Below are 270,516 nucleotides of genomic sequence, written 5' to 3' on the forward strand. Positions count from 1 at the left end.
CCTTCCACTCATAGCTTCAAGATGGGCTTCTAGTCATACACTGACCACCACTGTTGCCCCTATGTGGGAACAAGGGGAAGCTAGATGCTAACAAGGCGAACAAAAAATTTGAAAGTGAATTAAGCTAAGAATCACTCCTTGTCACATCTGCTGTTTCTTATTGTTTCTAAAGTAGAGTTGATTTGAATGAAGAAAAATGAAGAGCAATCGTAACTGCTCATCCTTACCACCTTCACAGTACCAAAACGCCCCCTGCTGTATTGAAGTACACATTACAAAGTGTCATGATTTGGAAATGCCACTGTTGGACTGGGGTGCACAAAGTTAAAAATCACACAACACCAGGTTATAGTCCAACAGGTTTAATTGGAAGCACACTAGCTTTCAGAGCGCCACTCCTTCATCAGGTGTTGGTGGAGGACACAATTCTAAGGCACAGAATTTATAGCAAAAATTTACAGTGTGATGTAACTGAAATTATACATTGAAAAATACCTTGATTGTGAACATGTTGTTTTTCATCTGTTCGAATACCATGATAGTTTCACTTCTTTCATGTGTAAAACACAAACCTTTTTTAAAAAGTTGCATTCTCAGGTTTGCTATGGATCCCTGTTTGAAACCAGGTTAGGAACAAAATAATGGGAGAGCGTGCAGCATCTGACTTTTTCTTCAGATTGTTGGTTGTTTCTTTTCATTGGTCTTTTTGTTTTATTAGGATGCAGATGGAATTATTTTGATAAATTGGGACCAAAATCAAGCCAGCTCTCCCAGAAGCAATAACAAAATGATGAATACTGGTAATCAGCAATAAAATGTAGAAAACATTGGAAATGCAGCAATATCCGAGACAGAACCATGGAATTATAAGGCAAGAGGTTACTTAATCTGTCATCATGTTATCACATCTTCGAAAGGCTCCTTAATTTAGTCCTGTAACTCTGATTTAGCCTTATTCAAGATCAAAGATTTGTTTTTTGGGGAAAAAAAAATCTGCTCTAGGTAATATAACACAAGAATTTCGCTATCAGTTCTCCTGATCCACACAATGCATTGAGGAATAACTTGCAGACACAAACCAGAGATTTTCCATTCTGGGATGTTTTTGGGAAATAAATAAAGAGCTTGCTGAAGATTCTCCAATCTCTGTTGTCTCATTGGGAGCACACATTAAGAAGTTCTGCAAACCAAAGAGTAGTTTACCACTCACTCATATCCCCTCCCACATTATCCTCTTAATGTGTGGCAGGATGAAAACTCCCTGGTACTCTTGGCTTTCAAATTTTGTTTGCCCTGCCATTAACTGAAAACCTATAATCACACAAGGGGCACAACTAAAAAGTTTAACGGAAAATAAGTTATAAAACTAAGTGACTGAATTGCTGCCAGCACCCACTACAAAGTGTATCTTGTATATGTGGTAAGACACACCTTTGGACACTGTAACTGAGTGATTAACAGCTATTATAGTCATATTGCTGATACACAAAGCTTGTCTTCCAGATTTAGGATTAAATCAATGATGCCCAAAGATGGACTTTCCAAATCCAATGTTACAATGTATGCATATCATGAGAGTAGTGCAGTGCTGAAGGAGACCATTCAGCCCATCATTTCTGTACTGGTTCAAAGAAGCAATTCACTTAGTCCCATTCTCCTCCATGTAATGTTGCTCATTCTTCCTTTTCAAATAAGAGTCTAAAGTCGTTTTGAATGCCTCTATTCTCAGCCTCCATCACATTTTCAGGCAGTGCATTCCAGACCCTAAACACTTGATGCATGGAAAAATTTTTCTCTTACGTCAGTTTGATTCTTTTGCCAATTACTTCTAAATGTGCTCTCTTGTTCTCAATCCTTTCACGTGTATGAACACTTTGCCCTATCAAGACTCATCTACTTCTATTGGATCCTTCTCAGCCTCATTTTCCAAGGAAAATAGTCCCTGGAAGCATTTTTGTAAATTTCTTCCCTCCTCTGTCCAAATAAATTCACATCCTTCCTACAATGTGGTGCTCAGAATTGCATTCATTATTCCAGCTGTAGCTGAACTGATGGCTTATACTAGTAACCGACAATAACTTGAATATCTTTATGCTGATCAGCAACAATGCTAAATGCACACCAAGTGCTTCAGTAACAAATGATTCAAATTGCAGTAGTGCTGAATTAGGTGCAGCTTTGTGTTGTCAGCTCGTTTTTGGCTTGAGAGTGTCCATAGTTATTTTAGAGGATTTTATTTGGATCAGCATGCTGGACCAGATCTGAACGCAAAGTCTCAGGAGCCAGGGTCCAAGAAGCAGCCAACACATATTCCTTGGAAATTACGAGCGGTGTTTTAGGCAAGAAAATATGCAAGCACTGGTACCCACGGAGCTGCATCCAACAAAAACCAGTAATTTCTACAAAGGAGGTTCTGGCAGGATGGAGTAAACAGCAAGAGAATCCAAAAATGAAACAGTGAATTTAAGTGACTGTGTTCTTGGGAAAATATCTTTTTTTTAGATTGGAGATGCATTCAGTTTGGATATGTCCTACATCAGCTGCTTAATTCTCTTTCTTACCAGATTGGTTATGTCCAGCAGTGTGCAGATTAGTAGTTCATGACTTAATGATTAGACCCAATGATTAGATATTCCAAACTTACATTAAACCTCACATACAGGTGAGGAACAATGAAAGGACTTTTCGTGAAAAAGGATAAATTGGCTCCAATATCAAATTTATTAGGCTGTAATTAGCCACTAAATGTACAATACTCTGGACAATGCCCAGCTCACAGTACAACCTCATATGTTACATTCAGGCTTTGACACTTTTTGGAAAAATAAACTTAATTCTACCTATAGACAAATCGTCTACGGAGAAAGAGTAAATTACAAAGAATTCTCAAGTTATACAGACAACTGGAAAAATAGAGGATCTAAACTAATGAAATAAACAGACCAGTTTAAAATTCAATTGTCCAGGTGGAATGCTCCAACTGAAACTTAAAAGCATGAATCTTGTCAGTGTACATCTGAGATACTGACTGGAACAATCACTTGATCAGCATAAATCAATGAACTGTAATAATTTGACCAGCATAAACCAATGCACTGCTGCATTGTACTTGTAAAAGTTAGTACTAAGTTCATATACAATTATAATCTTTTTGAACACTCGTATATATTACCAAGGAAACAGTCCTAACTGCAGCAGCAGTGGTGCAGGCCTGTTTTCTCCAACCAGGAGCCAAAGTTCACAGCCAAGGCTATCTTGCCTAGACATTATTTTTTAGTCTTTCCATTGAAAGACAATTTTGAGGTTGGAAAAGCAGCAGTTCTGGGAATATAAACAACTTAATAAAGTAACAAGAGATCAATTCCACCTCTTCAAGGTAACAAATCAATCCACATAAAAATAAAACATGCCAACTAGTTGTGTTTACAAACAGGGTGATAAAATGAAAATGTAACCTGATGGTTTAACAGTTAGAGCCAGCGTTCATGCAGTTTGTACAGCTGTTACAACAACTAGAGTATGACAACTGGCTTCAGCTTCCTTGCACTGGGGGGGTAGGGGGGTGGGGGGGGGGGAATTATAGAGAGCGAGAGCACGTCCGACAGAGTGAGCATGACAGCGAGAAAGATTTTTGGCAAATCATGATCAGTGGCCACAATTGAATGGGTTTGACGACCTCCAAGGGACAACAGTTACTGACACCATCCGGGGTAATATGCTCACTGAAGGAACAAACCAAAATCTCTGCCTCAGCACAGAAATAGAGGGGTGGGGACCAATGATGGGAAGTGCAAGAATCACCACAGCTCACCTGTACCTAAACTACCATGTCCAAACCAATACCTTTCCTCCAGTCAGACGATTCTAACTTGAAACATGAAGTTAGTGACGAAAGAGTTAATTTTACAATAGATACAATGGTAAGAGAGAAGCCACACAAGAGTTGAAGTTTAAATTAATCGACATATGATGCTAAGTATTGTTGACGACGTTAGATCCTTGAATTAAACATTTGCAGTTTGAGACAGGACAGAGCTCACATAACTGGCTTCACAAATTCTCCACTGGAACATGAAGAGGAAAATCTATAGTGTTGGACTGTTTGCTGGCTTTTGATCACTTCTCAAGCCTTGATGATGTGCTCTCCCAAATGAGATAACAATATATAGTGATAACTCTCTCTAGCTTAAAATCTACCAGCACTAATTATCTGAGCTGATGGATGAGAAATAACCAATGAGAGCAAAGAAAGAACATGTTTACTACTGCTATCTTTATAAGGCAAGAGCACAAATATTCAAAAAAACTTTCTTACTTGCTCTCAAGTAACAGCAATATTTAATAGAGATTAGTAATCTGTAGTGGAAGTCACTACAATCAAAGTCAATTCAAATCATATCTTCCACAGCCCATCAGCACCCACATTAAAAACAAACCCCATCACAGGTCAAAGTACGAACCTAGGGTCCCAACTTTCCTTTAACTTATTCTTTATCTTGCCCAACAACCCAAGATACCTGAGCTATCAACATCAGCACAAGTTCTAATTGTGATACACTAAGCCAAAAAGGCAGAAAAGAGAAAAGCAGAGGAAAGCTTCTGCAACATATTATGAAACCTCTGGTCACTGATTTCACTTGACTGTTTCAAGGGCAGGTTTATTTTAACTGCAGACAATAGCAGCAGGAGCATATTTGGCTGGGATGGAGAGGGGCAGAAATGTGGTTAAACACAAAAGATGAGGCATCAGTGCAAAAGGAAAAAGTCTTCTTCATTCACCTGCACCTCAAAACGACAGCGTATGACAGAAAATAAAACGTAAATAGTATATACATCTGTTCAATAATTTGCATCTGCAACAACCACCACTCAAATGTGGGACATAAGACGATCAAAACCATTTTGAGCCACCCCAAACCTTCTGACAAGCCAAATTACAGTTGACAATTACCAAAGTCCAAACATCCATTACCTCAACCAACCTCGAGTTAGCCCGGCCACAGGTGGCATGCCTGGTGGCGGCGGCGGTGGTCCAGGAGGTTGCCCCCCAGGCGGTACTGTGGGGGGAGGGTAACTGGTTGGCGGAAGACCCAGTGCCGGTGGAGGTGGCACCGTATGAGCAGGGGGAATTCGGGGAGGGGGCAGGTAAGTAGGATTGTACCCTGGCGGGGGATATCCTGGATTAGGAGGGGGGATGTTGGGTGGATAATTTGTGGGAGGAGGCACAGATGGATTGGGGTACACGTGCGGATGGTAAGGGACATGAGTTGGAGGTCCATAAGATGGCATGCTTCCATACGAGGGTCCGTCAGTCTTCATCATAGACTGCAGACTCTGGAAGCCTTCCCCAGACATGTAGGAGCTTGTTGTTGACATCCCCATTATGTAAGCAGCAGATGGTGGAGGCCGTTGAGGAATCTGTGGCTGTTGGTGTACAGTAGGAGGATGAAGAGGTGGTGGGATGGAAGGTTTTGCCACTTCCGAGGCATTTCCTGTTGGAGGTGGTTCACTTTCTATGATGCTGGTCCCTGTACTTATGGATGGTTTGCGTTCTACAAATTGAAAAAAAAGAGCACATTTTAACCAAGTACATAACAAATGTGGAACAATTTCACATAGGAACAAAGCAAGCAACAATCCCTTGTTCTTGGGAGCAATGGGAGCAGAAAAGTGGAGGCAAGTCTCAGAAGGCAGCAGAAATGGATATAAACAAAAATAGATGAGGGCAATCAATCAGGTCAGACAATCGATAGGTACTCTCAACCGTGAATACAATTTAGGGGTGGTACCAAATCATGATCAGTGCATCACACCTTAGCAAGAAATTTGGGTAGATGGAAGAGGAGGCATTTGAGAAATAAAAAGGGGTTTTGAACTACTGCAGTCAAGGCAGCAGCTCACAGCCACATTCTCAAGAGCAATTAGGAACCAGCATTAAATGCTAGCCTAGTCAGCAGTGCCCAAGTAGCATGAGAGAATAAAAATAAGACAGTCTGTCTTTGAAAATGGTTGTGTTCAGGCTGAACCTTACTTTGCCTTCACCCTCATATACTATCTAATAGACAATAGGTGCAGGAGTAGGCCATTCAGCCCTTCGAGCCTGCACCGCCATTCAATATAATCATGGCTGATCATTCCTAATCAGTATCCTGTTCCTGCCTTATCTCCATAACCCTTGATTCCACTATCTTTGAGAGCTCTATCCAACTCCTTCTTAAATGAATCCAGAGAGTGGGCCTCCACTGCCCCCTGTGGCAGAGCATTCCACACATCCACCACTCTCTGGGTGAAGAAGTTTCTCCTGAGCTCTGTCCTAAATGGTCTACCCTGTATTTTCAAGCTGTGTCCTCTGGTTCGGCACTCACCCATCAGTGGAAATATGTTTCCTACTGCCAGAGTGTCCAATCCTTTCATAATCTTATACGTTTCAATCAGATCCCCTCTCAGTCTTCGAAACTCAAGGGTATACAAGCCCAGTCGCTCCAGTCTTTCAGCGTAAGGTAATCCCGCCATTCCAGGAATTGACCTCGTGAACCTACGCTGCACTCCCTCAATAGCCAGAATGTCTTTAATAACTGGAGCTGGAACACAGGCTGACCTTTTCCACTTGCATTGACTCAGGATAATTGTGATCACAAAGCAGTATGTGAATCTGCCTCCTTCCAGCTTCCCATCCAAGTTCCTGGCTAACTGAGCTAATTAACTTCCCTTTACTGTACTCTAACGAGGGAGTTAAACCTGATCAGATAATACCCTAGTGAGATCAATCATTTTTGCATTCCTCATTTTCACCATCTTTATTAGTTTGATACAATTACAGTATAGTTTCATGGGTTTAGTCTTTTTGGATACCAGGGGTATCTAAACAACATCTCAAGCCAGGAAAATCCTACGGTAAACCTATTTTGACTGATTTTACCTCAAATGGTATAACAGTGGATTTTAACATCTTTAGACAGGTGACTGAATGAACAGCCAAATATCCATTACCATGCTCCTTTCTGAAACAATGGAGGCACATTAGGGCAGCTTCAGATTTTATGATGGCCATATTGGCACCACAAAGCTGTCACAGCCAAAGGAACTATGGTTCAGGAAAAACGATTTACTTGGAAATTTGGGAACAGAGGTAGAAACAAAAAAACGTGATACAGCATAATCATTTAGGTAGGCTTCTAGCTCACTAAGCATTAAAAACCAGAGACATAATCTTTGGTTCTAAAAGTAAGATTTCCTCGAATGTGGAAAGTTAATTATATCGGGGAGAGTAGTCAAAGACAAAATGGTATGAAAATAATCGGTGACAAGGAATTGAAGAAGGTTACCTCAGATTACATCACAATCTTGATTAGATGGGCCAATGGCTGAGGATTGGCAGATGGGAGTTTAATTTAGATAAATGCAAGGTGCTGCATTTTGGGAAAGCAAATCTTAGCAGGACTTATACGCTTAATGGTAAGGTCCTAGGAAGTGCTGCTGAACAAAGACCTTGGAGAGCAGGTCAATAGCTCCTTGAAAGTAGAGTTGCAGGTACATAGGACAGTGGTGGTGGTGTTTGGTATGCTTTCCTTTATTGCCCAGATTATTGAGTACAGGATTTGGGAGATCATGTAGTGGCTAGGATATTGTGAAATTTGAAAGGGTTCAGAAAAGATTTACAAGGATGTTGCCAGGGTTGGAGGGTTTGAGCTATACGGAGAAGCTGAATAGGCTGGGGCTGTTTTCCTTGGAGCGATGAAGCCTCAGGGATGACCTCTGATGTTTATAAAATCATGAGGGGCATGGATAGGATAAATAGACAAAGTCATTTCCCTGGGGTAGGGGAGTCCAGAACTTGAGGGCATAGGTTTAAGGTAAGAGAGGAAAGATATAAAAGGGACCTAAGGGTCAGCTTTTTCATGCAGAGGGTGGTGTGTGTATGGAATGAGCTGCCAGAGGAAGTGGTGGAGGCTGGTACAATTGCAACATTTACAAGGCATTAGGATGGGCATATGAATAGAATGGATTTAGAAGGATATAGGCCAAGTGCTGCCAAATGGGACTAAATTAGGTTGGGTATTCTGGTCAGCATGGATGAATTGGACCGAAGGATCTATTGCCACGCTGTACATCTCTATGACTATGTAATTATGGTACTTTTTAATGATCCGTAGCGAAATGCAAATGTTGCTAGGCAACTTCAAAATGTGTGGAACGTCTTGTCTTCAAGTGGGTTAAAAACAAATGCAGTTTTCCCTTTATCTTAAATTAACATCAAGGCAATAGGCCAATATTCTTATTTAAAATCAAAATGACCTCTGCATTTCAGTTGAATGTAATTAGAACATGCAATACAGGATAAAGTCCATACTAACAATAAAACATGACTGTTTGCACATACAAAGTGAAGCAATGGACTACAGCAAACCTCTTGCAAACATGATCCATTTTAGTTGATGCTCATCTTCTTAGAAGAGATTAGGAATGAGCGAAGGATGGCAAGGAATGCCCACATCGGAAATACAGAAATGACATGAATTTCCTCATGAAAACTCGAGGGGAGTTATGAAACACAAACCCAAAACATTTCACAGGTAGTGAATAAATTTTGAGTTGTAGTGATTGCATTAACCTTATGATAGTGTAACATCACACCCTCCCCATCGGCAGTAGCAGAAAAGTTAAAATGACCATTTCAGATGTTGAAGTTAGGAGTCATACAAAATAGTCCAAATTTATTTGCCTGCATACAAACTGTAACTGCATTGTTATTAATTCAGGTCTTCCAATGGAAGAAACTTTGTGCTCACTCTATCCATTCTTGTCTGCTCTCAAAAATACCCAATGATAATAAGCCACAACAGGCCATCACATTAAATAAATCCAACTGTGAAACAGCTAATAAATGGCTAATAAATCAAATAAATAAAAAATACAGATGCACTTACTACTTTATTGGAGGATCAGTGCATGCAATTTACTGGCAGAAATTTTAAAAAGCTCACCTGGAGGAGGGTGAGTAGTTGGCGGCAATACTGGGTGTGGGGTTTCCAGTTTGGGAATTTTGGGAGGCTGTAGCTCTGTTGGAGGTGAGAAACATACAGATTTCAGATATTTACAGAAACAAATATACGAGAAATATAAATACACATATTTTAAATGGGGAGTTCTACAAAATATAAAATCATAAAAACTGCCAGGTTAAAACGCAAATGTTCATGGATGGCTTTCAGGGAGGTAAAATCAGCTCCTTATCCATCTATGCCTATATGAGAAGTTAAACCACACAGATATTCATGATTTGGAGATGCCGGTGTTGGACTGGGGTGCACAAAGTTAAAAATCACACAACACCAGGTTATAGTCCAACAGGTTTAATTGGAAGCACACTAGCTTTCGGAGTGCCGCTGACAACCACCTGGTGAAGGAGCGTCGCTCCGAAAGCTAGTGCTTCCAATTAAACCTGTTGGACTATATCCTGGTGTTGTGTGATTTTTAACTTCACACAAATATTGACCTTTTATGAGCTCTGAATCAGGCAGGCAATCCACTCATTTACAAACAATTATGGTGGCTATTGACCTGGAAACAGTAAGGAAAACTTACAATTGTAAAAATTATAAATTTCACAGACATTGAGAATTTTGAGAAGATTAGCAGCTAAGGTTGAGGTTCTGGATGTAGGTTTGCTCGCTGAGCTGAATGGTTCATTTCCAGACGTTTCGTCACCCTACTAGGTAACATCTTCAGTGGGTCTCCAGGCAAAGATGTTACCTAGTAGGGTGACGAAATGTCTGGAAATTTTGAGAATGCTTGAAAAGGACTTAAGAGTTTGTAGAACTTGCAGTCTTCTTGGTTAATATGAAATACTGATGCATGAAAACATTTCATATTTTCTACGTAACGTAGAAACCCTTGACCTGTAAGCAGTGCCATCAAGGAAAACTGCACATTAAAGAGTTGCAGGTACAAAGGAGCGCTAACTCTAGGAGACCACAGGCAATTAGCATATCAAATGCAGACATAAAAAGAGAGAAAATAAGAACAAAACGATCAACACACCATATCCTTCCAAAAGAAGAAATAGATTTCTCTCAGAAAATGAGATTGTACTTGGCCAAAAATGATACAGGGATACTTGAAAGCAAACACAAGCAGGCTGAGAAGGTTATGCTACCGTGAAGTTGTAAGACAGTTCAGAGATCTAAACAGCTGGCTCATAATTGGCCAAACTGAACTAGACAGTTACTGGCTCTTGGTGTAGTTACTCCATCAGGTCTGTTACAATCACAGAAGAGTGTGCTGCTGAGAATGCGGTTGTTGTATAGGACTCGTGACCTAATCTGTTTGATAAAGAACAGTCCCATATTGTGGCACTCCGTAATTATGTATTGTTATATTTGTACAGGGAGTAAATGGGGGTGCTTGTGGTCTTGCAAAATGTAACTTTATCATGTTGACTACTTAATGCAAAATATACTTTTTATTTAAAATTATTTGGCTGTTAATTCATGTTAAATTTATATGAATTCTGGTTTGCATTTACATAATGAAACTTATTTGGCAAATTTCTATGAGGGATCACTTGGCAAAGTTACTGTCCTGTGCAAGAAAGAGACACAGACATAACTATGGTACTATTACTACAAAGCAGGATGCGCAACAAAGGTTAAAGCCTAAAAAACGTTACCGGTTGTCTTGCCATCTTCCTTTGGCGAAGCCACCTAATTATGGAAGAAGCAAATATAAAAAAGTTAAAACTCAACATGACACCGTGGTAGAACTTTGAGTGGAATAAAACAGTATCATTGTATGCTTTACTTTGTTATCAGCCCGCACCTTTAATCACAAAGAATATATCTTGACCAGAAATGATAATATATTTATATTGTTTGACTTACTGCAGGGCGCTTAATCTGCCGAGGTGGTGTTGACTGAGGTGAAAGTTTTTTGGTTTGCTGCACCTGCAGTGGTGGTATCGGTTGCTCCAAACTTGGTATTGTTGGCAGTTGTGGCTGGGGTGCCTGGGGCATCTGTTGTTGACCCTGGGAATAAAGGTCCAGTATCTGATGGCAGATATCTATGCAAGACCAAAAGAGCATCAGTCATTTTAACTGTAGAGAAACATATAGTCAAGGATATAGCTTTTATATAACAGATCAAGGTAGAAAACCAATCTAAGTTTGGAAAACGTAAAGCAACTGCATTGGGTTATCAAGTTGAGGCATCTTAATTTTATAATTACAATAGTTTCATTCCATATAAAGGAACATCAATTAAATGATCAATCCTTCGAATCCTAACTGAAGCACTGGATTAGTTTATTGAGACTAAAAATCACTACTATTACATAAATTATACCAGGTTTAAGTTTTTCTTCCCTCCACCCTGTTTCAAGTTTAGGTTTATATCTTAACCCTTACAGTCTAAAAGAGCAATTGCATGTTGTAAAACAAACACAAGGTTGGCAAAATGATAACTTTTCCCAGAACATAAATGAAGATCTACATCAAACTATTCTTATTAAATTCAAAAAGCATTTTTTAAATAAAAAAATGCTTTAAAAAAAGTTTTAGAAACATACAAGCAAATGTGTGTGCAACACATCACATTTTGAAGAGATACTGTCAACATTGCCTTAGTGATCTGCACTGTTTACTGTACCTTCCAGTAGTTCCACAGGCACGTCCTGTACAAACTGTTCCCACCACCTTCTGTAAATGGGCTTAGCTGACCACTCTTGGATTTCAAATTTGCACAGCCTACCAGCGAGGTACATCACAGCCACAGCAATGATCTCTGGCTCCCACTGCAGACAAAGCATGGTGCACAGGCTACAAGACAAAAAGCACATTAGGATAAGAAAAAAGCTCACAGATATATCCTTTATAGGTCTTAAAATATATCCATTTAATGCCCAAATAGGCTTTTACATTTTTATTTTACAGTAGATTTAAAAAAACAATTATCTTACCTATCATTTACAAACGTCCAAGCCATTTGCACCAGCTTTTGAAGTTTATTTTTGTCACCTGCAGAAAGAGAAAATTGGACTAACATTATGTGTAACCTCTAAGTTCAAAACCTATGAATTAAAAAAGAAAAGGAGAGTTAAGACTAAGATCTTAAGTTTTCCTATTACATTTTAAAACTGTACCTACTGGCATTGAAGTGCAATTGACCTGCATTATTCTCACATTGCATTTGAAAGCTTTCCAACCTTTAAGGTATTAACAGAATCTTTGCCTTGATTTGCCAAAGCCCAAAGGCTGATCATTTAATTTAGGGTGCCCAAGCTTTCTGGCTCCTGATATCCCGTGGAGCCTCCAGCATACCTATAAAATTAATGTCCCCATTAATCTGCATATGTCTCAAGGTGGTGATATTTTACCTTGGCATTCAGATTTAGAAATTGCCTTTACTTCTAAAAATATTACTCTTCAAAATTCCAGGTTACAAAAAAAAGTATTTTGGGACAAACTAAATAATTAGAAGTAGAAATAGAATTATGCTAAGCTTTGAATGTCAGATTTTTAGGTCATAATCATGTGACTCAGGCTGCAGGTTAGACACCCTGCTTCAAATGCTTAAATGTAGTATGTGCTATGTTTAGAAACATGCGCATAACGTGCATTTCTTAGAAAACAGTAGTTCATGATTTATGTTCATGGCAGAAGATTTACCACCACCAGCTCCTAACTCCAATCTATGTAACTTGTAAATGCACAAGGCCAGATACTTAGCCATGAAGATTGTAGGTTTGGCCCCTGATCTGTTTATGCCAACAAGTAAAAGAAATAAAACAACCAGTAAATATAGCCACAAACTCCAGTTTTTTTTCTATTATGTAAAATAGGAGGGGTGAGAGACAGGGTGGGGAAAATAGAGATGTAACAACTGAGGTGACTTACTCATGACCTTGACCCTGAGAGTGTGTACATAAGAAAAAAGAAAAAAAGGAGTGGGCTATTTGGCTGCACGAGCCTGCAGTGCAATTTACTAAGCTCATGTCTTATTTTATACCTTGATCTACTTTCCCATATGCTTTAATGTCCAAACATTAACTGAGCTCAATCTTAAACATGTTTCATAACAGAGCACAACTGTATGGGGTGGGGAAATACAAACATAAACACCTTAGCGAGTTTTGAGAAGATTTGTAACTCAGCTTGAGCTTTTGGATGTAGGTTTGCTCGTTGAGCTGGAAGGTTCATGAACCTTCATCCAGCAAACCTACATCCAGAAACACCTTTGAGACAAGGAATCTCTTCTCATTTTTGTCCTAAATACCTGTCCTGAGACACTGGCCACTAGTTTCGCACTCAGACAGTGAGGTCTGCAGATGCTGGAGATCAGAGTTGAGAGTGTATTGCTGGAAAAGCATAGCAGGTCAGGCAGCATCTGAAGAGCAGGAAAATCGATGTTTCAGGCCAGAGCCCTTCCTGGTGCAGGTCTCTGGCCCAAAATGTCAATTTTCCTGCTCCTCGGACGCTGTCTGACCTGCTCTGCGTTTCCAGCAACACACACACACACAACTCTAGTTTTGCACTCTCCAGCCTGGGTAAACAACAATTGCGCATCTATCCCGTCAAGCCTGTTATGAACCTGAAATTTTTCAATAATTAATTAAATAGCTAAATAACATGGAATTTCAATTCCTATCCATACTCAAATAACACTGTTTGAGTTGACAGAATGGACACTGGCCAAACAGAAGGGTTGAGTCCCCAAGAAAATGTGTCCCAGCAAGAACCAAATTAAAACCTTACAAGGAAGTGGAGGAATAACCACAAGTGAACCACACACAGATACAGTTAAAGAACCAAGACAATGTGAAATTTGGTGGAGTTGTGAATAATGAAGAAGGTTATCCAAGAGTACAATGGGATATACATCAGTTGGAAAGCTGGGCAGAGAAATGGCAGATGGAGTTTAATTGCAAGCTTTGATTCTATATAGACAATTAAATAATCAAAAGATTAAATGCAATGGCTCAAACATTGGTGTAGTGATCATGCATAACCTGGTAAGTCTTTGGGTTTGGCAAACCTTAGCAATTTCAAATATAGCTCATACCAAACAACAAAGCAGTGCTTCCCAAACCTTTTCCCAGTGACCTGACTCAAGGCTCGAAAATTGTCTGTCCCTTTGGTGAAAACAGACATGGGGGGGGGGGGGGCCTTCACCCATGAGATGAGACGGGATGCAGCAGAAAATGTGAGATAGCCAAGGGGAGTGGGGAGAAGCTCCACAGCAGCCATTATTGTTTCAATTTAGAACAAATTTCAGCTCATGCCTCCACTAGGGGAAGCCCTGCCACTGACTAGATATGATAATCCTGGAATGCAATTGTAGAGAAATTGCTTGCAATGGTGAAACTAGCAAAACTCACTATCAGGAATTTTAAAAATTCAGAAGCACAATACATTAAAATAAGTTCTCTCAGCACTATTGAAAGAGCAAGCCAGGTGCAGTTTATTTTTCATGGCTTTTTGTATCTGATTTGAATGTGCATTCGCGAAGTGAAATACACATTGGGAGGACAACATGCTGAAACACTGATGGGTTGCGGAGTTAACATGCACAGCTTACTTCTTATAAATACATTACAGACTATCATGTGCGTTGTATGTGTCTGCATGCATAACATTTATATACCCCCATCACTACAGCAGTGCACAAATCACTAATCCTTTAGTGTGAACATTTAACATTGTATAGCAAGCAGCATTGTCAACATCAACATGTACAAGTCAAACAAACCACTATTAGAAATGTTTATCGTACAACAAATTCAGAAGTGAACAAGGCTAGAATTAAGTTGAGATTCAGGCGATTATTTTAATTCAAACTAGACCTGGGACTTCTTTTAATTCAATCAATACTAATTTAGCAATGGAACATCTCTTGAAAATTTAAAGATTTAAAATCCAGGATTGTCACCCCACATTTTGTACAAAATTGATTTGGACTTAAAAAGAGAGAGTAGTTGTGGAGGTGTGTTTTTCTGACTGGAGATCTGTGATCAGTAGTGTTCTGCAAAGATCAGTGCCAAGACATTGGTTATATAAAAATGATTTGGATGAAAATGTAGATGGTCTGATAAGTAAGCTTGCAGACAAGAAAATTGGTGGAGCCGTGGATAGTGAAGAAGGTTGACAAAGGATACACTAGGACATAGATCAGTTCAAAGGTTGGGGTGGAGAAATGGCAGATGGAGCTTAATCTGGACAAGTGTAAGGTGATGCATTTCGGGAGGTAAATTTCAAGAGGAAAGTATACACTAAGTGGCAGGATACTTAGGAGCATTGATATAAAGAAGGATCTTTGTGCAACACAAGTGGATAAGGTGGCATGCTTACTTTCATCAATAGTGGCAAAGAGTATAAAAGTTAGCCTATCATGTTGCAGCTGTATAAAACTTTAATTCAGTAAAATTTGGAGTATTACTGCAGTTCTGGCCAACACCCTATAGGAAGGATGTGGAGGCTTTGGAAGGTGCGAAAAATGATGTCGCCTATATTGGAGTTTATTATCTACAAAGGAAAAATTGGTCAAACATGGATTGTTTTTGCTAGAGCACTGGAGGTTGAGGGGTAACCTGATAGAAGTATATAAAGTGAGAGGCATGGATGGGGTGGATAGTCAGATCCTTTTACCCAGTATTGAAATGTCAAAATTTAGGGGGCATAGGTATAAGTGAGAGTGGGAAAGTTTAAGAGATGTGCAAGGAAGATTTCTTTTCTACATAGAAGCTTGGAATGTGTTGCTTGGGGGAGATGGTAGATGTGGATACGATAGCAACGTTTAAGAGGCATTTAGACAGACACTTGAATAGGCAGGGAATAGAGGGGTATGGACCATGTACAGGCAGATGGGATTAGTTTTGAATATCATGGTTTGTTCAGACATGGTGGGCCAAAAGACCTGTTCCTGAGTTGTACTGTTCTATGTACACTGTTACAATTACTATCTTCAGAAACATGGTATTCAAGGGATAGCTGTTTCAGTTTTGTTTGAAATATGCTTTCCATTCTAATCAGTGTTTAAAAACAAAACTGACAAACTATAAATTGAAATTACAGAGATTCTGCATAAACATTTAATTCCAGTACCTTTAAGCTGTTTAGCATACTTAAGCAAGAACTGATAGGGATGTTCAACCTGCAAGTCAAATTTAATTGTCTGTAACAAAATCCTCTCCAGTACCATGACTTCTTCCTAATTTAAAAACAAGACGAAAAGAAACACAATAAGTAAAAACATGGATACTCTGTTTTAAAATTATAGTATGGTAATGACATGCATGCTTAGGACTACATTATTCCTTTTCATATAGCGTTTTACTGCTAAACAGCATATCTGTTCTGAAACTATTTGATTTAACATTACTGTACAAATGAGAAAAATAGGAGTATGTTATTTGGCCCCATGAGCCGGCTCCACCACAGATTAGTATTTATTTTTAAAACAAACTATGCCCAAAAATAGAATCACAGAAATGAATATACAATCAAATTTGCAGATGACACAAATATATATGGGAGAGCAAGCAGTAGTAGGATGACAACAAGTCTGCAGAGTGCCATAGATAGGTCAAGTGTGTGGGCAAAAACTAGGCAGATGGAATATAATAAGAAAACAGGAGGCTATGCAGTTTAGTGGGAAGAGAAGAGCAGAGTATTATTTGAATGGGGAAAGACTTCAGAAACCTGCAGAAGGGGATTCAGCTGTCTTGTGTCAGAGTCAAAGAAAGCTAGCATACAAGTTCAGCCATTAATAAGCAAGTCAAATGGATTGCAAATCTATATTTCAAAGGGAATGGAATAAAATAGGGAGATCTTGCTAAAACCATACAAAGCATTAGTCAGACCACACCTGAAATGCTGTGAACAGTTTTGATAATCTTATCTAAGCAAAGTTTAATGGCACTGGAGTAGTCCAGTTGATTCCATGAATAGAAGCATCTTCTTGTGAGGAAAGGTTGAATAGGTGGGGCTTGCACTCAATGGAGTTCAGAAGAATTTATCATTGAAACATAGGTTTATAAATGGGAATGACATGGTAAATGCAGAGAGGTTGCTTTCCCTTGTGGGAGAGTCTAGGACTAAAGCACATAATCTCAGAAAGTAGTGAATCTGTGGAATTCTTTACTATAGAAGATTTTCAGGGCCAGTTAATTAAATGCATTTAAGACAGCGATAGACAGATTTTTAATCATTAAGGGAATCAAGGGTTTCAGGGATAAGGCAATAAAGTGGATTTGAGGATTATCAGATCAGCCATGATTTCACTGAAAGATGAAGCAGACTCCATGGGTTGAATCACTTACTTCTGTTCCGACATCATATGTTCTTATGGAGGAAGATAAAATATAGTACATTCTTGTCATGTTATTGCAATATTTGGACAATGGAGTAAACAGACTAAGAACAGTTTCTCTAAACCAAATGCATACAGAAAATGTCTGCTTCACTGGACATACTGAACAGAATTGCCTTTTTCAGAAATTCATTTACAATACAATTCCTGACTGAATTGGTCATCCATTCAATATGATCTATCCCACAGACAAAATAAAAAAGGTTTCAGGCTTTGCTGGATTGCTTGTACATCCAGTCAAGCTGAGCACAAAATGTCCCATTGCTGTTTTTAAAAGTTTGCTGTTCTTTTTAAACTTTTGTTTTGCATTTCTCTGCTTACCTATAGTGAAGTTATTTGTTCCAGCAGTAACTTTGCTTTTGACATTAATAGAGTCCAAGTACCAATCAACAGTATGAACAGTCTGTCACTGCAAAGTGGGAGGGCCACATTTATCTTTAAGCATCACTGCAGAAGCGGCTACAGAACAATGAGTTGAGCGAAACAAACTCTCATACACAAAAGAAATGTTCTGGATCCTATTCTGCAAAGTGTGGTCTTCTATTTTTCCACTCTCCTCTTTTCCTTTTCAAAATAAGCTTGTGGACCAGATCAAAAGGAGCACTTGGACTGAATTTGCAGATGTACAATATCCTCTTAAGAAAAATAAGTGCAAAGATATTTAGCTCGAGAACAACTTCAATTCAGTAAAGATAAAAGTAGGTTTACACTGTTCCATCAAGGAACACTCAATATTAGTCAATCACACTTAGAATAAAATTATCTTTGCTTACACCAACACTTTTTTTACTCCACGAAATATTGTTGGGGGACCTGAATGATTCTATGCTACAGAAGAGAACACCAATATAGCTCAATTTTTCTAGTACTTAAAACATCTTTCCTCTTAGAAGGGTGGTAGACAACTGGAACATTCTGCCTGAAAGGGCAATAGAGGCAGAAACTCCCACCACATTGAAAAAGTGCTTGTGTGTCTACTTGAAGAGCCGTGACCTGCATAGAAATGGATCAAGAGCAGGAAGGGGAGTTGATACTGGGTAGCTCTTTGTCAATTAGCATAGACATAATGTGCTGAATAACCTCCTTGTGTTGTACTTTTTTTTAATGACTCACCACATTGCTCATATATGTATTTTGAAAAACTACAATTAGCAATAACCTTGGGATCATCTCCAAACTGTGAAAACTGTACATCATTCAGCAAACTTCGAGCGGTTTTAATGATGTCTTTACACTTTTTAGGAGTCTCTTCTACTTTCCCAGCCAGGAAGAGGCAGCAGGCTCCTGTAACCTAAAAAATAAAAAAAAAGTTAAATTCTAAAAATACATCAATTTAAGGTCTAGGAGCTTTACGCGATACCTAATATTAATTGATTTGGAAAGAGTACCTCAACAAGACAATATTCTATCAGCGGGTATTGGCCTTATGCATCCAATCAGAACACAATGAAATTTTGTTACAAAATTTCTTTTAACATACTAGTGCTGTTTACGGACAGAGGCTGCAAACTGCAGAATTTTTAAAAAATGTTGTTTGCTTTTTTATTTTCCCATATCAAGCCCTTTCTTCAACTGAACAGTAAATTATTCAACCTGTGGCAATATTACTCTATAACTAGTGTCTCAGACAATGTTACTGATACTGGTGGAGTTTGCATTTATAGCGACAAACTGCCTGGCCTGTCAGAGTACAAATCAATGCAGAATATTGCTTTGAATGATACAAACAACAGACAAGTACAACCAGACAAGAAAACCAGTGTGTACAGAGAGACTCTACAATACCAACATGGATAATATTTCAACCTTAATTTCCATCCTAAAATTACAATGAAAGGGTTCTCTATAGCTTGTTTTAGATTTGTCATAAGATGTATACTTTAAGTGGGTGGAAGAGAAACCTTAAAACATATTGTTTACATAGTTCAAGTCTCAAGGATTCATACTATTGCTTGGAGTTTGTCAGTTGTTTCAGAATCTGTGGCTCTTATCAACATGGTTTTAGTTATTGATTGGCTCTCATCACCTCAAGATGATGGTAATCTCTGGTGGACAACTTAACATCATACACAACACTGCTGTCCACATCAACCTTCACACCAAGTGCTGCCCACCTGTCACCCTAATGCTTGCTCAGCCATGACAGCTATTGGCTAAGCAGATGCCTAGATTTAAAATGCTCCCCCTTGAAAAAAAAAATCAAACTACCTTAGCCCCAAATTGTCTGCTCCATTCAGTTCTGGTGTCCCTGATTTAAATATGTTCACCTTTAGTGTTCATGCCTCAGCTCCACACCCGGGTATTCTCTTTCCAAACTTTTACCTCTCCTTCACTCTTCAAAATGTTCCTAAAATGCTACCTGTTATGCCAAGCTTCTCATTCACAGCACTAATATCACCACACGTTGCTTGGTTTGAAAGTTTGTTTTATAGTGCGCTTGTGTAATGCCATTAATTACTTCAACAGAAGTTTATTGTTGTTCAGGAAAATATAACAAAGCAATGGAGCAATGCTATCGTCACATTAGTTTCATTTGGAATGACGGTCAGTACTTACATATCGTGGAAATTGCTTGAAGGAATGAAACATATAGAAACGATGAAAATATATTATTCCTGTGGCCAGTGTGTCATAATGTCTGTAGTTTTGGTTAAAGAAATATTCAGTTTGTTATGACTTCTCTCAGCAACTGTGAACAAAGCTGAAAGATAGGAATGGGATTGTGGTGCAATGAGGATACATAACATACCTATGAGAGAGGCGATGCTTCTTCACAAGTACTATTACAACAAATAACTGGATGTTGATTTCATTGTCAACACTGGAGGTTTTACACTTTAGATCTCCTTGACCTGTTCTACACATTTCCAGACCAGTTCATCTCGCAGTCACACAGATGGAAAATTCTATGTTCAATCCCTGAATTGTGCTGACAAAAATCATTGATTTTTCCTTTCTATTTTGTTAGTGGGAAGAAAATTAAACTTTGAAGTAAGGCACATATCCAAAGGGCACAACCCAAATTTTGGCAGCTTAGTATTTACTCTGGACTCTCAGTTTTGATGATAGGACACCCGAAATGTTAACTTTGTTCCTCTCTCAAAAGAGTTCAGATCTGTGGAGCATTTCCAGCATTTTATGTTATTAAGGAACTAGGCACCGAGATTTGGATCAAACATATCTCATTATCAGTTGTAATAATCCCATGTAAATTTACTCAATGTGCTCAATTTACAAAGAATCAAAAGTATTTTCTATAAGTTCCTGACAACAGGAACAACAATCTGTTGGCGAGGAAAGCATCCTGTTTCTCAGTCCTCCCCATCCACGCCTCAATTAAGGAATTTTGAAGAAGAAATTTTAAAAGGATACAGCCCCAAACGTGTTCCCACATCAAATATAAACCTGGCACCCTCCCGACGGTAGCGTGCCTCTGTTGCTGGATCAAGTCCTTCAAGTTGTGATGGGGTGTGGGCCAGATCCTTTTTGTCCCAATACCAGCATGGCTTCCTGAGGTCTGCATTTGCCAGTGCTGTAGTTGGGGTGGAGTTCTCCTTATTTTCCTTCATTTACCTGGAATCAGAAAACAAACTTTGACTTAGAAGTTCAATTGCCAAACATATAATTGGTATCACAAATAGTACTGCAGGGGGAAAATTAGAAATTGCTGGAAAAGCTCAGCAGCACTTGTGGAAAAATGACCCTTCTGCTTTATCTCCACAGATGCTGCCAAACCTGGAGTTTTTCCAGCAATTTCTGTTTTTGTTTGATCTCCAGCACCAGCAGTTTTGCTTTTTTTTTAATACTGCAGGGATTTTTTTTTGTAGATAATATGATCAAATTGCACAAAACTAGATCCTCCAGAAACCACACCGAAGTTGGCACAAGGGTCAACACTTCAAGTTCAAAACAATTTCTTGTTCTGTAAGAAAAATAGATTTCAATGCTGCATGATTTACAAATAGGAGTTGATTCTGTAGTTCAAAGGGTAGTTTAAAGTAACAGTGCAACATGGCCTCAGTGAATAGCAGCTGATGTTCACCATGCCAGTCTCCATTTTCTATTGGCTTGGAAAATGTTGCCAAAATTATTAATAATATCAAGTAAAAGCAATTAGAGACAATAAGAAATAAGTCTTTAAAAATAAATGCTGATTTGCTTTGAGCCCATCTCAAATTGCTGGTATAGACAGATTCCACCTGGACGTGGAAACAACCTTGGCCTCATCACTCAACTCTGATGCTTTGACGAAAAGAATCCAAGTGTAAGAACTAAGGTCAACTGTATGTATGCTTGCTCTACAAAATTGAAATCATGTCAACAATTTAAATTCTGCATTCAAAATAAATGGCATGACAAAAAATGAGTTTGCCAACTTTAACTTTATTTACTAATTTAAGTTAAGTGAAAGACATGATTATTTTGACAAATCTGTGATATCATGCTACAGAATGCTGACGTTATATTCCAGATTAAGTGGTTCAGAGAAAGCCCACAATCTTTGTTTTATTATTTAAGCTGAGGGAGAAACTCATCAAAGATCACAGGAAAATAGTCTCCGTTATAAACTGTTAGTCCATTTGTTAACTTCAGCAAATTAAGTGGTCTCACACTTAAATCCCTTCCAGAACTTTGTGGAATTGCGGGGATTTGAACACTTGGGGATATTATTTGGTATCATCAGTTCCTTGGCACTGACTGCATCCATCCCTCTCAGTGAGTGTATAGTTTCTGTTCCCAGTGCTGTCCCAAAGACTGCACATTTCCAACTTAATGTCGACGATCATCACTGCCTGCTGAAACCCTTCTTTAGGTCATTGCCACCCTCAGACTCTATTACCCAACGCTCACCTTGCTAGCCTATGTTTCACGTATCATAACTGGTTAATCGAAAACAGCATTCTCTCCCCCACCATGTTCCATTTAACCAACCTTTGCAAACCTGCATTCTTGACATTTTGCAAACTCAAACTTGATATTTTCATTTTCTATGACTAACTATGTGACAACCAAACTTTAAGCTTTTCTCCATTACGTCAGAATCATCCCTTGCTGCCTTTCTAAATTCATTAGGCCATATAAGCATACCCCTATCCCCACAATGCTTCTGTTTTCCACCAACTCTGGTTTCTGCTCCTTTGAATTTCAGGAATATACTACTACCCTCGGCTCCTAAGAGCTTTGTAATTCCTTTCCTGAAACAACCATCTATGTCACTATGTTAACGGTCCCAAATAAAAGCAGAAAAGACGACTGAGTCATGGAGATAAGGGAAGTGCCAAGATCTTGGTTAGTGTTGAAACATAATTCCTCTCTCATTGAGCAGGATACTATTACAACAATCATCAGTATGTTTTATGGAATGACAAAGAAAAACAGATAAAGGGCTAGAACCTGAAATGAGATTGTGTTGCTGGAAACGCGCAGCAGGTCAGGCAGCATCGAGGAGCAGGAAAATCAACGTTTCGGGCCAGAGCCCGTCATAATCATAGAGATATACAGCACGGAAACCGACCCTTCGGTCCAACTTGTCCATGCTGACCAGATATCCCACCTGTCAGCGCATGACCTATATCCCTCCAAACCCTTCCTATTCATATACCCATTCAAATCCCTCTTAAATGTTGCAATTGTACCAGCCTCCACCACTTCCTCTGGCAGCTCATTCCATACATGCACCATACGTTGCGTGAAAAAGTTGCCCCTTAGGTCTCTTTTATATCTTCCCCCTCTCACCCCAAACCTATGCACCTCTAGTTCTGGACTCCGACACCCCAGGGAAAAGATTTTGTCTATTTATCCTATCCATGCCCCTCAATTTTGTAAACCTCTATAAAGGTCACCCCTCGGCCTCCGACGCTCCAGGGAAAACAGCCCCAGCCTGTTCAGCCTCCCCCTGGAGCTCAAATCCTCCAACCCTGGCAACATCCTTGTAAATCTTTTCTGAACCCTTTCAAATTTCACAACATCTTTCCGATAGAAAGGAGACCAGAACTGCACGCAACATACCAACAGCAGCCTAACCAATGCCCTGTACAAAAACAACATGACCTCCCAACTCCTGTACTCAATACTCTTACCAATAAAGGAAAACATACCAAACACCGCCTTCACTATCCTATCTCCCTGCGACTCCACTTTCAAGGAACTATGATCCTGCACTCCAAGGTCTTTTTGTTCAGCAAAACTCCCTCGGACCTTATCATTAAGTGTATAAGTCCTGCTAAGATTTGCTTTCCCAAAATACAGCACCTCACATTTATCTGAATTAAACTCCATCTGCCACTCCTCAGCCCATTGGCTCATCTAATTAAGATCCTGTTGTAATCTGAGGTAACCTTCTTCGCTGTCCACTACATCTCCAATTTTGGGGTCATCTGCAAACTTACTAACTGTACGCTCACATCCAAATCATTTATACGAATGATGAAAAATAGGGGCCATCAGAAATCAGAAGGGCTCCGGCCCAAAACATCGATTTTCCTGCTCCTTGGATGCTGCCTGACCAGTTGTGCTTTTTCAGTAACACACTAACTCTGATCGCCAGCATCTGCAGACCTCACTGTCTCCTATAAACTGAAATGTTAACTCAGTTTCCAGTTTCACAGATAATGCCAACCCTGTTGAGTATTTGCAACATTTTCTGCTTTCATTTCAGAAAGTGAAAGAGAATTGTGGAGATTTACGAAGGGAGATCCACAGCTTTGGGTCTAAACAATAGAAGGAGCAGTTACCATTAGCAGAACAACTTAACTCAGGATGCTCAATGGATGATGATTGGAGTGTCAAGATCCTGGAACTCTGTAAAGCTGGATGGTGTTAAGAGATAGGGAAACAATGCAGAAACATCATTCTTTCATTTTTCAAATGGCAAGTGCGCTCCAACATTCTACCAAGTCACTACCTTACGACACATGCTCAAGTGGAAAGTGTTGTGAACATCAAGTGTGAAAAACTTAATGCTGAACAATTTACTGTACTACTGTCGTCCCGCTTCCCCCTCAGTCAAAGCAAAACACTCCGAGACATAGTATAGTTTTACCTTCATCTTTATTCCAGGCCCTGTAGGAAGAGAATGATCGCCCCATGCGCGCAAGAACGCGAGTTCTCGGTCTTCTCTCAAGAAGTTTCTTAATGAATTATATAGTCATTTTACAAGGAGGAGCATCCAGATAAGGCAACAGACGTATTAATTAGGTGACCATTACAATCAACGAATATCAAGGTCAGAGACCAAGCCCTTAACAAGGTTAAGACCATTCATTGTAGAATAGTAAACTGGCTTCATACTGGATACTTTTCCCCCTGTTAACTGACCTTTCATACTGAATGCTTCCAATATTGTTAAATGGCTCTCCATAATGACTGCTTTTCCACCTTGTTAACCTATTATCCTTGCCTCCAGCACCCCATTGTTAACTATTTCTTATCTGATGTGAGTCATGCTCAACTGAACCTCTTGTTTCACAAAACTGTGAACTTAACTCTTTCCCTGCCTGCTTATACCCTATACACATTCTCACTACTAAGAAGTACTCCATTGATCAAAGTGTCACCACCATAAAACGGAGGCCTTTTTGCATGTTCATGTACGAAGATCCAAAGATACTAACAAAGAGTATTACGGGTGTCCCGGTGAATGTTTAGCATTTAAAACATTGAAAACTGATTGGAATTCTCTCCAATCTTTGCATGGCCATACTGTGTTACCACAGTGGTTAAGATGTGGAGAAGTCGGTGTTGGACTGGGGTGGACACGGTTAAAAATCAGACAACACCCATGTTATAGTCCAACAGGTTTATTTGGAAGCACTAGTTTTTTTTAGATTAGATTAGATTACTTACAGTGTGAAAACAGGTCCTTCGGCCCAACAAGTCCACACCAACCCTCTGAAGAGCAAGCCACCCAGACCCATTCCCCTATACTTAGCCCTTCACCTAACACTACAGGCAATTTAGCATGGCCAATTCACTTAACCTGCACATTTTTAAACTGTGGGAGGAAACCAGAGCACCCGGTGGAAACCCACGCAGACACGGGGAGAACGTGCAAACTCCACACACAGATTTGCCTCGGGTCTCTGGCACTGTGAGGTAGCAGTGCTAACCACTGTGCCACCGTGGAGCGCTACTCCATCAGGTAGTGGTGGAGCAAGACCATAAGACACAGAATTTATAGCAAAAGATCTGAAGGAGCAGCGCTCCAAAAGCTAATGCTTCCAAGTAAACCTGTTGAACTATATTTTTAAAAACCTTGTCCACAGTGGACATGTACTTTTAATCAACTTGTTCAGGAGTGTTATGACACACAAAAGTAAAGTACCACACATGCTCAAAATCTAAAACAAACAGAATGTTGAAGAAACTCAGCAGGTTTGGCAGCATCTGTGGAGAGAGAAATAGAGTCAACGTTGAGTCAAAACATTAACCATGTTATGACACACCTCTGAAGCTGGGAGGACTTGAACCCAGGCCTTCAGGCCCAGAGGTAAGGTCATTTCCACAAGAGCCCATCACAGTTTATATATTTGAAAGTAATTTCTGAAGTAATTGGCTATAAAATATATTACTTTCTACAAAACAGGTTCCAACCAAAAGATGCCCAAATTGATCTTCAAAATAAAAAATAACTTCACAGTTTTTCTACACAATTAATCAGTGTTACGAGTTATCAGATTTCCTCAATGACACAACAGCAGCAGTTTATACCATCTGGAGGGCAGCACTCACCCCAAACAGCCCCAGATGTTCACACAAAGCTTCCTTAAAACAAAGTTAAATATCACACAACAGGTTTATTTGGAATCACTAGCTTTTGAAGTGTTGCTTCTTCATTGGGTGGTCGTGGAGCAGCATCATAAGACACAGACTTTATAGCAACAGAAATGCAGTGTCATGGAATGTAATATTAAACAAATTTAGCTCAAGTCTTTTATCTTTTAGATTGACAATATTAGTTAAGATTTGGAGGTGCTGGTGTTGGACTGGGGCAGACAAAGTTAGAAATTAGAACACCAGGTTACAGTCCAACAGGTTTATTTGGAAGCACTAGTTTTCAGAGGGCAGCTGCTTCATCTGGTGGTTGTGGAGTATAAGCTTATAACATACAATTTATAGCAAAATATTACAGATTGATGAAACTGAAATTATATATTGAAAGACCTGGATTGTTTCTTAATGATGAAGCATCTGAAGGAGCAGTGCTCTGAAAGCTAGTGCTTCCAAATAAACATGTTGGATTATAACCTGGTGCTGAGAATGCAACTTGAAAAAAGTTATGGGATTTATATATCAAAGAACCAAAACTAACATGGCCATTCTAAAATATGACAGACTTAAGCTAAATTTGTTCGATATTACATTCCATGACACTGCAATCCTGTTGCTATAACGTCTGTATCTTATGATGCTCCTCCACAACCATCTGATGAAGAAGATGTAGCAATTGCGAAACTAGTGATTCCAAACAAATCTGTTGGACTATAACCTGGTGTTGTGTGATTTTTAACTCCACCGCAGTCCAACACCTGCGGTTAAAACAACGAAAAAGGAATTAGCGCTGGCTGCCCGGACAATGGCTCAAAAGTAAATTATCCACAGGACACGAAAGGATTTTTTGCAAATCGCATCTCTTTATTTTGGCCGGAGGCGGGGGGAGGGGTACATTGAACTTCAATGAAGTGAAGTACAATCAGTAGGTGTGAAACTTCGATATAAACCCTACTACTGATCCCCGTCTCCTCAGAAGAGGCAGGAGGCCCGAAACAGCAGCCGGCTCCGCTTTCGTGGGAAGTGGAGGGGGGCGGGTGCAAATCACAGCCCAAAAGTGAACATAACTCCGGCGCAGCAATATGTGCCCGCCTCGCTGGCTCGCTCTCTTACCTCGGGCGGTGTTGAGGCCCGGCCTCACACTGCACCACGCTCGGTTCCACAATCAAACGAAAAACCTCCTTCTCTCCACGACCGCCCAGCTCAAGTCGCTTCCCCACGAACAATCAATTAGTTCGGTCTCAAAAACTACAGCGGGATCCGAGGAAACAACGGGGAAGAGTACGAAGGCGGGCCGACAAACGGAACTACTCACGATCTTCCTCCCCGACACCGGCACTTTCACTCCAAACTTCCCAAACGATTCAGACAGGGCGCCGCCATTTTGAACAGACCACCCCCACACGAACGACGGGAAAGTGCGCATGCGCAACTGTGTTCTTTCCTCCCCACCCCGGAGACCGCGTCCGTCGGGAACGTATCATGATTGACGGCCACCCCAAGCCTACTGAAAGCCGCCTTGGGAAGGCGGGCCCGGTGTCATTCGCCCAATCGGCGGTAACCGCGGAGGGGAAGGGGCGGGGTCAAGGGAAGAGGCGGGGCCGTTTTGACGGTTCAAACTGGATGGGTGGGGCGGCAGGCCAGTTGATTGACGATACTGAAGACCAATGGGCATGCGATCTCGCGATGGGTGACCAATCAAGGCAGCAAAGGATAGGTGCTTTGGATCGCTATCAAGTTCGGTTGAGAGGCAGCATTCACGCTTGCCTGGCTGGAGTGTTTTTTTTTCAATCTGCTCTGACTGCCGATTCATTTTCTCTTCATCGAACTACTGCGGTGTTCAGGTTACTCAGATGCTCTCTTCCTTCAGCTTATTTGTTTTTGTTACGATTGATTTCTGTCCGTGTAAAGCGCGTTTGGTTCCCAGCTTATTCTGCGCTGTTGTATCTAAGCAGAAGGACATGAGTGAGTGATGGAGCAGGCAGGGCCTACAGAGCCTTAACCCTTTATTTGGCCATTGCATACTTTTATTGTGCCAGGGATCATTTAAACCCTCTTCTTCTGCCACCATATTCAGAGTCAGACATTGGGCATATCAGGGTTAAAGTGTGAGGTTGAATCATGACTGAGTAGACATGTTTTTATTGGCTTTTAAGCGAATTATTAGCAGTTTATTGCATATAAAACCATTTGGAAGAAGTAGACTCATGGAGAGAGTGATTCAGTTTTAAACGTGAATGGAGAGTGCCACTTACTGCACTGTCTGATGCATAGCAAAGTATTAAGTTGTTATTTAAATTATGAACTCACGATTGGTGTGTAGTCATCTTGCTCCTGATCAAACGGTGCGGGGTACAAGTTCCATTAAAGGTACTTGAGACTTGACAATAATTGTTGTGGTTCTGTTCGCCAAGCTGGAAATTTTTGTTGCAAACGTTTCGTCCCCTGTCTAGGTGACATCCTCAGTGCTTGGGAGCCTTCTATGAAGCGCTTCTGTGGTGTTTCCTCTGGCATTTATAGTGGTCTGTCCCTGCCGTTTCCGGTTGTCAGTTTCAGCTGTCCGCTGTAGTGGCCGGTATATTGGGTCCAGGTCGATGTGTTTGTTGATGGAGTTTGTGGATGAGTGCCATGCTTCTAGGAATTCCCTGGCTGTTCTTTGTTTGGCTTGCCCTATAATGGTAGTGTTGTCCCAGTCAAATTCAGTTGCTTGTCGTCTGCGTGTGTGGCTACTAAGGATAGCTGGTCGTGGCGTTTCGTGGCTAGTTGATGTTCATGGATGCGGATCGTTAGCTGTCTTCCTGTTTGTCGTATATAATATTTGTGCAATCCTTGCATGGGATTTTGTACACTACATTAGTTTTGCTCATGCTGGGTATCGGGTCCTTCGTTCTGGTGAGTTGGAAGGACCCGATACCCAGCATGAGCAAAACTAATGTGTACAAAATCCCATGCAAGGATTGCACAAAACACTATATAGGACAAACAGGAAGACAGCTAACGATCCGCGTCCATGAACATCAACTAGCCACGAAACGCCACGACCAGCTATCCTTAGTAGCCACACACGCAGACGACAAGCAACATGAATTCGACTGGGACAACACTACCATTATAGGGCAAGCCAAACAAAGAACAGCCAGGGAATTCCTAGAAGCATGGCACTAATCCACAAACTCCATAAACAAACACATCGACCTAGACCCAATATACCGGCCACTACAGCGGACAGCTGAAACTGACAACCGGAAGCGGCAGGGACAGGCCACTATAAATGCCGGAGGAAACACCACAGAAGCGTGTCACAGGAGGCTCCCAAGCACTGAGGATGTCACCTAGACAGGGGACGAAACGTTTGCAACAAAAATTTCCAGCTCGGCGAACAGAACCACAACAACGAGCACCCGAGCTACAAATCTTCACCCAAACTTTGAACTTGACAATAATCTGGCTAACACTCCGGTGCCAATAGAGATAGAGTGCTGCATACTTAGAGGTAAATTGTTTTGGATGAAAAATTTGTACTATTGCGGACAACAGAAAGGATGTTCTCCCTGGCCAATGTTTATCCATCAGGTAACAGCACAAACCAAATAATCTGTCTGTTAGCACATTGTTCTTTGTGGCGCAGTTTACTCTGAACAAATCAGTTGTTGTATTTCTTGCATGACAACTGTCCTTGTTGTTAGCTGTCCCATCATTCGAGATAATATCTATTCAGGCTCGTGAGTTTATGCCATGGGTCTTTATGTGATTGAACAGACTGGTTCTTGACATGTAGGTCAAAGCACTTGTTGGATCAATTATTGCCATTTTAAGTCATTTTTAGAAAACCCTCACAAATATTAACATGAATGCTACTGCACTTTAAGGAGAGCTTCGTAATGACTCTGAAGTGTTTTCGTTGGCCTCCACTGGAATAATTCTCATTTGAAAATTAAGGGGAGGTGAATTGATGGGGAGGTGATTTTGGGCCACAGTGGTTAGTCTACCAAAGTTAATTTTGCTGGGGCTTTGTCTGAATACTGGTGGACCTATTCCAATAGGACACTAGTGTTTTTGAGATGATTATTTTATTGAATCCAGAGGATGCACTTCTGTTTTGGCGGTACATAGGTCAAATGCCACGGCAAAACATGAGTGTTTCCAACATTGCAGTTAATGAACTAGTTTCTGTAAAGTGTTTTGAGATGTCTAGAAGCCCTGAAGATGCGTATATGTAAGTTTATTTTTAATGTTTGGTGGTCTATACTGCTCTGTGTCTTCTGAAGTGTTGACTGATGCAGCAGCCAACAACTTAATTTTAATTGGTTTTTAGTGGTGTAGGTTGATGGGGAAATGTTTTTTTTGGATACCAGCAGACAATCCTTGATTTAGAGTAGTACTGTAACTTTACTGAAAATTACAGTATCTCTTGTTGGTAGTGATAATATTACAATAAAGCGTTCAACTGATTATTTAGACCAGTCTAGACAACTGTTTATGTAGCATATATGTTGAGATATCTTCTCTGAAACATGCATGTGAAAGGGCTGCTGGACATATTATGATTAACTGAGCACTTTGTTTTCGTAGAACTACTGAGTATTCATAGACTTTGAAGGTGTTACTGTCTACTGTCTTACATTTTTGTAAGGGGTTGCCTAGATGTCTAGAATGATCAAAATACATCTGCAATTTGAATGGATGCAATCTCTTTTTCTATAACTAAACCCGATCCGTTGCTCGTGGTAAGCCAAAGAACAAACTGTATTTGAATCATAGGTATTTACTACACAGGAGATCACACGATCACAGTAGGTCAATGCCCTGTCTGAAAGCAGTCCAAAACATATCCTTTTTTCTCCTGTGTATCATTTTAAAAAAAAATAACAATGAGGTGTATTTGCTCTGATATTCCTGAAATAAATACTTGATTGGGATGTTATGGGTCATAGTAATAATTCAGGATTTTTAACTTTTTCCCAGATCATTGTAGGAGAGATTGCAAAACATGGCAGATGGGAAATGCTGAAACCTTGTTTTGAATTTGTAAAAGAGAAGTATCCAAGTGTGGGAGCTAGAAAAAGAAAATAAAAGAGCATTGTTTGTTTGAAAAGTTAAAACTTTCTTACAACTAGCTTAAATATGCTTAATTTGGTTCAACGCTTACAGACTAATACACTTCATGCAAAGGTACAATGTTCTACGAGTGAATTTGTTTTTAAAAAGTGAGTCACGTGATGTAATTGGCATTGCTACTGGGAATATGAGTTTTAATTCATCCACAGAAGTTTGTGGAATTTAATTCTAGTTAATAAATCTGGTTCATTAATGTCCCTAAGGGAGGGAAGTCTGCCGTCCTAACATTGTCTGGCTGTATTGTGACTTGACAGCCTACGGCAGGCCACTCAATTCAAAGACAGTTAGAAATGCAATACAAATGTTGGTCTTGTTAATAATGCTGACATCCCAAGAAATAATAAAGAAAAGAAAACAAAATTTTACAATATTGCCCAGACAGATGATACAAGAAGAAACTGGCACTTATAAAGTGTTGTTTTCTCCTGAAGGATATCCCATAATACTTCAAAGCTAATTATCTACTTTGGAAGTATAGTTAGTATTATAATATAGGATACATGCAGTCAGTTTACATACAGATAGGTTCTAAACATTTCCAAATAATCTGTTTTTAGCTGTGAAAATGTGTGCTGCATCCAAGACTGAGTGTAAGTCATTCCAATGTGTAATGATGTATCACTGAAAAATGCGCAGCAATGACACGAAGTACACAACTTTTTGCAATGAATTATCTTGTTTTTACCATCATGTTTTAGCATTATATGTTTTAGTAAATGGCTGCTATTTACCAAGCATGGAAGTTCTTCATAACCAGATGATTGGTTACATCTGTTATGAACCCTTGATTCCAAATCTTGTGTATAAACAAGACACAGCCCTGGCAACATTGCATATACTGGGTGTCCACAAAATAGGCATACAACGGAAGTGTTCACAGAATGTAACTTAGTTAAGGCAACACATAGTTTTGGAATGTTTGTAAGGCACCAATCCAATTTCATGGTTCTGATGGCCATTGTAGATTGCTCTAGTTTTGACCTTATGGCTTATAGTTTTATTATTTTCTTGTCATTGCTTTTTCATACAATACTTCTGTTTTCTACTTGGCCTACAGGATTATGTGGCTGATGAATTAAAAAAAAATGACAGGCTATTTGTTAGCTCAGAGTGAATCCAACTTGTGGCATTACAAAAGCTTTTCCTGCCACTCGAGAATAAATGCAGCTAATATGTTTGTGCAGCATGTTTGCACAATTAAAAATGCTGTTTTTTGGTTGAATATTTTGCACTTTATGGTAAGACCTTTTTGACTTTAAATGTTAGCTATGCAATTTGTTTCAATTTGGATTGTTACTTGCTGTTTTGACAATACTAGCGAACACTTGAAAAAAGCTGAGTAAAAAAGCATTGTCTTTTGAAGCAAATAGAAACTTGTCACTTTGGTCTGCTCTAAGAATCATAGAATCTCTGCAGTGTGGAAAGAAACCCACTGAGTCTGCATCGACCTGACCTGCTAAGGATAGTCCAATGCAGATCCTCCCCCATGGCTCAGGGCACATTACTATGGCTAATCCACCTTACCTCCACATCTCTGGACAGAGTGGGCAATTTCGCACAGCCAATCCACATGTATTTGGACTGTGGAAGTAAACCGATGCACCTGATGGAAACACATGCAGACTCCACACAGACAGTCACCCAAGGCTAGAATTGAATTGAACCTGGCTTCCTGGTGCTGTGAGGCAGCAGTGCTAACCAGTGAGCCACTGTGCCGCCATCTGGTGCGCTTCTGGCATCTTTAGGAGATTCGCTTTGGCATTATAATGGGACTGAGATTTGGCTGTGGTGTTGAGTAAGCATGATAATTTTTCCCACAAATGTCAGGCCCATACTGCAGGATTTCATCGGTGTTTAAAACAGTGGGAAGGGAATGTTGTGTGCAGAGAAAATTAATGACTAGAAGATAGCTAAGCTTAAATTTTATATGTCTATTGAAAGTAGCAGGAAGAGAAGACCTTGCAAAAGAGTGCATTCAAGACGCTGCGTTTTGTTGTTGACAGGACTGTCAGACAATACTGTAATTTTCATACACTATTTACCCTGAGCCTTCACCTCTCTTAAAAGTCTTTTTCTTCTCTTTCTCAATTTTATTTATTTCACCTTTATCTGTTGCATCTCTGAACTGTGCACTTTCATTTCTAAGTTCTGGCTATATTGCTCAACACTCATTTCCTAGAAAAAGCAGCTGTTTGGTGAGTAGGAATGGCGAGTATATCTTATCTTTAAAGTAAAAGTAAGGTTTATGTTTATGTCTCTCGTCCTTTGTTTCTCAATTTTTTTAAATAAAAATTTGTTAGGTATAATATGACAATGGCATTAAAAATGACAATAAATGAGACTGGTGTGGTTAGTTCAAATAGAGTCATAGAGCTGTACAGCATGGAAACAGACCCTTCAGTCCAACTTGTCCATGCGGCCAGATAATTAATCTAGTCCCATTTAGTCCATATCCCTCTCAACCCTATCCCACCAAATGCCTTTTATATGTTGTAGTTGTTCCAGTCTCCACCACTTCCTCTGGCAGCTCATTCCATACACATACCACCCTCTGTATGAAAATATTGCCCGATAGGTTCCTTTTAAATCTTTCCTCTCTCACCTTAAACCGATGCTTTCTAGTTCTGGACTCCCTCCACTCCAGGGAAAAGATCTTGTCAATTCACCCCATCCGTGCCCCTCGTTATAAACCTCTATAAAGTTACCCTCCAACCTCTGACACTCCAGGGAAAATAGCCTTGACCTATTCAACCTCTCCCAATAGCTCAAACCCTCCAGCCCTTGTGAATCTTTTCTGAATCCTTTCAAGTTTCACAACATCCTTCCTACAGCAAGGAGACTAGAACTGAACACAGTGTTCTAAAAATGGCCAAACCAACTTCCTATACAGCCACAACATGATCTCCCAACCCCTATACTCCATGGACTGACCAGTAAAGACTGGCATACCAAACACCTTTCTCACTGTCCTATCTACCTGTGACACCACTTTCAAGGAACTATGAACCTGCACTACAAGGTCTCCTTGTTGAGCAAAACTCCTCAGGACCTTACCATTAAGTATATAAGTCCAACCCTGATTTGCCTTTCCAACTGCAGCGCCTTACATTTATCTAAATTAAACTTCATCTGCCATTCCTCAGCCCATTTGCCCACCAGATCAAGGTTCTGTAGTATTCTGAGGTAACCTTCTTTGCTGTCCACTACACCACCAATTTTGGTGTCACCTGCAAACGTATTAGTCATATCTCCTTTATTCACATCCAGATCATTTATATGGAAGGTGAAAAGCGGTGGACCCAGCACCGATCCTTGTGGCACCCCATTGGTGACAGGCCTCCAGTCTGAATAGCAACTCTCCACCACCACCACCCTCTGTCTCTTACATGTTAAATAAAATATGATAGTAATAATAGATTTGCTCTCGTACAAGAGTTGCTGGTGGACACAAAAGTAATCCAGTGTGAACATATTTGCAGCATATGTTTGCAACTCGGGCATCTTCGGATCTGGGTTGAGGTCCTGGAGGCAGAGCTGCAGACTTTGCACCACATCAGGAAACAGGAAAGTAACCTGTATACTTGGGTCCAAGAGCCTGCCACACCCATCAGATCCTGTAATTCAGATTTGGAGTGATGAGGGACAGGAGCACGTGACTGCAGGTGAGGCAGATATGGGACTCAAGGGGTAGTTTTGGTAGTCTTAGTTCCTGCATTTGTCTAGCAGTTACAAAATTCTTATTAACTGTACGAATGAGAGTGTGGAGTACAGGGAGCATTCCTAAACTGAGCATAGTACCACGATACAGGGGAAGCATTCAAGTTGTTGGGAGGAGGCAATAGGGATATAATCATGATAGGGATGGTAGAACTAGGGGGATAGATGCTCTTCTCGGCAGATGTGAATGTTAGTCCCGAAAGCTATGTTGCCTGCCTGGTTCCAGGTTTAAGGACATCTCAGGATTAGAGAGGAACTTGGAGTGGGAAGTGAGGGATCCAGTTGACATCGTCATCCACGGTGATATCAGTGACATTGCCATAGGACTGGCAAAGAGTTTCTGCTGAAAGAAGCAAAGCCTCAAAGATAAAAAGAAATACACTCAGGATTTCTACCTGAGCCATTGGCAAACTGACATAATAAAGTCAAGGAGTTAAAAGCACGGCTCAAAGATTGATGTAGGAGAAATGGATTTCAGTTGATTGGCTACTGAGTTAGGAGGAAGCTATTCTAGTGGAGCAGGGTTCACTTGAACCACGAAGGGCTGAGGGTCCTGATGAATTGAATTAGTAGGACCATAGACAGCAAATTAAGCCAATGGGGCAAAAATCCTGGGGACCAGATACTTAGGCTTACAAAGCAAAAGCAGCTGGCATATTGCAGGGAAGTCATTTAGATTAATAATACCCAGAATGTGACACAAGGAACAGACCATGCCAACATAAACCAAGCAGCAAATACAGTGGGGAAACAATGACAAAAAGGCAAAATTCATGGTTCTTTACTTAAAATAAAGGAATTAAGAGCAGAAAAAATGACTAATGGGTATGATGTTATAGACATGGTTACAAGGATTTCAAACTGGGAACGAAATATTCAGGCGTTATATGACTTTTCAAAAGGACAGGCAGGAGGAAAAGAGTTGTGGGGTAGCTTTGTTAATACTGGATGGAATAAGGACAATTGCAAGAAATGCTCTTGGATTGGAAAATTTAGAATCTGTGTAACACTAAAGTCGGTGGAGTAGTGGACATTTTGGAAAAATGTTACAGGTTGCAGGGGGACTTGGATAAACTGCAGAATTGGGCTGAGAGGTGGCAAATGGAGTTCAATGCAGCCAAATGTGAGGTGATTCACTTTGGGAAGAATAACAGGAAGGCAGAGTACCGGGTCTATGGAAACATTCTTGGTAATGTGGTTGTGCAGAGGGATCTTGGAGTCCATGTACATAGTTCCCTGAAAGTTGCCACCAGGTTGATAGTGCTGTGAAGAAGGCATACGGTATGTTCGGATTCATTGGTAGTGAGATTGAGTTCCAGAGCCGCAATATCATGCTGCAACTATACAAAATGCTAGTGCGGCCGCATTTGGAACATTGTGTACAGTCTGGTCGCCATATTTCGGGAAGGATGTGGAAGCATTGGAAAAGGTGCATAGGAGATTTACCAGGATGTTGCCTGGTCTGGAGGAAAGGTCTTTTATGAGGAAAGGCTGAGAGACTTGGGTCTGTTCTCATTGGAACGAAGAAGGCTGAGAAGGGATTTGATAGAGGCATACAAGATGATCGGAGGATTAGATAGGGTTGATAATGAAAGTCTTTTTCCTAGGATGATGACGTCGGCTTGTATGAGGGGGCATAACTACAAATTGAGGGGTGATAGATTTAAGGCAGATGTCAGAGGCAGGTTCTTTACTCAGAGACTGGTAAGGGTGTGGAATGCTCTATCTGCTAATGTAGTTAACTCAGCCACATTAGGGAGATTTAAACAATCCTTGGATAAGCACATGGATGATGATTGGATAGTGTAGGGGGATGAGCTGAGAATAGTTCACAGGTCAGTGCAACAATGAGGGCTGACGGACTTCTTCTGCGCTGTATTGTTCTATGTTCTATGTATGAGTGGAGGGAAGAAATAACAAGAGGAAGAAGACAATGTTTGGAGTACACTATAAGCCCCCTAATAACACCTACATGGTAGAACAGAGAATAAATCAGGAGATAATGAGGAAGAATTTGAAGTGTACTTGGGACAGTTTCCTAAACCAGTGTGTTGTTTATCCAACTAATGATTAGCCTACTTTGGATCTGGCAATTTGGAATAAGGCAGGCTTAATAAATGATCTCAGAGTTAAAAGGCCCCTTATGAAACAGTAACCATAACATGGTGGAATTTAGCATTCAGTTTAAGAGGAAGAAATTTTGAGTTGGAAATAATTGTGTTAAACTTAAGGGTAACTGTAAAGGATTTATGATCGAGGACACCTAATAACTTCCAAAAACATAAAATTATCAAGGACAAAATGGGGAGCTGTAATAAGTTCAGTAACTAACACCAGAGAAGTATTAAGGAAATTAATGGGGCTAACATCTGATAGGCGTTTTGGACCTGAAAGATTGTACCCTAGGATATGACAGTAAGTAGCTACAAAGATAATGGTATTAATCGTGCAGAAATCCTTAGATTCTGGAAAATCCAAGAGTATCAGAAAAATCCCATGTAACACCCTTATTCAGAAAGGGAAAGAGGAAAACTAGATATTTATAGACCAGTTCGCATAATATCATTGGGAATATTTCAGAATCTATTATTCGGAGAAGTCTATCAAAGGGGAAATCATGCTGGATAAATTTATTAGAATTTTTTGAGAAGGTAACAAATAGAATAAGGGGAACCAGTAGGAATAATGTACTTGAATATCCAAAATGTGTTCAATAATGTACTGCACATAAGGCTACTTAATAAGATAAGAACACATAGTGTTAGAGGTAGTACATTTGCACAAATAAAAGATTGGCTAGGAGATGAAGAGTTGGTAGAAGGGTTCAAAGTTTGGGAGAAGATTTGTAGCTCGGTGCTCGTTGTTGTGGTTCTTTTCACCGAGCTGGGAATTTGTGTTGCGGACGTTTCGTCTCCTGTTTAGGTGACATCCTCAGTGCTTGGGAGCCTCCTGTGAAGCGCTTCTGTGATGTTTCCTCCGGCATTTATAGTGATATGTATCTGCCGGAGGAAACATCACAGAAGCGCTTCACAGGAGACTCCCAAGCACTGAGGATGTCACCGAGACAGGGGACGAAACGTCTGCAACACAAATTGGTAGAAGAGTGTCAACCTGTAATGGGGTTCCACAGGGACTGGTGCTTGGGCCACAATTATTTATAACATGTGCTGGGTCCATGACTTTTTCATCATTTATATAAATGATTTGGATGTGAGCATAAGAGGTATAGTTAGTAAGTTTGTAGATGACACCAAAATTGGAGGTGGACAGCGAAGAAGGTTACCTCAGATTACAACGGTATCTTGATCAGATGGACCAATGGGCTGTGGAGTGGCAGAGGAGTTTAATTCAAATAAATGCAAGATGCTGCATTTTGGGAAAGCAAATCTTAGCAGGACTTATACACTTAATGGTAAGGTCCTAGGGAGTGTTGCTGAACAAAGAGACCTTGGAGTGCAGGTTCATAGCTCCTTGAAAGTGGAGTTGCAGATGGATAGGATAAAAAAGAAGGCATTTGGTGTGGTTTCCTTTATTGGTCAGAGTATTGAGTACAGGAGTTGGGAGGTCATGTTGTGGCACAGGACATTGGTTAGGCCACTGTTGGAATATTGCGTGCAATTCTGGTTTCCTTACTATTGGAAAGATGTTGTGAAGCGTGAAAGGGTTTAGAAAAGAGCTACAAGGATGTTGCCAGGGTTGGAGGATTTGAGCTATAGGGAGAGGCTGAACAGGCTGGAGCAGTTTTCCCTGGAGTGTCGGAAGCTGAGGGCTGACCTTAGAAGTTTATAAAATCATGAGGGGCATGCTTAGGATAAATAGACAAAATCTTTTCCCTGGGGTTAGGGAGCCCAAAACTAGAGGTGCATAGGTTTATAGTGAGAGGGGAAAGATGTAAAAGAAACTAAAGAGGCAACTTTTTCACAAAGAGGTGGTACCTGTCTGGAATGAGCTGGCAGAGGAAGTGGTAGAGGCTAGTACAATTGCAACATTTAAAAGTCATCTGGATGGTATATGAATAGGACGGGTTTGGAGGGATATGGGCCGGGTGCTGGCAAGTGGGACTAGATTGGGTTGGGATATCTGGTCGGCATGGACAGGTTGGACTGAAGGGTCTGTTTCCGTGCTGTACATCTCTATGACTCTATGTGTTAATGACTTGGATGAGGGAAGTGAATACTATAGCCAAGGTTGCAGATGACACAGGTGGGAAATCACAGTGTGAGGATAACAGAGTTTGCAGAGGGATACAGACAGATTAAGTGAGTAAGCAAAGACTTGTCAGATGAAATATAAAGTGAGAGAATTTGAGTTTGTACATCTCAGCATGAAGAGTAGCAGGAAATGGGAAAGGCAAACGAACTGTAGGCTTTTTTCAAAGGGAAAAGTGTATAAAAGTAGGGAGGTTTTGCAAAAACTGTACACGGCAGTAGTCAGACTATGCCAGCAATACTACGAACAGTATTGCTTAGCCTAAGGAAAGATCAACTTGCATTAGAAGCAACCGAAGTAGGTTCACCAGATTTATCTCGGTTATGGAGGGATTTTCTTATGAATAGATGTTGAGTAGGTTGAACCTGTAGTCATTGGAGTTTTGGTGAGAGAAGATCTTGTAGGACTCTTAGTGGGAATAATAAGACAGATGCTGAGTAGTTGTTTGCCATTGTGGGAGAGTCTAGGAACAGAGGTCATAAAGTTAGAGTTAATGGATCACCCAGTTCACACAAAAATGAGGAGGAATTTCTTTCTGCGGGTGGTCAATCTGTGGAATTCATTACCACAGAGAGCTTTTGAGGGTGGGTTGTTAAGTATATTCAATTCTGAGACAAATATTTAGTCAGTGAGGGAATCTAGGATCATGGGGATAAAGCATGAAAATGGAGGTGACGATTATCAGATCAGCCCTGACCTTAGTGAATAATGGAACAGACTCAGTGGACTGTGTGGTCTACTTCTGCTCCTGTGTCTTGTAGTTTTATGGATGAGGATTTCCACAGTCAAAGAGTTGAGGCCAGGACAGAATCTTTTAATGTTACAGGGAATACACTGTTTTGATGATTGTGTGTGTTTGTGATGAAGAACTCATCTTGGACAAGTATGACACTGTGCTTGGCAGCATGGTGGCTCAGTGGTAAACACTGCTGCCTCATAGTTCCAGGGACCCTGGTTCAATTCCACCCTCTGGCGACTGTCTGTGTGGACTTTGCATATTCTCGCCGAGTCTGTGTGAGTTTCCTCCGGGTGCTCCGGTTTCCTCCCGCAATCCAAAGGCTTGCAGGTTAGGTGGATTGATCATGCTAAATTTCCCATAGTGTCCAAGGATGTGCAGACGAGGTGGATTAGCCATGGGAAATGCAGAGTTACAAGGGGAGTAGGTCTGGGTGGGCTGCTCCTCAGCTGGTCGGTTTGGTGTTTGTGACATGGACTGACAACAATGGCTTTGTTCTTCCCAATAATTAATTGTTGTTAGGTTCTGTTCAACCAGATTTGATTTTGACTCCTTGCGTTACAGTTTACAAACTGTACTGTGTGTTTCATTGAGAGAATATGTGTGTACTTCCCATGTTAAACCGAAACCAAGTAAATGGGTACAAACAGGGAAATAATACTTTCCTCCCCACAATCAAGAGTTTATTCTTGTCTGCTTTACCAAGATTCTTTTGAAATAACATTTGATTTGATGAAAAATTGTTACTTTTAAAATTGTTTCGGATACAAGGAGAGTAAGGTAAGTAAAAAATGCTGGAAAAACTCTGATCTGCCAGCATTTGTAGAGAGAGAAACATTGTTAATGGTTTGAGCCCAATATGACTTCTCTTTAGAACTCAGACTAAGAATGATGTTTGGAAATTTTTTAAAAAGTTGACTGGAACATTTGAGCAAGAATCTGTGTAAGAGCTGATGTTCATTTTAGTCAGCTAATGCAGGGCAAAGTAATAGTGACTGAATGGACATTTTATGAGCACGACAGTGTATATGGAGGTACTAAGAGGATGAGAAAATCAGAGAAGTAATATAAAATTTTTTTTTGTAAAGCAGCTAAAGATATTAAAGATTAAGCATAATGTAAAGAAGTTGCTGTTCTTTTGAAATACTAACTCTGGAACTTTTCTGATCTGAAAGTCCATATTTGTAGAGAAAAGAAATGAAACATGGGTATTGGAATAGGAATCTCCAATAGGGCGTAAGTCTCCGTTTTAAAAAGTGTTGGGCAAACGTTTTGTTCATGCAGCCAATGATGCAGGTCCAAACTATAGGTAGTTGTTGGATAACGCGCATTCTGGCAGCGCAATCTGGCTATAACATCACTGAAGAATTAGGGAATGGTATTTTTGAAAATGCTTGTCTCTGTTCGTAATAGCGTGATTCCAGTGGGGATCGGTTTGTGAGCTTTGTTCTGCACATGTGCTGATGTCCACACTGAAATCTTCACACCATTCTGCGCATGCACCGATGTCTGCGCCGAAGACTTAGCTGCATTCTGCACATGCGCAATGTCAGCGCTGGCCTTTGTGCCATTCTACACATGTGCAATGTCAGCGCTGGTTTTCATGCTGTACTGCACATGTGCCAATGTCAGCTGCCTACAGAGCAGTTTCTGTGAGAGATATTATACCGAGAGCAGCTTTCTTACATTTTTCAATTGTGCTGTGTTAAATTTGCTTTTGTTTAATTAATAAATATAATTTCAACCTTCATTCAGGCTGTGCTATACTTTGTGTTAGACTTCTAAGTGTTTTTTGAGTGATTTTCTTTTTGCTGGGTTTGCCCCAGCCCCACTTTTCCCATAAGTCCCATTATTTATATTAAGCGAGGTTTTGCTGGAACACAACTGCGGCGTTATAGAAGAACCACCTGTAATTGCATCCTTATAATGACATGACCCACTGGTTCTTTCGGCATGTTTCAATTTCCAAACATAAATGTTTGCTAAACATTTTTTTTGAAGATGGTATTCCTTTAAAGGGTGAATAGATCCTGGATATCTTAACCGTTCATTATTTCCATACTTTTTTTTCTTGGTGTGTTTGTACATACATGTTGCAGGAAAATCTTCAAGAAAATACAGGGAACATGATAATTTTCAGCAAAAGTCTGATCACTATCTGGAAGCACTGAAAAGGAGGTAAGCCAGGGCCTAGAGTTACCTTTGGTTAAAGGAGCAAAGTATCCCTGAGAATTTTAAGGTAGAATATCAAGTCTTGTTATTGCATTCAAGTTCTGTTATTTCATTTTGTTACTGTCTTTTTAAGGCAAAATTTTCAAAACTGATTTCATGCCTTGAGGTTTATATTTGTATATTGACTATGAATAAACTTTCATTTGGAATCTTGAATTTTTTGAGGATATAACTATGAAGTTGGACGAGGGAAATCCAGTAGACTTTCAGAAAGCTTTTGATAAAGTCCCACACAGGAGGTTAGTGAGTAAAATTAGGGTGCACAGTATTGGGGGCAAAGTACTAGATTGGATTGAAAATTGGTTGGCTAATAGGAAACAAAGGGTAGTGATAAACGGCTCCATTTCGGAATGGCAGGCAGTGACCAGTGGGGTACCGCAGGGATCCGTGCTGGGACCACAGCTTTTTACAATATATGTTAATGATATAGAAGATGGTATCAGCAATAACATTAGCAAATTTGCTGATGATACAAAGCTGGGTGGCAGGGTGAAAAGTGATGAGGATGTTAGGAGATTACAGGGTGACCTGGACAAGTTAGCTGAGTGGGCAGATGCATGGCAGATGCAGTTTAATATGGATAAATGTATGGTTATCCACTTTGGTAGCAAGAACAGGAAGGCAGACTACTACCTCAATGGAATCAATTTATGTAAAGGGGCAGTACAGAGAGATCTGGGTGTTCTTGTACACCAGTCAATGAAGGCAAGCATGCAGGTACAGCAGGTAGTGAAGAAGGCTAATAGCATGCTGGCCTTCATAACAAGAGGAATTGAGTACAGAAGCAAAGAGGTGCTTCTGCAGCCGTACAGGGCCCTGGTGAGACCACACCTGGAGTACTGTGTGCAGTTCTGGTCTCCAAATTTGAGAAAAGACATTCTGGCTATTGAGGGAGTGCAGCGTAGGTTCACGAGGTCAATTCCTGGAATGGCAGGATTACCATACACTGAAAGACTGAAGCGACTGGGCTTGTATACCTTTGAGTTTCGAAGATTGAGAGGGGATCTGATTGAGACGTATAAGATTATGAAAGGATTGGACACTCTGGCAGTAGGAAATATATTTCCGCTGATGGGTGAGTGCCGAACCAGAGGACACAGCTTAAAAATACGGGGTAGACCATTTAGGACAGAGCTCAGGAGAAACTTCTTCACCCAGAGAGTGGTGGCTGTGTAGAATGCTCTGCCACAGGGGGCAGTGGAGGCCCACTCTCTGGATTCATTTAAAAAGGAGTTGGATAGAGCTCTCAAAGATAGTGGAATCAAGGGTTATGGAGATAAGGCAGGAACAGGATACTGATTAGCAATGATCAGCCATGATTATATTGAATGGCGGTGCAGGCTCGAAGGGCTGAATGGCCTACTCCTGCACCTATTGTCTATTGTCTATTGTATAAGTGCTTACATTTTGCAATTTGTTTGTTGCTCTATTTTAAGTTTTCAAGCTGTAGTCACTAAACTTTAAAAGATTTGTGGAGAATGGAAACCGTGCCTGGCAATCCATGCTGACATCAGATTTCTCTCTTGCTTGATTATTTCTGTTACTGTTTATTAATTGTACATATTTCTGCATGGTTTGTTTTTCCCTTCAGTAACTTTGTCGATCTGAACTTGGGACAGGGGTTTACAATGTATTTACAATGATGCTTCTGCAGAGAAAAGCTTCCATTGTTTCTGAATTCAACCCAGACACGGTGATTGATGTTGAAATGATTTATTTGGAAATTCTAGCTGCTTTTGATTTTGTTGAACCTTTTTGCCATTGCTTTTCCTCCTCCCTATCTAGATGATAAACTATAATCTAGCAAGGTGTTATGAGGAGGTGAACAGAATGATTAGCTCACCTGTATTTTTAAATGCCCCCTATGTCGGTCACAATAAATTTTTACTTGAAACGTGGCCATCACACTTCAATTAAATTTAGTTAACTAGATCAAAAGCGAGGGACAACCAATTCCAAGATTTCCTTGAGTGACTGTGTCGTCTGTTAAACCCAGAAAGTGCTCCATCTATCACATTGACAACACATGCAATTACCTTAAAAGAAAGATAGTTGGGAGGGTTGTGTGTTTGTCAAGACAAAAAGATGTAGGCACTGGCAGCTAAAAGGTTTTAGAACCTTTGAATTGTGAGCGTGAAATCCAAGTTCTGCATTTTAAAAAATTTTTTTGGACTATGGACTAAAAAAATCTTTTAAGCTGAGGAGCTTGCACAATGTGTAGTAAATATGCTTTTAAAACTTCAGCAATCTCTTTGCACAATGTTTCATTTTCCTGGAATGGTGTACACGTTTCTCTATAAATACACTGTTGAAGAAGGAATAAAACACCTTCAAAGACAATGGATAGAAAAATTCTGAGAAATAATCTGATCTGCATTTACCTGGTTGAAACAATGTATTTTCTGCCTTAAATTCAGTATTGATCTTTGAAAATAAACCTCAAGATTCTCCTGGTACTGGTTTGGCCGGTGTGATGGGGATGTGTAAAAATGGGAGTCTCTAATGGAGTCTGAATTATTTTTATCACAGCAAGTTAAGTGTAAGATGATCAGTTCCATTTTTACTTTTGGCCTATGACTATCTCCTAATAAACTGCCTCAATTTAGTTTCTATGTATCGGTACACCATATGACTGTGATCTACGTAAATTACAGCAGTAATTGATCCTTGCCTCATTCGTGCGTCATTTAAACCATAGAAAATATCATTGGAATTGAAAAAAGTCTCATTTTATGTTGGGAAATGTTTGAAGTTGGGCTGATTTAATTTTTGTAAGCTAAGTAGGAGTGGCTTGTACAGCTTGACAAATCAAGTGGTTATTGTGAAAGCTAATGGGCAATTTTTAACTATGCTTCAGCTCTCTGTGAAGTTCTGTTTTATGCCAATCTACTATACTTGCTGGCTTGATGCCAGGATTTATGCAATGAAATAAGAAACTTGTGTGCAGTGTATCTGCTACTTTTGGAGGATTGACCGAGCTGAACATGTATGGAAAGTGATCCCTCAACTCTCTACTGTCTTACAATTATTTTTGTCTGTTGAGAAGAGTTGGCTAGAGGCCCAGCTCTCATTTTGAATTTTGCTCTCAATTGAATAGTAACACTTTTTGGGCTTGCTTAGCTAGCTTCACTATGGCTGGTTTCACAACCTTTTAAATAAAGAGAGGAAAGAACGTGAAAGGATGTGAGTATAGGACATATGGTTAGTATGTTTGCAGATGACACCAAAACTCATGGTGTGGAAGACAGCAAAGAAGGTTACCTCAGAGTACAACAAGCTCTTGATCAGATGGGCCAATGGCCGAGGTGTGTCAGATGGAGTTTAATTCAGAAAAATGTGAGGTGCTGCATTTTGGAAAGCCAAATCAGGGTAGGAATTATACATTCAATAGTAAGGCCATGGAGAGTGGTTGTTAAATAGAAAGATCTTGGGTGCAGGCTCACAGTTCCTTGAAAGTGGAATCCCAGGTAGACAGAGTTTAGTACTTTTGCTTTTATTGGTCAGTACATTGACTATAGGAGTTGGGAGATCATGTTAGGCTATACAACACATTAGTCAGGCCACTTTTGGAATATTGTGTTCAAATCTGGTCTCCCTGCCAAAGGAAAAGCATTGTGAAACTTGAAAGGTTTATAAAAGTTTTACAAGGATGTTGCCAGGATTGGGGAGTTTGAGCTATAGGGAGAAGCTGAAGAGGCTGGGGCAGTTTTCCCTGGAGCATTAGAGGCTGAGAAGTTTATAGAAACCTTATAGAAATTTATAAAATCATGAGGGGCATGGATAGGGTAAATAGACAAGGTCTTTTCTGTGTGGTGAGGGAATCAAAAACTGGAGGGCATAGTTTTAAGATGAGAGAGGAAAGACTTAAAAGGACCGAAGGCGAAAATGTTTTCACGCAGAGGGTGGTGCATGCATGGATTGAGCAGCCAGAGGAAGTGGTGGAGGCTGGTACAATTAGAGCATTTAAAGGGTATGTGGATGGGTATATGGAAAGAAAGGGTTCAGAGGGATATGGGCCACCTGCTAGCAAATGAGATGAGATCAGCATGGGTGAGTGACTGTTTCAATGCTGTGTACATCACTTTGATTCTGTGACATTAACACATGACATCTCTTCTGACATATTTCTGTTTACAAAGGAAAGGCTTATTTTGCTGCCAATATTGTGTAAGGTTTACTTACACTCTGGAATTGATCCATATTGAAGCTTATATCTTTCCTGTTTTATCTTTTGTTTATCTGTTGACTGAAAGCACACAGGACTTTCACTGGTACTTAGAACAATGTATGGAACTTTGAACATTCAAGTGAACTGGGAAACATAATTACTGATGAGAACATTCCTCTTGCATTCTGATAAAAGTTAAATTTCTTTCTCTCTTGAGCAGCCAGTAATCGGGCAGATCATCATTGTTACAATATCTCTCTTACAATGTGCTGTATAAATTACAGTTGGAAATATTTGTAATCAAAACACTAAAAGTGTAGCTGGAAAATGCTGGTAACAGTTTGCAAAAGGATTTCAATTAGACCTTTAATATGAAAAATATAAATATTTTGAAAGAATGAGAAACCTATATGTGCAATTGTAACATTTTGGCAAATGTTTTATATATGTAACTTTTATTTGAGTAGATTATTTGCTTTGTGGCACAGTGGTGCCCTCTCTGCCCCTGGATAGGAGGCCTGGGTTCAAGTTCCACCTTTCTCCAGACACGTCTAATAACATCTCTGAACATGGATGATTAAGAGAAACAAAATAAAAATAAACTCCTTTAGATTAGCTAGCACGTTATCCAAATGTTCAGTACAGTTGTGATGGGATGAAATAGATAGGAACCGATATTGATGAAATTCTGAAATTAAGCAAAATAAAGCTATAAATGCACGCCATCAGTAAAGAAATAAGACAGGGTCCGATGGTTCAAATATGCAATTAACTCAAGTTGTTTATAGCCTTTACTGCTCTGATTGTGATGAAGCAAGCAAGATCAACCGTAGAGAAATAAACTTGTTGAGTAAGTGTCATGAGCTTAAATTTGCAATGAATTCTTGTCATGCTCCTTTGCTCAGCAATTAGAAGGACCTAATCTTATTGTACAATGTGGTGTATGGGACAATCTTTTTGTGCCATGTTTGGTGGCAAATGCATTTTTGGGCTTATGCTTGGCATTACCTCCTTCCCATCTTTCAGCTAATAAATACATCTTTCGAGTTATATTTGCATCTCTCATAAGGTTCAATTTTGCAGCTCTTAAAATATATGTGTATATGTTTATATAACTACATTATAAGTTGCTGCATGGGATCTAAAGGTAATAGGAGTTTTGCCAAGATGATGTGCAGAAATGTAATACATGTCCACACACAGCAGATCATGGTGACAAAGAAATGGGTGCCCCAGCAAAATGAATGAAATTTGAACTGGTTTGAAGTCAGAAGTTGTAGCATTTGCCAACTCCTCAAATAACTATACTGCAATTAGGCGTTAATGAGAAACTGGTGAAAATGGAAGAGGGGCGGCTCAGTGGTTAGCACTGCTGCCTCACAGCACCAGGATCCCAGGTTCAATTCCAGCCTCAGGCGACTGTGCAAATTCCACACAGACATTCTCTCCGTGTCTGCGTGGGTTTCCTTCCACAGTGCAAAGATGTGCAGGTTAGTTGGATTGCCATGCTAAATTGCCCATAGTGTTTGGTCATGGGACCATGACCCATGGGCCTGGGTGTGTTACTCTTTGGAGGGTCGGTGTGGACTGGTTGGGCCGAAGGGCCTGTTTCCGCACTGTAGGGAATCTAATCTAAAATCAGCCTTGAAGAAGATGTCCAAGACCAAATCTTCCATTAGAATATGGACAAGAAACATGCTTGACCTTTGAGAAACATGCATCAGAATGAATGCTTAAAAACTTTTAGAATGGTTACAATGCAGTGTGTGTTTTTTTTATATAAACAAACCTGTTCACAGTTGCTATCATACATCTCTGGAGCAGGTGGGACTTAAACCCAGGCCTGTTGGTCTGGGGTAGAGACATGTATAATATATATATTAAACTGTGTTCAAATCAGCAAAATCAACAGAACTTGTAAATATCGAAAACAGCTTGCTGGCAGCAGTGGGATTCAAAGCCACGCCTCTGAGGAGACTGTAGTCTAAATTTAGCACCCCAGACCACTCAACCATGCTACTGATACGGCCACTTTAAGTGGGCCAAATCAAATTCTGAGTCCAGCACAAATTTCAGTCCAATGTCACTAGAAAACATAATGTGGCAGTAGAAGATCAAGATCACTCGGAGGCTACCAAAAGACCTCAGCGCCAAAATTATCAGTTGGCAGTGATTTTTCATTAGAATATGCATATACATTATGTCAAATTCACAACATGGATGAAATGTCTACAAACGTAAGTACACCCAGTACCTAAACATTCAAATCATAAAGAAACTTACTTGTTGTGGAGGTATGACCTTGAACCAAAAAACACCACATCCGATACAAAATGGGATCCTTGTGATGATACCAAAACCGAAGGGACTAGATGAATTTGAGAGAACCTATGACAGTGAATTTGATGGTTTTTTTTAAAACTTCATTATGATTATGGTTTAAAGCTATCCTAGCAGAATTATTTTGTTTAAATGCAACAAACAGATTGATTTTTAATTTGAAGTTGATTTTTAGTTCATATTTTTATGCTTCGGTACAAGTCAACCCCTGTTTATGGAAGGATTTTTCAAAGCTTCAAAGGTTGACTTGTATGGTGCAATCTGTTGTATTTCTCAGTTGTGTTTCCTGGATGGGTTTGTTGACCTTTTTCTATAAAACATCAATTATTACCACGTTTGGACAAACTGCTAACTGTTGTATATAATATGGGAGAAAGTGAGGGCTGCAGATTCTGGAGATCAGAGACGAGAGTGTTGTGCTGGAAAAGCACAGCCAGTCAGACAGCATCTGAGGAGCAGGAGAATGGAGGTTTTGAGCATAAACGCTTCATCAGAAATCAGTTTCCTAATGAAGAGCTGATGCTCAAACATCAATTCTCCTGCACCACGGATGCTGTGTGTGCTGTGTGCTTTTGCAGCACCACACTCTCGACTCTGTTGTATATTATATGTTGATAAAATAGGATTCATTTTCAGAAAGAGAAGCTTGAGGAATAAAATTTGACCAGTAAGTGTTAAGCTGGATCTTTGCAAATTGTGAGATACTGTGTGTTTCGTGGTAAGTTGTGTAAAACTATCTTTTTGTGGAGGCAATAATTGCTTCAACAAATTCCAGAACTGTCTTGAGTTTATTTAACAATAATGTTAAGTTTGTATCAGCATTTGGGTTCTGAAAGAAAGTTGATACCCATTTGCTTGGATATACCTGATCAGAACTTGCCTAGCTGCTGGAACGTGACATATAGCAGGCTGCTGTTTGGAGTTGAAGCACTACCTTATTCAGTATCTAAAAAATACACTTTTAAAACTTGTACATTTCTGTCAGAAACCTATTATTGGGATGAGGCATATCTTGTCAAATGACTTGACTGGCATTGACTTGAAATTATATGGCAAGGGAGTAAACATTTGGTTGTACACTTCATTACATTGTTTTACTGATTTCCTATTTATATTAGCTTTCTGCTCTGTTGTGTCCATGGTATTAATCTGCAACTGTTTTCACAGTCTCCACCTGTTAACATCTTTAATCTGGTGTCTAGAAATTCTATTGTAATCTCCCTTTTGCTTATGACAATACCTTCTGTAGATGGTCACTTTGTTCTTTGCAGCATGTATATGAAGAATCGTTTATTGCCAAGCTTTCAATGATTTTCAGCATTAAGGCTCTTGATGATCTATTTCTTTAGTAACTTGGTCTTCCATTTTTGCATCATCCTTCCTCTCCTTTTCGCCCCAACTAATGTCAGAGGGCTTTCGAGCTGTTTAATTAGAAGGCAGTGAGAAATTATGAAATAAGAGTTGACATAAATGGTGAATCCCCTGCCTCAGAAGTTGGTTCTGTTCATACCATAACTGTTGCCAATACCACAATGAAATCAGAGCCAGAAGTAGTGCAGTCTTTGCTGCTATCTTTCTCTCACTGTCCCACTGGTCGCCCAACTGACTGCCTCTCTCTCAGCCACTGAACACTTTCCATGTTGCTGGCACACCTCTTGACACTGGCATCTGAGGGTATCTCCTGCAGTTGCTGTGCCAGTAAATCCAGCCAACATAAAAAGGAATTCAAAAGTTTTCTACCAGCATGTGAAGGGTAAGCCGGTACTAAGAGGTGGAGTCAGACCGAGAGAATGATATGAACTTAGAAGCACAGGGTGAGGCTATAATACCTGATGAGCACTTCCTGTCCTTGTTTACCAAGAAAGAGGATGCTGATAAAATGTTTTTGATTCTGGCAGATTTAGATTGCTTGATTTGATTTATTGTCATGTGTACCCAAGTACAGTGAAAAGCTTTGTTTGCGAGCAGTTCAGGCAGTTCCTAGTAAGCAAGGACATACAGATCATAGGGTGAAAAGACTTGGACAAAGTAAGGCATAGAGGTTACACTGCACAGCACATGCACAAAGCAAGATCAACATTAACAAGATCAATATTATTTGGAGTTAGAGGGTACAGGTAAGAAATTCTTCTTGAATCTACTAGTGCATGTGTTCAAGCTTCTGCATCTTTTCTCCCTGACAGGACAGGTTATAGGAGAGCATTACTGAGATGAGGTGAGTCTTTGGTAATGTTGGCAGCCTTTCTGTGACGAGACATGTAAGTGGAGTCCATGGATGGGTGGTTGGCTTCCATGATGGTCTGGGCTGTGCACACCAACTTCTGTAGTTTCATACAGTCCTGGACAGAACAGTTGCCATCCTAGGCTGTTATGCACCTAGACAGTTTGCTTTCTATGGTGCATCTGTGAAAGTCGGTGAGGGTCCTATGGCCATGCTAAATTTCCTGAGCCACCTGAGGAAGAAGAGGCTTCTTGTTGTGCTGCCTTGTCTGTCACACCTCTGAAAATCTAGGATAGTTTGTCAGTTATCATCACTCCTAGGAACTTAACGCTCTTAACCTCCGCTCTGTTGATGTTAATGGGGGCGTGTACTCTTCCTTTCTTTTTGAAGGCAATAATCAGTTCTTTTGTTTTGCTGACATTGAGAGAGAGGTTGTTATCATTGCACCACATCACTGAGCCCTCTCTCTCCTTTCTGTATTCTGACTCATGGTTGTTTGATATCCGTCCTACCAGGTGGTGTCGTCAGCAAACTTGTAGATGGCATTCATTTAGAATTTGGTTACACAGTCATGGGTGTACAGGGAGTACAGTAGGGGACTGAGAACACATCCTTGGGGAGGCTCCAGTATTTAGCGTTACCTGCAGTTGTCTATTTTTACTGACTGCGGTCTATGGGTCAGGAAGCCGAGGATCCAGTTGCAAAGGGTGGATCTGAGACCTGGGTCTTGAAGTTTTGAGATCAGGTCTGACGTCAGGCATGGCTGCCCATTCTTTCCTGCCTTGGTTTTGTATTGTACAGAGCCTTTTGCTGAGTCCATCAGGCAGGATGCAAGCCTGAGAGGGATGACTCTTGCAGGCAACGGAAGCCTGCTGGTCCAAGCCTCCCTCTACACTGTTGATATCGCTGTTTTCTGCTCAGATCCATTGTCAGTGTACAGATTCATGAACATCTGCGACCAGTTTGAATTTGCCTTGGGAGCTAAGGTAAATTGAGGTAAGAGAAAGGCCATGTTCTTTGGGAACTCAGTCGACCGATCCTTTAACCCCCCTTTGCCGTCAGGCCAGATTACTTGAAAGTCCTGCGAAAATTATTCTGAAGAGCCAGAGTGTGTGCCAAAACTTGGGAGGAGTATATTGCCAAGGTGAGGCAGAAACTGGGCTTTTGGAAGCACCACACTCTCTCTCCGCTGTAGGTAAAAATCTGGTCATTAGGTGTGAGGTACTTTCTCTGTTAGAACATAGAACATTATAGCGCAGGACAGGCCCTTCGGCCCTCGATGTTGCGCCGCCCTGTCATACTAATCTGAAGCCCATCCCACCTACACTATTCCATGTATGTCCATATGCCTGTCCAATGACGATTTAAATGCACTTAAACTTGACGAATCTACTAGCGTTGTAGGCAAAGCATTCCATACCCTTACTACTCTCTGAGTAAAGAAACTACCTCTGACATCTGTCTTATACCTATCTCCCCTCATTTTAAAGTTGTGTCCTCTCGTGTTTGCCGTTCCATACTTGGAAAAAGGCTCACCCTGTCCACCCTATCTAACCCTCTGATTATCTTGTATATCTCTATTAAGTCACCTCTCAACCTTCTTCTCTCTAACGAGAACAGCCTCAATGCCCTCCGCCTTTCCTCGTAAGTCATTCCTTCCATACCAGGCAACATCTCCTCTGCACTCTTTCCAAAGCTTCCACATCCTTCTTATAATGCGGTGACCAGAACTGTACACAATACTCTAAGTGTGGCCGTACCAGAGCTTTGTACAGCTGCAGCATAACCTCCTGGTTCCGGAACTCAATCCCTCTATTAATAAAGGCCAAAACACTGTATGCCTTCTTAACAACCCTGTTAATCTGGGTGGCAACTTTCAGGGATCTGTGTACATGGACACTGAGATCTCTCTGCTCATCTGCACTCCCAAGAGTCTTAGCATTAGCCCAGTACTTTGCATTCCGATTATTCCGTCCAAAGTGTATCCCTCTCACTTGTCCACATTAAACTCCATTTGCCTCCTCTCAGCCGAGCTCTGCATCCTATCTGTGTTTCTCTGCAACCTACTACATCCTTTGTCACTATCCACAACTCCACCGACCTTATTGTCACCCGCAAATTTACTAACCTACCCTTCTAAGCCCTCATCCAGATCATTTATAAAAATGACGAACAGCAGTGGACCCAATACCGACCCTTGTGGTACACCACTAGTAACTGGACACCAAGATGAACATGTTCCATCAACTACAACCCTCTATTTTCTTTCAGCAAGCCAATTATTGATCCAAACTGCAATGTCTCCCACAATCCCATTACTCTGCATTTTGTATAATAGCCTACTGTGGGGAACCTTATCGAACACCTTGCTGAACATGGTGCAGTTATGGCCCATTATTAGAACTTGCACCATTGCAGTCACAATCCAAAAATGTGTAGGTTAGATGAATTGGCCATGCTAAATTGCCTGTGGTGTTAGGTGCGTTAGTCACGGGTAAATATAAGGTATATAGGGAATGGGTCTGGATGAGTTACTCTTCGGAGGGTCAGTGTGGACTTGTTGGGCTGAAGGACCTGTTTCCATACTGTAGGGAATCTAATTTAATCTAATCAAATCTAATTTGGAGGTCTAAGATGGACCATGTCTCACGTGTGCAAAGCTCTTGATAAGCAGGGGGAAGAATGTACCCTATGCTGCACTCATCCTGATGGTCACCATTGTGTGCGGCCGCATCAAGCTGCATGTAAACCCTCAGTACACAAACACCGTGCCACTAAGTACTGAGGTTCTAACTGTACCCAGTGTTGAGAAGGATGGGACTGGCCTCTGCCCCTCAGAACACTCCAAGTAACCAAACAGTTCTGTATTGCCTATCCTTCGTGAAGAAATTTGCAAAGAAAAACACCTTTGACCACAAGTCCGTCAGGAAGTGGTCAGCATGTAGCATCCTCGAGACCCTGCGGGATAAGGAGAGAGTGGATACCTTCTGGTTGTTCCCTGAGCAGATTGTCAAAATCAAAGAATGCCGCATCACCTGAATCTTCCAAAAAGCACCAAGATATTGCTTGGCTAGTGGTGAGAAGGACCTAAATTTAGGGCAGCACGGTGGCACAGTGGTTAGCACTGCTGCCTCACAGCGCCAGAGACCCGAGTTCAATTCCTGCCTCGGGCAACTGTCTGTGTGGAGTTTGCACATTCTCCCCATGTCTGTGTGGGTTTCCTCCGGGTGCTCCGGTTTCCTCCCACAGTCCAAACATGTGCAGGTTAGGTGAATTGGCCATGCTAAATTGCCCCCCGTAGTGTTAGGTGAAGGGGTAAATGTAGGGGAATGGGTTTGGGTGGGTTGCTCCCTGAAGGGTCAGTGTGGACTTGTTGGGCCGAAGGGCCTGTTTCCACACTGTAAGTAATCTAATCTAATCTAAATTTATAGAGTCATAGAGCTGTACAGCATGGAAACAGACCCTTTGGTCCAACCGAATTTACTAAATAAATCTAGTCCCATTTAGCAGCATTTGGCCCATATCCCTCTTAAATTCTTCCTATTCATAAACCTATTCAGATGCTTATTAAATGTTGTAATTGTACCAGCCTCCATCAGTTCATCTGGCAGCTCATTCCATACACGCACCACCCTCTGCATGAAAAAGTTGTCCTTTAGATCCCTTTTTCAATCTTTCCCTTCTCACGTTAAACCTATGCTCTCTAGTTTTGGACGCCCCCACCCCAGGGAAAAGGCCTTGTCTGTTTACCCTATCCATGCCCCTCATGATTCTATAAACCTTTGAGGTTACCCCTCAGTCTCCGACACTCCAGTGAAAATAGCCCCATCCTATTCAGCCTGTCCCGATAGCTAAAACCCTTCAGCCCTGAAGACTTCCTTCTAAATCTTTCCTGAACCCTTTCAAGTTTCACAACATCCTTCCTATAGAAGGGAGACCAGAATTGCACACAGTATTCCAATAGACTGTCTTGCAGAGATGCAACATTTTTTATTTCTATTTTCAATGCACTGATCAATAAAGACAAGCATATTAAATGCCTCCTTCACTATCCTGTCTACTGCGACTCTACTTTCACAGAACTGTGAACCTGCACTCCAAGGTCTCTTGCTCAGCAACCACTCTCCAAGGCCTTACTATTAAGTGGAGAAGTCCTGCCCTGATTTGCCTATGAGGTTTTACGTCCTGACTCTCTGCAGCACTCGAAGCAGCTATGGGGTGAGAGACTGTCACACATCTTTTGCTAGAACGTGCCTACACAAAGGACGTCTGGAGAGAGATGCAGTCAAGGTTTGTCCCAAGCAACACCGTGATGTAGGACTCTGCTATTCCTCTTGACGCGCATTGAGACAAACATTGACTGCGTCTGGAGGGCCATCAATTCATGAAAGATGCCCTTTGACTTGCCCGAAACTCGTTGGTATTCCAGAACAACCAAGTTGAACTTGACTGAGTATTGCAGACTGGCAGATTCCAAGAACCAGGACTATGTCCTGAGGGATGCACAAAAGCTTGGTGCAGCTTCCACCAAGGTGCAGTGGGGAAAAACCACCATCTAAGGTCTTTTTGCCAAAGTAACCTGGGGGTCCATTCAGTTATTGGGCCCTCTTGGTGCCTCAAATTTATGTAAATCTAATCTTGTGTAAGTAAGAAATGCCTTGGGTTTGTTTTGGTCTCCATATATGTAGACTGTACAGAATTGAACTGCTGTAGTGATTATGTATATAAAGACTTTTTATGAATAAAGTACATTTTTTAAATAACAAAATATGACCCGTACAACATTCATTGTCACTGAATAATCTATGATTAGTAACATTCACATTTAATTAAGTTCCAGATAATGACCATCTGAGCAATGAGAATGTCTCGCCCCTTCTCCTTGATATTTAACGGCATTATTATTAGATTTCCATTATCATAAGGGTTGCCAATATCCAGAAATTTGACTGGATCAGCCGCATAAACACTTTGATTCCAAGAACTGACAGGAGCTTAGATTATCTTGACGTAAGTGATTCACTCCCTCACTCCTCAACCAACCACAAGGTGCAGGTCAGCAATGTGAAGAAATACCTTCCACTTACCTGGATGAGCACAGCTTTGACACCATTCCAGAAGCTCCACATCATGCAGGGTGAAGCACCTGATCTATCAACCATCTAAAATGTTCACTCCCTACATTTCCACTGAGAGTGGTGGGTGTTTGGAATGCTTTGCCAGCGGAGGCGATAGGGGCAGGCATGATATCATCATTTAAGATGTATCTAGACAGATACACGAATGGGCAGGGAACAGAAGGATATAGATCCTTAAAAAGTAGGATCAGCGCAGGTTTGGAAGGACCTATCTCTGTGTTGCAATTTTCTTTGTTTTTTTGCTCCAAAGCACTGGCAATAATCTGACCCACAAACTGGAAACTCACCAAAAATGTTTCACTCGCACCCTTGAAATCCATGGCTTTGTCCCGAGAAAGCAAAGGCAAGACGTTAATGGGAAAAGTAACACCTACAAAATGCACGCCAAAGTGGCACACTAACCTGACTAAGAAATGTATTGGGTTTTTTTAATCATTGGGTAAAAATTCTGGAAATCCTTCACTGACCTTATTGTGGGGAGTATCTTCACAAAAAGGAATTGCTGTGCTTCAAGAAGTCCTGTCACCACCATCTTCTCAAGGTCTGTTAGAATAAGGGACAAATGCTGACCATGCCAGTGATACCAACATTCTGTGAATGAATTTAAACAAAGTTTGCCTTTTTGCTGGTTTTTCTTTCTTACTATTACAATTTTGTCTTGAAACATTTACTTATTTAAAAAAAACCTAGTAAGAGTTCCATCTCGTTACTGCTTTCAAGATTGAATAGTCCAGCCTTTGAATGTAATGCAGACCTCTGTCACATCAAAGGAGCTTTTGGTTTTTTTTGTCTATATTCCACATTAAGAGTAAGGGTGTCATTCTCATCTTCAGTGACTAAAATCAGTGCTTAGTGCATAATCTGATGAAAACATTGCACAGTCTTAACAGTACCTCCTCTGGACTGTGCTCCACAGTTTTGGCTACATAGACGTACATTATGTTGGTTTGATGTTGCTGCTGTGTAACTGCTGGACATTTTAAGTTCTGTGGCTAGTCATCTCCTTAAATCACTTTTTTTTTAAGATTTACTTCGAGCTATTCATAAGTTCCATCTGTCACTCAATTATTCTTTCTCTGTTAATATTTCAGTTACTCTTACTGAATTTCATTTCTCATAACTTGGTCCAGTTACATTTTGGCTGCTTTACTTTGGTAGGTTTTTGACCATTCTTGCCTCCAGTTTTTAATAATTTCAAAATTACGCCAGTTTGCATCAAGCGATGAAGCCAGGTTGTTCATGTAAATTATAAGGAATACTGAAATAGATTTCTCTTGAGCCACTATTCTATTGTTCACCTTTTGGGTCTCCATCCCATTTCTCCTTGCAGGATTTGTGGTTGTATCTTACTCCCTTTAATGCAATTATGGTCGTGCTCATTTAACATTTACCTTCTATGAATCCCTGCACATCGATCCCTTGCTCTGGAAGGCTAACATAATTTTTATATTCTTTCATTTATTACTTTGGTAGAAAGGCTTCTGGTAATAAATTACAACCGTGACCTTTCACCAGAATAATTAATAGTTTAATTTTTGAAGACTGTTGAATACTGACTGACTGCTTAACTTTGAGGTGAATTTTCAGCTTTAAGCTGCAGGTCTTCTTACACATTTATGGATTTACACAATAAGATAGACATAGTGCAACAGTAAGATGTTTGAAGCCTAACTTTCCTAAAAAAAAAGTATTGTAATAATTGACGGGATAACTGTGGCATACCATGACCTTTTCAGAGATTTATTTAATGTGAGATGTTTGTGCTGCTTTATTTTACAACAGAACAATGGGCAAGAAAAGTAGAGTCAAAACACAGAAATCAGGAGGTGGAGCGACAGCAACAGTTTCTACGAAAGAAATAATGAACCTGATAACAGAATTGCTGCAAAGTAAGTATTCTTTGAATTGAATTAGAAATCTTGTAGTACAATATAATTTTAAGTTGTCATCATAGGTAGTTTTAATTTATCCCTAGGAGAAAAAAAAAGTTTAACAGTTTGCTTTGCACCTTGCCTGAGGTGTGACAATAGACTGCCTGTTCACTTTAACCTATTTTTCATCTGTACATAAAAGTTAGTTTCTCATGAGTTTGATTGTATTCAGGTGTAGGAAAATTGTTTGGAGATTCAGAATCATTTGACAAATGTAATCTTTTTGAAAAGCTGTGCCGCTAAGTTAATTTTCATAAATCAAAGAAAATTGTTGATTGAATTTCTGAGTACCAAATCTGGAAATGTATATTTGTACATTGAAGACGTGGATTTAAATAAAGGAAGTGAGGTAATGTCTTGGGTCAAGGAAACCTAAAGCAGGCCACCAAAGATCAGATCCAGCAAGAAATAAGTTATTGAAGCCAAAAAAGATCTAAGATTAAAGGATGAACAGAATAATTTGCCTCTGTCCGATCGCTATCCCTCTATTCTTTGTCTATTCATGCATCTGTCAAGATGCCTCTTAAGCTTTGCTCTTGTACTTGCCTCCACCACCTCCTCTGGCAGCACACCAGGCACTTTCCACCCTATTTGTAAAAAATAGAACTTGCCTGTCACATCTCCTTTAATCTTTCCCCCTTTTTTTACCTTAAACCTACATAGCATAATAATTGACATTTCTACCCTTGGAAAAAGACTCTGACTATCCATGCTGCTCATAATTTTGTAAACTTCTATCTGGTCTCTCCTCATCCTTTGATGTTCAAGTGAAAATTTCTCCTCATAGCTAATATCCTCCAAACCAGGTAACCTCCGGTATAAACTGTTTCTGTTCCCTCTTTAAAGCCTCCTATATCCTTCAGATAGTATGATGTCCAGAACTGTACTCAACATTCTAAATATGACCTAACTGAAGTTCTGTACACCTGCAACATGGCTTGCCAATTTTTGTACTCTGTGCCTTGACTGATGAAGGTGTGTATGCCAAATGCCTTTTTGACCACCTTATCCACTTGTGTTGCCACTGTGGATTTGTACGCTGAGACCCTTTTGTATATTGATGTTCTTAAAGGTTCTGCCGTTTACTGTATACTTCACTCCTATGTGAGATCTCCTGAAATGCATCCCTTTGCATTTGTCCGGATTAAACTCCATCCAAATCTCCAGCTTATCTGTATCCTCTGACAATTCTCCTTGCTATCCACAGCTTCTCCAATCTTTGTGTTGTCCACAAAACTACTAATCAGACCACTTATATTTTCCTCCAAATAACTTTATATATACTACAAACAACATGAATTCTAGCACTGATCCTTGTGGAACACTACTAGTCACAGATCTCCAGTCAAAACAAAAACACCCTTACACTGCTACTTTCTCTCTTCCATGAATAAGCCACTTCTGTATCCATCTTAACAGCTCAGTGTGAATATCCTGTGACTTCATCTTTTGCATCAGCCAGCCATGAGGGACCTTGTCAAAGATGTTGAAGTCCATGCAGGCTTCCAAACTGCCCTCATCAATCATTTTTGTCACATCCTCAAAAAATGCAATCAAATCTGTAAGACATGACCTTCCCTGCACAAAGCTAATAAATTTATATCTTTCCACATGTGAGTAAATCTCATCCCTAAAAATCATCTTCAATAATTTCCCTACCACTGATGTAAAGCTCACTGGTCTGTAATTTCCCTGATTATCCCTGTTGCCCTTTTTAAGCAAAAGAACGCCATTGGCTAATCTTAGCCCTCTGGGACCTCTCCTATGATTAAAGAGAACACAAAGGTTTTATACAAGGCCCCAACGATTTCCTCACCTGCCTCTTTCAGCATTCTGGGATAGATCCCATCAGGTCTTGGAGATTTGTCTACCTTCATGTTTTGTAAAACACCAATCGCCTCCTTTTTTATATTGACATATGCCAGAATATCAACATTCTCCTCCCAAGACTCACCATCTACTAATGTCCTTCTCATTAAGGACCTCACCCACTTCCTGTGGCTCCGTGTAGAAATTCTCTCCTTTGTCCTTGAGTGGACCTACCGTTTCCCGGGCTACCCACTTGCTCCTTATGCATGTATAAAACATCTGGGGACTTTCCGTAATTCAGATTGCCAAATACCTTTTGTGACCCCTTTTAACCTTCATAATTCTTTGTTTGAGTTCTTTCCTGCCATCTTTGTATTCTTTGAGGCTCTGTCTGTTTTCAGATTCATAAACCTTAAGCATGCTTCATATTAAATATTATGTATTCAAGAACATGGAACAACAATAGATCTTTCAACCTATCGAGCCTGCGCCAACATTCAGCATATTTATGATTGACTCAACACTTCATTGCCTTCTACACAGCAACTCCATCCCCAACCCACAAGACCATATCAATGTATATCACTGGTTGTTGGAAATCCATTGATTCATATCGTAAACATACGCAAACACTGAGCTTCCCAGCCCTCTGTGGTAGAGAATTGCAAAGGTTTACAATTCTCCGAATGAAAAGTAAGTTCTCCTCATCTCAGACTTAAGTGGCATCCCCTCATTTTGAAGTTGTGCCCTCTGATTTTAGATTCCTCAACAAAGGGGAAACATGTTACCTGCATCTGCCTTGTCTCCTCTTTTAAGTATTTTGCAGGCTATTTGCTACCCCAAGAACTAAGGCTGAATTTGCTACCCCAAGAACTGGCCTAGTTGAAAACGTTTTGAAAGGGAAGCTTAAAGTAGGCCCTGACCTCAACCTCTGTTCATCTCTGTCCCAACAAGATTTCTGTTTGCTACCCTTGTGGCCTTGCTTGATTCAGTTGGAAACCTCTGTGCCTGTTAATGCTGAATTAAGGGTATATTTGTAAAGTTGACACCCACTAAAAGTGAATGATAATTGACAACCAGTGCAGAGAATGCTGAAGAAACTTAGCAGCTCTGGAAGCAAATGTGGAGAGAGAAACAGAATTAATGTTTCAAGTCTGGTATGAATCTTCTTCAAAATGATTATTGAATCTGGACAGGCTAATTCACATGGATGTGACAGAGGGGTTATCTTTAACAGGAGGGAAGAAGAGACATTCCTCTTTTATTTTTTAGGTAGATTTTAAAGTGGACAATTAAAAGTTGGCCACAATTAAAAGGCCAAATATCTAATTCACTGTCCACCTAGGGTGAAATATTATAGGTGCTTCAGCTTATCAGCATACAGGCTTGTAATACAGTATTTTTTATTTTTTATTTCTCTTCAAGAATGTAGCAATCCTTCCACAGTACCTGGAAAGGAATGGGAAGAATACGTGCAGATCCGTGGCTTGGTTGAAAAAATCCGTAAAAAACAAAAAGGTAATTATGATTGATTTCCTCTTTTGCATGAATTATTTTCTCTTGTTTCACAAACAAACTCATCTGATTGCACATCACTGTCATCGCTAGCCAGCAAAAGAGGTAGTATAAAATTGAAAATGGTATGTACAAGATAACATAACATACTGAAGGTTTAATTTACTATGCTGCAGTTTTAAGGTTCTGAGTTTTTTTTGTATAGCTTTCTGCTCTCAATTTTAGTCACATCATCAGGAGTAAAGATAAAGTCGCCATAGTCTCGCCAGACCATAGGGCTGTTCTGTCCATTAGACAGAAATGACTGGTGATGATTTAACCTGAGGGTCACCATGGCTCAAGCGAGGGGAGAGGCTGAGAAGGAGACTCCTTATAGTAATCTCAGCCAGTGCAGGAATTGAACCCATATTGTTGGCATCACTGTATGGTCATTAGGAATAATGACAAAAGGACAAATTCTGTGGTTTTCCAGAATTGAGGGCTGATCCTGGATAGTTGCTGGGTGTAAAACCTAAATAAGGTTTTAGTTTTCGATTATGCTATGAATCATATCCTAGGTAATGTTGGATCAAATACCAAAATTCCTTCGCAATCCTAGAATTTATAATGGTGAGACTCCACTAAGCAGTCATATACTATATAATAAGTCTTCTTTAAGACATTAATTAGACCTCAGTGGAGCATTACGTACAGTTTGAGTGCCACAATTCAGGAAGAATGAGAATAATTGGAGAATGTGCAGAAGAAGTTTACAAGAATGCTTCTAGGAGTGAGGTACTTGACTTATGAGGATAGATTGGGAAAACTTGAAACTGCTTTCTTTGGAAAGGAGAAAATGAAGAGGAGATTTGAAAGAGTTATCAAAATCACAAGGGACCTGTATAAAATCAATGGAAACCATTCCATTTGTAAAAGGATTGAGAAGCAAAGGACACAAATTTTAAAGTGTTTTACAAAGAACCACATGCGATATGGAAATAAATAGAAAGATTAAATAGAAATGTGTTGAAGGCAGATTCAGTTGAGGCATTCAGGAGGGCATTAAATGAGTATTTGAACAGAAACAACATCCAAGGATATAGGACATGTCACAATGCGTATTTGAAGAGCCAGTGAGACTTCATGGTCCGAATGGCCTTTTTTTTGCAATGTATCAATTCTTTGTTTCAACCCTTAATTATAAATCTAATTTCTGTGAAAATGATAAAAAAAAACTTGACTTTAAAGAATATAGTAATAAAACATCTGTAATATCATAGCACTTAGTATGCTGTAAACTTCAAATGTTAGAATGTATGACCTAGTCTGACACATGGAAACTCAATTTTACTCAACTATTATTTCTTTTTATTGTCAGAACTCTGATTCTATGTTCCCATTCCCCTTCATTCCCTTTTAATCACAATCTAAACTCTTCCTTAAAACTTGGCATGGCCTCTCTCCCTAGTTTCTCTTGTTCTTGTTTCTAAAGGTCCTGTCGGTACCCTCTTCACCTTCCCCCTCCTCCCCCCCCCCGCCCCCAACTAGATCTTCAATCATTTAAAACAATATATTTCACTTTTTTAATTTCAGTTTAATACCTTCACAACACTTTTTGATAATCAGTGTCCTCTGTTCTACTGACCCACAGTCCCACTTTTTTATGTTTTTCTTTGCATTTTTATGTCCTCCTACTTCCTAATAAATACATGTTTGCTATTTAAAATGCTTCCAAAACTTTACAAAGCGAGTGGCATGGTAGTTTTACTGAAGTACCGCTTTGACACTCTAGTGTTTTGAATGCCTTTGACTTCTTTGGTTCTATTAAAGATTATGATCATTCAGCCAGTTTCAATGCAAGTTTTCTGGTCATTAGTTTGATTTTAGAAAACTGCTTTAGGTGCATCTTAATTGCACTCTTGAATAGTTTATATAGCACTATTTGTATTGCATCATCACTAATTTCTAGACAATATACTGTAAGCTTGTCAACTGTTTCTGTGTCTCATCTCCTTTGCATTTGAGACTACCACACAGTCTCTTCAAAACACCTCTTTTAAGACGTTCTGACCAACACTTCTTTGCATTATTCTGACAAATATGATAAAAGATAAACGAGGTGACGTCTGTATCACTAAAAAGGTGGATAACTCTAAAATTTTGATCAAGTTTTTTTTAACTGTTACTCTTTGTGAGTGTAATGCTACTCTCAGAACATTCTTTTTTCCTCTTTTCTGATTATTACTCTCTCCTTTAGTTTTTCAGGCCTAAGTTATTCAATTTTTCACTCGATACCCATTGAGCTAGTTTTATCTTTTGGGAAATGGCATAAGGCTTTTGAGCCTGCCCTGCCATACAGTGTGATTACGGCTATTTTATGACATAATTCCATGTTCCTGCCTTTGCCTCATATGCTTAATACCTTTGGCCTGCAATCCACTTCCTCTAATGTCACTATTGATGTTGTTATTCCGTATGTCCCCTATTGACAAGACCATTATTATATGTTTTCAGTGCACCCATATTGCTCCTGTCAAGTGTCTTTTTTTTCCCTAAAGTAATTGTAAAGACTTTTTGCTTGATTTGATGCTGTTTGCAAGTTTCATGTCATATTCCCTTCTTGTACTCTTATATATTTACCCACTATTTGCCATTCTCCCCACATCAGGATCTGTACTTCTTTTTTGCTGTATATTATTTCTTAACTCTGTAGTCAAACTTGGCTGTTTTTGGTATTTTTAAAATATTATGATACTTTTATCTTGCACTTTCATATATACTGTATCATATTAATTTGTTAACTCATCCTACCGATCTGTCATTTAATCCAAAACAGACTTGTCTAGTTTCCTGCAGACAGTCTCTGTTTTAGCATATTGAATTCAGTCTTATCTAAATATGGAATCTCATCATTTTCATGTTTCTCCTTTAGAAGCACTGCATTGAGCTTGATTATATTATGATTGCTATTAGATAATTTAACATCATTCCACTCAATCACAAAGACAAATCTAAATTTAGAAATTACTGGCAGTGTTCTCTGTGAGCTTTATTCTATTTAGTGTTATCTGCAGAATTAAAATGTTTATAATTGATTTCTTCATCTAAGCTTTATGTAGGTTATCAAGGAGTTTAAACATTTGTCTTTCATTCAACACCTCAACCTTCTGGCGCTGCATCTATTAGGAACGGTCTTAATTCATTTTCTTATCTAGTCTGTGTTTTATACTTGATTCAATATTAAATATCAGTTCACAAATAGGATTTTATGTCGGGGTATCAGAAAATCAAAATGCAACTATTGTAGGGAGTTCCATCTTTCTTTATATCATGCCAAAAGAAGTGACCGTGATTTGTTGAACAGATTGTCCTCATTTAAGTTCCCGCTTACTATTTCTAAAACAGTCCTGAATATTCATTGAACCTACAGTCTGGAAAGAAGCCTTTCAGCCCATTGAGTCTACACCGGCCCTCCAAAGAGGATTATATCCAGGCTCAGATCCATACCTTAGCCTCCTAACCGCACATTTACCATAGCTAATCTACCTAACCTGCACTTCCCCAGCAGCGGTGATGGCCGAGAGGTTAAGGCATTGGATTTGAAATCCAATGGGGGCTCCCTGCGCAGTTTCGAGTCCTGCTCATAGCGTTGAAGTTTTAAGTGGAAGGCTCAGTGGTTAGCACAACTGCCTCACAGTGCCAGGGACCTGGGTTCGATTCCAGCCTCAGGTGACTGTCTGTCTGTGTGGAGTTTCCATATTCTCCCCACATCAGCGTGGTTTCCTCCCACAAATCAAAGATGTGCAGGTTAGGGTGAATTGGCCGGGCTAAATTGCCCATAGTGTTCAGGATGTGTTAGTTAGGGGTAAATGTAGAGTCATAGGCTAGAGGGCTGGGTTTGAGTGGGATACTCTTAATGGGTGGCACGGTGGCTCAGTGGTTAGCACCCCTGCCTCACAGCACTAGGGTCCTGGGTTCGATTCCCACCTGTCTGTGTGGAGTTTGGGCATTCTCCCTGTGTCTGCATGGGTTTCCTCCCACAATCCAAAGATGTGCAGGTCAGGTGAATTGGCCATGCTAAATTGCCAACAGTGTTAGGTGCGTTAGATTCCCTACAGTATGGAAACAGGCCCTTTGGCCCAACAAGTCCATACTGACCCTCCGAAGAGTAACCCACTCAGACCCATTCCTCTATATTTACCCCTAACTAATGCACCTAACACTATGGGCAATTTAGCATGGCCAATTCACCTGACCTGCACATCTTTGGATTATGGGAGGAAGCTGGAAATGTGTTAAGAAATCAAAGGTCTCTAAAGATGCACCCTCTTCAGTGTTTGTTGCATTTTAATGTGTGCAGAATGAATTGGTATTTTCTATCTTTGATCATTTGCAAGAAATATGAACTGACAATCATTATGACTTTCCTGAATTAGTCTATTGCTTTTTAGTCACAATTCCAGTTTTGTCCGCACTAAGGTTTACTGTTATGGCACTAAAAATGTGCTACCATTGCTTAATCTCCCTTGTTCCTCACTAGTGACCTCTTGGCGTCTGTACTTTTTTTGTTAAGCTTGGTTGAGGAGCTTGTTGCACTTGCCACTGCCCAAAATGCCCTGATCCTTTTTGTCCTATAAACTTTGAACAAATTGATTGTTTAGCTTTCCTTTGATTTTTAGTTCATATCAGAACATTTTCAGGTTCAATCTCTGGTCTGAATTGATTTATTTAATTTCAACCAGCACAAAAATTGGAAGTGTTGGAGTTTGCCTGCTGTGTCTGTGGGCTGCAAAGTTGATAGAATAATTGGATCAGTAACCATGTATGAATATCCAGCGAGGAACAGGATAGGTTCTGAAACGATAATGTTTGCTTGAATTTTCTCCTGACGCTATCTAGATTACTGCATTTAAAATGGGCATTTGAGTGATGCTATTAACAGTTGAAAATTCATCAGAACAGTTTAGGATGGATTACAAGAAAATGGATTGAGAAATGTGCTGTAATGAATAGGTATTGTGCACAGTGAGGGATTTAAGACTGGATTGTAAATAGTGGGAATGAAGTTTCAAGCAATTTATCAAGCTCCAAATGCCTTCTATTTTCTGAAGCTCCAGATGTGAAAACATTTTCTCCTAAATTTTCTATAATCTGTTTTATACTTTTATGGTAACAAGTCACATGGAGATGAATGTCATCCTTCTCCAATCAAATTGTCTTGTACAATGAATCATAGTGTCAGGATTTAATTAATTAAGCAATGTGCGATATTATTGTAGATTGGCTATATTATCATTCTTGCACCAAAGCTATTGCTGATCAGTTTAAACACTGCCTGAATCCTTTTTCATTTTTTCTTGAATGCCTAGTATTAAATCGAATTTGTTTTGCATTTCTTTTCTAGTTAGTAGAACTTTGATTCACCTATAATTAACTTCTCTGATTTTAAGTTACTATGTGGTTTGTAACCATTTAGGATTATCGGTTGTCTTTGATGGGAACAGAGAACACCACTTTGATGAACTACTGCAGTGGGCAGCTGACTGTGGAGCCTCAACTGAGGGTTTTGAAATCACTTATTTTCCAGAAGAGGGCTATGGTTTAAAGGCAACTAAAGACATTAAGGTTTGCCTCTTTTAACCTTCTTCATCCACCATCCTTTCTATGCAGTAATTTTCACCTACAGAGATCAGACTTTCCAGAATCATTTGTTGATATTGTTACGGCACTACGGCAAACCCTTCATGCTAATTAACCCAAACATACCGAAAAGCTCACCTCGCCTCGTAATCTGTTAAAGTATGAGTGACAGAGAACTACCCAAATTCCAGTATTTAAAGAAAAAAATAACAATTTTATTTTTTAAACCCTAAAGTGAACATTAAGCAACAACTATTTATAACTCCTACTCTCCTTTGTCTTAAAGATTTGTTATCTACCTCCCACTCTATAACAATCGACTGATCCGATAAAGCCCCTATTAAATTTTCAAATCAATTTTCAGCTGTCATCCTTCTCTGTTTGTAGATCTCCCTAGGTCATCTTTGGTTTTCTGCTGCACAGATGTTCCATATGAAAAATGTACCTTTTAGAGAAAGGGTTTTCAGGCAGTCTGTCTGACAATGGCAGGTGATGCTCTTTCTCTGCTAACTGTGCAAATTGCCTGCTTTTTATACCCTGTAACATTGGATCATATCATTGGTGTGATATTGTCAAAACAGTAAAATTCAAGTTCAATTGGGTTTTAATTTAAACTGGTTAAACTCGAACTGCTGTGAAAACACTGAGGTGTCTAGGTTACAGCCAAAACATTACATCTTTCAATTGTCCAGTAAATTTTGTGCCTGCCAGGTGCTTGCCAGCTTTCACTCTCTCTTAAAGGTACAATACGTGCCTTCAACTTCGTATCAACTCCCCCGTTTAAGAAAAAAATGAACCATCATAATGAAAAAGTAGCTTCATTCTTTTCTCTATTTCTTAACCCCATTACCATGAATTACAGAGAACGTTAATCTAAGTTCATATTAACTAATGCACACACATAAATTGGTATCTATTCCATCTTATCTATACTTTATCTGTTAAATCTGCGATAACACATCTGCTATCACATTCTTATGACCCGCAATATGTACGATTTGTAAATTTTAAGTCTGTAACATAAGATTCCAATGAAATAGTCTCGTATTCTTGTCTTTAAATCGTTCCAAGAATGTAAGGGGTTTGTGATCCATGTACACAACTGTTTCTGACACATTGTTCATGACATAAATATTAAAATGTTGTAAGGCCAGTGCCAAACTCAATAATTCCTTTTCGATCGTAGAGTATTTTCTCTGGTGGGTGTTGAGTTTCTTTGAAAAGTAACCAACTGGCAGTTCAATTCCATCATCATCTTCCTGCAACAGTACAGCTTCAACTCCTATGTCACGAGCATTGTTTGCAACTCTGAAAGCTTTCAAAAAATTTGGTGAAACTAAAACCGGTGCAGTGGCTAATACTGCTTTTAAATTGTCAAATGCCTCCTGGCATTGTTCTGTCTTCTTCAGCAAATTTGTTAACGGTGCCACTACGCTGCTGAAGTTTGGAATAAGCCTCCAGTAGAATCCGCTTAGTCCCAAAGATTGAAGCACCTCTTCGAGGTTGGTCATGGGAATTCCTCGATGCCCTTCGTCTTTGCGTTCCTTGGGATCAACCTTCTATGACCGATGTTATGTTCCAAGAACATTACCTCTGGTTTCGCGAATTCTGTTTTCTTTAAGTTTATTACCAGTTTTGCTTCTCTGAATCGTTCTAAGGTCTCTGCCGCTGTGACCTCTCCACGACTCACTAAGATCACTTCATCATCCAGATAGACTGCATAGTTTGTTAAACCAGCCACAACTCTGTTCATGAGTTGTGGGAATGTGGCGGGTGCATTCTTCATTCCAAAAGGCATTACTTTGAATTGATACAGCCCATTTGAGGTTACAAACGCAGAAATTTCTTTTGCTTTCTCTGATAAAGGTATCCGCCAACAACCATACAGTAAGTCCAACTTGTAACTGGCTTGTCCAACTTTCTCTATACAGCCCTCTAATCTTTGTATTGGGTATGAGTCTGATTTTGTTACGGCGTTGACCTTCCGCTAGTCCACACAAAATCATTGAGACTCGTCCGGTTTGGGAACTAACATGAGCGACGAACTCCACTTGCTTTGACTGGGTTTGATGATATCTTCGTTGAGTATTACATCCATGTCCTTCTGGACCTGTCTGGCTTTGAAATGATGAAGCTTGTAGGAGTGTTATTTTATCGGGAGGAGAAAGTGAGGTCTGCAGATGCTGGAGATCAGAGCTGAAAATGTGTTGCTGGAAAAGCGCAGCAGGTCAGGCAGCATCCAGGGAACAGCAGAATCGATGTTTCGGGCATAAGCCCTTCTTCAAGAATGAGGAAAGTATGTCCAGCAGGCTAAGATAAAAGGTAGGGAGGAGGGACTTGGGGGAGGGGCGTCGGAAATGTGATAGGTGGAAAGAGGTCAAGGTGAGGGTGATAGGTCAGACTGGGGTGGGGGCGGAGAGGTCAGGAAGAAGATTGCAGGTTAGGAAGGCGGTGCTGAATTCGATGGATTTGACTGAGACAAGGTGGGGGGAGGGGAAATGAGGAAACTGGTGAAATCCGAGTTCATCCCTTGTGGTTGGAGGGTTCCTAGGCGGAAGATGAGGCACTCTTCCTCCAACCGTCGTGTTGTTGTGGTCTGGCGATGGAGGAGTCCAAAGACCTGCATATCCTTGGTGGAGTGGGAGGGGGAAGTTGAAATGTTGAGCCACAGGGTGGTTGGGTTGGTTGGTCCGGGTGTCCCAGAGGTGTTCTCTGAAACGCTCCGCAAGTAGGCGGCCTGTCTCCCCAATATAGAGGAGGCCACATCGGGTGCAGAGGATGCAATAGATGATGTGTGTGGAGGTGCAGGTGAATCTGTGGCGGATATGGAAGTTTCCTTTGGGGCCTTGGAGGGAGGGGTGAGGTGGGAGGTTATTTTATCGGAACAGCATTACCTACGTCTACCTCATGCAGGATAGCATTGGTCCTCCCCATTTTATTCCTGCATATGTCCTAATACTGCTGCAAAACACCTTTCAACTGTGTTCTTTACTCCTGAGACAGATAGGAGGGCTTATGTCTGAAACGTCGATTCTCCTGTTCCTTGGATGCTGCCTGACCTGCTGCGCTTTTCCAGCAACACATTTTCAGTCCTGAGACAGATAGTTTACTAACCTATCCCACTCCTTAGGGACTTCCTCGTTGTTTAATGTATTTTGAGGCACGTCTGGATTTGATTCCTCACTCTGTGGGTTAGTAACTAACACCTGCTTCACCAGTTCCTTCTCTCTATTATAATAAGGTTTCAACATATTCACATGAAATATGCAATACAGTTTTTTTCCTATCTGACATCTTTACTAGATAGTTTACCTGAACCAACTTTTTCTCAATTTGATAGGGACCACCAAACCTTTGAAGGGATCTCCTACCACTGGTAACAATACTCTACATCATCCTCACAGGAAAATATCTGAATTTCTGAGTTCTTACCTGTCACCTGCTTCATTCTACACGGTGCCATCTTTAGGTGCTGTTTAGCTAACTCACCTACCTGACTTAATCTCTCCCTCACCTCCAATACAGAATCCAAGTGTGAGCTCTCCATCTTTGGCCTTGACAATTTCTCTTTAATTAATTTCAATGGCCCTCTCACTTCATGTCCAAATATCAACTCAAATAGAATAAACTAAGTAGATTTGTTTGGGGCATCTCTAATGGCAAACAATATGAATGGGATAGCTTTTATCCCAATCATTTGGGCAATCCTGATAGTATGCTCTTAATATGATCTTCAGGATCTGATGCCACCTTTCCAAAGCTCTGTGGGATTCAGGATGATATGGACTTGATTTAAAGTGCTGTATTCGTAAGCTATCTGGAGGAGGAACCAGGTCAGACTTATATTGCATTCGAAAGAATTAAATGAAGTCATTTTGATAGATAGGTGCAGGCCTTAAAATAGCTAAGACCTATGAGGCTCTAAGAGAGATTATTCTGTTGGAGGAGTTTAAAAACTCACTTTCACAGATGATAAGAATTCACGCAGATGAACAGAAAGTTCAGGAAGAGAGAGGGGCAGCAGAGATGACAGATGAATATACATTGGTGCATGAACAGCCCTGCAGTAAATTTTGACCCTTGGTCTGACTGAATCTCTCGGGGTAGCCCATTCCATGTGAAGAAAGCTACGCGCTCCTCTACCACTCTTTTTGCCTTAATACTCTGCCATAGATTTGCCTCCGGAAATCTGGTAGACACATTCATTATGGTTAGGAGAAAGTGAGGACTGCAGATGCTGGAGATCAGAGCTTAAAAATGTGTTGCTGGAAAAGCGCAGCAGGTCAGGCAGCATCCAAGGAGCAGGAGAATCAATGTTTCGGGCATAAGCCCTTCTTCAGGAATCATGAACATTATGCCCGAAACATTGATTCTCCTTCTCCTTGGATGCTGCCTGACCTGCTGCGCTTTTCCAGCAACACATTTTTAAACATTCATTCTGGTTAGCAAATACTGGTTCCCACTTATAGTTCTTGGCAGGGAATCAATCATAACCCATGTGAAAGGTTCTTTGAAAATGGGAATTGGTTTTATTACTGTCTGTGGCTTACCTACCAGTTGGCATGTATGGCACGTACGGCAAAAGTTAACCACATTGTGCATTCCAGGCCAATAGAGATACTTTTGTACCTTAGCCTGAGTTTTCCGTACACCAAGATGACCTCCTACTAGTAGTTCATGTGCTATCCATAACACTTCCTGTCTGAATGCTACCAGCAACACAATCTGGTGTATTTCTGCCCATTTCTCCTCTGCACGGAACTGCTGTGGTCTCCATTTTCGTCTTGGGATTCTATCTCTTGAGATAATAACCCTCAGGAATACAGGAATATTCTCTGCCTCCTTTTCTGAGTAGGCATCAACATATTGATATTTTATTGTCACGTCTTTCTGTTGTAAGGCCATTAGCTTTTTAGGACCAAATACTCCTGCCTGACTTTCTGCCTGTTCAGGTTTTTCCTGCACCATTACATCAAACAGGGTGTCCGCTAACGGAACCTCAACTCCTTCATCTTTCTCTTTTAGTTTTTGCCTCGTACTGTGACTAATGATGGTGGGATCTTGTTACTACACATATGGTGAATATTCCAGGGTATTTTTCTTTTAACTCCTCAGTTCCCTGGTCTTCCTTGGGCTTTTCCACAACAAGGGGTGTCACTCCCACCTTGGATCCTGCTAACCCGTTCCCAAGAACAAACTGAATTCCTGGAGCTGACACTTTTTTAATGACTCCCACTGTTACTTCCCTAGTCTTGAGTTGGCACTCCAACCCGATGTTACAGAGGGAAAGCTAAATTTCTGTCCATCAATCCCACAAATTACCACTCTGTCAGGTAACAAGTCAGAAAGAATGCAAATACGTTAATCTCTTACTATTAGAGGCTAGTTAGATCCTGTAACTCTCAAAATTGTAACTTCTTGCCCGTCTCCCCCTTTTCTTTCTGAGTAAACTCTATCCACAGAGGTTAAGTCTTTACAGAGATTAGAGATCAGGCACTAACGCCATACCCAGCCTCTGCCTAGGCTGTGCACATTCCTGCTGCTCCTCGTCTTTCCTTTACTACTTTCACTAATGGCACTGGCTTAGCTTCTTTTACCACATCTTTTCCCAGAGTGCCTTTCTTTTCCGACCAGCACTGTGACTTTACATGTCCCACTTTATCACAATGGAAACACCTGAGGCCTTTCATCTCCTTTCCACCCTCTTGGGCTTTTTTTAAACCTGTAGTAAACATTTATCAGTGTTCTCTACTCTTTGTTTCATAGTGTAGGATCTCCCCTTCTCCCAATTTCTATTCCTTACAGGATGAAATTCTTGCCGGAAGATAAAGTTTGCTTTATGCACCAATGTATGTTCATCTGTCATCTCTGCTGCCCCTCTCTCTTCCTGAACTTTCTGTTCATCTGCGTGAATTCTTATCATCTGTGAAAGTGAGTTTTTAAACTCCTCCAGCAGAATAATCTCTCTTAGAGCCTCATAGGTCTTAGCTATTTTAAGGCCTGCACCTATCTATCAAAATGACTTCATTTAATTCTTTTGAATGCAATATAAGTCTGACCTGGTTCCTCCTCTATGTTTCTCAACCGCTGTCTATACACTTCTGGTACCAATTCATAAGCTTTCAAAATAACCTGTTTGATCTATGCATCATCTCTTGACCCTGACCTGAAAGCAGTGCAAATACCTCACTAGCTCTGCCTACCTGTTTAGTCTGAACTAGCATTACCCTCAAGTCATCTGACCACTTCATCTGCCTTGCCAATTTTTCAAATGGAATAAAGAAGGTTTTGACCACTTTCTCATCAAAATGTGGCAATGCTTTAACATATCCTTCTCTTGTCATTTCCATCCTGTTAACTTGAGTTTCATGACTAATTTGCAACTTCTGAAGTTCAAATTCCCTCTCCTTTTTCTCTTTCTTTTCTCTCTTTATCTCTCCCTTTCTTTTCTCTCTCTTTGTCTCTCTCTTTCTCTTTCTCCTCTTTCTCTTTGCTCAGTTAAAAACCTTCTCTCTCTCTTCTCTCTGTCTCTCTCTGTCTCCTCCCCCATCCCCCGTTTATCTTCTAGTTCCAATTTCCTCAATTGTAATTTCAAGTTTTTCTAACTCTACTGCATTTGTCTGTTTCTCTGACACACTGAAGTATTTGAGTAATTCCCTTACAGTTTCAGCTTTCCTTTTGTCCCTGGTGAAACCCAAATCTAACCTCTTTGCTGATTCAAAGTATGTTTTTTTTCTGTCCTTCTAAGCTTTCTTGGCAAATTTAAGAATCATCTTCACACCACAGAACCTCTTTAGCAATTTTAAGAGCCATTTCTCTCACTCTTTAAATTTAATCAACCACAAGTAATCAAAATTAAATAAATTGTCTGACCTGTGTTTTATTTAGAAATCTAGGATATTGATCGGCAGGTGTTTAAATCTGCTGGGATCTTTTACCCCAAATCTGTTCAAATCTGTCTAAATCTCGGACTGGATCTGTCTAAATCTGTCCAAATCACGGACCCAAGCCCCCAAATTGTTACGACACTGCAGCAAACTCTTCTGCTAATTAAATCAAAAGCTCACCTTGCTTCGTAGTCTGTTAAAGTATGAGTGACAGAAAACTACCCAAATTCCAATATTTAAAGAAAAAAATAACACTTTCATTCTTTAACTCTAAAAGTGAACATTAAACATCAACTATTTACAACTTTAAGCCTCCTTTGTCTTAAGGATTTGTTATCTTATTCCCACTCTATAACTATACTGATCGATAAAGCCTCTATTAAATTTACAGCAAATCAATTTTCACAACTAGATAGCGTCTGTCGTCCTCCTCTATTTATAGGTCTCCCTGAGTCATCTTCTGTCTTCTGCTACAAGATGTTTCGTACGAAAATGGTACCTTTTAGAGAGAGAATTTTTGGGCACTCTGTCTGACAATGGCAGGTGGTGCTCTTTCTTTGCAAATTGTCCAAAATGCTTGCTTTTTCTATCCTAAAACATTGGATTGTCTCATTGGTTCAATGTTGTCAAAACAATAAAATTCAAATTCGATTAGTTTTTTGTATCTTGGGGCATAATTTAAACTGCTTGGTTAAATTCAAACTGCTGTGAAAACAATGACATATTGAGGTTACAGCCAAATTGTTACAGCTTTCAATTGTCCAATACACTTTGTGCCTGTTTTCACTCTCTCTTAAAGGTACAGTACACGCCTTCAGCTTCATAACAATATGCACTTAATTTAGAAGTAATCCCAATTTTTTTTAAACTGTACATCCACAACAATGAGATCCTGCCTTGTAATGTCCACTGCTACACCGTCAATGCAACTTCATTGCATTACTTTAGAGTAAATCAGACAACTGCTGCCTTTTGAAGCAACCACACCCACTAAAGATCTGACAACAAATTAGTTATAAATTGTGTAGATTTAAACATCTGTGGTGTATTTAAAATATGAAGTGAGTTTTTATCTGCAGATACACAAAACCTTTGTCCATTTGTATGAACCTGCTCATCTCTCTGCTAACAATCCTCTGACATTTCTGAATAGGAACAGCTATTGGTATTCTGTAGACATGATATCAAGTAATCTATGTAAGAAAATACTGTAATTCAGTAAGCAGTTTCTTCAAATTATGAGCTTAAATAAGGTGAACATTTCTGAAAGGGGAGGAAGCTGCCTCCTTCAGCCATAGCTGAACATCTTTACAACTCCAGATAGAGTGGATAGTCAGAGACATTTTCTCATGGTGGAAATGTCTATCTCAATGGGGCATAATTTTAACGTAATTGGAGAAAGGTTTAGGGGAGATGTCAGACATAGATTCTTTACTCAGAGAGTGGCGGGTGCGTGGAATGCACTGCCAGTAGTGGTAGCACAATCAGATACATTAGGGACATTTAGTGACTCTTGGATAGACACATGGAAGATACTATAATGAAGGGTAAGTAGGTTAATCTGATTTTAGAGTAGAATAAAAGGCCGAAGGGCCTGTACTATGCTGTACTGTTCTTTTGTTTCTTAACTCCAATAACTCAGTAGAAAACAAATACAGCAAGGTACATATTCAAACTGAAATTGTCTTTGGAATTAAGGTAAACCACTTCCCCCAGTTGGTTATTTATATCTAACAGCTTCATTGCCACAAGTATATGGAAGAAGAAGCTATGAGGTGTTGGTCCATCTTGCCCAATAATCTCACTGAAATAATTTGAGAAATTGTTTTAAAAACAGGGAATAAGATGGGAAAATTGGCCTCCCAACATTGCATCACCATTTCCTTAAAATGTTTCCTGTATTTCATTTACCATTGTTTGTAGGTAAATCCCAATTATTTGCTTGTTGCATAAGAACCTAAGAAATATGAATAGCATTCAAAATAATCATCAGAGAGGTAAAGATTATTCCTATCACATGCAGCTTGCTGACAATATTGTAGACGCTGCAAAACGATGATTGAACGTAGTCAATTTTGGAGAGTGAAGTGCATTGTGAAACACGAAGATTGCATGTTAGATTGCAGATCTGATATTACAAATCATAGAAAGTCTGGAATTTCACTTTCTTCAAGATAATAACTGAACTACCTTCTCTATCAAAGGTTTGAAACAAAAAATGAAGAAATGATTCTTTGAATGGACACTACTGTGGTTCTAGCTGATGGCAATACTGCACATGTCATACAACATCACAGGGCAGTACAGGCCCTTGATATTATGCCGACCTGTGAAACCAATCTGAAGCCCATCTAACCTACACTACTCCATTTTCATTCATATGTTTATCCAATGACCATTTAAACGCCCTTAAAGTTGGTGAGTCTTCTACTGTTGCAGGCAGGGCCTTCCACGCCTTACTACTGAGTAAAGAACCTACCTCTGACGTCTGTCCTGTATCTATCACCCCTCAACTTAAAGCTATGTCCCCTCATGCTAGCCATCATCATCCAAGAAAAAGGGCTCTCACTGTCCACCTACCTAATCCTCTGATCATCTTGTATGTCTCCATTAAGTCACCTCTCGACCTTCTTCTTTCTAATGAAAACTGCCTCAAGTCCCTCAGCCTTTCCTCGTAAGACCTTCCCTCCATTCCAGGCAACATCCTGGTAAATCTCGTCTGCACCCTTTGCAATGCTTCCACACCCTTCCTCTAATGCAGTGACCAGAACTGTACACAAAACTCCAAGTGCAGCCGCACCAGAGTTTTTTGTACAGCTGCAATATGACCTCATGGTTCTGAAACTCAGTCCCTCTGCCAATAAAAGCTAACACACCATGTGCCTTCATAACAACCCTAGCAACCTGGGTGGCAACTTTCAGGGATCTATGCACATGGACACCAAGATCTCTCTGCTCACCCACACTACCAACAATCTTACCATTAGCCCAGTATTCTGTCTTCCTGTTACTCCTTCCAAAGTGAATCACCTCACACTTTTCCACATTAAACTCCATTTGCCACCTTTCAGCCCAGCTCTGCAGCTCTGGTCCTCGGACTCCATGCACAATTTCCTACTCCTAATCTTACTCTTGTCATTACTTTATTCCTGATGTATCTGTAGAAAGCTTCAGGATTTTCCTTGATTCTACCTGCCAAAGACATCTCATGCCCCCTTCTGGCTCTCCTTTAGCCTAACTTTTAACTCTCAGGTGCCCTAACTGAGCCTTCACATCTTATCTTCCTCCTCCTGACAAGAGATTCAACGTCTATGTCCCTCACGCAACATCCTTCCGCACTGTCCACAACTCCGCTGACCTTCGTGTCACCTGCAAATTTACTAACCCATCCTTCCATGCCCTCATCCAGGTCATTTGTAAAAGCAGTGGCCCCAAAATAGATCCTTGTGGTAAACCACTAGTAACTGAACTCCAGGACGAACATTTCCCCTCAACCACTACCCTCTGTCTTCTTTGAGCTAGCCAATTTCTGATCCAAACCCTAAATCATCCTCAATTCCATGTTTCTGTATTTTGTGCAATAGCCTACCTTATCAAACACTTTACTGAAATTCATATACACTACATCAGCTGCTTTACATTCATCCACTTATTTGGTCAATAAGGTTTGTGAGGCACGATCTATCTTTCACAAAACCGTGTTGACTATCCCTAATCAAAATATTCCTTTCTAGATGACTATAAATCCTATCTCTTATAATCCTTTTCAACACCCACAACCGCAGTAAGTTCACTGGTCTATAATTACCAGCGTTATCTCTTCTCCCCTTCTTGAACAAAGGGACAACATTTGCTATCCTCCAGTCTTCTGGCACTATATCAGTAGACAATGATGACATAAAGGTCAATGCCAAAGCTCTGCAATCTCCTTCTTAGCTTCCCAGATAATTCCAGGATCCCCTCCAGCCCAGGGGATCTATCTATTTTCACACATTCCAGAATTACTAACGCATCCTCCTCATGAACGTCAATCCAATCTTGTCTAATAGCCTGTATCAGTATTCTCCTAGACAACATTGTCTTTTTCTTGTGTGAATACTGATAAAAAAAATATTCATTTAGCACCTCTATCTCCTCGGACTCCATGCACAATTTCCTACTCCTAATCTTACTCTTGTCATTATTTTATTCCTGATGTACCTGTAGAAAGCTTCAGGATTTTCCTTGATTCTACCTGCCAAAGACATCTCATGCCCCCTTCTGGCTCTCCTTTAGCCTAACTTTTAACTCTCAGGTGCCCTAACTGAGCCTTCACATCTTATCTTCCTCCTCTTGACAAGAGATTCAACGTCTTTAGTAACCCACCGTTTCCTCGCTCAACAACTTCCTCCCTGCCTGACAGGTACATACTTATCAAGCAAACGCAGTAGCTGTTCCTTGAACAAGCTCAGCATTTCAATTGTGCCCATCCCCTCCAGTTTCCTTCCCAATCCCATGCATCCTAAATCTTACCTAATTGTATCATAATTGACTTTCCCCCAGCTATAACTCTTGCCGTGTGGCATATACCTGTCCCTTTCCATCGCTAAAGTAAACATAACTGAATTGTGGTCACTATCACTAAAGTGCTGAGCTACCTCCAAATCATTACCCAGTACCAAATCCAACGTGGCCTCATGTGTTGTTGGCCTATCGACATACTATGTCAGGAAACCCTGCTGCACACATTGGACAAAAACTCAACAATCTAAAACACTCGACCCATAGCGTTTCCACTCAATATTTGGAAAGTTAAATCCCCATAACAACTACCCTGTTGCTTTTGCTCCCATCCAGAATCATCTTTGCAATTCTTTCCTCTATATCTCTGGAACTTTTCAGAGGCCGACAGAAAATTCCCAACAGGGTGGTCGCTCCTTTCCTGTTTCTAACCTCAGCCCATACTATCTCAGTAGAAGAGTCCTCATCAAATGTCCTTTCTGCTACCGTATTGCTGTCCTTGACTAACAATGCCACACTTCCCCCTCCATTACCACCTTCCCTGTTCTTACTGAAACATCTAAACCCCGAAACCTGCAACAGCTATTCCTGTCCCTGCTCTATCCATGTCTCCAAAATGGCCACAACATCAAAATTCCAGGTACCAATCCATGCTGCAAGTTCACCCATCTTATTCTGGATGCTCCTGGCATTAAAGTAGACACACTTCAAACCACTTTCCTGCCTGCCAGTACACTCTTGTGACCTTGAAACCTTATTTATAACCTCACTACTCTCAAACTCCTGTACACTGGAACTACAATTCAGGTTCCCACCCCCCTACTGAATTAGTTTAAACCCTCCTGGACAGCATTAGCAAATTTCACCCTCCTGCCCCCATCCAGGATATTGGTACCCCTGTGGTACAGGTGTAGTTTGTAGAGGTCCCACCTATCCTAGAATAAGCCCCAATTATCCAGGTATCTGAATTGCTCCCTCCTGCACCATTCCTATAGCTACAATCGTAGAGTGAAACCTATCTTGATAGAGAATGAATTTAATTTTTGCAACTGCTTACTGTGGTAAATGTCAATGTATGTATGCACACAAGGCTGCAAGTGCTCTTAACAAAAAGAACACAACGTTTATAAACAGCAAAGCAAAGTTTCAACCATTTTTCCAGCAATATTCTTTACAGATATTCAATCTTAATGGTGTCACTTGTATTATAGCTCTTTTAATTTTTTAATTAACTGAACCTTTTTCGTTTTGATGGCCAAAAGACTACCTGCCCGTTCTCATGGCTTGAAAATTTCTACACAAACTCTCATAGCTTGGAGACTTCACAAACGACCTACCTTTCTGTTAAGGTAAAACTTCCCCTGATCTGAAACCTTGATTCTTTTGAACTAAAACCAGGCCATTAGTGGATCCCGATCTGTTTTCTCTTTGTCGTAAAATGTCAGACTTTGTAAACATGTCTTAAATTGATATCAGAGGGTTCCTGCACATCCCTTAACTGAAGTCACTTTCTAATAATGCCTATAATTCACTATTTCAAATGTCTTTCTGACCTCTGTTTCTTAAAAAAAAAGTTGCCCTCACAACACAAACTATACATCTATTTTACCTCTACTTCAAAATCCAGGTATTAGAATTAGAATTACTATCACATGTACTCAAGTATAGGGATAAGAGTACAGCAAAAAGTATACAAAATTTCCACTTCTGGCGCCATCTTAGGTACAAAGATACCTAGATACAAAATCTTAGGTACAAGTTAGAAAAATAAAGAAATAAAGGTATAAGTTCAGCATTACAGTCTTTCTAAAGCAGGGAGTCCATGCTGGGCTTCAGTGAGCTGCACCTCCTCGAGTATGTGCTGGCTCAACTCTCCACCACTGATGCCATCTGAGAAATAAAGGGAAGTAGAGAGAAAGAAAGCAAGACGAGAAAGAAAGAAAAATGCAAAGAGGAAAAAGAAGAAAACAAACAGACTGAGTGGATGAGCTCTGGCTTTGGAGCCCACCCTGCTGCCATCTTGAAAAAATTATGCACCTTTATTACAACATTTATGAAGGTTTTTAACTTTGTCTTGACAGCTTTTCCATACTGCCATTCTCTTTTAAATTCATAGAGATTGACAACTTCCTCTCTGCTAATTCTTGGATATGGGTAAATGTGAAGGGAGGGCGATAATTCCACACTTTACCTTAGTAAATTTCGCAGTCTTTCAGTTTTGTTTTTCCTATCTGTTTCAAACCTGCATTCAACAGATCAAAGATGAAATATTAACAGATTGGTATTTTCAACACATTCTTGTTTCTCTCTTCCTCCTTATACATACTGTTGTTCACGTTTAAATTTTCTCTCATTTTGACTTTCCTTAATCATGTTTTTCTTTGCGCTCATGGACATTGCTGGCAAAAATGACATTTATTACCCAAACATAATAGCCTATTCGTAGGTTGTGATGAATTGTTTTCTTGGAGCACTGCGATCTATGGAGGTGGTGTATCCAAACTATTATTAGGGAGTTCTTAGATTTTGTCTCTGTTATTGAAGGAACAGTTACACAGCTTTAATAAAAGTGTATGACTTGAAGATGGTGGCTCTGAGTATCTTGCCGTCCTGGGTGGTGAGGCCACAGTTTTGGGAGAAGCTGTTGAAGAAACTTTTGGCAAGTTGCTGTAATGATTTTTGTAGATGATATGTACTGCAGGCAAGTAGTCATGGAATAACAAATGTTTAAATGATTTAGATGTTAGTTAATCTGCTATTTTGTTCTTGTTCATGTCAAGCTTGTTGAATATTGTTAGAGTTGCAATCTTGGTACTACCTTAGATAATTTTGCCCTGAGTATTTTTGATCACTTATTTTATCAATCAGCTCAACAAATCGATGAGGACTTGGAAATCAGGTTAAATGGTTGTTTATTTCATGTAAGTGCAGTGCAAGCTAGTCTTAGCACCATGAAGAGTAAAACTAACTCTGGTCAGTTACAAACCTCTCTAAGCTTTATACAAAGCATCACAATATACCGATTACATTATCGAGTGATTTGACATAGATTTCACAGGTACTGACTATATTTCACCCAAGGCCAGCACTATTTTGCTGACAGTGCAGTTTCTAGCCTGCCTTTGCACATCTGTGAATTCAATTTGCTTTTGCAATATGACTGAAAAGTAAACCCAAACTAACTGAAACTAATTTTACCCTTTCAATGACAATGGTTAATATCAATGCACATACCTTTGAGAATGTTTATCTTTGGCTTGGGATATAGAAAAGCTTTCTGCAACTTATTCAGGTAAACAAACAATAGACCCTAAATTACTTTTGGGTATAGATTGACCACAATGATCTTACTAGTCGTTGAAACTGGAAAGGATCACTCCACATAGTGTTTAAAATTTGAAAAGTGATTACAAAACAGACAAATGACCAAACTCAATCATTTTTAAAATAGGTTTTTGTAAAAGTCTCGTAGTAAACAAAAATAATTAATAGATTTCTACTCCTGATTAATATTCTGGTTTATAGATGACTTGTAGACATATTATTTCCATTCTTGGTGAAATTTAATATTTGGGAAGTTTGTTTCAAACTACCAGACTGTTTGTGAGCTTTCAAGAATAACCGTTTTCATGGAATTTCCTAATGTTTACTACTAAACAAAATAGTTTACTTCGTACAATGATGGTGTCTTTTGGAATTCATTGACTGTCATAACTTGCCAATTCAAAAATAAACTGTCAGCCACCAAGTCTGTAACAATGTGCAAAGTGTATTACTGACTCTAAAACCTGGAAGACTAAAACAATCATCATCATCTCAGGTTCTCATATTAGTCACAGAATCACAGAAGTGTTATGGTGCAAAGGGAGGCCATTTGGCCCATTGTGATCATGTCTGCCACCTTACCTAGTGCCAGTTTCCTGCCTTTTCCTTATATTCTTACACATCATTTATATCCAAGTAATCATTCCAATGCCCTGTTGAATGTCTGAATTGAATCTTCCTCCACCATGTTTCCAGTGCATTCCATATCCCAACTGTGATTTTTTTTGTTAAATCACATCAGTTGCACATCACTTTAAATCAAACTGTCTCATTCATTTTTCTTTTATGACCAGGAATAGTTTCTCCTTGTCTGGTCTATCCGGACCATTCATGATCTTGAAAATCTCTATCAATTCTCCCTTCAGCCATCTTGTCTCTCCAAGAAGAAATGTCCCAGCTTCTTCACTCTATCTTCATAACTGAAGTTTCTCATGCTTGGAATCTTTTTTGTAAATCGCTGCTACACTCTTTCCAATGCATTCACATCTTTCCTATAACCTGGTGCCCACAACTGTGCAATACTCCTGCACAGGTCTTAACAAGTATCTTATATAAGTTCAAAATCACGTCCTTGCTTTTGTACTGAGTGATCTTGTTAATAAAGCCAAGAATATTACTTTATTAACTGCTTTCTGTGCATGTCCTGCCATCTTCAATGGTCTGTGTCTACATACACCCAGGTCCCACTGCTCCTTCACAGCTTTTAGAATTGTACTTTTTATTTTATATTATCTATTAGTGCTTTTCTGATGAAAGTGCATCATGTCACACTTTTCTGCTTTGAATTTCATTTGCTATTTATCTGTCTAGTCCACCAACTTATCAATGTCCTTTTGAAGTTTCACATGTCCCCCTCACTGTTCACAATATTCCAAGTTCAGTGTTATCTGCAAACTCTGAAATTGCCCCCCTGCACACTTTAGATCCAGACTATTAATATAATTCAGGCAAAACAAAGGACTGAATATTGCCCCCACTGGGGAGCTCCATGACAAAACTACCACTCCCCTGAAAAGTATCCATTGATAAGGCAAGGCCTTGGCAATTATTTACTAAACCATGGTAAAGCACAAATACAGGTCTTAAGTTTGCCTCAGCCATAACAGGAAACAAACCCTGTTCTGTTAGGAGTTAATCAGATCCTCACACTAACTGTTAAACCATTGAGTATGTTAACCACAATAATTTCTACAAAATTGTATTGTGGTTAGGCCTGTTGCAAAATCATGGTTCAAACTATCTGTTAAAGCAGACTATATAGTAAGTTCTCACCAAAAGTTGTAGTTATGATCCTGCAAAACGTGACTGATGTGGGTTTAGCTGCAACAGCGCATTTTACCCGACCTGGCAAGCTTATTTTATCTCCTGTGGCATGAGAAACTGAGCATGGATAATTGGTGTGCTGTACATTGGTCTGAGCAGGCTTCTGTCCTTTGCAATATAGCATCATGATCAGCAATGGGTAATGATTTGGGCCAGTTGCATATTTTAGAAACCTTTGCTGGAAACCAAACATTGACCTTTTTAATTGCATTCTCTACTCAGTGTGCAGTTTTAGCAGTTATCCACCGACTTATTGATCATGTATCTCTTTCATACATCTCTTTTGTCTTTGAAACAGAATTTCCTGTGTCCCTGAATGGTTAGACAGTTCATTGCACTTTCGTGTCATTTGCACATATCAGCATAAGTTGTCCTGGAGTTGGTAATTCCCATCTAATGTTGTTGCTTTGTTGGTCAACACTTCATGATCGTTGATTTGATAGTACGTACCATTTGTTCTGCTTGTCAATTTTGAGTGTGGTTAATCGGGTGATGATGTGGGTTGCTCCTAACTTAGCATGCATACCTTGAAATGGTTTGTAGATGTATTTGCATTCCATTGTTGGGCATTATCAAATTTGGGACATCAAATAAACTGGAAATAGTGCAAATTTTGTCAGTGATGGCAATGCTAATTGAGTTGCTAAATCATTGAACAAAGAGAAATTTAGAGACAAATCCATCACAAGATTGTAATTTTTCCTGTGCACTGAAAGTCATTCATTGCTTCTTTTGTCCAAGAAGTGGATGAGAAATTTTCCAATATACAGGCACCCTCGCCTGCTGGTGTTCATACATTTGGCATACTGTACATGTATTCATGAGTCGTTAATGCTTTGATTCATCCCGAGCTGGGTCACAGACGTACATGTTTGCTCTCGCATGCATTCAGTATCTATGCATCCCTGGTGTAGTATGGATGTGCTACCTTGACAATTCTACTCATATTGAGATTTATTTACCCTCTGAAAATGACTTGTGGTATCCACTCATTCCTCATTATCCAAAGAATCACTTCTCATGGATTCTCATACTTATGAAATTGGTCCCAGGCCTACACTTTTTTTTTCCCCCATTGTCTCGTTTGGTCTGATTGCACAGTCCTTTATGGTAGATAGGAAATTTACATTGTAGTGATATCCGTGGTTTTTTGTTATCCATGGGAGGTCAAGTGATCTTTTGTAACTCTTGGGGGGGTCATTACTCGTTTTGACAGTTGCAGATTGCAACTGCTCGTACCAATAGAAACTGCTTCAGACAATCAAAGGCTTATTGCTAGTCATCTTAACACACAGGGGATATCATTCTTTAACAAATCTCTCAGCGGTGATACATTGCCCAAATAATTGGGAATATATATGGAGAGGAGATTAAAAATTCAGAGACATTCATGTAAATGACATTAAAATGAATGTTGTTGCTTACTGAGTTTACAGAGCTGAAAATGTGTTGCTGGAAAAGCGCAGCAGGTCAGGCAGCATCCAAGGTGCAGGAGAATCGACGTTTTGGGCATGAGCCCTTCTTCAGGAAACTTTTCAGCTCTGATCTCCAGCATCTGCAGTCCTCACTTTCTCCTACTGAGTTTACAGACTCAATAACTTAAATGCTTTAAAGCAAAACTACGTTAAATAAGGCAATGTTAAACAATGACTTCCGGTACATTAAGTTTAAAGGGATAATAATAAACCAAAAATACAGAAAAAGGTACATTGGCCCAAAAACTCCTGTAGTTATGTAATTGTCAAAGCAGGGTAGGGTCGATTTGCATGTCACAACCTTTGAAATTTCAACACAGCTGATCTGAGAGAATTGACTTAAAAATTGATAATTCTAATTGGTGTCTGGAATCATCTAAAACTGTGAGGGTTCTGACTCACTTGAACTTATTAGTACGACAGGAAAGTTAAAGGATTAAACACCTATTCTAATCCCAGGGTAACTATTAAACTGAAGCCCAGACTTACTATTGTCCATTTCCCTCCAGCAGCCCTGAACATACCCTGCCCACCCTGATGTGACATTTTCTGATCTTTCAAACAAACCTAAATTCTATTTCACATGGCACTCTACCTTGCCCAGCCACTTGCCAGACTTAGCCCCACACTTAGAACATAGGACATAGAACAATACAGCACAGAACAGGCCCTTCGGCCCACGATGTTGTGCCGAACTTCTAACCTAGATTAAGTACCCATCCATGTACCTATCCAAATGCCGCTTAAAGGTCGCCAATGATTCCGACTCTACCACTCCCACGGGCAGCGCATTCCATGCCCCCACCACTCTCTGGGTAAAGAACCCACCCCTGACATCTCCCCTATACCTTCCACCCTTCACCTTAAATTTATGTCCCCTTGTAACACTCTGTTGTACCCGGGGAAAAAGTTTCTGACTGTCTACTCTATCTATTCCTCTGATCATCTTATAAACCTCTATCAAGTCACCCCTCATCCTTCGCCGTTCCAACGAGAAAAGGCCGAGAACTTTCAACCTATCCTCGTACGACTTCCTCTCCATTCCAGGCAACATCCTGGTAAATCTTCTCTGCACCCTCTCCAAAGCTTCCACATCTTTCCTAAAGTGAGGCGACCAGAACTGCACACAGTACTCCAACTGTGGCCTAACCAAAGTCCTGTACAGCTGCAACATCACTTCACGACTCTTGAATTCAATCCCTCTGCTAATGAACGATAATACTCCATAGGCCTTCTTACAAACTCTATCCACCTGAGTGGAAACCTTCAAAGATCTATGTACATAGACCCCAAGATCCCTCTGTTCCTCCACCTGACTAAGAACCCTACCATTAACCCTGTATTCCGCATTCTTATTTGTTCTTCCAAAATGGACAACCTCACACTTGGCAGGGTTGAACTCCATCTGCCACTCCTCAGCCCAACTGCATCATATCTAAGTCCCTCTGCAGCCGACAACAGCCCTCCTCACTGTCCACAACTCCACCTATCTTCGTATCATCTGCCAATTTACTGACCCACCCTTCGACTCCCTCATCTAAGTCATTAATAAAAATTACAAACAGCAGAGGACCCAGAACTGATCCCTGCGGAACTCCACTTGTAACTGGGTTCCAGGCTGAATATTTACCATCTACCACCACTCTCTGCCTTCGACCGGTTAGCCAGTTTTCTATCCAATTGGCCAAATTTCCCTCTATCCCATGCCTCCTGACTTTCCGCATAAGCCTACCATGGGGAACCTTATCAAATGCCTTACTAAAATCCATGTATACTACATCCACTGCTCTACCCTCATCCACATGCTTGGTCACCTCCTCGAAGAATTCAATAAGACTTGTAAGGCAAGACCTACCCTTCACAAATCCGTGCTGGCTGTCCCTAATCAAGCAGTGTCTTTCCAGATACTCATAAATCCTATCCCTCAGTACCCTTTCCATTACTTTGCCTACCACAGAAGTAAGACTAACAGGCCTGTAATTCCCGGGGTTATCCCTTTTCCCTTTTTTGAACAGGGGCACAACATTCACTACTCTCCAGTCCCCTGGTACCACCCCCGTTGCCAGTGAAGACGAGAAGATCATTGCCAACGGTACTGCAATTTCCTCTCTTGCTTCCCACATAATCCTAGGATATATCCCGTCAGGCCCGGGGGACTTGTCTATCCTCAAGTTGTTCAAAATGTCCAACACATCTTCCTTCCTAACAGGTATCTCTTCTAGCTTACCAGTCCATTTCACACTCTCCTCTTCTACAATACGGTCCCTCTCGTTCGTAAATACTGAAGAGAAGTACTTGTTCAAGACCTCTCCTATCTCTTCCGACTCAATACACAGTCTCCCACTACTGTCCTTGATCGGACCTACCCTTGTTCTCGTCATTCTCAGGTTTCTCACATACGCATAAAATGCCTTGGGGTTATCCTTGATCCTATCCGCCAACGATTTTTCATGCCCTCTCTTAGCTCTCCTAATCCCTTTCCTCAGGTCCCTTCTGGCTATCCTGTATCCCTCCACTGCTCTGTCTGAATCCTGTTTCCTCAACCTTATATAAGCCTCCTTCTTCCTCTTTACCAGACATTCAACCTCTCTCGTCAACTAAGGCTCCCTCACACGACCATTTCTTTCCTGCCTGATAGGTACATACATATCATGGACACGTCGTATCTGTTCTTTGAAAAAGTTCCACCTTTCCACCACATCCTTCCCTGACAGCCTATGCTCCCAACGTATGCTCCTCAAATCCTGCCTTACAGCATCGTAATTTCCCTTCCCCCAATTATAAAATCTACCTTGTTGTGCGCACCTATCTCTCTCCATAACCAAGGTGAAAGTCACAGAATTGTGGTCACCATCACCAAAATGTTCACCCACTAACAAGCCCACCACTTGTCCCGGTTCATTACCGAGTACCAAATCCAATATGGCCTCCCCTCTGGTTGGACAATCTACATACTGCGTTAGAAAAGCTTCCTGGACACACTGCACAAACACCGCCCCATCCAATCTACTTGGTCTAAAGAGCTTCCAATCAATATTTGGGAAGTTGAAGTCGCCCATGACTACGACCCTGTGGCTTCTGCACCTTTCCAAAATCTGTTTCCCAATCTGTTTCTCCACATCTCTGCTGCTGTTGGGGGGCCAAAAGTAAACACCCAACAAGGTGACTGCACCTTTCCTATTTCTGACTTCAGCCCATACTACCTCCAGAGGCAGATCCCCCTCAAACTTCCTTTCTGCAGCCGTTATACCATTTCTAATTAGCAATGCCACCCCCCCTCCTTTTTTCCCACCCTCCCTAATCTTACTGAAACACCTGTAACCAGGAACCTCCAACAGCCATTCCTGTCCCTCATCTATCCACGTTTCCGTGATGGCCACAACATCATAGTCCCAGGTACCGATCCACGCCTTAAGTTCACCCACCTTATTTCTGATACTCCTTGCGTTGAAGTATACGCACTTGAGCCCATCTCTGTGTCCGCAAGTAGTCCCTGTCAGTGCTACCTTCTCCACAGCCTCCCTACAGTCTTGGGCATCCTGACACACAGCTAGCTTACTTGCTGGACTACAAGTCCGGATCCCATCCCCCTGCCAAATTAGTTTAAACCCCCCCGAAGAGTGCAAGCAAACCTACCCCCCAGGATATTGGTGCCCTTCTGGTTCAGGTGCAACCCGTCCTGTTTGTACAGGTCCCACCTTCCCCAGAATGCAGTCCAATTGTCCAAATATCTGAAGCCCTCCCTCCTACACCAGCCTTGCAGCCACGTGTTCAACTGCACTCTCTCCCTATTCTTTGCCTCACTGTCACGTGGCACCGGCAACAACCCAGAGATGACGACTCTGTCTGTCCTAGCTTTTAGCTTCCAGCCTAACTCCTTGAGCTCTTGAATGACCTCCCCACCCCTCTTCCTACCTATGTTGTTGGTGCCAATGTGTACCACGACTTCTGGCTGCACACCCTCCCCCTTAAGGATTCTGAAGACACGGTCTGAGACGTCTCGGACCTTAGCACCCGGGAGGCAACAAACCATCCGTGAGTCTCGCCCATGTCCACAGAACCGCCTGTCCGTCCCTCTAACTAGAGAGTCCCCTATAACTAGCGCTCTCCTCCTCTCCCCCTTTCCCTTCTGAGTCTCAGAGCCACAGACCCCTTCACTGCAGCTTACACCTGCAACGCTGTCCCCCCCAACAGTTTCCAAAGCTGATCGGGGGAAAAAGCCCAACACACCTCAACTAATAAAAGCAAGCACTCTTACATTTAGGTGGCGCTCTCCTTGTCTTTCCCCCGATCAGCTTTGGAAACTGTTGGGGGGGACAGCGTTGCAGGTGTAAGCTGCAGTGAAGGGGTCTGTGGCTCTGAGACTCAAACTTGTCTTTACATGCATACTCTTTCACAATCATGTCAAAGTGACTACTGGGCATTTAAACCACTGGGAATGGTGGTCACTGTTGGAAAAGGTTGCATAGTTTTTGATGATCTTCACTACTGGCTGTGATGATTTCTGGACCGGTCTCCAATGTTTTGTAACAGGAGGCTCTTGCCCAGAAATTTCCAGTGGAAGCCACCTAAATGTAAGAGTGCTTGCTTTTATTAGTTGAGGTGTGTTGGGCTTTTTCCCCCGATCAGAATTTCTTGGTCACAGTTTTGACGTTCTGATATATTTTGTTTTGTGTCCAATTTTTCTTTCACATTCATCTCATCAGTTAGTCCACCTATATCTAATTTCAGTGAACTTCACTGCTCATTTCATATGTTGTTATTTGATTAATATTTACACCTGACAAGGTAGCATTCTGGGAGGCAGCTTTGCTTTATTCAATCTAAGCAGGTTTTTAGCATTCTTGTGATCCACAGGCATATATACCATTTTCTACAATTTGTAGAATTTCAGTGTTTTATGGTTATATCTATAGCAGATTGTGGCCTTGAAGTCATAGACTGTTTGTTTTTTTGAGTAAAACCTTTACATTCTCTACATCTTTTTTTAAATGTATACTTTTGTCACTTGCATACCCTAATGGCTGGTTTAGGCACAAAGACATTAAGAATGAAATGAGGCATTTATTAAAATAGTACATCCAGGTGCACTAACTTCTGGCTTTAACCAGCACATAGGTCATTCATAAAATTGTAGGTGCTAAAATGTTGCAGTGGGACACTAAGCACTTCAGTGACTTTCACCAGTCTTCAACTTCACAGCAGTGAGACCGAATGATCTTTAAAAGCATAAACTTCGCTTAAGTGCAGTGGTAAATAAAATGTTATGTGGTCTAGCACTCTCTGTCCTTCCAGAACAGAAAAACTTCATGTGAACAACGTCCATTTCTTTTATATGCATGTTAAAGCAATTTGTTACGTTTCATAATGCAATTTCAAGCCTTCTAAGGGTTGTTTCTATAATCTTAGTGTTCTAGTAATGTTGGTTTTCATTTTTAATTTCGATCCTTTTAATTTTCTTTCTTTGTATTCACTCGTGGGATGAGCATGTTGCTGGCTTGGCCAGCATTTATTGCCCATTCCTAATTGCCCACAGGGCAGTTAAGAGTCAAACATATTGCTGTGGGTCTGGAGTCAAATGTAGGCCGGACCAGGTAAGGATGGCAGTTTCCTTTTCTAACAGACATTAGTAAACCAGATGGGTTTTTTCTGACAATCAACAATAAATTCATAGTAATCTTTCGACTCTTAGTTCCAGATATTTTTATTGAATTCAAATTTCACCATCTGCTGTGACAGGATTCAAACCCAGGTCCCCAGAACATTATCTATGTCACTGGATTAACAGTTGAGCGATAATATCACTAAGTCATCGCCTTGCCCTGTTGTTTTGTTTAATATCTTGACCATTCTGTTCTGTACAAGTCTTTACTGTAGTAGTGGCTATTGTGATATTAGCTTAAAAGACCATCATTTGCAAACTTAATTCGAAAATGTTAAAAGATTATCATCTGATGATTTCATCCTTTTGATGTATAACCTTTCCCAATTATTTCAATCTGTAGTCTTAATTTGTTCCTATTTCGTTACCACCCACATAACCAATATTATAGCTTATTAACCACTTCTTTATCAGAAAGTTTTCTGGGGAATTATCTGATTTAGACAATTCTTAAGACTGCAATCCCTTGCAAGTGACTTATTGCCCCTGCATAAAGGGCGTAATGAGTTACCTTTTTGAAGTGTTGCAGTCCATGGGCTAAATGTACTCCCATAAATGTTGTTAAGATGGGAGTTCAAGGACTTTGACCCAGTAATGATAAAGATTGGAGCTGAGGGGTGACCTTATAGAGGTTTATAAAATCGTGAGGGGCATAGATAGGATAAAATAAGCAAGGTCTTTTCCCTGGGGTAGGGGAGCCCAGAACTAGAGGGCATAGATTTAGGGTCCCAAATATAAAAGGGACCTAAGGGGCAACATTTTCATGCAGAGGGTGGTGTGTGTATGGAATGAGCTGTGAGAGGAAGTGGTGGAGGCTGGTACAATGACAACATTTAAAAGACATCATGAATAGGAAGGTTTGGAGGGATATGGGCCAAGTGCTGGCAAATGGGACTAGATTCGATTGGGAAATCTGGTTTCCATGGATGAGTTGGACCGCAGGTTCTGTTTCCGTGCTGTACATCTCTATGATTCTAAGTAACTGAGTATGATTGCGTTCGAATATATCTGCTACTCTTTCCTTTCAGGATGGTAGAGTTTATGATTTTAAGACAATGGCATGTAGGAGCATCTAAGCCGAGTACACACTTAATGACCTAGCCTTAACACCACTCCAGCAGGTTAGAATTCCACAGATTCCTCACCTTCTGAGATTATGCCCTCTTCCACAAGAGGAAACACCCACTCTGCATTTGTCCTATCAAGTCCCCTAAGAATCTTGCATGTTTTAATAAGGCCAACTGACTCAACTTCTCATAAGATCCCTCCAAACCCAGGATGAACCTAGTGAACATTCACTGGATTGTCTGCAGTGCCAGTACGTCATTCCTTAGATAAGGGGACCAGAACTGTTCACAGTATTCCAGCTTGCGGTCCGACAAATACCCTGTATAGTTTTCGCAAAACCTTCCTATTATTTTACTGTATTCCCTTTGAAATAAAGGCTGTCATTCCATTTCCTCCCCAAATACTATCTGAGCTTGATGTGATTCAAGTGCTAGGACTCCTAAATCCACCTGTGTGCCACTTTCTGCAATCTTTCCCCATTTAAAATAATATTCAACTCTTGTATTCTTCCTACCAATGTGCATGATGTCACATGTTCCCACATTATGTTCCATCTGCCAAGTTTTTGCCCTCTCACATAGCATATGTCCTTCTGTGGACTTCTTGAGTCATTCCCACAAGGGATTTATAAAATCATGAGGGGCATGGATAGGGTGAATAGCTAAGGTCTGTTGCCCAGAGTGGTGGAATCCAAATCTAGAGGTTATAGGTTTAAGATGAGAGGGCAACTTCGTTATTCAAAGGATGGTGCTTGCTTGAATGAACTGCCAGAGGAAATGGTGAAGGCAGGTACAATTGCAACATTTGAAAGGCACCTGGATGGGTGTATGAATAGGAAGGTTTTAGAGGGATATGGGCCAAATACTGGCAAATGGGACTAGATTAATTTAGGACATCTGGTCAGCATGGAAGAGATGGACTGAAGGGTCTGTTTCCATGTTGTACATCTCTATGACTGTAAAACCTGTCTTCCCATCTATTTTTTTTATGTCATCCACATACTTGGCAATAGTACATTACTTTATTTTTCAAGTCATAAGTATATATGTATGTAGTAAATAATGGTGGCCCAAGCCTTAATCCCTGTGGTAGTCCATTAGTTACAGGAAAATGCCCCCTCTATCCATGCTAATGTACTACTCCCAATAACATGGACTCTTATTAAGTAGCCTTATGTGTGGTACCTTGCTGAATTCCTTTTGGAAATAGAGGTATTGCAAGAGTATGGATAGGACTTAGACATTTTAAATCTACCGAAAATCTAGTCCTGTTCTTTACAGATCTGTATTTGATTAATTTGAACTCCTGATATCTTTTATAATCTTGAGTATCTTGCTTTGAAAATAATCAGAATCCTTCCACTCATTTTGTTGTAGAGGATGATTGCATACGCTCCAGTGCATAATTAAAAAATTAAGTTTGAAATTGTTGGAAATTTCTACTGAAGGGTAAAAACCAAAATTTAAATGAGTGTTTAAATTTTAGAACCTATTGACTACTATATAACTTGAGTAAAGGATATACACCAATCCAGACAATTGATTTGGTAACAGAATTTTACGCAAATCAGTTACCAAGAAAACTATAATTCATTCCAAACCCCAATGCCTGTTTAAATATTTACTGAATAGTTTCTTGTGCCATGCTGATCGAAAATGTAAACTCTCACTTAACTCTTGTAGTCCCACATATAGGCTCATATGTTTCTTGATTTTTATCACCAAGACAACAAAATTAAGTAATTAGCAGACTTTTCCAAATACACTGCTTCCCTATTCCAGCAGTTTAAATTGCAATAGGGGCACAGAGTCATTAGAGTTGTACAGCAGGGAAACAGACCCTTTGGTTCAATTCATCTAAACTGACCAGATATCCTAAATTGATCTCGTCCCATTTGCCAGCATTTTGCCTGTATCCCTTTAAACAATTCCTATTCATGTACCCATCCTTTTAAATGTGGTAATTGTACCCACCTCCACCACTTCCTTGGCAGCTCATTCCATGCATCCATCATCTCTGTGTGAAAAAGTTGTCCTTCAGGTTCCTTTTAAATCTTTCCCCTCTCACCTTAAACCTATGCCCTCTTGTTTTGGACTCCCCTAACTTGGGGGAAAAAGATTTTGGCTATTCACCATATCCTTGCCCTTCACGATTTTATAAACCTCTATCAGGTTACCTCTCAGCTTTCAACACTCCAGGGAGAAAAGCCCCAGACTTACTCATCTTCTATAGCTCAAACACTCCAATCTTGGCAATATCCTTGTAAATCTTTTCTGAATCTTTTCAAGTTTAACAGCATCTTTCCTATAGCAAGGAGACCAGAATTAAATGCAGTATTCTAAAACTGGCCTCACCAATGTCCTGTATATCCACAACATGATATCCCAACTCATATACTCAATGAACTGACCAATGAAGGCAAGCATGCCGTACACCTTCTTTGCCACCCCTGTCTACCTGTGATTCCATTTTCAAGGAAAAGAACAAAGAAGTGTACAGCACAGGAACAGGACCTTTGGTCCACTAAGACTGCACTGACACATGATCCTGTTCTAAACAAAAAACCTTTTGCCTCCACGTGGTCCGTAACCCTCTATTTCCTGCCTATTAATATATCTTTCAAGATGCTGCTTAGATGTTGCTATTGTATCCACCTACAACATCTCCGCTGGCAGCATATTCCAGGTACTTGACATCCTGTGTTGCAATGCCGTTGTCACTTTGCTTGCCTGCTTTATAAACTTTTCCCATACTGACAAAGCATTGCATTAGATGTAGGCTTGGTAAAATACTTTGGTTCACAGTGCTCTGAAATAAGCACTAAAGCGTCAGTGTTTTGTCATTTTCCTCTATTTGGTTGGCAATGTGTTTATTTCTGTTACCAGACACCTATATCAAAAATCAGTAATTAGGATTTTAAAACACAACAATTTATGGTAGTTCCAACGCTTTTGTATGCCAGATTAGAATATTACACTCAATTGTCAGAGTCTATCAAGATCATAAAACGAAATGTGAAGTTACACCAGAACTATAACTAACTTGCTGAATTGGGTAGTTTGCCTGCTATTTGATTTTGATAGGAAGTGGTGCTATTGACAAAATTATTAAGCGTTGCGCAGTTTTCCGAAAGAAAGCTCTTGCCAGCTTTTAGTTGAATTAAGTCTTTTCCCATCTCGTCTCCACTCCTTAATTTGACTTTGAATACAATCATTTACATTTTTGTCTCTTACACAGTTAAGGTGACAGGACTGTAAATGGAAGGAAAGATTAGAAAATGATTTTTAAAAAGTACAAAACGCTGTAGCTACTGCTACTTGACATTCTCAATTGTTGTATATGTAATTATCTTGATGGGAACTAATTCTGCATCCTTTCTATAATCCAAGTTGAATTTCTGTTCCAATCAGGCAATGAGAGTCGCTTCCTCTACTCTGGAAGTGATCAGAATTTTTACTAAGTGGATTGTTACTACTCTTCGGGATTCTATTTAATCAGAACAGAATATGGTGACCTGTTACTTTGCGTTTTTAGGCAGAAGAACTTTTTCTGTGGATCCCCAGAAAAATGCTCATGACTGTTGAATCTGCCAAAAATTCTGTGTTGGGTAAGTAATGAATTCCCATGTAAATATAAATTCTTTGAAGTTGTCTGCAATCGTTATGGGTTCACTCTCAAATATTTAATATTTTCTATAAAGTTTAGAATCCATGGACTTTAGTTTACATTGAGCTTTTTATTTTGGTCGTGGAGTGGAAAAAGATAAATGTGTTCATCAAGTTTAAACACCACATTCAATGTTGCAATCCATACTGCCACAAAGATTAACAACAGATTTTACAGTCTGTGTTGCTGCAAGATAGATAGATAGGGTAGTTAAAAAGGCATTTAGCACACTTACTTGCATTGCTCAGATCTTTGAGTACAGGAGTTGGGACATCAGGGAGAATGTGCAAACTCCACACAGACAGTCACCCGAGGTATAGGACGTTGGTGAAGCCTCTTCAGGAGTACTTTATGCAGTTCTAGTCGTCTTGCATGGAGGAATGGAGTGGTTAATGATATAAAAATAGGGCTGATAGGCTGTGACTTTTTTCACTTGAGCATAAGAGGTTGAGGGGTGACCATAATGAGGGTTATAAAATCACCAGAGATATAGATAAGGTGAATAGCAAGGGACTTTTCCCTAGAGTGGGTAGTTCAAAACTAGGGGCTCTATTTTTAAGGTGAGAGGAGGAAGTTTTAAAAGGATGCGAGGGGCAACTTTTTTTTTTGAAACACAGAGACTAGTTAGTGTGTGGAGTGAACTGCCAGAGGAAGTGGTGGATGCAGGTACAGTTGCAATGTTTCAAAGGCACTTGAATAAGTACATAAATAGGAAAGGTTTGGAGGGATATGGGCCAAACGCTAGCAATTAGGACTAGTTTAGTTTGGGAACATGGTCAGTGTGGATTAATAAGACTGGAGGATCTGTTTCCATGCCGTTTGACTATGAAGGTTATCTCAGAGTACCATGAGACCTTAGTCAGAAAGGCCAATGGGCTGAAGAGTCGCAGATTAGAATTTAATTTAGATAAATATGAGGTGCTGCATTTTGGGAAGGCAAAACAAGGCAGGACTTATATACTTAAAGGTAAGGTCCTGGGGAATGTTGCCCAACAAAAAGACCTTGGGGTGCAGATTCACAGTTCCTTGAAGGTGGAGTTATAAGTAGACAGGGTAGTGTAGAAGACATTTGGTACACTTGCCTTTATTAGTGAGTGCATTGAGAATAGGAATTGGGATGTAATGTTTCAGCTGTACAGGATATTGGTTAGACCATTTTTAGAATACTGCGTTCATTCTGGTCTCCCTGCTGTAGGAAAGATGCTGTAAAGCTTGAAAAGGTTCAGAAAAGATTTACAAGAATGTTGGAGGGTTTGAGCTATACTATGAGGCTGAATAGTCTGGGGCTGTTGTCCCTGGAGGTTGAGGGGTGACTTGATTAAGGTTTATAAAATCATGAGGGATATGGATAGGGTGAATTGCCAAGATCTTTTTCCCAGGGTAGGGCACTCCAAAACTAGAGGGCATAGGTGAGAGGGGAAAGATTTAAAAGGAACCTTAAGGGACAACTTTTTCGCACAGAGGGTGGTGCATGTATTGAATGAGCTGCCTGAGCAGGTGGTGGAGGTGAATACATTACAACATTTGAAAGGCGTCTGGATAGGTGCATGAATCGGAAGGATTTAGAGGAAAATATGGCCAAATGCTGGCAAATGGGACTAGATTAATTTAGAATATTTGGTTGGCATAGATGTGTTGGACTGAAGGGTCTGTTTCTGTGCTGTACAATTCTGACTCTATAAGATATGACATAAATGAAAGTTCCAACTTTCTAAATGTTTTCATGCAGAATTATACATCTGATTGATTGAGTGATGGGAAAGCTAATCAGCCATTTATCTTTCAAACTTATTTATTTAGATTAGATTTCCTACAGTGTGGAAACAGGCCCTTTGGCCCAACAACTCCAAATTGACTGTCTGAAGAGTAACCCACCCAGACTCATTTTTCCTACATTTACCCCTGACTAATGCGCCTAACACTATGGGCAATTTATTATGGCCAATTCACCTGACCTCCACATCTTTTGGAATGTGGGAGGAAACCGGAGCACCTGGAGAAACCCACACAGACATGGGGAGAATATGCAAACTCCACACAGCCAGTCGCGTGAGGTGGGAATTGAATTAGATTGATAGAGATGGCAATGCAAGATTTCTATCCAAAACAAATTTTTAAAAAGGATATTAGCAGTTTCTTTTAACATATCAAGCTAGGAAAGACATTTCAGCCTTTTTCACAGAAAATAGGCTTTTCCAATGCTGAGTGATGCTCTTCACCTTCAAAACTATGACAGCCACTTTTTAAGAGACTCTTGAATGAAGTGGTAACTCATATTCCTAACTGTTGACGATGTGCTGGTCTACAATGATATGTGGAAGGACCACTTGGAACAATTGGCAGCAATTGGATTCTTGCCTAGAATCCTACAATTTTGTGTGGTTTCTTTTTTTTAAAAATTGAAAACTAATTGTTGAACCTCAAGGAAGCAATGTAGGGGTGGATCTAATGACATCTGGTGTTAGTTATACTCCCCCCCCCCCCATTTAATCTACGTGCAACAGATATTTTAAATCAATCTTGAACTTGTGTCTAAAAAAAGTACCTCAAAGAATTATGGATGCTGGAAACCAGAAACAAAAACAGAGCTTGATGGGATGCTGCCAGGCCTGCTAAGTTTTTGATTTGGGAGCCTGGGCCTTCTGGCCCAAAGATAGAGACACTACCATTGTAGTGTCAAATTGCAATACATATTGTTTGAAATGCCAACTGATTAAGTCGCAGAGAGGAGAAACTGGGCATTTAGCTGGTAACTGAAGATGTGCAACTCCTTAATCTGGCAGCTCTTGGATTGAGAAATTAGTAATACAAGGACTGACAAAAATCTAAACTTATACATGCAATGTTAATGCCAAACAGGTACATAGAGAGAATCATGATCCTATTGAATAGCAGAGCAGCATTGAGGGGCAGAATGACCGACACCTGCTCCTAGTTCTATGTAAAAACTGGACTTTGAACTGAAAAATAGTGTCAAAGGAAAAGGTTTATGTTTAAATCTCATATGTTTAAAAGGCAAAAGGAATGAGACTTCACAATTATAGTTTATTTTTGGTGGCTGAAAGGTTCTTTGGAAATAATTAATAATTAACACATTCTAAAAGAATTACTAATAGTTTATTCAGGCCTAATTACATATGTGCCAACTTTAAATCACTCCAAAATAGGATTCCTGGCATCACTGCAGATGGCAGTAACTTTCTGTGCTGAGTTTGATTTATTAAACATGCTGTAAATGCAATGAAGCCAGACGACTCAATGCATTTTAATAATGATACAGATAAAAAGATGCTACCGTGTAAAGCTAATGGCAAAGCAGCACATTCTGACAAAGTTTAGGATGACACTCTTTAACTCCACAACTATCCTTGCCTGTCCTTGCTGTAGTATTTGGCTATAAATGCCAAAAAGCACAGGATCACCAATTTGATATCGCGTGGAGAGAGCCCAGTCAGGCTATTGTCTCTGTCTCTGCAGTGGCTTTCTGAATGAGAATTTCACCTGCTGCCATTCTCCTGTCTCCTCTTCACCAGCCCTTCAGCAGAAGCTGAACTGAACTTGTCACTTTATACTGTGGATACATGAGTAGGTCGGGGACTAGACATTCTGTGGTGATTAGCTCACCTTCTCTTTCCCCAATGTCTGTCACCATCTACAAGCCACAAGTCAGGAACATGATGGAATACTTTCCACTTGCCTGGAAGATTAGTGCAGATCAACTGGCACTTGACAAACTCGACACCATTCAAAACAAAACAGTCCAGTTTTCTTTCGAATCTGTGTCCACATGAAATTGTAGTTGCTGGTAGTATGTGGATTCAAGACAGCTAAAGAGTCTCATTAGACTTAAATTGAGTAAGAGAATTCATGTGCCATTATTCAGGAGAGTGCACATCCCAGAAAGTCCACCTAAATCTGGTTTGGAACAGTTAAGTAGCTTAACAACATGCAGGTCAGAACCAATCAAAATAAATGTTTGGTTAAATGGTTACCCAGTTCTAATGGCAGTAGGTACTAAATAAAAACTGAAAGAACCATGGATGCTATAAATTAGAAACAAAAACAGAAGTTGCTGGAAAAACTCAGCTGGTCTGGCAGCATTTGGGAACAGAAAGTAAACGTAATGTTTTGGGCCTGGTGACCCTTTCTCAGAACTGAAGAACTTGACCTGAAATGTTAACTTTGATTTCTCTTCACAAATGTTGCCAGACCAGCTGAGCTTTGCCAAGCAACTTCTGTTTTGTTTTTAATGGCAGTAGATACTGATGTGGCCTTTTCAGTGATTGCAGCTCCAGTTTTTAACAGAATCCACTCTGGCCTTCAATGCTTAAGTTTGGGCAAGACCTTGGCTAGACTGAGAGCTTATACACAGACCACTTTACAGATTAAGGATGCAACTTCGTTTCTTGTCTGTTATGAGAAGCAGCTGGTTCAGTTACCACTGATTGTAGCAAAAGGCTCAGGCCCAAGCTTGATGGGGTGAAATTGGTTGGGAATAATTCACCAGATTGGCTTAATATTTTTCGATTAGAAAATGGCTGCCTGATTGAAGTTCTAATTAAATACCTGGAAGTTTATCATGAAAGTCTAGGGACAGTCAAAGGAGTCAAGGCATCTTGCATAGTGATCAAGAAGCAATTCCATGATTCTGCTGGCCCACCCAGGACTATTAATCCTATGGCAAAAGTAGAGGCAGAAACCAGAAAGCTGGAAAGCAAAGAATCTTTAAACCAGTCCAGTTTACAGATTGGGTAGCAATCCTTAGCAGACAATTATGGGAAGCAAGAGTGATTGTCCCAAGCAAAGATCACCACCAGTTATTGGCTGAACTCCACCAGCATCATCCAGTAGTTTCCAAAATGGAAATGCTGGCAAGAAGTTATTTCCAGGATTGGATACAGACATAGTTGCAATGGTGGGCCAGTGCCCAGAGTTCCATCAAGGACAAAGATTACAGCCAATAGCTTCTCCACATTTGTGGGAATGGCCAGGTAAACCCTGGACTCAGTCACACGTCGACTGTGCAATTCTTTCATGGGATCAGTGTTCTTTAAACATTCTAGCCATCCGCTCAAAGTGGCTGGATGTGCATAGAATGTCAGACATCAGGCTCGGTTTGGGAGATGGCTCTGAGGGAGCTGGATCAGTGTCACGGACTCTCCACATTTAAACAGGAGGTGTCATGGTAATGAGATACCAGCCTCTGTGGAGTTATTTCAGAGGGATAAGGGTCAAATGCTGGCAGATGGGACTAGGTCAGATTGGATGAATTGGACGAGTTGGACTGAAGCGTCTGTTTCTGTGTTATATGACTATGACTCTATGTCTAGGACAGATGCATGTCAATTCTGCCATCATCTGTGAATTTCCCTCCAAAATCCATATCATTCTGACTTAAAATTACATTGCTGTTCTTACATGGTCACTGAGTCAAATCCTGGACTCGTCTTGTTTGCAGTACAATGGGTGTCCGTTCATCCCAACGGTGATTTAAGAAGACAGCTTACCATCCCCTTCTCCAGGGCAACTAGGAATGGGCAGTAAATGCTGGCCTAGTTAGTGACATTCTATGAATGGTTTAAAATTTAAAAGTTATAGGTCAACATTTAGTATGGGACATACTGAAGCTGCAGATTTCTGACATTTTCTACACTATTGAGATAAAGTTAATTTCTTTTAATATGTTAGTGACGTTTGTACGGACACAGAAATCTGTAGCTTACATAGCACCATCTAGTGGGAGATATTCTACTGTGTTGTGTGAGGTAACTTTTTTTTAATGGGACAATCCCTTTGACATTATTTGAAGAAATGACAGACTACTGATGATAAATGAGAGTTCAATGTGCATTGTGTACTTAATGTATTAAGATCTTGAAATCTATGCAAATATTAACTACATTCAGGAAGTTGGATTGATGAGTGTATACATTTCAATAATTTTCTTATGATAGTTTTAGTCAGATTACATGAAAAACATCAAATTGTACTTTAAATTTAATATTTTTCTTGTAGGTATAGCATTGTGGATTAACTATGTAATTTTCTATTTTAAGATTCAAAATAACCTATCATTTGCCAGTTTTCACTAGTTCTTTCTTTCCTTTCCCACCCAAGAAAATCAAGCAAATTTTATTTCTTGATATCTAGAAACCAATTAATTGAGGTCACAGGATGGCTAGTGTTAGAAGTAGGAAACACCATTCTCGTGTAATCTGAAGGTGCTCATCTGAGGTTAGGCATTTTGGTGACATAGTGACAGCCACATCATTGACAACTGTAAGGAAACTTTCTTTGGATGTGTGAAGGCTGAGATATGTGGGGAGAACACAATGCAATATTCAAAGAACATGGTGTTACAGATCCACGTGTTGAAATTTGAAGCAGCTCCAATCTATTTATGAATGTTTAATTCTCCTCTATTTCCTTTATCTGTAAAGGAATATAATGGTTCCTTCTCCCTCTCCCTTTTCCCATTTACCCTCTCATTCCAATAGCCTATTTAATAATAGAACTAAGAACTGATAAAACCCTATTCTATACAATGAGGGAATCTGTTACTTTGGGTTTGAGCTCTGTATTTTCTAGTCTGAGGACAACAACTTGCAGTATGTCATGAGCTCTTACACAAGCATAGAGAGCAGCCAGGGGACAGAGTGAGCTGCACAAAAGGTAGAATAAAGCATTTACTTAACAAAAATCTGACCATGAGACCAGAAATTGGGTGCAGGAAGCTGCCTACTTGACAAGGTATATGGCATGAAAACCTGGCCAGGGAACCTGGAGTGGCAAAAAAAAGCCCAAGTGATAAGACTATTCCACAGCCGAAGAGGCAGTAGAAGGTTGCTAGTTCTGTGGAGCTGAAGTTCTGTCATTAGTTTTGTGCTGTTAGGGCTCCGATGCAATGGGATGATTCATTGCTCAGTTTAGCCAGCTGCAGACAGTGAGAGTCTGTGGAGAAGAGATTGAACAACTGAGAAGTAAGCAGTCACTGGGGCAATCTTACGGGAGTTGTCTAAGTTGGAATAGCTATTGAAGAAAATCAGAAGTGATTTTCCTTGAAGTGAGTTGAAATCCCTCACAAGGCAGACAGTTTAAAGAATTTTCTGTGACTCAGTTTTCACTAAGATCTGGGTGAGTTTCTGAGAGAACTTGTGGAATTTGTCTCTGTGGTGTCTGCCATTTAATGTCCAGCTTTGTGTATTTGAACACATGTTGTCTGTTGATTCAAATTTATCTTGTGTTCTAGATATTAGAACACAAACATAATGCTTTCTTGACTGTTGTATAGTAAATTTCTTCTGCTTGTCTAAAATATAAATTCTTAGGGCTTCATACTCTGAGTAAATATCTGGGATTTCACATTTTGTCAGTTTTACAAAAACTTACTGATTCCCAAATGGATCACAAGAGAATTGTTGCGTCATCTGCAATCATAATAAATTTCCAGGTCTCAACAGAAATTGTATAAATATTTTAAGATGAGTTACAAATTTGGGAGCAGCGATACTCAATCTACTTTAACCACCAACTGGACATTCAGACCTCCTTCAAATCTGAATAAAATTCAAATTCTCTTCATTCCTTTTGCTCGAACTTCTTATAACTTTGGGTCAAATTATGCTAATGTGAAACAGTCCTGGTGGAGGCACAGTATGTTTTATCAAAGTATATTTTCCTTTTGAAAGGCTTTGAACCTTGCAGAGCCTGATCACATCAAAACAATTGTCTCCCTTTCTTAGTGAGCTGTTTTATAATTATTTCATGTATTATTGCTTCAGTTTATATACAGGGCAACTGGTGAAGGAAAACTGCATACAAATACTAGACTAATATTAGTTTTAGCCAGATCTGCATCCTCAACTGCTGAGACCTCTGTGAAAATGTGGAAATATGTCAAATGCACAAAGCTCAGCTTATGTGGAAATATAAGGTTGTTAAGGAGAATGAGAAAGAAGAATATTTATATTTTCTTCCTGGCTATAGAATATAATTTTTGGGAATACAAGTTGAAGTCTTCTGTTGATGGGCGTTCTTGCATTTCAAAACCACCTGCTGCATTAATCTCATTAGATTCCCTGATTACACCTAAGGGTGGTGGAGGTCAGAACCTTTAAGACATGTAAGAATTATTGACATGAGCATTTGAAACACCATAGCAAACCAAATGAGAGAATAAATGCTGGAAACAGGATTAGAACAGATAAGCAATTCATGTGTGGCATGGACAGAATGTGCTGAAAGGCTTCCTTCTGTGCTGTAAAAACTCTGATTCTATGATCACCATAATAAAATAGTTCTTTAAAAACATTTGAAACATTGTAGGATATATTCTACTTGGTTTCAATTTTTAAGCATATTGTTTTTCTCCACTAACTTTCTTTCAAAATCAATACTTACAGTGAAGTAATCCTGATGTTTTCAGTAATCTTTAATACTGTCATGTTTGAGTAATTCTCTTTGAAAGCTAAGTACCTTACAAAGGCAAAAGTTTCTTAGCTTTGTGATAATAATAGTGGTTAATTAATTGTTTCTCTTATACTGTTATTAATGCCAGACTAAAATCTGTACCTTTGAAAAATCTAGGTCCAGTTTATGCCCAGGACCGGATTCTACAAGCCATGGGAAATATTACCCTTGCGTTTCACCTGCTTTGTGAACGTTTGAATCCCAATTCCTTCTGGTTACCTTACATTAAGACATTACCTATGGAGTATCATACTCCTTTGTATTTTGAAGAGGAAGAAGTACACTACCTCCAGTCAACACAAGCCATCCACGATGTTTTCAGTCAGTATAAAAACACCGCTCGCCAGTACGCTTACTTCTATAAACTTATCCAGGTAGGTTTACAGAGGTCCCTATTTCCAAGAAATCAACCAGCATTGTTTTCAGTTTCTTTAAAACTTTATTATCAAATTCAGTTTGGCCTTGAACACATTTTTAATATTGTAGATAACTGTTGACTGTATCACAGCATGATGCGCATTCTAAAATGTTTTGTTTAAGACAATGTATTCTAATACCTGTCTGGTTTAATGTTTGTTTCTGCTGCTAAAGTAGGACTGTTCCTTCAGGATGTTAAAATTTAATTCATGTAAAATACAATTAGAAGTCAATTAGACGTCAGCTGCTTGGGTGAGGAAAGGAATAAATTGTAGATATATTTAATTAATCTGTTTGGGCATCTTATGACAAACCTTTGGAGCAGTTCGGACTTGAACACAGGCCTTTTGGCCCAGCTCTTCCTTTATTTTTTGCAGTGGGATGTGAAATTGAGGTTCCAGAATGATTAAATAACCAGCGTTAGATCATCTACGTGTTATGTGAATATTTTAATCTTTTAAAATCAATCTGAAAGAAAAATCCCATACCATTCACATCTTTTTTTAAAAATTTATCCTCAGCGGTTGGTGACGTGTTTATTGCTCGTCCTTTGTTGCCTAGAAAAGGTCTTGGCGATTTGTCTCTGAACTACTACAGTACTTGTGATAATGGCGTTTCTTCACTGATGTTACATAAGAAATACCAGGTCATTGTTTGTGCCAAAGCTATAAATCTCTGCCTTGGGCTAACTTACCTAGTTCAACTGCATTTCTTTTCAGATTGTTTGTTGCAGTTTTAATAATTCAGTGGAACTACACAGAAATTTTAACTGAGACTACAGTGCCCAATTTCTAATCTTTTTTTGTTACAGCACAGGTTTAAGAACTCCTATTACTGGTTGAGCAATTTTGCTGTTACCAGATTGTAGAAACTTTTCCATCTTTTAACTTTTATGTTGGTTAGAATCAGTAATTTAATCACTCATCTCCAGAGTGAATTAGAGTTAACACTCAAAAGAATAAAGATCTTGTGTTTTGCCAATTTATGGCCATTTCTATTTGGAAGGTGTTTTTTTAAAAAGGTTATTTTAAAATGCTTTTTTAAGCAGTATGTATTCGTGCAAATTTTTCTGAATTAAGGATTACTGGCTAGCAGATTCTTGTTCTCAAGTAAATCAAACAATAAACAATTCAGTATAAAAGACATCAAAGGAAACAATACAATGAGGGTATTAAGGAGGGATCGAGTCATAGAGATGTATGGCACCTAAGCGGACCCTTCAGTCCAACTCGTCCATGCCGACCAGATATCCTGACTCAATCTAGTTCCACCTGCCAGCACCTGGTCCATATCCATCCAAACCCTTCCTATTCATATACCCATCCAGATGCCTTTTAAATGTTGCAATTTTACTAGCCTCCATCATTTCCTCTGGCAGCTCAGTCCATACACACAACACCCTCTGCGTGAAAAAGTTGCCCCTTAGGTCTCTTTTATATCTTTACCCTCTCACCCTAAACCTATGCGGTCTAGTTCTGGACTCCTCCACCCTAGGGAAGAGACTTTGTCTATTTATTCCATCCATCCCCATCATGATTTTATAAACCTCTATAAGGTCACCCCTCAGACTCTGACGCTCCAGGGAAAACAGCCCCAGCCTGTTCAGCCCTTTCCCTATAGCTCAAATCCTCTAACCCTTTGAAGTTTCACAACATCTTTCCAATAGGAAGGAGACCAGAATTGCACGCAGTATTCCACAAGTGACCTAAGCAATGTCTTGTACAGCCGCAACATGACCTCCCAACCCCTGTACTCAATACTCTGACCAATAAAGGAAAGCATACCAAATGCCTTCTTCACTAACCTATCTACCTGCGACTCCACTTTCAGGGAGCTATGAACCTGCACTCCAAGGTCTCTTTGTTCAGCAACACTCCCTAGGACCTTACCATTAAGTGTAAAAGTCCTGCAAAGTATGCTTTCCCAAAACTATTAACTATACCTCTTATGCTCATATCCAAATCATTTATATAAATGATGAAAAGTAGTGGACCCAGCACAATCCTTGTGGCACTTCACTAGTCACAGGCCTCCAGTCTGAAAAAACAACCCTCCATCATCACCCTCTGTCTCCTACCTTTGAACCAGTTCCATATCCAAGTGGTTAGTTCTCCCCGTATTCCTTGAGATCTATCCTTGCCAACCAGTCTCCCATAAGGAACCTTGTTGAACACCTTACTGAAATGCATTTAGATCATGTCCACGGTTCGGACCTCATTAATCCTCTTTGTTACTCCTTCAAAAAACTCAATCAAGTTTGTGAGATATGATTTCCCACACACAAAGCCATGTTGACTATCCCTAATCAGTCCTTGCCTTTCCAAATACATGTACATCCTATCCCTCAAGTTTCCCTCCAACAATTTGCCCACCACCATCAGGCTCACTGACCTGTAGTTCCCTGGCTTCTCCTTACCACTCCTGGCACCACGTTAGCCAACCTCCAGTCTTCTGGCACCTCACCTGTGATTATTGATGATAATATCTCAGCGAGGGACCCAGCAATCACTTCCCTAGCTTCCCACAGAGTTCTAGAGTACACCTGATCAGGTCCTGGGGACATATCCACTTTTATGTGTTTCAAGACATCCAGCACTTCCTGCAGAGGATGTCAAAGGTAAAAGCAGAAGTTTTTATAAACTTTTGTGTCAATTTGGGATGTACTACTGTGAATGAACCTGTAACATGAAATAGACTATTCGTTAAATTCGTTATTTTTATACAATTTCATAGTTTAGGAAGAAGACAAATTACCAGTGGTGCAAGAGAAATCAGTAGTAGGGATTTTGTGGATTTCATATGTTTCAGAGGGAAAAGGAGAATGTAAGAGGACTTCAAATAGATTAATATTCCTAAAATTCTAGGTGCATGAGTTGCGTTTCCAACAGTTTGAACATGTAGAAATCCTACCTCGAAAGTACAGCACAGAACAGGCCCTTTGGTCCATGATGTTGTGCTGAGGTTTAATCCTAATATAAAATATAGTAACTTAACCTACGCACCCCTCAACTCACTGATATCCATGTGTATGTCCAGCAGTCGCTTAAATGTCCCCAATGACTCTGCTTCCACCACCACAGCTGGCAACGCATTCCATGCATTCACAACTCTCTGCGTAAAGAACCTACCTCTGACATTTCCTTTATACCTTCCTCCTAATATCTTCAAACTATGACTCCTTGTACCAGTCAATCCTGCTCTGGGGAAAAGTCTCTGGCTATTGACTCTATCTATTCCACTCATTATTTTGTATACCTCGATCAGGTCTCCTCTCTTCCTCCTTCTCTCCAGAGAGAAAAGTCCAAGCTTATTCAACCTTTCTTCATAAGGCAAGCCCTCCAGTCCAGGCAGCATCCTGGTAAACCTTCTTTGCACCCTCTCCAAAGTCTCTGTATCTTTCCTATAGTAGGGCGACCAGAACTGGACACAATGTTCCAAGTGTGGTCTCACCAGGGTGTTGTAGAGCTGCAGTAACACCTCGCAGCTCTTAAACACGCTCCCCTTGTTAATGAAAGCCAAAACACCATATGCTTTCTTAACAACCCTATCCACTTGGGTGGCAACTTTGAGGGACCTATGTACTTGCACACCCAGATCCCTCTGTTCCTCCACAATGCCAAGAAACCTGTCTTTAATCTTATATTCAGAGTTCGTGTTTGACCTTCCAAATGCATCACTTCGCATTTATCCAGGTTGTACTCCATCTACCATTTCTCAGCCCAGCTCTGCATTCTGTCTATGTCACACTGCAGCCTGCAGTATATTATCGACAACACCTCCAATCTTTGTGTCATCTGCAAATTTACTAACCCACCCCTCAACCTCCTCATCCAAGTCATGTATAAAAACTACAAAGAGCAGAGACCCAAGAACAGAGCCCTGCGGGACTCCACTCAACACTGACCTCCAGGCAGAATATATTCCATCTACAACCACTCTCTGCCTTATGTCAGCCAGCCAATTCTGAATCCAGATTGACAAATCTCCTTGGATCCCATACTTCCTGACTTTATGAATGAGCCTACCATGGGGAACCTTATCAAATGCCTTGCTGAAGTCCATATACACCACATCCACTGCTCGACCTTCGTCGACCTGTCTTGACACCTCCTCAAAGAACTCAATAAGCTTTGTGAGGCATGACCTGCCCCTCACAAAGCCATGCTGACTGCCTTTAATCACACTATGCTTTGCCAAATAGTCATAAATCCTATCCCTCAGAATTTTTTCCAAAACTTTGCTGACCATAGACATGAGACTGACAGGTCTGTAATTGCCAGGGAACAACATTCGCCTCCATCCAATCCTCCGGTAGGACTCCCGTGGAGAGTGAGGAGACAAATATCCTCGCCAGCGGCTCAGCAACCTCCTTTCTCGTTTCGCGGAGCAGCCAAGTATAAATTTGGTCTGGCCCTGGGGACTTATCAATTTTAATGTTTTCCAAAATTTCCAGCACATCAACTTCATCAATCTTGATCTGGTCAAGACTGTATCCCAGCTCCTCAAAGTTTCATTCACAACAAGTTCCCTTTCCTTGGTGAAAACCAAAGCAAAAAACTCATTTAGTTACAAATGAATCTCGGAGGGTAAAGACTAGCCAGTTTAACGTCAGTTATGCAGTAGTAACTGGAATGCTTAAATGGAAAAGGACTGCATCGTTATTTGAGACCTCAGGAGAAGAGAAGTGGTTGACTCTGAGTTACATCAGGTAACTTTCCAACGTTTGGGATTTTGAGCAATGGCCACTGTTCAGTGCCAAATCTATTGAATTTTTAGTGGCAATGATTGAAAAGTTAGAGTCTTGACATACAACTGATTACAGACAAAAGATCCTTCAGGAAAAAAAGCTTGTTTTTCTTTTGAGCACAGGTGAAGAAAGCAATGGCTCCTGAGTCATATTGCTTATTGAATTGAAAATTGGAGCTCCTACAATCCGCTGTTCAGAAAGGACAAGATAATGAAGTGTAGAGAAATATGCAGTCCTTGAATAGATCTGATCAAGATCCTGTTATAAAGAGAATATTCTTGAATTGACAGGCTATGACAAGTGATGATTCTCAGGTATTTATCCTGGGCTTCATCTTTTCACTCTGTATTTTAGTGACTTAGCTGAAGGAATTAAGAGTGATCTATCTAAATTTGCTGATAATGCTAAGCCAGGCTACACAGCAAGTTGGACGTTATGGATTGAAGCTTGAGTACAAAACAGTAAACTAAAAATGATATAGACCAACTAAGTGCGTGGACAAGGCTATGCTAGATGGACCTTAATGTGAGAAATGTGAGGGCACCTACTTTGTTTCTGAGAAAGATAAATCAGATCATTTTATTAATTGATCGAGACTAGGAATTGTAAAACAGAAAAGGAACTTAGATGTCCATGTATGTGAATGAATAAAAGGTACACAGATACAAAAACTGATCAGAGAGGCCACTGAAATGTTGATCTTCCAGTTTGGTTGATGCCCTCAGTAAAGATGTAGCAGCTTTAGAAGTGGGTACTTTACATTTTCCCGAATTATTTGATATATTAACATGCTAAATTATGAGGATGCGTTGCATAAGCCTGGCTTGTATTTCCTTAGTTTGAAATTGAAGGATGGTCTAATTGACATTTTAGAATGATATAGGGATTAAACAGGATAAATACGGAAAACGCTATTTTGCCTAATGGTGGCACCCTGAATGGAGCATATGGTAAACCTTCAGCTAGGCAGATTAGGATTAAAATAAAGGAAGCAGGTTCTTCATGTGAAAGGCAATTGAAATCTGGAACTCTTTCCTCCTGCAGGGTCATTTAAGATTTTTAGGAGCTTGATTGATAGTTAAGAGTATCAAGCAGTTGGAATCGATGGAATTGAGATGTAGGTCTAATTAATTCATGTGACAAACTCGAGTGAATGAATAGCCTGCTTCTGTTCCTATGTTCACATCCATTGTGTTGGAAAACATTGGAACAACGTATATAATTTTATCGTTCTCTGTTTGAGATAGGGTTGTAAATGAGAAAACTAAGGCTTTCACAATTGATAGAACTGCTGGAGGACAGTTAGTCATTTTGTCAAAGTCGTAAAGTGATGTAGGAAGTGTGTGTTCTTTATTTTTTAGTATTACACAGAATTAAGCCACATTAATTGAATTAAGTGCATCTATTATCGAGTGCAGTTCTTGTATTTGCTGTGAAGTACAGCACCTTATTAATATGTGTAAAACCTGACTTACTATGCCCATATTTTAAGAAATTGAAGAGGTGCATGTAAAAAGGATATCAATGCAGTATTTGCTTTGGATTATGTGGGGATCTTATTACCATGCAATTAACATGCTTAAATTGCTTGTAGGAGCAACTCTGAGCACTGAATTTGCAGAGGTTTCTCTGTTTATTCTTTCATGAGCGTGAAGAGGTATATTTGCAGGAACAGCACCGGACATAAATAAAAATGAGGTGTCAAACTGGTGAAGCTATAATACACATTTTTTCGCTTCAATGTTGTTCAGTTACTGAAATATCATTGAGTTTTGCAAGATATTTTTCATTTTATTTTCACTGTAGTATCTGACCTGATTAGCACCATTTTGGAGTGACCTGTTCCACTCCAACCTGAGGCCACTCCTGCACCACGAAGCCCCCAACCACTGGGCCCCAAACTGATTGTCACCAACCCTGGCGCACTGCTGCCACATCATGAGACAATTCCTACCTTCCCTCCCACCCCAAATGCTGCTACCACACTCAGCACCCACCAAGACGCGACAGAACTTTCCTTGCCAGCCACGGACCATGGTATCCATTACCCTGCCGGAGGTAGACGGCCCACTGGCTCCAATCACGGGCCTCCCACAACAGACCACAGCCAGTAGAACATTGAAACACGCATACACATTGCATTGCTTTGCTCTGCTTTGCTTTGCTTTGCCAGCTGCAAGCCACAATCACACAGCCCTGCCCATCACCTCAGAAAGAAAGAGGAGGAAAGGCCACTGAACCCAGCCATAACTCTACAGCCTGCTGGCCGGTGAGGCTGGAGAAATGCCAGGACCTACTGCCAGCCAAAAGGCACAGTCCCATGCAGCGAGAGGCCGAGAGAACCTGAAGTGGTGGCATCCGTAACACAGCTAGATAAAAGCAATGACTCCGAAAGGCAACCTGGAGCCCATTGAACAAAGGTCCCTCGTGTAATCCTTGGGCTCCACTATAGGAGAATCCACTATGGGAATTTCTGATCAGAGACCGAGGGAGTGTTGCTGAACAAAGAGGCCTTGGAGTGCAGGTTCATTGCTCCTTGAAAGTACAGTCATAGTTGATAGGATAGTGAAGAAGACATTTGATATGCTTTCCTTTGTTGGTCAGAGTATTGAGTACAGGAGTTGGGAGGTCATGTTGTGGCTGTGCAGAACGTTGGTTAGGCCACTTTTGGAATATTGAGTGCAATTCTGGTCTCCTTCCTATCAGAAGGATGTCGTGAAACTTGGAACGGTTCAGAAAAGATTTCCAAGGATGGTGCCAGAGTTGGAGGATTTGACCTGTAGGGGGAGGTTGAATAGGCTTGATCTGTTTTCCCTGGAGCATCGGAGGCTGAGGGGTGACCTTATAGAGGTATATAAAATCATGAAGGGCATGGATAGGGTAAATAGACAAGGTCCTTTCTCTGGGGTGTGGGACTCTTGAACTAGAGGCCATAGGTTTAGGGTGAGAGGGATAAGATATATAAGAGACCTCAGGGGCAACTTTTTCACGCAGAGGGTGGTACGCATTTGGAATGAGCTGCCAGAGGACGTGGTGGAGGCTGGTACAATTGCAATATTTAAAAGGCATCTGGGTGGGTACATGAATAGGAAGGGTTTGGAGGGATGTGTTGCTGGCAGGTGGGACAAGATTGGGTTGGGATATCTGGTCGGCGTGGACAAGTTGGACCGAAGGGTCTGTTTCCGTGCAATACATCTCTGACTCTGATGTTATATTTTCCTTTATTTTTAATTTGAGTTATTTAATTTACTGACATAAGAATTTAACCATTTAAAGTTATGTATTTCAACTCAGAGGGTACAGTACTGGCATTTAATTTTTTGTTTTGTTGAGGAAGACATAAAAAAACCTAACACCATTTTTAACATTAAGTGCTTCACTTAACCGTTTCACTTCAAAGTTGTGATTTTCGCGAATGCAACCTCAACTTAAGTGGAGATGTCTTGTACGTGCATGCCCAAACAGCCCAGAATCAGCATGCAATAGACAGCAAAGTGGTCCCACAACCAATGAATCCTATCGAAACTCTGCAGTTTTGCCACATCCAGTCATGAATAGTGGTGAGCAAATAAAGGACTCACGAGAGGAGGAGGCTCCACTGACATCCCAACTTTCAACGAGTCGTGAAAATACAAAGCTGAAGTATTTGCATCCACCTTCAGTCAGATGTGCTAAATGCATAATCTACCTCTGCTTCTTTCTGAGGTCCCCAATATTACAGATGCCACTCTTCAATCAATTTGATTAATGCCACATGATGCAAAGAAATGACTGGAAGATAGCGGATACTGCAAAATCTATGGGTCCTGACAACATTCCAGCAACAGTACTAAAGGTTGATCTTCCAGAACAAGCTGCACCCCTAGGTGTGCTGTCCCTGTACTATGATAAAACTGGCATCTGCCTGACAATGTGGAAAATTGTCCAGGTATGTTTTGACCATAAAGATTCAGCCCAGTTACTGCCCCCTCAAACTACCCTTGATTGTCAACAATGGAATGGAATGGGTTGTCCAACCATGCTATTAAGTGACACTTTTCTTGCATTTGCAGATGCTCAGTTTAGATTCTGCCAGACCCACTAAGTTCCTGAACTCAATACAATCTTCGTCCAAACATCTATAAAAGACCTGAACTCTAGAGGTGTGATGAGAGTGGCTGCATTTTCATCAGATGATGGGTTTTTACAACAATTGAAGATTGGTGTCATGGCTCCCATTATTGAGACTAACTTTATATTCTGGATTTAATTAACAGAATTTCAATTCCTACAGGTTTCAGGGGAGGCGTTTGAATCTGTGTCACCAGAGTGTTAACGTGGTATTCTGGATTACTATTGCAGTGACATTGCCACACCACCATCTCCACTACAAAAGAGAGAAATTTGTAACAGATCATGCAATTAACAAAGTAATGGTAAACATTAATGGTTTGCTTCCTAGTGAAGAGTGGAAAGATTTGATATATAGCTATTGTGATATTGATATTATGTGTTTGATTAGCTGTGTTCTATAGATGTATGTCCAGAGTTTGATTTATTTCATCAGAAGTTTAAAACTTTGGCCAGCTGTAAATGGGATTTCAAAGGGCAGTCATAACTACATACAACAATTGAGGTCAAACAACACAAATATCTGTATTTTCACATTTTGTGTTTCAGGGCTCAAGGGATTCATTGGTCTGTCTCCATTTCTGCCTTGAGTGCTTGCACGTATTTCAGTATATAACACAATTACAGTTGTAATTTCCAGCAAGCCAACAGTGAAATCACCTGAATCCCATATTATCTAATTCAATTAACCAGTTTGTGTATCATTATGGACTTTGCAAGGCCAATTAATGAAGTAATAATGAAGTCAAATACTATAGGTGTCTTGCATAATAATGTAAAAGGTAAGCAGCTAAAGGCAAGAATGGAGAGAAGGTCCATATAAAAACTGAAATTCTCATGATAAATTGTACACATTTATTACTCTTCTGCCTTGACTGCCATCTTATTTTTGCTAGGTAGCCTTTGCTATTCCAAATGCAAACATTTTATTAGTAAATGCTTGAAATATAATAATTAACAAAATTATTGCAAAACACTGCAATTTTTGACTCATTCTGTAGGCTCTGGAAAATCCTAAGGACGCTACAGCCTTGTTTCCATTGTTTCCAGGTGTAGACAGAAAAAGAATGTAGCCCTGAATAGCAAGGCAAAGTATTGGTGCAAACAAGTAATTCCAACTGGAAAGTATGCTGGTATTGTTGAGAATGTGACTAGGCCTCGCTGCCCTACCTCCCTGCTTAGTCAGATGGGCTTCTGGCCCCTTCAACAGAAGAGTGAAGACATGGATCAAGTTTTTTTTAATCCAATCACAGGATGTGGATGTCACTGACTAGGTCAGCATTTCTTTCCCATCTATAATTGCCCAGAGGGCAGTTAAAATTCAACCTGGAGTCGCATATACGACAAACTAGGTACAGGTGGCAGTTTCCATCCCTTAGGGGCATGAGTGAACCAAATTGTTTATTATTGGAAAAAAATCCATGTTCATCATTAGATTTTTAATTCCAGATTTTGTTGAATTCAGATTTCACTAACTGCCTTAGTTGGATTGAAACCCAGGCTCCCAGAATGCTATCAGGTCTCTGGGTTAATAATCTAGAGATCACTTCCCTCGAATATTGTATTTTATTGCAAGGTCATGTTCACATCCTTTTTTCTTTTATTCATTCATGGGATGTGGGTAGTTCTGCTGGACCCTATTTATTGCCTATCCCTATTTAACCAGAGGACAGTTGAGAGTCATCCAGATTGTCATGGGTCTGGAGTCACGTGTAGGTCAGACCAAGCAAGGATGGCAGATTCCCTTCCCTACAGAACTAGATGTTCTGGATGAACTAGTGAACAGGGTTTTTTCCTGACAGTCGGCAATGGTTTCATGGTCATCATTAAACTCTTATTTCCAGATTATTATTGAATTGGAATTCCACCATCTGGCATGGCGGGATTTGAACCCAGGTCCCCAGAATATTACCTAGGTCTCTCAATTATTACCAATGGGCCATGGCATACCCTTGCTGCGTATGGACATAGACTGCTTCACGACCTGAGGAATCATGAATAGTGCTGGATATGGAGCAATTATCAGCAAACATCTCCACTTCTGATTTTATCATTGGAGAACAAAGAAATAGCTGATGAACTAAGTGTATACTTTTCTTCTGTCTTCACAAAGGAGGGCTAAAATAAGATATCAAAAATGAAGGAAAACACAGGGTTTACTGAGAGGGAGAACTGAAGCAAATCTCTATTAGTAGAGAAATTGTGTGGAGAAATTGATGAGATTAAAAGCTGATAAATCCCCAGGGCCTGATAATCTAGAACGCAGAGTATTTGAGAGTGTTTCCCTAATAATAGTGGATGCATTGGTGGTCATCTTCCAAGATTCTTTAGACTCTGAAATGGTTCCTACAGATTGGAGGATAGATAATGTAATCCTACTATTTAAAAGGGTAATTAGAATGAACATGGAGTTATAGGTTAATGAGTCTGACATTGGTCGTGCACAATATAAAAGAGTCCATTATCAAGGGTTTTATGGCAGAACATGTAGAAAACAATGCTAGAATCAGACACAGTCAGCATGTATCTACAAAAGGAAAAACATGCTTGACATATCTGTTGGAGTTCTTCAAGATATAACTAGTAAAGTTGGTTGGGGGAGCCAGTGGATGAGGTTTATTTGGATTTTCATGAGGCTTTCAACAAAGTTCAACAAATATTAATGTATAATATTAAAGTGCTTGGGTTTGGTGGTGGTGTATTGAGGTGGATGGAAAATTCATTAGCAGACAGAAACAAAGAATAGGAATAAATTAGTCTTTTTCTGAATGGCAGTGATCGGTACTGGGGCACCATAGGGATCGGTACTAGGATTCCAACTATTCACAATATTTGATTTAGTTGAGGAAATTAGGTGTAATGCCTCAAAATTTGCAGATGACACAAAGTTTGGTAGAAGCATGGATTGTGAGGAGAAAGCAAAGATGTTGCAGTGTGATTTGGATAGGCTGAATGAGTGGGCAAATACATGGCAGATGCAGTTTAATATGGATAGATGCAAGGTTATCCACATTTTTAGCAAAAATTGGAAGGCAGATTATTATTTGAATGGCTGTAAATTGAGTGAGGGGAATTTTCAATGAGACCTAGGTGTCTTTGTGCATCAGTCATTGAAAGTAAGTGTACAGATGTAGTAGGCAGAAATGAATGCAAACTGTATGTTGGCCTTCATAGCAAGAAGATTCCAGTACAGGAGCAAGAATATCTTGCTGCAGTCATACAGGACAATGGTGAGATCATCAAAGGGGGAGAATGCGGGTAAGTGGAGTTGAAATGCCCATCAGCCATGATTGAATGGCGGAGTGGACTCGATGGGCCGAATGGCCTTACTTCCTCTCCTATGTCTTATGGTCTTATATCTGGAATGTTATGTGAAGTTTTGTTCTCTTGATATGACAAAGGATGTTCTTGCTATAGAGTGGGTGCAGCAAATGTTTACTAAATTAATTCCTGGGATGGCAGGACCGACTTATGAGGAGACATTGAATTGGTTGGGATTGCGTTCACTGGAGTTTAGAAGAATGACGGGAGTGGAGGTGGTGATGATCTTGTATCATAAAATTCTCACAGGATTAGACAGGTTAAATGCAGGAAAGATGTTCCCGTTGGTTAGGAAGTCCAGAACCAGGGGGCATTGTTTATGGATAAGGGGTAAACATTTTAGGACTGAGATGAGAAATTTCTTCATCCAGAGAGTGGTGAGCCTATGGATTCACTAACACAGAACATGGTTGCAACCAAAACATTGTGTTTTCAAGAAGGGAGGTAGACATAGCTTTTGTGGCTGAAGAGATCAAGGGGTATGGGGAGGACAGGATTAGGGTGTTAGGTTTGATGATCAACTTGATCATATTGAGTGGCTGAGCAGGCTCAATGACCTACTCTTGCTCCTATTTTCTATGATTCTATGTGCTGTATCACGCCCATTTAAAAAAAAATTGTGATATAGTATTTCTAATTGAACAATGCTTTGTTCTTAGTTACTGTTTTATTTCTGTGAATCTATTGAGGCATTTGTTTAGCTTTGTAAGAATACATTGTCTTGGGTGGCAACATAAAAGTGGCAAAACTAGGTCAGACCTCTGTTTGAATTCCACTGGCCTTTCCTTTTACATGGAACAAGATGGGTATAATGTGAAACTGTCTGCCCATTTACTACTGTTCTCCTTGTAAAAAGCCACCCAAAGAGAATTTGCATCCCATTGTGTATTTTAAAAAATCTTTAAGTTTAGCAATTTGTCACCTTTGTCCAACCTTTTCCCTAGAATATAAATTTTTTTTTTGCTCAAGGAAGCTGAGCTAATTTCTTGATTTAATTCAATATAGCACTCCATAAATAAGACAAAAATAACATGTCTCTTAAATCAACAGTTTATATTACTTGTAAATTCCTTGCATTAATGCCTTGCATTAATTCTAATAATCTCAAGCTGATTCCAGTATTGAGAAAGTATCATTCTAAAGTGGTAACACATTTGGTCTACTGTTTGTAGTTGTCATTTTCCCAATGAACATTGTAACTTTATTCCTCGCCCTGCACTCTGAATTAATATCGAGCTGCTGATCTACCTTTGAAATTGGCTACCTCTAAAACTCCTGAAGAAGGGCTTATGCCCGAAACGTCGATTCTCCTGTTCCCTGGATGCTGCCTGACCTGCTGCGCTTTTCCAGCAACACATTTCTACCTCTAAAACTCAGCAAGGAGGCATATTCCAAAGCTTTCCAACCAAATATGAATGTTTGTGAGAAACAGCTGAGACGTGAAGGGAGAAATCTCTTCACCAAGAGAGTGCTGAGCCAATAGAATTCTCTGTGTTAGAAAGCACTTGAGGCCAAAACATTGAATATTTTTAAGAAGGAGTGAGATGTAGTTCCTAGGGCTAAACAAATCACAGAGTATGGGGTGAAAGTAGGAATAGGGTACTAAGTTGGATGGTCAAGCATGATCATATTGGATAGTAGACCAGATTTGAAGGAACAAATGACCTACTCTTGCTTCTCCTATTTTCTGTGTCTCTCTGATAGCGTCTTTGTATTTTTCCCAATTACCATGTGTAATGGTCTAATTTAAGTACATCATTTCTAAATGCTTGCACCTTTTTTTAAAACACTGCAAATTCAGTATATTTCAAAATCCCAGGAACATTCTTCCAGTTCCTTTCTGTGGAGGGACAGATAATGGTAAAAACGGTTCCACTTCCGCTGCAATTGTATGATTTATTTTCAGGGCATTCAGAGGTAGGGAATGGTATAATGCGCAAAATAGTGTATCATTTCATCTCAACAGTGAGCAACCTAAGAAAACCCACTTTTAATATAAAAATGTTTGATTATAGTGCACCTATAATCAAACATTATAGTCTGTCATTCTACCAGTGTCACAGTGTTTGTGGAGTAAAAAGCCAGTATGAACTGCTAATTGCACCTGTTTAAACCGATTAGCTGACAAATGCATAGAAAGTATCTTTATAATTAACCTAAGAGTGATACAGTATAATCTTTGATTCATTTACAAAAGACACAGTAGTTAAACCCTGTAACCTCAAAAGTTGCACACAGAATAATGTTTTTTACATTGCATGATACACCTCACCTCTGTTCAGAAAACATATTCTGCCCTGGCATGGGCAATGTCGTGGAGGTGCTCTTAAAATGCTCTTATAATACGACACCTTGATTATAACTTATTAAGACCAGGAGGTATTTGAGTTGTCCTGCCCAATAGCTGATTGGTGGGTTGGACACATAACAAAGTCCTAATGTCTTCCCAGTGGCATTTCAGAGTCGAGGGTGTGGTGCTAGAAAAGCACAGCAGGTCAGGTAGCATCTGAGGAGCAGGAAAATCGATGTTTCGTCCGCATTCCTGATGAAGGGCTTTTGTCCAAAACATCGATTTTCCTGTTCCTTGGATGCTGCCTGACTTGCTGTGCTTTTCCAGCGCCACATTCTTAACACTGGTCTCCAGCATCCGCAATCCTCACTGTCTCCCAGTGGCATTTCAGATCTGACTAGTAAAACTGGAGCATGAGAGTGAGTTTTGTCTTTCCCATTGTCTGTACCTCACTGGAAAGGAAGTGCCTCTCCTCAGTACTGTAACTCATTTTGATAACCTATCTAACTTGGGAACTCCACTTTCTCCTCTGCTGTTATGACTCCAGCCTCAGAAAACTTCACCATTATATATCTATGGTTCTCTGTATGTGAGATTGATGTTTTGTCTGTGGATTCACATTCACCAAACTCATTTTATCATTGAACATATACAGCAGCAGAGAAATGGTCCTCCAATCCATTGGAATCCTCATTTGAATTGATTTGTTAACAGTCTTTTATTTTCACGTTTTAAGTTATGGTACTGATCTGTGTTTTTTAAATGAGACTTGGAAGAAGTCAATACAAAAGCAAATAACCAGTTCTACTCTTAAAGGTCATTAGACTCATCATTACTTTGATAGGAAATGGGAGCAAAATCTTTAAATTTACTTCAAGTTATAAATCATGGGGTCAGATTTTCAAATGTTTTCCATTTTGAATAGCAGTTGCTAAAAATTTTATATAATTTTACCACCATTCGGGGATTGTATAGCTCTTGTATTGTTCCCATCTGTTTGAATTTTATTGTGCTCTTTTATATTTGTAGCAATAGCCTGATGATGATTGTTTTATTATCAAGCCCTAGTTAAGTTCAAATGTTGCATCTCAAAGGAAGAAATATGGAACAAAATACCTAGCTGAAAGAGTTTGGGTAGCATTTGACTTATAGGCAAAATGCATTACAAAATAAAATTATGTAGACTTTATGCACCTAAGTATTCTATCTAACTGCTCAATTCTAGCATTCATGTGTCACGTGACCCACCTCCACCCAGCTCATGTTACCTTATTAGTATCATTGACTTATCCTGTTCTTTTCTTTTGTGTTTATGCTCACATGCATCTGTATTATTGACCTCAACTTCTTGCAGCATTCTTGCTGCTTTTTCAGTATGAAGGAGCTTTTCCTGTTGGACTATAACTTGGGGTTGGCTGATTCCTGATGAAGGGCTTATGCCCGAAATGTCGATTCTCCTGTTCCTTGGATGCTGCCTGACCTGCTGTGCTTTACCAGCAACACATTTTCAGCACTGATTTTCAAACTTGTCCACACCGGCATCTCCACATGTATAAATTCAAGACCAGCTTGAATATGTTAGCTACTCTATGGAGTAGCTCTGGGGATAAGGAAAATAAGCTGTAACTCATGAGAGTTTCCTGAAATGTAGTTTATTGAACATTCAGTGAACAGTTTGAAACTATTCTTCGTCATTTTCCTCTTATTTCATTTCCCCTGAAGTTTCAACAACACACAGAGAAGCCACATGCTCAGAACTCATTTGGGCTTTGTCACATGCAGTATTGTACAAACCTGCAATAACTGGAGCAGTTTGAAGAATGGATATTGGAGCTGCTTTTATTAACCTTACACTCCCTTTAGTTCCATTGGTTGTCCAACATGTTAGTGAGTCATGTGATGAAATCTCCAAGACTATGCTTCAACCAGAATTGGCAATATTCAAAATTTTGTCATTACTTCAGAACTGTTTGGGATGTCCTGAGAGTGGAAAAAAGCTTACATAAATATCTTATTTTTTTTTTCAATTCATCTTTGGGATATGAATGTCACTGGCAAGACCAACATTTATTACTAATCTTTAATTGCTATTGAGAAGGTATTTTGCTTCAGCAGAGTTGTGTTTAGATTATTCACAGCCTCGATGTGCTTCTTTAAAGACAGCAAGGTCTTATTGCAGTAAATAGGAAAGTTCCAAATTCAATTAAAGGGTAATTGAATTTTTTAAGTGCTTGTAGATTACCGGCTGTTCGCCAAAGTCAGAAGAACCAGCTGTAAATGACTGTCTTTCTCTCAAATACTTCTGACACTTAGAAGTGTGAAAGTGAGAATTGTTTTCTTTATTCACATAACAGTGTTTACTTTACAATATATTACTGCTGTCCATGCATCTTTCCATCCTAGCAGTGTTGTTGATTTTTCCTTTAAAGTAGAAGCAGAATACAGAGTACAGAATAGCCACATTACCAGGACTTAGTATCTCTGCACAGTGCTTCGCACAAAATGAGTCCAATCTCTGTTAGAATGTGTTTTTTATACTTTTTAACCTCAAGATTTAAACACTTTGCTATTTTCAGGTTTTTAATCTACCCAAACATGTAGTTACCAAGTCTGTTTGCAAGGATTCTGGGTAATCCAAGATGAAAGATGGGGAAAAAATTATGGTTGTAAGAGCTGCTCCTTTTTTGAGGTATTTTAGATGTTGGAGCTGATTTCTTTGAATTCTAGGAGCGGTAATTACTGCTTTATAAACTGTTGCGTTGTTTTGGAATTTTGGGGAAAGAATGATTAAAACAACAACACTTTTAAAAAGAAGGAAGCTAGACAAAGGCAGAGACCACATGGTCAGTGTATCAAACGAGAAAGAAACCTACACTGCTGTCTGACACAGCAGTGAATCTGCACAGCTACTGCCTTTGCTGTTGGAGTTCAAGCATCTCTGGACATCAGAGCACATCTAAGAAAAATCAAACAACAGCAAAATTCACAGCTGCCCTTGGAGGGCCGCGTTGGGGGGAGCTCACAGCACAGGAGCAACTAAGTGCATAATTTTTAAGTGAAATCTTGCTGTTCATTTTTTTTTGTAAATCAATAATAGTGAGTAGAGTGGATTCTTTTTTTTTGATTATTTGTTTTATTGAGATCTATCTCTTAATTAAATTTTTAAAATATAAAACATAGGTGCTAAGTTAGCCTGGAACAGTTTTTTAGAGCAGTAGGGCTGTGCTATTTTCTGGGTCTTTGGATTGTTAAGGTGAAAAGGTGGCCTTTAGTAGAGTGATGTGCTCTTCTTGTTGGTTGTGGGAGGCTAGGAAGAGTTTCCATGTTACTGATGATTATGTATGCAGTAAGTGTGTTTGGTTGTTAATCCTATCCGATCCTATGGATCGGTTGGAGCAGCAGTTAGAGGCAATGAGAAATTTACAGGAGCTAAGGGATATGATCGATGGCAGTTATAGGAAGAGAGAAAAACCACAGATATAATCCGGTAGATGGTTACCTCCAGGAAGGATAGAAAAAGGAGGCAGATGTTGCAGGAGTCACCTGTGGCTATCCCCATCTCAAAACAAGTAAGCTGTTTTGGAAAATGTAGGGCGTGATGGAATCGCAGGGGAATGTAGCATGAACAGCCAAGTTTCTGGTACCAAGACTGGCTCTAATGTAACAAGAGGTAAGTCAGGTTCCAATCAATCGATTATGATAGGGGAATGTCTAGTCAGAAGCACAGACAGAGGTTTCTGCGGCCAACAGCAAGAAATCAGAATGGTGTGTTGCCTCCCTGGTTCCAGGATTAGGGATATCTCGGACTGTGTACAGAATATTTTTAAAGGAGAGGGGGGCCAGCAGGAGGTCAGTGTATACATTGAAACTAATGACATAGAAAGGGAAAAAGATGAGATTCTGAAGTGAAAATGTAGGAACTTTGGCAAAGATTTAAAAAGGAGGTCCTTGAGGGTTGTAATATCTGGATACTCCCCGTGCTACGAGCTAGTGAGGTTCGGAATAGGAGGATAGAACAGTTGAATGCGTGGCTAAGGAGCTGGTGCAGGGCAGAGGCGTTCATACTTTTGGATCATTGAAATTTCTTCTGGGGTAGAAGTGACCTGAACAAGAAGGACGGATTGCACCTGAATAGGAAGGGGACTAATAGACTGGGAGGGAGACTTGCTACAGCTGCTCAGAAGGATTTTAACTAGTAAGGTGGGAGGATGGAACCCAGGAAGGTAATGAGGAAAGAGAACAGTCTGAGACTGGTACAGTAGGAAAAGGAGCAAGTCAAACAGTGAAGGCATGCAGGAACAAAACAGGGATCAAGGTTGGACTGATAAATGAAGTTTAACTTATTTCAATGCAAGAAGCCTAACTAGAAAGGTAAATGAATTCTGGGCATGTTTAGAAACTTGGGACTGGGATATCTTAACAATTACAGAGACATGCCTGAGGGATGGACGGAACTGGCAGCTTAATGTTCTGGGATACAAATGCTATAGGACAGATAGAAAGGGAGATGAGAGGAGGGGAGTGGCATTTTTAATAAAGGATAACATTACAGCTGTACTGAGGGAGGATATTCCTGGAAATATATCCAGGGAAGTTATTTGGGCGGAACTGAGAAATAAGAAAGTGATGATCACCTCATTGGAATTGTATTATAAATCCCCGAATAGTCAGTGGGAAATTGAGAAACAAATTTGTAAAGAGATTTCAGTTATCTGTAAGAATAATAGGGTGGTTATGGTAGGGGATTTTAACTTTCCAAACATAGACTGGGACCGCCATAGTGTTAAGGGTTTAGATGGAGAGGAATTTGTTAAGTGTGTACAAGACCATTTTCTGATAGTGTGTGGATGTCCTTTCTATAGAAGGTGCAAAACATGACCTACTCTTGCGAAATAAGGTAGGGCAAGTGACTGAGGTGTCTGTGGTTTGGGGCCAGTGACCATAATTTTATGAGTTCCAAAATAGTGATGGAAATGGATAGACCGGATCTAAAAGTTGATGTTCTAAATTGGAGGAAGGCCAATTTTGATGGTATTTCTCTAGAACTTTCAAAAATTGATTGGGGGGGCAGACGTTTGCAGATAAAGGGACAGTTGGAAAGTGGGAAGCCTTCAAAAAAATGAGTTAATGAAAGTCCAGAGACCGTATATTCCTATTAGGGTGGAATGCAAGACTGGTAAGTGTAGGGAATGTTGGATGACTAGAGAAATTGATGTTTTAGTCAACAAAAAAAAGGAAGCCAATGTCAGGTTATGGACCACAGAGATCAAGTGAATCCTAAGAGTATAAAGGCAGTAGGTGTATGCTTAGGAGGGAAATCAGGAGGGCAAAAAAGGCACGAGATAGCTTTGGCAAATAAGGTTAGGGAGAATTCAAAGGAATTTTATAAATACATTAAGGACAAAAGGGTAACTAGGGAGAGAATAGTGCCCCTCCAACATCAGCAAGGCAGCCTATGTCTGGAACCACAGGAGATGGGGGAGATATTAAAAGAGTATTTTGCATCGGTGTTTACTGTGGAGAAGGACATGGAAAATTTAGAATGTGGGGAAATAGATGGTGACATCTTGAAAAATGTCTGTATTACAGGGGAGGATGTTTTATGATGCATAAAGGTAGATAAATCCCCAGGACTTAATCAGGCATACCCTGGAACTCTGTGAGAAGTTAGAGATATGATAGCTGCATCCTTCACATGGAATACAGGGAGAACTAGCCATTTGGATACAGAACCAGCACAAAGGTAGACGACAGAGGGTGGTGGTGAAGAGTTGCTTTTCAAACTGGAAGCCTGTGACCAGTGGTGTGCCACAAGGATTGGTGTTGGGTCCACTACTTTTCATCATTTTATGTAAATGATTTAGATATGAACATAGCAGATATAGTTAGTAAGTTTGCAGATGACATCAAAATTGGAGGTGTAGTGGACAGCGAAGAAGGTTACCTCAGAGTACAATGGGATCTTGATCAGATGGGCCAATGGGCTGAGGAGTGGCATATGGAATTTAATTTAAATAAATGTAGGGTGTGGCATTTTAGAAAGGAAAATCAGGGCAGGGTTTATATACTCAATGGTAAGGTCCTAGGGAGTGTTGCTGAACAAAGAGATCTTGGAGTGCAAGTTCATCATTCCTTAAAAGTGGAGTCCCAGGTAGATAGGATAGTGAAGAAGGCATTTGGTATGCTTTCCTTTATTGTTCAGTACATTGAGTATAGGAGTTGGGAGGTCATGTTGTGGATGGTTATGCCATTTTTGGAATATTGTGTGCAAGCCTGATTTCTTTCCTATAGGAAGGATATGTAAATGACAAACAATAGAGGACCCAGCACCGATCCTTGTGGCACTCGACTGGTCATAGGCCTCCAGTCTGAAAAACAATCTTCCACCACCACCCTCTGTCTTCTACCTTTGAGCCAGTTCTGTATCCAAATGGGCTGTTCTCCCTGTATTCAATGAGATCTAACCTTGTTAGTCAGTCTCCCATGGGGAACCTTGTCGAACGCTTTACTGAAGTCCATATAGATCACAACTACTGCTCTGCCCTCATCAATCTTCTTTGTTACTTCTTCATAAAACTTAATCAAGTTTGTGAGACATGATTTCCCATGCACAAAGCCATGTTGACTGTCCCTAATCAGTCCTTGCCTTTCCAAATACCTGTACATACTGTCCCTCAGCATTCCCTCCAACAGCTTGCCCACCACTGAGGTCAGGCTCACCGGTCTATAGTTCCCTGGCTTGTCTTTACTGCCGTTCTTAAACAGTGGCACCACGTTTGCCAACCTCCAGTCTTCCGGCACCTCACCTGTGACTATCGGTAATATAAATATCTCAGCAAGAGGCCCAGCAATCACTTCTCTAGCTTCCCACAGAGTTCTCGGGTACACCTGATCAGGTCCTGGGAATTTCTACCCAGAGGGTAGTACGTGTATGGAATGAGCTGCCAGAGGATGTGGTGGAGGCTGGTACAATTGCAACATTTAAGAGGCATTAAATGGGTATATGAATAGGAAGGGTTTGGAGGGATATGGACTGGGTGCTGGCAGATGAGTCTAGATTGGGTTGGGATATCTGATCGGCATGGACAGGTTGGACTGAAGGGTCTGTTTCCATGCTGTACATCTCTATGACCTGATGATATTGTGAAACTTGAAATGTTTGAGAGAAGACTTACAAGAATGTTGCCAGGGTTGGAGGTTTGAGCCTGAATTGGCTGGGTTTGTTTTCCCTGGAGCGTCGGAGGTTCAGGGATGACCTTATAGAGGCTTATAAAATCATGAGGGGCATGGCTAGGGTAAAAGAGTGGGTCTTTTCTCTGGGGTGGAGAGTCCAGAACTGGATAGCATAGGTTTAGGGTGAGACGGGTAAGATTTGAAAAGGACCTACGGGGTAATTTTTTTCATGCAGAGGGTAGTGTGTGTGTGAAATGAGCTGCCAGAGGAGGTGGTGGAGGCTGGTACAACTACAACATTTAAGGCATCTAGATGGGTATATGAATAGGAAGGGTTTAGAGTGATATGGGCCAAATTTTGGCAAATGGGAGGACATTCATTTGGGATATATGGTCAACGTGGATGAGTTGGACCAACGGGTCTGTTTCCATGCTCTACATATCTGACTCTATGATGTTCATAAGGTATTTTGCCAGAAGCTTTGCTGAGTAATTATCTGGAGAATCCTGGAATATATCCTACACTAAAGTATTCCGGATACTTAAATCATCTATTTATTTGCAAGTTAATCTTTAAAGAGGCTTTCTGTATGGATATGTCATGACCAGCTCTGAGGTGGAAATGCTCTGTGAATGGTGAACATCAGATGTGCATAAGCTTGCCACTGTCTGCCTCGAGACGTGAAAAGAGCCAATATTTTGTGGTTATTTAACTCTGTCAGTTTTATAAAATGGTGGTAAATAATCCTGGACAGAGTCCAGATGTTCTTATAGCTCTGATGGTATCTAAACACCATGGAAATCCCCTTGTCACTTATCTACTGGAATTAATGTGAATGGAGTTGGTCTGTTTCCAGATTTCTTAGGAGCCCTTTTCTTTTTAAAAACTTGATCCATGCCAAGTTAACCACTCAGTTTACTCATGAACAACTGTATCTAATCATTCAAAAGAGATGAACTGTATTCTTATCAGTAATGTGTGATAGATGTATCCTGTGGGAATCTCGGGATGCCAGATAAATTGCTGTTTCCTGTCCTCTGTGTGTTCTTCATGCCCAGTCTCTAAGGAAATAAAGATTTGTACTTTATGACTAGATAACGTCTTCAAGATTAAGTATGCAAAAGTTAATACTGGTGCAAATTAAATGAAAATAGATGCTGGAAATGCACAATAGGATAGGCAGCATCTGTGGAGGGAGAAAAGTTCCATGTTTTAGGTCCTTGACCTTTATCAGGACCAATTGTCTTGAGGCATTAACTCTCTTTCTCATTTCCCAGATGCAGCCTTATTTGCTGAGTATTTCCAGCACTTACTGTTTGTTATTTCATATTCCCTGTGACCTACTAATTTTGCTTTTGTAGTGATACAGCTAAGTCGATCATTATTTGTATTCAGCTGTGAGATATGAGAATTGCTAATGAGACCAGCATTAGTTGCTTATCGCTAATTGCCCCAAAGATGTGGTGCTGAGCAGCCTTCTTAAACCACTACCATCTGATTTAGGTATGCCTCGGGTGCTGTGGATAAGGACTTTCAGGATTTTTAACGAGCAATGGTGGCGCAACAGCAATACCCTTCCAAGTTGAGATGGTGTGTGGTTTGGGGTGGGACTTGGAGAAAGGAGCATTGCTATATGTCTAACTGCTTTGGCTTGAGTTTAGAAGGTGTTATGTTATAAACTATTGTGACTGTGTGGCAGTGTGGAGGGAGTGAATGTTTAAAGTGGTGGAGTGTGCTAATTAGATGTGCTGTTTTGTGCTGATTGGATTGATTTGATTTGTGATTGTCGCATGTATCTAAGTACAGTGAAAAGTTTTGTTTTGCTTGCAGTACAGGCAGATCATAACGTACGAAGATCGTAGGGTGATTGGGCAGAGCAAGAAATACAATGGTGCATTTGCAGAGAAGGTGCACAAAAACACATTCAGAATTCTAATATCAGCAGGAAAGAAGCTGTTCTTGAATCTTTTGGTACTTGTTTAAGCTTTTGTATCTTCTGCCTGACGGGGTGGGAGGGCTCTTTGATAATCTTGGCTGCTCTTTTGAGGCATCAGCAAGTATAGATGGAGTCAATGTATGGAAGGTTAGCTTGCGTGATGGTCTGTAGTTTCTTATAGAGTCATAGAGATGTACAGCATGGAAATAGACCCTTTGGTCCAACCCCTCCATGCCGACCAGATATCCCAACCCAGTCTAATTCCACCTGCCAGCACCCGGCCCATATCCCTCCAAACCCTTCCTATTCATATACCCATCCAAATGCCTCTTAAATGTTGCAGTTGTACCAGCCTCCACCACATCCTCTGGCAGCTCATTCCATACACGTATCACCTCTGTGTGAAAAAGTTGCCCCTTAGGTCTCTTTTATGTCTTTACCCTCTCACCCTAAACCTATGCCCTCTAGTTCTGGACTCCCCGACCCCAGAGAAAAGACTTGGTCTATTTATCCTATCCATGCCCCTCATAATTTTGTAAACCTCTATAAGGTCACCCCTCAGCCTCCGATGCTCCAGGGAAAACAGCCCCAGCCTGTTCAGCCTCTCCCTGTAGCTCAGATCCTCCAACCCTGGCAACATCCTTGTAAATCTTTTCTGAACTCTTTCAAGTTTCACAACATCTTTCCAATAGGAAGGAGACCAGAATTGCACGCAATATTCCAACAGTGGCCTAACCAATGTCCTGTACAGCCGCAACATGACTTCCCAACTCCTGTACTCAATACTCTGACCAATAAAAGAAAGCATACCAAACGCCTTCTTCACTATCCTATCTCTACTTTCAAGAAGCTATGAACCTGCACTCCAAGGTCTCTTTGTTCAGCAACACTCCCTAGGACCTTACCATTAAGTGTATAAGTCCTGCTAAGATTTGCTTTCCCAAAATGCAGCACCTCGCATTTATCTGAATTAAACTCCATCTGCCACTTCTCAGCCCATTGGCCCATCTGGTCCAGATCCTGTTGTAATCTGAGGTAATCCTTTTCGCTGTCCACTAACACCTCCAATTTTAGTGTCATCTGCAAACTTACTAACTGTACCTCTTATGCTCGCATCCAAATCATTTATGTAAATGACAAAAAGTAAAGGACCCAGCACCGATCCTTGTGGTACTCCACTGGTCAAAGGCCTCCAGTCTGATAATCAACCCTCCACCACCACCCTCTGTCTTCTACCTTTGAGCCAGTTCTGTATCCAAATGGCTAGTTCTCCCTGTATTCCATGAGATCTAACCTTGTTAGTCAGTCTCCCATGGGGAACCTTGTCGAACGCCTTACTGAAGTCCATATAGATCACATCTACTGCTCTGCCCTCATCAATCTTCTTTGTTACTTCATCAAAAAACTCAATCAAGTTTGTGAAACATGATTTCCCACGCACAAAGCCATGTTGACTATCCCTAATCAGTCCTTGCCTTTCCAAATACATGTACATCCTGTCCCTCAGGATTCCCTCCAACAACTTGCCTACCACCGAGGTCAGGCTCACCGGTCTACAGTTCCCTGGCTTGTCTTTACCGCTGTTCTTAAACAGTGGCACCACGTTTGCCAACCTCCAGTCTTCCGGCACCTCACCTGTAACTATCAATGATACAAATGTCTCAGCAAGAGGCCCAGCAATCACTTCTCTAGCTTCCCACAGAGTTCTTGGGTACCACTGATCAGGTTCTGGGGATTTATCCACCTTTAACCGTTTCAAGACATCCAGCACTTCCTCCTCTGTAATCTGGACATTTTGCAAGATGTCACCGTCTATTTCCCTACAGTCTGTATCTTCCATATCCTTTTCCACAGTAAATACTGATACAAAATATTCATTTAGTATCTCCCCCATTTTTTGTGGCTCCACACAAAGGCCGCCTTGCTGATCTTTGAGGGGCCCTATTCTCTCCCTAGTTACCCTTTTGTCCTTAATATATTTGTAAAAACCCTTTGGATTCTCCTTAATTCTATTTGCCAGAACTATCTCATGTCCCCATTTCTGTACCAAGCTGTAATGCATCCAGATAAAAAGCATTCTATTTTGCATCTATAAATGTTGGGTGAGGCTCCTTACGGACATACCAAAATACCTTAGCCTCCTGAGGAAGAAGAGATGCTGTTGTGCCTTCTTGTCCAAAGCATCAACATGGCTAGACCAGGACAGATTGTTGATGATTGTCATTCCCAGGAACTTGACACTGGCAACCATCTCCACCTCAACTTTTTTGATGAAGATAGGGGTATGTCCTCCTCCTTCCTGAAGTTGATGATCAGCTCTTTAGTTTTGCTGACTTTGGGGGAGAGATTATTATCTTTACACCACATCATCAAGCACTCTATTTCTCTCTTGTATTCTATTTTGTCATTGTTTGATATCTGGCCTACAATAGTGATGTCGTCAGCAAACTCGTAGATGGAGTTGAGATGAAATTTGGCCACACAGTCATGAGTGTGCAGGAAGTACATAGGGGACTGAGTATGCATTCTTGCAATGTTGAAGATTGTTGTGGAGGAGGTGCAGTTGTCTTTCTTCACTGATTACGGTTTACGGGTCAGAAAATCGAGGATCCAGTTGCAGAGGACGGAGCAGAGACCTAGATTTTGGAATTTTGAGATTAGTTTGTTTGGGATTATAGTGTTGAATCAATAATCAATAAGTAAAAGCCTGATGTGTGTATCCTTACTATCAGATGTTCCAGGGATGAGTGTCGGGCTAGGGAGATGGCATCTGCTGTGGACCTATTGGGCCGATAGACAAATTGCAAGGGATCAAGGCAGGCTGGGAGGCTAGAGCTGATATGAGCCATGAGTAAGCTCTGACGCTCTTCATAATTATGGAGGTCAGAGCCACCAGGCGATAGTCATTGAAGCACGTTGCATGTGTTTTCTTTGGTACAGGGATGACAGGGCCTTTTGAAGCAAGTGGGGACTTCAGATTGGGTCAAACTTCTTCAGTGTTGTTGAAACCTTCACTCAACCAAACATATTCAGGTGAGTGGAGAATGTTGCATCACATTTCTGACTTGTACATTGTGGATAGGCTGTGAGGGTTGCTCGCTGCAGAATTTTCAGCTTCTGACTTGCTCTTCCCACCACTATATTTATACAGCTCATCCAATTTAGTTTTTGGCCAATGGCAATCTAAAAGGTGTTGATAGAGGATGATTCAGGGATGGTAACATGGGGGCAATGGTTAGATTTTTCACTTCCTCCACCTCACTAATTTTGTTTTTCTTTTTATTTTATCAATTTTGTTTTGGAGCTGTCAACTGTGAGCTGAAGGTGACCTTTGGACTATGGGCAGCAGTTTGTGTTTAAAATAAAAGGGACAAACAAGCTGTTGTGTTCTTGTTAGTTCAAGCTTGAAAGCCCACACTGAGACTCACCCCGCCCTCCAGGACTCGGCCCCGTGCTCACTCTGCTCCCCGCTCCGGGACTCGGCTCCGTGCTTGCTCTCCTCCCTGCTCTTTTCTCCGGACTGCAATTGCTCTGCTCCCGCTTCAGGATTTGGCACCTTGCTTGTTCTGCTCTCTGCTCTGTTCTCCGGCCCCGTGCTCGCTCTGCTCCCCACTGTGTTCTCCATCCCGCAATTTGTCTCCCTTTGTCACGCCTCCATTAGTTTACGAATTTATAAGTTGGTGTGGTGGAGGGGGGAAGGGAAATTGCTGCAAGGAGGTTTACAAAAGAAATGTTAAAGAACTGGCGAGTACCTGAGCTCTGGCTGGAGTGTCATACTCTCCTGCCATCTTGATTCACTACTAATGTTACTGAATGATTAATAAGTAGCTATGTATTTTGTTTAAGCTGCAAATCCAGTGTCTAGAGCTGATTACTGGTAAAGAAAGCAATTGAAACACTTGCCCTCATTTGTCAGACCCTTGAGTATAGGACATTGGTGAGGCCATTTTTGAAGAACTCCATACAGGTCTGGTTGCCCTGCTGTAGAAAGGATATTCATTTTTTTATGAACCCTCTCCAATTTACAAGGATGTTACTGGGGTTGGGGGGTTTAAGTTATAAGGAGACACTGGGCAGGCTAGGACTTCTTCTCTTGGAGAGATTACCTTATAGAGGTTTCTAACATCATCAGGGGTACCGATGAGGTGAATAGCAAAGATCTTTTCCCTAGGGTGGGTGAGTTCAAAACTAGGGGATGTATTTTAAGTTGGAAGGAGAACAATTTAAAAGGGACCTGAGGGGCAACTTTTTCCAAACGAAGGGCCGTTCATGTGTAGAATGAACTGCCAGAGGAAGTGGTAGGAGCAGCTACAGTTGCAACATTTAAAAGACATTTGGATAAGTACATGAATATAAAAGGTTTGGAGGGATATGGGCCAAATGCAGGCTAGTAGGGCTAGTTTAGTTTGGGAACTTGGTCAGCATGGATCAGTTGGACCAAAGGGCCTATTTCAATGCTGTTTGAACTCTGTGATTCAGTGTTGCAGCCAGTTTGTGGTAGGATGAGGCTGAGCAGTGATATCTACATCCCGTCAAAGGATAAAAAAAATCATGTCAGTCTCCTTGAGATGGCCTGTTATATAAATAAGCCCAGTATTTGAAAATATTCAGGCTCAGATATTTGTCTCTATTGGACACTGATGTTTTGGAAGGCCCTAATGCTAAACAGGCTGCATAAACTTGCATAACTTTTAAGCTATTAATAGCATTCTTCAAATAATGTAAATATCAGTTTTTTTTCATTAAACACCTGGAACAATTACAAAAGTACACACAGTAATTCCCCCAGTGCATGATGCTATGCTCAGATCTACATGTTTAACAGATTTTCCATGTACCAAGATGTTGTAGTTTAATTAGTCTCCCATAACAGATCCAAGCAATGTATGTATTATATGGTCTCCTATGGCTTTTAAAATGAATTTAATGGTAAGTTGGCACATAGCTGGTTAACTTCCAGAATTTGTAATTTGAGACATAACTTCTCTCAAATTCAAAGAGATTTGGTATTGATGGAAGTGGTATGCAATTTTGCTTCTTTGTGCAAAGTATGTTCAATTGTTGGTTTATCTTTCACCCTTCCCATGATACACAGACCAATCATCAATGTACATTTAACAAATTACTCCTTGGCATCTATAACACAGGCGCAGCAAAACCAAATCTCTTACAAAACTTTGAAAACATACTTCCCAGCTTTTAGAATCTCTCTGACTATGACCTTGAATGTACTTTTACTGACCTAACTACGTATATATTTAGACTTCTGTAACCTATTAATCAGTAAGATGCATGTTCAGTGTGAAGGGAATTCACCTGAATGAGACAAAGGCTGAGTAAGTGAACTGGAAATTTGGTTCAATTGAGAATTTGGTGTAAAGGGGGACAGAGGCATTTTAACTAACAATTGTTGCAAAGGGTGAACACTCCAGAAGGGGAGATAATGTGAGGAGCTGAAAGGTGTGGATCTGCCTACCTGCAGTGAGACTAGTGGTGGAATAATGTCAGAAACCACAGTATGATGTAAATGCAGGGAAAATAACTGATTTGTGACTGGAATTGGTGACTATTTCTAGGCTTTTAAGTAAAATATAAGGTATTTGTGTCTCCAGTGTTGTTCTTTCCTTATTTAAAAAATAAAATAAAAAATAATTGCAGTAAACTGTAAAAAGCAGAAGAATTACTTTAGAACTTAAATTAACATGATAGTGATGGCAACATGTGTGATGTGTTGCTGCTCCAGCATGTGCAAGCTGCTGGAAATGAAGGTTTTCAAGAATGAACATGTCTGCAGCAAGTGATTGCAGTTCAAGGAACTTTGAATCTGAGTGGGGGTGGAGTCTGAGCTGCAGACATTGTGCCACATAAGGAAAGAGGAAAGCTGGACGTTTTGTTCCACTCAGTAGTCACACCTCTCAACCTAAACAATTTAAATTTGGTTTGTGATCATATCCTGGTGAGGAAAATAGATTCTGAGAAGGGATAATCTGACCATGGTTAACCAAGGAAGTTAAGGATAGCATCAAGTTGAAAGAAAAATCATACAAGGTGACAAAGATTGGTGGTGAGGCAGGGAATTGGGAAAGTTTTAAAAATCAACAAAAGATTATCAAAAAAAATAATGGAGGGTGCAAATCTTAGCAGGACTTATACACTTAATGGTAAGGTCCTAGGGAGTGTTGCTGAACAAAAAGACCTTGGAGTGCAGGTTCATAGCTTCTTGAAAGTGGAGTCACAGGTAGATAGGATAGCGAAGAAGGCGCTTGGTATGCTTTCTTTTATTGGTCAGAGTATTGAGTACAGGAGTTGGGAGGTCATATTGCGGATATACAGGACATTGGTTAGGCCACTGTTGGAATATTGCGTGCAATTCTGGTCTCCTTCCTATTGGAAAGATGTTGTGAAACTTGAAAGGGTTCAGAAAAGATTTACAAGGATGTTGTCAGGGTTGGAGGATTTGAGCTATAGGGAGAGGCTGAACAGTCTGGGGCTGTTTTCCCTGGAGCATCGGAGGCTGAGGGGTGATCTTATGGAGGTTTACAAAATTATGAGAGGCTTGGATGGGATAAATAGGTAAAGTCTTTTCCCTGGGGTTGGGGAGTACAGAACTAGAGGGCATAGGTTTAGGGTGAGAGGGGAAAGATATAAAAGGGATTTAAGGTGCAACTTTTTCACACAGAGGGTGATACGTGTATGGAATGAGCTGCCAGAGAAAGTGGTGGAGACTGGTACAATTGCAACATTCAAGAGGCATTTGGATGGGTATATGAATAGGAAGGGTTTGGAGGGATATGGGCTGGGTGCTGGCAGGTGGGACTAGATTGGGTTGGGATATCTGATCGGCATGTACGAGTTGGACCAAAGGTTCTGTTTCACTGCTGTACATCTCTATGACTATGCAGATTATATCAAGATGGACAGCAAGACGTTTAAATATGCTGAATGAAAAGATATACACACTTTGGAGGCAGTCCAGAGAAGATTCACTAAGTTGATCCTGCATATGGAAGGAATGTATTGCGAGGAGAGGTTGAGTTGGTTAGGTCTGTACTCAGTGGAGTTTAGAAGAATGAGAGGTGACCTTATTGGAACAATCAAGATTCTTAGGGTGCTTGACAGAGATTATTCCTCCTTGTGGGAGAGTCTTGGGTCACTGAGCATAATCTCAGAGTAAGGGGATGCTCTTAGGACAAATGACAATGAATCTGTGGAATTCTTTACTGCTGAGGGCTGTAGAGGCTGCGGTGTTAAGTATATTCAGGCCTGAGAGAGACAGAGTTTTAATCTGTGCAAGAAACGAGGATAATGAAAAAAGGCAATAAAGTAAAGTTGAGGATCAGTTATGACCTCATTGAATGGCAGATCAGATTCAATGACTGAATGGCCTCCTTCCGTTCCTTCACCTATGGTCTTGTTTTTTTTAAAAGAAAGCCCATTTGCCTTGTTTTGCTTTGTTATAGTACATGCTAGAAGAATATCGAGACAAATTGCATGGTTGGTTGGGCCAAGTAGTCCAATTCCATCACCCTCCATTTGAGCACTTGTTTTAGCCAATAGTCTGACTTCATCCCCTTTCGATCCCTTTCCTTTTAACTTTAGTCAATCTAACTGTATTCTTGATTGGATATCAACCTCGAATCCAACCAGCTGATTAAAAAAAACGTGAATTGATTAACTATTTTAGGCAAGCCCTTTTAGCATCATGAATTTTTCTTTTGCTGGAACTGTTTGGCTGTTACCATACATAGAACGTGATTTCCATGCCACTATATATAATAACACACATTCTTGCACTAACATTTCAAAAGTGCAATTCGATATTTCTTAACCCTTTAATTGAGTTCCTACCAAATAACTGACCGAGTTTTTGCTTTTCATGGATTGCTTTTTCACTCTTAGTTTTCACTGAATTCTGTTAGTTCTGTAATCTTGCATTTGTTTTTGTGTTCTGTTTCTGCTTTGATTTGTTTCTCTTAATTTAAAATAAGCATCACTCAAAAATACAGCACCTTGATTTCTCAGCTGGGTAAATTAATATTCATTAGGCTTTTTTTTGTAATCTGCTTTTAATTTCCTTTTAATAAACAACATACTGGATCAACACTTTAAAGCTGTCTTTATTAGAACAGAGGATTCCGGTAGTTTTTCCCCAGATGCAGTTCTTTATCTAGGTCATATCCTTTTTAGCATCAGCCAAAAACGTAACAAGGCAGTCCCTTAGATTCAGTGACTTTGAATAATGGTTGTGTGTATTTTTTATTTATGTGAATTCCATATATGAAGTGTTTCAAAAGCAGCTCCTCTTAAATGCATATCTAATCCAGGGCTGTTTTCCACTTGCCATAATTTGGGGTGACACAGTGGTTTGTAGTGCCAGGGACTTGGATTCAATTCCAGCCTTCGGTGACTCTGCAAACTCTACAGACATTCTCCCATTGTCTGCATGGGCTTGGTCCAGGTGCTCTGGTTCCCCCCACTGTGTAGATTAGGTGGATCGGTTAATCCCTGTAAAGTCCAGGGATGTGCAGGCTAAGTGGATTATTCATGGTAAATGTGGGATTACAGGAAAAGGTTTTAGGGTCTGGGTTTGGGTGGGATGCTCTTTAGACATCGGTGCAGACTGAATGGACCAAATGTAGGGATTTCCGCACTGTAGGGATTCTATAATTGATTTCAAATTGGGCAGAACTAGATTGAATCATTCACATTTTTACATCCACAACAAAATTGGGACTTCTGCTCCAAACTATAATTTAATTAGTTCATTCCTTTCAGAGCATGTCACAAATCCAGTTTTCAGATTGTGCCCTCCTTTTCTCACATTCAATCAGTTCTGACTACATTTTGTGATCTAATTTTTGTTTTTGCTGCTTTCTGGAAAATGATGTATCCAAGCCATGTTACACTTATCTGCTACGCATTCTTATAAAGTCAAAAGCTTACATGGGCATGTTGGTTAATGAAACATGTCACTTCTATCATGACCTATTTGGTACACTTTGGACAAAGAAACTGAATAGGTTTAGAGCCATGTGTTGTCATGTTTGAATGATGTGATCTGACCTTTTTGGGTTTTCACTGCATTTATAAAATGGTCCAATGCTGTCAGCCTGTGTGTTTTTCATAAATGAAAAGTGCAAATGCACCCTTCCATTCCAAGTTTTTATCCAGGCTGTTATTTCTATGAAAGGCTATTACCATGAGTTAGAACTAAATATTGTAAGTCATTGGTACAAACATTGTATAACCTCTAGACAAGTTATGCCTTATTTCACAATCTTTCAATTTTTGAGAATTTCTAGCAATACTCACTCTTCTTCCTGTTACTTTCAAGTGAAGTAGAGTTTAGTTCTGTAGGATATATTTTTAATGTACTCTCCTCTTTTATTGCCTGTGTTAAAAGCAGTGTTCTGGTTCTTGTGAAAACTTGGGCTTTAGACCAATTCATCGAATTTACCACTACCTGAAGCAATATGTGCTGAAAATGTATTTTCGGTCAATAAATTTCAGTAAGTAGACCAGCGTCTGAGCAGTGATAAATGACATTTTCAAATGTAGGTTTTGTTGGAGAGAATGACAGGCATGTTGTCATGCTGCAGTTTGAAGATGCAAAGGATGATGTAATGCACACTGGCATCATGTTGTCCCTTTTCAGGTATTTATATTTTTGTTTTTTAAAATGTGTTCTTGAACAGTAGGTGGGAAAACATTTAAAAACTGAATATGCTATAGTGACAATGTAGAAGATCATTTTGTCAGATTTTGATTTTTCACGAAAACTGTCTGTCTCTCAGGGGAGCGCTGTTTCTGAAAGGATGGTGGAAGCATAGTGCTTGAATATTTTTAAGGCAGTGGTAGATATATTCCTGTTGAACGAGGGGTTGAAAGGCTATCAGGGATAAGTAAAAATGAAGATTTGAGGTTGCAATCAGACCAGTCAGGATCTTATTAAATGGCAGAGCAAACTCAAGGAACTGAAAAGCCTTCTCTCGCTCCTACTTCACATTTTTGCAATTGGTGGAATTTTAATGATTTCAGAAAGACTGTGAAACTTTGGACAATTCTGACTTTAAGCAGCTACAGCACAAATACAGACTTTGGCTGACCAAAGTTAGATTGATCATTTTTGATGAATGTAACACTTCAATGAGGTTCTGATGTTGGCAATAATTTGAAGTACCACACAAGAAAAATATCAACCAAACCATTATGGATATCAATTTAATTGCTATTCTTTCCACAACCTCAACACTCTTTGCCATTAACTTAGACTTGATGTTTGCACTAATCAGTTTATATTAATATTTATCCATGTATCCTTCAAAATCTATAATAAAACTTTCTGATTATTATTATGATCCTGCTTTTAGGAGCTTGTTGTACATTATAGCACTGACTACACTTCAAAAGTACTTTATTGACTGTAGAGTACTTGGGGTGTCTGGGAGTGAGGAAAGAATCCACATAAATGCACATCCTTTCAATTTTCTTTGGAAAAATATCAAAGATATGAATCATACCTCCATGTATTTAGTGATATCTCATAAAATGCTGTCCATTACATACTTTAGATTACTGGAGATGTATTCAGTTGAGTGATTATTTGTTGATGCTGAACAGAAATGCTATGAAAAATTGAGGGAGGCAAACATAAGAGTCAAAAAAGTTTTTTTAAATGCATGAACTTCTCCATTTGTGTTATTACAATGTTATGCCAAAATAACTGACATGTGGTCACTTATAGGTATTCATGGTCCTCTTTCTGATAGTGGTTCTCCTTTGTTAGTGGAATCGCATGGAGGTATGATTCATATCTTTGACATTTTACCAAAGAAAATTGAAAGGATGTGCATTTATGTGGCATCTTTCCTCACCCCCAGACACCCCAAGTACTCCACAGTCAATAAAGTACTTTTGAAGTGTAGAAATTGCTGTAATGTACAACAAGCTCTTAAAAATAGCATCATAATAATAATCAGAAAGTTTTATTACAGATTTTGAAGGATAGATGGATAAATATTAACCCAAACATTAGGATCTTCCCTGCTGGGCTCAACTCCCTGAAATGGGATTTGAATACATTCTGGCTGTGGAAGCAAGTGCTACCAGTTGAGGTATGGCTGATTTTGATGCTGTTGAAATATTTGGTGTATGTTTTCTGTCTACACCTTGACTCAAGTTGTAGCACTCTGGTCCCTCTGAGGTTCATGCATGCAATCCCTTGAAGCAATTTTAATATTGTGGCCAAAGCCGATGATCCACTGTAGTGTTGTTCAATACATTGTCGTTCAGATAAGAATATCATTCCCATAATCCAATATTTGCTCTTAAGAGACAACCTGGTATTAGTGGGTATTGGCCAAACATGAGTAGTTAGCTCTCCCTATGCCTGTATCAACAGATAGATTGTATGTCATCATGGACCCAAGATAGCAGAACTTGCCAACTATTTCCTGCAAAATGTTATTTCAAGTTATCAAGTGTTGAGTGGGATCCCAAGTTCCAGAAAAATTGTTTTCTTAATTTTTGGCAGAACTAGATGCAAACATGAGAGAGACAATCCATGTTGTAGCTATCAAGAAAAGAAGCTTAATACTGTTCATCTTTGCCGTTCTGTCATCTCATGGAAAGACAAAATCACATCTTGAAGACAAATCTCACAATTACGTTGGCACTCATCAGGCAGAGGTGATTTTATTGACTTGAGCACATTCGCAACCTGGAAGACTGTGACATATCCACACAGTTTTTCTGTTTGGCATGGCAATTGGGGTCAGAAGATTCACAGGGTACCCCATGCTCCACGTCAAGAAATCTTGCAAGTGTGACATGATGACCCTCACCATCAAATTCCTCACCTGACAGCTGAATGAAATGGCAGCATCACCTTTGGACTGTGGGGCATCGACATGATGATCACTGGATGCAATGACTCAGTAATAGACACCAACACAATAAAACCAATGACAATGACACCTGATCACCACTTCATACACCACACCTGGGGCAGAATCTACTTCTTACAGATCGGCCTCTTGTATCCATCAGCAAAAGTGCATCATGTGAAGCTGCCCCATTGTCAATGAATTTGTTTAGCTGTATTGTCAATCATCATCTGTAGATGGAAAGATGCTGATAGCACTGTTCTTCAGATATAATGTAGAACCAGGACCTTGTTCAACCACCAACTCCAAAGATTCCATGAGAAATTGAAGCTGGTCTTCTTGTGGCCTCACCACCATTTTTCTTTGACTAATTAACACCAAAAAATAAACCGTTTAACAGGTTCTTCATCTCATTGCTCTTGTCGTACTTGCTGCTACAGAATAACATTTTGATTGCATTTGCCACTGTAATAATAGTCAACTGCACTTCATAAGTAATTCATCGTGTGAAATGCTTTGCAACATTTCAACCTGACACTTTTACATATTCATTTATAGTGATAAAAGTAAATGTGAAGATAGTAGTGTTTTGATCTCTTGCGGAAAATGGCAAATAGCAAATTCACTCCTTGATATTAGCTGCCATTTTAGAAGAAGTGGAAAATTTGTTTTTTTCTCTGAAATTTTGTGCTTCTAGAAGGGTTAATATAATTAAACTCATTAATTTTTTCTTAATGATTTTTCCACTTGACTGGAATTGTTAATCTGTACAACACAGCAGTTGTCTGTCTGCTGTGTACATAACTTGTGTCTGGAGATACAAGACAATTTGGTGAAGTCTCAATTGCTTCCCCACTTGACTTGACACAATTAGCTGAGTGCATGATATGTTGATTGCTGATAGTCTCAACTGCAGTACTGCTAAACTGTCATATTCAGTGGGCAATTTGAAATATTCTTAAATATTTGCTTGACCTTGTAATTTTTAATTTTTAGTAAGGAGGGGGAGAACAGTAAGAAAAATTACGGGATCGTTTCAATTCCGCTTATTTGTTTCTTTTACCAAGGACATCAAACCTGTATATAATAGGGAGCATGTTTGTTTTTCGGATCAAAATATTGCTTTATGCCTGGGTCATGTTGTTACGTACAAGCAAAATAGCACAGATGCTGGAAATCTGAAACAAACATAGAAAATGCTGGAGCAACTCAGTACATCTAGCAGCACCTGTAGAAAAAGAAACAGAGTTAACTCTTCTGAAGAAGAGAAATACTCGACTTCACACTGTTAACTCTGTTTTCTTTCCACAGATGCTGCCAAACCTGGTGGGTTTCTCCAGCATTTTGTGTTTGTTTCATTGTAATTAATTATTAATCTTATTCCACTCTACTACAAACTGGGATAAGAGATTTTAGATAATTGTAATGGCAATCTATCCATCTCTGAACATTCTTGGCGTTTGCCAGTTTAAAATTGCTCCACCAGATTTGAATGAAACTTCATAAATCTTCCAAACAGAAACACACATTGCTGGAAAACACAGCAGGTCTGACAGCATCTGTAGAGAGAAAGCAGAGTTAACATTTCGGGTCCAGTGACCCTTCTTCGGAACTAATTGTAGCTTGGAAAATGTTGGTATATGTGCTGGAAATGGGGTGGAGGGAGTGGGAGGAGTGTACAAGAGGTGGAGCCAAGAGAGAGCATCAGTGGGAGAGACAAAGGAATGCATAATTATCAATCTGGAGAATCAATGCAATGGTTTGCTTGTGGTAGCAGACCATGGGATGGTAAGGTCTGATGCGTGAGATTGGGTTAAAGACATGGGAGAAGCTGCTCAGGCCCTTAAGTTATTGAACTCAATATTAAGTTCTGAAGGCTGCAGGGTCCCCAAGCAGAAAATGAGATGCTGTTCTTCCAGATTGTGCTGAATTTTGCTGGTGCACTGCAACAAGCCTGACACCAAGATGTTGACCAAGGAACACAGTGGTGTGTTGAAGTAGCAAGCAGTAGGAAGATCAGGATTATTTTTGCTGACAAAGCATAGAGTTTCTGCAAAGTGATCATCCATTCTGTTGTTTGTCTCCCCAGTATTGAGCAAACCACATTGTGCGCGGTGAATACAATAAACTAGATTGAGTGAAGTGGAGGTAAATTATTGCTTTACCCAGAAGGTTTGCTTGGGACCTTGAATAATGAGGAAGGAGGAAGTAAAATGGCAGGTGTTACACCTTCTGTGATTGCATGGGAAGGTACCATGAGGGAGTAAGAAGGTTTTGGGAGTGGAGGGGTGGACCAAGGTGTCCCGGAGGAAACAGTCTCTGCGGAAAGCTGACAAGGGAGAGGAAGGGAATGTGCGTTAGGTGGTGGCATCCTGCTGAAAGTGTCAGAAATGGCAGCTAATGGTTCTTTGGATTTGGAAATGGAGTGTTAAGTTTGGACCAGGGGGACTCTATCGCTGTTGTTGGAGGGAAGAGTGGGGTGAGGTCTGAAGTATGGGAGATGGGTTGGAAACAGCTGAGTGCCTTGTCAACTGCAGTGCTGGGGAATTCTCGGTTGAGGAAGAATGTAGATACTTCGGAGGCCCCGTTATAGAAGCTGGTATCATCAGAATAGATGTAATGGAGGCGGAGGAGTTGGGAGAATGGAATAGAATCTTTACAACAAGCAGGGGTGAGGATATATATAGTCAAGGTAACGGTGAGAGTTGATGGGTTTGCAATGGGTAAATGTTCTGTTACAGGAAGCCCAATTTGAAATAGGATTCCTCACCACATATGACATTTGACTTTAGTTTTGTTCAGGTTATTAATTAGTAGGAGAAGCCTGTTCACATCAAAATATGAAAATTTACTTGAGGCGTCACTAATATATGTAGGGAAAGCCAAATGACGTGGTCTGGAACACAAACCAGAGAATTTAATGCACACACAGCAAGGATTTAATGTTTCTTTTTAAAGTAGATGGTGAAACTATTTCACAGTGAACCAGTTTCCGTAGTCTCCTGCCCAACAATCTTGTTTTCTTAGTTTTTACTCCTGCTGCTTTTGCATTGAATTTTGTTGCTATGTCTATAAGTATTTAAAATATCCTTTTACAAATGTTATTAGCCAAATAGCTGTACTTAGTGATGATGCACATCAAATGTCTAAAGGGGTTGAGATTTTCCATTGGGACAATGATGTTGAAGAATTTTTAGAATAAATTAACAGCCAAAGCAAATTATTAACTGATTAGGTAGATAAATCTAGCTTTGAAAAACGATTAAATGAACGTAACCCAGCAGTTGTTTCTACCTGTGGAAAACTTGTAAGTCTCTGCCTACAGGAAATGCCTGGAGCTATTGCCTTTCCACTGAAGAATATCAGGTGCAATATCTAAAACTTTCAAAAATATCTTTCTTAGTCATATTTTCTCTGGTACGTCACTGGAAAAGCACAGCAGGCCAGGCAGCATCCGAGGGCTTATGCCCGAAATGTCGATTTTCCAACACCACACTCTCGATTCTGATCTCCAGCATCATCCAGTGCAGTCCTCACTTTCTCCTCTGGTAGGTCACTGCTTGTTTCATTTAGAACAGGAGAAGAGAGAGAAAATGTTCTGAAAGTAAAAGCAAGTGTATTGTTTGTATGGAGGATTATTTGCTTTGATTTTAACATTGTGGCTTTAAGTTTGTGATGACATATACATAAGAATGCCCAGGTGCTCCCAGTATTGCAGTAAAATTTTATACTGCTTCCTATGAATTATATTTTCCCCTGTTAAAATTAATTCACTTTGATGCACAGACAAATATTAAATTACATTTCGGATGTATTAGACAAAGACCCTGTTATTATTTGGAAAGACTGCTTCACAAGGCTATTTATTTTAATTGACTCTGTCAGGAAAACTTTTAACCTCTTTACTTATTACATATTTACAAATTCATTCTGGTTGGCTCTAGGCCCAAAAAGATCAACAAATTCATTTTTCTTTAATTGAGGAGTAATAAAAGGAATGCATATTTTCTTGAAGATTAAGACAAGTCATGACTTGTACAGATGTCTGAAATGATCAGAAATAGTATTCAAGAAAATGTCATTTGTCCGTTGGTTTGATTGGTGAAGCTAATTAACTGAAAATATCAGAACTATAATTTATCAAAAGGCGTGTTAGGTTTGTTTTATTAAGTAACAACTTATAAATATTAAGCATTTGTTGTACTGTCGTGTGAACATTGTCTTCATAGATATGTATCTGTATTGGGAGTTAGAAACAACATTTATTTATGTCAGTTTATTTAGGCATATAATAACAATGTTTTACAAATTTTGGAGGAGCAAGTAACTCTAGAGTTTAATACATAATAATTAGCTAAGATTGATGAGGAGTCTTCTGCTTTTGTACAAGAAAAGAATAGTTTATCGCAACACCAATAAGGCCTCGGGTTGTGGCAACCAGTTTGACCTCAGACTGAAGGTAATCTCAGAATTACTAAGGGCCAGGTATTGGTTGTGTTCTAATCATGCAGTGAGTGAGAAGTGCAAAATGATGATTTGGCCATGCAAGTTTCTCCCCTCTGTCTCTCGAAGGAAGTGTCCATACTGTGCTTGCCGGTGGAAGTGTTAAGAATTTTCATTTGCCATCTGGGAAATTTTGACTCCAATTCATGCTGTATTATTTGGGAATTGCACATCAATAGTTGGAGAGCAAGATTAGGGTTGATGCCTCAGAGGGTACACACATGGCCAAGTAACTACCTACTATGCTGCAGATTGCTATGATTCAAGTACGCTGACTTTGTTTGGGTTTCTCAAATATTAATCTATTCTCCTTGTCATTTTTAAATTAGTTTTATCTTCATTTTATCCTCTCTGTTTCAGTCAGTTTCCTCTGACTCTTTTCTAATTCTGTTCATCGGTCATTTTTTTCTCCTTTTTTTAACTTTTTTTCACTTCTTTTTTTTCTTGCTCTCTCTCCCCTTCTCTTTCTCTCTTACGCTTCTGTTCCACCACCCTCTCCTTCTCTCTTTATTAATGGTCTCACCCCACTTTATTTCTCTCGTGTTCTCGCTCATTCTCTCTTGCTCGTTTTCTCTCTCTCGCTCATTTTATCTCTCATTCATTGTCTCTCGCTCGTTCTCTCTCATGCTCGTCTTCTCTCTTTTGCTCATTCCCTTCTCTCGCTCATTCTCTCTTGTTCGTTCTCCCGCTTGCTCTCACTGTTTTTTGCCCTTGCTCTCCCTCTTTCTTGCTCTCTCTCTCTGTTTCATTCTCTCTCTCACTCACTCACTCACACTCACACTCACACTCACACTCTCCACCCTCACCTTCTCCTCTCTCTAGAGTCCTGCATCAACTCTTTAATGAAAGCTTTCAGCATTAAGTCACAGCCCAGATCAAGGACTGGGAAAAAGAGTCCCGCTACGGGGAGCAGTTGGCCACTCCTGTACCAACAACAACTCTATTGAATAGTCATGTCACCAGTGAGGCAGTAGGTGCTGCTTGTGAAACAGTCACTTGAGTCCAAGGTCCTTAACCAGAGCTGGCATGGGTCATCCTTATCTTTCGATGAAGGCATCATAAGTGACACTATGCTAGATACTATTCTCGACTGAAACTTAATTAAGTTATACACTGCATTTTAGACTTGTCTATGGGTATGCTGCAGCTCATCTGAGTATGTGCCTCATGAGAAGTGCCTTTTAATTGCTATTCTTGGTTTGTTTTGAACACCCCCAAAGTAGACTCCTGTATTAATACTCATTGGGGTGTTAGCAAGTGCTGATATGAATGTTCAAAAACAATCAGACACCGTTATTTTGTTGAGGACTGAATAGCACATTGAATTATAATAAAGGAATAATCAAGAAGGAGAAACCCATTCTCTTGCTAAGGGCATGGAATCCTGTGCTTCACCTCACTTAGGGTCTTGCCTTGGGTGTAAAGTTATGATGTGCAAAGATAAATAATCAGTAATTTTGTTTTTAAACTGTATACGTGGTGTACAAGGCAAGCTATTTTACTGAATGTATTTTATTTTATGAAATAGTTGTACCATTTCACCCTCTGGAAGTTTGGAACAACTTGGTTTCTTTCTAATACCATTGCAGGAATACACCACGGAGTGCATAAAAACTGTTGTAGTTATATTGATGTTTATCGTTGACATTCTTTTATCAGATGGTTTATTGCAACTAGTTTCTTGATTTATACAAGGAAAAATAGACAGCATAGAAACTAAAAGATTGGGTATGATTGTATAAGGAGATACACCAGCAATTGAGAAGACCTCTTGAGTGTCAACTTGAAAGTGGCACAGGTGAAACCAGCATTCATCCCTCTACATCCCCAACTGCCAACAAACCAGAGTGAAGCATCTGTCAATCAGCAAAACCGAAAATGGAGTAACCACCACCCAAGTAATCAATTTACACCAAAACATTCTTGGCAATGAAATCCTTATTGTGCGCTATTTTCCCCGTTTTGCTTATTGTCCATTTTTCATTGCCTTGAGAAGGTAGTGCTAAACTGCCTTCTTGAAATGCTGCAGTGCAAAGATCTGCAGGTTAGGTGGATTGGCCAGGATAAATGTGGAATTAAGAGGATATGGTAGGGGCTAGGTCCGGCTAAGATGTTCTTTGGATGGTCGGTGCAGTGTTGATGGGCCAAATGGCCTCTTTCTGCATTGTAAACCCACAATGCTGATGAGAAGGGAGTAACTAGTGACAGTGAAGGAACGATAATATAGTTACAAGTCAGGATGGTGTGTGACTTGGATGGAAACTTGCAGGTGATGATTTGCTCATGCATTTGCTACCCTTGTTCTAAGAGTTAGAGGCACCTTTTGGAAGGTGCTGTTGAAGGCAAGTTCGCATGTCCCTGCAGTGCCTTTTATAAATGATACACAATGCTACTTCTATGCACAGGTGGTGAATGGAGTACTATTCAAGAGGATTACATTGTCCTGAACGGTGTTAAGCTTTTTGAGTGTTGTTCGAGTTGCACCCATCTAGGCAGGATTATCGTTACATTCCTTATGTCCTTTGGTGGTTGACTGCCTTTGAGGTGAGTTGCTCAATCTCTGATCTGCTTTTGCAGCCAAGTATTTCTATTGCTAGGCCAGTTCAATTTCTCATCCACCGCCAAACCACAACAACGCGACGGTCGGAGGAGGAGCGTCTTATCTTCCGACTGGGAACCCTCCAACCACAGGGGATGAACTTGGACTTCACCAGTTTCTTCATCCCCCCTCCCCCCACCTTGTCTCAGCCGAATCCCTCCAGCCCGGCACCACCTTCCTGACCTGCAGTCTTCTTCTTGACCTCTCCGCCTCCATCCTACTCCGACCTATCACCCTCACCTTGACCTCTTTCCACCTATCACATTTCCAACGTCCCTCCTCCAAGTCCCTCCTCCCTACCTTTTATCTTCTCCTGCTGAACACTCTCTGCTCATTCCTGAAGAAGGGCCTGTGCCCGAAACGTCGAATCTTCTGTTCCCTGGATGCTGCCTGACCTGCTGTGCTGTTCCAGCAATAAAGTTTCAACAGTTCAATTTCTGGTTAATACTAATTTCCAAGATGTTGGTAGGAAATGATTTAACAATAGTAATGAGACACGGTTAGATCCTCTCCTTGGGAATTGCAATGCTTGACACTTAGGTGGCATGAATGCTCCTGTTAGCTATCAACACAAAGCTTCATGTTGTCCAAGTCTTAATGCAAGTGGACATGGACTGTTTTAGTATCTGAGGCAGCAGAAATGCTTCTGAATACTGTGCAATCATCAATGAATATCCCCACTCTAACCTTGTGTCAGAGGGAAGGTCATTGGCGAAGCTAGCTAAAAATGTTGGGCTTAGGACACTACCCTAAAAAAACTCCAATCATTCTCTGTTGTGTTAGGTTTGGCATCAATTATTGTAGAGTCTTTCCCCCTGATTTCCTGTGATGTCAATTTTGCTAGGATTCCTGACTGCTGTACCAGGTAAAATGCTGCTTTGCTGGGAAGAATAGTCATAACCACCTCTTGAATTCAGCTCTTTTGTCCATGTTTGAGCTGTGACTGCAATGAAGCCAGGAGCTGAGTGACCCTAGTGGTATCCAAACTCAGCATCTGTGAACAGGGAAGTAGAGGAAATACAGGAAGTACCCAATTTGCATTCAGCAAGCTTTGGCAAGTAGCGCATAAGTGATAGTGACTCAATAATCTGTCTTAGTGATCTGAGTTAGCCTGCTCGTCTTCAAGGTAATGTCATGAAATTATTTATATCCAGCTGACATGGCAACAAGAATTTGCAATATGTTTTATCACTGTGCTTCAAACCCAGTTGGTTATCTTCTGAGGTATGGGTATGTAGAAAGAAGTGACCAGAAAGTTACTCAAACATCAAATAAATTATTGTCTCAGTTAATTGGGTAATTCTGGATTCTGTTCAAAGTATTAGATTGGACATGGATGATGTAACCTCAGTTTTCCTCAAGAAAAACTGATGCTCAGTATTGTGCCATTTGGTGGTCAAAGTTAACATGATGAGCCTTTTAATGGGGCTTGAACCTACAATCTGGTCACTTCAGTAGTGCCACAAACTTAACCAAAATGAAATTAGTGTAACAGAGTCCTGCCCCGGTGCCTTCTGCTGACCATCTTCGTGTAAAAGCATAGCTCCCCTGTGAAATAAAATTTGGGCAAAGGTTGCAAAAGATGCCAAAGTGTAAAAGAATTCAATTGCTTGCAGAATTTTAAGTTGCCAGCAGATGGTAGCACTTGCATGTTGTTTAATATTACAAAATAGCATCAGTGGATTAAAGTGAATTTTGGAATTTTTTTTAATACAAAATTGATTTTTTTTCCTGTAGCAATAAACATAATGTTCTTAGAGAGATAAAATCAATAAGAAATTAATTTAACCTTTTCTTTCCTCTGAAGAAATAGGATTTTACAAATATTTGAACCCACTGAACTCTTGCAATTTTAATCTTTCTCAGCACCCAAGGTTGTGTTATTTTAAATCACTGATAATTGAAAAAAACGGTAAAGTGTTTAAACTTGGGATTCATTTAAAAAGGAAAAGCTGCAATATTAATCTGAAGAAGTACAATCAATATCTCTAGCGTTTTTCTTTAAAAGTATATGATATGTCAGTATAGAATAAAAGTAGATTTACTTTTTATTACCAAGCTAGTACTCATTTTGCAACAGTGTGCTTATGAGTACAGGAGTCAATAAAAATGGGCTTCTACATGAAACTATTTTGGTATCCGTCAGTACATATCTAAGGGATTTGGTCGTCTGTAATTATTTTCTCCTCTTTATAATGCAGTCGACATTGAAAGCTGATAGACTTGTCTAACATTCAAGCTGGGGGTTTTATTGAAGCCAGCTGCCTGTTAATGCATGCTGTTGCCTTGATGCTGAGAGCAGGCATCTTTCATAGAACAAAAAAAACTGCTATGGTTTATGATCCTGTATTTTTCTTTCTCCATAAACTACTATCCCTTTTACCCCATCTCTACATCACCCAATCTCATACCTTTGATTTTTCTTCATTCCCCACATCTAAAGGTGTTGACTACTTGCTTGTGTTCAGTTCCACTGTTGCCCATCAATACCAAAAGTTTTTATTTGAGAGGGAAGTCTGACATTTAATGTCCCAAGCTTAATCATCTTCATGCTACATACACAGCAAGAGGAGCTCCTGAAAAGCAGTCTATGGCAGGCTTTTTGCTTAGTCAGAGTTTGCTGTGGGAAAATTGACTTGTGTTTCCTATACTACAACAGTGACCAGAAGTATCTCATTTGCTGTAAAGTGCTTTTGTTTATGCCCTGAGGCTATAAAAGGTGCCGGACAAATGAAAGTTCTTTGTGTCCATGGCTTTGGTCAGATATCTTTTCCCTATGGTGGGGGTGGGTTTCAAGACTCAGAGGCATATTTTTAAGGCGAGTTGAAAAAGGTTTTGAAAATCAATGGTGGGCAGTTTACTTTTCACACAGACTGGTTCAAGTGTGGAATGATCTTCCACAGGAAGTGGTGGATATGGATACAGTTAGTGTTTAAAAGGCATTTCGGTAAGTGCATAAATAAGAAATGTTTGGAGGGATATGGGCCAAGTGTAGGCAGGTGGGACTAGTTTAGTTTGGGATTATGGTCAGCATGGACTGGTTGAACCGAAGGGTCTGTTTCTGGGCTGTACGATTCTGAGTCTATGAAATGAACTTCTGTAGGGTTTTTTTGGGTATTACAAATGTGGATACAGTTAGCCCTGATTCTGTAGATCAAAAGACTTCACCTCTAGTTTGAATTTGATGCTACAGACATCTATTGTGGTAGCTGTTTATATTTTTCTCCTTTGCTAGATCAACATGATTATGGAGGTGAGCTGCATTACTGTTTTCTCCAGAATGAGTTTGGCTTGCTGTTAGCAAATAATAGTGGGACAATTTGGATGGTATGTTTCATACAATGATCCACCTTCTAAAAGAAAAATTCCTATTCGGTTGGTAGAATGGAAATATGCATTGATATTTATTTCCCAATCAAAGCCAAATATTTGCCTGGAGGAGTAAAATTGGGTCAAATTACACTTCCAAATAATTGAATATAGAGCATCATTTGAATAAGTCTGGGTGCAGATCAGCTTGTATCTACTTTCATAAATAGTGAATGACATAAAACTGAACAGGGTAGGAATGTCTTTCTTAAGTGAAGATTAAACAGCATGAATCTTTACACTGTTGTCTGTGTTGCTTATGCTGACTAGAAAGTGATTTATTTTCGTATATGTGAAACTTCTTGGTAGTATGCATTTTAAGACAGAAAGAGAAGAATGCTTATATAGAACTTTTCAGATATTCCATAGCCTACCACAGCTAAATTGTACAGGGCAAAGTCCCACAAACCAAGATAAATAAACAGATAATCTTTTGAAGGATATTGGTTATGAGCACACAAATCAGTACAGGAATTGGGCCTTCAACTCCTTGACCCTTCAATAATATCATGGCTCATCTGATTGTAACCTCAAATCCTCATTTCTACTGCCCCCGTTAACCTTTCAGTTAAAGGGTGGTCAAGATTCTGAACTTCCCTGTTCTTCTGTAAACATTGCTGTCTTCTCATAACCCCCGTAGTAGTAGACAGTGCATCAATTTAATCTCTTTTCTGAAAAGTTGCATCTCTGATAATGCAGCACTCATTATTAGATTAGATTAGATTCCCTACAGTGTGGAAACAGGCCCTTCGGCCCAACCAGTCCACACCGACCCTCCGAATAGTAACCCACCCAGACCCATTTAACCCACCCAGACTTCTCTGAACTGTAGATTTTTCACTGTTCCTAATTGCACCCTGAATGTTCTAGTGCTACGTCAGCCTTTACAGTTTTACCATAAACATTGCATTTCATTTAGTAGTTAATTCCTCAAATAGATCCTTATTAACTCTAAAATGTGAATATTAAGATCATTTCTGATGAATTGTAAAGGTTACACAGGTGCATCTATGTGAGGCTCAGATGGAAAACAAACAAAGTATGCAGGATAAAAGTTTCCATTGGGTTTCACTTTTTATAGGCATAATATTTGAGCTACAGGGAGAGGCTGAACAGGCTGCGGCTGTTTTCCCTGGAGCGTCGGAGGCTGAGGGGTGACCTTCTAGTGGTTTACAAAATTATGAGGGGCATGGATAGGATAAATAGACAAAGTCTTTTCCCTGGGGTCAGGGAGTCCAGAACTAGAGGACATAGGTTTAGGGTGAGAGAGAAAAGATATAAAAGAGACCGAAGGGGCAACTTTTTCACACAGAGGATGGCACGTGTATGGAATGAGCTGCCAGGGGATGTGGTGGAGGCTGGTACAATTGCAACATTTAAGAGGCATTTGGATGGGTATATGAATAGGAAGGGTTTGGAGGGATATGGGCCGGATGCTGGCAGGTGGGACTAGATTGGGTTGGGATAGCTGGTCGGCATGGACAGGTTGGACCGAAGGTTCTGTTTCCATACTGTACATCTCTATGACTCTATATATAAAGTCCATCAGGTCAATGCAGACAATTGTGGAATTTTACCAGTGAAAATTGAGTTTGTGATCTTTTCTACTAGTTTAAAAGCCAGGATACAAAATATTGGCTCTACCCATAAAATGAGACATAACTCCAAGCTGAAACTTGGGAAGTTTTGCTTTTGGAAGCAATGCAATTTTGAGCAATGCAAATCTTCGCCTGAAAGCCAGCGCACTTTGTGCTTCGATTGCCATTTGCACTTGAAATGAGCTTCTTGGCCACGGTGTACAAGCTGAAACCACTCCTAACAGTTGAGCGGAAATTAATTTATGCTATGTTCAAAATATTCATGCTGCGGTTTAGATTCCTTGTATGTCAACCAAAATCAATGGTGCACAGCACGCTGGAAGACAATATTTACATTTAATGTACCAACTGCAGTTGTCCAAGGTCGAAATCTGAAGAAACTTCATGAAGAAAATTAACAGTATACGTTTTATATTAGGGTGGTACAACCTAGGTTGACATTTCAGTTCAGTAGTGAGGGGTATAGCACTGTTGGAGGTGCTGCCTTTCGGCTGAGGTGTTAAGCCAAGGTCCCGTCTGTCAGTTCAGACAGATGTTTTGACATTGTTTCTTTTACATAAGAGTGGAGTTATTGTGACCAAAAATAGAATATCTGTTCACTGATCCTTTGCTGCTTGTGTGAGCTTAAATGATTCTTTTTCCACTATAGCAGCAACCCGAGAGGCCTTTTAAAATGCAAATTAGCTGTTTGATTCTTTTGTGTTTCAAATAATTTAATCTTGTGGTTTTGGATGAATGTAATAAACCATTTTGAACTACACTGATAGTCCAAAATGTTATGTGAGCACCTTGATTAGATTGCTGCCTTATAATCACTGCTAGATATCTATTTTGTGTATGGCACTATGTTGCTAAATTAATAGGCTTATTTTGTTTGTGGGACACTTCAGATTCATAAAGGCTATTTCATATTTCTCTAAGTCCTAGTACTGCACTACCGGTGCTTTATTTTGTAATTCTGAGTACATGCAGTGAAAATATTTTATGCAATCAGATTTACATTGCAAATGGACTGTTAAGTTGTGATTAAATTTGCACACTTTAAAGGAGTGTGCCGTTCATTCAACTTATTGAACCTGTTTTGAAAATAGGGGTGGAAATTAATGCCCTCCCCCATATTTGAGGAGTAGGATGAGGAGGGGCTTTTATTCAAGATGGAGGGGACGTTAATGTCTTCTTGCCTTCATCACAATTGAGCTTGGAATGGGACTTCATTTCCAGTCTGCTAGTTGAGGCTCTGAAGTGGGCAATCTAAGAGCCTCATCCTACAACCAATAGTATTAACTTAGTGGCAGATTGACCACCCAACAAGTATGACCCCATGCATCTCCACTAAATACTGTCCTAAATTTTTGGGGTCAGTTCTATTAAGTTACAGTAACCAATTTTAGTTGAAATTTGTTGTTGTAGATTTTTAATTAATGGTGATTGAACAAAGAAAATCTAAATAAATAATGCAATAATGAGGTTAGCTTTATGTCATTGGAAAAAAAGCTATGATCAGCTCGAGTGATCCTGGACAAGTGGGTCCTTACAGGCTGATATGTAATTCTGGCAGGGATTGGTCAGTCCTCTGGCACAAGCATCAAATTAGTAATCTCTGCAGTCATTTTCTGCTACTTTTCACCTTTGGAGAAATTTGAAACCTATACACTGTGTAGTGGTTTACTGGGAAAGTACAAATGACATAAAATCAGTATTAGAAATTAAGAAATAAGTTAAATTGTGGATGCAGGTAAAGAATGGAGATCAGAAGTGGAGCACTATCATGAACAGCAGAAAGGTAGATTGTCTATTGCAGTGAAAAAAATAGAAATTGACAGTAGACCATGGGAATAAGTTTTCTTTTCTGGTGCAAATAATTAGATCAGCTTGTGGCTGAACATATTATATTCCCATTGTACATTCAAACAAAAATGTATATACCAGAGTTCTGTGCGCACAGTCGAGTTCTTTTTGAGATTAAGTTCGGAGGTTCGAAGACTCATAGGGTCAGTAGTTATGCACAGACACTTGAAGCTGAATTTTCATGTCCTGATAGGGGACTGAATTGCATCTGATATATGACACTGTGGCTTTACAAATGTGGTCAGAACCATTTTCATGGAGTTCCTACATCCATTTCTGGCACTGGCAATTTTCAGTGGCACATGATAAAGGAAGAAGTCACACATGTTATGTCCCACTTTTGCCGGAGCCACTGTTGCTATATTTAAGTATTACATGATGCAGAATAACACTGTCAGAAGTGAATATTTCAGGCCATCTACAGTTTTCACTGTGGGGCTGGTTTTAGAAGTTGGTGCTTTTCATGCCAGGACTTTGTAAAGCTATGTTTTAAAGTTGGGAACTGTCAATGCAAAAAAAGTTACCAATTTTACATATGAAATGCTGTATACAAATTCTATGGTTTAATATGGTGACTGATGATGGAGTTTTGATTTGAAAATTAAGTAACAACTGAATAAAATTTAATGTTTTCCAGGTTGTCACTTCTAGCATTTGGAAAGCTGTTGAGGGATTGGACAGTATTGCAGAAGTAGAAAATCCTTAAATGCATTAGAGTACATCATCCACTGAAAAACTTTCTATTTTGTATTATTTCTACATTTCATTGCCATACAATGGTGTGTAGTGCCCAAACCTTTTTTCCCCCATGGAGATTCGGCTTAACCATCTGTTTGGCAAATTCAAAGGTTCAACAGATGTCTTACATTTTGATTATTTTGAACAGTGTCTGTTGACAGCTACCAAGGGAAATGTCAAGTTTGCTTATTTGGACAAATCTGTGGTCTGTTAAGATTTATTGATAGATTTATGAGCTCTTCCGAAACGCTTACATTTTAATATAGGGTTTATGAGTTCAGTTGAGAATGGATACTGAGTGAATGGGTTGGGAGGGCAGAGGGGACGCATGGAGGAATTAGTGCTTATGGATGGGTATGAGTGGTGTAGTTATGGGCCTCGCTGTCATCTCCTGAACTGGCATAATGTCCCAGTGAACAAAGGGCAGCCTTTAACCCAAATGCCTTAGCATCGATGTGCCTCTGGCAGCAGGCTTTGCTCCAACTCAAGGAAGCGATGGCCTGATGGTATTATCGCTGGATTATTAATCCGAGACCCAGATAATGTCCTGGGGACCTGGGTTTGAACCCTGCCTTGGCAGCTTTTGGAATTTGAATTCAATAAAAATCTGGAATTAAAAGTCAAATGATGACCGTGAAACTATTGTTGAATGTCGGAAAAAGAAAACCCGTCTGGTTCACTAATGCCCTTCAAAGAAGAAAGCTGCTGTCGTTACCTGGTCTGACCTACATATGACACCAGACCCACAGCAATCTGGTTGACTCTCAATTACCCTCTGGGCAATTAGGGGTGTGCAATCAATGTTGTCATAGCGAACAATGCTGACATCCTGTGAATAAATTTTTAAAAAGCCCATTCTCAACACTCCACTGTAAAAGCAGTATGGGTGGGTACTTCCAGCCTGGAAGCAATAGTGCAACACTTGGGACATCTCCCAGTGCCAGCTGCCTGCTTTCAAGATGAAAAGCTGGCCATGAAATGGAGTTAATGCACTGATAAAAGAGGGAAGATAAAGGAGCCTCATCATTATAATATGTCTGTGATAAGAGGAACATTGGTCATGTGATAGTGATAATTAGCTGCTGCAGTGTTCATAAAATATCATTTGGGGCAGAATTTATACCAAGAATGATTTCTGTATAAGCACTGGCTGGTCACCCAGGTTAAATCTATAATGGAAAGCTAGTCTCCATAATTATACCATGAAACTATCAATGGCAGTCATTAAAAACCCTCACCTTGTTCACTATTGTTCTTTAGGGGGCATGTTTTTCTTTATCTGCTCTGACTTGCATGTTACTCCAGACCCCGGAAATTTGGTGGACCTCCCTCCGAAATGACCCTGCAATTCAGTTGTACCAAACCACTACAAAGAAGTTGACTGTAGTGGTTCAAGAAGGTACTCACTACAATCCTTGTGAAGGCAGGATGGACACCAAATATTGACCTTACCATTGGAAGGTCTGGTAAGCAAGACAATAATAGAAGGGTCAGTGAGACAAGTACAAGGACTGGCGAAGGAAAGGGGGCAATGAAGACCGGCCTGTTAGTGTTTTAAGGAACAAAATTGTGAATTGCAAGGAAAGGAATAATTTGGATGAGTCAGCAAGCTGGAGTATCAGGAGCAGAAATTGAACATGAGGATAGATGAGCAGAAGGGTCACTATGGGGGGGGGAGGGGGGTACGGTCTGACCAGCAGAAGGGTTAAGGAAGCATTGGATGGATTTGGGAGAGTCGAGAAGGGAAGCCCCCAGTGGAAGAGTCAGGGAAAGAACTGTCAGAGGAGAAGAAATCAGTTTGCATTTTAAAATAAAACAAACTTGCTGAGTTATTTACCAAGAGGAATTTTATAGCAGTATTATTGGGGAATGCCTCTAATTTACCGTCTAAAAAGCAAACGTGTTTTAAATGGGAGACACTTGATTGATTTTTATTGTTGTCACATTCAGTAAGATTAGGGAAGGTGGTCAAAAAGGCGGGGGGGGGGGGTGGCGTTGCTAATTAGAAATGGTATAACAGCTGCAGAAAGGCAGTTCGAGGGGGATCTGCCTTTGGAGGTAGTATGGGTTGAAGTCAGAAATAGGAAAGGAGCAGTCACCTTGTTGGGTGTTTACTATAGGCCCCCAAATAGCAGCAGAGATGTGGAGAAACAGATTTTGGAAAGGTGCAGAAGCCACAGGGTAGTAGTCATGGGCGATTTCAACTTCCCAAATATTGATTGGAAGCTCTTTAGATCAAGTAGATTGGACGGGGCGGTGTTTGTGCAGTGTGTCCAGGAAGCTTTTCTAACTCAGTATGTAGATTGTCTGACCAGAGGGGAGGCCATATTGGATTTGGTACTTGGTAACGAATCGGGACAAGTGATGGGCTTGTTAGTGGGTGAACAGTTTGGTGATGGTGACCACAATTCTGTGACTTTAACCTTGGTTATGGAGAGAGATAGGTGCGTGCAACATTGTAGATTTTACAATTGGGGGAAGGGTAAATACGATGCTGTAAGACAGGATCTGAGGAGCATAAGTTGGGAGCATAGGCTGTCATGTCGTGGAAATGTGGAACATTTTCAAGGAACAGATACGACGTGTCCTTGATATGTATGTACCTGTCAGGCAGGAAAGAGATGGTCGTGTGAGGGAACCTTGGTTGATGAGGGAGGTTGAATGTCTTTTAAAGAGAAAGAAGGAGGCTTACATAAGGTTGAGGAAACAAGGTTCAGACAGAGCGTTGGAGGGATACAGGATAGCCAGAAGGGAGCTGAAGAAAGGGATTAGGAGAGCTAAGAGAGGGCATGAAAAATCTTTGGCGGATAGGATCAAGGATAACCCCAAGGCATTTTATGCGTATGTGAGAAACATGAGAATGACGAGAACGAGGGTAGGTCTGATCAAGGACAGTAGTGGGAGACTGTGTATTGAGTTGGAAGCGATAGGAGAGGTCTTGAATGAATACTTTTCTTCAGTATTTACAAATGAGAGGGACCGTATTGTTGAAGAGGAGAGTATGAAACAGACTGGTAAGCTAGAGGAGATACTTGTTAGGAAGGAAGATGTGTTGGGCATTTTGAAAAACCTGAGGATAGACAAGTCCCCCGGGCCTGACGGGATATATCCTAGGATTATGTGGGAAGCAAGAGAGGAAATTGCAGAGCCGTTGGCAATGATCTTTTCGTCTTCACTGTCAACGGGAGTGGTACCAGGGGACTGGAGAGTGGCAAATGTTGTGCCCCAGTTCAAAAAAGGGATAACCCCAGGAATTACAGGCTAGTTAGTCTTATTTCAGTGGTAGGAAAAGTAATGGAAAGGGTACTGAGGGATAGGATTTATGAGTATCTGGAAAGACACTGCTTGATTAGGGACAGCCAGCACGGATTTGTGAAGGGTAGGTCTTGCCTTACAAGTCTTATTAATATTCTTTGAGGAGGTGACCAAGCATGTGGATGAGGATAGAGCAGTGGATGTAGTATACATGGATTTTAGTAAGGCATTTGATAAGGTTCCCCATGGTAGGCTTATGCGGAAAGTCAGGAGGCATGGGATAGAGGGGAATTTGGCCAGTTGGATAGAAAACTGGCTAACCGGTCGAAGTCAGAGAGTGGTGGTAGATGGTAAATATTCAACCTGGAGCCCAGTTACAAGTGGAGTTCCGCAGGGATCAGTTCTGAGTCCTCTGCTGTTTGTAATTTTTATTAATGACTTGGAAGAGGGAGTCGAAGGGTGGGTCAGTAAATTTGCAGATGATACGAAGATTGGTGGAGTCGTGGATAGTGAGGAGGGCTATTGTCGGCTGCAAAGAGACTTCGATATGATGCAGAGCTGGGCTGAGGAATGGCAGATGGAGTTCAACCCTGTCAAGTGTGAGGTTGTCCATTTTGGAAGGACAAATAAGAATGTGGAATACAGAGTTAACGGTAGGGTTCTTAGTAAGGTGGAGGAGCAGAGGGATCATGGGGTCTATGTTCATAGCTCTTTGAAAGTTGCCACTCAGGTGGATAGAGCTTGTAAGAGGACCTATGGTGTATTAGCGTTCATTAGCAGTGGGATTGAATTCAAGAGTCATGAAGTGATGTTGCAGCTATAAAGGACCTTGGTTAGGCCACATTTTGAGTACTGTATGCAGTTCTGGTTGCCTCACTTTAGGGAAGATGTGGAAGCTTTGGAGAGAGTGCAGAGAAGATTTACCAGGATGTTGCCTGGAATGGAGAATAGGTCGTACGAGGATAGGTTGAGAGTGCTAGGCCTTTTCTCTTTGGAACGGCGAAGGATGAGGGGTGACTTGATAGAGGTTTATAAGATGATCAGAGGAATAGATGATCAGAGTAGACACTCAAACTTTTTTTCCCGGGTACAACAGAGTGCTTAAGCTAGGACAGATGTTCGGCACAACATCGTGGGCCAAAGGGCCTGTTCTGTGCTGTATTGTTCTATGTTCTATGTACTGAGATAGAGTAAAAAGGGTTGTTTTGCATGCTATACAGGCAGATTGTACCATACAAAGTGCATCAGGGTAACTGAACAGAGTGCAGAATACAGTCGTACAGCTGCAGAGACGGTGCAGAGAGAGATCAGAATTAACATTTGAGAGGTCCGTTCAAAAGTCTGATAACATCAAGAAGAAGCTGTTCTTGAATCTGTTTTATATCCTCTGCCTAATAGAACAGGGTGAAAGAGAGTATAACCAGAGTGGAAGGGCTCTTTGATGATAATTGTTTACCTGAGGCAGTGGAAAGTATAGATGGAGTCAATGGATGGAAAGCTGGTTTGGTGATGGACGACGTGTGTTGTTTCTTGCGGTCTTGGGAAGACCAGTTGCCATACCATGCCGTGATACATCCAGAAAGGATGCTTTCTGCAGTGCATCTATAAAAACATTGGTAAAAATCCTTGTTCTTGCATTGGAAGGAATTCTGAGAAGGTCAACTCGATTTCTGGTGGTGTTACAAGTAGTTGGGATGAGGAGTTGGCTTCCCTCTTGGTTGGTTGCAAGAATTTATTTCTGTCATAGAGAGCACACTTAAAACATGGGTCAATGAAAAATGAAGGAGCCAATTACCAAGTTTTCTTGAACGAAAGAAAGAGAAATGTTAACCTTACTTAGTCTGAGGAAAAAAAAACACAGCACAGTTAGGGAGATTAAAAGGGACAATGTGTTGTGCAGACTTGGAGAATAAAGGTTAAGCAGCAACAAAATCTGTCATTAACTTTGAGTTCTAAATGAACAGTTATATTCCAGATTTGATTTTTCCCTGGATGCTATATTTTAAGATAATGAGTAAAACAGACTGCAAGAGAGAGTTCCAGCTCTTATTGTCACAGATTCATTTTCCTCCCTCAGTTCTGCACTCAAAAGCAGCTGTTGAAATGTTGTTCACTGTGTATTCCAGAGTCTAGTTGTATTACCTTTTCAAGCTTAGTAACCAGTAGATGACCTTTCATTTTCCAAATGTGAACTTGTCATGCAAGCATGAATTAAAACAGGACATGCAAGTATCTGACAGTTTCTGGCTATAATGTTGTTAGATGAAGATGTTCATTTCAATGGAGACGGCTTTATTTACTCCACATGGAATCATGTAGCTTCCCTCAGTCTGTGGTCATCTGATCATTGAAGCCATTTTGGTGCATGCATCTTCCTTTCTGAAAAAAACATTTTAGGCCATGAAACGTCTCTGGACTAGCAGTAGGGTAATGGAAGTTCAAATTTAATAGTCCATAATTACTACTGATTTAACATTCTTCTTATGAGGAGAGCTTGAGCCTGTTCTCATTGGCATTTTGGAGAATGAGAGACAGTCTTATTGACATTTGTAAGGTTCTTAAAGGGACTTAGTAGAGTGGATGTTGAGAGAATATTTTTCCTTGTGGGAATCTAGAACTTGGGGGACATAGTTTCAGATGGATTCTCCCATTTGTGATAAATGAGGAATTTCTCACTGAGGAATGTTTATCTTTTGAATTTCCTTTCCACAGATGAGGTGGTCCATTGAATACATTCATGGCAGAGTTAAACGAATTAGTTATCTACCAGGGAGGAGGGGTGTGTGTGTGTGTGTGTGTGTGTGTGTGTGTGTGTGTGTGTGTGTGTGTGTGTGTGTGTGTGTGTGTGTGTGTGTGTGTGTGTGTGTGTGTGTGTGTGTGTGTGTGTGTGTGTGTGTGCACACACGTACGTACATAGGATGTCCCCACGGGGGCGGATGTATCAGCCGAGCATTTCTTGCATGCTGGATAGGATTGAGGGGTCAAGCACCATACTCCTATTATTGTGGTCATGTAGTTAGGTAATTCTTCTCAACAACTGCCAGTTAATTTATTGTCTAATAGCATTATGATTTTCTGTTGTTTAGAGTTTGTGCATGTTTTGGTTGATTAAAGTACAGTATGCATCGCCAAAGAAAGGAGAACTTGTTAAATATGCATTCCCTGCTCCATGAGTCTGCAATAGCAGTGCTGGACATATGCAGTATGTGGCTCACTTTTCTCTGGCTGTAAAGTGTACCTTGAGGTCAACATCTACAGCATCCCTATTACACCAATGTGCATTTACCTATTTCTCTCCTGAATGTTATCACCTGTTTGGATGAAATTAGCTGTTACACTCCAGAAACATGGGACCTCTCTGTTATCAAATTCTTCCTCTTCGACGCTAACTCTATTACCTCTGCAGTCGATACAAAAGCCATTTGGGGTGACTGTAGTTCAGTTTTCATGTTCAGTGAGGATCAGAGACGGGGGTGGGGGGGGGGGGGGGGGGGGGAGGTGGTCAAGTAACCCCAGACTTGGTTTTACAAGCACTGCATGCCTTTTCCAGATGTTTTATGACTGTGAACAGAAATTTATTGCATCTAAGATACCATTACTTTATTCAGCAAAGCATAGGATTGTCTTCAGAGAAACTGCCTAAATTAGACTGAATAAATGTTTCACTGCAAAGTTTAGGGGCAAATGAATCTAGCTCATATGTGTATTAATTTTTTCTCAACTCACTTAAACTTGTATGCATGCAATCGTGGCTGACAGAAGAATCAGGTTTGTTTTGCTTTTTTGTCAGTCATTTAGGAGTCATTGTTGCCTGTATTTCAAAAGCATCTTGTTATTAACACTCCCATTCTGTGAAGAAAGCAGAATGTAAGCTTTCTTACACACTAAAGCACAGCAAAGCTAGCATCTAATTAGCAGTTTTTTTGTGATTTCTAGTTTGGCCAAAACGGCTTTATCTGTGCTGGTATTTCTTGTATAATTGATTTGCGGTGCAGCTATTTAAACCTCCTGTTCCAACCCTCCCCCCCCCCAACCCCCCTCCCTACAACTGTACTCCTGATGCCAGCCAATATACTATTGAGAGAAATGATGAATTACCCCAACTTCTGATGCTAATGCATCAAGGAAGAAATTGCACGCTACATAGAGTGCCACTGACAGTAGCACTGCATCAGAGCGCAGTGCGAGGAAAGGCTCCCAGTCCATAAAAAAAAAAAATCCGTCTCCCAGGCCCCTGCCAGTGTCAACAAGTGAACATTTTGGAAAAGAGGTGACATTCGGTAGGCTGATGAAGGACTTGTTGGCAGCAGATTGCGTTACTGTCACAGGCCCTAAGTTTTATTTTGTATTGCTGGTGGGTTCTGCTTGCAGGAGTTGATGGAGCAGATTTATGACAGCTGCTGGGCACAACAAATTAAGTTGACAGTGATGTATGGGAGCATTATGGCATGATGATCCTGCCGTAGCTCGGCTGGACTCCTCTTGCTTCATTTGGCTCTTGTTAGTATCTGTTAGGCTGCTAAGTAATAACATTCTGCTGACTGACTTGTGTGTGTGTTTTTTTTCCCTTTTTTCCCTTCCCATTCTCTTGTTTTATGCCTCTTTTCCCTCCTCTGTCTCACTGTCTCTTTTTCTGAATCCCTCTCTTTCTCTCCTCCTTCCCCCTCTCCCCACGTCCCCCCACATTGCAACATTTCCCTATTTCAACATTTTGTGTTCCAGACCCATCCGAATGCTAGTAAACTGCCCTTGAAGGAATCCTTCACCTTTGATGACTACAGGTTCGTATGTAATGAAAATGTTGAAAGAAGAATTTGAAAAAGGAAATTTCTATTTTCTTTGCCTAGCAATTTGAAATACTGTTGTCAAATGTGATCTGCAGCTTATGCATTAAGTTGGTCCTTCATTTTAATAATGGGAACCCCAACATATTTGCAGTCCATCTCCTTTAAGATATAAAATGTACTGACTTAAATGCTCTGAGATTGAGGAAGTGAACTGTTGCAGTTTTCAAAAAAAAATCCCAAAGTACTTTATCCAAGTACAGCTTCTTATTCAATGTAGTGAGAAATATTTCTAAGATTTGACAGTTTAGTGAAGACACATCTGTGCAAGGAGACATATTCATTTGGTCTTATTTGTCACTAAAGTTTCATCTCTCAAACTCCAGCTTCCACTGCTCCACTCAGTGGTTTTGTAACTAACAGAAAAAGTGTTCAAAATGAGTAAATAGGTGCACGCTTTTATTTATTATCCATATAAATTTTCTGTTACAATTCTCACAGTAGGACATTAATCTTTAATTCCTCGACATTCCAAGACAGTCCTGAAGTTTATGCAACAATAGTTCCTCTCCGGAATATTGATTGAGTTCAAACTTTTAATGCACTTTGTTGTGGTTGAATGTTTCATGAATACCTGATGGCTAAACATCTAAAATAAAAACTGAGTTTATCATAGACGATGTATGCACTGATGATGAGGGAGCTTTTCTTTATTGAACACCGATCAAACAAGATGAGAACAATTGTACCCATGGGATTTCCAAGACTGAGAAAGGTTTCAACTAATGCCATATTGAACTTTGACTTCTCATCTGAGTACAACTATATTTCTTTTTGAGTTTATCCTTCACGTCTCTCTTAGCACGTGTCTGATATGTTTGTAGTGCAGACATCTTCCAAAGTTGGTACTCCAGGTGGCTTTCTTTGCACATAAGACAACTATGAGCAGGAGTCAAACAGCAAAATACTATCTGCTGTATGTGCTGCTAAACCAAGTCTGCACCTCACCATTCTCTTTAAGTATAGGGATCTACAGCAGCTGCTTGGTTTAGTGTAGTAAAGGAAAACTGTTTCCTGGTTCAACTCAAACAGACTTTCAACTAGTAGTTAATTGTAAGTTAGCAAACTTTAATATGATGGACATTGTTATGTAGATTATGAAGAGGACTTCAATACTCAGACATCTGTGAGATTCTAAGCTACCCTCCAGACCATATGAAATCATATTTGTGGGTGTAATTTTTGCAATCCTCAGTATCAACCCTTTTAGACCATACACATCTCCTCCCAGCACCCCTCCCTTAGTATTTTCCTCATTTAGTTTTATACATTTGTGTGTAGAATTATATTTGCCATTATCCCATCTTTCTCCAGCAACACTATTTCTGCCAATTAAGTATGTTAATGGATTTCACCACCACATACAAGATCTTCAATGTCTTTGAAGATCTTAGGCCACCACATTTCTGATCAAGGTCTGGTTCTGCACTTGGTGATCCCCAGGTGTCCCTGGTACAATTTCTCCAGGACATCTTCCCAAAATGAAGCTGGAATAACAAGTCATTCAAAATCGTAAAATGCTGATCAACTCTGCCAAGGTTGATCTTCTCCGGATTCGTTGCTTCTGGATTTCTGCTTCACTCTCTCAATCTGAATGGCTTTCTCTGGAATCAGGTCCTCTTTTGATTGTACTAAATCTGACAAAGATGTATCAGCAGTGTCAACAATAATAGGATTATTTATTTCCCTTACTGAAAATGATGTTATTTTGCAGTGAAAGCAGTACTGCTGGAGCTTTTTCCATCATTTTGTGGCCGAGGATGCTTTCCCTTCAAGCTATGCCGTCTCTTTGTAGCTTCAAGCCCACTGTTCCTGCCCTTAATAAATTATTCCTGTTTCTCTAACAACCTTACTGAATGAATCTCGCTGACTACAGCTTTTAATCAAAAACATTCTCATTTTAAATAAAAACCAAAAGAACTACAGATGCTGAAACAAAAACAGAAATTACTAGAAAAGCTCAGCAAATCTGGCAGCACCTATTGAGAGAAGTCAAGAATTAACATTTCGGGATCCAGTGACTCTTCCTCAAAACCTTCCTCAGAGTTTTGAAGAAGACTCACTGCACCCAAAATGTTAATTCTTGATTTCTCTCCACATATGCTGCCAGATCTGCTAAGCTTTTCCAGCAATTTCTCTTTTTGATTCCCATTTTAAGCATTGGGTTTTACTAAATGAACTGGGCAGAAAACAACTTCAGCGGCAGACGAATCCAGCTTCTTAAACTTTCTGTGGCTCTAATAATGATTTCTGTCTTTCACACTTTCTCTGGATTATTCCAGCTCCCACAGTTTAATTAAATGTTTTGTACCGTTAATGTGGCTTCAGTGAAGGACCTCCTGTTTTTTCATGTCTTACTAAAAGCTCCTAACATTTTTCTTCTCTTAGACCAGTGGTACTTAGGCTTCTAATCTGCCCCTTTGTGACTTTCTAAATCTGGCTTTGCAGTGTCCCTAGTTCTGCGACCTTGGGTAAATTCCTTTTTTATAGTCCTTGATTACCCTTGCTGTAGTTATGCCTCATGGTGCCTGTTCCTATTGCAGCAATGCTCAATTTGAGCTGTCAGTACTGTACATACTTTTCATTTTCATAGCCTGTAATACTGCATAGTTTTATTTAAAAATTCTTCACTCCCCAAAGATTTTAACTTTTATTCACAGAGTATTTGACATCCATTTGTTCTCCAACTGAACTTGGGATTTCTTACATAGACCATCGCCGGGTGATGTAGTCTGTACCTGCCATGGGGTCAGTCATTCTCCTTCTCCCCTCCAGGGTGTGCTTCACCTTACTGCTGCAGCATCTCTCTTATCTGGTCTGTAATGCTTTTACCATTGTCTGTAGATTCTTCCATGTTGAATCTTGCCATGTGTTATTTTTCTGTAAGGTCTGCACCTCACCATATGGTAGTTTGGCAACAACTGTTGTTGCAAAGTGGAGGAAGAATGGATTTCAGTTCAGTTCTGTGAAGGTCTGACTTTTATTTAAGGCCAGAATGTCATGTTGAACAGTGAGTTCCAAACAGCATCAGCACATGGAAAATAGGAGCAGGAGTAGGCCATTTGGCCGTTCATGCCTGCTGTGCCATTCATATGCTCATTACTGATCATCCAACTTAGTAGCCTATTACCGCTTTGATCTCTTTGAACTGCAACTCATTCCTTCTTGAAAACAGTCAATTCTTTGACCCTAACTGCTTTCTGTGACATAAAATTCCACAGGCTCACTACTCCCTGGGTGTATCAGTCCTAGAAATCCTACCTCATATCTTTAGACTGTGACCCCTGGTCCTGGCCTGCCCCGGTCATACGGAACATCCTTCCTGTCCAGTCCTGCTGGAATTTGTTTTTTAGGTTTCTATGAGAACCCTGCTCATTCTTCTAAACTTCCAGTGAGTATATTCCTAACTGATTCAGTCTCTCTTCATGTGTCAACCCTGCCATCACAAGAATCAGGCTGTTAAACCTTCATTGCACTTTCTCAATGGCCAGAACAGCCTTCCTCAGATAAGAAGACCAAAACTGCACACAATATGTACATCATGCAAGTCATGTGATTTTAACTAAATTAGCAGAAAGCTACCTGGGGAGATAAATGCAAGGGTGTTAGCTGACTTAGTTTCACAGCCAGTAGAGAAAAACAGTGAGAGGGGACCAAAAATAGGTTTTTACATGGCAAGAGTAGGCCTTATTGCCTTATTCCACATACACCTGCCCCACCCACAAGTCTGCTGTACCATTCTGTGAGATTGTGGCTGATCATGTACCTTACTTTGCTGCACCAACAACTCTATGTCATTTGATTCCTTGAGTTTTTCCTTAATCCTTTGATGAGTTGTGGATATTACTAGCTCGGCCAGTATATATTGCTTGTCCCCAGCTGCTCTGGACAGCATGGTCCGGGTCTCCCAGCAAGGTTTCCAAAATCTGTCTATTTCTGTCTTAAGTATATTCAACAGCTGAGTATGTACAGCCCTCTGGCATTTCAGAATTCCAAGGATTCACAGCCCTTTGAGTCCAGGAACTCTCCTCTCATCTTAAGGTACTTCCAATCATTGATTTATAGGAAAAATTAGTTACTACTTAAATGCTTTAAGTTCCACCCCAATCACAGAAGGAAGTTCCATATTAGAGATGTGCAGCTAATCGGAGAGTGAGCCACTCTATAGTTCCAGCAGTATCAGCCAGGAGGCATGGCTATTGCTGGGACGACAAATATTTCCCCATGCTGAGGAGCCCTGGGGGGTACGTCTCGGTTAAAGATCCTCAGCAAAGAGTGGAAAAGAGTTATATGTGAAGGACCTTCAGTGAGCCCAGGATACCCACAAATTCCCTCCATACTCCCAAGCCCCTTGCCCGCACAGTTAAATATTCGAGACCTTTCTTCATGGCATAGGTTTCCATAGCATAGCTGTGTAAAATTCTTGTCTGAGGCCCTGTGTGGCCTCCAATTAGACTACAATATCTGATACTTCTCCCTATGTGATTTCAGGTAATATGGCAGGGTGGAAATATGAGCAAGATAATAATGGATGTTACACTCACCCCTCCTTCCCGATCTTTCGAATTTGCTGGCAAGGGGGTATAAAGTTCATGCCCATATCCTTATACTTAAGAATATGTACTTGCTTTCCAATTCCATAACTACGCCATTTTTGGTTTCATTGCAGATGGGCTGTCTCTTCTGTCATGACACGCCAGAACCAAATTCCAACTGAAGACGGTTCCCGGGTCACTTTGGCTCTTATACCTCTGTGGGATATGTGTAACCACACCAATGGCTTGGTGAGTGAAAGCCTACAGGTTTTTTTTGGCAGGTTCTAAAGTTCACTCTAAATTGAGCAACTGCCGTTATATTTCTGTAGCTTCCAGGAAGTAACCCAATGACAAAGCAGCTCAGGCATTGACTTTTCAAAATAACAGTAAGTGGTGGCCTGCCTGTTAGATCCTCAGTTATCAAATGTCCATTGCCACAAACTTTCCCACAGCCACATCCAGCGATGCGAATGTTTAGCTATCTCACCTGTGAAGTTTTTTTTATGAATATTGTCTTTTCTTGGATTCAGTATGGTCCACTGAAGAACAAAAGGATAACATCTTAAAATTAGAACAAAGATATTCATTAGGGATAAAGATGTCAAGAGTTATAGGTGTAAGGCAGACAAATGGAATTGAGATTCAGATCAACCATGCTAGACTAGGCTCAAGTGACTGAATGGCATACTCTTGTATCAGCTGATACCTCAAAATTGGCCAACTGGTTCTGATCTGTCAGGTAAGAAAGGTCAGTGCAGATAAACTATCACTGAATTACTTCTGACCTGCCAGTCATCTTTTCAGTCATAGGCTACTACACAACTTTGGAGCAGGTACAACTTGAATCCCGGCCTCCTTGTTCAGAAGTAAGAACACTACCACTGAATAACAACAACCTTCCAGAAGGCCTGCGTTCATGTTCCACCTGCTCCAAAGGTGTGTCATAATGTCTCTGAACAAGTTAATTAAAAAATATCTATCAGGGAATAGCTTCAGGCGCCCTTGTTGTGGAGTGGTAGTGTCTCTAGCTTTGAGCTAGTAGACTTGGTTTCAAATCTCTCCTGCTTCAGTGGTCTGTAGTAATGATCAGAAAATATCTGTCAATGAAGAGCTACAAAGTGTTTTATGGCGCATAAGCACTGACCCTACCTCTGAGCCAGGAGGACTGGGTTCAAGTGTCACCTGCTCCAAAGGTGTATTGTCACATGATTAGGTTAGATTCCCTACAGTGTGGAAACAGGCCCTTCGGCCCAACAAATCCACACTGACCCTCCGAAGAGTAACCCACCCAGACCCATTTCCCTCTGACTAATGCATCTAACACTATGGGCAATTTAGCGTGGCCAATTCACCTGACCTGCACATCTTTGGGCTGTGGGAGGAAACCAGAATACCCAGAGGAAACCCATGCAGACACAGGGAGAATGTGCACACTCCACACAGACAGTCGCCCGCGGCTGGAATCGAACCTGGGACCCTGGTGCTGTGAGGCAACAGTGCTAACCACTGAGCCACCGTGCCGCCCTAAACATCTCTGAACCTGTTGCTTAGGAAAATATCTAGGCAGATTTTGGATTAATCAGTAGAGAAATTATCACTGGTAAGCACGTGCAAACCCCCCCCCCCCTCCCCACCAAAAAAGAAACAATTGACTCGGGATACCTTTAAAATCCAAGTTATCTGACCATTTACATAATAGTGAAAAATAGTTTCCTGACGCTCTTTTTCTGTATAGAGAAAAGAGACTCATTGTGATTGGATGATAAATGGTTAATGAAAACACGAGAGTGCAAAAATTGCATGGAAATTTTGTTTTTAGAATGTGTAAACTGTGATTTTGTGTCACCTTTACCAAAAGGCAAAGGGAGAAGAAATTCCATCTTTGCTTTAAGCTGCTGCTTTACACAAACTGCTTTTCTTCAGACCCAAGGCCATGTAGCATCCGGATTGCATGCCTGTCTCACCTTAATTTTTTTTAATATAGATTACAACTGGTTACAATCTGGAGGATGATCGGTGTGAATGTGTCGCTTTGCAGGATTATAAAGCTGAAGATCAGGTGATCAAAGTTTTATTTTCATGCTTCAAGAAGGTTTTGTAAGCATCAACAGTTTCATTATTGTAGTTTAGATTACTTAGTGTGGAAACAGGCCCTTTGGCTCAACAAGTCCACACTGACCCTCCGAGGAGCACCCAGACCCATTCCCCTACATTTACCCCCCTCACCCAACACTATATGGGCAATTTAGCATGGCCAATTCACCTAACCTGCACATCTTTGGACTGTGGGAGGAAACCGGAGCACCCACGCAGACACTGGGAGAATGTGCAAACTCCACACAGTCAGTTGCCTGAGGTGGGAATTGAACCTGGGTCTCTGGCGCTGTGAGGTAGCCACTGTGCCACCGTGCTGCCCGTTAGTAGTACTTGCTTCTTAAATAGAACAAGGAAAACAGTAATTTCAGTGAAATCGTATTACCTACCTGGTTCTGAGATCGTTACCTTTGAGGTCTTGGTTTTAACTTCCAATTTTTCTGCTTTTAAGTCCTCATGCCTTTTCTTAATTTATATTTTTGACACCGATGTACATCATAACTGCTAACTGTTCATCCTCCCACTCCGGGATGTTCTGTCTTTACTCCAATACATCATTGACCGTAGCGCTCCGGAGGCAAAATACCATTCTGGAGTCTCATTTTCAGCCACAAAAACATCTGCCTATTTCCCTGTATTGAAATTGCCTATTAGAATAGCATTCTCACACTTGTCCTTATCTCCCGTGCGATAGAGTCAAACGTGGTTCAACAAATTTGGCTGTTGTTATTTTCCACTGACGCCCCCCCCCCCCCCCCCACCAAAAACGGTATCCAAAGCAATATATCTGTTTTGTAGGGAAATAGCCAGTAGAATTTCCTGCACTAGCTGCTTAATCTGTTTTCTCTGCCTAGTGGTCATCCATTCATTTCCTCCTCACCTAGACAGTCTTTGCCTGCAGTGTAACCACCTCCCTGCACATGTTATCCATGATACTCCTAGCCTTGTGCCTGCTCCACAATGTCCAAAGCTGACACCTGAGCTTCTGGGAGCTGTGGGTGAAGATCATTGTGGTGCTGGATACTAAAACTGTGACAACTTTTCACATAACATAGGAGGAACACTCCACAGTCTTGACTTCTCTTTCCATGACTAACCCCTTTAAATTAAACCCTTCAAAGTTTGTGAAAAGATTTGTAGCTCGGGTGCTCGTTGTTGTGGTTCTGTTCGCCGAGCTGGGAATTTGTGTTGCAGACGTTTCGTCCCCTGTCTAGGTGACATCCTCAGTGCTTGGGAGCCTCCTGTGAAGCGCTTCTGTGATCTTTCCTCCGGATTAATCCTTAGGTTGCTGTGAAAATCAAATAGTATTAATTACTCTCGGGCCCTTCTTCTCTGGATCTCTGCAGCATCCCCTTGCAAACTATAAAGCCATGATAAAGGCCTTGGAAACTAAGCAATAAACATACTCATGCAATCAATTGCTCCCTTATGCCCCACGTTACTTGTTGACACTGTTCTCATAATACCCCACAGCTCTGTTGACTGCATGTTGTATTGTCTCCAACACCTTAAAAAAAGTCACACCCCAAGTCCCATAGTAGGATAACTGAGTCTTTGGGTTTTTAAAATATAAGGATTTAGCCAGTTCCTTTGAACTTGCTGCTAATTTTAATCCTATTCATGACTTCATCCAATTTTTCAGGTTGTTTAGGCATTCTTGATTGTGTTTTTGATTTTCTTTAAGACTGCTTTACCATTTACAATTTTTCTCCAATGCATAAAGAGGATGTGAAAGTAAATTGGGACTAAAGCTGGATAATGACAAACCCAGATGCTTTTCAAGGTCATTGAAATATGTCAAATTGTAAATTGGGGCAGAGCAAGAGTTGGGGGACGTGGGGGGGGAACCGCAGGCTGACTTTGGTGTACTTTGCTAAATTAACTGTAAAGAATCCTGTAAAGTATTAGTAAAACTTACAACTCCTTAAGAATTGGTTAGTTTGCGAACTCATGAGTATTGCAAGCTGATAAACTCCAGTGCATTGGCGCAAAGAAAACTTGAATTGGATTTATAGCATGTCATCTGTCACTTCCTATTTAGGTGATTGGTTTCATTGATTTAGTATTTTTTTATGTATTTCTTTGGAATTTGTTAACCACCTTTTGGTTTGGAATTTGTGAATCCTCAGCAAATTTCTGCTCATAAGGTTAGAACAATTATGTTCATATACAAATGCTGAATGTAATTATATTGCCTTCCTATGCCATTTTTACGCAAGTGTGAATCTGTTTGTTTTAAATTTTAAAATAGCGTGCAAAGGAATTTAGTACAAGCTCATTAAAGAAAAGAAAGAACTTGCAATTATATCTCATGACCTAGGATGTCTGATGCAATTTAGAGCCCAATGAAGTACGTTTGAAATGTATGTCTAAGAAATAAATGGTGAAATTTTAACTCATTCAAAACCCATCATTACTTAGACAGTTAAGAATGACCATCGACACTATTGTAGTAAACATGGCAAAGCCTCATAAACTTCAATGAAATAAACTACCACATCATCCAATTTGGGTATGAAAACACAAAATGCTGGAAATACTCATCAGTTCAGGCAGTATCAGTGTCGAAAGAAAAGACTTCATATTTCAAATTGTCACCTTTCAGCAGAATTCTGTTTTAGGTGTTGGCAAAGGGATAAATATTGACCAGAACACAAACGAGAATTCTCCTGTTCTTCTTTGAATAATGTCATTTAATTCCAACTAAATGGGCAGATGTTCTACATTGCTTTATATTTGTATGTTGTAAAAAAAAATGCACTTTGAGACAATTTATCCAAAATTATTCCTCCTATGATTTCATTTGAAAGATTAAAGGTTTTCGGGTCCCCAAGTGAGACTGGGAATTGAGTTTATGAGCAGGTATTAGCATGTAGCACAGTTCACTTCCTCACATGCTGTCTTTCCTTCTTACGCCTCACTGTTCTTTTTACACTCACTTTTTGTCAAACTACTTCATTACACACTCTGTCTCTCACTCACTTACAGTCTCATTCGCTCTCTCTCTCTCTCTCTCTTTCTCACACACGCGCACACACACACCTATCACGTTTGCGGGGAGAAGGAGCCATTTTTACAGCCATGTCAAACTCACCAGAGAGCAGAATCCAGCAGTCTCTGACAGAGCTATCCAGGGCATGAGGCAGGCAAGAAGAAAGGAGGCACATTGACTCTGGCTCATCGTAATGGGCCAATAATGGCTGTTGTTCAGAATAATGGCAGTCACTGCAGATGAATCTGTCCATGGGGATGGTCTGCATCAGATTGGCAGCAGTGGGCACTGAGTATCTCAAGATTGACAAGGTACTTGGCCCCACGTTTAGCACTTCTGAATCCTATTACACTTCACAGCCATTATTACAGGGTTGGGGGTCGGAATCCCCAAATTTCATCAGCAAACCGAATTGGAGATCATGACCCACTGCTCAGGAAGCCTTGCTTTCAGAGCATCAAACTTCCGAATCCTCTTATTTCGAGGATTTCATTTTTATGGTCAGACTGAGATTCCTATCATTTGCTTTTCTTGAAAATCTGGATGACCTTGACTGTCTAGCACTTGATCCTGGCTCCTGTGACATCAATCTGGGATGCTCAGTGCAACAGGTTGAAAATACCCATGACACTGACACAAATTATATGGCATTATAAGCAGTTAAAATGGAAGCTAAAATTATAGATATTAATAGACCAACTGAATGTGGTAAACTGAGGCAAATGGATTTCGCTGTTGACAAATGTGACAACTTCGACTTTGGACCTTAAAGGAGAGAACAGATACTTTTTTGAATGACTAAAGGTTAGTAGTAGTGGAAGTCCAAAGGATGGATATCCATGTGTATAGTTTATTAAAATTGTCTCCAACAGCTAAGAACATAGTCAAAAAGGCTAATGGATGTCAGCCTTCATATCTAAAGAACTAGAGTACTGGAAATAGGAGTCATGTTTTAGCTTCACGAAACAATAGTTAGACTCTCTGGAAAATTCTGAGCAATTCTGGGCATCAGACCCTGGAAAATTTGTAGAGATGGGAAGTAGGATAGATTTACCAGAGCGATAGCCAGGATTCCAAGGATTAAATTATATAGAAAACTATGCAAACTAGGATTATAATCCAGAAACATAAAATGTTAAAGGATAATTTACAGAAAGTTTTTTTCAGGTATGGAGAAGAGCAGATAGAGGACATAGGGTGAAACTATTTCTGCTGCTAAAGAGTATGGTTTAAAACTTAGAGACTGATCTTCAGGAGTAATATTAGAAAACACTTGGTGATTGGTGCTCAAGTGATCAAATATTACTTTTAAAACTAAGATGGATAGAATTTTGCTATCCAAAGGTATTAACAAACATCCAGAAATAGCAGGCACACTGAGTTCAGTCATAAATCAGACATCGTCCTTCTGAATGGCAGAACAGGCTTGAGAGACTAAATGACCAACGCCTGTTCCTTTGTTTCACATAGGAAATCCCTGAATAGCTTCGAAAATTACACTGACAAACTAAGCTGATACTGCCAGGACTCAATCCTCTTAGAGGAGGCATTCTCAGTACTCTGTTAAAGTATACATCTGCAAAAAGCAGGATCATTAGCAACTGTGACTTAAGAGGGTTTACAGTTACTTTCCTGGTCAATTTGTGTTGATTTAATATTTTATATTTGAATCTTTCAGATCTATATTTTCTATGGAACTCGTTCCAATGCTGAGTTTGTGATACATAATGGATTTTTCTTTGATAATAATTCGCACGACAGAGTGAAAATAAAGCTGGGAGTGAGTAAAAGTGACCGTCTTTATGCTATGAAAGCAGAAGTTTTAGCTCGTGCTGGCATACCAACGTAAGTATTTTGAATTTTCATCCATTTCACTTCCCATTCCAAGGCCAATTGCCAACAAGTGAATTCTGCCATTTCTTCAGGAATTAATGAACAGATATTATTAATCAGCATTTGGTTGTCCAGAACACAGGTATTGGTGGAAAAATGGCACATATTGTTAAAAGTTTTTCAACTTGCACTCAACAAGGCATTTGCAATGGAAAAGGAATTTTTCTTGTATTGTTTAAAAAGGGAGTGTTGATTGGTTCACAGGTGGATTGCCGTGAAGAATGCACCATTAACATGATGGCTACCATTTTTTAAAATTTAAATCAGCATTTTGACCCTGATAGGGCAATATCTTGATCAAAGAAATGGACCAGAGAATGGTTGCCCAAATGAATGAGAAAATGGTTGCCTACTTTGTCAAGTTTAACACATGTAAAGTGTGTCTATATTCTTTCTGCCTGCGAAGAGCAGGGTCTTGTCTCTTAATATATACAAGATTGTCAATTGGGCATGCAGCATGGTGACCTTGCATCTGCTAGAAGCTACATATAGCAATACGCAGGGCCTTTGTTCTTTGCAGACAGAAAGAACGTGTGCACGCATCCACCTGTTTCAACTTACCAAAATAGATGACAGCTATTGGAAAGACGTTACGAAACTTGAAACGGTTCAGAAAAAATTTACAAGGATGTTGCCAGAAGGATCTAACCTATAGGGAAAGGTTGAATAGGCTAGGGCTGTTTTCCCTGGAGCATTGGAGGCTGAGGAGTGACCTTATAGATGTTTATAAAATCATGAGTGGCATGGATAGGATAAATAGACAAAATCTTTTCCCTGGGTTGGGGGAATCTAGAACTAGAGGGCATTGGTTTAGGGTGAGAGGGGAAAGATACAAAAGAGACCTTAGAGGCAATGTTTTCACGCAGAGGGTGGTATGTGTCTGGAATGAGCTGCCAGAGGAAATGGTGGAGGCTGGTACAATTGCAACATTTAACAGGCATCTGGATGGGTATATGAATAGGAAGGGTTTGGAAGGATGTGGGCCGGGTGCTGGCAGCGGAGACTAGATTGGGTTGGGATATCTGGTCGGCATGGACAAGTTGGACCAAAGGGTCTGTTTCCGTACTGTACATAGAGTCAAAGAGATGTACAGCACAGAAACAGACCCTTGGTCCAACCTGTCCACGCCGACCAGATATCCCAACCCAATCTAGTTCAACTCTATGACTTTTTTTTTCTGGTCAAGGCATTGGTTTATTCCCCAGGGCAATCAGAGTCAACCTACCAAGGTTAAATTTAGACAGAGTTTGACACTTAACTATGAGTCATCATTTAACTGGTGCACTTTCTATGGCAATACCGCTTCTAATGAGAAACCACTTACCAACCAATCATCACTCTTTTCTCACACAAGATAAAATGTTATTTTCCCCTTTTATTGTTATTCATGCAACTCCTTATGTTATACCCCATACACAACGCAAAGTAATTCAGATAAAGACTTGTTTTAATGCTACATTTTTGAGTTTTCCCTTTTAATGAAGTACCCTGTCTTTCAGGACTTAAGGCCCTCACTAAATATGGCCTGTGAGGTTCTTTCCATTGTTTTTTCTTAAATGGAAAAAGGCCGGTGCATCTGTGATTTCTGGAAAGTATTCAGCTAGGGGTAGGCTTCTCAACCAGTAGCTAACTCATAGAATTGTTTCCTTCACCTATAATTGTGGCAGCCACAAACAAAGAGGAAATAATTGTGGTTGCATCTTGACATGATAAAATATGTTGGGCCAGAATAGGTGTGAGAGAACATATCCTTTATTGTTATTTTGGTATTCTTTGAACAGGTGACATGAAATTCTGTTAACAAAAGTGCCAAAACATGTAGATTGAAGGGGCAAAACTATTTTCCATTTAAAACTTAAGATAATAAGCTGCAGTGTATCAACTAAATTGACTTGAAGCTTTGACATGGTAAATGTAGTTTTTTTGTAGGTTGACATTTAGAATATAGTTTCTACTTCCCTGAAAATTCCTACTCTTTCTTCACCCAACTCTAGACTCAGTCTGTGCCCCTCTGTCAGTGTGAATTAGTCAAGCTATTCAAACAGTACTAAAATAGTAATGAAGGGTGCAGCCCCCTCACCCAATCCGAGCCCAACAACATATTTTATCACGTTCAGAGGCAACCACAATTATCTCCTCTTGGTCCGTGGCTGCTACAATTAAAGTCAAAATGTGTGGCTTATGCCCAAAACGTCGATCCTCCTGATCCTTGGATGCTACCTGACCCGCTGTGCTTTTCCAGCGCCACATTTCCCGACTCTGAGGACTGCAGATGCTGGAGATCACTTTCTCCTGCTACAATTAAAGAACAAATGGGAGCAGTTCAATGAGTTTACTATTGATTGAAATTCTCACTCACTAGCTGCATATTATCCAGAAATGATCCCTAAAGCCTTTTAAGAACTATTAGTCAGCAAAAGGTGTGTTGCATTTAGCACAACAAGAATTCTGTTCTAAGAATTTAGCAGAACACGTTTTCTTTGACAGAACTGTTCATTTGTTAAATACATTGCAACTTCGGTGTAGAAATCTAATGTACCATCACCTCAGTTTATAATGCTAATTAACAGTGAGAGCATATAAAGTGCCCTCTGCTACCCTACTCACATTCACAAACATTTTGAATGGCTTATGAAGACAGCATGATAAAGATAGAATTGAAAGAGCGACTTAAGTGGAATCAATCATGTCTTTTCTCACCAGAGTCACATTGTTTAAAGTATCAGTGAGGTAATCAAATGTAAAATAAAATGTTTTGAAAGGTGTTTTGACTTAGATGACAGTATTTTTAAGTGCTTTAAAAATAGCTGCTCAAAAATTAATTTCTGAGACTTGTTGCAGTTGAAAGCAGGTGAAAGTTTATTAACCAATTGACTTCAAATCAACACAGGGACATGAAGACTCCCCTCTCCAGAAATTTCAGCACCACCTAAAATGGGTACGCAACGTAAGAGTGTAGACAAGTTATACAGTTCCTGTGGTGCAATGATAGTGTCCCTACCTATGAGCCAGGAAACCCAGGGTTCAAGTCCCATCAGTTCCAGAAGAGTGTCATAGCACATAAGAATAGGTTAATTAAAAACATGTCTGCTGACAAGTATTAGTGTTTTTTGACATAATGGTGGTGTCTTCACCTCTGATCTAGGAAGCCCAGGATTAAATTCCACTTGCTCTATTGGTGTGTAAATAACATGTTTGAATAGGTCAATTAGAAAATATCAGTAGACAGCTTTTGGGGCCCAGATTCAAAACTCACCTAGTCAAAGGGTGTGTTATAACCTCTCTGACCAGGTTGTTTAGAAAATATATCAAATCTAATTGGTTTGATGCTGTCTTTTCATGGGTGCAAAATATGCTGCATATGCTTAATGGTACAAGTGGATTAGGTAGTTTTCCTAGCTCTAAGCCAGAAGGCCAAGGTTCAAGTCCCACCTGCTCCAGAGATATGTCATAACATCTCTGAACAGGTTAGTCAGGTAATATCTGTGTACAAAACAGCTGTCAAATTTAAAGCTACTATAATTAGTGTAGTGTAGCCATAAACAATTTCTTTTCCACCTTAGTCCATGACCATTATCCTTGAATGCTGAGAACTTCATATATGATACTTTCTACTTGGTTTAACTAAGTCTTTGACAGACCTTTTCCATCACCCAACTGAAAATAGATGCATGGAACAGAGAAGGAAGAGTGAGCAGCACTCTTCGTGGAAAAAGGAAGCAACTTTTAAAAGGTTAATGATCAGTAATCGTGAAGATAGTTTCACACATTTTGTGCTGCCTGAGCAGGACATACATGCTGGAAGATCAGGAAATCGACTATTCATTATCCACTCCATTCAAGTTAACATTTGTTAATACAGATGGGTAAAAACTTATTTGAACTGACACACTGATGCATGATCCTCCTGATCTAATGGTCCCACGTACAATTGGTGCACATTTATTGGGAATCATAAGGGTTGAAACTGATCTATCATTGGTGCTGCTTAATCAGAATAGGTTGTTATCAAGGAATCTTTTCATCTGTGGCCACTTGCTGTTCATTTTATTCTATCAGCTTAAAACTATTATTTAAAAATTGCTGGGTAATTTCCTGATTTTAGTTGTGTAATGACAATTCCACTTCAATGCGGTTACATGCTTGTTGAAGCTCTTGTTGAGATCATTCTGACAGACTGACTCCAGTGTATATGTGTTTCTGTTAGGTCCAGTGTATTTGCCTTGCACTGCGGTGAACCTCCTATTTCGGCCCAGCTGTTGGCTTTCCTCCGTGTCTTCTGCATGAGTGAAGGTGAAACCTTTTCCCCATTTTCTTTTTTGTTTTTCGAAGGGGGTGGATATTAATTAAAAAGATTGTGGGTCAGTAATCCCAAAGGGCTAAAATTACTCCTTTGAACTGCAAGAGAAGAACCTCAGCTGTTTATTACAAAGCCCTAAAGGGAGATCATTCATGAGAAGTTATTTGTGACTATCTATACCAATTACTAGGTTTTGGATTTGCTGCTGATGCATGGCTTTGTGGACATTGGCCAGCATGCAATCTGTTGTGGATGTATAATGATGTTCTTGCTCACTTCTGTCTCCTCTTCCACATAATTTATTCCAGTCATCAATGACTGTATCTTTTGCTATTTCTCAGACTGTCCTAAGTAATACTAGGTCAGCATTAGGGATGGCAAACGCTTTTATTTATTGCCTTTACTGTAATTGTTAAAAGGCTACCTTGATTTGTCACTTCGGTGTATTGAGAACTGCGATTAATATTGTCATTTTTCCTGCAAATGTTATCTCTTTATCACCCCATCCCCAAATAAAAAGCTTTCTAGAGATTTATGCAATCCAGTCTTGTGCACCTTGATTGTTCTTTGTTTTTGACATATTGTGAGCTTTTCCTGTAAAGTTAGGCACATTAAATTTCATTGGTGAAAAGTTCTCTCTGTAATGCTTACCCCCAATGTTTCTCTTAAGATAAGTAACAATATTTATTGCATAAGTAAGGGAAGAAGTCTTTTTAAGTATTGAGCCATGATGTTCTGGACTTACTATATGAGGCAGATTTGATAGGTCTTTTCTGGCTTGTCTGTTTGTTTTTTACTATCAAAGTGATTTGTTATTTTATGCTGTTTTTAGGCCAGTAAGCATCAGAAAGCAAGCACTTGTGTCCAAATTTATATGTCATTAACTGGTTATTCAATTCACCCCTACTTTACTGTAAGGTGATTCCATGTAGCTAGATTTTCTCAAACTTTGTCAAAGTGTCGTCTTCCACCCACTAAAGCCATGTCACCTTCTCAATTGCTTGCACAATTGGAGTTAAAGGGCATTTCTTTTCGACATGGTATTTGATGCATTTTCCAGCAATTTATGTTGGATTGTTGATGTAGAGATTTAATAACATACATGGTACATCATGTGAATTCAATCAGCATTCATGTAAGAGTACATACCACACTGATGATAAATGTTATGTCAATTAAACTGACAAAGATAATTAAAAGGTTGCCTGTATTACAAGATCGCAGGACAAACTTGTTGATCAAATGAAAATAAAAAATGTTCTCTGCAGTATTGCTTTGCGATTTTAAAAGCAAATTTAATGAAGGAAGTGACTTTGCTGTGAAAATGTTTATTTTTTATAATGGTGTGCTTGCTATGAAAATAACTTTTTTTGTTTCTTTTGATAGACAAAGGTTAAAAACTTATTTAGCAGAGATACCAAAATAGTGTATAGGTAATGAATTGTTTTTGCAGCTTTGAGTTAGCTTCTCTGTATAAGCCTTCTTTTCTGTTGGAGCATGACAGCAGAACCGTGGAGGGCTCCAGCAAATGGTGGAATAATGTTCACTGCGTACTCCTTGGACCACCAGCATGTTGGTTGTTTATTCATGATTTTAAATAGGACCTACTTAATAATTGTTTTCTCATGTTAGTGAGACAAATCATAATAGTCAAAAGTTGGAATTGTACAGTGAGCATGATTGTCAGTCATGTTGACTAACCACTTTTCTGGATCACTTAACCAGCATATTTAATTAGTTAAATTTGTATCGTCATGAAGATCGGATCTTCATAACTTTCTTGGAGCAAACCATTCCTTATGCTTTTTCTGGGATCTTGCTATGTTCAAATTGCACAATGTAGTACAGTTCAAGAACAGCTTCTTCACCACTATCATTAATCTTATGAATGGACCTCTCAAATTTTAAATTTAATGTTGATCTTGCTCTCCATGCACCTCTGCAGCCATAACATTGTATTCTTCCTTCTGTTCTATTACCATAATGGTATGACATGTCTGTAGTGCAAGCAAAGCAAAACTTTTCATGTACCTAGATACGTATGACAATAATAAATCAAATCAAATACTTCAAAAGTGCCTTATTTGCTGAGAAGTTAAGTAAGACCTCTTGAGGAATTTTTATTTGTGGGTTTTGGGTGTCACTGGGTGGGCCAGCATTTACTGCCCATCTGTAATTACCCTGGAGAAGGTGGTGTAGACTGTCTTCTTGAACAGCTGCACTTTGTTTTTGGAATATAGGGACACCAACGGTGTTGTTAGGAACCTCCAAACTGTGAAAGGTGCTGTATGAAAAAAGTATTTCAATGACAGAGTGAAAGTGTATTATTTATCTGTTCTGTGTACAGATTATATTTATTTGTGTTAAATTTTATGCAGCCACATGCTCATTTTGGACAACTTGCTCTGCCATTCCTCTTATTCCATTAACCCTTCCAAGTTGGTATCCTCAACAATTACTACCATTTTGTACACTGATTCTCAATCTTCCATTTAATTAAATGAAAAGCTGTGTTGGTATCAGAACTCGGGCATCCCACTCATTGCTGTCTTCCAACCCAGCAGCCAATGTAATTCCATTAAGAAATGCTCACAAGTTTTTATCCTCCATCTAGTTTTTATATTCAAAACTGGACTTTGACTAATATCTGATCAGGAGGCACATTTTCCAATCATTTTTGGAGATCTAAGGATTCCCCTTTGTTCCCATTTGCTATTTCCTTAAAGAAGCTGAGAAAACTGGACAAGCAGGATTTTCCTTCTCCTGAATCCATGTTGGTTACCATACATGAGAAAAGGATTAAATCATTCAGTCCCTCAAACTTTTGTTACCATTCGATTGGATGAAAATTCATCTGTACCTCAGCTCTATTTATCTTTTGTTCTTTCTCCTTTGAGGTCATTATCCAACAGAAATCCATCACTCTACATTTTAAAACTTTCAATTGACTCAACGTCCACAAAAATTGGATTTTAGATTTCTTCTGTCCTGAGCGAATAAGAACATCATGGCTTCATGCCCAAGTAACCCAGCTCAATTTTAACATTCTGCCCTGTGGTCCTGGATTCTCCCACCAGAGGGAATAATTTATTTATATATACTGTAATGGATCTTTACATCATTTTAAGAAGGTAGCAACTTGTCTCTTAATTAAACTCTAAGTCATGCTATCATTCTGGGAGTCCGATTGGAAATTTAAACTGTTTGAAAATCAGAGATTAGCTAAATTCTAATGATTTTCTAGTCCGTCTTCTTAAGTCACAATTAGATTTAAATTAGAATACTTGAGAAAGCTACAAGATTCAACAGAACATGCTGGAAATTGATACTGCCTGCATTTCTGCATTCCTATGTATGAAGTGCAACCTTCGCAAACTCAGATTTGCTAATGTATGACGATTAATTAATCAACACATTTCAAGGAGATAAATTGATTTCACATGTATGGCTAAACAAGGTCTTATTTCCTGATTACATGATGTTCTGTGTCAATCTCATTAGGGTGGATTGCAATGTGATCCCTAGAGGTACAGCAGGCCTGTTCCAATATAATGACATACTTTTTTCATTATTTTTAACCATTTCATTGTGTTTAATGAAGTCAAAGGTCACAACTTCAGGGCACCCTGAAATACCTTTGAACAGTAGTTATCCCTTATCAAAGGAAAGATATAAGCATTGGAGGCAGGCAAAAAAGGCTCAGTAGGTTGATTCTGGATTGGGAGGGATGGTCTCATGGAGAACCTGAGTAGGTTGAATGTACTCATTGGCATTTAGAAGAAGGAATGGATACCATATTGAAGCATATAAGATTCTTAAGTGCTTGACAGATTAGATGTGGAAAGGTTGTGGGAGCGTCTAGGTCAGAACCGTAAATTAGAGTAAGGGATCACCTAGTTATCCGGCATGCAAACAGATTCTTCGGTCCAACCCAACTATGCCGACTAGGTATCCTAAAATGATCTAATCCCATTTGCCCATATCCCTGTAAACCCTTCCAATTCATGTACCCAACCAAATGCCTTTTAAATGTTATAATTGTAACTAATTCCAGAGGCTGCTCATTCCATATACGTACCACCCTATGTGTGATAAAGTTTCCCCCAGGTCCCTTTTAAATCTTTCTTCTCTCACCTTAAACTTATCCTCCTCTAGTTTTGGACTCCCCTACCCTGGAAAACAGGCCTTGGCTATTCACCCTTACATGTTCCTCATGATTTTATAAACCACAATAACATCGTCCCTCAGCCTCCCATGCCACAGGGAAAAAAGCACCAGCCTATTCAGCCTTTCCCTGTAGCTCAAACCCTCCAATCCTTATAAATCTTTTCTGAACCATTTCAAGTTTAACAACGTCCTTCCTAAAGCAGAGAGACCAGAACTGAATGCAGTATTCTAAACGTAGCCTCACCAATGTCCTGTACAGCTGTAACACAGAGTCATCAAGATGTACAGCATGGAAACAGACCCTTCGGTCCGACCTGTCCATGCCGATCAGGTATCCCAATCAAATCTAGTCCCACCTGCCAGCACCCGGCTCATACCCCTCCAAACCCTTCCTATTCATGTACCCATCCAAATGCCTCTTAAATGTTGCAATTGTACCAGCCTCCACTACATCCTCTGGCAGCTCATTCCATACACGTACCACCCTCTGCGTGAAAAAGTTGCCCCTTAGGTCTCTTTTATATCTTTCCCCTCTCACCCTAGACCTATGCCGTCTAGTTCTGGACTCCCCGACCCCAGGGAAAAGACTTTGTCTATTTATCCTATCCATATAGAACATAGAATAGGCCCTTCAGCACAGCACAGAACAGGCCCTTCAGCCCACGATGTTGTGCCGACCACTGATCCTCATGTATGCACCCTCAAATTTCTGTGACCATATGCATGTCCAGTAGTCTCTTAAATGTCCCCAATGACCATGCTTCCACAACTGCTGCTGGCATCGCATTCCATGCTCTCACAACTCTGTGTAAAGAACCCGCCTCTGACATCCCTCTATACTTTCCTCCAACCAGCATAAAACTATGACCCCTCGTATTAGTCATTTCTGCCCTGGGAAATAGTCTCTGGCTATCGACTCTATTTATGCCTCTCATTATCTTGTATACCTCAGTTAGGTCCCCTCTCCTCCTTTTCTCCAATGAAAAAAGTCTGAGCTCAGTCAACCTCTCTTCATAAGATAAGCCCTCCAGTCCAGGCAGCATCCTGGTAAACCTCCTCTGAACCCTCTCCAAAGCATCCACATCTTTCCTATAATAGGGCGACCAGAAATGGACGCAGTATTCCAAGTGCGGTCTCACCAAAGTTTTATAGAGCTGCAACAAGATCTCACGACTCATAAACTCAATCCCCCTGTTAATGAAAGCCAAAACACCATATGCTTTCTTAACAACCCTGTCCACTTGGGTGGCCATTTTAAGGGATCTATGTACCTGCACACCAAGATCCCTCTGTTCCTCCACACTGCCAAGATTCCTATCCTTAATCCTGTACTCAGCTTTCAAATTCGACCTTCCAAAATGCATCACCTCGCATTTATCCAGGTTGAACTCCATTTGCCACCTCTCAGCCCATCTCTGCATCCTGTCAATGTCCTGCTGCAGCCTACAACAGCCCTCTATACTATCAATGACACCTCCAACCTTTGTGTCGTCTGCAAACTTGCTGACCCATCCTTCAATACCCTCATCCAAGTCATTAATAAAAACTACAAACAGTAGAGGCCCAAGGACTGAGCCTGTGGAACACCACTCACCACAGACTTCCAGGCAGAATACTTTCCTTCTACTACCACTCGCTGTCTTCTGTTGGCCAGCCAATTCTGTATCCAGACAGCTAAGTTCCCCTGTATCCCATTCCTCCTAACCTTCTGAATGAGCCTACCATGGGGAACCTTATCAAATGTAACCTTATTTGCATTTCATCTTCGATAAATCTTTAAGTACTAGCATGCGCCTCATAATTTTCTAAACCTCTATAAGGTCACCCCCTCCGCCTCCGCGCTCCAGGGGAAAACAGCCCCAGCCTGTACAGCCTCTCCCTATAGCTTAGATCCTCCAACCCTGGCAACATCCTTGTAAATCTTTTCTGAACCCTTTCAAGTTTCACAACATCTTTCCAATAGCAAGGAGACCAGAATTGCACGCAATATTCCAACAGTATGATGTCCAAACTCCTAAACGCAGTGCACTTTTCAATGAACGTAAACATCCAAACACATTTTTCACCACTGTGTCTACATGTGACTCCACTTCCAAGGAAATATGAACCTGCACCCACTAGATCTCTTTTTTTGGCAACATTCAACCAGGCTGTACCATTAACTTTGTAAGTTCTGCTCTGATATGCCTTATCAAAATGCAAAACTCCACATTTATCTAAATTAAATTCCATCGGCCCATCTGACCAAGGTATTGTTGTAATCTGAGATATTGAGATATTTCAGTGTCCGTCATGACACCAATTTTGGTGTCATCTGAAAACTTGAATGGTGGAGCTCACTCAATGTGCTAAATGTAAAGGACAGAGTGGGGCCCACAAGGAACAAGCAGGGTAAGCTTTTCACTGAAGCAAAAGGTATGGCAGAGGTACTAAGTGAGTACTTTGCTTCTGTCTTTACCAAATTAGAAATTGGTGACAATGGCCCAGTAAATATGAGCAACTGAGCTGTATGGTTATGGATAAAAAGGGATGCTAAAAAGGCTAGCACGACTCAAGGTGAAGAAGTTGCCAGACACAGATGGATCCCATCTAGATTGCTGAGAGAAGTTAAGGACCAAGTTGCAAAGCCATTGACAGAGATTTTCCAGGCCTGTCTGAACACAGGATTAATCACAGAGGACTGGAAGATTGCAAATGGGCAAAGAGTATTCCAGGAAACTACAGACCTGTCAGCTTGATGTCAATAGTGGGAAAGCTGATGAAGGCCATTTACATGATACACTTAAAGAAAAATAAGTTAATATTCAACAGTCAACATCCTTTCTCAAGGGAAAGACTGTTTGACAAATTTGGTTGAGTTCTTTGACAAGGTGACACAGACGGTGTTTGAGGGAAATGCAGTGAATGCAATATATTTGGACTTTCTGAAAGCATTTGATACTTAGTTATTCCTTCTTGAAACAATATTGTCAGTACATAAGCTAAGTGAAAATAGAAAATGCCAGAAATGCCCTGTAAATTGGTTAGCTTTTGCAAGATAAAGAAGGGCAAATATTTGGTTGGAATGTTATGATCTCAGCTAATGTTATTACTTACAAATCAGATCCCAGAATAAAATCTGGATTGATAAATCAGATTTTTTTTTATTATTATGGTGGTCTTTTGCTGAAATATAAACACACAAGGCTACAGATTTGTTTTAACAATAAACTTCTGCTTTTTTACACAAAAGAAAAACAAATGAAAATAGACGAAGCCAAGCTATCTAAATATAACATATTTTGGATATTTCAAAACACACGGCAAAATATCTAATCCCCAAAACTAGTTCTTTACAGTTCCTCAAAACAATTTCTCCATTACATCTGTAGATTTTGATTTTAACTTTTTTTCTCAGTTCTTGCCCTGTGAGCACTTTTCCCTGGAATATTCGCACAACTAAGATCTCGGGCCTTTGCAGTCTTCCAATGAGCTACAGAGTTCTAACCAAACACTGCTGGTCTGGAAATTTCACAAACCAATCTCTTTTGCTGAGATAATGTATTCCCTACCTGCTCTGAACAATCATTTTTCTAGAAGAAACAATACTTTCATCTGATTCCAGTCAAGATATTTTCAAACTACCGAAAATCTTTCCAAGATCCAGATTTTTCTAATTAAAAATAACAGTTTGATTATTCTAAATAAAAGCGAGCTAATTTCTTTCTGTGTTTTCTCTATCCTATCATATACCCCATCAATGAACTTTCTTGATCACTCCAAGAGGCCTTGTAGTGACATGCTCCCTGACACATACTGTTTTAAAATCTTTTTTCTTCACAAAAATAGAGCAACACTCAAATACCACTAGTTCCAAATCCAAACTTTTCAAAATGATATATTAACATAAAAATCGCAGACCTATCATCTCTGGACACCTTTGGATTTATAAGTGACTCAGTAAAAGTGGGTTTACAAGTTTATATAACATCCTTTTTTAAAAAAGCAAATGAAACAGTTCAGAATTTGTGTCCTAAAAATACTATTCGCCTGAAGCTGATAATACGGTGATGGAGGAGAAAATCTGAGAGGAGGTCAGCACAAAGTAGCCTGAGAATATGCTTGTAGCCATTAACATGCAGCTCAGAAATATGAGCTTGCCTGTCTTGTCAGGTGGGCAACTGAGTGTTCATTGAAGCACACAGAAGGAAGTGGGGAGAAACATTTAAAGAACAAAGCAGGGGATCAAAGAGTGTAAACTGCTGCTTTCTTTTCAAATTGTAATTGGCTGAAGTTACCTCTGTACTGAAATCAGGCCCGAGGGTCTTTGAAATATCAAATTTTGAATGCACTTAGATTATAATCTATGTAATTACAGATGAATTGAAAGAACATCTTGTGGGAGAACATGCAATCGATAAGATCTTTACCTTGGGAAACTCTGATTTCCCTGTAAGCTGGGATAATGAAATCAAACTGTGGACCTTCCTTGAAACTAGAGCTGCACTCCTCTTAAAAACATATAAAACTACTACTGAGGTAAGGTCTCTATGTCTTATTTTGTTAAGTTTAAAAATATTTAGAATAGAGAACTTGCAAGTGACCTAGACAGCCTTAGTGATTTTAATTTGGTATTTAGCCTAGCATGTATAAACAGAAACTCAGAAATGTATCTTATCAGATTTATTGATTTTTTTTCCAAAAAGGATGGACTCTATATGAAGCTGAATAGAAATAGAATTATAAAATGACACTGATGGTAAAGCCTTTAAAAGAGGCTTGTATTGTGAATGAAAAGTGCAAAAGGGCATTGTCAGGAGCAGCAATAGGAAAGCCTAAAAATCCTTGTGAAGCTAAAGAACAGGACTGCCTGCAAGTGTTGACAGAGCTAAGCAATTCCACACCCAGGGGATTAGATCAAAGCTCTGCAGTCCTGCCACATCTTATTGTGATTGGCAGTGGACAACTAAATAACTCACTGGTGGAGGAACCTCAACAAAAATCTCTGCTCTCAATAATGGGGGAGCCTTGCACAGTAGTGCAAAAGTGAGGCTGAAGCATTGCAACAACGTGAAGTGTTTTGTGGATGATCCATTTCGGCATCCTCCCGGACGTCCCCAGCATCCCAGATGCCAGTCTTCAGTCAATTTGATTCACTCCAGGTGATGTCAAGAAGTGGCTGGATTCACTGGATACTGCAACGGTAGTGATTCTAACACTGATAACGTTCCTGAAATAGTGCAGATGTTTTCTGCTTCGGAACATAACATTCCTTGATCCAAGCTGTTCCCATACAGTGACAAAACTGGCATCTACTTCACAAGGTGGAAACTTGCCCAGATATGTGCTGTACATAAAAAGCAGGATTTTTTTTTTACTTATTCACTCATGGGCATGGGTGCTGCTGGCTAGCTGGCATTTATTGCCTGCCTTTGAGAAGCTGTTGGTGAGTTGCTTTCTTGAATCACTGCAATCCCAATGCTGACCCACAATGCCTTTGCCTTTGGTAGGGAGTTCCAGGATTTGATTCAGCAACAATGAAGGAATGGCGATGTATTCCCAAGTCAGGATGGTGAGTGACTTAGAGGGGAACTCGCAAGTGGTGGTGTCCTATGTATCTGCTGCTCTTGTCATTCTAGACGGAAGTGGTCGTGGGTTTAGACAGTGCTGTCAAAGGATCTTTGGTAAATTTCTGCAGTGCATCTCATAGATACAAACAATATTGCTACTGATTGTCGGTGGAGAAGAAAGTGGATCCTCGTGGATGTGGTGCCAATCCAGTGGGCTGCTTTGTCCTGGATGGAGTTAAGTTTCTTGAGTGTTGATGGACCTGTGCCCAACCAGGCAAGTGGGAGTACTCCATCACACTCTGCCTTGTAAGTGGTGGACAGACTTTGGGAGGTGTGTTACTCACCACAGTATTCCTAGCCTCTGACCTGCTCATGTAGCCATGGTGTTTATGTGGCAAGTCCAGTTGAGTTTCTGGTCAATTCGCAAGGTAGTGATGGTAACATTATTCAATGTCAAGGGAAGGTGGTTCGATTGTCTCTCATTGGAGATGGTCATTACCTGTCATTAATGTGGTTACCTCCCACTTGTCAGCCCAAGTTCAGATCTTGTTGCATTTGAACAACTACTTCTACAGTATCTGATAAGTTGCAAATGGTGCTGAACATTGTACAATCATCAGCGAACATCCCCACTTTTGACCTCAATGGAGGGAAGGTCATTGATGAAGCAGCTGAAGGTGGTTAGCCCTAGGACACTACTCTGAGGGACTCCTGCAGAGATGCCCTGGAGCTGAGATGACTGATCTCCCAATCTTCCCATGTGCCAAACATGATTCCAATCAGCGGAGAGTGTAATTTCAATAATATCTAACCCAGCCAATTACTGCCCCATCTGCAGAGACTAGGACCTGAGGGACGACCTTTTAGAATGAAGATAAGAAAGTTTTTCAGCCAGAGAGTGGTGAATCTATGGAATTCATTGCCACAGAAGGTTGTGGACGCCAGGTCATTCAGTATGTTTACGACTGAGATAGATAGGTTCCTAGGGGTCAAGGGTTATGGGGAGAAAGCGGGAGAACAGGGTTGAGAAACTTAATAGCTGTGATGGGCTGAATGGCCTAACTGCTGCTCCTATGTCTTATGGTCTTATCGGCCTACCCTTGACCATCAGACAAGTGATGTAAGATTTGTCAACAGTGCTCTTCTGCTCAGTTTGTGTTCCGCCGGGATCACTTAGCTCCTGACTTCACTAAGCACTAATTCAAACATGGACAAAAGAGCTGAATTCCAAAGGTGAGGTGAGAGTGACTGCCCTTCACTTCAAGGCTACATTTAACTGAGTGTGGTGTTAAGGAGTCCTAAGAAAATTGTTGATGGTATTCATGGAAAATTTTCATATGTTGAAGTCATTCCTGGCATGTAGGAAGGTGGTTGTGGTTGTTGGAGGTCAGTCATCTTAGCTTCAGGACATCTCTGCAGGGGCTCCTCAGGGTAGTGTCCTTGGCCAAACCCTCTTCAGCTGCTTCATCAATGAGCTTCCCTCATCATTAGGTCAGAAATGGAAATTTTCTTCAATGACTGCACAATGTTCAGCATCATTTGCAACTCTTCAGATACTTGAGCAGTCCATGCCAAAATGCCACAAAAGTGCCAGGCGATGAACATCAACAAAAGAGAATCTTGACATTCAATGGCACCACTATCAATATCATGGGGGTTACCATCGACCAGAAACTAAACCACTCTGGCCATTTAAGTATTATGCCGACAAGAGCAGGTCACAGGTTAGGAACACTGCAGCAAACTACCCACCTCCTGATTCCCCAAAGCATGTCCACCATATTCAAGACTCAAGTCAAGAGTTTGATGGAATGCCCTCACTTGCCTGGATTTGTGCAGCTCCAACAACACTCAAGAAGCTTGACCCTATGCAGGACAAAACAGCCCCATGATTGACACCACACACACAAACTTTCACTCCCTCAATCATGGTGCAGCAGTGTGCACTACCTATAAGGCAGATTGCAGAAATTCATTAAAGCTCCTTAGACAGTCTGTTCTAAACTCACAATGACTGCTATCCAGAAGGATAAAGGCAGCAGCTACATTGGAACACCACCACTTGCAAGTTCCCCTCCGCGTCACACACCATTCTGACTTGAAAATCTATCGCCATTCTTTCAGTGTCGCTGGGTCAAAATCCTGAAACTTCCTTCTCAATGGCTGACCAAAAGCAAATGGATTGCAAAAGTTTAATAAGGTAACTCCTCACAGCTTTCCCAAGGCCAGCTAGGGATTGGAAGTAATTGCTCTCCCAGCCAGCAACATCTGTATCCCGTGAATGAATTTTAAAAAATTAATCCCACTCCCTTGCACATTTCCCACAGTACTGCAAGTTTTCCAATCAAGTATTAATTCCCCTTTGAAAATTACTGATGAATCTGCTTCCACCAACCACCCTTTTCCTTAAACCTCTCTCCCTCTCTGTCCTGTTAATGAGTCATACTTGTTAAGCAAGCTTTAGTCCTTTTTCTTAATGTGTGGCTCAGTATCAAATTTTGTTTGATTATCAATCCAGTGAAACACTTTGGAACTTTTTGCAACTTTAAAGGTACCCTATGAACGCACACTCATATTTAAACTCTTCCTTAAGATAAATTGCTTTTTAACCGTTTTTACTCTGAGAAGAACATCTTTTCTGGTCACTATGTAACCAAATGTCTGAATCTTGTACACATTAAGTCAACATTCTCCACTTCCTTTTCTCTCCCAACCTCTGCTTTTAGGATGATAGATCACTGCTTGAAACGCCAGAACTGTCCTACCACATCAAGATGGCCATCCAACTCCGCACAGCAGAGAAGGAAATCTTGGAAAAAGCCGTGCAAAGTGCTGCCACAAAAAGAGAGCACTTTACAGAACTCCTGGACAAAGGTGCACCACTTCCCAAATATGAGGAAAGTAACATTGCCATGCTAGAGAACACTGCCACAGACTCCAAAATTCCAATGGTGCTGAGAAATTTAAACATTGACGATGAAGGAGAGCAGGACTTGAATTTAACAGAAGCCCTGGGGGAGGCGATTGTAGAAGAGGGAAGCATTGTGAATGGAGAGAGCACTTTTCCCATTGATACTAATCCCAAAGGTCATGAAAACCCTGAACAAGAAGACCATGCCAAAGAGACTGGAGATGCCATCAAGACTATATCAGAAAAGAATGAGCACATTAAAACAGAAGAAATTGGAGAACAATCATGAAATATATTGAAAACAGATACTTGTCTTTAGTTGAAGTGGAAATGGGAACTCTGAACATTTCTGTAGCTGAAAGTGCAGCACATTTGATCATGTTCTTTTAAGGTGAGACAAGTTGTAGCTGAAGTGGTCTTGTCAAGGGAGCTTACTTTCTGTTAAAATTTCAGTTTGTTTAAAATAAGTGGTCTTAAAGTAGCTTCCAGCTTAAATTTACCTAGTCTCGTTGTTGGATTTGGATACTGGGAAAACTGTCAGCCAGTTTAAATGAAATTTTCAGCACCAAAAGTCAGTCAATTAAGACTTGTTTTATTTAGTTCAAAATACGGAATGAAATCTAACAGTAAACAGTGGTGTAAAGTAGTTCTTCTTTATTTAATAACATGTGAATGTTGTTTGGTACGCAAATTTTGTTTTTAAAAATTTGTGCTTTTCGACACAATATTCATTTTGTTTCTACATATAAAGAATTTCCACAGGAGTGCAGACTCATATGCACTCAAACGCATCCACAGTGACCACAAACCAGTTGCCCCTTGTTGACTATTATAATCAGGTGGTTACTATTTCTAGTTTTTGTTTTTTATTGGTGCAAAGAATATCAAGTGGTGAGTGAGTAACCAACTGGTATGTCATAGACTGAATGTCACGGTTCCATATGTCTGCTCCAGACACGTTGTAAGCATTATACGTAACCACAAGATGGGGGTTGATGTAGAATTCTGAAGTATGACTTCCAGTGAGGCTCAACTTTCTGACTGGGCAAACTGAAGTGCCAAGCCTTTTAAAACCACAGCATAGAAACTCATAAATCCTTAGAAGCTCCAAAGTCTTTGATGTTGATTGGTTCATACATTTGGCACCAGTGTCATCTGTAAACAGTTAAGGAAATCTAGACTAATATTTTCTGTTTGAGCCTATGATAACTTAAACTGGTGTGGTCCTTAGTTCCCATGAGAATGTTAGTGCTATTTGTTTGGATCCCTCAACCAAAGACATATCCCATCTGTAAAAGTCTGTGGGCAGATGGCTACCAGAGCTGGGCTTTCTTCCACTTTGAAAAATGGGATTCTGCGATTGCTAAGGTTTAATGACCTTCATAAATTGATGATCCAGCGTAATCGTAATGAAGAGGCCTATGTCCCTTTTTTTTCCACCACATCTCTCTGCCCAAGTGATTGGTGACGTAACCTCAAACCTAATCAAAGCCATCCATATTCTTACTTTTAGACTCAAGTTGTCACTCTGATTAAATATGGGATGAACTTATCCTATTTTGCTGGTTTAAAATGAATTAATAGTATAGTGATTATTATTAAATAAATTTGTTCTCTTTCACATATGGAGTAAACAGCATGGTTTGAATTAAAGTGTAGGTACACTTCAATATTGACTCCTGACATAGATAATAATAGTTGCATCCATAAGCATTTGAAAATTTGCTAATTCCCCCGCCCCCTCTCTCTCCCCACCTCCCTCTCCAACCCCAAATTTCAACCCAACCCCTAATAACTGAAAATTGCCATCATATGGTACTGGACACAGCTTGATGTGGACCTTTTTTTTTCCCCAATTGTACTACTTCAGCTTTGAATCTGAAGTTCAGATTCAGTTAATGTTATGATTGAACTGTCTTAGAATGTTGTGGGCTGAGTAATTCTGAGCTGTTGCTTTGAATTAGTGCCCATCCAGCTAATATAAATCCAGCTTTATAAATTCAAACCTGTTCAATTTAAGTTATAGGATAATTCAGTAATTTTTCGAGAACTAATTTCTCAACTGAGTTTGTTTTTGTAAAAATTATTGCCTAAATTCTTTTAATGCAAGAATAAACTGATATAAATGGAGTAGATTTCTAATCTGTTTTTGAAGAAAAAACACCAAAGTGAAAATTCGTGGCTCAAATCAATCCCATATAAAAGGGCAGTAGTAGATTTGATGATTTGATGCAATAAACTTTGCATCTTTTTAAGGCACGAAACATAATTACCCCTTAAATTATGAGTTTAAAATTTATTTCTATTATGGTGACTAATATAGTGTGGAGAACTTATGCTGATCTGTATTGAGAATTAGGAGAACCATATTTGAGAAAATGGAGTACCCATTGTCATGAAAAGGGCTAACTACTTTGTCCATATTCTAGTCTGTTTATAATTTGCATAACTTGTTCCATTTGAAGGAATACAGGTGAGTTTTGTAAATTTAGCAGCTTCTGTACTATTCACTTTAATAATTTACCCACTGTATTATCTATTTAACTCTTTGAAGACTGAATGGCAAATTTTTATTTTGAATGATTCTCTTTTCTTAGTTTTTGATTTGTAAGAGGAGTCTTCTTTAACATCTTCACCTATATCAGAAAACCAATTCACTAATTATTGATACTTTTTCCTCCAAATTTTGGACAGTGTGAGAAGCACTCTATGTTTTATATGATTCTTTAAAGAAATTGTAATTATCTGCACTATTTATGTAAATTTTAGACCAGATGCTTCTACAACCTTGAATACATTAAAGAGGATCAATGAATGTAAAACCTTGAAGAAAAGGCCACTGTTCTTCATGAAATGTGTTATTTTCCCTAGAAAGTTCAGGTTGCATTTCCTCTTGAACATGATTACTTTGATGAAATTAAAGTAGCTCACCTTCTAAAGATAATGACTGAGACATACTTTATTTTTAAGGGAATCTACTTTCCATATGCTTTTATTTGTTTGCAAATGTTTAACTCTGATATCTGGCTCCTCTCCACTGTGTTGAAAGAAACCTTTTGCTCAGAATTGTAGACCACAACAGAAAAGGGGGGGAAAATGAACATTGCTTCAAATAACATGACTATTTTATGTTGGTGTGTTTGTAATCTGATTCAAAAGGAAAATCTCAATGATGGGGCACTGCTCCTCTGAGGCTACAATGCATTATTACAGTGGAGTGTTGGCATGTTACCTATTAACTTGAATAAGCAGCTTCCTTGCAAGTGGGTGACTGCTTGAAGTAAGGTGTGTCGCAATTACCTGAAGCCATTCTTAAGAAGACCAAGGAAAGTAGTCACGTGCCAAGTCAGCTGCATCTAAGCAAAGCTTACCTCACAAGAACCTTACCTTAACTTACCTCAACTAGGACCACCTAGTTGTGCAGCATGGAGCTCTGTGAAACATAGAAAATAGGTGGAGGAGTAGGACACTAAGCCCATTGGGCCCACTCTGCCTTTTAACATGATCATGTTAAAACTATACTCCCAGTCTGTCTACACATTCCTTGACACCATTTGCCTTTAGAAATCAGTGTACAGGTATTTCTTTCATAAATCTAGTTGATGACTTAACCATTACAGCCTTCTGCGTAAGAAAATTCCACAAGTTCACCATCCTTTGACTGAAAAACCTTTGCCTCATCTCCATTGGAAATATATTGCTAAATGAGACGGTGACTCCTGGATCTCCTAGCCTGGAGAAACATTTTCCCTGCATCCAGTATGTCCAACACTGTTCGAATTTTTTTGATGATTCAATGAAATCCCTTCTCAATCTTCTAAACTCCAGTGATTACAGGTCGAGTCAACCAATATCTCCTCATATGATAAACTTGTCATCCCAGGAATCAATCTGGTGAATCTTGGCTATACTTCCCTCAATATCTAGCTTTCCTTAGGTAAGGAGATCCAAACCTCAGTTAAAAATCACACAACACCAGGTTATAGTCCAACAGGTTTAATTGGAAGTACACTAGCTTTCGGAGCGACGCTCCTTCATCAGGTGATTGTGGAGGGCTCGATCGTAACACAGAATTTATAGCAAAAATTTGCAGTGTGATGTAACTGAAATTATACATTGAAGAATTGATTGTCTGTTAAGCCTTTCATCTGTTAGAATACAGTGATAGTTTCACTTCTTTCATGTGTAAATCACAAAACCCTTTTTTTAAAAGTTGCATTCTCGGGTTAGCTGTTAACAATGGTGATAGCTAGACAATATGTTGAAGGTGTTAGCCCCCTGTGTTCTCTGTCTATGACCTGATGTTTAGATTGATTCCAATCTAAAAAGTGAGATAACAGAGTTTTACATAAATATATTGCTAAATGAGCAGTTTTTGAGCTCAGAGTTCTACATGAATGTATGTGGTTTTTGAGCAAAGTGCAATGTAACTCTGAAAGTACCAAAAAAAATTCACCACACAAAATATATGTGTGCATGTGGGTCCTTGTCTGCCTGTGTGTGTGTGTGTGTGTGTGTGTGTGTGTGTGGTGCAATGGTGATCGCCTGTAATGTGACATGAACCCAAGGTCCCGGTTGAAGCCCTCCCTATGGTGATTTCACCCAGGCTACATCAAGCTCCTGTACTCAAACCCTCTTGCATTATAAACCAACAGATCTTTTGTCTTACGAGCAGCATGCTGCCCCTACATGTTTTATTTCAGTAACCAATATGCAAGATCATCCAGGTCCCTTTGTACATGACATTTCTAAATCTATCACTAATTAGATAATATTGCCATTCTGTTTTTTTTCCAACTGATGTGGACATTTTCACACTTATCCACATTATACTGTCTTGGCCACTCATAAGCCTTCTAAAATAACTTGTCTAAATCTCCCTGAAACTTTTAAAGGAGTATACACGTAACAAAGTGATGGGTAAATCCTAAGTGTTCCAATGTGCAGAAACATCAGCGCTTGAATTGAATTAAATTGAATTGAATTGAATTTATTGTCACATGTACCGAGCACAGTGAAAATATTTGTCTTGCGAGCAATACAGACAGATCACATAGTTAAGTAGCATAGATAAGTAATAATAGGTAAACAGTAACAAAAACAAAAACACAGGTACAGGCGAATGTTAAGAGTTTGTGAGTCCATTTAGTATTCTAACAACAATAGGATAGAAACTGTTTTGAAACCGGCTTTACATCTGCCACAAGACTTAAATATAAAATAGGAACTGAGTCACAAAGTTGTCAGGTCTCTTGGTGCACTTATTGATTAAAGGTTGTAGTTGGATCTTCAGGCCCTAACCAATCCTTGTATAGGTTTACCAGGATCTCACTTGATTAGGTTAGATTCCCTACAGTGTGGAAACAGGCCCTTCGGCCCAACAAGTCCACACTGACCCTCCAAAGAGCAAGCCACCCCCCTCTGACTAATGCACCTAATACCATAGGCAATTTAACATGGCCAATTCACCTGACCTGCACATCTTTGGACTGTGGGAGGAAACCCACGCAGACACGGGGAGATGAAGGGCTTTTGCCCGAAACGTCGATTTCTCTGCTCCTCGGATGCTGCCTGAACTGCTTTGCTTTTCCAGCATCTGCAGTCATTGTTTTTCCCTACGGGGAGAATGTGCAAACTCCACACAGACAGTCACCTGAGGCTGGAATTGAACCTGGGACGACACACTCTCCCAGTGTCTGCGTGGGCTTCCTCCGGGTGCTCCGGTTTCCTCCTACAGTCCAGAGGTGTGCAGGTCAGTGAATTGGCCATGTTAAATTGCCCATAGTGTTCGGTGCATTCGATAGAGGGGGGTGGGTTGCTCTTCAGAGGGTCGGTGTGGACTTGTTGGGCTGAAGGGCCTGTTTCCACGCTGTAGAGAATCTAACCCAACCAAACCTAATCAAGTGAGATCCTGGTAATGCCTAGATCTATACGTCAGTTGATTACTCCAAAAACAAAGAGTATTGCATATGCTGGAAATCAGAAATAAAAACTGAAGCTGCAGGAAATTCTCAGTAGATCAGGCAGCATCTGCTGAAGAGAAGCTGAATTCTGGTTAATTACTTTATCTGAACATTGGCCCAATTTGTTGGATATGGAGAGAGACATCTGATGCTGCCTGACCTGCCATGCTTTTCCAGCACCACACTCCCGTCACCTTCATACTAAAACCAATTTCATCAAATGTAACAAGCGAACAAACTTAAGTTGTTTTCAATCCGTTATTAAGAAAACATGATCTGCTTCTTACTGTCTCTCCAAAGCAGTCTGAAGCTCTTATTAAAGGACAACTGAGTGATTACTGGTACAAGGCTAGGCAAAAGTGAGGACTGCAGATGCTGGAAACCAGAGTTTAGATCAGTGTGGTGCTGGAAAAGCACAGCAGGTCAGGCAGCATCCGAGGAGCAGGAAAATCAACATTTTGGGCAAAAGCCCTTCATCAGGAATAGAGGCAGGGAGCCTCCAGGGTGGAGAGATAAGGGTGGTGGTGGTGGTGGGGGGTGGTGGGGCGCGGGGCTGAAGAGAATGGGGAGAAGGTAGCAAAGAGTACAATAGGTGAATGGGGGTAGGGATGGAGGTGATAGATCAGAGAGGAGGGTGGAAACGGATAGGTGGGAAGGGAGATTGGCAGGTAGTACAGGTCATGAGGACAGTCCTTCCCTGCCTCCATTCCTGATGAAGGGCTTTTGCCTGAAACATCAATTTTCCTGCTCCTCGGATGCTGCCTGACCTGGTACAAGGCTGTAGACAGATGGATGCAAAGACATTGCAGAGTATGGCCCACTTGTGTAATAAAAACCCTAGACTTCTCATATCTAAGACTTGAGGTAATAGAAGTAAATTGAAGAAAACATGCAAGTTCCTTTATTATTTTTTGTTATTTCCTGCAATCTTTAAATTTAATATTTACTTTAAAATATCAGACAATAAATATCACTTTTAAAAAAAAAATCAATCAACTACTTATCACCAACAAATGTTAAATATATATGAGCCGCTTTCACTACCAAAAGACAAACTTCCCAGATCTTTCCCCAAAGCTGACTACAGTATATCCTTTTGACTGTTATTTATTCCCAAAAATTGTGATATAAACTTATTAGTTAGAAAAGTCTATCTCATTTCACTGATTATAGTAAAATTATTTTTCTCATCTGATCATATCCTTGACAGCAATACAAACCTTCTGCAATATGTACAACTACCAGTGCATTTTGGAGTCATCATTGTAAGTGAAACACTTTGAAACTTTCTGGAGATGTTACATAAATGCAAGTCCTCAATTTTCAGTCCATACCGAGTGCAGTATTCTTAATTATTGAAATTTGTTTGTGCAAGTTTGGTGAGCCCACTGGCTGATGCTTAGCATTTCACCTTTAATAATTTTGCAATAAGTGAATGAATGGTCTTTAGTTCACATAGAAGTAAGCAAAACCTTGAGCACAATTTAGGAGTGGTTAGCATTCTGGCGCCCCCAGCAGGGAGTGCACAGTAAAAGAAATATATAAATTTTTATTTCCCTGCAACATGCTCTTGATGATGTCACTCCTTGCTATCAGTGCTGTGTTATGAGAGCACCCCTTTTGTATGAAAACTGTTTTGAAGGGAAACTTTCAAAATGAAATAAATGCAATTTTAGTGAAACTTTTCCAGGTCATGCCAATAAATTCACCAAAATAAGGATGAAGTCGCCATAATCCTCCAAGACCATAGGGTTGCTCGCGCATTAGAGATTGATGGCTGATGGTGGTTTAATCTGAGGGTCACCATGCCTCAGGCAAGAGGAGAGGTTGAGAAGGAGAGTTATTTCAGCCAGTGTGGGAATTGAACCTGCACTGTTGGCATCACTCTGCAAACCAGCCAACTGAACTGACCAACTGCCTGCCAAAATAATACAGTTATTATTGAATACACAAAGTCTGAATACATTGAAATATTGCACTACTTCTGATCCTAAACAGGCAGAGTTGTGTAGCCTTCAACAAAAGCAGGGGTGGTTGTTCTGGCCGGTAGACTGTGCTCTGTAATCTGTATTTTCAGGATTGTCTTTGTAAGCGCTGTCCCAAATAAACATTCTGTTGACACAGCATTGCTGACGAAACTTTAAAAGTAGAATAAAATTATTCTTACTTCATATCTTTAAGGGCCTGCAGCCTCCCAATATGTTAAAGCATGAGCTCCTTTTGGATATGGCTGTTCTTCAAGAAAATTTCAGCTGTAGGATTTATCTTTACTATAATACATTAAAGCCTGAAAAGAGGGAATATACAGACTTTTTTTTTATCAGGATGTGATTACCGCTGTTTTAAACACTGTACCACTGTATTGTGGTAATGACTGATTCCAGCTTTGTTGAAGAATTTGTGAAATGGGGACAGTAGCCATGTTTGAGTTGGCCACTTGAGAATCTTAACAGTTCAGCTCATTTCCAGAGAACAGAATTAGCCGACCTCACTTTTTGTACTTGCTGCTGATATTTGCATTTGCTTTTGGTCCTATTGTAATCCCTAGTGGAGAGCAGGAGAAAACTGAGTGATTACTGAGCTTCATTATATAACCAGGCATACCTGTGTTTCAATTTGACTTGTAAGGTTTTCTATATTTTTTATATGGTTCCTCTGTTATCTAGACTGACCAGGTGCCAGTGAATTGCAAAAGGAGAATTTGTCCCTCTAAAATTCAACTTCTCATCACTCTGAAAAAGGTTCAAAAGAGAGAATATTCACAATCCGAAACAGACCAAGTGTCAACCAGAATCAAAAATGTATTAAGTAATACCACGTACGTTTAAGAGATGCTTCTAATCATGGTGTCAGCTATTGCTCAGTGGTAGCACAATGTCATCTCAGCTTAAGAAGACTCTCGGTCAAGTTTCACTCCAGCCAGAACTAGCCAGTGTCCGCACTGAGGGAATGCTGACAGAGGTACTGTTTCTGAGATGAGAGATTAAAAGGGAAAATTGCCGTTGTCGAAGAACAGAGAAGTTGTCAAGGTCCTGTCCAGACTAAAACAAATGAACTGGTCATTTATCCTGTTGCTCTTTGTGGGAGCTTGCTGTGCACAAATTGGCTGCTGTGTTTCCTTACATCACAACAATTACTACTTTTCAAAAAGCATTTAATTGTCTGAAGTGCTTTGGAACGTCCGGAGGTTATGAAAGGTACTAATTAAATAGAATTTCTCTATTTCCTTCCTTCCTACCCTCTGCATTTATAATAGGACAGGGAAAAAAAAGCACTTCTTCAAATAGATCTGAATTTTCAAAAGCTCATCATTGTACCATTGAGCTGAAACAGCTCAGGTTCAGAGTTAAATCCTCCTGGATGCTTGAAGACTATAGATGTGGAAAAAACAAATTATTAAATAGTTTTCTCCTTTTTCCAGGTAAGTGAGTTTAATTACTCTATGTTCCAGAAATAACGACCTTCCGAAAAAATCTGAACATTCTACATTCTGTTCCATATGCTCCAAGGAGTTAGTAGAATCCAACTGCACCTCTGCACAAGGTACAAGACTATCTGGACTGCGTCCACTTCAGTCAAAACCCCATCATCCTGCAGTCTGTAATACTTGGTATTAAGTGTATACAGCCATTCTAACAGGCTCAAAAGATAGTTTTGCAAAGACAAAGAAAGCTAAATGTGTGCTACCAATCTCAAAATTATTATAAACCTCTGCAGCAAAGTAAATCACTGACTGGATTAACATCAACTAGACAGGAGCCATTTGCTTCTGGTAGTGGTTCTTTGTGTAAACGTATCACCATGGAGCCCAATACTGACTTTGGTTTAGACCCTGCTTTGATTTAATTACCTGACTTTGCCAAAAGGCAGGGGAGTGGCTGCTACACTTGGCCTCAATGTCCACTGGGACGAGGAATTTAAAAAAATACATTATCTGGGCATCCTATTTCTGATAGCAGGGGTAACTTGATGGCTAAAAAGTGAAAATGTGTGAATGGCAATTGCGATGAGGGATTTGTTCAGTAATGAAGTTCCCCACATCAAATTATGCTTTTGAGTGCACATGTAAAGAGGCTAAGATTGGGGTGGCAGCAAGCTATACCCAGAGTGGGGACTTCTGATTGTCAGTGAGACAGTGGCAGCAGCAGAGTTGAGATTCCTGGTTGCAGTTGCAGTAGGCCTGGAGTAGGGACTCCTAGTTATCAGCAAGGCGGTGCAGCAGAGTTGGGTACTCATGGTTGTTGGGCAAGTGTGGGTTCAGCTTGGAACTCAGTGATGGTGGTGGCATTGGTGAGGTGGGCCCAGCAGTGAAGAGATGACACCTAAAGAGTGGCAACGCCTACATGGTGAGTCCAGTATAGGTGGCAATGATGCATTGGTGGCACTGGTGAGCTGACTCAGGATTCATGGTGGAGGCGGTGAAATGAAGATAGACTCTCAGTTATATCTTTTTTATTCTTAAACTATTCAAAATGGCACATGATTGTGGCAACAGTTGAAGTTTCTCACTGTATTGACTTATTCACTGTAAAACACAAATGACAATAAATCATTCAATTTAGTTCACATGCAATGTATTGGGCGACTATATTTATTGAACTGTAACCTAGGTGTGTCATCACCTTTCAGAGGTAACAGGAAATAGGTGGGGGTGCTGGTCAAAAATAAATGAGTCACTTACTCCCACTCGCAATGCACGGAATCCAACTTCCTGTAGAAGCTGACATGTTGAGCTTGTGTGTTGAGAAGGTGTGAATTGACAACCAGGTGGAAGAACAGCATGGCATCTTCCTGAATAATGCAAAAAGCCTTTTCTTAATCCATTGACATTGTTTTTTGTTGCGAAGTATGCAATCTAATACACGTGTTTTGTCAGATTATATTTGATTGAATGCATGTTAAGTTCCACCTCTAGACCTCCAAAGCAAGCTTTAAGGCCAAAATGTGAGGTGACATGTTCTGTGTTTTTATCAGTACCACACTATTTCTGACTGTTAGGTTCTCCATCAAAGTTGGCTTCCCTCCCTTGAATGAAATAATGCTGTTCCACTCTGCACCTTGCCCTTTTGGGAAACAGGAATTTACTGCAGGTGGAATTTGCAAGGCAAGCTTGTTTATTTTTGTTAAATTACATCACCATTCTTAGAAATTCTTGATTATATTTCGAATAGACTATAATGCTGGTTACCCAAAGTTCTCCAAGGGAAATGTGGAATTTGCAATTTTTACTTTTAATGTTTCTTCTGCTGAGAACTTTCCAACTTCACTGTCTTTGTGGAAGGATTAATGTTAATAAAAATAAAATAACGTCACATGTGAGAGGTTCGTGAATCATTGCATTACAAGCATAAGAGCTAGAAGCAGGAGTAAGCAATTCGGCCTTTCCATCCTGTTCCCTCATTTAATACCATCATGTCTGATCTCCTCTCAGCCTCAACTCCACTACGCTGAAGGCTCCCCATAACCCTTCAAGTGTTACTAACTAACAAGCTCTCGAACTCCTCCTTAAATTTTCTGAATGTCCCTTTTGAGAGAAGTAATTTCTACTTGCCCAGTTTAAAATCTGTTACCCCTTATCTAAAGAAAAAAAAACTGCAGATGCTGGAATCCAAAGTAGACAAGCAGGGGGCTGGAAGAACACAGCAAGCCAGGCAGCATCAGGAGGTGGAATAGTCGACATTTTGGGTTTAACCCTTCTTCAGGAATAGAAGTTGGGGGCGGGGAACTGCAGATAAAGGGTGGAAGGGTTCTGGGTGGGGAGAGGGGTGGAGTGGTGAGGCAGTGATAGGTGAACACAGGTAAATACAACCTGGAAGGTTGATAGGAGAAATGAATCCGGTTGGTAGCTGGAAGGAAGGGTCATTCGAAGGGATGGAAGGGAGAAGGCAGGGCTAAAAGGGGAGTCAGGGGATGGGTGGGAAGGTTATTTGAAATTGGAGAATTTAATGTTGAGTTTTTCACACTCTAGGCTTATGTAAAAATGTGACCTGATATTAGATTGCCCCACAAGAGGAAATATCCACTGCATTTATTTTGTCAATCCCTTTCAGCATCTTATATACCTCAATTAGAGCTCCCCTCATTCTTTTAAACTCTAGAGTATATAATCATTCTAGAGAATTATTGAAGGACCACATTCAGGAAATCCACTGCAAAGCTGGTAGCAATGTATGGGTGAGAAATAGGCACTTCAGAGCTGTCCTCTTAATGAGAATGTCACAAAGATGTTTGAATTAACTACCCCTTAGTGTCCAACATCAATATTCCAACACTTCAGAAGCATTCCTGCGTTCATAAGCTTCAGTCTACAGAAATACAAATAATAGTGTATCCCATTAACAAACTAAGTTCAAAGCAATTCTGATTTTACCCATTGACTTCCTAGAAACTGCAATATGAGTAACATTAGAATCAATCACCACATTCTCTGATTGATTTGGAGATGCTGGTGTTAGACTGGGGTGTACAAAGTTTAAAAATTACACACCAGGTTATAGTCCAACAGGGCACTAGCTTTCGGAGCGCCGCTCCTTTATCAGTTCGTTGTGATTCTCTGATTGGTGTGTCAGTTCTCTGATTGGTATGTGTTGGCTTTGGGAAAATCGAAACAATGGAATATCGGAGCAGGAGTAGATCATTCAGCCCATCAGGCCTGCTTCACCATTCAGTGAGATCATGACTGATCTGTGGCCTAACTACATATGCCTGCCTTTGACCCATATCCCTCAATACATCTGCTTAACAAAAGATATCTATCTCCGATTTTAAATTAATAAGTAATCCAACATCCACTGCCATTTGTGAAAGTGAGTCCCAAAGATCTACCAGCCTTTGTTTGTAGAAGCTCTTCCTAACATCTTCCCTGAACAGTCTGGCCCTAACTCTCAGACTAAGCACCCTAGTTCTGGAATCCCCAACCAGTGGAAATAGTTTATCTAGTCTGTCTTTTCCTGTTAGTCCATTGTAATTGTACTCTGTTCCCACACTAGAGTAAATTATGAAAACTATAATTCTCTGGTCATTATACTTGCAGAAAGTCAACACACTTTAAAATCTAATCAGGTGAAGCATTATATGAACATGAATTGACTCTCTCAATGTTCTGAAGTATTTATATTTTACAGAAAGTCAAGCTGATAAGTTTTTGATCAAGTACAAACAAGGATCTCAATAGGAATGAGGTACGTATAAAGAAAGACTTGAGAAGGACCTGACAAAAGCTATGATAGATTATTTTCATTCGTCATGAGAGGAGGGAAGTATGAGATAATCATAGAAACAATTAAAAGCTCAGTGCAGAAAATTCTGTATGCACATGTTTAGAATGTAGAGTCTGTAAACATTTTTTTAAAAGGAAAATTGATTGAATGATTGAAAAAGAACTATAATCTCTGGGGAATGGGGCAAATCAGCTGAGATGAAGTGGCTCATGAAACAAGACCTGATTTGTGAATTTTCTGTCTTTATTTTGTAATTTTTTTTAGCAGACTGATTTGTCAACCTCTGCTATAGAAATGAATCTCCCATGAGACATAGCCATTGGTTGATCAGTGCCACTAAGTGAACTTGGAACATGTCTTTCATCAGTTGTATTATTGAAACAAAGAAGCATTATGCCAATACCGTATGTTCTTGTCCAACTATGAGCTGGCCAGTAAATATCTGTTTGCTATAGGTGAGGAAACCAGAATCCCCTGTAACTATCTCTTAACAATTGAGTTATTGCTTGTTTCATTTTCCAAAGCTTACTTGATAGGGCCTCTAAATCTAAATGGAATAGTGGTTAATGTTGACTACTTAATTGATAACCTGTATTTGTATTGACTGCCTTCTGCATCCTCACAGAAGTGAGTGAAGCTAGATGAGATGTTGATTTTATTTTGGGAAAAAAGAATGCACCTGAAGCAATTTATCACAAGATCACCATTAAGGTACCAAATGTGCTCATTTTCCCCAATTTTTGCTGCAAAGACTAGCTGAAAAAATCGAAATGTTAGTTTTACATCTTCCACCCAATTTATGTTATGATGCATGTTACAGCTATAAACATGGGAGAATTTGAGAATACAGTTAATAATCATCCAAGTCCCCTTAAATGGATAGTAACTGCAAGCATGCCAGCAATAATTAGCAGCAAATGGCCCAGTATTCTCATTTAAAAGGAATTGATCTCATCTCTGCATCCCCTTCCAAAATGACTACTAATTCAGCAGAAATATTTTTGTACATACTGGTTACCAAAATAGATTGGTTGTAGTTTACTGTGACAAACAAATGTTCAAATAATATATTTTTTTTAAATATGAGACACCAGACCATTTGCTGTGCCTTGCATCTCTACGGTTTACTTTGGGCAGCAGCTAGAAGGTCTCTTTGGATTTCATTGGCTACATTTTTGGTTCAGACTGTCTGAATATGTTAGACTCACAAGTTCAATCAGGTAGCTTCATTTTTTATAATGTGCTGCCAGGCTAAGTTGTTGAAGAGTTCAGAGGGTCACATTTGCTCACGGGCTGTTTAGCAATATGAGCAATGATGCCACCCAGGGGGAGAGATACTGCAATGTTACAAGCTGATTTGATACGAATATAGCTGCATTGAGTTGGATGGAGAAATTGCAATTGACGTTATGAGGTAATTTTAGAATTGGCACAGTTAAGATGATAACCATAGGGACTTTCTCAATGAATTTCAAGTTCCAATAGCTCGACTTTCACGCCTTTGTTCTTTAGCCACTTTCTCCTGCACATCCAACCCCGACTCAATTCACCTTGACCTCTCCCTCTTGAATCCTTCTGCAAATTTCCTTTACCTTTCTACAAGGCATTTTTCAACCTACTTTTTGTCATTTACATGAATGATTTGGATGCGAGCATAAGAGGTACAGTTAGTAAGTTTGCAGATGACACCAAAATTGGAGGTGTAGTGGACAGCGAAGAGGGTTACCTCAGATTACAACAGGATCTGGACCAGATGGACCAATGGGCTGAGAAGTGGCAGATGGAGTTTAATTCAGATAAATGCAAGGTGCTGCATTTTGGGAAAGCAAATCTTAGCAGGACTTATACACTTAATGGTAAGGTCCTAGGGAGTGTTGCTGAACAAAGTGACATTGGAGTGCAGGTTCATAGCTCCTTGAAAGTGGAGTCAAGGGTAGATAGGATAGTGAGGAAGGCATTTGGTATGCTTTCCTTTATTGGTCAGAGTATGGAGTACAGGAGTTGAGAGATCATGTTGCGGCTGTACAGGACATTGGTTAGGCCACTGTTGGAATATTGCGTGCAATTCTGGTCTCCTTCCTATCGGAAAGACGGTGTGAAACTTGAAAGGGTTCAGAAAAGATTTACAAGGATGTTGCCAGGCTTGGAGGATTTGAGCTATAGGAAGAGGCTGAACATGCTGGGCTGTTTTCCCTGGAGCATCGGAGGCTGAGGGGTGACCTTATAGAGGTTTACAAAATTATGAGAGGCTTGGATAGGGTAAATAGGCAAAGCCTTTTCCCTGGGGTCGAGGAGTCCAGAACTAGAGGGCATAGGTTTAGGGTGAGAGGGAAAAGATATAAAAGAGACCTACAGGGCAACTCTTTCACACAGAGGGTGGTACGTGAATGGAATGAGCTGCCAAAGGAAGTGGTGGAGGCTGGTACAATTGCAACATTTATGAGGCATTTGGATGGTTATATGAATAGGAAAGGTTTGGAGGGATATGGGCTGGGTGCTGGCAGTTGGGACTAGATTGGGTTGGGATATCTGGTCGGTATGGACAGGTTGGACCGAAGGGTCTGTTTCCATGCTGTACATCTCTATGACTCTTTAATGCTGATTTTCATGACTTCAGACTTGAACAACTGAAGAAAAAAATGACTTTAGTGAATGGGGAATGCTTGGCTTGGCCTTTTGGAATGTTGGGTAAGTGGGAAAGAAGATTGGCACTTGAAACATTGGTCAGATTGTACCCATGGGGCAGTCTGCACCCGTGTTATTTTCCTGTTTTCTTAGCTTATTTTCATTTTCTATACTACCTGCCTTGTTTCCAAGCCACCATAGCTAAAAGCATGTTTGCTTTGTCCCATTAGTTTGTTTCATTATGCCTCCTATTTTCAAATTTAGTAATTCTTAAACCATTAAGCTGTCCTGTTTTCTTCCATGACCCTGTATATGCAGTTGTGTGTGTTTCTCCTGCTTTTCATTCCATTCTTCTTCAAATTCTGCTTTTATTGTTACTGTTCCAGTTCTGACTGAGTCTGCACAGCTGAAGCATTAATGGGTGATTACAGCTGATGACTGACCTGCTCCCAGCACCTGCAGATTTTTTGTTTTGCTTTTTGCACTCAGATGAGAGGACAGTGTCCTCACTATCTGATCGGTTCAGATTGCTGACCTGAAAATCTGGATGAACTGGGGTTGGAAAACACAATCTCAATTCTGAGCAGGCTCAAGCACACACCTTGAAAATGACCACTATTTGACACTAATTAGTAAGCTCATTCACTGTGGTCTTCAAGATAGATGGTGCAGAAGATCACATGGGCTTCAGTAATATGTGCTGATCTGAGTTTGAGGTTAAGGAGCATTTACTGGGTCAGTTTTACTTCAATTCTACTTCAATCTGAATCTGAGTTAGAAAATCTTTCTCCTTGTTGGTCCTGGCTAACAGCCTTTATTAATAAGCATCAGAATCCTACACATGGAAGAGGGGAGAAACAAACAAAACATTGCTCTTTTGAGAATTTAAAACTACATTTTTGGAAATAGCATATTTTACCTCCTAAGCTGATCTTCAACCCTGCGTTAAAAGGGTCAGCACTTAGAAAGTGAATTTGCTATTCATTCAGCATATGCACCTTAGGCATGCACTGTGTGCAAAGATTTAACCCTCCTGTTCTGAACACCTTCAATTTTAAGTCCATGGTGCATATGGATGCTGAATGACCTTCACATTTATACTACTGCATCCAATGTAACTCAAGCATCAACCGAATATAAACTACTTTTTTACATATTCAAAAGCTCGCACATTTCTGACTTAAGGTTGTATAAGTTCCATGTACTGAAAAGAAATAAAATGGCATTTAATGAATATGTTTAATGGGTCACTGTTTCTCTGTTAATGATGGAGAATGTGGTGGGCCAGTTAATGTGCCTACCTCCCAGTTGGATGGTTGTGTTGTTCTAGTCCCAGGACTGTCCACAGCTCAGTTTTGCCTGTGACTACTTGGCAGTGAATTTTGCTGGTGGTAAGTGATGAAGTGCACCACAATGGTGGAACAATGCCTCTGAGAAAAGAGGGGAAAAAAAACATGGCCTAGTTGGCTCACACTACTGCAAGCACATCTCTTGTCAACGACTTGCAGAGCAGCACTGACATCTGTCAAGAAATAGTCTGAGCTCTGTTTTCTTCCAGTCCTCCTGGCTGAGAGAAGCTAAATTATGCCGAATGACTTGGAAATACATATGTATGTATTGAGCTCAGAGAATAGGACTGTTCTCACAGGATTGAGTTTGAGTGGACCTGAACCTCTGACACTTGTATTATTGCAGTACGAACAATATCTATGCAAGCCCTATTATCAATGCAGTATTCAGTTATTCTTCTACACCTCTCTCTGTATAACCTTTACTGTGATAATTCAATGGTGTCACAAAAGCTTTTCTGCCAATGCACTATCCATCTGAGTAGCCTAACAGCGAAATCGTACGGGGTCTCGAACATATTTTCATAGTCTCCAAATGAAGTTTGCATAATAATATCAAATCTGAATATTCATTTGTATAGTACTGTGTTGGTATTGAATGAGTCTGCAGTTTTTTTTTATATATACAGCCTGAAGGATCTCCATTAATGTAATTAGGTTTCTTTTCCACTTCCGATTTTTTTGTCTTCCTCTGCCTTGTGTACTGCTCCTGGGCACCTTCCTCATCATGTTTGAATCAAATTGGCACGTAATGATTTTATTTGGCCTATACAAATCCCTGAACACCAGCAAAATGGCCTCCTCAGTTGCTGAGTTTGTGGTGATTAGCCTGCCACATATTCTGTAGAAGAGCCAGTATACAATATTGATATACAATTGGTAATATACAATGTTTATGTCTCTCCAAGAATAAATAAGGGATATGTACTGAGAGCCAGTGTTTATGGTTGGGAGTACAGTGGTCTTGAGCTGTCCTGAAACTGTTTAGTGAGAATGACTCTTGCTGTGGTAGTTCAAAGCTTGCCACTCAATAAATGGGGTTTGTTTAAAGGAATTTGGGATTTCGTGTGTTTTCCATTCCTTGATCCATTGGATGCCAGCTGGTAGATTTAGCTTCTGGATGGTTGTTCTGAAAGGAACTGATAGATGGAAGGTGGGCAAATGGGTGAGTTGAGCAGGTCAACGTAGAATAGTTAAGTAGTATGCACCATAGATGGTTTCAGCCAGCTCATAGGTATCTATCAGTCAACAGTTCGGTGGAAAGTAATATTTATGAAGACAGGAAGCCAGGGGAGCACAATGGATCAACATTCTCATTCAAATCAAGTCTCTTTACAGAGGAAAACAGTCCTGCTGGCAAGCTGAATTCCAAATCCCAGGACCTGATCAGGTGTAGTTCAGAAATTTGAGGGAAGTTAGGGAAGTGATTGCTGGGCCTCTTGTTGAGATTTTTGTATCATCAATAGCTATGGGTAAGATGCCAGATGACTGAAGGGTGACGAATGTGGTGCCATTATTTAAAAAAATGTAGTAAGGAAATGCCAGGAAACTAAAGACTACTGAACATAACATCAGTGGTGAGTAAGTTGTTGGACAGGATTTGAGGGACTGGAGTTACATGTATTTGGAAGGCCAAGGGCTGATTAGTTATAGTCAACATAGCTTTGTGCATGGGAAATCATGCCTCACTAAATTGATTGACCTTTTGAAGAAATGACAAAGCAGATTGATGAAGACGGAGAGGTGGACATTTCAGCAAGGCATTCAACAATGTTCTGCATGGTGGGCTGATTGGCAAGGTTAGATCCCATAGAATACAAGAAGACTAAAATAGCTATTTGGATACAAAATTGGCTTGGAGGTAGGAAGCACAGAGTGATGCTGAAGGATTGTTTTTCGGATTGGAGGCCTGTGAACAGCAGTGTGCTGCAAGGTTTGGTGCAGGGTTCACTGTTTTGTGTCATAAATATAAATGATTTGGATGTGAATATAGGAGGAATGGTTGATACCATCCAGGACAAAGCAGCCCACTTGATTGGTATTGAATCCACAAACATCCACTCCCTACACTACCGACGCTCAGTAGCAGCAATGTGTACAAGATTCTCTGTAGAAATTCACCAAAGATCTTCAGACAGCACCTTCCAAATGCATGACCAACCATCTAGAAGGACAAGAGCAGCAGTATTTTTGGGAACACCACCACCTTCAGGTTCCCCTCCAAGCCACTCACCATCCTGACTTGGAAATATGTTGCCGTTCCTTCATTGTTGCTGGGTCCAAATCCTGGAATTCCCTCCCTAATGGCATTGTGGATCAGCCCACAGCGGGTGGAGTGCAGCCGTTCAAGAAGGCAGCTCACCACCAACTTCTCAAGGTCAATTGGATGGCAATAAATGCGAGCCAGCCCAGTGACACCCACATCCCACTAAAAAAATGAATACGTTTTTTAAAATAAATGGACCAGTGGACCAGGGGGGTGGCAGATGGAGTTTAATTTAGATAAATGTGAGATGTAGTATTTTGGTAAGACAAATCAGGGTAAGACTTATATAGTTAATGGTAAGGTCCTGGGCAGTATGTCCGAACAAAAAGATCTTAGGTTCAGCTTCATAGTTTCTTGAAGGTGGAATCACAGGTAGACAGGGTAGTGAAGAAGGCATTAGGTGTGCTTAAGTTTATTGGTCAATGCATTGAATCTAAGAGTTGGGATGTCATGTTGCTGCTATTTGGCAAATTGATTAGGCCACTTTTGGAATACTACATTCAATTCTGGTCTCCTTGCTATAGGAAAGATATTGTTAAACATACGAATTTGAAATCAGAAAAGATTTCAAAAGGAATTTGACAGGTTTGAGATTTAGGGAGAGGCTGAATTGGCTTGGACTATTTTTCCTGGAGCATCAGAGACTGAGGGATGACATTAAACAGGTTTATAAGATCGTGAGGTTTATGTATAGGGTGAATGGCCAAGGTCTTTTTTTCCCCAACGTAGGAAAGTCCAAAATTAGAGGGTATAGGTTTAAAGTGAGAGGGGAAAGATTTAAAAGGGACCTGAGGGGCAACCTTTTCACGCAGAGGCTGTGCATGTATGGAATGACCTGCCAGAGGAAGTGGTGCAAACTGGTAAAATTACATTATTTAAAAGGCACCTGGATGGGTATATGAATAGGAACAGTTCGGAGGGCTATGTACTGAAGGCTAGCAAATGGGAACTAGATTAATTTTGGATATCTGGTCAGCATGGCCAAGTTGCACCGACGAGTCTGTTTCTGTGTTGTACAATTCTTATGAAAATGATTCAATGAAATTTTTTGATCCCAGAGGTTAACATAGGCCAGGAGAAAGTGAGGACTGCAGATGCTGGAGTACCAGAGTTGAAAAATGTGGTGCTGGAAAAACACAGCAGGCCAGGCAGCATCCGAGGAGCAGGAGAATCGACGTTTTGGGCATAAGCCCTTCTTCAGGAATGAGGATGGTGTGCCAAGCGGGCTGAGATAAAAGGTAAGGGGGAGGGAATTTGGGGGAGGGCCGCTGGGAATGCGATAGGTGGAAGGAGGTGAGGATGAGGGTGATAGGCAGGAGACTGGGTGGGGGCGGAGAGGTCAGGAAGAAGATGGCAGGTCAAGAGGGCGGTGCTGAGTCCAAGGGTTGGGACTGAGATAAGGCGGGGGGAGGGGAAATGAGGAAGCTGGAGAAATCTACATTCATCCCGTGTGGTTGGAGGGTTCCTAGGCAGAAGATGAGGCGTTCTTCCTCCAGGCGTCGTGTGGCCAGGGTCTGGCAGTGGATGGAGGCCAAGGACCTCATGTCATTGGCCAAGTGGGAGGGGGAGCTAAAGTGTTCAGCCACAAGCTGGTTGGGTTGGTTGGTGTGGGTGTCCCAGAGGTGTTCCCTGAAACTTTCCGCAAGTAGGCGGCCTGTCTCCTGTCTCCTGGAGGAAGAGCGCCTCATCTTCCACCTAGGAAACCTCCAACCACAAGGGATGGATGTAGATTTCTCCAGCTTCCTCATTTCCCCTCCCCCCACCTTATCTCAGTCCCAACCCCGGATTCAGCATCACCCTCTTGACCTGCAATCTTCTTCCCGACCTCTCCGCCCCCACCCACCCCCCCCCCCCCCCCCCCCCCCCCCCCCCCCCCCACGGCCTATCACCCTCACCCTCACCTCCTTCCACCTATCGCATTCCCAGCGCCCTCCCCCAAATTCCCTCCCCCCTATTTTTTATCTCAGCCCACTTGGCACATCAGCCTCATTCCTGAAGAAGGACTTACGCCCGAAACGTCGATTCTCCTGCTCCTCGGATGCTGCCTGGCCTGCTGTGTTTTTCCAGCACCACATTTTTCAACTCTGTTAACACAGGCCAGCCTATTTTGGTCCTTTTTTGGTATCCAATGTCATCCAGAGTATTTTACTACCCAGTAGGCTTGCTTCAAATATTTTCAGTGGAAGTACTGATCTTGTTGGGATATGGTGACAACTCCTGGTTATCAATAGGAGGTTTCCTTAATCACGTTGAGGATTCTCACTCAACAGTTCCTGCCTTCATGGGTTACTGGGCCAGTAATCTGGACTGAGTTTGGTTTGTCTTGAATACGTTCACTAATTTCCATAAAGTCTATTGGTGTGCCAGTTTCAACAAATGTATCTCTGCAAATTGTCAAAATGTCTTTTATGGAATTGAGACTTGGCATGAAATTTTAAAGCTCGTAGGTTTGTGTAAAGTATATGTGTAAAGTAAGAGCACATCCCTTTGTCAGAAAGAAAAGTATCAATCTGTAATTGGCAACTTTTCTTGCAACCAGCACCATGCCACTGGCATTTAGTGATTAACTGTTATACGGGTGAGTTTTATCAATTGAATAATACTAAACTCTTTTACATTCGATATTAAAATGTGATAGATTTTAGAGTGAAAATAAACAGATCAGATCATTTCTGTAAATATCAATCACTGCTTAATCCATTAAAGAAGATTTCTTGCACAACTGAATTTGCTGCAGATGAACTAATGTTGGACAAAATTATCCAAGTAAATGTTATTAGATGTTGAGTCTGTCTGTCACATAGCATGACAATGCAGATGGGTCTCAGTTACTTAACACCAAGTCCAGAATAGCCTATGCTGTGTGTTAACTACAGGATTTTAACTGTTGTGCATCTATTTCTGTCAATGATTTCAGCTTGGAGACAATTTCCAATTATCATGATGCTAGTTTCATTCATTTGAATATAGGGAAGTTAATGTCTTGAGTTATGCTTGTATAGTATCAATGTGATTCTATATGGCTCATGCACGTTTGCTAATAGACTGCGGAAATTCAGAGAAAATTACAACTGACTATACCCTTTGGCATGAAAGGGTACAGAACACATGCACTGTTTATATCTGCTAAAACATAATATTAGCCCATACTGCAATGTCCAGACAGACTTCTTAACAAGAATGAACAAAAGCAGAAATTGCTGGAAAATCTCAGCAGGTCTGTCAGCAATCCGTGGAGACAAATTGGAGTTAACATTTCAGGCCCAGTGACCCTTCTTGAGAACTAGGAAGTTCTAAATAAGAAGTACCTGGCATGGACTCCCAGTAAAGTTCACCTTGAATGGAATCTGTGTTTTGTTGATTTTCTGATTTATATAGTTCTGTTTTGATGCATGCAAACTGGTACTTGAGTTTATTTTGCTCATCATGTCTTTGTCAGAGCCAGCACTCCAAACAAAGTGCCGTGCAGTATTCACACTGGCTTTTTGATTTTCCAAGATGTGGAATGTAAATATTGCACAACATGACAATGCCCATTTTACAGGCTACATCTACACTGCACAGAATCACTGAACTGTTCTACAGGAAGCACCATAGTGGCAGTCAGACCAGAACATGTCTGTTGCGGCAACTTTGTGTGGTTGTTCATGTGACAAGTTGTGACTAATTTGTGTGGTTACAAAAATCTTCCAGTTTCTACTTTGAATTCATAAATGGGAACAAAATTGTCACTGTGGATGTATGTGAAGGAAAACTGCAGCACCGGAAGGGGATGCTTGCTTTTGAAAAGGGGCATTGAGCAATTTGAGGGCAAGCAGCAGAAAAAAGAAACCTCGAAAGTTAATGGATTGTTGTAAGTTGCGAACTGATTCACTGAGACAAGGGACTCTATCCAATCTGATCTATGGATGACTCTAGTACCACACGTTGTCACCCAGTTATTTTTAAAAAGTGTGACAACATTCAACAATAATAGGTAACTCAGACATACTACCATCAAGTAAAAGAGTCTTAACTCACTAGCCAAGCATTAGCCTAATGTAATCATGCTTAAAAACTCACATCTATCAGTTGATAATGCAGATTACTGCATGATCATCTCTAAGCACATTCTCTCCCACCAAGAATGAATGAATTGATTTAGCTTTATTGTCACATGAACTGAAATGAGTACAGTGAAAAGTTTACAAGTCACCATTTACAGCACCATCTTAGGTACAATTCTACCTAGATTATAGCTTCTTCAGTTGCAAGATTAGTTATAGTGAAACAATATCAACAACACGCGTCGCCATCTGAGATACAGAGTACCTAGGTACAATCCTTAGTTACAAAATAGAAGAAAAAAGTTACATTACAGCTATACACAGTATTTACCATAAGTCAGAAAATCAAGAATCATGAGGGGCATGGATAGGGAAAATAGACAAGGTCTTTTCCCTGGGGCGGGGGAGTCCAAAACTAGAGGACATAGGTTTAGGTGAGAGGGGAAAGGTTTAAAAGAGATCTAAGGGGCAACATTTTCACACAAAGGGTGGTGTGTGTATGAAATGAGCTGCCAGAGGAAGTAGTGGAGGCTGATACAATTATAACATTTAATAGGCATCTTGGTGGGTATATGAATAAAAAGGTTTAGAGGGATACGGGCCAAGTGCTGGCAAATGGAATTAGATTAATTTAGGATATCTGGTCGGCATGGACAAGTTGGACCGATGGGTCTGTTTCCATGCTGTACATGTCTATGACTATGACTCTGTAACAAACATTAGTGTTTCTCCAAGACCTATTCACTCCAGACCAGTGCCATGGAGGATTGGCAAAGGAGAACAGGTTCAGATATTCACTGTTGAATGGGCAACTTCAAATGGACTCCAGACACAATATGAAATCTCACGATTTCAAACAAAACCAGAGCAAGGAAACTGCCTCCTGATTATGATGTACCACCATTCTTTCCCTGTTCCTAACTAATGATTCCATACTCCTGTTGAAAACAATCTTAAGATCAATTGAAGGAAGTAAGGCCACTGAGTATATTCTTCAGTGCAAGGGCTTTAGTATATTCACCATCAAAAGTCACAGAATCACAGCGTTGTTACAGCACAGGAAGAGGCCATTCAGCCTATCATGCTTGCACCCATTCGGTTACCTAGCTTCCTGCCTTTTCCGAGATCCTTGCATGCCATTTTTACCAAAATAATCATCTAATGGCCATCAATTGAATCGACCCTGTAAAAGTTTCTTTTTCTCAAACTTTACTGCTGATTAGGTCTGCATCAGGACATATGGGAGCCAGCATGAGGAAATAATTATCTCGATCTTGACCAGTTGCCGATACCTGTGTCCATGACAACATTGGTATACAAGAGCACAGCAACATAATCTCGGCTCCACCAGCAAGACATCTTGTGTGGTACGGCTTATCTCAAAGCCCAAAACAGGACACTCATGACTCATCTATCAGGTGCAGAAAATATAATGTATTACTGTAAAGCCACATTTTGTTAAAATTTTTCATTTTATCCTCAGGACATTTCACAAGAATACAAATTCCAGGTGAAAATCAAAAAACTGCATGAAATGGTGGCACTGGTTGTTGGCAAATGTAAATTAACTGGTAGAGTTGCTACCATGGAGGAAACTCCAAGTAATGCTGATTGACAGTAAACAGTCAGGATTTGTTGAATTTTCACCAATTTTAAATTTTAAACTCAGCAGGTTGACTCTGACTAGGCATGGCATTGTCCTGAGTAATGATCCAGTGAATGGATGTTTTGGAGATAGTGAGGACTACAGATGCTAGAAAGTCACAGTTGATAATGTGGAACTGGAAAAAGCACAGCAGCTTCAGAGAAGCAAGAGAGTCAACATTTCGGGACCAGCTCCACACTTTATCAACAGTGAATGGCTGTCACCTATTTTGTTGAATTGAAACACTTACAGTACGTATCCGTGTTTATTTTGTCTGTAAATAACCTGACTGGTTTAAAATCCCATTTACAACAGCACCTAGATGACATCTAGGTTTGAAATCACAAGCACCAGTCTCATACATGCCAGTCACCTCCCAATGACCTTCAGGAGCATCACCATTCTGAATCTCACACCATCAATGACATGGGTCCCACCGTAAATTAGACCAACTATTTTTACATTGTGTCTACAAGAGCACAAGGCAGAGGCCACTTACTATTGGTCTTCTTGACTTTTTTCCACCCTCTGTAGCTCTGATCAGGGTTGTAATGGAATCCTCACCAATTTTCTGAATGAGTGCAGCTGCAACTACACTCAGGAAACTCCACATCACCCAGGAAAGAGTAATTCATTTATTGGTGACTGGGTGGCACGGTAGCTCAGTGGTTAGCACTGCTGCCTCACAACACCAGGGACCTGGGTTCATTTCCAGCCTCGAGCGACTACTGAAAAATCTCAGCAGGTCTGCCCAGTTGCCCCATTGCCGATACCTGTGTCCATGACAACATTGGTATACAAGAGCACAGCAACATAATCTCGGCTCCACCAGCAAGACATCTTGTGTGGTACGGCTTATCTCAAAGCCCAAAACAGTATACTCATGACTCATCTACCAGGTGCAGAAAATATAATGTATTACTGTAAAGCCACATTTTGTTAAAAGTTTTCATTTTATCCTCATCAGGACATTTCACAAGAATGTCTGCATGGGTTTCCACTAGTTGTTCCAGTTTCCTCCCACAATCCAAAGGTGTGCAGATTAGATGAAGTGGCCATGCTAAATTGCCCATAGTGTTCGGGGCTGTATAGGTTAGATGCATTAGTCAAGGGGAAAATATAGAGTAATGGGGAATGGGTTTGGGTGGGATACTCTTTGGAGGGTCAATGTGGACTTGTAAGGCCGAAGGGCTTGTTTCCACATTGTAGGGATTCTAATTCTTATTCTATTCTTACTATTTGATTCAATACGCGCCACCAGTGATAAATATATACTCTCTGTGGGATCACCCATGAGGCTACTCCACAATATTTTCTACTCCTATTATTTCTACCAGCAAGAAGGACAATAACAGTATTGTCATAGGAATGTCAACACATCCGCCTCACTGATTTGGATCTACATCACCGCTTCTACACCATAACTGAATTAATTTGTCGGATTTTGCCAGAATTTTCTGACTAACATTGTGGAATCAAAATCAGAACAAGGCCTGTTGTATTCCAAGAACAAGCTTCATGATATTCCTTCTTCAGGGTAACTAGCGAGAGGCAATAAATCTAGTAATGTCAATATTATCCACTTACAAAGAGCACAATCCCAGAGCTGGGGGATTGCCAGTATGTTGGTGTGATTGGCCTTTGAAGTATATTTGTACTTTCATTCAGTAAGCACTCTGCAAGGTGGTAAAGTGAACATTATGTAGCGCTCTATAGGAATATGGACTGTATTTCATCTCCTCCAACCTCACCATTCAACATTACTTTTAATAATTCCATTCCAGTCATTAAATTATTGACATAAGATTCCTGTGGATCAAAGGACCTGTATGAACATCAGTAAACGGAGACTATGGGCTGAAGCATTCGGGGGTAAGGTGGATCAAGGCAATTGTCCTGTGCTCCGTATGTTACAAGGCCCCACTGGGGCATTGGCACCTGGTGCCATAAGCAGGCTAGGGTGATCTCTGAATAGGTGAGAGTGGCCTCATGTGACCTTTCGTTTTGTTCCTGGATTCACTTGAAGGCGGGAGGATGGATTTTCAGAATGCAGCTGGTACAACACTGACCATGATGGTTGAACTTCATAATAATTATACAGAAGGAAATAAAAGGGAAATATGCAAGAGGCAGTGGGTGAATGGTAATGACAGTAAATCACACTTTCATTCATGAGTGGAAAGAAAAGCCAGAGAGCTGAAAGCTAGAGACTAGATAAGTGTGCACAGTGTAATTCACCCTCTGGGAAGTGGGGCCCTGTACAGTGTGATTTGCCCAGGCCCTATACTCCTCCTCGAGACATCTCTAGCTAGAAGAGTTTGAAGTACAAATTTGCTGAACTCAAATGTATATTTGTGCAGGAACAGAGGGACTTTAAGCTGCCAGAAACATATACCTAACACAGTTGCCAGGGAGTCAGGTGTGACGTTCTCAGTGGATGTGAGTCCATGGCACTGACACCAGTCGGGCAATTTCTTTCAGAGAAGCCATGAGGACAGATGGTGCCGGAAATTATAGAAATGTCACAGTAGTGCAGCGGGAGAGTGTTCTCTTCAGGTTCAGCATATTGTTCAAGCAGTGTAGACTGCATGGAACTTGCACTGTCTCCAACCTAGAAAGGTAATGACCCTGCCAGTCTGTGAAAAGTAGAAAATAGTCAATATCCCGAATACTTTCATCTTTGCCTTGATGGCAAATTTGTGATTCATTCACTCATGAAATTACGGGGCTGAATAGTTTATATTAATTCACGCTTTTAACTGTATATTCTGACTTTGTTGTCCTACAATTTTATACATTTCATTAAATCGCTCAAAGTTTTTTTTTTGTTTCTTGAACTAGCAAGGCCAGCCTCCCATTTGGTTCATTAATATTTAGTCAGATAGCGTGGGAGGAGGCTAATGTGGAACAGAAATACCAGTGTGAACTAGCTGTGCCAAATGGCCTGTTTTTGAGTTTAAATTTCTGTCATTCAAAAATCATATTTAACTGAGTCCTCCAGATTATGTAGCAAAACCATTCAATCTTCGCAGTTTTTCCTGTGAGTTCGGTCTCAGAGTGAGAATGTCACCACTGAGCCAGGTTTGACACTGAAAGAGAAATCAGGTGAGTCTATCTCTGCAGGCATGCAGTTCAACTTGATAGATTCATTGCACTCAGAGCGTCAATCGCGCCCAGAGGCAGGCCCAGGAAAATTTCTCTATACACCGTTGTAAATATTGACATGTTAAACTAAAATCTTCAGCCAGTTTTCACCTTGCACCTCTTCTTAGTTGCCATATAACACCTGCCTCAGATGGCCAGGTTATAGTGTCATCTGGGACAACTAGGTGTTAAGTGATTACTGTAAACTCGCAAGTCAGAGGTTGTGCGCAGAAAGCCACTTTAACTCATTAAACATCATTAAATTTTAAATACCAATTTAACACTTTCTATGTGGGTCTTTTTTTAAAAAAAAGGCATCATATTAAGGATTGTTATAAGATATTTATGGTGCAGAAAATGGAACTTGCTATATTACTCAATTCTTAACGATCTGGGTATCTGCTGATAAATATATCTTGCCAGTGGATATTTTGATTGCATCAGCTGAGAACTTTTAGTTCCGCATTTGAATACTACAAGCCATCTCCTTTGTATTCCTGTGAATTCCTGCTACTTTTAAATTGTAATTCTGGTTAAAAGCTAAGTTTTTACCATTTGTGTAGCTTCGCATGGATAAAACAAAAACTACCATCATCCTCCAGTCAGTGGTCTAAAATTAGATTGCAGGATCTGGTTTGGTACGTTGGAAATCCCTTAAGAAGTATCAAACTCAACACTGAAAAGGATCCACAGAAATGAAACATTCTTTATGAAAATTGCTAATATTGGTTGAGAAAATGATGAAGATTTGCCCCATGTCTATCATTATTTATAAAGAGAGGACAGAATTTAATATGTACACATGAACGTCTGCATTATGAACAGGTGTTGGCTTGACCACGCTCCACCATTCAATAAGGTCATGTCTGATCAGATTCTAACCTCAACTCCACATTCACACCTACCCTTATTGACCTTTCACCCCCTCATTTACCAAAAACCTATTCACCTTTGCTTCAAAAAGACTCTGCTTCTATCACATTTTGAGGAAGAGAATCCAAAGATTTACAGACCACTAAGAGAAAAAAAAGTCATTTAATCTCCATCTTAACAAACCAACACCTTGTTTTTGCAAGTTCCAATGTGCTACAGCAAGGAACCGTAATGACCTCCTCAGGAGACAGACACGTGCTGCAACCGACAGGGTACCCTTCATTGTTCAGTATTTCCCAGAAGCCGAAAAACTACACCATGTTCTTCGTGACCTGCAACACATAATCATATTCTATTAGATTTCCTTATTCTTGGTGCATCTGAATGCTAGTCTTTTGCAATTCATATTCTCGGACACCCAGATCCCTCTGTACCTCAGAGATTTACAAGTTCTCCTAATTTAAATAATATACTTTCCTCTTCATTCTTCCTATCAAAAATGGACAACTTTACATTTTCACACATCATACTCCATTTGCTGGAATTTTTCCTGCTCAGCTAACCTATCAATACCTCTCTGTGACCTCATTTTAACAACTTACTTCCCCAGCTATCTTTAATGACAATACCTTTGGTCCCTTCATTCAAGTTATTTATATAAATTATAAAATGTTGAGGCCCCACCACTTGTCCCTGTGGCACCCGACTCATTACATTCTGCCAACCCTGATGAAGGAGCAGCACTCCAAAAGCGAGTACGGGCACCTGGAAGTACTCAAGGATACCCTCATAAGAACAGGGTACGATGCTCAACTCATCAACTGCCAGTTCCGATGTGCTACAGCAAGGAACCGTAATGACCTCCTCAGGAGATAGACATGTGCTGCAACCGACAGGGTACCCTTCGTTGTTCAATATTTCCCAGAAGCCGAAAAACTACACCATGTTCTTCGTGACCTGCAACACATTATCGATGAGGATGAGCATTTCGCAAGACCTTCCCCACACCTCCGTTATTTGCCTTTAAACAACCACCAAACCTCAAACAGATCATTGTTCATAGCAAACTGCCCATCTTTCAGGCAACACCATACAACTCTGCTACGATAGATGCTGCAAGACGTTTCAGAGTATGGATGTGGATACCACCATTATGTATGGGGACTCTTCACCATGTACATGGCAGGTACTCATGTGACTCAGCCAATGTTGTCTGTCTCATACATTGCAGGCAAGGATGCCCTGAAGCTTGGTACATTGGTAAGACGAGCAGAGGCTACGACAATGGATGAATTGACACCACACAAAAGTCAACAGACAGGAGTGTTACCTCCCAATCAGAGAACACTTCAGCAGTTCAGACATTCGACCTCGGACCTTCGGGTGGCCATCCTCCAAGGCGGACTTCGGGACAGGCAGCAATGAAAAGTGGCTAAGCAGAGGCTGATAGCTAAGTTTCATACCCATAGGGCGGGCCTCAACCGGGACCTTGGGTTCATGTCATACAACAGGTGACCCCATTGCACTATGCGCGCGCACACACACACACACACACACACACAGACTCCCCTACAAACTCCTACACACACGCACACATACATATGCACCCTCTCACAGACTTATACCCATTTAAGTTGAAACTGTATCGGCGCCGCCTCGTGCTCCCACGAGGAAGTTGAAAGAACAATCCATCTTCCGCAACTACACTGGCCCCACCCCCCACCTTTTCCTCCGCTACATCGATGACTGTATCGGCGCCGCCTCATGCTCCCACGAGGAAGTTGAACAGTTCATCCACTTCACCAACACCTTCCACCCCGACCTCAAATTCACCTGGACAGTCTCAGATTCCTCCCTCCCCTTCCTCGACCTTTCTATTTCCATCTCAGGCGACCGAATCAACATGGACATCTACTACAAACCGACCGACTCCCACAGCTACCTGGACTACACCTCCTCCCATCCTGCCCCCTGTAAAAACGCCATCCCATTCTCCCAATTCCTTCGACTCCGCCGCATCTGCTCCCAGGAGGACCAGTTCCAAAAACGCACAACCCAGATGGCCTCCTTCTTCAAGGACCGCAATTTCCCCCCCGACGTGGTCGACGATGCCCTCCACCGCATCTCTTCCACTTCCCGCTCCTCCGCCCTTGAACCCCGCCCCTCCAACCGCCACCAGGACAGAACCCCACTGGTCCTCACCTACCACCCCACCAATCTCCATGTACAGCGCATCATCCGCCGTCATTTCCGCTACCTCCAAACGGACCCCACCACCAAGGATATATTTCCCTCCCCTCCCCTATCAGCATTCCGTAAAGACCACTCCCTCCGTGACTCCCTCGTCAGATCCACACCCCCCACCAACCCAACCTCCACTCCCGGCACCTTCCCCTGCAACCGCAGGAGGTGCAAGACTTGCGCCCACACTTCCCCCCTCACCTCCGTCCAAGGCCCCAAAGGAAACTTCCATATCCGCCACAGATTCACCTGCACCTCCACACATATCATCTATTGCATCCTCTGCACCCGATGTGGCCTCCTCAATATTGGGGAGACAGGCCGGCTACTTGTGGAGCGTTTCAGAGAACACCTCTGGGACACCCGGACCAACCAACCCAACCACCCTGTAGCTCAACATTTCAATTCCCCCTCCACTCCACCAAGGATATGCAGGTCTTTGGACTCCTCCATCGTCAGACCACAACAAAACGACGGTTGGAGGAAGAACGCCTCATCTTCCGGCTAGGAACCCTCCAACCACAAGGGATGAACTCGGATTTCACCAGTTTCCTCATTTCCCCTCCCCCCACCCTGCCTCAGTCAAATCCATCAAATTCAGCACCGCCTTCCTAACCTGAGATCTTCTTCCCGACCTCTCCGCCCCCACCCCAGTCTGACCTATCACCCTCACCTTGACCTCTTTCCACCTATCACATTTCCGACGCCCCTCTCCCAAGTCCCTCCTCCCTACCTTTTATCTTAGCCTGCAGGACAAACTTTCCCCATTCCTGAAGAAGGGCTTATGCCCGAAACGTCGATTCTCCTGTTCCCTGGATGCTGCCTGACCTGCTGCGCTTTTCCAGCAACACATTTCCAGCTCTGATCTCCAGCATCTGCAGACCTCACTTTCTCCCCATTTACACTCACACTCACACACATGCACCCACTCTCTCACAGACACTCACGACCCCCGTCCATCCCACACACACACACATACTCCACCCACATGCACACATACACACATAAGTTTTTGGGGTGAATTTGTACTTGCGGAGTTACATTTACTTCGCTCAAAAACTGCATGAATCCATGTAAGATTCTGTAAATTCATTTTTTTAGATTAGAATCAGTCTAAACATTGTGGCATGGACAGTATCACAGAGGGGAACTCACACCTTCAATACATTATCTGGGCTGACAGACACCAATTGTTAAAATTCACTTGAGAATGTAACATTTTGCAATTTACATATGAAAGAACTGAAACCAACATGGTCATTCTAAAAGATGAGAGACTTAACAAACAATTCAGGTCTTTTTCAATATATAATTTCAGCTACACCACACTGTATACTTTTGCTTTAAATTCTGTGTCTTACAATCTTATTCTCCACAACCACCTGATGAAGGAGCAGCGCTCCGAAAGCTAGTGCTTCCAATTAAACCTATTGGACTATAACCTGGTGTTGTGTGATTTTTAACGTTGTACATCCCAGTCCAACACCAGCTTCTCCAAATCTTGATCATAACCCATTGACATTTGTAGAAATATTTAAGGACAAAAATGCCAGACTGTTTAGATGGGGCTTGTTTCAGCCATTCAATTTGAAATTGTGCATATGGCAGGTCACGAAAACATGATTGTTGATGTGTTATCGAGACTCGAATGAGCTACGGAGGCGTTTGGTGGCAGGTGTACCACGGCCTGAATTTATATGTGGTTGTGCATGTTTGCATCTGTATAGTGTATTTGTGTGCTTTGGACAACTAACCAAATTGTATTTGAAGGTTTTTAAAAATGAAGCCACCTTTTGGTATTGATCGTTCTTTTCTTTCAGGGGGGAGGTGTCACAAAGCTGGTCCCTTTTCTCTAGAAGCTGTACCTTTTCTCAAGGATACTGGGTCTTTGATTTTTTTCAGAGGGATCATAAAACTCTCCCAGTTCTGGTTAGACTGGTTTGGTACAGAGATGAAAAGGTATTGAGAGGCCTTTTTGTTTATATGTAAACAGATGAGACTTCAGGCCAAAGTGGTCATGTTTTAGAAGTGACCTGTATAATGAAAGGGGAGTGGTCAGCTCTCTAGCTGAACAGTTCAGTCCAGAACTAGTTCGAAGTTCAGCAGTGGACTGTGTGAACAGGTTCTCTCTCTCCTTCTGCCCTTCTAACTTCAACCTGTAAGCATTTGTTCCATTTTTACTGTTCTGTAAAGGGGTTTGCTAATCGGGACTGTTGAGTTTATGCAGAACAGCACAATTAATTCTAATTTGGGTAGACTGAGTTTTTTAGGGGTTCCTTATTCTGTTCTTTGTGTTTCATTGTGTAATTTTGTGAATAAATTTTTGTCTATTTTAAAACCTGGAAACTTACTCCGTGTAATTTTCATTGTACACTTACCGAAACAAACTGCAAAGTTATGGTCTAGGGCTGCCTGCTTAAGAATGTTTTGAGTGGTCTGGCCTAGTCCATAACATCATTCTAACCTACCTTGTGGTTGGAGATAAGCCCATGGGCAGAAACATACTGCATAAGAGTGGCTCTGTGCAATGCTGTTTCCTATACATTTAAATTATCCGTGCTTACTGAGGGAGGACCAAGAGGCCTATAAAATCTGATCCCTCAGGTTTAGAGTTTTTGAAAGTATTGAATATTGAACAATTTATTCTGGAATAAATCTCTAATCTTTCTGATGATTCCGAGCTTGTGTTGATCGTTTATTTAAAAGTATCTTTACTTTCACAGCAATCCTCGAATAATGGCAGTAGATTTGAATGTGCCTGCTAAAAGCTCAGAGCACCTGTATTAATGACTGCACCTTTAGCAATGTTAATCCAGCTTCATGACAACTTCTCCCTCAGTAACTCCAGCAAACCTGTCCCCCTGTGACATCATCAGCAAACCATTTAGACTAATTATATTTTTTAAAATCAACAGAGAGACAGAGACAGAAGGATATTAGAGTTACTGATAAATCTAATTCTTAAAAGAGGTCCTGATTGTAACACTCGCTGTTTCATGTAGTTCTCAGAGACGCTCCACTTAATGTGATACCATCAACTTAATGAGACATTGGTCATTGCCTTTGCTTTGTCGCAATTCTTTTCCCCATACCATTAATCTGCAGATAGTACTTGAAGTAATTACATGTGCTGTTCATATGTTTGAGTCAGAAGATAGTTAAGCAGCATGAATTTCCATTGTTTCCTAAGATGATATTATTTTGATTGTTGCTGCGTATATTTTGATTTAAGGGCTTTAGCGTTTATCACTGATTTCAAAGTGCAATTATTTGATCACATGCTAGGACAGATTTGCAAAATGTTTGCAGTGAAATTAATATTATTGCAACAGTATTTCTTTGAATCCTCATCCCATGCCATACAATTCTTCTTGCATCAAATCCATCCAATTCCCGTCATTCCTTTCATATCACTGGATCACAGATTTGTTATATCTCATCCTCGTCCCACTTCATTTGCAACACGAGCAAGGGATGTACTCTTTATCAAGAGCTTTAAAATATCCTTTGTTTTGCTTTGGTACAATAATATTTTAGCAGCAGAGTTGTAAAACAGTATTTCCAAATCTTTGACAATTTTATTTGAAAAGTAAGTTAGTGGTAATTTCTTTATCCTTGAGATAAATCTGCTTCTGAGAGAACATTTTCATATTTCAGAGAGATCATTTTCATAATTAAAACAATACAAGGTGCAACAATGGTTTATCTAAGAGATCAGGAAGAATCCAAAACAATCCATCAATCGGGGCAAACCTTTAATGGTCCAGGGCCCAATGATCTGAGTTTGCTGCAGGTCAGCTGAGGACAGTTTTGTCATCCAGAGCAAAAAAAGCCTACCCCCAACTAGCGACACATGGATAATATTACCAGTGGCTGGTAGGGTTACCAACATCCTTGCTCAAAGAAGCGGAGGGTATCTCTCTAGAGAGAGTATAGAGCAATAACATTGGGTATATGTTGAGTCAGCATACAGCTGACACTGACTGATGGGTCAAATGACCCTCTCCTGTTCTGTAAACCTATGTTTGTGTTATAATGGTGACTTATGGTTGTGTGGTATGGTGGCTTGGTGATTAGCACTGCTGCCTCACAGCACCAGGGACCCGTGTTTGATTTCTGCCATGGGCGACTGTCTGTGCGGAGTTTGCACATTCTTTTTGTGTCTGTGTGGGTTTCCTCTGGGTGCTCTGGTTATCTCCCACAATCCAAAGATGTGCAGGTCAGGTGAATTGGTCATGCAAAATTGCCCATAGTGTTAGGTCTATTAGCCAGGGGTCTGGGTGGGTTACTGTTTGGAGGGTCGGTGTGCACTTGTTGGGCCAAATGGTCTGTCTTCATTCTGTAGGGAATCGAATCTAATCTTATTCCTAGCTAGCTCTGCAGTACCTCTGTTGAGATGGAAGGTTGTTTGGTCGACACTTTCCCATTGAATACATTGATGCACATGCTCAGTGTCACTCTGATGGTGCAGTTTCCAAATTTCAGGTGTATGAAAGGTTACAGTGTGTCTCACCTGTTGCTCTTGGAAGATGCCTTTGTGGTAAGGGTTCCACTATCTGCATATGGACTGTACTGAAGTGACTACATTTAATGAGGTCAGAAGTACTTAATGGTGAAAGATACAAAGTAAATGTAAGCTTTTTTTTTAAGATCAATGTCTTTCCATCTCCATCTGACCAGTCAATGCTGTTGAATGTTAATTTCTTCATGAAATCAGTAACAGGCAATAAAAAAGTGACCTGTCTGTGAGATTACATCCTCCAAACAAATAAAGATTTTAAGAAGACTTTTTGTGCAAAAACTTCATTGGTTAAAAGGTGTTTTGGGATGCCTTGAGTTTGGGAAAGTGCCGTGTAAATCAAAGTAATTTGCTTTCTTTATTGTGCATCTATTGAGCAACTTGAAAAAGCTGTTTAGCATTGAAAGAGTTAAGTAGTCTACAGTGCAATTGATAGGATTAATTTCACAGGTCACCAATATATTGTACTTACGTTACAAATGCTAGTATACTGAACACACTCCAGGGGAACCAGATTAACCTGTGAGTAACTTTCCACATAATTTCTCAGAATCCATGCCCATTACAAATTTATGAAGGAACGCCTTCATCTTTATTTAGTTTTGAATCATTTAATTCACTGCATTTCACATTTTATGCACAAAATGCATAATTTATCCACTGAAAGAGTATTTTTTAAAATCACTCTAATTTACTAGTCGCTCTATACTGGGCAGTAAGAACCAAAATGTTTGTTATAGGAAGATGTCACCTGTCCAGGCTGCTTACTGTTATACAAATCACAGCTGATAGAGTGTGTGGGGATTTGGGGCCATAGCTGCAGATGCATAGACACGTTTAATATGCACATACTATCCATTTATGTTGAAATACAGTTTGACAATCACAATATAATGTGTCATATATAATGTGCATAATTGCGGTTGAAATATCAAGTCCTTGAATGAAAAATACATACATTTTTCAAATCTGCATCATCTGAGAAATAATTTGACCAAAATACTCTGATGTTCCCTACTGACAGAAGCCAATACCTCAACAGTACATTTTTCCAATGATTTCCATAATTTTTCGATTAGAAGCAATGACATTTTACACAAATAAAAGTGTTTTTGTTTGAGAGGCTGTTTTGTGAGAGTGTGAGACTCTGTGGGGAATTTTAATCCATTGCCATATTGGTCAGAGTTGGGGACTGGCTAGGAGGCAGTGGGATTGAGGGGTATGTGGTAAATCATCAAACACGTGACATCTGAGCCCAATCTGCTACAAGCACACCTTTAATTTTAACTACATTTTAACTAGATTAGGGGCAATTTGATTAACCGATTCTGGAGTGGTAGCTCATTAGTTTTGGTACGTAGATGAGGCTCAAGCTCTCAGATTCTGGCAGCATTCAAACACAATGCTGGATGACGAGATCTCACAGAGTTTGGGAAATCCAACTGCGAAAGACAAGCAGGAGCTTGTGGGGCAGCAGGCATGTGCTTCTTTAGAGATCGGGGGACAAAAAATGCCGGATCGGGGTTGTACGTTCCCTTATCCTCCTTGCAAACTTTCTGCCATCTTCCTGTCATCTGCTGACTGCGCCTGTGCTAATTTTTGCTTCTAACATAGTGTTTTACCTGATGCAGCAGTGCTATTATTATTGCCCAGAACACGAGACATTTGACACAAATATTGTGGTATTGAAGAATCCAACAGACCTTTACTGCATCTTATTATAAGCATTCTCAGTAACCTAGGTGTCTGTAGTAATATTAAACTATTAGATTTCAACAGAGCAGCATTCTTCCAGTAGCAGGTCATGCTTCAAATAATATCTGAGTAAGATGGTGTCTGAAACCTTTATACCCTTAGGTCACATGCTATGATACAGTGATAATATATGAGTATGTCTCTTAAAGATATTTTGACAATAAAAAGTAATAACATGAGTAATAAGTTGTTCTGAAGAAGGGTCACTGGACCACAAACTCTGCTTTCCTTGCACCGATGCTGACAGACCTGCTGTTTCTCCAGCCAGTGCTATTTCTGTTTCAGATTTCCAGTATCCATAGTCCTTTGTATATGACAATACTGCTCCTTTAACAAGGTTATTCTGTCCTTTGTTTTTTTTTTTGTTTGAAAGGGGTCATAAAGGCAGAGGTGCCGAAATGTCTAAACTGACTATGTTAGTAATGGCTAACAAATGTTGGCTAAGTCAACAATCAGAAAAGACTTCCAGGTTTTTTTTTAAACACACTTGCACAATGAAAAGGGAATAGCCAATTTTCCCAGTTCAGGGTTTTTTTCTAGTTTTGGGTTGGTTTTGGCTGGTGACATCTGTCCCTTTCTGACATCTCTCTCCTGTAAGAACCTGGATTTGAATTTATTCTTTTGCCAAGGGGTGTGTTTATGGAATGTTACAGGAAATCGGAACAGCTCTTGTTAAGCTGCGTTTCGTGTCGGTTAGGTTTTCAAATAGCCATGTTATTCTGAATTCGGTTTTCTTTTGTTCATGTGTAAATAAATTCTGTTTTGTTTAAAACCGAGTGGCTTGATCAGCTCCATGACTCCTGAGATATTCACCTTACATCTGTTTAAAACAACTAGAAAAGTTAGGTTCTGGGCCACTTTCTTAAAATGTTTTGAGGGGGTCTGGCCTGGTCCATAACAAAATGAGAACTAATACAACATCTCTACCCACCTCACTACAGTTTTCCCGGCTTCCTCCTCCCTCCCTCCTCACTGCCATACTATTTCTCACTATCCTGCAAGGAACACTCTCTGCTACCTGTCCACCCTTGTTATGACTGCCAGAGAGACCAATGATTCTTAACAAGAAATTTAACCTTTCAGTTAAAAGCTGAAGGAATTATATGACCAAATTTTACTTTTTACGATTTTCATTGTAACAGACTGTGAATATTGACTGTTTAGCACAAGTGAGGCAAATCCTCCAGCTTCATTTTAATTCTTCATGAATTTGAGTTTTTTAATCTGAGTACAAGCTCCCACCACATTCCTGTGTGGTGAATCACAGTGACCTTCGACAGATTAATTTTGCCTGTGACATTTCATGATATGTTTGGAAAATTTGCAACTTGGTCTGACAATGGTTTCCTCCACAGCACTTACAACCCTGCTCCATAGCAATGTGAATCAGATGGACCTTATCTGCAGATTCAATCCTTGAGTTAAATGGATAGGTAAAAGTAACTATTCACAATATGGCAGTTTCAATCTCTTTCTGGATCTTTAGACACTATCAACAACCATTGTGAATATACCTGCTATGATCATCTGGTATAAGTGTGAACATCTTCCACCTCCTTTCCATTAAGACAATCCAGACCTATCTTTAATCTTTAAGCATCACGTCACCCAGGCCATTGTTGAACAGAATTTTGAAAAGGTCACATGACATGCCCCAACACCACCACCTCCCCAAACCCAGTTTACCCTATGTCTCAGGGTGGAATCTTTCCAGACCCTGAACAATGTAGGCATTAGTGAGAAAGTTGGGAAAACCATGTGAGATAGCCAGTGAGGAATTTCTCAACACCAGGAGCAAAAATTTCCCATTTTCCAACTCAGCGTTGAAAGATGAGAGTCCTATTTGCATGCATTAGCATTGTATTATTACCGAGTCTCACCTCACTGATACAGATGGCAGCAATTTGCAAGATGGGAGTCAGAGACGGCTAGCTCGCCTGGAAATCCTCCAGACTTCCATCTTAGACACCGAGCACCGACATCTCCAAGGCTAGCAGTCACCCACACACCCCATCCACAGATGTTGACATCTAACACATACCAGCGTATGCTGCTGCCTGGACACTTTAGACCTAGGGACAGGCACTGAACTCTAACCAGGCTGCATCTCAGATCTCCTCACATACTGTCTTGCTAGTTTCTTACTTTGCACTTACCTCAGAGTTCACAGCATTTCTTCCTTGCCTTTCCTTTTTGTGCTTCCCCCATATCCCCTGTCTCCTCAGCAAGAGCTTAAATGGGATGGGGGGGGGGGGGGGCGGGGAATGTGGGGTGAAACACAATACTTTTGTCTAGACTTGCCTTTTAATCCAGGTACAAAGCCAGGCAGCTTGTCACACCTGCCAGCAGTATTCAGTCAAGGGAGTGGACATGTGGTTGTACGTGTCAGTGAGTCATCAATCTAACACATGCACCAAGTGCCAACCACATAGATACCAAAGACACAAAATGTGCTTCAATGAAATGGCCATGTCTCAAAGTCTAATGGAAATAGTTTTCAGCCAAGTCAAGGGGACGCCCTACAGTCAAGGGACCAATGTAAGTCAAAGGCAACCTCCAGCATTAGTCCAGGGGCTTAGGCATGGCCAGGGTGGGAACCATGGTCAATCCTGTGGTTCCAGTTCAACCAATCTGGGCAGTTGTGGGAAATCAGCCAAGGACAGACATCAGTCAAGAGTCTGGTCTCTTTTCAGTCTGAGTTATCGTCCCTGGCATAATTGTGATGTTGGCGCAGATGGAGCAATGGTGTTGTGGCGTACCAGGTGATTAATTGGCAGCACAGATGGTATGCAGGGTTGAAGGTTTGGAGGTGGGTGAGAGTGAGTCAGAGATGTTGCATGCAGTGAGAATGGTATACTAATGGGACTTTTGTAGCAGATGGAAGACAGCATTTACCCTGGCAGAGTGGCAAAGGACATTAACCTTCTGGACGTTGCTGAGCATTTTTCCAGACCATGGAAACCACACAGACTTGGTTGGCATTCCTGGACTAGGCTGGCACAATGGTTGGGTCCCTCTGCTGATCCTGAGAATAACCCTCTCCTGCAGTCCCCTGATTGCCAGGACTTCCTGGTTCCTGTCTGCAAAGTGGGCACCAATGCAAGAATGGTCCCAAGAATGAAAAGCTTAACATATGCGGAATGTTTGAGTACACTGGAAGAGTAGGGGGGGAGGGGGTAGGAAACTAATTGAAATGTATAGAATACTGAATGGCCTGGACAGAGTAGATGTTGGGAAGATGTTTCCATTGGTAGGAGAGATCGGGACTTGAGGGCACAGCCTTAGAGTAAAGGGAAGACCTTTTAGAACAGAGATACGGAGAAACATCATTAACCAGAGAGTGGTGAACCTATGGAAATGCCACAGAAGGCTGTGGAGGCCAGGTCATTGAGATAGTTAGGTTCTTGTGGGGAGAAAGTGGGAGAGTGGGGATGAGAAACTCATCAGCCATGATTGAATGGCAGAGCAGCCTCAATGGGCTGAATGGCCTAATTTCAGCTCCTATTTCTTATGGCCTTATGGCCCCATGTCTGTGCCCAGGGCAACCTGTCCAATCTGTGTTGGGCAGCTCTGGACTGACCGTGCTCGACCACTGCCTTTTAAACATAACACCAATACCAAGAGCCCCAGAATGTTCCAGCAGTGGGAAGTAATTCCCACCATGGTGGGTGAGAGAATACGATGAGTTGGGTGCCATAAGGGCTTGGTGAAATAGAAATGGGTCATGTCTGGGAAAATAGCATGAAGAATCCAGTTTAATCTGGTCTCACAGAGAGAGAGTTCCTCCACAAGAATTGCCAAAATTGACATTCAGCTAATTTCTGGAAAGATTCTGCCCATTGTTTCAAAATATAACAACATTTCGAACTTCATAATGTTGGCAACTTCACCCGAGTTTCTTTGTGAGAAAATCTGTCGCCAGAATTTAATTGGTTCAGAGCAGGGACTCCAAAACCCAACTCCACTTTGGCCGTTTATGGTACATCTGACCACTTTGTTCGAGTACCTGACAACCACTTGGTTGTTATCAAGGCTTGTGTCCCTTTGAAAGGACATTGCCCTCCCCCAGACTGCTGGGAGTTGCTGGTCAGTCAGAGATGCAACAGCTTAGTAGTGGGATCGCTGTGGGCACAAGAGGTTAGTTAAACAGGCCCCAGCAATGGGAGCTGAAAATGTGTTGCTGGAAAAGCGCAGCAGGTCAGGCAGTATCCAAGGAGCAGGAAAATCGAGGTTCGGGTATAAGCCCTTCTTCAGTAAATGGAGGGACGGGAGGGCATTGGAATTCCAGCAATGGGAGGGATGGCTCATAAAGGTGGATAGTTATGCTGCAGGGACAGCCATTGCCACCAGGGGGCCTTCTCTGTGTGCCACAAGGTTCACCCTGCCACAAATCCTAGCACTGAGCTGGATGGAAGCTGGGGCATGCCAGGGTCCACCAAACAGACTGGCAGCAGTGATGGAGGATCTGCCAACTGCTGGCAAAATGCCAGCAGCAAGAGGAAGAGCCCTTAATTGGCCTCTGCTCAGCAGGAACATGCTCCATGGTCCCTGCTATCCATAAAGTGTCACAGAAATGGGAAAATGGTGGGCATTGCACTTAGCCTCCTGTACCATTCTAGCCGTTGTCTAGAATATTATCTAAAATTTGACAGGACTAGACAGGAAGGATATTCCCAATGACCAGGCAGTCTGGAATCACTGTCACAGTTTAAGAATATGAAGTAGGTCATTTAGCACTGAGGTAAGAAGTTCCTGCATTCACAGAATAAAGGTAAAGTCTCCATAGCCCGAAAGAACCATAGGCTGCTCTCTGAATTGCCAATGGCCCTCAGCTAACCTGAAGGTCACCATGCTGCTGGTGAGGAGCAAGGTTGAGCAGGAGACACATTCATGGTAACCTCAGCTAGTGCAGGAATTGAACCCATCCTGTTGGCTTCACTTTGCATTGCAAACCAGCCATCCAGCCAACTGAGCTGAGCTGGTAGAATTCTCTGCTACAGAAAGTGGTCGAGGTCAAAATGTTGAGTGTTTTCAAGAAAGAGCTAAATATAATTCTCTGGGCTAAAGGGATCAAAGGGTATGGGGGGAAAGTGGGGTTTTAGTTAGATGATCAGAATGAATAGCAGAGCAAGCTCGAAGGGCGTATTCCCCGTTCCCATTTTCTACGTTCCCATGTCTCACAGCCTGCCACCGCATGGGGTGGGAATATCCGTGTTTTTTAAAAATCAGACATTGTGAATGCATTTGTATGAGAGATCATGAATGAGTGCGTAGGTGCATCCGCCTATGTATTTCTGCGAGAGATAGTGAGATTCTCTGCGTGTGATATTGTGAGAGACTGTGGATATGAGCTGGCTGCTGGACATTTTATTAGATATTCAAACAGTAATGGTCCATTCTACCTTTGTTTGTCATCATTTTGCTGCAGAAGCTATTGGAGTTTTACTACCGTGAAAAGACAAACAATGGCATGGAAATTATCCCAGGCAATTACCTGCATCTCACTGAACTGATTTTTCTTAATTTACAGAAGCCTCACCAACACTGAGAACGTCCACTTAAAGTACAATGGCTTTGAAATTGCGCTGTGTGACTATTAGTGTACCAGGGGAGATTTAAAAGGGATTTTTTTTTCACACAAAGTGTTCTTAAAATAGGGAATGTTTTACCACAAGTGGCTATTACAGCCAAGCCAATCATGACATTTAAGGGGAAATTAGGTAAACACTGGAGGAAGAAAAAAATTAAAGGTTGTAGAGAAAAAAAACCCACAGGAAAATGGAATTAGAATAGCAATCTCCAGCATGAACTCAGCATCAGCACAGGTACAGATACAATAGGCTGAATGGCCTTCATCTGAGGTGCAATTATTATGATTTGAGGAATGTATAGTGTATTTGTGTAAAATTCCTCTGTCCATTATCTTAATAGCAACGCTGTTTGTTTTAAATGCTGTAATGTATCCTTTAAAATAACAGACAAAAGAATTTTCATGCGCAGTAACATTTGAATGCTGCTATTCACATACGTCAAATACTTGCAGCTTCTATGGATTGAAATGTTTCCTTCTAACTTTCAAAGATAGTGCAGTAGAAACAGCATTATTAGTTAGTTGTGCAATCATAGAATGATCAAAGGGGGCCATTTGGTCCATAGTGCCTGGGTCTGCTGTTTGATTTAGCTATCCAACTAGTCCTTCTCCCCCTACCCTTTCCCCGAGACCTGTTTTTTTCCATATTTCTCCAAATATGTTTTCGATCTTCTTTTGGAAATTATGATTGAATCTGCTTCCACTGCCCTTTCCTGAATAGCATTTTAAGCTGTAACAACTCACTGAGGAAAACAAATTCTCTCTATCTCACCTCTGGTTCTTTCGTCAATTACTTTAAATCAATAATCTGTGACTATTGATGACTCTGCCAGTGGAAACATTTCTCTCATTTACCCTTGCCCATCATGATTTTGAACACTCCTATTAGACTTCCCAAAGACTATCTCTGTTCTAAGGTGAATAATCTCAGCTTCTCTAATCTCTCCATCTAACTGAGACCCTTCATCCCTGGCACTAATTGAGTAAATACCTCTTCACCTTCTCCAATGAATTTCCAGCACACCCTCATAAGATGCCCAGAGTCCAGGATTGAACACAATATTTGACTTGGAGCCTACAGTGATTTAGCATAACTTCCTTGCATAGTATATTGTATAATATTTATGGTTGTTTTCTTCATCCTTTCAGTAGGGTGTATCACCCAGAGAAGGTATACCTCAGAATTTTGTACAGTAGACGCAATAGGTCAGAACATCAGCACTTTGATCTACTCTGAAAGTTTCTATACACTAGGGGCCTTTTGAAAAAGATTATTGGATGCTTCTGTTACTCAGCCTTTTCAATTTTAGTTTAGAAAAGTCCCATGCAGATGTGGCATATCAATGCTACAGATCTATTGCTATGATCTGGCAATGCTATCGAGCTGAATTGAGCAAAGCTTACATTACAACATGTTGTCTGATACTTGTGTGGTTGGCTTTGTGACCCTGAATGAGAAGGAAGTAAGATGGACAAAGAGATGACACTTGCCCCTTGCCCCTTGAGCAGGCTTCACTTGTCTTGATGCCTGTTGTGCTTTGATATCTCACAATGGCTACAGTGACTTTGTCAATTGAATCGAAAGGCCTGCAACTATATTTTTTATTCACTTATGACAAAGCTGGGCCAACACTTATTGCCTTTCTCTAAATGTCCTTGAGAAGATGATGGTGAGCTGCCTTCTTGAACCTCTGCTATCCATTTTGTTTGTGTACCCCCTTGATAATGTCAGGGAGGCAGGTCCTTTGACCCAGTGTCTCTGAAAGAGTGGCAATATATTTCCACATCAGATTGACAAGGTCAGAAGTCATATGACACCAGGTTATAGTACACCAGGTTTATTTGAAATCACAAGCTTTCGGAGCACTGTTCCTTCATCAGCCAAAAGCTTGTGATTTCAAATAAACCTGTTGGACTATAATCCAGTGTCGTGTGACTTCTGACTTTGTCCACCCTCGTCCAACACTGGCACCTGCACATCAAGTCAAGTTGGGGGGTGGCTTGGAGGGGAGCTTGCAGGGTGGTAGTGTTCCCATGTATCCACTGAGTCTTCCTATTGTGAAGGTTAGCTGTGTTTCCAATAATGAGGGTTTATGTGGTTAGATGGCTAGACAGAGTATTTTCCATTTGATATTTTGATAGTTATGTGAGATTACTGAGCAGAACATGCACCATACTCCAAAGGTAGCATCAGGATCCCTGGATGGAGTTGTAAAATGAAAGGCAATTAAAAAGAAAAATTATTTCATGCAATATGAATATCACTGGTAATCATTTGTTGACCCTCACTAATTCTCCTGGGGTGGGGGGTGTGGGGGCATGGCATCAGAAACCTCTGTCCTTCATTGCCAAATAGGTTTTTACTTATCTCTGTCAAATTACTTTGGGTTTTGCATCAATACAAAAGTAATAATGAAGATTAAACAGTTTGACAGTGAGCAGGATGTGTGGGAGCTTATAGTATATATGGAGGACACGAGGTAGCTAGATGGAGATTTATCCTTTTGGAATAGACAAGTATTATGGAGGGATTATTGAGGACAATGGAGGTAGGCTAAGTGGCTTGGTATAAAGAGGATTTTTGTGGTTGGTGAGGTGGGTCGTGGATAACCATTTTCTCATTGTGCTGAAATAAAGTGCTAATTGACCACTGTCTCTCAATGCGAAACCTGTTCTTTTCTCGTGATGTTACCTCGGGATTTTACAAAAGGACTATAACTCATGAGTGGCTGGGGTCTGAGTGAGCTGAGAAAGATTTCCATGTGGGTGATACATTGTGAATGATGTAATATTCTCTGAGTGATTCATTCCAGTGTTTTAAATGCATGCTGGAATCAGACTGAGTGATAATTCACTGCTGCCATGATATTAATGTCATGTCAGCAGACAAAAAAAGTATCACTTGAACCCAGGCAATGAAGATAGTTTTAGTGCAGATACCACAAGTGTGGAGATAAAGGGTGAGTGAAATTATGTCTGTGTGTGGCATTCCACAATTATTGAATAATAACTGTCTGATGACACTGTGAGGGAGACCACATAAACCCCTTTTATTGGAAACACAGCTAACCTTCAGCCACACAAGTCAAATACAACTCCTCTCATGATACCACAATGAGTCATTTTGCTGCTTACAGAATACAGTTGCATTGTCAGTGCTGCAAAAAGAAATGACTGTATTTTACCTGCTCGGCAATGGCAGCCTTCCTCCTGTGTTAAGGACCTCCGAAATCGTCATCACGTCAAACATTTTTTTATTGAGTCAGGACAATGTCTAGAGCTGAACCCTAATTATAGAGTGAATGCAGTCAGGGGTGCAGTTCAGAGTTTGTTAATGAGTTAAGGGGAGGAGGTACTCTTCAAAGTGATATTTAGTACTGGTTAATTGGCAGCACAATGAATGACATTTTATTGTAAAACAGTAATCCAAGCATTCAAGTACCCTGAATGATATGAACTGCTGCCTGAGATTCATTAAGAAATAAAAAATATTATGTAAATATATGAATTGTAAGTTGCATTTTTTTACTTGTGTTGTCTGTTGATTTTCCCGATGTCATTTGATTTGTGGAAAGATAGTGAGCTCTCGTTTCAGTGGTCATGTGAAATTAACATAACACTCCTAAGAGGATAGGGAGAGAGGACCAGTGTTATTTTCATGCTGACAGCATCATTTGATCGAGCTATTGGTCATCTGCCCGAATATAATCCTTATGTGGCTCAGTATCAAATGTACTCCCTGTGAAGAATCTTGGGATGTCTTATCATGTCAAAGATGTGATATAAATGAAAGTTGTTGCTCTGATTGGTCATTTATCTCATTGTAGTTTGAGGGACCTTGTTATTTGCAAAATGTTTTCCAACTTTCTCTTAAATATTTCAACAATGACACACCATAAAAGTATATTATTGGATTCAAAAAGCTTTTGAAGGTGCTATGGTCATGAAAGATGCTGTTAGAACACAATTTCCTACTACCTTGAAATAATATGATTCATCCTTATATACATGTTTGTAACCGTCTAAAAGATAGTGAGAGGTGAGTGTTAAAGGTTAAAAAGCATGATGCGGAAGTTGAAAGGGTGTATTTCTAAATGCTTCAAAAGTTCCTTTCACTTTTTTGCATAATATATTCAAATTCAGGGGCAGCATTTTCAATATTGATTATAGTTTCCATTCCTGATTGAGCTGTGTCAGCAAGTCATGTTTGGGTGAGAACAGAGGAGTTCAAAAGCTTGGCTAAAATTTGAAGGTTTTGTGGAATGCATTAAAGGAGAGGTGAGAGGAACAGAGGTTTCTGGAGGAAATTTCAGAGCTTAGGGAATCTTTGGTGGCTGAAAGTTGGGGCACCAATGGTCTGGTGATGGCAATTCCTAGGAAATGGCTGAAGAGGTCACTACTGAGGCATCACAGAGTTCTCACAGAATTGCAAGAAATCATGAGGGTGAATTTGAAAATAAAGATGCAAATTTTAAATATGAGAATTACTGGATTGGAAACCAAATATGAGTCACTAAGCACATGGTGTTTATGACAACATGGTCAGTAGAGTTTTGGCTGCGTTCAGAAATGGACTCTAGTTTATTGTCAGTCCTGCGACACCACTAAAGTCAATGATTTCACCTTTGATTCTCCACTTGAGTTCAGATATTCCCCATCTCCTCCCTTAACTAAAAAAACACTACAGATATATGATGCAATTCTGCCTTTGAATGATTTAGTTGCATTGCCTAAGCTAATACAACATCTTTGCATCAGTGTCTTTTCATGTAAGCACAAGTATAGCAACCTATATTGGAAATCTAAATATATTAATAAAGGCCAGAAAGTACTGCTACAGGCCAAGAAATGTATGAATTTATGTATTCACATTTAAAACCTTTGTACTTGGAAGTATTTTATAATTATAAGTGGACTCCTGTAATCCATAAGAGATCTGGTGGGAAGCTGGATTGCTTGCCATACATTTTTTAATGCTATTCGTAAAGGCATAATAAAGATAAATTGAAAGCCACACTCACAGCCCTTCCAAATTGGCCTGAACCTGCTAAGAAACCAGAATAAAGCAAGCTTACGATTAGCTTACAGATTAAAGGGTCTACAGATTTGTTCAAAGGATTTAGGGGACCATTTCAATCCAAGGAAATGCCAAAACACATAAAATCATAACCTGGGGCCTTGTTGCATTTTGAATATCTGTTCAGTACTTCTTAAAAGCTCACACACCAGTGAAGTTACAGAGTTTGACATCTTGGCGAGATTTTTATCTTGCAACAAGATACAGCCTGTTTCAGATTGATTGCTTGGAGCCCACCCTGAAAATGGATACCCTGCTCATGAAAGGTGAGCAGCAGAGTCCCTGCAAATGTTCTTTTGCTTCCTTTCTTGGTGCTAACCTGTACAAAAAAAAAATCTCCACTCAAAGCAGCAAGGTCCCAGTCCCTGGTTCAGACCGTGGTCTGTGTTGAAGTGGTTTATGCCAGTAGTGCTCAGAGAGGTGCCAAATCGACAACAGTGCCTTTGAGGAAAGGGAGGGAGAATGGAGGTGGGAGTTGGTGATGGTAAGAGAAGTGGGGGAACAGTTTCTTGTCTCCTGCTTAGAATCCAATAAACCTGGCCAGACAAAAAAAAAACCCACTCATGGCTGAGCGCACATCTGATTCAGCTGTTTTGCCAACCACAGTTGACTGGCTAACAATTTATAAAATTTGCAAGCCAGCAATTGCAACTGCATTGGTGACGCTGTTAAAGTTTTTGGGGTCATTGGAAGGTTACCACGTTCAAGTGGGCCATTAGAGCAAACCTCACGTTCCAAACTTGGCTAAAATTTCCCGGATTGTGAGTGTAACTGCATGGGCTGACGGACCAAGTAGCTGAGGTTAAGACAAGCTCATTGTTAATGGTCCAAACACTCAAATAGTCCTCTTCCTTCAATCTGCCTCTGTCCACTGAAGGTGCAGGAATTGAGAACTCCCAGTTTTGGGAATCCTGACTCCTCCAACTCTACTGCCCTAGTTAGGAATGGGCAGAGGCTGTAAATACTCCAAATATTCAGCGGGAGGGAGCTGGTTCAGTCTGTTCTGTTTTCTCTTTAGCCTCTCAATCTTTATTTTCTGATTTTTCTACACAGTTGTCAATTATGGAACTGCTGAGTACTTTCAGCCTTTACCATTTTAATGTTAGAAGCTGCACTTCAATATGAATTCAAGTTAAAGTCATCACAGAGGAAAGTACAAGGGCAGAAAAGGAACAAGGAAGGAAGCAGGAACAGGTAGAGTGACTGTGCAGAAGCAGAAAAATGGCCAGGAAATTGGGTGAGATTCAGGGTCAGGGGAAAGGCCAGGGTGTAGGGAAAAGTGCAGGGACTGGGGTGGAGAATGGGACACAAACAGGGACAGGGAATTCACCAGGAAAGGGACAGGGAATGGGACAGGGAGTGGGATATGGATATGGAATGCAACAGGGAATGAGATAAGGACTAGGTTGGAGAATGGTACAGAATTGGTCCAATTCCCTGCTCGTTTATCATTCCCTGTTGCATTCTCTGTTCCTGCCCCAGCAGCGGGGAATGGTGCAAGGAATTGTACAGGGCCAGGGAGTAAGGCAAGGAGTAGGGCAGAGATAGTGAATGGGATATGGACAGAGAAATGAATAGGCACAGGAAAGAATAAATACCTCCAACGTACTTTCCACTGTTGTGCCCACAATGTGTCTTTTGTGCTCTCTCCCTTCTCACAGTTCAGCTAATTTCTCCAAATCTGTCTGTGCAGGAGGGGCATGCAAAGTTATACAAAGAAACCCCAAGCAAAACCTAAATGAAGTGGAGAAAGGATTTGCTGTGTACCAGTGCTGCCTGTTCCTTGGCAGCTGGACTGCCTCATTAATGATTTGACCACTGAGCTATTCAGGCTATTGCTGAGTTTCTTTCCTCAGTGCATTTCACTGAGGTTGTTTGCTCAGAGCTAGTTAATTAAAAAATGAATGTAGCACTGAGTATAAAGGAAGACAGCTTGCAGAGAGCGCTGAAGGTCCAGTTTCATTTAATCATCCTCAGATGATAGAGCCATTTCAGAGAACTGTGTGTTTGGTCCCTCATGCACATGGCCTTGAGTCCTATGAGTATGAGAACTGAAAACAGAGAAAGTAAGAAGTTCCTTCACCATGTCTGCAGCAAAGCAGAGATTGCAAATAACTGCTGCAGTTAGCCTGTCCCCTACTGTGAGATGTAACCATTGTTGACCTTTATTAGAATGATTACATAATGGTGTATCCGGAATGTGAGGAAGCATTCAACCATGGACCATAACATGCAGGAGGATCTGGGCTACAAAAATAGACAAGGATCATTAATATCATTGCTGGGTTGTGTCAGGACAGGGCTAGACACTTCCTATCACTGCACAGGGTCCTGGACAACATCGCTTTTTAAGCTGGCCTCTCCAGATTTCGAAGGAACCAGATTGAGCATCTCTTCAAGCTTATCAGGTTATCTGAATCGTGATTGTATTTTTTTTTAACTTCACTTCTTTGACATATCTGTCATTCGTTATTTACTGCGTGTCCTAAGTTGGCCTTGAGGTTAGTGGCAATTAATTGCTAACTAAAATGTTATTCCTGTTGTACATTATAAAGGCACTTCTGCGGGGGTAATACTACTTTCTTAAAATGATACAGTTAGAAACAGATCATTCAGCCCTTTATTCCAGTGCTGAAAAGTCTTGTTGAATCTGTCCCACTCATCTGCCCTCTTCCTGTAGCCTTATGATGTTTTCCCCTAGCAAGTTCTTTTTAATCTAATTCCTTTTGCAAGTTGTTCTTTAATCTGCATCCATCACCTTTTCAGACAGTGCATTATGGACCCTAACAACTAGCTTCAACTCACTGACACTCTCTGAAATAATCAGGCACAATACCAAAATGGCTCTTACCAAAATCACAAATGACAGCCTATGTGACCCTGACAAAAATAGAATACCACTCCTTTTCCTTCTTTCTGCAGCCTTTGTAATATTTAGTTACTCCATACTCCACTTCCAATGCCACTCCTTCATCAACCAACTGAGGGAGAAATACACTCGCTGAGTTCTATTCTTATCCATCTCATTCTGAGAATTCACTACAATGGCTTCTCTTTCTGCTCCCACATTAATATCTCTGATTCCTGTGAGGATCTATCCTCGACCCCATCCCACCCCTACAACTCACCTCCACCTTGACGCCCTGTGATATTGCCTGAAAACACAATTGCTGGTTAAGTTGATGGCATCCAGCCATATCTCATTACCACCATTCTTGACTCCTGCACTATCTGTAAATTGTCAACCTGCTTATCCGACATCCAGTAGCAAATGAGCAGAAATTTCCACCAACTAAACAATGGGGAGACCGAAGCTGTTTTATATGGATCCCACATTAACTCTGCTTCCTTGATATTGACTCCATTTCTCTGCCCAGCAACTGAGGCTGAATTGGACGGTTCACGTTCATAATGGTTCATGCTTGACACTACCTATTTCATATTCTGAAGCTGCCTTTGCCTCAGCTCATCTACTGCTAGAACCCTCAGTCATGCCTTCTTTATGTCTTGACTATTGCATTGTACTGATGGTGGGGCTCCCACTTCCTACTTTTGATGTTGTCCACAAATGAGTTGCAAGGTCTCAATGGTTTTCAGGGAGTTACTGGTCATCAATCAGTATATGCAGGAAATGTCTGAGATTGTGCCAATCATCCCCAGACTGCACTTACCTCTTGGGTGTCTGTTAATATCATAAAGAATATCCAGGTGTCTCGGAGTGTGTTTATACTTCTACAAACTTTCCGACACAGTAAGCTTAAAAACCTGCTTCTGCACAATGCAGCCTTTGTTTCTGGAAGTCGAAATTGCCGTTCTGCACCTTAATCCCATAATAGGAATGGCTGTAAATTGTTACATTGTTCCAATCCCTGTGAGGAATTGTAAAGCAAAATAACCAAATTTACCAAATAACCCTCAGAGAAGAAATTACCAACAAGATTTCACTTCTGTAACATTTACCTTAATGTGAATCAGAGCCAATTCAAGTTAAACATGGATTAACATGTTTAAAATGATGATGATTTAAAAAGATACTTCAAATAAAAGATTACATTTCCATTTAAATAGCCAATACAACACAAATATTCACATCACTTCCCACACAATGTGGCACTACATAGCTGCATAATTCCACAGTATGCTGCTCATTATTCATGCCTAAAGGCTGGTTAGACAGCATCTTCCAAACCCACTACAGGTGCAGGGTACATCTAGCAAAGCCTAAAAGGCAGACCTTAATGTGGAGGTGCCGGTGTTGGACTGAGGTGTACAAAGTCAGAAGTCACATGACACTAGGTTATACCCCAACAGGTTTATTTGAAATCACAAGCCTGTGTTATCAAAAAAACCTATTGGGCTATAACCTGGTGTTATGTGACTTCTGACTTTGTCCACCCCGGTTTAACACTGACAACTCCAAGTCACAGCCTGACTTGGAAATATATCGCCGATCCTTCAGTGTTGTTGTGACAAAATCTTGGAATTCCCTCTATAACGGCATTGTGGGTCGATGTACAGCACATAAACTGCAGTGGTTTAAGAAGGCAGCTAACTGCCATTTTCTTAAGGGAAACAGGGATCAGGCAATAAATGTTGGCCCAGCCAGTGACGCCCACATTCCATAAGTGAATTTTAAAAAGTCTCGATGTGTAGCTTTCCACAGTTCATTTTCAACTGACCAAATTATAACCCCAGTCTATGGTTATAATCTTATTCCTGGGACAACTTCTTGATTTTCTATAAGCTACTCACACAGCTTTTCAGACTCTAATGTCTTTTAACCAGCTCACACAGTATCTCCAAGAGCTCCTGTCTCCTCCACTGCCAAAGCAAAACAATCTGTTCCTAAGAATAGTTTGCTTCTTCTCCTCAAATAATCTTTTTTCTTTCTGTTCTCTTTCTATCTCTGTTTGCTTTCTCTTGTTGGCATCTGTGTCTTCAACCTCCAGCTCTCTGCTTGTAACTGTCCTTGTGCCTGCCAGCATTGCAGTTATTTGTCTTAACTTCATCCTATTGCTACTGATCCTGAGACGAAGGTCATCACAATATAAAAACCACTGTTCTCCTCACTAATAAACATTTGAAATATTAATTTAATAACATAAGAATACTTAAATGATAGATAATGTTCCTCAGAATAAAACTCCAGCACTTCCCATTCTGCCTCCATTAAATGCAACCTCATCTTCAATACACACAGTGTCTCAGTGGTTAGCACTGCTGCCTCACAGTACCAGGGTCCCAGGTTCAATTCCAGCCTTGAGCGACTGACTGTGTGGAGTTTGCACATTCTCCTTGTGTCTACGTGGGTTTCCTCCGGGTGCTCCGGTTTCCTCCCACAATCCAAAGATGTGCCGGTCAGGTGAATTGGCCATGCTAAATTGTCCGTAGTGTTAGGTGCATTAGTTAGAGGGAAATGGGTCTGGGTAGGTTACTCTTCAAAGGGTTGGTGTGGACTTGTTGGGCCGAAGGGCCTTTTTCCACACTGTAGGGAATCTAATCTAATCAACTACACACTTGTCTCCAGAGTGTTGGGGTGGACCTCTCCCTACAGTTTGAAATGCTCCACATAAGTTGCTTCCCCTTTGAAAGGATTGACAGAATCTGAATCAAAGGCAGTGAGCAAGATTTTAACTCACTCACAACCCCCGCAGTTGGACAGAGTTAAAATTGGGCCTGTTTTCTTTATTCTTCTTTCTGTAATTGCTCCTCATTCCCCTTGGTACTTTGACATGATTGATCATATCATGCTTCCTCAAAGACCCTACCCTGTTGCCCAGCTCAGTGGGGGAGGAGGGTGGGGTGGGTGGGGGGGTAAACTCCTTCCTAGTTTAACTCTAGCCTATCCATCCTATCCAAAAAAATTCCATTGATAGCAATGAAGTGAAACTATCACGGTATTCTAACAGATGAAAGGTTTAACAGACAATCAATTTTTCAACGTATAATTTCAGTTACATCACACTGTAAATTTTTGCTATAAATTCTGTGTGTTAGGATTGAGCCCTCCACTACCATCTGATGAAGGAGCGACGCTCTGAAAGCTAGTGTGCTTCCAATTAAACCTGTTGGACTATAACCTGGTGTTGTGTGATTTTTAACTTTGTAAGAAAGGGAACCCTCAAGTGTCCATATTGGTTTTATCTCTGAAAATATCATGAAATCAGCACCTAGTTTTATTTTGCAGTGCAAGTCATGTTAGTTTGACTTCAACAATCGGAAATAATCCACACAAGACTAAAGCACTTGGTGCTGAAGTCTTCCCATGTGAACATGAACGTTTGAAGGTCTGCATCTTCAGGTTGCCATGGGGATGTGTTATTGCAGGAAGGAGCAGCTAACAGCAGTCCCTGCAACTACAAGTGACAACCTACACTGCCCCCACTGCGGAATAATGTCTTGCGCAAATATTCCCACTTGAAGCCTCACAACAGATGTGGATCATTGACAATGAGGCAACACCAAAGATGAAGAGAAGTAGGTGTCTACACATTCGGCTCAGGTACCCCCGGCTGTAGTAACCACACTCCACAGATGCTGAATTCCACCAGGTAACAAACAGCTCTAACACTTGTGGCATAATTTGAAGGTTATTGATTGCTGTTTCTTGTCAGCCGTTAGACCTTTCCCCTTTGTAATTAGAGAATAATGTCACTAGTTTGCCTCTCCTTTGGTGTGTTGTAGACTCATCTTCAATCTGCAATGAACCAGCCACTTGATCCTGCATTCTAACATAATTCCAACATCCAGTGTACAGCTCCCACTTTTATATAACATCATATATAAGGTCGCTCTCTTATTTAGAGAAAATCACGAGAAGCACGTATTTGTTTTCCTGTTCAGAAAAGCTTGGGGTTGAATTATCTAGTGCAGCCAGCAAGATGTTACAGCCAGACTCAGTTCTCCTTGGGTTTGGCTTGGGAGTTAAAATAATCTGTGGCTATATTACTAGATGATTAACACAGTGGTCCAAACTGGAAACGCATCTGTTTATTTGTCAGGAGAGTACAGAATCAGAATTCTGTTGAGTGCTCACATTTACTGTTCTCTCCACTGAAGTAGCTCAAATTATTGGGACAGGTATGAAACTTGTTTCCTTCAGTTTAGAGCTCATGGCATTGTCCTGTAAGATGAGTCAGGAGCAGAAGGCTGCAAAATTTGAAATCAGAAGGAAAGAGCCCATGGCCGAGCAAACCAAATGCCAGTATTGTTGCAAATACTTATGTGTCCCATTAACAGTACTGTGACATGAAAACCCTCCTCACATCAGTCCCATAATCCCAAGGACTGGGAGATCACTAAAATATGTCACTCTGCTTCTGCAATTGCATCAAGTACTGTAGCTAGTTCAACTGAAATTAATTTAGCCCAGGTTTTCCAACAGGACAATTGAGAAACTTAAGCAAGGTGTCTACTAAGGCCCATAGAAAACTAAGCTGGGAAATTGAGGATTTCTTAATGCTGGGCAGAAGTGGGTACTGCAGATGCTGGAGATTAGAATCAAGATTAGAGTGTACAAAGTTACAAATCACACAACACCAAGTTATAGTCCAACAGATTTAATTGGAAGCACACTAGCTTTCAGAGTGCCGCTCCTTCATCAGGAATGATGAAGGGCTTTTGCCCGAAACATTGATTTTCCTGCTCCTCGGATACTGCCTGACCTGCTGTGCTTTTCCAGCACCATTCTAATATTGATTCCTTAACACAGTCCGGATATTAAATTTTTGGGAAATAGTGTAATATTGCATCATTTTGCCATCTTTCTGAACTTGTCCTGTTAGTATGACCAAGCAATTTGGATTAAGGTATTTTGAATATATTTATGTTATGATAAATAAATGGCAATTGAATGGATTAGCTCCTCTCGAAGACTATTAAATGAATTGTTTGGATCTGAATCAAAATGGATGTACATCTGCATCAGTAAGATTTTGCTGTTTTCTAAGCTCTTGTTTCCATGTCTGAGTCATATTGAGAATAAAGACAAAATTCCAGGTTGTTCAAATCTCACTTACAGTGGAGAATGTTAATTTAATGACAATCAGCAGTGAAGGGTACCACCATGACTTAGAAAGACAGGAGAAAAGACAACTCAAACTATTGGTACATGTCAAACGTGCAGGCTGTATACGGTAAGGAAGTTTGAGGGTGGTTTAAGGTCTACGAAAAAGAAAGAACGATTGCAGCAGTCTAGAATTTCACAGCTTCAGATCTTTGGAACAAATTAATATGAAGAGGATTTAATTTATAAATAGACTGGGACCTTCAGACTAAACATTTTTACATCATATTAGTTGTTTGGAAATTTAAGATTAATTATATTTTATTCCATCCATGAAGCATGAAAATGAGCCAGTCCCACAATAATCTAGTTGGTTCGGATCTCTACCTGACAGTGGCAGTCAATGTGACAATCTGCTGAAGTGTTTGATTAATTCCAACAAAAAGTCAAATTTAAGTTTTTGAAAATCCTGAACCTGGGGAGTGAAAATGGTCTCACCATTGATATATACCTACAAAATTCACAAAATGAACTCAGCGACCAATCAGAACAAAAAGTGGGAGTTTCATGGCATTATTTGCATAACAACAGTAATTAGGATTTTGCAAATTTAGCGACAGACCTCACTACTGAATGACATTTAGGAGAGCTTCCTCTACAACAGATGACTTTTGAATAATCCCACCCTGCAGCTTGTGCTGGATTGTGCCTTTATTTCCTGTGGAAAATATCATTCAGATGTGGGATTTAACTTGAGGTTTAAACAAGGAAACAGTGAAGTAAACTGTGCAGAAGTAGAACAATCCTTTTGCTTCAAATAATTAATTGACTTGTGTTAGAGCGAGGAGTTTATCCATACAATCCTTACTTGTTTAGTGCTCAAAGTACACTCTCATTACGAATATAATAGCTAAGGAAACAAAGAACTGAATAGGTGATCAAAAGACATGATGCTATTTGGTTTTCTAAAAGCTTTAAAAACCCAGACTGTGTAATTCAGAGTCGAAGAATGCTGTCTGTTTAATGATATGACCACTAAACCATTCAGGCTGCTACTAAGTTCATTTCCCTACTCATTCCTTGGAGATTGCTTGCTCGGAACCAGTTAATTTAAATTGAACATGGTACTCAGGATAAGAGAGACAGGCTGCCAAGCAGTGGAGGCCCCACCAGGCCCAGCAGCCTGGGTCAGGGAGATGGACAAAAACGGATGTTCTGCACTTCAGGTTCCCATACCTTCATCTATCAGTGCCAGGAGGGGAGCCGTCATCTTTTCATAACCTAATTGTGGTTCCAGATATGCATTTCTCCTTTTTTTTTCATAGGAGGGACACACTACATATTCGTTAGGAGAGCACATCATTTCTATTCTCCTAGGTCAGTGTGGGAACAATTAAGTGTGGAGGGTGCAGCCAGTTTTCACTGTGCGGCGGACAGTTGATGAATGTGCGAGCAGGCAGCGAGTGACAATATGCAGACAAGTGATGTAATTTGCAAATGGATACAGCGAGACAAAGTCATGAACAGCAAGGATTTTTTTTGTTTTTTTTAACTTGGAAAGAATACTACGGAGAAAAGGTGCACGCACATTCACAAAAGGAAATGTTTTGTAAATATCCACACAATTTCTCCAAAATGTTTTTGACTATGTGATGTGAGTGGGGATTTTCATTAACCCCTTGAGTGCTGAAACTTCTGCTTAGCATTTGTGTGTAGATTTCTTCGAAGGTTCTGAAATTTTAGGAAAGCTACGTTTGACTGGTAAATGTGGTTTTGATTGAATCAAGCTCCGCTTTAATGAGTTTGCAATGCTCTGCCGGGGCCGATGCTCTCACTTTCTTTATGTGAGGTATACTATTTGAAATATAAAGCCCTGCTTATTTAAAGATCAAAGAGGAGTTGTCTGCTGAAATACATAATGTCTTCATTAAAACTGCCTTTTCCCCTTGATCTTATTTTGGGTTTATGTCAATCAAATCTGAGGTGAGCTTGATTTAGATTGATCCAAATCCAAATGAACTATTTCAAAGGGGTGTTGATTACTACAGAAATTATCTGGATGGACCTTATCACTAATTTTATAAATACAGAGCTATGGAGTGACATGCTAGATGCATGACATTCATTCTATTATTGGTTCTGATTGTCAAGATACATTTTTGACAATTTAATAAAAGTTTATCTATGTTGTCAGAGCATGTCTAGCAATGACTTCTCTGGTTCTTGTCTCTATACTTCTGGAGTCCTTCAAGGAAGACGCCTCGTCCTCCACCTCACCTACATGTTGTTGTGTGGCAACATTAACCAAGGTGTGGGGTGAGGTTCCACATGTGTCCTGACAGCACCAACTCTTCCTCTCCAATATCTCTCCTGATCCTTTCATAAATTCTGTACTATCAGTCTTCTTGTCAATCACTGCTTCCTCCTTCTCCCTGGAGATTGTTAAGCTGCTTTCCTTTCACTTATTTATATGAGCCCTGTATTATTTCCAACGTCAAGACCATTTACTTCCACCTCCATGACATGCTTGTCCCTACTCATCCAACAGTCTATCTGCTGCTGGACCCCTCATCCTTTCCATTGTGATGTCTAGTTTCCATTATTCCCATATTCTCTTGGCCAGACTCATATTTTCCAGCTTCCACTAACTTATTTAAGATTCAGCTGCCGACACTATCTTGTGCCAAGCCCTAATCCTCACCCTTACATATTTCTGTAACCTTCTCCAATCCTAAAGTCCCTCTGTTAAGCAAACCCTTTGATCTTTGAACCACCAATTGGTGGCCAATGTCTTCAGCTATCTAAGCCCAATGCTCTGGAATTCACTTGCAAAGTTTGTGCCTTCCCACCTCCCTCCTGGTTTTATGAAAGCATTCTTAAAGCTCTGAAATAAAAACAGAAAGTGCTGGGGAAACTCAGCAAGTCTGGCAGGATCTCAAAGCATTAACACCATTTCTTTCTCCACAGGTGCTGCCTCTCCTGATGAGTTTCTTCAGCAATTTTTGCCTTTATTTTGAACTTCCAGCATCTGCAGTATTTTATTTCTTAAAGCTTATCAGAGAAGCAAAACACTTACTTACCCCAAGTATTATCTCATTCTTAATTGGCCACTTTAATCACAGAATTATTATGGTGCTGAGGAGGCCATTTGACCCATTGTGCCTGCACTGCCTCTATTATCTAGTCCAGCTATATTATCCAGTGCTAACCTCCTGCCTTTTCGCCATATCCCTGCACAGTATTACTATCCAAAAATCCATCCAATGCACTCTCGAATGCATCAATTGACCTGCCTTCATCTCCCACCCTATCTCTTGCAAAAATGCAATCCCGTATTCCCAATTCCTCAACCTCCACCGTATCTGCTCCCAGGAGGACCAGTTCCACCACAGAACACACCAGATGGCCTCCTTCTTTAGAGACCGCAATTTCCCTTCCCACGTGGTTAAAGATGCCCTCCAACACATCTCGTCCACATCCCGCACCTCCGCCCTCAGACCCCAACACTCCAACCGTAACAAGGACAGACGCCCCTGGTGCTCACCTTCCACCCTACAAACCTCTGCATAAACCAAATCATCTGCCGACATTTCCGCCATCTCCAAAAAGACCCCGCCACCAGGGATGTATTTCCCTCCCCACCCCTTTCCGCCTTCCGCAAAGACCGTTCCCTCCGTGACTACCTGGTCAGGTCCACGCCCCCCTACGATCCACCCTCCCATCCTGGCACTTTCCCCTGCCACTGCAGGAACTGTAAAACCTGTGCCCACACCTCCTCCCTCACCTCTATCCAAGGCCCTAAAGGAGCCTTCCATATCCATCAAAATTTTACCTGCACATCCACTAATATCATTTATTGTATCCTTGGCTCCCGATGCGGTCTCCTCTACATTGGGGATACTGGGTGCCTCCTAGCAGAGCACTTTAGGGAACATCTCCGAGACACTCGCACCAATCAACCAAACCGCCCCTTGGCCCAACATTTCAACTCCTCCTTCCACTCTGCCGAGGACATGGAGGTCCTGGGCCTCCTTCACCACTGCTCCCTCACCACCAGACGCCTGGAGGAAGAACGCCTCATCTTCCGTCTTGGAACACTTCAACCCCAGGGCATCAATGTGGACTTCAACAGCTTCCTCATTTCCCCTTCCCCCACCTCATCCTAGTTTCAAACTTCCAGTCCCCTTGACTTGTCCGGACTTGTCCGACCTGCCTAGCTCCTTTTCCACCTATCCACTCCACCCTCTCCTCCCTGACCTATCACCTTCATCTCCTCCCCCACTCACCCATTGTACTCTATGCTACTCTCTCCCCACCCCCACCCTCCTCTAGCTTATCTCTCCACGCTTCAGGCTCTCTGCCTTTATTCCTGATGAAGGGCTTTTGCCCGAAACGTCGATTTTGCTGAAGCTCCTCGGATGCTGCCTGAACTGCTGTGCTCTTCCAGCACCATTGATCCAGAATCTGGTTCCCAGCATCTGCAGTCATTGTTTTTACCTAGTGCATTCCATATCCTAACTACACACTGTATGAAACAAGATTTTCTCATATCATTTGCGCATCACTTTAAATCTATGCCTGCTCATTCTTGTTTCTTTAATGAGTGGAAACAGCTTCTGTTCTATCCAGCCCACTCATGATTATTAACAGCTATTGTGTTAGTAATAATTGGTAATGGTTTTTATGGGGTATGCTAAAATGTCATAGACCCTCAAAGCTAACTCTGTTTCTCTTTCTACAGGTACTATCAGACCTGCTGAATATTTGTACACTTTCTATTTTAATTATTTACAGCATTCACCTTGTGCCTATGTGTTTGGCAGTCTTTACTTCCTGTTAGGCAGTGCAACCTTCTTAGGTCATGGAGTCAGTGCATGCTGTGTTCAGCATTGATTCCCTCATTAAGAAACGGTGCAAGATTGGGATCTGACCTGAACGATGGGTTATCACTCTTCACAGGTGCTGACCTTTAGCTTTGATTTACTTATTTCATCATATCATAGAATCATAGAATTATGGAATCATAGAATCCCTACAGTTCGGCCCATCAAGTCCTCACTGACCTTCCAAACAGCATCCCACCCAGATTCTCGCCCTATTCCCATAATCCAACATTTACCATGACTAACCAATTTAGCCTGCACATTCCTGGACATTATGGACAATTTACAGATGCCAATCCACCTAACCTGCATGTCTTTGGATTTTATATGCCATTTTCTATTCAATAAATAGTATGTAATGCATTGCGAATGGTGTGTACTCTCAGGAATGTCATATGGGAACATTATAAATTTAATCCCTACCCTAGTAATATTTCTCACAAATATGTTTGTCTACCAATGACACAGAGGTCAACATTTCTATGATCCTCACAATGTTCCAAACAATTTCTGCAGTGAGTCACCTGAAACGTTCACTCTGATTCTCCCTTCACAGACTTGATGAGTACTTCCATTGTCTTCTGTTTTAAGTTCATACAATGGTAATCCTAGCAACAGCAATCTTTTTCCTTTGACAGGGACTTGTATAATCCGAATTTGATTTTGAATTGTAGAACAAAACTTTGACCTCTAAAAATACAGAAAGGATACCTAAAAATATCCCAGTTTAAATTATTTGCATATATTTTAGTTTCAAGAATTAATTATATATCTTCATACAGCAATGAAGAGAAAAACAGATAAATATGACATAAAATAAAAATGTTGCAAATAAAATAAGCAGATAGATGCCAGATTAATTAGATAGAACATGATAGTTCATATGTTGAGAATAGATAGGTATAAATAGCAGATTAATTGGATTGTACGTGATCTTAAATATAAAGAATGGATAGATGATGAGTAGATGAATAGAACAGAAAAAACAATAACATCAATGTTTATATCTAGATGTATTTAGAAATAGCAGCTTTACAAAGAAATTACTTACAGATTAAACATACCTGACAAAAGAATTGAAGTACTAGTTTAAAAGGGACAAGTCTAAACTGTACTGGCAGTGCTTGCTCTTTGCTATTAAAAAACTTTGTCAGATAAAAATGTATCCCTCCCCCTGTTTGAGTTTCTGTAATTATTCCTCCTTCCCTAAGCCCCTGATGTCCTGTTTCATTGCATTCATCTCCTTCACTGACAGCCTCCTGCTCTTAAATCAATCTAACTACACAAAGGTTGCTGGTTGGTTGATTTGTAACTTTCTGAAACTGGCCTGAAATTGACAAGATGATTGTTGGGAGAAGGTAAATTTCCACAGCGTTTAAAGACAAACATATTTTCATTTGATTCACCCCATCGCAGATGATTTTCAATCTTTAGGCTATGGGGTCTGCTAATATTACCAGCTGCATACCTGAGCAATCTCCCAGAGAACAAGGTGGTTTACATGCAGACAGTAAAAGCCCTATTACACATTATCTGCAGCCATCATTACTGGGAGCCCATATTGAACAGATTTATGGATAATGAAACGTTAACATATAGAATGTCTTCACTGCAGACGAATTTCATCGGCAATTTCTTTTCCTCCATTCAATCATTTTAAAGTAAGCATTGGTCTTTCTTTTATCAATTTTGTTTTTATTTTCTTTATTCTTTAGGCTGAACATTGTGAAGGATGTAATTTGCAATGATTGGAACAACTTTCTGTTTTGGGTGTTAGTGGTGGTAGCACCAAACACTCCCAAGTCACACATGGCACAGGCAGATTTAGAGTTTAGCTCCCTTAAATATTCCGAACAAGGAGTTGTAATTACAATATCCAAAGCACATTCTCCATTGGAAATGTCCACTCTGACACTGACCAGCTTTATTTATTCTGTAAATTTGTCAATTTTCTCTCTGCGCGTGACAAATTTTCAACTGTCATGCTGTAGACTTGCATTGGCTAGATGTTATCTTGGAACTGTCCAAACTCGATTCCTCAAAGACATCTATAGCCAGTGAAGAATGCAGATATTTATTCCATTAGTCTGATGAAAACTACATGATTAATCCACTGCATGGTCCAAATGCCATTATATTTATTTTTATAGAAATGTACCTTTTTTAAGTGGTATTATGATGCATTTCTTCTCTTGTCCTCAACCAGCTCCTACCACTAACATCTTGGAAATTGACTAGAAGTTTAACTGAACCTACCATATTAATATTGTGGATATTTCTGAGGTCACTATCTTGCTGTGAAAGAAATATTTTTTGAACAACATATTCCATTAAGAAGGTGAAATGTTCAAATGTTCAATTAACTTTTGAGGGATCTAAAGTCAGAACTTTTGGTGCTAAAGGGACACAAACATTCAACAAGTTAAAGAACAGTCCATTTATATCTGATGAGAAATGTATCATCAATAATATTTATTCACAACAGGATGGCTCCCAAAATATAATGGAGTATGTTTAATTAGTGGAAATTATAGTATCAGTGTTTAAATAATCTAGTTAAAAATGACTTTTGGTTCCTTTTCAAATGGGATTATTGGAAGTAAGTTGGGCACCTCATTTAACTGAATATATCAGTTGGTTTATACCTTGACCTCCCTGGGAAGTGACCAGTTGCCTTTTTGAATGTTCTCATTCACGGAGATCAAGTAATCTTGCATTATAGAGATCACAGAACTGATATAAATTGCTGACTTCACCATGCTGTGCACATTCGAAAGGTGTTTAGGTTATGTTGGTAAATTTATACCCAGGTGCCATATGGAACAGTGCTCTTGCTGCTTCAATCCTGCACAGGAGTTTGAATGTAATCACAGTAGAGAATCTGGATACTATGGTAATAGTTAGAGTAGGTGAATTAAAGCTGGTCACAGGACTGTCACACCATACAATAACTTTCACATCACTTTTTTCATCTGAAGGGATTTATCAAAATCCACATTGTCTAAAAGTTAACTCTTCAATTTTACTTATTAAAGGATCAGTAGTTTTCTAAGTGATTTTGCTAACTTGTGCACACAACTAACTGGGGCAAAAAAAATCCAAGTGCAACCATAATGTGCGTTAAAAGTGGCCTCTAATTGCACATCTCCGATGTCATATGTCTGTTGTCTTTAATTACAAACCATCTGCTCACCTGTATACAGTCTACTCCCAGCAACATGACACCAACCTCCTATTGAGGAGACTAAATAAAACAAATTATGCTATCTGTATTATATAAAATAACAGATGGTTGGGATAGCTTACTAAGGTTGTATACAATTCTGTGTTGGTCATGAGCCCTTATATATACATACAGCTCTTCCGTGTCTTGGCTGATAACCATGACAAGACCACATATGCCATTATTTTAAATATTGTCACAGATCATCCTTTATTCTGATTATATTGTTGTTCCTTTACTTTTCTTAACAAACTAATTATTCCTTTAAAAAAGCTTTGCATTAAGTTTGTGATTGCAACCTTTAAGTGCAATTCTATTTTCTAGATGGATAAATATATTCTTGAGAAGAGCAAAAATAGAGACAGTGAGAGAAAGAAGTGGGGGAGGGAGCGGGTGGCTATCCCAGATCCCAGTCTACATGGCTGATAATTTTATTCACCTCCATACATCACTGCTCAGTGTATTAATAAGTGGGTGAGAAGAAGTGTGATGAATGACAGACAGCCGCAGTGTCTCCTGTTTTATGAGTTTTACTGTACAGCTCGGAGAGCACTGGAGAAATGCAAGAGCAAAGCAGCAGTACGAGAAGATTTCAGCTGTTCAGTCTCAAAGCCAGAGAAAGAAAAAAACACTTCAACTAGTTTTATTTATTGCAGTAAGTCTCCATGTAAACATTTAAAGACCACTGTTATTATGGTACGCATGAAGTTTATGACATTGATTATTACATATATATGTCAAGATAACATGGAAACTGTATTTGTAAATTGCTTTTTGTTGCTTTACTATACGTATATGTGCAGAAAGTTACATCTTGAACAGTTGTGTGTAGGCTTAGTTTCTATGAGTAGGAATGACCTTGGTGTCTCCATCAAAATAAACACAGATTATGTCTCCTCAAAAGCAATGTCCAATTTATTTTGTCACATAGTGCAGGCCACAGTCCCACAGACATTGAGTTAAACAGCCAGTGTGTTTATGGACTGGAAATGACACTTTCTCAGATCGTTATTGGCAACTTAGCAGTATATTTGCATGGAGAATTATTGTTACTCCTTATTTTTCTCTTTATTTTAATACATCACATTAACTTTAACAGAAAATGCTGCAGCATGAAAATGAAAACTATGCTAGCATGCCCTGCAGGGGCCAAATAGCCTCTTTCCATGCTGTAATGATGCTATGAGTTTGGAGAAATCTAGACTCAGCCAATGTACACACAACTAGAAATTTAGGGTGGTTTCTACATTGTCATTCAGTAAGACGGCTGAATTTTTTCACATGTTCCATATGCAACGTGTGCTGTCCTTTTATTTTCAGAACAAGTGCCGCAGCTTGCTATCAGTCAATAGGGGGCTGCTTGAGGTTCCAGTATTGTCTGACAGTCAGATTCAGCAGCCACACTTTGTAATGATGAGTTTCATCAGTCTTCAATGAGCCACCAGGTAGAATACCTCTGGGAGTGCCCATGATTGTTGTATTTTATGGCAAAGCACAAAGACTTTTCTTTCTTTTATCTTGCCTTATCCCCCTTTTTTCGTTTTCTCAAAAGGATTGCATACATACAAGTGTAAATTGATGGAGAGAAGAAGAGAGAGAATTAACCCTCTGCCTCCCAGAATAAGTTTAATACCCTTGAGCAACTGTTGACTATTATGGATGACCTGTTACAATAGTGGTTCTGATACTGAATGTGTGAGGGTGATTCAAGGGGAGCCAAAACCATCCAAAGAGATGGCCCAAGTGCAACTGACATTTGATATGTCCAGTTAGGGTGGAGTGGACTTAGTTTCAAATTTGAAATGTTTATGGTGAATTTCATTGAGTTGCAAGAAATCCTTGACTGGCCAAAAAGGCCTTGGCAGTGAGCCAGAAGGGGTAGACGCTGTAATGAATGAGACTGGGATTTGGAAGTGCCTAGAGTTGGTGTATTCCATTTTGAAGATCCCAATTTGCCTTGATTTAACTCTAGATATGTGTCTATAATTTACAATATTTTAAAAACTGTAATGCATTTGCTGGAAGTATAAGTACCCACTAGTAATGATGGCTTAAATTGTGACAGTACATTCAGTTTGGAGATGTTACTGATGTATGTTCAACAGAATGTAGGAATCAGTGATGGGGGAAGCTGCTGAATAGCTCATCAAACACAACTGGTTGACAGCTTTCTCCTTTATATTTCTTTTAAAAGTTTGTTCCTGTGCGACAAATATTGGTGGTAAGGCTGGCATTTATTGCCCATCCTCAGCAAGTCTTCTTGAAGCTCTGTTTTCAATGTGGTGTAGGTGCACATTGTTGCTGAGCTGGGAGTTCCAGGATTTAGATCCCATGACACTGAAGGCCTTCATCATGTCCAATGCTGACTTGATAGGAGGTGGCTCAGTCTCATTTTATTCTGATGAGACTTTCCTTGCAACAGTTTTAAAGCAATTGACTCGATTAATTGCCGGGCATTTAGAGTCACAAGTAAGCTAGACTGGATAACAACAACAGATTTCCTTTTCCAAATGATGTTAGCAAGCCAGCTAGGTTTATGCAGCAATCCTCTTATCACATTCACCATCCTTTACAGTAGCTTTGCAATCCCAAATTATTAATTCATTTTACTTAAAATTCTGTGGGGAGATTTGGATTAATCTCTTCAGGTTGTTGGTCTTAAGCTTCTGGTGTACTGGTTACAATGATGCCACAGAATTCCTTAGATTGCACAGCACAGAAACAGGCCATTCAACCCATAGTCAGCATGGATTTATCAGAGGGAGATCCTGTCTCAGTAATTTAATTGGGTTTTTCTTGAAAAGGTGACTAAACATATTGATAAAATTAGTGCATTCGATGCAGTTTAGATAGACTTCAGAAAGGCATTGATAAGGTCCCACATGGAAGGCCAGTCCTAACGATAGGAGCTCATGGGATCCAAGCAAAGTGGGAAACCTGATCCAAATATTGTCTTACAAATAGGAGACATGTTAGTGTGCTACAGACAGATGGCATACAGAGAATGGATTTTGACCTTGTATTCCAATGGAAATGCAAACTGAGGGACAGAGATGTCAAATAGTCAGCTGATTTGTTATCATCTGTTTCACATGATCACGCAAAGGCAATAGTTAGCTCACTCTGTGCCCAATCTGTCTGTAGCACTTTCAAACTGCACAGAATGCTCAAAATCAAGATCTATTTTACCATCTTTTTGCCACGTGGCAATTGGTGTAGGTGATTATTGTTGTACAATGATACAAGGAGTCCAGAGGAGGTTAACTGAATTGAGAAATGTATTCTCTTAATAAGATAAGCTCGAGAGGCCGGGATTCATTTCAACTGGAGTTTAGAAAAGTGAGGGTGACATGATTGAAGTATATAAGCAACTGAATTGTATTGACAAGGCAGATGTGGAAAGGATGTTTCCTCCATAAACAGGAGGCACAGTTTTAAAATTAGGGGGTACCTTTTCTGGAGAGAGATGAGGAAAACTTGTTTCCCTGCCTCAGAGGTGGTAGAGGCAGGTCATTGAATTGTTTTGAATATAAAGCTAGAGAAATTCTTGGCAAGGAGGGGAAACCATGGGTTTCGGGATTTAGATGGAAATACAGAATTCGAAACAACAGCAGATCAACTGTGGTATTATTAAATGGTGGAGTAAGCATGAGAGGCTGAATGGTCTCTTTCTGTTCCTGTTTAGTATATTGGTATATATAACCAGTAAACAGCTGGGCCTTTGGTCACTGGAACCAAATAGCCCAACTCTTGGGTTCTGAGTAAGGCTCACCGGACCTGAAAAGTTTTTAGATTAGATTACTTACAGCGTGGAAACAGGCCCTTCGGCCCAACAAGTCCACACCGACCTGCCGAAGTGCACCCACCCAGACCCATTCCCCTACATTTACCCGTGCACCTAACACTACGGCAATTTAGCATGGCCAATTCACCTGATCTGCACAGTTTTGGACTGTGGGAGGAAACTGAAGCACCCGGAGGAAACCCACACAGACACGGGGAGAACGTGCAAACTCCACACAGTCAGTCGCCTGTGGCAAGAATTGAACCCGGGTCTCTGGCGCTGTAAGGCAGCAGTGCTAACCACTGTGCCACCGTGCCACTCACTGCCACCGTGCCGCCCACCACTCTGATTTCTCTCCACAGATGCTGCCAGACTTGCTGAGCTTTTCCAGCAATTTCTGTCTTGTTTCTTACTTGGATAGCCCTGAGTTCCTGCAAATTTCAACTCCTTCCATCCTCTTCTGCATGCCACCCAGTATTCATTCCATTTCAGGCTACAGGTAGGATATTCTACCATGACTATTAAATAACTATTTATCCAACTTTCACTGATGGAACCAAGCTATCAGTGCTCCTTTTCAGACTCATACTCAGAATTGAGGTCGCTTTACATTGTTATATTTACTTTATTTTGGTTTATAGGTCACCAGGCAGTAATAACCCTCTGATACCAACTGGAGATTAGGAGTTGGTACATTCATCACCAATGGGAGGTTGAGAACAATATGACTGAAAAGTTTGCCAACTCTTTGAGAAAGTTTATCTACTTAGCCCCATACACTCCCTCCCCCCATCTTATGGCCTTGCAGATTTGCTCAATACTTCTTCAAGTATTTATTTAATTTTTTATTAAAAGTTAGCATTGTATCCACTTCCATCATCCTTCTGGGCAGTGCATTCAAAATCACTTCATTTAAAATATTTGACAACATTACTCCTCATCTCACAGATACTTTCTTCTGGAAGCTAGGGCAAGGCACCAACTGGAGTGTATTGGCATCGCAAGAGTCTCCCATTGCGAGTGGTAATTTTATAAAGACCCCTCCAGGCCGCATGTCAGTTATTAAACAGGACTTGCCAGACACTTGTTAATATTGTTGTTGTTACAGCACATTGAAAACAGGGGATGTCCTTCAAAAGTATAGAGAGTGTAGGAAGTTGCTTAAAAAGGACAGCGCAGTGGCTCAGTGGTTAGCACTGCTGCCTCACAACACCAGGGACCTGACTTCAATTCCACTGTGGAGCAACTGTCTGTGTGGAGTTTGCACATTCTCCCCATGTCTGCGTGGGTTTCCTCTAGTGCTCCGGTTTCCTCCCATAGTCCAAAGATGTGCAGGTTAGGGGGATTGGCTGTGCTAAATTGCCCATAGTGTCCAGGGATGTGTAGCTCAGATGGATTAGCCATGGAAAGATGCAGGGTTACAGGGATAGGGTGGTGGGGGGGGTGCGTCTGGGCAGGATACTCTTCAGAGGGCTGGTGTGGACTTGGTGGGCCAAACACTGGAGCGATGTTTTTGCGATTGGAAGCCAGTGGCCAGCAGTGTACCACGGGAACCAGTGCTGGGACCCTTGCTATTTGTTGTGTGTACATTAATGACTTGGATGTGAATCTAGAAGATACAATTAGTAAGTTTGTAGATGACACAACAATTGGTGTTGTTGATAGTGGAGAAAATAGTCTCAGGCTATGGACTGGTATTGATCAGCTGGTGAATTGGGCAGAGCAATGTTAGATGGAATTTAATCCCAGTATGTGTGTGTGTTTTAATTTTCCAGAACATAGAATTTAGGAGCAAAGAAGTCTTGTTGCAAGTTTATAAAACACATGTTAGGTCGCAGATGAAATACTGTGTGCAGTTCTGGTTGTCACACAATCAAAAGGATATGATTGCACTAGAGGGTGTGCAGAGGAGATTCACCAGGATGTTGACTTGGATGAAAAGTCTCCGTAATGAGGAGGGACTAGATAGACTGGGTTTGTTTTCCTTGAGCAAAGGAGGCTGAGGGGGGATTGATTGAGTTACACAAAATTATAAGAGGCTGTGATAGGGTAAACCATGAGAATTTTTTCCCCATGGTGGACATGACAAAGACCAAAAGGCATCAATTTAAAGTGAGGACTAAGTGGTTTCGAGGATATCCGACTTTTCACTGAGAGGATGGTAGATATATGGAAGGTGCTGCCTGAGTGGGTGGTGGAGGCAATTACTTTCTCAACATTTAAGAAGCATCTGGATGTGTTTGGTGTTTGTTGATCTGCATAGACATGGTGAGTCAAAGGGCCTGTTTCTATGCTATATGATTCTATGCTTCGATATCAACCCTAAGGCGGGAGTTCCTCAGAGTAGTGCTCCAGGCCCAACTATCTTCAACAGTTTCATCAATGGTCTTCCCTCCATCATTAGGTCAGAAGTGGGGATGTCTGTAGATGATTGCACAATGTACAGAGGTTCTCATTTGAAACCTGTCAAGAGCTGAAGCAGTCCTTGTCCATATGCAGCAAGAGCTGGACCACATTCAAATGGGCGAAAAAAAAATAAGTAACATTCATACCATGCAAGCATCAGGAAATGATGATCCCCAATAAGAGTGAATCTAACGATCTCCTCTTCTTCATAGTCAACACCATGACCATTGCTAAATCTCCTACCATCATCATTGATCAAACACTTAACTAGACCAGATTTATTATACAATGGTTACAAGAACAGGTCAGAAGCTAGGAATCCTGTAGCATGAAACTTGCTTCCTATGTCCCAAAGCCCTGCCCCACTATCTAATCTGTAAGGTACGAGTCAAAGTATAATGGAATAGGCACGAGTTGCCTGGATGAGTATAGCTCTAACAACACTCAAGAAGCTTGTCATCAACTAGCCTATCAACCTTTTGAACATTCAATCTTTCCACCATAAATTCACATGGCAACAGTGTTTATCTGCTGGACTGCAGCACTAATGTACTGCAGCAAATTGTCAATCCTCCTTCAATTGCACCTTCTAAACTTATGGCTTTCAGCAGCTAGATGGATGAGGGAAAATGATACATAGGTAGAAACACCATCACCTGCCAATACCCCTTCAAGCGATGCAACATTCTGATTTGGAACTATATCACCATTCCTTCTCTGTCACTGGTTAAAATCCTGGATTAACCTTCGAAATAGCACTGTTGGTAGACCTATGTGATAAACCAGTAACAGTTCGAGAAGGCACTTTATCATCACTTATGTCATTGACATAACGTAGGTAGGTAGGGAAGTATATTGTGAAGAAGATATAAAGAAATTGCAGATGAATATCGACAGGTTGAATGGGTGGACAAGAGTCTCACAAACTAAATGCAATTTGGGAAATGTGAAGTTGTTTTACTTTGGCAGGAAGAATAAAAAAGCAGAGTATTATTTAAATAGAGATCAACAGCAGAATCACAAAAGATTTAGGTGTTCTGGGTCAAGAGTCACATGACATTAGAATGCAGTCACAGTACATAATAGAGAAGGTAAATGGGATACTATCTTTTACTTCAAGAGGATTGGAAATAAAAGTAAGGATGCAATGCTATTGGTCTTTGATGGGACCACACCTATACTGAATGCTATGAACAGTTTTGGTCTCTTTATTTCGGGAAGACTGGAAATGCGTGGAGGAAATTCAGACGAGGCTACAAGATTGATGTTTGTAATGAATGAGTTGTCTTATGAGCATAGGTTGGATCGACTGAGTTATTTCTCAAGGAAAATTAGAGATGGCCAACAATTGCTGGGTTTGCTAAGAGTGCTCATTTGCCATGAAAAAATTAAAACATTGTGGAGAATACCCAAAGTATTTTACTTAAGATAATTTCTTCTCATCCCTACTCGTCTTGTATGTATGTTTCTTTAGTATTGCTCATCTGACACTGTTCAGAATTGGAAACTCTGGATAATGTTTCCCTGTCCCTGAGCCAGGAATGTAGAGGCCAATTGTAACTCTGCCAGCCCTGATTCAGTGGAAATCTGTTGGCTCAAAAGTGAGAATTTAACATGGAACATGACTCAGACAGACTTGGAGGAGAGGTAGATGCTAATTCCTCCCCAACCCTAATACCAAGGTGCCCTGGCTGTAGTACAATGGAACTGAAGATGGTAATAATGATGATTCTGACTCCAATAGTTACATGCTATGCAACTGACTCAGAATGGAGACAGTCCAAGTAGGATAACATCAAGAGAGCAACATGGACACCAAACATTCAGTCCTTGTGGTAGACAGAATTGATAAGGACAGGAAAACACAGTGATGGGGCCATATGGATGAAGCACAATCCATGGAGACCAATAGGCAGAACTTGACCTTGGCTAGCTAGTGACATAAACCAGCCTGCCACAAAAGGCGGACTTACCAACAGGTAATTAACTCACTTCCTGACTCCTCCCACTCTGCTATCTATATTGAAATATAGAAAGTAGGATCAGACATAAGCTTTCATGCCTACTCTGCCATTCATTATCATCATAGCTGATCATCCGACTCAATAGCCCACAACATTTTGGATTTGAGTTCTGAGGAAGGGTCAGTGGACCCAAATGTTAGCTCTGATTTCTCTCGATAGATACTATCAAACCTGCTGAGCTTTTCCAGCAATTTCTGTTCTTGTTTCAACATTTTAGACTCGATCAATTTCTATGATAGTGAATTCCATAGGCTTATCACTCCTGGGTGAAGAAATTTCTTCTCATCTCAGTTGTAAATGGTTTATCAGGTATCCTTAGACTTTGGCCCTCAATTCTGGACTCCCTTCCATTGGGAACATCCTTCCAGCATCAACTCAGTCTAGTCCTGTTAGAATTTTATAGGTTTTTATGAGATCCCCCTCACATTCTTCTAAACTCCAGTGACTATAAGACTGGAAAGCCGGTGAGATTAAGAATCGCAAATTCAACAGCTTTAACAGCTGAACAATGTAAACCTAAAAACAATGTAAACCAAAACAGACTGATTTAAAACATATACAGTTACTTCCTAGTGAGTTAGTCTAGGCTGACCACAGGTCAATTGTATCTGATCTGACCAGGACTGATATCCTTTCAGCAGGATTTATCCTGGTATTAGTCCTGCTCCTGATGATGTTGTCTCAATGAGAGTTATAGCCTGATTGTATACATGACTACATGGCAATTGCTGTTGTGTTCAGTCACTGAGAGCTATTCAACTGTTCATCTTTGATTGGTTTCTGGAGCTCAGGGCAACTTGTTCTGAGGATTGCCAGTTCATTTATACAGCAAATTAAAGCAAATCTAGAAATGTATTTTCACAAGGCACAAGGAAGACCAAATGAATATTGCCCACTTTCTTGGATGACTATAGCTCCAATAACAGTTGCAAAATTCAAGACAAAGCAGTCTTGATTTCCACTACTGTGCACTACATACAAGATGCTCTCTCAGTTAGGATCATAGAGTCATAGAGATGTAGAGCCTGGAAACAGACCTTTCAGTCCAACTCATCCATACCGACCAGATATCCTAACCTAATCTAATCCCATTTGTCAGCACTTGGCCCATAGCCCTCTAAACCCTTCCTATTCAGATACCCATCCAGATGCCTTTTAAATATTGTAATTGTGCCAGCCTCCACCACTTCCTCTGGCAGCTCATTCCATACACGCACCACCCTCCCTGGGAAAAGGTTTCCCATGAGATCCTTTTTAAATGTTTCCCCTCTCACCCTAAAACTATGCTCTCTAGTTCGGGACTCCCCTACCCCAGGGAAAAGACCTTATCTACTTACCCTATCCATGTCCCTCATGATTTTCTAAACCTCCATAAAGGTCACCCCTCAGCCTCTGACGCTCCAGGGAAAACAGCTCCAACCTATTCAGTCTCTCCCCCCAGCTCAAATTCTCCAACCTTGGCAACATCCTTGTAAATCTTTTCAGTTACTCAGATAAGTCTGGGCTTGGGGCTTTGAAATCTCATAAGAGGCCTTCAATTTTATCGATGTGGTCTGCATCACCACCTGCTGCTGGATCCACAATGTCTTTCTCTCAAGCTATACTTAAAATCACAAATTCATCAATGGGTACAGTAGTATATTAGTTATGCTACTGGACAATGTGTATGCCAACTTTGGTTACATTGGGAGCATTCTTGCCTTTGAGTTCGAAGATAGTTGATTCAAGTCCCACTGCAGAGCAGAGCACTACTTTAGCTGAACAGTCCAGTGCATTACTGATGGAGTGCTGCACTATCAGATGAACTACTTTGAACTATTCTGGTGGATGTAAGATCCCATGAGACTTGCCAGAATAAAATTCTCTCTGGTCTCCTGGCCATTATCTATGTCTAAACCAACATCACAAGAACAGGTCATAGAGTCATAGAGAAAGACAGCATGGAAACAGACCCTTCGGTCCAATCCGTCCATGCCCACCTCCTTGTCAATAAGTCTGTAAAGGCTCACATGCAGGTGCAGGAAGCTATTAGGAAGACTGATGGCATGTTAGCTTTTAATGAAAGAGGATTCGAGAACAGAAGTGAAGTTTTGTACATTCACTTGTATAGCAGCTTGGCTAGACCACACCTGGAGTATTGTGTACAGTTTTGGTTTCCTTATCTAAGAATGGATACAGTGGCTCAGTGGTTAGCACTGCTGCCTCACACCACCAGGGTCCCAGGTTTGATTCCAGCCTCAGGCAGACTGTCTGTGTGGAGTTTGCACATTCTCCCCGTGTCTGCATGGGTTTCCTCCCACAGTCCAAATTTGTGCAGATTAGGTGAATTGTCCATGCTAAATTGCCCATAGTGTTAGGTGCATTAGTCAGAGGGAAATGGGCCTGGGTGGGTTACTCTTCAGAGGGTCGGTGTGGACTTGTTGGGCCAAAGGGCCTGTTTCCACACTGTAGAGAATCTAATCTAATTATTACCATAGTGGGATTGCAACAAAGGTTTACCAGACTTGTTACTGGGATGGCAGAACTGTCCTATGAAGAAAAATTGGACAAACTTGGCCTGTATTCCCTAGAGTTTCAGAACATTGAAGCCTACAAAACACTTAAAGAGACACAAAGTTAAAAATCACACAACACCAGGTTATAGTCCAACAGGTTTAATTGGAAGCACTAGCTTTCGGAACACCGCCCCTTGATCAGGTTCATCACAACCACCTGATGAAGGAACGACGCTCCGAAAACTAGCGCTCCCAATTAAGCCTGTTGGACTATAACCTGGTGTTGTGGGATTTTTAACTTTGTACATCCCCAGTCCAACACCATCATCTCCAAATCTTAAAGAGACGGACAGGGTAAATGCAGTTAACATGTTTCCGCAGCTTAGAAAGTGTAGAACCAGCAGCATAAGGGGAGTACTATTAAGGATGAGATAGAAATTGTTTTGCACAGTGCAGCGAATCTTTGGCATTCTCTGCCACAGAGGGCTGTGGAAGGCCAGTCTTTCATTATATGGAAAGCAGAGGTTGATAAAGTATTGATTATCAGTGGTATAAAATGTTGTGGGGGTAGTAAGGGTAAAGGTCATTGAAGTATTCGATCAACCACGTTCGTATTAAATGGTGGGGCAAGCTCGATAGGCTGAATAGTCTATTTCTGTTTCTACATTCGTACATTCCTAGTGGATTACCATGTAGTTATCACGTTTCTGTTTGAGGGAGTTTGCCATTCACAAATTGGCTGCTGTATATCAAATATAAATTTAAATCACACAACAGCAGTTTGAAACTTAGAACTTAACTTCAAAATTAATTAAATTTGAGCAGCCATCCATTGGTGAGGCTGAAGAAGGTAGAGCAAATGTGGCATTAAAGTTATTGGAGATATGGGCAGATAAGTAAAGATGTGGGGCGATACTAATGAGGATTGATGCAGAAAGTGAGGGTGTACAGGAGAAAGAAAATTTCAATGAAGAAAATTCCAAAGTTGTTTAGGCAGATGATAGCTGAAGAGGATTCTGAAGAAGATTTGATAAGCACGGAAGTAGAATAGAGTATATATGGCAATACTATAGCCGTATTCACCTCCTATCTAATGAGTCCTTGTGGGTCCTTCAAGCTAATGTCTCTGAAAATGTCAACAGTGCTGACTTCTTAAAACATTGGATGGTATTTAATCCTAATGACAGGGGTCTCGCTCTCCAACTAGAGAGTTAGTGGGAGCCCCAGGTGGTCTCTTTTGAAGAAGGACCACGGTATTAAGTGCCATTTAAGCAATTAAGGTTCAGGCCTTCCCAAGAGATTAAGGATGCCCAGGGTGCAGGACAGAATGCTGTCCCCTGAGAACCGCTGGCCAAGTGTACAGTGATTAATTAGTGTGATTAATATTCTCAGTTGAACCAGACAGACAGTGGTGCACCATTGATTTGTGTCCCTCAGAGCAACTGGGAGGGTAAAGGTATGTTCAGACTCAGTAGTTCTGTCCCAATGCCAAATGGAATCATTTGCAGAGCTGGCTTTATTCCCTTTCTAACTTATCTCAGTCTTAACATTTCTGTGTATTTTTCTATCCCCTTTTCTCTAGTTCCACCCACTCATGCCACACTGTTGGCTTCCCCACACCATCTCCTGGAAGATGCCTGGCCAGAGTGAGACACGTTATTGCAGAGGTCACTTTTCAGACTTCCCATGTGGCAACCGCACTCCCTGCACCTGCTTGAATACCTGTGCCAAGTGGGCTGAGGCTCTTAACTGGACATGAATTACTCCCTTCGAGAGTGTGGTGCAGCAGGTCAGGCAGCATCAGAGGAGCAGGAGAATCGATGAATCAGGATGAAGGGCTTATGCCTGAAACATCAATTTGCCTGCTCCTCGGATGCTGCCTGACCTGCTGTGCTTTTCCAGCACCACACTCTTGACTCTGGTCTCCAGCATCTGCAGTCCTCACTTTCTCCTGATGAATTACTAACTTACAAAAACAGAAATTGCTGGAAAATTCAGCAGGTCTGGCAGCATCTGTGCAGAAATCAGAGTCAATGTTTTGATCTAGTGACCTTTCTTCAGCCCAGATCAAGTTGCTGTTAAAAGACAAGAGACTTAACAAACAATCCAGGTCTTTTTCAATATAAAATTTCAGTTACATCACACTGTAAACTTTTGCTGTAAATTCTGTCTTACGATTTTATACTCCACAACCACCTGATGAAGGAGCAGCACTCCAAAAGCTAGTGCTTCCATGTAAACCTGTTGGATTCTCACCTGATGTTGTGTGATTTTGAATTTTGTACAACCCAGTCCAATCTCTCGACACCTCCACATCATGTGGAAGAAAGGCACGTCTCTTGCATGTCCTCCTCCTGATTGGGCTGCCTGTGGTGCCACTTTCCAAGCCACTGTGAGGTACTGGCTTATTAAATCATCACAGATGCCCTTCTTGTTAAGGTACTGCAGCTGATGGTGCACTGCAGCATCAGCCAGTTTCCCTGCTGGTAATGGCAGAACCCCTTTAGAGAATAGAGTTACCACCAAGACACTGGCATGCAAGTGTTGCATCCTCCAACCTCAATAAAAAAGGATTTGGTATGGTTTGGGGCGGCACGGTGGCTCAGTGGTTAGCACTGCTGCCTCATAGCGCCAGGGACCTGGGTTCAATTCCCACCTCGGACAACTGTCTGTGTGGAGTGTGCACATTCTCCCCGTGTCTGCATGGGTTTCCTCTGAGTGCTCCGGTTTCCTCCCACAGTCACAAAGATGTGCAGGCTGGGTGAATGGGCCATGCTAAATTGCCCATAGTGTTAGCTGCATTAGTCAGGGGTAAATGTAGAGGGATGGTTCTGGGTGGGTTGATCTTTGGAGGGTCGGTGTGGACTTGTTGGGCTGAAGGGCCTGTTTCCACACTGTATGGAATCTAATCTAATCTCAAAAGAGAGGGGGCAGTAGGTAGAAACCCTCACCTGATGCTTCTCTGCAGGGTTACCAGCAAAACCTGCTGCTCATACTGAAGGTACGGGATTTTCAGGTGGACAGAGCCACTTGGGCCTGTTGCACCATTCAATTAGACCATCCCTGATCTGTACCTCAACTCTAGTCATCTGCTTTATCTCTGTAACCTTGCTCACCAAAAATCTAAGCATTGAAACTATCAATTGACCCCCAGCTTCAAGTGCTTTTTTTGCAGGAGAAAGTTCAAGATTTGCTGATACCTATTCTGTGAAGAAATGTTCTTTTGATTTGATTGTGATTTCGCTTAATTTAATTTCAAGATTATGTTACTTTCTTCTGCACTCTCTTACCAAAGGAAATAATTGATCTGAACAATTCCATTCATCATCTTAAACCCTTGAGTTCCTCCTAAACTTCGATACTCAAAGGGATACAGACTTAGTTTATGCAAGCTGTGCTTGTAATTTCTTTTTATTCTGCCTTGGGAGAAAGGTGGGCTCGTGGTGCAGTGAGGAGTGTTCCTGCCTCTCAGCAAGTAGCCCCGGGTTGAGTCTTGATTGCTGGTCATGGTCCAGCCTTGATCCTCAATCTGCAAAACCTTCCAATAAGCCTATGGCAGATAGTGAGGGAGGGAAAGTCTGGTCAGCCAAGGCCTGCAGAAGACAAGGCCTGTAAACAATCTGACCAAGGATAACCATGGGCCAAGACAATCAATGGTTGCTAATGCCTTCTTAAGTCATGCCATGAAGAGAGAGAGAGAGAGAATCCTTGAAAAAGTATACTAATGAAGAAAGTAAAGATGGTGAAATCTTCATAGTTTGGCAGAAACGAGCCACATAGTATTTGAACTCAGACAATACCCCAAACTCAGACTTTAGCTGATAAATTCATGATTCTTGCTTTTGTGATATCTTCAGAACCACTGATTGAATTACAGTCTTCTGATCCACAGCAAGATATCCAGCATCTCTCTTTGCCTAAGTGGCAGGTAGATGATGAAATCAGAAAAATGAGGTGCTGAGAGATTGCATTCTCATTGTAACCTTGGAACAAATCAGAGTACTCTTGGTAAATGCAGTCATTAATTAATCATTATTAAGCAAAGGGCTGAGTCAAACAAAAGGTTCAGAGTAGCTGGCTACTGGTGTTAATTTATTTCTCCAATTCTGTCATTGCTAAGAAATATTCGCACAATGTTCTTAACAAATTGAAAATGTTTCCCCTCACTAATTATATATAAAATTGGTAATAGTATGCAGGAAATAGCAAGATAGAATTGAAGGGTTTTTTCATCTTGTGTTCCAATTTGCTTTTATTAATAGTTGGAGGTGGACATTGTTGGCAAGCCTGACATTTATTGTCAATCCTAAGTTGCCATAAAGAAAGTTAACATTTCCTTTTAAGTTTAAGATACCACTTAAGAAACATTTGGATGTGCACTTGAGATGCCAAGGCATACAAAGCCAAATGCTGGATAACAGGGTGAGAATAGTTAGAAGTTTGTTTTTGACTCGTGCAGACTTGATGGACTGAGGGACCTCCTTCTGTGCTGTGAACCTCTATGACTCTTTGACTCTAAGGTAAGAGCATACTTTATTCTTGTATCGCTGC

At 40.5% G+C, this 270,516-nt stretch overlaps 2 protein-coding genes and 1 non-coding gene across 6 annotated transcripts; 2 read left to right on the forward strand and 1 right to left on the reverse strand.

Moving 5' to 3' along the window:
* Nucleotides 1–2,702: 2,702 nt before the first annotated feature.
* Nucleotides 2,703–27,555, reverse strand: ccnk (cyclin K). Of its 3 annotated transcripts, none has more exons than XM_043697140.2 (11): nt 27,446–27,555; nt 20,734–20,934; nt 19,918–19,999; nt 18,521–18,652; nt 16,095–16,200; nt 11,954–12,032; nt 11,644–11,813; nt 10,881–11,059; nt 10,670–10,703; nt 8,985–9,059; nt 2,703–5,552 (listed from the first exon to the last, which is right to left on the reverse strand). In XM_043697140.2, the coding sequence occupies exons 2-11, from the start codon at nt 20,928–20,930 to the stop codon at nt 4,969–4,971; spliced, it is 1,638 nt and encodes a 545-aa protein (XP_043553075.1). In that variant the 5' UTR covers nt 20,931–20,934; nt 27,446–27,555; the 3' UTR covers nt 2,703–4,968. The 3 variants fall into 3 exon arrangements, with proteins under 3 accessions (XP_043553075.1, XP_043553076.1, XP_043553074.1); XM_043697141.2 differs by lacking the exon at nt 27,446–27,555 and adding an exon at nt 27,244–27,377 and having other exon boundaries at nt 11,954–12,011; XM_043697139.2 differs by lacking the exon at nt 27,446–27,555 and adding an exon at nt 27,244–27,377.
* Nucleotides 27,556–27,930: 375 nt separating this feature from the next.
* On the forward strand, nt 27,931–191,651 carry setd3 (SET domain containing 3, actin histidine methyltransferase). 2 transcript variants are annotated; one of them, XM_043697136.2, is made up of 13 exons: nt 27,931–27,974; nt 57,792–57,898; nt 61,175–61,267; nt 66,720–66,868; nt 95,158–95,230; nt 103,876–104,132; nt 162,270–162,328; nt 167,061–167,175; nt 168,911–168,985; nt 173,691–173,857; nt 178,113–178,198; nt 186,730–186,890; nt 190,648–191,651. In XM_043697136.2, exons 2-13 carry the CDS (start codon nt 57,796–57,798, stop codon nt 191,119–191,121), a joined length of 1,812 nt encoding a protein of 603 aa, XP_043553071.1. In that variant the 5' UTR covers nt 27,931–27,974; nt 57,792–57,795; the 3' UTR covers nt 191,122–191,651. The 2 variants fall into 2 exon arrangements, with proteins under 2 accessions (XP_043553071.1, XP_043553072.1); XM_043697137.2 differs by lacking the exon at nt 27,931–27,974 and adding an exon at nt 48,435–48,547.
* On the forward strand, nt 64,811–64,892 carry trnas-uga (transfer RNA serine (anticodon UGA)). The gene has a single exon. It is a non-coding gene; the product is annotated as a tRNA-Ser (tRNA).
* Nucleotides 191,652–270,516: the final 78,865 nt, after the last annotated feature.

This window comes from Chiloscyllium plagiosum, unplaced genomic scaffold (genome assembly GCF_037043375.1).
Source record: "Chiloscyllium plagiosum isolate Xiang-an unplaced genomic scaffold, Cpla_swu_hap1 HiC_scaffold_8, whole genome shotgun sequence".
NCBI classification, from domain to species: Eukaryota; Metazoa; Chordata; class Chondrichthyes; order Orectolobiformes; family Hemiscylliidae; genus Chiloscyllium; species Chiloscyllium plagiosum.

What these genes read in the sequence shown, in the direction of transcription:
- ccnk (XM_043697140.2), bottom strand. Translation starts at nt 20,930, where the DNA reads ATGAAGGAAAATAAGGAGAACTCCACCCCAACTACAGCACTGGCAAAT. An exon ending in TGGACGTTTGTAAATGATAG is followed by an intron (nt 11,814 to 11,953) that starts GTAAGATAATTG and finishes TTTGTCTTGTAG; the next exon opens with CCTGTGCACCATGCTTTGTC. An exon ending in GCCTGTGGAACTACTGGAAG is followed by an intron (nt 11,060 to 11,643) that starts GTACAGTAAACA and finishes GGTCTTGCATAG; the next exon opens with ATATCTGCCATCAGATACTG.
- setd3 (XM_043697137.2), top strand. Translation starts at nt 48,498, where the DNA reads ATGCATATACATTATGTCAAATTCACAACATGGATGAAATGTCTACAA. An exon ending in GCTCGTGCTGGCATACCAAC is followed by an intron (nt 173,858 to 178,112) that starts GTAAGTATTTTG and finishes TGTTTCTGTTAG; the next exon opens with GTCCAGTGTATTTGCCTTGC. An exon ending in TGTCTTCTGCATGAGTGAAG is followed by an intron (nt 178,199 to 186,729) that starts GTGAAACCTTTT and finishes ATGTAATTACAG; the next exon opens with ATGAATTGAAAGAACATCTT.